Here is a 288,358-nt window from a genome sequence, read left to right as displayed (position 1 = left end):
TCAAATATCTGTTTGCTGCTATGTAATGGGATTTTAGCAGCTGCTCTCTGGATCCGATGCATGGATCTGGCAGAAATCTTCCTCAATGTGCCTTTATCTGCACCAACCCGTCTGTGCTCTGAATCAGCCACAAATCTCTTCATAGTGCGATGATCACGCTTACGTTTTCGTGAAATATCGAATGTTTTCATCCCTCGTCCAAGGCATCAAACTATTTCACTCTTTTCGGCAGTAGAGAGATCCTTTTTCTTCCCCATATTGCTTGAAAATGGTGCTCTGCTTAATAATGTGGAACGCCGTCCTTTAGTAGTCTTTCCTTAAATTGGGCTCACCGGCCAATCTAATTATCACAGGTGTCCGAGATTGTTTTCAGTGATCAAAAGAGCCCTGACACACAATGCCATCCATGAGTTACACTGAAAAACAAAATATTTCATCTTTGTGACACTTAAATAGAATTTGCATAATAATTTGGAACGCGGTGTATACCGCCATTTGTAAATGCTATAACTTTCACGTAAACCAATTTACACGTATTGGGATTTTCTGTTTAACAAAGACATGGAGCAGAATATATTTCAGCCTAAATTTAGGATGAAATTAGATTTTTTACATTTTTTACTGGATATATTTTGTAGCAAAAAGTCAAAATTGTCAGTCTATTTTTGTTTATAGCTCAAAAAATAAAAACCGCAGAGGCAATCAAATACCACCAAAAAAATCTCTATTTGTGGGAAAAAAAGGACATAAATTTAATTTATGTGCAGCATTGCATGACCGCGCAATTGTCAGTTAAAGTAACGCAGCGCCAGATCGCAAAAAATGGCCTGATCAGGAAGGGGGGGGATCCTCAGGAGAGCGAGGGGTTAAAGAAAAGTTTTTGTGCCTAAGCCTTCATTCACACTGATGCGGTGTGGAATTTGCAGCGTTTTCAATGCGAATTCTGCACCGCATCAGAGTCGCATCCTGTTCAAACGGACCGATGTGGGTGTGTAGGTTAAGTTAACGCCACACCTACATCGGTCCGCAAAACGCGGAAGCGATGTGCAAAATCGGATCAAAGAGGTGTGAATACCTATGCGATCCGATTCTAGTACGGACCCAAAAAAAGGGTCCTGCGCCTTTTTGGTGCGGGTGCGGTGCGGATAGAGCCATGTGTATGGCTCTAATTGAACCGTATACAAATTGCATGTAATTTGCGGTGGGATGCGGTGCGGTTCCTTTGCAAATCACATGGGATTTGTGTGCGATTTTTATGGCTCCAATTGCACCACATACAAATCGCATGTGATTTGAGGTGGAATGCGGTGCGGTTCCTGTGCGAATCACGTGCGATTTGTATGGCTCCAATCGCACCGCACACAAATCATATGTGATTTGCGCAGGAATGCGGTGCGGTACCTTTGCAAATCACATGGGATTTGCGCAGGAATGCGGGGCGGTACCTTTGCAAATCACATGGGATTTGTGTGCGATTTGTATGTCTCCAATCGCACCATCGCATGTGATTTGCGCAGGAATGCGGTGCAGTTCCTGTGCGACTCACATGCGATTTGTGTGCAATTTGTATGGCTCCAATTTCACCGCTCACAAATTGCATGTGATTTGCGCATAAATGCTGTGCGGTTCCTTTGTGATTGCACACAAATCGCATGTGATTTGCAGTGGAATGCGGCGCAGTTCCTGTGTGAATCACGTGCGATTTGTATAGCTCCAATCGCACCGCATACAAATCGCATGTGATTTGCGCATAAATGCAGTGCGGTTCCTTTGGGATTTGTGTGCGATTTGTATGTCTCCAATCACACCAATCGCATGTGATTTGCGCAGGAATGCGGTGCAGTTCCTGTGCGAATCACATGCGATTTGTGTGTGATTTGTATGGCTCCAATCGCATGTGATTTGCAGTGAAATGCGGTGTGGTTTCTGTGCGAATCACATGCGATTTGTGTGCGATTTTTATGGCTCCGATCGCACCACACACAAATCGCATGTGATTTGTGGTGGAATGCGGTGTAGTCCCTGTGTGAATCACGTGCAATTTGTATGGCTTCAATCGTACCGTATACAAATCAAAAGTGATTTGCGCAGGAATGTGGTGCGATCCCTGTGCGAATCAAATACAATTTGTATGACTCCAATCGCATGTGATTTGCGGTGGAATGTGGTGCGGTCCCTGTGCGAATCACGTGCGATTTGTATGGCTCCAATCGCACCGCACACAAATCGCATGTGATTTGCGCAGGAATGCGGTGCGGTCCCAGGCTTAAGGAAAATGGTGGCGGATATTCTTTAGCGCAGTTGCAGAGTCGCCCGGATCACATCAGAAACTTGCGGATTCTCTTGCTCTCTGAATCGCTCTTCCCAGGTGTATCCGCAGCCGCCGCGGAGATCTGCGAAATGATGACATAATGATCCCATATATTATACAACCACCTCTGGCGTCCGCCATGATGATAGACATCTCCTGTCCGATGGCGGGATCAACGTCCTCCTGCACAACCCACCACCGATGTTCTCCGGCTGAACGATTAGCATTCCCCGGCTGAGTTTTTCCCAGCGGTGCCGCAACGCCGACGAAATTATCTTTTCGGCACCCGAAGCCATTAAGGTCTCTGAAAAACGGACGTTTCCTCGCATAAATTTATTGATACGTTCTTTATGAATAAAATATTATTTGAGATCCTTTCCGCGCCGGTCTAATTGCATCATTTGAAATCCCAAAACGAGGACGGCAGAGCCGGCGTCTTCTACCGCCGAGCACTTACCAGAGATTGAACTCTGCGGAGGGAAATGCCCCTGAGGCCCCCCCGGGAAGTTATGGTTGCAAGCCGCCCTCTGATTGGACCATTAGTCTGAGAGCGAAGAAAAGGGATGAAAATTGGAAGAAATGCAGTGGAAATTCTGCCGTCTGGGGAAATTTAAAACCGCCAACAAGCCTGGAAAGTAGCAGAGGTCGGTCTGAGGACAGAAATGGAATTACACCTTTCAAGTTTTTTTTTTTTTTTTCTTGTTTATCTCCGTATTGAAATATCCGAACGCATTTTATATCGGCTGCGCTTCTTGTCGCCTGTCTACATTTATAAAAAAGACATGTTTCAGTGGTGAAAAAATAAAAAAAAAATACACTACAAGCAGAATCTGTTTTCTTTTCTCTTCCAAGAAAAAAAATAAAATGATGAAACGTACGATGTACTGCAATGCGCAGCCGGCGGAGGATTGCCTTCACCAGACTATCCGTCATGTAGTTGTAGGAAGATATCTGCAACCTTAGAAAAGAAGAAAAAAATCAATAGAGGGTCATCTTAGTCAAAATTTTTGCTTCCGTATTTTTTCTAGAGCAGAACTTCCTTACATAGCAGGAGATATTTTTTTCAATTTTTTATATACAGTGGGGATCGAAAGTTTGGGCACCCCAGCTAAAAATGTGTATTAATGTGCATAAAGAAACCAAGGAAAGATGGAAAAATCCCCAAAAGGCATCAAATTACAGATTAGACATTCTTATAATATGTCAACAAAAGTTAGATTTTATTTCCATCATTTACACTTTCAAAATAACAGAAAACAAAAAAATGGCGTCTCCAAAAGTTTGGGCACCCTGCAGAGTTAATATCTTGTACTGCCCCCTTTGGCAAGTATCACAGCTTGTAAACGCTTTTTGTAGCCAGCCAAGAGTCTTTCAATTCTTGTTTGAGGTATCTTTGCCCATTCTTCCTTACAAAAGTCTTCCAGTTCTTTGAGATTTCTGGGCTGTCTGTCACGCACTGCTCTTTTAAGGTCTATCCATAGATTTTCAATTATGTTGAGGTCAGGAGATTGTGAAGTCCATGGCAAAACCTTCAGTTTACGCCTCTTGATGTAATCCCCCGTGGATTTCGAGGTGTGTTTAGGATCATTATCCATTTGTAGAAGCCATCCTCTCTTTAACTTCAGCTTTGTCACAGATGGCATCAAGTTACCATCCAAAATTTGCTGAAATTTTATTGAATCCATTTTTCCTTCTACTCGTGAGATGTTCCCTGTGCCACTGGCTGCAACACAACCCCAAAGCATGATTGATCCAACCCCATGCTTAACAGTTGGACAGAGGTTCTTTTCATTCAATTCTGTGCCCCTTCTTCTCCAAACGTACCTTTGCTCATTCCGGCCAAAAAGTTCAATTTTAACCTCATCGGTCCACAGAACTTGTTTCCAAAATGCATCAGGCTTGTCTATATGTTCATTTGCAAAGTTCAAACGATGATTTTTGTGGTGAGGACGTAGAAGAGGTTTTCTTCTGATGACTCTTCCATGAAGACCATATTTGTACAAGTATCTCTTTATAGTGGAATAGTGTACCACAACTCCAGTGTCTGCCAGATCTTTCTGGAGGGATCGTGCAGTCAAACGTGGGTTTTGAATTGTTTTTCTCACAATCCTGCGAGCTGTTCTGTCTGATATTTTTCTTGGTCTTCCAGATGTTGCTTTAACTTCCACTGTTCCTGATGACTGCCATTTCTTAATTACATTCCGAACAGAGGATATTGACATCTGAAAGCGCTTTGCTATCTTCTTATAGCCTTCTCCAGCTTTGTGAGCTTCAACTATTTTCAGTTTCAGTTTTCTAGACAACTGCTTAGAAGAACCCATGGTGCTGATTGTTGGGGCAAGGTCAGATGAGTCTGGGCATTTAAAACCTTTGAGATTGACATCACCTGGTCTTCGCAGACGATGATTGAGAACAATCCATGACACTGGCAGGTCTCAGCTTTGCAAAGGGGGCAGTGCATGCTATAAATTCTGCAGGGTGCCCAAACTTTTGCAGACGCCATTTTTTTGTTTTCTGTTATTTTGAAAGTGTAAATGATGGAAATAAAATCTAACTTTTGTTGACATATTATAAGAATGTCTAATCTGTAATTTGATGCCTTTTGGAGATTTTTCCATCTTTCCTTGGCTTCTTTATGCACATTAATACAAATGTTTAGCTGGGGTGCCCAAACTTTCGATCCCCACTGTATTTATTAGTTTTTTTTTTCTTTCAGCTAACATTGAAACATATGTGGTCCATGACGTCTGCCCCTTTTTTACATTCTTTATATTTGTAAATGTATTTATTTAATTGTGCATTTACTTTTAACTTTTTTGTCTGACTTTTAACCATTACCCGCCCGGCCTATAGCCATTTGGCGGCCGCAAAAATGCTTCAGCTTTCCGGGTGCACGCCATTTGGCATGCTCCCGCACATGCGCAGTTCGCGCGGTTGCAGAGCCGCGCAGCGGCGCGATCTGTCACCGGCCGTGTACCTCTAACACGGTCGATGACAGATCTGAGTATCGGCCCCCGTTGCCGGTACCATGTGACCTGCTGTGACCAATCACAGCAGGTCACATGACAGTTGTATACAATGGATGGCTTCATTCATGCCATCCATTGTATACTAGTGTCTAGCTGTGAATGGTCCCAGCAGGTCACATGCACATGTCATGTGATTTAGCTGTGGCCAAATCACAGCTAAGCACAAAAAAAAAAAAAAAAACCTGAATGAATCGATGTCATTCAGGTAAATGCTTGCTTATAGCAAAGTAATTCTTTGCAATAAGCAAATTGTGTAAAAAAAAAAAAAAATACTGATCACTTCCCCAAAGTAGTACAATGTTACTATGGAAACATTGTACTACTTTGGTCATAGTGAAATATAAAAAAAAATCTTAAAAAAAATAAAAAAAAGTAATAAAAAATTAAAATTAATAAAAAAATATATATATATATATATTTTTTTTCATACTGTCACCAGTCAGTGTCCCTGATCACCGCCATGCCAGTTATATGATGACGCTGTACTGCACTGGTGACAGTATGTAAAAAAAAAAAATAGTGAAAATAATTTTTTTAATTTTTTAATTTTCCGAAAAATTATGACAAAAAAAATACAACTTCAAAAAACTCGCCATGCCTCTTATGAAGTACGTCGGACTGTCTACTCTGCAAAAAGGGGTCATTTGGGGGATATCTGTACTGTTCTGACATTTGGGGGATATCTGTACCGTCCTGACATTTGGGGGATATCTGTACCGTCCTGACATTTGGGGATATCTGTACTGTCCTGACATTTGGGGGATATCTGTACCGTTCTGACATTTGGGGGATATCTGTACCGTTCTGACATTTGGGGGATATCTGTCCTGTCCTGACATTTGGGGGATATCTGTACTGTCCTGACATTTGGGGGATATCTGTACCGTCCTGACATTTGGGGGATATCTGTACCGTCCTGACATTTGGGGGATATCTGTACTGTCCTGACATTTGGGGGATATCTGTACTATTCTGACATTTGGGAGATATCTGTACTGTCCTGACATTTGGGGGATATCTGTCCTGTCCTGACATTTGGGGGATATCTGTACTATTCTGACATTTGGGAGATATCTGTACTGTCCTGACATTTGGGGGATATCTGTACTGTTCTGACATTTGGGGGATATTTGTACTGTCCTGACATTTGGGGGATATCTGTACTGTCCTGACATTTGGGGGATATCTGTACTGTTCTGACATTCTTGGACCTCAAGAAATTAGATTGGCTGTCAGTACTTCAGGATTGATCAATATTCAGATCTATATCATAGTTTGTGAACTCTATAACTTTCCTACAAACTAAATAATACATCCTAATTTGGGTTATTTTCACCAAAGACATGTAGCAGAATACATCTCGGCCTAAATTTATGAAGAACAATTATTTATTTGTAAACTTTTATAACAGAAACAAAGAAAAACGTGTTTTTTTTTCAAAATTTTTTGTCTTTTTTTGTTAATTTAGCAAAAAATAAAAACCCCAGCGGTGATTAAATACCACCAAAAGAAAGCTCTAGTTGTGTGAAGAAAATGATAAAATTTTAGTTTGGGTACAATGTTGTATGACCGCGCAATTGTCATTCAAAGTGTGAGAGCGCTGAAACCTGAAAACTGGCCTGGGCAGGAAGGTGTAAAACTGCCCGGTATTGAAATGGTTAATCCACTTTTTTAAGATACTTGAGCTATTATATATATATATATATTATTATTATTATACAGGATTTATATAGCGCCAACAGTTTGCTCAGCGCTGTACATTATAGTGGGGGACAGAACATGAGACAATACAGTAATACAATACACGAGGGGTTCGAGGGCCCTGCTCCTTGGAGCTTACAATCTAGGAGGGAGGGGATGGTGGTACAGGAGGAAGTGGCTGTGGGGGATGGAGTGCTGGGAGGAGTGGAGGAGATCGGCTGTTAGGTGAGGGCGGGGTAGGCTTCCCTGAAGAGATGGGTTTTCAGGGTGCGCCTGAAGGTGAGGAGGGTAGGTGACAGTCTGATGGATTGGGGTAGTGAGTTCCAGAGGTAGGGGGAAGTCCTGGTGAAGTCCTGTAGTCGGGCGTGGGAGGAGGAGACCAGGGCGCTAGAAAGTAGGAGGTCTTGTGAGGAGCAAAGATTACGGGTAGGGTGGTATTTGGGTATCAGGTCAGTGAGGTAGTTTGGGGCAGCGTTGTGAATGGCTTTGTATGTCAATGTTGATAGTTTGAATTTATGTGTTGGGCAATCGGGAGCCAGTGGAGGGAATGACAGAGGGGGGTGGAGGACAGTGGAAGGAATGACAGAGGGGGGTGGAGGACAGTGGAAGGAATGACAGAGGGGGGTGGAGGCCAGTGGAAGGAATGACAGAGGGGGGTGGAGGACAGTGGAAGGAATGACAGAGGGGGGTGGAGGACAGTGGAAGGAATGACAGAGGGGGGTGGAGGACAGTGGAAGGAATGACAGAGGGGGGTGGAGGCCAGTGGAGGGAATGACAGAGGGGGGTGGAGGACAGTGGAAGGAATGACAGAGGGGGGTGGAGGACAGTGGAAGGAATGACAGAGGGGGGTGGAGGCCAGTGGAGGGAATGACAGAGGGGGGTGGCAGAAGCGGAGTGGTTGGTGAGGTGGATGAGTCTGGCCGCTGAGTTCAGGATAGATATATATATTTCTTTATATATTTCAGCTAACATTGAAACATAGAAGAGTGATAGCAAAAAAAGACCAAGTGAACCATCAAGTCTGCCCCTATATATATATATATATATATAATTTATTTATTTATATATAATAATTAATTTACGTTTAACTTTTTTTTTTTTTACTTTTAATCCACTTAGAGTTTTTTCTGTTTTTTAAGATGCATGAGATTTTTTTAATATATGTATTTTTTTTTTCTTCCAGCTCACATTGAAACATAGAAGAGTGATGGCAAAAAAAGACCAAATGGTTCATCTAGTCTGCCCCTTTTTAAATTTTTTATATTTTGAAATGTATTTATTTAATTGTTCATTTACTTTTAAATGTTTGGTCTGCTTTTTAATCCACTTAGAGTTTTACAGTTTTTAAAGATGCTTGAGCTATTTATATATATATATACATATAAATTTTCTTTCTTTCGGCTAACATTGAAACATAGAAGGGCGATGGTGATATATATATATATTTAATTATTTAATTTATTATTATTATTATTATTATTTTAATGTATTTATTTATTTGTTCATTTACTCTTAACTTTTTTTTGTCTGAATTTGAATCCACTTAGAGTTTTTGAAGATGTATGAGCTATTTTTTAATTATTATGTATTTTTTTTTTCAGCTTATTCATTTATTTAATTATTTATTTCTTGTAACTTTTTTGTTCGGCTAACATTGAAACATAGAAGGGTGATGGATATATATATATATATATATATATATATATATATATATATATATATATATATATATATTTAATTTTTTATTATTATTATTATTATTATTTTAATGTATTTATTTATTTGTTAATTTACTCTTAACTTTTTGTGTCTGAATTTGAATCCACTTAGAGTTTTTGAAGATGCATGAGCTATTTTTTATTTATTTTGTATATTTTTTTTTTCAGCTTATTTATTTATTTAATTATTTATTTCTTGTAACTATTTTGTTTGCCTACAGATCTATGTTTGTCCTGGGCATGTTTGGAGTCATTTACAGTATTTTAGATGGTAAAGAACCCCCCCCCCCTTTTTTTTTTTCTTTTAGCTAGCAATAGAAACAGGAAAGTGACTGCAGAAATAAAGGCCATTGGTCAATCAAGTCTGCCTATTTGAATTTTTTTATGTGTTTATGTATTTTTTTACTTTTTTTGTCTGAGTATATATAGCATGTTTGAATCCACTTACAGTTTTTTAGTTTTTTTTCTTTGTTCTCTTTTCTTCTTTTCATTTTTCTTTCTTTCTTTTTTTTTTTTTAGCTGACATTGAAACATTGTCCTCATTTTTTTCATTTAATTTTTTTATTTTATTTATTTGTTTTAATTATTATGGTTAAGTATAAATCTATGTTTGTCCTGGCATGTTTGAAACTACAGGTTTTTTTTAGATGTCCAAACACCTTTTTTCTCTTCCTTTTTTTTTTAGCTAACATAGAAGAGTGTTAAAGGCTAATACTGCCCCAATTTGTTTATTTTTTTAATTTTAGCTCTTTTGTTTAGGTATGGATCTATGTTTGCCGTGGCATGTTTGAAGCCATTTACAATTTTTTTTAGATGCTGGGATTGAAGAAAAACTCTATTTTTGCTTCTTTGAGTCCTTTTTTTCCCCTTTTTTATTTTCAGCTAACATAGAAACATAGAAGAGTGATAGAGGAACTATAGGCAAAATTTTTCTTGTGGTCATGGCTGAGAGGCTCTACAGGCCAGCCCCTCTGGAATTCCCCCCTGCTCTGGGGCTTTTGGAGGAAGGCCTTGGAGGCAGAGAGTGGATCTGAGCAGTGGCCAATCCCCAAAAAGAGGTTGGAAAGGGGCTGGACACTCCTAAAAAGTGTTGGAGCCTGCTCAACTGCAGCAGAATCGGGGGAGGAAGATGTGAGGCTGAGAGCAGGAGGCTGGCAGGAGGTCTAATTGGATGGGGCCAGCCTGTGAGCCTGGAGTTGGAAAGGCGGAAGGCTTGGAACTCACTGGCCCCCCAGGAGAGGACCACCTGTGTGGCAGGGAAGGAGCAGCCCAGCTGATAGGCCTGGTAGCAGCAGCCAATCCACAAGCGGTACAGGAGAGGATCTGAGTGAGTACACCTGCACCCCCCTGGGCGGATACGGGAAGGAGCACTCTGGTGGGAAACCAGATTAACCCCCTACATGTGACTGATCACCTATGTAACCCCTCGCCTACAGGGCACTGTCACCCCCTTCCTGCCCAGGCCAATTTTCAGCTGTCAGCGCTGTCACACTTTGAGTGACAATTGCGTGGTCATGCAACATTGTACCCATATGAAATTTTTATCATATTTTTCACACAAGTAGAGATTTCTTTTGGTGGTATGTATTCACCGCTGGGTGTTTTATTTTTTGCACTATAGACAAAAAAGTGCAACATTTTTAAAAAAAAAAAGTTTCCCTTTGTTTCTATTATAAAATTTTGCGAACAGGTAATTTTTCTCCTTTACTGATGTGCATTGATGAGGCTGCACTGATAGGCAGCACTGATGGGCACTGATAGGCTGCATTGATGAGGTGGCACTGATGAGGTGGGACTGATGAGCTGGCACTGATGAGCTGGCACTGATATGCAGCAAGGATGGGCACTGATAGGCGGCACTGAGGTGGCACTGATAGGCAGCACTGATGGGCACTGATAGGCTGCACTGATGAGGTGGCACTGATGAGCGGCCACTGATGAGCTGCCACTGATATGCAACAATGATGGGCACTGATAGGCAACAATGATGAGGTGGCACTGATGAGCTGCCACTGATATGCAACAATGATGGGCACTGATAGGCGGCACTGATGGGCAGTGATAGGCAGCACTGATAGGCGGCACTGATGAGCTGCCACTGATATGCAACAATGATGGACACTGATAGGTGGCACTGATGAGTGGCACTGACTGACAGCACTGACTGGCAGCACTGACTGGCGTCACTGATGGGCACTGACGGGTGGCACTGCTGGGCAGCACTGATGGGCGGCACTGATGGGTGGCACTGCTGGGCACAGGTAGGCAGCACTGGTGGGTGGCACTGCTGGGCACTGCTTATCAGTGCCCTGCTGATCGGTGCCGATCCCTCCTCTGACAATTGCCGGTTATAGGCAGTACTTTCCTCACGTTGTGACATCATGAGGAAAGTGCAACCGGTAACCGGCAACTGCATTTACTGGTGATCTCCTCTGTCATTGGATACAACTGATCACGTGGTAAAAGGCCTATTACCACATCACATGATCAGCTGTGTCCGTAGAACACAGCAATCATGGAGATCACCGGGTGTGCGACCCCAGGGGCACGTGGGAGAGTGCGGTCTGGGAGGACGTCATATGACGCCCTCCCAGAACTGGCCGGCCACATTGAAGCCGTCATTTGGCTATCTGCGGTCGGCAAGTGGTTAAAGGGACAGGAACCAGATCCCCTGCTCAGGGATACCTCCAGATTGCTGGGTGAAGAGGAGAAGTTCATCTGGGATCTAGGGTGGTACACTAAGGAGACACTGGCTAGCTCTCCAACAGAGACTGTGAGGCATGAAAATAGTTCCAGGAAGTTGTCCTCAGTTCATCGGTACCCTTGGCCATCCTGTACATCCCTCACCCTATCCCAGCTCAAAATCCCCTCAATAAAACCAAAAAAAAAAAAAAAGAAAGCTCAAGTACTGATTTCTGACTTGTGTGAAGGATGCAGATTGCCTGGCCGTGCAGGACTATAGGGTGACCCGGGGCGGACTGACCATTCGAGCACTCGGGCACTGCCCAAAGGCCCGGGGACAGTAGGGGGCCCCATGAAATGCCCCTGGTACCTTTTTATAGGCTTTTTGGGTGTGCTTTGAGTGTGGGCAAGGACACAGGGGCCACATGATCCCCTATTGCCCGGGGGCCCCATGAGTTGTCAGTCCGCCCCTGAGGGTGACCCAAATCAACAGCAACCCCCAAGGGGGTAGTGCTACCCTGAGATGACAAAGGTCAATTTCCTTTCTGTCTTCAGAAGACATTTTGCTCTGTGCGCAGAATTTCCTGGTCTAATTCCAAGGAAAACTTTCCTCTATTAAACCAAATCTGAGGATTCCGTGGAATGAAATGTAATACCCGCGCGCCCTTTAAGTCATTTTTTTAATGATGCCAACATTCATTTGCTGAGCAGAGTAGGGAGGCGTTTGCCGCGCTGCTGCTTTTCTCCCACGGGATAAGTGAGTATTGTCTATTTAATAACCACTTTGTGTTCGATTCGGCTTTGCAGATCCCAGGTGTGGGGAATGTTTATACCTCAATCTGCAAATTCTGAAATATATATCCCCAATGTCAGACACAACAAGGGGCCACATGCAAAACATAAAGAGTTTTTTTTCCTTTTTTCAGCATCAAAATGTTACATTTGAATCACCCTGAACTGAATGTAGCATGTAGCATGCTCTGCAGGCCTCCCGAAGATGGAGATAAAAGCCGGGTGGCCCAGGTGCATTGGAAGCAGAGGCAGTGCGGTCCATACAAACATCAATAGATAGGACTAGGATTGTCCGGGTGCTCAATGATAACCTATGGGCTTTTGATTTAGCAGTGATAATACTGATAGCCACTCCAACCTGCAACATCTTCTCATCCCAATGTAGCTCAAGTAGATGCAGCCTACATGTAGGCTGGACCAGGGCTACTATCACGTACCTGGTGATGGAGGCCAATGGAGAGAGGGCTTCCCTTGCGACTAAGTTCCGGAGTCCCCTGAGAGTGGGACAGCGGGAGTCGGGCCCAAAGTTGCACAGGTCGCCTGTAGGAGTGCTGGTTGGTGGTCCACTCAGAAGCACAGAGTTGGTGGAGATACGTCTGCAGACAGGAGGCGCCTGTACGTGGTATGCAAGCCCTTCCGGGATTTAGATGTTTACTGGGTAGCTGGTTCAAGCCAAGGTCAGGTAACAGGTGGGAATCAGAGCAGACGTAGTCAGATGGGATAGACGAGGTCATACACAGAGGAGCGAGAGAGAGAGAGTATCCGTAAGCCAGGCCGAGGTCAGATCAAGGATAAAGCAGAGTAGACAGGTCCAGGAGCAAGCCGAGTCGGTAACAGGAAATCATAGGTCAAAGTCACAGGAAACAGAAAGAGGGCACGGAGAGCTAGAGATCATCCAGCAACTTGAGGAAGTGATGAGCCTCCTTATAAAGGCAATCTGGCACCAAACCGAGGCTGATGTGTCCTTCTGCGGCTATACAGAGTACTGGCAGAAATGCCAGATCTTCCAGAACTTCTGCCATGGACAGGACCCTGATATCTACCTCATGTATGACCATAGCGAGCAGCCAGATCACCCTACAAGTTCTACCGACTTCCTGGGCAAAAATGCTTCTCAGCCCAAATTGTACCCCCCTGTGTGAGGATGGTGGCCAGAGACGGGAACCCTCCTGGCTGTGCCTGTTTAACCCCTTCTGTGACGGAAGTCACTTTGGGTGGGGGGCCCATGTAACCCAGCTCACTTTGGAGAGGTGGGGAGACCCCCGTCTCAACTCCTCATATCCCTATTATGTGTATGTCACCCTGTGCCTATTAGGGGTACAGGGTGATCTGTCCTAATATTGGGGTGGGGGGTTGTAGATGGTTTAATGCCATGTGGTTGCATCCCATTGTTCTATTGTGTGTCTTGCTTGGGAGCAAACTATTACGGGATGTATGTGTTTGTGTATTGACTTGGTGGGGGGTGTTTCCAGCAGCCTTCCCTCCTGATGGGACTGTCTGTTGGTGTGTCTCTTGTTACTAAATGTAGATTGCGCCGCCTTATGTCATTATGCAGGGGGGGGGGGTTGTTCCCTTGAATGTATATATCTTGTATCTGTGTTAAAATAAAGTAGTCTGTTTCCTATTTACTTCAAGACTGGTATCGTCTAGTCTTCGGACAGGGAAGCGGTATTCTAACGAAAGTACCCAAGTGCAGTCTGGGTCGGTTCCCTTACACCTTCATTTCCATGGGTATTCACACACTGGACCCTCATTCCTTCCCAGGATCGACAACCAGGTTTACACAGATAATGTCTACTATGATACTCCCCAGGTTTGAATGTAGATCAAATCCCTTGTTCAAACATTCACACGGAGGCCAACGTCTGTCAATAAACGCCTTTTACTGCATGAAGTTGAGTGGCAGCATAACAGATCCAACTTCATTAAATCCATAACTAACACGGTAGAGATAGTGTATGTAGCACCCTTCTAGTTAAGTTGTTGCTTGGTTTGGCAAATGTGGCTTCCCTGTAGCCAGAGGAGAAGGTTGATTGTTTTTTGCTTTTCATTTAGCTGTTCTGGGTTTCACAGGCTGCAAGTTTGATTGCTCCTCCCTGCCTTCTGGAAAACTCTGGTTTGTTCTGAAACATAGGAATCGGGTTATCATGTAAGCAACCTGAATATGCTTCAGCCAATCACTGGTTAGGAGAGTGACCAGCAGGGGGATGAGGTGGACATACATAGTCTAGGGCCTGGAACAGCAGGATCTTCTGCCTGGTGGCTGGAGACCTAGCCTGAAGGGACTGTCTGCCTTCCTGGACTATGCAATGGAGCTACAACTGGTTCAATGTGGTTTTAACTAAGAGAAACCTGGGAGGGGGCCAATTCCTAAAGCTAAAAGGAACGGTCCAAAATAAAGTCTGCTAAGGACCTGGCCTGGAAGCTCACGGTACAGAGTCTGACTCATACTGGAAGAAGACATCCATGTATATAGGGACACGGCGAATAGAGGCCTGAGAAGAATCCTGGAGACTCTGTTGCTGATTTTAAGGCTTTCTGCAAGAGACTGTTCCAGAGCTGCTCAGGGCTGTTTCCGATGTGGGATCCCCCTGAAGCTTTTTTGTCCACATACTCTTATATGAGAGGTCTACTTTGAAGAAGTTTGTTTTTCTAGAGAGTGTCCTCAGTTCAATTTGCACTAATTCTGGAGTATCCAAAGGCTCACCCTATTCCCCAACCCAGTTATTCAACCAACAGACCCAAAAAGGGAAATGTCTGCCTGGCTATTGATCAGTGATGGGCTTGATGTTCGACTCGAACACTGGCTGTTTATGTGTTCAGTGAACACACGAACAGTAAAGGCATGCAGTGGGATGTTCGCTCGCTGTGTCCCACAATGCACTGCGCTCTCATAGTGCATTGTGATTGGCCAAAGAAGTGCAGCTGACTGCCAGTCAGGTGCAATGCTTTGGCCAATCACAGCACAACCAGCATTCCCAGGTCAATGATGTCACAAGGGAGCGGGGTAACCCGATGACATCACTAGGTGGCCATGCCCCTTATATATTTAAGAACTGTCAGACAGCAGGAGCCAGCGTCGAGAGCGGTGCCTTTTTTTTTTTCTTTTTTCGGGTTGGTGGAGGCTGCGGGTATCGTAATTGGATCTACTTTGGGGGCCATTTTTCATCGTTGTTTTAATAAAGGACTTGTCAAAGACTGTCTACTGTGATTTTTTTGCACTACACTTATTTTTTTGTGAATGCGTAGCGTTACCATGTACCCCATACTCATTCACATGGGGGAAGCGGGATCTGGGGGACCCCTTGTTAAAGGGGGCTTCCAGATTCCAATAAGCCCCCCACCTGCAGACCCCCACAGCCACTGGACACAGTTGTGGGAAAGAGGCCCTTATCCCCATACACATGGGGACAAGGTGCTTTGGGGGGAGCCCCCCTGCCCCAAAGCACCCCCTCATGTTGAGGGCATATGACCTGGTATGGTTCAGGAGGGGGGGGGTGCTCTCTTGTCCCCCCATTTCCTGACCTGCTGGGCTGCATGCTCAGATAAGGGTCTGATATGGATTTGGGGGGGGGGACCCCACGCCATTTTTTTTAAATTTTGGTGTGGGGTTTCCCCTCAAAACACATACCAGACCCGAAGGGCTTGGTATGGGGGGATGATTTTTCTTTCAATTGCCAAATTATTATTTTTTTAATTCAGCTGTCAGCAGGGAACTCCGCTACTAGCTGATACATTACTGCATGGTTTTCACTACTAAAATACCACATGGCCTCATAAAATAACTCTTGACGTATTTTAGTAGCACTTTTAGTGAATGCCATTTTTTTTTAAATGTGTTATATATTACTTCTTACCCTGATGTGGTAAGATACTGCTTAGTGAATTGTGTCCTGGGTCCTAAGTTCACCGTCAAACTTTTGTTAGGTTTGAATGTTTGAACAGGGGGGTGTTCAGCCCATCATTATTATTGGGTTGAGAGACTGAGGGACTGCTGTGTGCCTGGCTGCTGTGCACCCTATAGGGGAGAGAACCTGACACAAACAGGACCAGCTTGGGGTCAGTGCTTTATATATAACTTCCAGACTAGGAGATACTCGCTGCTCAAATTTGGCTGAATTAATTGGCCTTCACATTTCCCATCCATTGCGATCAAGAATGATCTTCTCTAAACCAAGGTGGAACAAAGTCCTTGTCACCTCTTCCCTTTCTAAGATGTATTGGAGCGCTATCTTATCCCGCAGGACTCCAGAAAAGAGAACCTCCAGACAGCAGCTTTGTCTGCTTCTCTCTCCAAACCTCTCTTAACTTCTCTTCCCCCTCTAAACCAGCCTCTCTCAACCAGGGTGCCCAGGAACCCTGGGGTGCCTTGAGGTTTCTGCAGGGGTGTCTTGACAAAATGTCTAAAAATTGCCCAAGACTTGTACACAAGCCAGCGAATGGAACAAGCCTGCCTTTTAGTTACACAAAGCCACAGGTTTTCATTGTGCGCCTATATGAGCTTCTAGCCACCAGCGTCCTGACAACCAATGACATCATCAATTGATAAGGAGGATGTCAGATGCCTGCACAGCATCCTAGTTTGACCCTCCCCAGCCCCTCTCTGTCAATGCTGGGTCACATTAGCTCAGTGATGGAGAAAAACTAATGGAGAAGAGAAACATGGGAACACTAGTCAGTACCAATGTGCAAAAATGTATTTGCTTTGGAAGAATAAATCACCTTTAATGTTGGGTGTCCTACATGTGTGGATGTTGCTGCGTTATATAAAACGATTAGAATAGTTTTTCACATTTTAGAATGGGGTGCCTTAAGACTCGCCATAATTTTAAAGGGTGCCTCGGGACTGTCCAAAATTATAAAGTATGCCTTGACTGAAAAAAGGTTGAGAAACACTGATCTTGACTATATTGGGACTCCCAGAATCCTCAATGTAGGAGGAGTAACCTTTAAAGGGGCCTATCCTGTCCTCTACCTGCCTACATACATGAGAGTGGCAACCAGGGGCGGACTGACCATTTGGAAACTCGGGCACTGCCCTAGGGCCCGGGGTCAGGAGGGGGCCCCATGAGATCCCCCTGGTACCTTTTTCATAGGCTTTTTTGAGTTTGGGCAAGGACACAGGGGCCCCATGATACCCTATTGCCCGGCGGCCCCATGAGTTGTCAGTCCGCCCCTGGTGGCAACTCTGCTCTGAATTCTGAAGTAGTGCAGCATCGTTGTCACCCCATCACAGGAAGCTGCATTAGGCTAGATCTACAGGTATTTTGTGGGACTAAGTGAAAACCTTTGGTGCAGATGCACGTATAATAATATACGAAAGCAAATATTTTCTTTAATTCATAGTTTTATTTTAACCCCTTCCCACCAAGCCTCTGCATCCCTTTAAACAAGGTCTTTACGCCTGGGGCAGAAAGGATCGGCTGATCACATGACTACTGTAGTTATGTCTTGGGATTTTATAGATCAGTAAATCCAATCCTAATATTAACCAGGTAGTCTATAGCTGGAATGTACGCCCAGAGTAAACATGCTATGATTAAAGTGATATTAAAGGTAGATTTTTTTTGTAATAATAGTTTTCCACAGAGTGGCCCCGTCCTGCTCTTCTCCTGGCCTCTCCCTCCTGCTGAGTGCCCCTATAGCTAGCTGCTTGCTATGGGGTCCTGTGTCCCAATGGCGAGGAAGCGGTTCTCTGACAGAATCACCTAATCTGGGTAACAGGCATTCCATCTCATTAATGTGACAGACCCAACCGGGACAGGGGCTTTTGGAGGGGACTGCAGGCTGACCTCTTGCCTACTGACCATGGCCCTGGCATCTGAGGGGGCTCTATTCTTTGATGTGTGCCTGGGGGGACCTTTGGAGCAGTCAATACTGGTTTGGGCACAGAGACCCCAAATCTGTATTCTGGTCCTCCAGTTCTCACAGTCTGTGTGTTTTGACATAGACTTGAATCCAAAGTAAACTTCTCCAAAGGTCCCCCCAGGCAGACACCAAAGAACAGAGCCCCCTCAAATGCCAGGGCCATGGTAAGTAGATGAGAGGCAACCCTGCAGTTCCCTCCAAAAGCCCCTGTCCTGGTTAGGCCTGGCACGGGCCCCTGAGAAGGCTCACACCCGAGCCACTGCTCTGTGTGTCCATTCACACATGGAGCACGGCTTGGCCCAGCCCCCGCTCTCTCCTTAGTGGCTCACTGGCTGTGATTGACATTAGTGGGAGCCAATGGCTCCTGATGCTGTCTCAGCCAATGAGGAGGGAAAGACCCAGTAGAGCCTCTGCTGGATTGCGATGGTAAGTATTAGGCTAGGTTCACAAAGACCATGTGATTGACAGTAGTGGGAGCCAATGGCTCCCGCTGCTGTCTCAGCCAATGAGGAGGGAAAGACCCAGTAGAGCCTCTGCTGGATCGCGATGGTAAGTAGTAGGCTAGGTTCACAATGACCATGTGATTGACAGTAGTGGGAGCCAATGGCTCCTGCTGCTGTCTCAGCCAATGAGGAGGGAAAGACCCAGTAGAGCCTCTGCTGGATTGCGGTGGTAAGTATTAGGCTAGGTTCACAATGACCATGTGATTGACAGTAGTGGGAGCCAATGGCTCCTGCTGCTGTCTCAGCCAATGAGGAGGGAAAGACCCAGTAGAGCCTCTGCTGGATCGCGATGGTAAGTAGTAGGCTAGGTTCACACTTGTGCCGCCATGTGGGCCACGATTTGCGGGACAAGAAGGAAGCCCCTGCATTATTGTTTAAATCACAGACCGCATGGGAACCCACCCACGGGTCCCACATTTCTCTTTGGGGGTGGTTGCGGCTGCTATTTGTGCAGGTCCCATAGCGGCATCACCCACACAGATGTGAACCAAGGCTTAGGGGGGCTGCAGGGTCTGGGGGGGCTGCTGCACAGAAGTTGTTTTTACCTTCATACGTAGTATACATGAAGGTGAAAAACTGTGAGCTTTTACATCCATCCACTTTAAGGCCTGACTGCCAAAACGCGTTAGAGTATTCATGCTGTACTTACCTCACAGCCAATAAATAGTCCCCATGTACACGGGGCATTTTGATAACGCTGGTAACATTAGCTGTGAAAAGTCACGTTAAAAAATGTGAGTTTTTTTTAGTTCTTTTGCATTAGCGTTTAGTGTCGTTTTGACGCTTTTAGTGGCGTTTTTCCACGTTTGCGTTTTTTAGCATTTTTTTACCCCCAAAAAATTGTTTCTTGTTCAAAAAAAAGTCCAAAAACATCGTTTTGCATCATTTTACCGCATTTTGCTGCTTTTTTCAGCGTTAGAGCATTTTTTCTCCAGCCAAAAAACGCTGATTAGTCTATGTGTGTATGGACACGTAGGATAACATGCTGGGGATGGACACATAGGATAACATGCTGGGGATGGACACATGGGATAACATGCTGGGGATGGACACATAAGATAACATGCTGGTGATGGACACGTAGGATAACATGCTGGGGATGGACACATAGGAGAACATGCTGGGGATGGACACATAGGATAACACGCCGGGGATGGACACATAGGATAACATGCCGGGGATGGACACATAGGATAACATGCTGGGGATGGACACGTAGGATAACATGCCGGGGATGGACACATAGGATAACACGCCGGGGATAGACACATAGGATAACATGCCGGGGATGGACACGTAGGATAACATGCCGGGGATGGACACATAGGATAACACGCCGGGGATGGACACATAGGATAACATACCGGGGATGGACACGTAGGATAACATGCCGGGGATGGACACGTAGGATAACATGCCGGGGATGGACACATAGGATAACATGCCGGGGATGGACACATAGGATAACACGCTGGGGATGGACACATAGGATAGCACGCCGGGGATGGACACATAGGATAACACGCCAGGGATGGACACATAGGATAACATGCCGGGGATGGACACATAGGATAACATGCCGGGGATGGACACATAAGATAACACGCCGGGGATGGACACATAGGAGAACATGCTGGGGATGGACACATAGGATAACATGCTGGGGATGGACACATAGGATAACATGCCGGGGATGGACACGTAGGATTACATGCTGGGGATGGACACATAGGATAACATGCTGGTGATGGACACATAGGATAACACGCCAGGGATGGACACGTAGGATAACATGCTGGGGATGGACACATAGGATAACATGCTGGGGATGGACACATAGGATAACATGCCGGGGATGGACACATAGGATAACATGCTGGGGATGGACACGTAGGATAACATGCCGGGGATGGACACGTAGGATAACATGCAGGGGATGGACACACAGGATAACATGCCGGGGATGGACACGTAGGATAACATGCCGGGGATGGACACGTAGGATAACATGCCGGGGATGGACACATAGGATTACATGCTGGGGATGGACACATGGGATAACATGCTGGGGATGGACACATAAGATAACACGCCGGGGATGGACACATAAGATAACATGCTGGGGATGGACGCATAGGATAACATGCTGGGGATGGACACATAGGATAACATGCTGGGGATGGACACATAGGATAACACGCTGGGGATGGACACACAGGATAACATGCCGGGGATGGACACGTAGGATAACATGCCGGGGATGGACACGTAGGATAACATGCCGGGGATGGACACATAGGATAACATGCTGGGGATGGAGACATATGATAACACGCTGGGGATGGACACATAGGATAAGACGCCGGGGATGGACACATAAGATAACACGCCGGGGATGGACACATAGGATAACATGCTGGGGATGGACGCATAGGATAACATGCTGGGGATGGACACATAGGATAACATGCTGGGGATGGACACATAGGATAACACGCTGGGGATGGACACATAGGATAACACGCTGGGGGGGTTTACTGGCTGTAGAAAAAAACATCAAAAGCCAAAAACAGCCGCTGTAAAAATGTCAAGTGTGCATGAGAACCTAGATGATGCTGTTTTAGCCATGGCCCTAAAGTCACCCTACAACCAGTGGCGTCCCGAGGCAGGTGCGGGGAGTGACATCGACTGCACGGGGTGACACCGGACCCTCTCCCAAAAAGGTAAGTTGTAAAGAAAGTCGACAACCCCCGCAGGATGGATCGGATCTGCAGATTGAGCATAATGGATCGGCATGCAACCTATACGGGGTGACACCGGACCCGCTCCAAAAAAAGGTAAGTTGTAAAGAAAGCCGACGATCCCCGCAGGATGGATCGGATCTGCGGATTGAGCATAATGGATTGGAGTCAGATGCATTATGCTCAATCCGCAGATCCGATCCATTCTGCGGGGATCGTCGGAGAGGGTGTCACCAAGTGTTACCGCAACAGATGACACCAACCCTAGGGACGCCTCTGCCCCACACCCCTGATTTTGGCATGCAACCTATACGGGGGGACACCGGAACCGCTCCACGAAAAGGTAAGTTGTAAAGCAAGCCGACGATCCCCGCAGGATGGATCCGATCTGTGGATTGAGCATAATGGATCGGCATGCAACCTATACGGGGTGACACCGGACCCACTCCAAAAAAAGGTAAGTTGTTAGTCTGGCGCACTTTTCTTTTTTCTCTCTGTAAAGAAAGCCGACGATCTCCGCAGGATGGACTCCGATCCATTCTGCGGGGATCGTTAGAGGGGGTGTCACCAAGTGTTACCGCACCGGGTGACACCAACCCTAGGGACGCCTCTGCCCCACACCCCTGACCTTGGAAGTGAAATCCTGCTTTTGGGGTGTCAGGGGGGTGGGGTGCTACATCTGTTATACATAAATAAATTTTTTCCTATAGACTTTAGTACTCCAGACCAGGGGCGGACTGACAACTCATGGGGCCCCCCGGAAATAGGGGATCATGGGGCCCCTGTGTCCTTGCCCAAACCTAAAGCCCAAAAGCCTATGAAAAAGGTACCAGAGGCATCTCATGGGGCCCCCTACTAACCCGACTTTCCAAATGGTCAGTCCGCCCCTGCTCCAGACACTTACACAGCTGAAAATAAACCACTAGCCCTCTTTTTATATATAGACCAGGGGCGGACTGACCATTTGGAAACTCGGGCACTGCCCGAGGGCCCGGTATCAGTAGGGGGCCCCATGAGATGCCCCTGGTACCTTTTTCATAGGCTTTTTTTAGTTTGGGCAAGGACACAGGGGCCCCATGATCCGCTATTGCCCGGGGGCCCCATGAGTTGTCAGTCCGCCCCTGATATAGACTTTCCGTTTATGGAATACACTTAAATTTCTGCCCCCTTTACTGACAAGAGATATAAATCCCGACATGTGGAAGGTGACACTCAGACCCTCATGTGTTCATTAAATGTTACGTTCATTTCGCCTATCCTAGCTTAGACATGGAGTAATAATCACACAGATCGCCCAGAGGAAGTGTACATCGGTTCACATACAAATTGGCTCAATTTTTCTACAGAAATTGAAACAAAATTGAAACAAAAAGCTACTAAAAAAATATGAGATTTGCTAATAGATTTTCTCAATCGGCTCTTGGGCGCAGCATTAGATTTCAAGGAATGCATTAAAGTTTGAACATAATTGCAACATTTACATCCTCGGTTATAAAATCGAGATACGTTAATAGATTTTCCCGATCGGCTCTTGGGCATGCCAGTTTTCAAGGAACGCATTAAAGTTTGAACATAATTGCAACATTTTACGTCAATTTTTTCTGTTTAGCAGAACAACTGACGCTAAGCAAGGATTAATCTTCAAAACATGCTGCAGCGGCAATGGCGGCGGCATAAACTATTATGGTCCACTTGGTGCTAATTGTTGTTGAATCCTTCCTTGTCAAACCTTCGGAGGCCAGAAATAAATACGCCCACTTAGTCCCTTTAAAAATGGCTTTGTGTACCAGGGGGGGTCGGCAGGTACACAATGCAAAGTACAGCCAAGTCCCCCGCGGTCCCTTTATTTCCTTTCGCTCCGTCAGAAAAAATAAACTGCTTGTTTTTCAATCAAATAAAAGAAAGCATTAACCTTCATTTAAAAAATGTTGGCATGGGACACTTTTCCCCCCCCCTTTTGTGTTGCGTCCTTGGCAGAAACAAATTAAGTCTTTAAACCAGTGGCGATAATGCGCCGTGATGTGACGCGTTAAGTGGTCAGCCACTGTACTAACTAGTTAATTTGGTGTTTCTTTCTTTTTTTTTTTTTAAAAAAGGAAAATTCAAAAGGCGTTTAAGCGGTAGGCGTTCGCCAAAGAGAACAAAAATAAACAAGGTTTATTGTGGTTTTATGTCCATGAAAGAGCCGTCGTCGTCTCCCTCCAGCTACTTATGTAACAAGATAATTCTTTGGTCTTGCAATGGGCGGTCAGTTGGCGCAGTGGGAAGTTGTATTTAGTGAGGTTCCCCGCTAAGACAATGTTACATTTTAGCCGTTAGCGACACGAGGACTCCATTCTACTATGTGTTTGTGTTATCATTCACTAAAGGGAATAAAAGGGACTGAAGTCCGAGCGGATTTGGGTTCAAGCTTTGTCAGAAAATTGCCAATAAATTTATGAGGATTTTTTTCACAGTCAGTTTTCAAAGAGTATATAAAGAAAGGAAAAGCGCCAGCAAAAATCAACAAATTATATATCAGCAGCAACTCCCACCAAAAAAATTATATATGTGTAGCAATCAATTAATTAATTTGGCAAAGTGAACAAACATATCAAAGGAGTATGCGCTAAAAACAAAAAATTATATATATATATATCCACATGTGTATATCACCATATATTAAAGTGTCCAAAAATAAATAAATATTAAAGTGTCCAAATCAATTTATCTTCTGTGACTTCATAACACAAGCTGGTGTCTGTCTGGGCACCTTGTTTGTGAGTCTTTTGAGAAATATTAAATATATAAATAGTTTTAAAACGTACTGCACCATTATGTTCTCTTTTTTGTCCCTGAATGTGCTGTATGGATATACGGAGGTGTGATCTCAAGTGGAGAGATTTACCATGAGACCCTTGGCTGCAGAGTATTTGCCTTGGTAGAGATATACTATTCCTCATGCTGGTTACTAGTACTTACCTGGAAGTGATTCAATACTATTACATCTGTTATCTGGACACCATTTATTCATCGCTCCCAGAGCACAAGCGCTATTGCTGGTGGATTTTCACAGTGTTATGAAGTCACAGAAGATAAATTGATTTGGACACTTTAATATTTATTTATTTTTGTACACTTTAATATATGGTGATATACAGTTGCAAGAAAAAGTATGTGAACCCCTTGGGATTACGTGGAGTTTTGCATGAATTGGGCATAAAATGTGCTCTGAACGTCATCTAAGTCACAACAATAGAAGAACACAGTCTGCTGAACATAATACTACACAAACATTAGATGTTGCCATGGTTTAATTGCACATAACATGTAAACATTCACAGTGCAGGGAGGAAAAAGTATGTGAACCTTTGGACTTAATAACTGGTTGACCCTCCTTTGGCAGCAATAACCTCAACCAAGTGTTTCCTGTAGTCGCAGATCAGACCTGCACAACGATCTGGAGTCATTTTGGACCACTCCTCTTCACAAAACTGTTTCAGTGTAGCAATATTCTTGGGATGTCTGGTGTGAATCTCTCTCTTAAGGTCATGCCACAGCATTTCAATCGGGTTGAGGTCAGGACTCTGACTGGGCCACTCCAGAAGGCGTATTCTGTGCTGTTGCAGCCATTGTTTTGTTGAATTACTTGTATGCTTTGGGTCATTGTCCTGTTGCATCACCCATCCTCTGCGGGGCTTCAGTTGGCGGACAGATGGTCGTACGTTTTCCTGCAAAATGTCTTGATAAACTCTGGAATTCATTTTCCCATCAATGACAACAATCAGTCCAGGCCCTGAGGCAGCAAAGCAGCCCCAAACCATGATGCTCCCTCCGCCATGTTTCACAGTGGGGATGAGGATTTGATGTTGGTGTGCTGTGCCTTTGTTTCTCCACACATAGTGTTGTGTGTTCTTCCCAAACAACTCAATCTTGGTTTCATCTGTCCACAGTATATTTTGCCAGTAGTGCTGTGGAACATCCAGGTGCTCTTTTGCAAACTTCAAACGTGCTGCAATATTCTTTTTGGACAGCAATGGCTTCCTCCGTGGTGTCCTCCCATGTACTCCATTCTTGTTTAATGTTTTCCTTATTGTAGATGTGTCAACAAAAATGTTAGCATGTGCCAGAGATTTCTGTAGGTCTTTAGCTGACACTCTGGGATTCTTCTTTACCTCATGCAGCATTCTGCGCTGTGCTCTTGCAGTCATTTTTACAGGACGACCACGTCTAGGGAGAGTAGCAACAGTGCTAAACTTTCTCCATTTGTAGACAGTCTGTCTTACCGTGGACACATGAACATCAAGGCTTTTGGAGATACTTTTGTAACCCTTTCCAGCTTCATGCAAGTCAACAATTCTTGATCGTAGGTCTTCTGAGAGCTCTTTTCTGCGAGGCATGGTTCACATCAGACAGTGCTTCTTGAAACCAGTAAACCCAAAACAGGTGTGTGTTTTTTAAGGGCAGGACAGCTGTCAGCAACACATCCAATATCATCACACTGATTGGAGTCAAGGTTGGCTCACTCCTGGCTCCAATTAGCTCTGGGAGAAGTCATTAAGCTAGGGCCTCACATACTTTTTCCTCCCTGCACTGTGAATGTTTACATGTTATGTGCAATTAAACCATGGCAACATCTAATGTTTGTGTAGTATTATGTTCAGCAGACTGTGTTCTTCTATTGTTGTGACTTAGATGATGTTCAGCGCACATTTTATGCCCAATTCATGCAAAACTCCACGTAATCCCAAGGGGTTCACATACTTTTTCTTGCAACTGTACACATGTGGATATATATTTATAATGTTTTGTTTTTAGCGCATACTCCTTTGATATGTTTGTTGAGTTTTCAAAGAGAATGCTAAAAGCTTCACACGGGAATCTCTGTAAAACATAACATTTTTTTTGCATTAAAAATGTATTAGGTTATTTGCAAAAACCACATTAGAAAAAAAATGAAAAACACTACAGAGTCACTAACCACTTACAGCCGGGGGCAATTCTGACATTCCTCTCCTACATGTAAAAATTTTTAATTTTTTTTGCTAGAGAACCACTTAGAACCCCCAAACATTATATACACTATATTGCCAAAAGTATTGGCCCCGCCCTCCATATCATGTGATTCAGGTGTCCCAATCCCCTCCATGGACACAGGTGTATACAATCAAGCCCCTAGGCATGCAGACTGCTTCTACAAACATTGGTGAAAGAATGGGTCGCTCTCAGGAGCTCAGTGACTCCAAGCGTGGTCCCGTGATAGGTGGCCACCTGTGCAATAAGTCCATCCGTGACATTTCCTGGCTACTAAATATTCCACGCTCAACTGTTAGTGGGATTATAACAAAGTGGAAGCAACTGGGAACAACAGCAACTCAGCCACCAAGTGGTAGGCCACGTCACATGACAGGGCGGGGTCAGCGCATGCTGAAGCGCACAGTGCGCAGAAGTCACCAACTGTCTGCAGAGTCAATAGCTAAAGACCTCCAAACTTGGTGTGGCCTTCAGATGAGCCCAACAACAGTGCGTAGAGAGCTTCATGGAATAGGTTTCCATGGCCGAGCAGCTGCATCCAATCCTTCCATCACCAAGTGCAATGCAAAGCGTTGGATGCTGTGGTGTAAAGCACGCCGCCACTGGACTCTAGAGCAGTGGAGACGTGTTCTCTGGAGTGACCAATCATGCTTCTCTGTCTGGCAATCCGATGGACGTGTCTGAGTTTGGCGGTTGCCAGGAGAACGGTACTTGCCTGACTGCATTGTGCCAAGTGTGAAGTTTGGTGGAGGGGGGATTATGGTGTGGGGTTGTTCCTCAGGGGGTAAGCTTGGCCCCCTAGTTACAGTGAGGGGAACTCTTAAGACGACATTTTGGACAATTTAATGCTCCCAACTTTGTGGGAAGAGTTTGGGGATGGCCCCTTCCTGTTCCAACATGACTGCGCACCAGTGCACAAAGCAAGGTCCATAAAGACACGGAGGAGCCAGTTTGGGGTGGAGGAACGTGACTGTCCTGCACAGAGTCCTGACCTCAACCCCATAGAACACCCTTGGGATGAATTAGAGCGGAGAATGTGAGCCGGGCCTCCTCCCCTGACATCAGTGCCTGACCTCACAAATGTGCTTCTGGAAGATGCAGTAGTGTAAAGCATGCTGCAACTGGACTCTAGAGCAGTGGAAATAAAAACCCTACAAAAAAAGAAAGAATGGACTATCTCAGTATCCATAAAAAGCACAGTAAATATAAAAAAAACTTGACTGGCCTGCACCAGTTGAGTTGAGTCCTGTCTTTGGAATGTAGGAGGAAACCCACACAGGGAGAACATGCAAACTCCAGGCAGGTAGCGTTCTTGTTGAGTTTCGAACTCAGAAGACTCCAGTGCTACGATGCATAGTCAGTGCTAACAATGAGCCGCCATGCATAGAAAATTCGACTCCTTCATCTTGACAGTACATACTCCATGTTTTTATTGTAGATAAAACAGTATGGGAGTCGCCGGAATCGTAAATGTAAATATTTTTTTTTTCTGGATGGATATTAACAACCCACACGATGTGAGAAAATGACAACTAATAATAGCAGCAGGGGATGGAACAGCAGCGTCTGTCAGAGAGCGCGGAGGGAAGGCTCCGGAGAACAATTACTGGGTAATAAAGGATTTTTTTTAACGCGAGCGTGAGCGTGTGCGGGATCGCAGGTTTTGTGAAACAAACTGAATGTGACACACAATATCATCGTGGCTAAATGTAAACCAAACACGGGGCTCATTTACACTGTTAGCCCTCTGAAGAGCGATCCAGAGTGACAGGCATTATGTCAGCTCCTCACCGCCTGTTAACTCCTAAAAGACTGGACTACTGTGACTCTACTGTGGGAATTCCATGTGGTTGCAGGGCGGTTGAGGCACAGCCCCATTCACTTGAGGTTTAATTTGTGTTTCGACCGTCATGGCCATGGCATATGTATACCCTTGTCCTCTGCTTAAGGGGGAGAGATCGGGAGGGGTGGAAAAACGCGGCTCACCCATGTGTTTTTACCTCCTGCTCTGGAGCACTTAGGGTTCTTTCACACGGGCGTTCCATTTGTTTTCTTCAGTTCAGTCACGATTTTTCAAAGAAAAAACGGATGAGTTTACATCTGTTTTTTCATCCGTTTACATCCGTTTTTGCATATGTTTTTTCATATGTTTACATCAGTTTTTCATCCGTTTACATTGGTTTACATCCGTTTACATACATTTTTCATCTGTCTGCATCTGTTTTTGGTCCATTTACATCAGTTTTTGTCTGTTTTTGTCGTTTTTTTTGCGGAAGAAAAATAGGGTTTTCTTTTGTTCAAAAGAACGGATGTTAACGGATGCGGACATTAACGGATGTAAAAAGATGTTCATCCGTTTACATCCGCAACTCCATAGAAATACACGGGGGTCCGTTTTTCATCCGTAAACGGACAGATGAAAAACAGACATATGGAATGCCCGTGTGAAATCGTTTTTTTCATCCATTTACAGTGGGGATGGAAAGTTTGGGCACCCCAGCTAAAAATTTGTATTAATGTGCATAAAGAAGCCAAGGAAAGATGGAAAAATCTCCAAAAGGCATCAAATTACAGATTAGACATTCTTATAATATGTCAACAAAAGTTAGATTTTATTTCCATCATTTACACTTTCAAAATAACAGAAAACAAAAAAATGGCGTCTGCAAAAGTTTGGGCCCCCTGCAGAGTTAATATCTTGTACTGCCCCCTTTGGCAAGTATCACAGCTTGTAAACGCTTTTTGTAGCCAGCCAAGAGGCTTTCAATTCTTGTTTGAGGTATCTTTGCCCATTCTTCCTTACAAAAGTCTTCCAGTTCTTTGAGATTTCTGGGCTGTCTGTCACACACGGCTCTTTTAAGGTCTATCCATAGATTTTCAATTATGTTGAGGTCAGGAGATTGTGAAGGCCATGGCAAAACCTTCAGTTTACGCCTCTTGATGTAATCTCCCGTGGTATTTGAGGTGTGTTTAGGATCATTATCCATTTGTAGAAGCCATCCTCTCTTTAACTTCAGCTTGAATGAAGACCATATTTGTACAAGTATCTCTTTATAGTGGAATAGTGTACCACAACTCCAGTGTCTGCCAGATCTTTCTGGAGGGATTGTGCAGTCAAACGTGGGTTTTGAATTGTTTTTCTCACAATCCTGCGAGCTGTTCTGTCTGATATTTTTCTTGGTCTTCCAGATCTTGCTTTAACTTCCACTGTTCCTGATGACTGCCATTTCTTAATTACATTCTGAACAGAGGATATTGACATCTGAAAACGCTTTGCTATCTTCTTATAGCCTTCTCCAGCTTTGTGAGCGTCAACTATTTTCAGTTTCAGTTTTCTAGACAACTGCTTAGAAGAACCCATGGTGCTGATTGTTGGGGCAAGGTCAGATGAGTCTGGGCATTTAAAACCTTTGAGATTGACATCACCTGGTCTTCCCAGACGATGATTGAGAACAATCCATGACACTGGCAGGTCTCAGCTTTGCAAAGGGGGCAGTGCATGCTATAAATTCTGCAGGGTGCCCAAACTTTTGCAGACGCCATTTTTTTGTTTTCTGTTATTTTGAAAGTGTAAATGATGGAAATAAAATCTAACTTTTGTTGACATATTATAAGAATGTCTAATCTGTAATTTGATGCCTTTTGGAGATTTTTCCATCTTTCCTTGGCTTCTTTATGCCCATTAATACAAATTGTTAGCTGGGGTGCCCAAACTTTTGATCCCCACTGTATATCCGTCTTTTCATCTGTTTTTTTCATAGGTTTACATCAGTTTTTCATCCGTTTACATTGGTTTACATCCATTTAGATCCATTTACATCCTTTTTTCATCCGTCTGCATCCGTTTACATCAGTTTTTGTCTGTTCTTGGTTTTTTTTGCGGAAGAAAAATACGGGGTTTTTTTGTTTAAAAAAATGGATGTTAACGGATGCGGGCATTAACCGATGTAAAAAGATGTTCATCCGTTTACATCTGCAAGTCCAAAGAAATACACGGGGGTCCGTTTTTCATCCATAAATGGACAGATGATAAACGGACATATGGAATGCCCGTGTGAAATCCGTTTTTTCATCCATTTATATCCATCTTTTCATGTGTTTTTTTCATAGGTTTACATCAGTTTTTCATCCGTTTACATTGGTTTACATCCATTTAGATCCATTTACATCCATTTTTCATCCGTCTGCATCCGTTTTTGGTTCGTTTACATCCGTTTTTGTCCGTTCCGGGAATTTTTTTGCAGAAGAAAAATAGAGTTTTCTTCCGTTCAAAAAAACGGATGTTAACAGATGCAGACATTAATGGATGTAAAAAGATGTTCATCCGTTTACATCTGCAAGTCCATAGAAATACACGGGGGTCTGTTTTTCATCCGTAAACAGACAGATGATAAAGGGACATATGGAATGCCCGTGTGAAATCCGTTTTTTCATCCATTTATATCCATTTTTTCATAGGTTTACATCAGTCTTTCATCTGTTTACATTGGTTTACATCCATTTAGATCCATTTACATCCATTTTTCATCCATCTGCATCCGTTTTTGGTTAGGTTACATCAGTTTTTGTCTGTTCTTGGGTTTTTTTGCGGAAGAAAAACAGGGTTTTCTTCCGTTCAAAAAAAACGTATGTTAACGGATGCGGACATTAACGGATGTAAAAAGATGTTCATCCGTTTACATCTGCAAGTCCATAGAAATACATGGAGAGTCCATTTTTCATCCATAAACGGACAGATGAAAAACGGACATACGGAATGCCCGTGTGAAATCTGTTTTTTTATCCATTTATATCCGTCTTTTCATCTGTTTTTTTCATAGGTTTACATCAGTTTTTGATCCGTTTACATTGGTTTACATCCGTTTAGATCCATTTACATCCATTTTTCATCCGTCTGCATCCGTTTTTGGTTCGTTTACATCAGTTTTTCTCTGTTCTTGTTTTTTTTGCGGAAGAAAAATAGGGGATTTTTTTGTTCAAAAAAACAGATGTTAACGGATGCGAACATGTAAAAAGATGTTCATCCGTTTACATCTGCAAGTCCATAGAAATACACAGGGGTCCGTTTTACATCCGTAAACGGACAGATGATAAAGAGACATACGGAATGCCCGTGTGAAATCCGTTTTTTCATCCATTTTTTCATAGGTTTACATCAGTTTTTCATCCGTTTACAATGGTTTACATCCATTTAGATCCATTTACATCCGTCTGCATCCGTTTTTGGTTCGTTTACATCCGTTTTTGTCTGTTCTTGGGTTTTTTTGCGGAAGAAAAACAGGATGCGGACATTAACGGATGTAAAAAGATGTTCACCCGTTTACATCTGTAAGTCCATAGAAATACATAAGGGTCCGTTTTTCATCTATAAACGGACAGATGAAAAACGGACATACGGAACGCCCGTGGGAAAGAGGCCATACAGTGGGGAAAATAATTATTTGATCCCCTGCAGATTTTCCCACTTAAAAAGAAATGAAGGGTCTATCATTTTTATCATAGGTGTATTTTAAATGATAGAGACAAAATATCAACCATAAATCCAGAATAAAAACACAATACAAATGTTATAAGTTGAGTTGCAGTTCTGTGAATATAATAAGTATTTGATCCCCAAGAAAAACATGACTTAGTACTTGATGGAGAAACCCTTTTTGGCAATCACAGAGGTGAGACGCTTCTTGTAGTTGGTTCCCAGGTTTGCACACATCTCAGGAGGGATTTTGGTCCACTCTTCTTTACAGATCTTCTCTAAATCCTTCAGGTTTCTTGGCTGCTGCTTGGCGACTCGAAGTTTCAGCTCCCTCCATAAATTTTCTATAGGATTAAGGTCTGGAGACTGGCTAGACTACTCCACGACCTTCATGTGCTTCTTCTTGAGCCACTCCTTTGTTGCCTTGGCGGTATGTTTTGGGTCATTGTCATGCTGGAACACCCATCCACCACCCATTTTCAATGTTCTGGCTGAGGGAAGAAGGTTCTCATCAAAACTTTTACAATACATGGCCCAATCCATTGGCCCCCTCAATGAGGCAAATCGGCCTGCACCTTTAGCAGAGAAATAGCCCCAAAGCATAATGTTTCCACCTCCGTGCTTGACTGTAGGGATGGTGTTCTTAGGCTCATAGTCGGCATTTTTCTTCCTCTAAACCCAGTGAGTTGAATTAACGCCAAAGAGCTCAATTTTGGTCTCATCTAACCACAGCACTTTCTTCCAATCCTTCTTTGAATTATTTAGATGTTCATTGGCAAACTTCAGACGGACCTGTACATGTGCCTTCTTGAGGAGGGGGACCTTGTGGGCTCTGGAGGATTTCAAGCCTTGTCGGTGTAGTGTGTTGCCAATGGTTTGTTTGGTGACTGTGGTCCCAACTGCCTTGAGATCATTCACAAGTTCCTCCTGTGTAGTTCTGGTGTCAGATCCTGGGATTGAACCTGGGCCCTCTGCGGTGAGAGGCAATGTTTCTTCTCGCTGAGCCACCTGGAATGCTGGACAGCTCCCTTGACAATTCTTTGGATGATCCTGCCTTGGCCCTGTTTGTCTTGAACCTTGAACTCCTTGCTTCTCCCATGAACTTCCTATAAAAGCCATGTCCATACACTTCCTCCTTGCCAGATTATTGTGCCTTACCAGCCAATATCCCGCTTATTGTTCCTGCTGCTGTCTACACCTTCGTTACCGACCTTTGGCTTGCTACTGACTACGATTCTGCCTCATCCTATCTATTACCATTGGTGACCGACCCTTGGCTTGTGACTGACTCCGCTTCTGTTTTATCCCTAATCTGTTTGATCCGCTTTTGGTTTCCAGCCTGCTCATTCCCTGGTGGGGGATCCTGAGATCTGTGACCTGGTATTAGCACGCAGCCAAATCCATCTCCACCATTAGGAGCTCTGGGGAAAACCGGTTATTACTTAGACCCCGCACCTCAGGGGAGCCTGCGTCATTCCCAGGGTGGCCCGCTGGTGTACCAACCCTGCTGATTTCAGGTAAGCCTTACAATGCTGTAGCCAGGGGCGAACTGACCATTTGGAAACTTGGGCACTGCCCGAGGGCCCGGGGTCAGTAGGGGGCCCCATGAGATGCCCCTGGTACCTTTTTCATAGGCTTTTTTGAGTTTGGGCAGGGTTACAGGGGCCCCATGATCCCCTATTGCCTGGGGGCACCATGAGTTGTCAGTCCACCCCTGGCTGTAGCAACTGGTCTCTGAACCTGACCTAGACCGTGACATCTGGGCTGATTCTTCACTTTTCTCACGATCATCCTTACCCCATGAGATGGAATCTTGCATGGAGCTCCAGGCCAAGGGTGATTTTAAGGGTTTTTTTGTATTTCTTCCATTTGTGAATAATTGCTCTAACAGTTGTCTCCTTCTCACCAAGCTCCTTGCTGATGGTCTTGTAGCCCATATCAGCCTTGTGCCGGTCTACAATTTTGTCCCTGACGTCCTTTGACAGCTCTTTGGTCTTGCCCATGATAGTGAGGTTTGAATCGAAGAGATTCTATAGACAGGTGTCTTTTATACACATAACGAGTAGTCATTAGGAGCACCTTCTTATATTGACAGGACTAATCTGTGTACCACACAGGGGGGGACTGATCATTTGGGAACATGGGCACTGCCCGAGGGCCTGGGGTCAGTAGGGGGCCCCATGAGATGCCCCTGGTACCTTTCATAGGCTTTTTTGGGTGTGGTTTGAGTGTGGGCAAAGACACAGGGGCCCCATGATCCCCTACTGCCCGGGGGCCCCATGAGTTGTCAGCCCGCCCCTGGTACCACATGAGCACATAGCTAGTCTGTGAGATCCAGAATCATTGTTGGTTGGTAGGGGATCAAATACTTATTTTACTCCCTGAACTGCAACTCAATTTATAAAATTTTTTGCATTTTTTTTTTCTCTGGATTTTATAGGCTTTTTTGGGTGTGGTTTGAGTGTGGGCAAAGACACAGAGGCCCCATGATCCCCTACTGCCTGGGGGCCCCATGAGTTGTCAGTCCGCCCCTGGTACCACATGAGCACATAGCTAGTCTGTGAGAGCCAGAAACATTGTTGGTTGGTAGGGGATCAAATACTTATTTTACTCCCTGAACTGCAACTCAATTTATAAAATTTTTTGCATTTTTTTTTTCTCTGGATTTTAGGTTGATTTTCTGTCTCTATCGTTTACAATACACCTAGGATAAAAATTATAGACCCTTCATTTATTTGTAAGAGGGCAAATTTACAAAATCTGCAGGGGATCAAACAATTATTTTTGCCACTGTATTGTATCCATTGCTGTGGATTTCATTGCGTATGTATAAATGTCTTGGTACTGAGATCTAGTTTCAATTCCGTGTACCTACAGCTTTTTGTCAATGGTAACGTTCTGATCCCATATATGTTGGGGCTGGTTGGATTAGTTCTTAGAGAGACTCCTCCCTTCTACTTCCTGTTCCCTCAGTTAACTACTAGCCTTCATAGTAGGTGTGAGACGCCACGCACACGGAACGTTTTTGACGCTGTTAGGGGTGTGTGGCCTTCTTTTTTTTTTAAGCACTGAAAGAGTTCATTCATTTTAATGGCTAGAATAAATGATTCTCCTGGCCAATGAAGTGAACACACAAACGCTTGCCACGCCTAAATGCGTTTACATACATCAAGTGTTTTTTTTCTTCCAAAAATACTGCTGCCAGGAGGAAAGGCATCTAGGAGTGATAGCAAAATGACCTGTGTGCATGGGGCTGAAGGCTTCGAAAATTATTTTCTCTTTACACTTCAAATGACTGGGGAACATCCCATGTTCTGGGGGGGAATTTACTAAAACTGGAGCGGACAGAATCTGAAGCAACTGTGCATGGGAACCAATCCGCTTTTGTCTTCAAAATACACAAGGGATGTGAGGGCTCTAAAATCCAGTAAAAGCCGCTATGCACAAAGGTAACCAAAAAACCTTTAATAAAAGCAATATAAGATAGGTGCAGCGCTAAAAATAAATGAATGATAATGAACCTAAAGTGACAAATCAATGGTAGTAAATCCAGTTCATAGACAGTTCAATAAGGTGTTTAAAGTGCTCTTTAAGGTGCTTGCTTCCTGGTGATCAGTGAATGTGCAAATGATATAGAGAATGCGCACTCACCGGACGCGCATATAAAATGCGCCTGTATTAACTCCAAGGGACATCAAAGCAAGCCAGGAGATAGGGATGTCTTCCCTCTAAGGGCTGGGTTGTCATCAAAGGGATCCCATGGTTGTTTAAAGGTGATCTGTATCTGATATCGTATGTACTCTCCAGCGCCTCAGGATATGCACAGCCAAAAGGGAAGCCAAGGGTACCAGGACAGCGACAACCAAAGGAAATGCTTCAGGGGTGCAGCCCTCCTCAGATGGGGAAATCAGCCACTGGATACAGAGAAAACAGGTGGCGCACTCACCTAGTGCATTATCCAAGGTTTATTGTAGGAGTGAAAGAATAATAAAAACATACTCGCAGACGAAGCATGTATCTAAAAAGCATAGAAAAATGACCACAACGGCAGGCAATGTGTTCTCACTGTCAGTGCGGTCAAATGGCTGACGCGTTTCGGGGAAGAACCCCTTTCCTCAGAGCTGCTGACCAGTTTCTGATGCAGATGTATGATGAATGGAAAGTAAGAGCCTTGCTGTTGATGCCTCAAGTTCCCTTCAGATGAAGTCCGGAAGGGACGAAACGCGTTAGGGACGTTTTGTTTGCTGAAAACGTGATTTCTATGCCCTTGCTTTGCAGGGCTTATTCTATGCTACTCAGGGAGCTGAAAATTGATAACCCAGATGTAAGTGTTTATTAAAATCTATCTCTATACTCGGATATCCGTTCTAAGAGTCTTCTTCATCTTTATGAGGTTTATGGAGGATGGACTCCTGAAGTCAAAGAATTTGAAAGCAATACTCTTACCAGAGATATTGGCTAAGCCTATGAATACTTCCAGAGGGTAATGGTATTTAGTATCACTACTTTGATTGTTCACGGAGTGTGCACTGTATGTACTGTTGTGGTCACTGAGTGTTCACTGTATTATTGAAGTGCTCACTAAAAGAAGTATTCACCTTTAAGATTTGAATTTGTTCACTTTTATTTAAAATTATATTCCATTATTTTTTTTTTTTCAATATCACCAGTATCACGATTTGAGTGGTTTGGAATTTGCACAGATTTGATTTTGCGCTTTATTAGAGTATTTGAATATTTGGAAGATAATGCACTATATAGTATTTCTTTTTTTCGAGGTATCACGAGGATTATTTTAAGATTGGAATATTTTCTACTGGATTATTTTTGGATATTCACTTAGGGAAGTTTGGACTTTATTAGGACACTTGATGGACTATTGATTTTGTATGGTTTAATTTATTTATTTAATTCGGTACATTCACGGGTGGGATAATAGAAAGGTTGTAATATTGTATTTCTACTTTCTAAGGAGAAAGTGTAACTTTCTAGTGGGGATTCACAAATAGAGGTGGATTTATTTATTGTAGCAGTGAGTGTAGCAGTGAGTGTAGCAGTGAGTATAGTAGGGGATGTGGTAGTGATGTAGTAGTGGTATAGTAGTAAGTATAGCAATGCATGTAGTAGAGGTATAGTAACTGTGCCTACTATAGTGATTTCCATCTTCAAGAGCAGGGGCCTCCAAACTGCAACCCGTGGGCCGGATGTGGCCCTTTGCTTGCTTTTATTTGGCTCTTGGGGCACTTTTCCTTCCATTGATACGAAGCACTATTCCTACAACAATGATGGGGCGCTATTCTTCCCACTGACACCAATGATGGGACACTGTTCCTCCCACTAACATCAACGATGGGGTGCTATTCCTCCCACTGACACAAATGGTTGGGCTCTATTCCTCCCACTGACTCCAATGACGGGGCACTGTTCCTTACACTGACCCCAGTGACAGGGCACTGTTCCTTACACTGACCCAACGACGGGGCACTGTTCCTTACACTGACCCCAATGACGGGGCACTGTTCCTTACACTGACCCCAGTGACGGGGCACTGTTCCTCCCACTGACCCAATGACGGGGCACTGTTCCTCCCTCTGACCCCGACGACGGGGCACTGTTCCTCCCACTGTCCCCGACGAGGGGGCACTGTTCCTCCCACTGTCCCCGACGAGGGGGCACTGTTCCTCCCACTGTCCCCGACGAGGGGGCACTGTTCCTCCCACTGTCCCCGACGAGGGGGCACTGTTCCTCCCACTGTCCCCGACGAGGGGGCACTGTTCCTCCCACTGACCCCGACGACGGGGCCCTGTTCCTCCCACTGACCCCGACGAGGAGGCCCTGTTCCTCCCACTGACCCCGACGAGGAGGCCCTGTTCCTCCCACTGACCCCGACGAGGAGGCCCTGTTCCTCCCACTGACCCCGACGAGGAGGCCCTGTTCCTCCCACTGACCCCGACGAGGAGGCCCTGTTCCTCCCACTGACCCCGACGAGGAGGCCCTGTTCCTCCCACTGACTCCGACGAGGAGGCCCTGTTCCTCCCACTGACCCCGACGACGGGGCCCTGTTCCTCCCACTGACCCCGACGACGGGGCCCTGTTCCTCCCACTGACCCCGACGAGGAGGCCCTGTTCCTCCCACTGACCCCAACGAGGAGGCCCTGTTCCTCCCACTGACCCCAACGAGGAGGCCCTGTTCCTCCCACTGATCCCAACAATGGGGCACTGTTCCTCCCACTGATCCCAACAATGGGGCACTGTTCCTCCCACTGACCACCAAGCCTAGGGTATTGTTTACTCCCACTGATGCCAGGGCATTTTCTACTCCCACTGGGCACAAAAGTTTTAAGGGCAGTAAACTGGCACTTTGAAAAGTTTGGAGACCCCTGTTCTAGAGCAATCCTATAGGAATGGTATGCTGGAACAATGTAACTGTCAGGGCTCCCGGGTATGACCAGAGGTGTGTGACTGACGCAGGGAAACGCAGACTTCAGATAAGTTATAAACAATTTATTAACACTAACAATACAAACATAAACGCAGTGCAATACTAAAACATAACACAGTGCAAACGAACCAAACCAACCACCCACAGATAACAGTACATACAGTGCAAGCGTCGTCAGGCAGGCCGGGTCAATATCGTGCGGGCAGCGTGGTACAGGGGGAGTAAGCGGAGAATAGTCAGGTCACGAGCAGGGTACAGCAACTAACAGGCAGGTAGGTACAGGGGGTCAGGCAGAGAATGGTCGGGGTCACAAGCCAGGGATCAGAACAGGAGAAGTCAGCAGAGGTCAGAATCAAGCCGGGTCAGCAACAAGACAGGGACAGGGACAGGGACAGGATGCAGGAACAAGATACAGGGCCCAGGAAAAACACAACACCAAGGCCGAGTCTGCAGGTCTGAATGTCCCTTTAAATACACCAGTATAATTAGTTCCAGGTGTTTGACTGGCTGCAAGGTTGAGTCTCTGATTGCTGGGAGCACCCGCTGGCCAGCCCTGGTACTGCAGCTCATAAGGCAGCTGAGTCCCACTATTGCTGGCCAGTCCATTCCTAACAGTACCCCCCCCTCAAGGAGCGGCCTCAGGACGCTCCAAACAGTCCTAGCTGGGCAAAATGTTCCACCGCCCGGGTCTGGTAACTGGCGGGATATCAAAGACTGGCACACCGGGCAGGACTCCGGGCAGCGGCACATCGGGCAGAGGCACACCGGGCTGGACTCCGGGCAGAGGCACACCGGGCAGGACTCCGGGCAGAGGCACATCGGGCAGGACTCCGGGCAGAGGCACATCGGGCTGGACTCCGGGCAGAGGCACATCGGGCAGAGGCACACCGGGCAGAGGCACATCGGGCTGGACTCCGGGCAGAGGCACATCGGGCAGGACTCCGGGCAGAGGCACATCGGGCAGGACTCCGGGCAGAGGCACATCGGGCAGGACTCCGGGCAGAGGCACATCGGATTACCAGGCGAAGCAGCAGGCAGCGGGCCACCAGGCGGAGCAGCAGGCACCGGGCCCCCGGGCGGAGCCGCAGGCACCGGGCGGGGCCGCAGGCGTCGGGCCCCCGGGCGGGGCGCCGGGCGTCGGGCCCCCCGGCAGGGCGCCGGGCGTCGGGCCCCCGGGCGGGGCGACGGGCGTCGGGCCCCCGGGCGGGGCGACGGGCGCCGGGCCCCCGGGCGGGGCGACCGGCGTCGGGCCCCCGGGCGGGGCGACAGGCATCGGGCCCCCAGGCGGGGCGACAGGCATCGGGCCCCCAGGCGGAGCGGCGGGTGCCGGACCCCAGGCGGAGCGACAGGTCTCGGGCCCTCAGGCGGAGCGGCGGGCGCCGGACCCCCAGATGGAGCGACAGGTCTCGGGCCCTCAGGAGGAGCGGCGGGCGCCGGACCCCCAGGTGGAGCGACAGGTCTCGGGCCCTCAGGCGGAGCGGCGGGCGCCAGACCCCCAGGCGGAGCGACAGGTCTCGGGCCCTCAGGCGGAGCGGCGGGCGCCAGACCCCCAGGCGGAGCGACAGGTCTCGGGCCCTCAGGCGGAGCGGCGGGCGCCAGACCCCCAGGCGGAGCGACAGGTCTCGGGCCCTCAGGCGGAGCGGTGGGCGCCGGACCCCCAGGCAGAGCGACAGGTCTCGGGCCCTCAGGCGGAGCGACAGGTCTCAGGCCCCCAGGCGGGGCGGCGGGCGCCAGACCCCCAGGCGGAGCGGCGGGCGCCGGACCCCCAGGCGGAGCGACAGGTCTCGGGCCCCCAGGCGAAGCGGCGGGCACCGAGTCACCAGGCACGACAGTGGGCTCCGAGTCAACTGGCATGACCGCTGGCACTGGGTCAGACATTGGATCGTCTGGCTGGACAGCGGGCATCGGGTCACCAGGCATCAGGTCATTTGGCTCGACAGCGGGCACCGCGTCATCTGGCAAGGCAGTGGGCTCCGAGTCAACAGGTACGACAGTGGGCTCTGAGTCAATTGGCACGACAGCGGGCACCGGGTCATCAGGTATGACAGCGGGCACTGGATCACCAGGCATCAGGTCATTTGGCTTGCCAGCGGGCACCGCGTCATTTGGCAAGGCAGTGGGCACCGGGTCACCAGGCATTGGATCGTCTGGCTCGACAGCGGGCATCGGGTCACCAGGTATGACAGCGGGCACTGGGTCACCAGGCATCAGGTCATTTGGCTCGCCAGCGGGCACCGCGTCATCTGGCAAGGCAGTGGGCACCGAGTCACCAGGTACGACAGCGGGCTCTGAGTCAATTGGCACGACAGCGGGCACCGGGTCATCAGGTACCGGATTGTCTGGCTCGACCACGGGTATCGGGTCACCAGGTATGACAGCGGGCACCGGGTCATCGGGTACCGGATTGTCTGGCTCGACAGCGGGCATCAGGTCACCAGGCCTAATAGGATCGTCAGGCTGGATCTGTTCATCATGCTGGGTAGAGGCATCAGGCTGAGTAGAGGCATCAGGCTGAGTAGAGGCTTCAGGCTGAGTAGAGGCTTCAGGCTGAGAAGAGGCTTCAGGCTGAGAAGAGGCTTCAGGCTGAGAAGAGGCTTCAGGCTGAGAAGAGGCTTCAGGCTGAGAAGAGGCTTCAGGCTGAGTACAGGCATCAGGCTGCGTACAGGCATCAGGCTGAGTAGAGGATTCAGGCTGAACCACGGAAGGCAGGTTCACCGGTTTGGATACTGGCAGGATGGTATTGGTTGGAAAGAATTTTCGCTTTTTTCTGGTTTTAACTACTGGAGCACTGCAAGTAAACGCAGGTCTGCAAACGAATGGAGCAGCTGGAGACAGAGAAGAACTGGAGGATGGAACAGGGGAGGGAACAGTCGCTACAGAGGGCTTCTTTACAGGGTTAAAGGCAGGATAGGTGCAGCGAGTGGGAACAGGGTACTGACATGCGGTAGATAGCCAAGTATACTGGGCTGTAACTGGAGGAGCTGTTGGGAATACAGGAGTAGAGCTTTGAGGAGATAGATTAGAAGCAGGACTGGGTCTTTGTAAGCTGACTGAGGCTGGGTGTAACAAATCTGTCCATGTCTGCAGTAGGGGTTGAACAAAGCTGAGCTTACACAAAGCCTGTCTGACCAAAGACTGCACTGCGTTTATACAATCTCTTAGTGTCTGTGGTGAACATGTGGAATAACGCTCCAGAAAGTAACCCACATCATCCTCTAATAACCACACCAGGGACTCTACCTGGTCTGCACTAAATGGTGGCAAAAATTCATCCCTGCATTCGGGGGTACCAGATGAAACCAACTCTGCACAAACCTCAATCAAAGGCTGCACCTCAGAGAACTCTGTGCCCTGATCTACTAGAACACGAGCGAGCCGTATACATTCTAGCAGTTCATCCCGGGTATACTCCTTCAGAGTTTTATAAGCATACTCTCTGTCATCAAACACTAGCAGATATAAATACGCAACCTCATCCAGATCCATCCTTCCCATCAACAAGCCAAGATGGCTTCCCTGTGCAGCCACTTCTGGTCAGGATTGGCCTTGGTGTAATGTCAGGGCTCCCGGGTATGAGCAGAGGTGTGTGACTGATGCAGGGAAACGCAGACTTCAGATAAGTTATAAACAATTTATTAACACTAACAATACAAACATAAACGCAGTGCAATACTAAAACATAACACAGTGCAAACAAACCAAACCAACCACCCACAGATAACAGTACATACAGTGCAAGCGTCGTCAGGCAGGCCGGGTCAATATCGTGCGGGCAGCGTGGTACAGGGGGAGTAAGCGGAGAATAGTCAGGTCACGAGCAGGGTACAGCAACTAACAGGCAGGTAGGTACAGGGGGTCAGGCAGAGAATGGTCGGGGTCACAAGCCAGGGATCAGAACAGGAGAAGTCAGCAGAGGTCAGAATCAAGCTGGGTCAGCAACAAGACAGGAACAGGGACAGGGACAGGGACAGGATGCAGGAACAAGATACAGGGCCCAGGAAAAACACAACACCAAGGCCGAGTCTGCAGGTCTGAATGTCCCTTAAATACACCAGTATAATTGGTTCCAGGTGTTTGACTGGCTGCAAGGTTGAGTCTCTGATTGCTGGGAGCACTCGCTGGCCAGCCCTGGTACTGCAGCTCATAAGGCAGCTGAGTCCCACTATTGCTGGCCAGTCCATTCCTGACAGTAACTATGTAAATTATCTATACCTGGAATTCTTCTATAAGTGAAAGATATCACCTACACACTGCACAGTGAATGGAATGTATAAGCACATGAACAGCGTTTCCATTCATTCTCTGTTGGGGAAATGATGGATTTTTTCCTTCAGGAAGGATGATCGTGGCATGACGCATGCTTCGTGTTATAGTTGAGCTGGTCGGTTAATTATGAGCACTCTAAGATTGGTCTCCGCGATCCTCACTCGGCCGGTTTATATGTTTACTGGATCTTCCACATTTATTCTCATACATTATACATTATTGACGGCTAATTCAAAATTAATTACGCTGCATTAAGAAGGTTTTCTGCTCAGTGCAATCGTAAAGAGTACGCTGCAGAGTAAACCTTGATGAATATTACATGGGGCCCCCCCACAGGAAGAATTAAATTGTTACGAGCCGCGATAATTCTCTACCTTGGATGGGTTCTCCTGTAATGGAATGTAGGAAGCGCTGACTGCTAAAGAAGTTTAATCTGCTCATGTTTAGCTTTCTCTGCACACCCCCCCCTTTCCCCCATCAACATGCTCATGGCATTTGTATGTAACCAGCAGGGCTGCTGTTAGAAACCATGGGGCCCCATGCAGCCAACCTGACAGTCTCGCCCCTCCCAAAAAAAAAAAACGTTTACTATGCTTCAGTTATGAATGAACATAGTGAGTGATCGGTACCAGTTGCTCATTGTGTTAATTCAGAAATGAAAGGGGATCGTAAATGGGACATATTTATTGGACCCTTACCCCACTTTCCATCCTGAAGGATCCTTTCCTCCCTAGCCTGACTGTTCCTGGCCCAGCCCCTTTTATCCATTGGATTTCAGGATGCAGCTTCTGGTGGAAAGGAGAGGAGGAAAGCCGAAAGCACTGTGGGAGTGGGAGCACACAGGGGAGTCTGGGCAGCATGGGGAAATGTATGGTGTGCACAGGGAGGATGATGGGTGTGGTGGTGGTGGGGGGGTAATTACTGGAACTGATCCCCTGTATGGTGCTCTCTGCAGCAGCTGAAAGCTAGATGTCCCTGGATGCTTAGATGCCTCTTTCTAATATCAACCAGACATTGAACTCTCCAAACCAGATCACCAGTGAAGTCCCTTGATTGGTTCCAGCTGTTCTCAGAAAAGGTAGACCCCCAAGCTCTTGCTCCACTGAGACCTCGATGAGCTCTTGTAATTTCAGCTGCAATGGCCAGAAGGGCAGCAGCCATTAACGCTGGGAACTTCTACTCCTGGACAAGAACAGGGCTGCCTCACGCCCCAGAATCTTTGTGCACACCATAGCCACCTACTAACCATCTTCCCTCAGGGATTAGAAGAGACCACATAAATGTTCAGGCTGTGGATCTGCCACTCCCAGCCCACTACATTCCAGAATCCACCAGAAGGCAGGGGAAGAAATTGAGCCTGCAGCCAGTGAAGCCTAGAAAAGCCCAAAATATTCACATACCGCTCCACTAGCTATAGAGGAGAAAAAAAACTAAATTTAGTTGACCTTTCTAGCAACCTATCTAGGGGTGTGCTGCAAATGCATAGAATGCTAATTGATATGCTGTAACAGTTGAATATCTGTGCGGCTTTATTCCTTATTCATGTCAGAATTCCATCTTCAATCATTTGAGCACCTGTCAAATAAATGTCTTTTTTAACATAAGCATATCCATTTTCAGAGGTGTAGATAAGGGGGGGGGGGGATGGGGGTCTGAACACCCATGAGAGCGTTTATCCATGGTGCCATGCTAGCATTCACTTTAAGGGGTGAAAGTTACACAGCCTGGGCATCCTTGCAGCAGCTTTCACCTCCTCTCATGGCCATGGATAAACAGCTTTTTATTATTATTATTACATCGAGTTTATATATCGCGCCAAAGGGTTTGCTCAGCGCTGTACAATAGGGGGGACAATACATGGCACAGTACAACAAAAACAGACAGCGTACGAGGGGTAAGAGGGCCCTACTCTTTCAAGCTTACAATCTAGGAGGGAGGGGGCAGTGGAACAATAGGAAGTGGCTGAGGGGAATGAAGTGGCTGAGGGGGATGAAGTGCTGGGAGGAATGAGGGAGAATGGCCATTAGGTGAGGGTGGGGTAGGCTTCCCTGAAGAGATGGGTTTTGAGGGAGCGCCTGAATGTGGGGAGAGAAGGCGACAGTCGGATGGATTGGGGCAGTGAGTTCCAGAGGATAGGGGAGGACCTGGAGAAGTCCTGCAGTCGTGCATGGGAGGAGGAGACCAGAGAGCAGGATAGAAGGAGGTCCTGTGAGGAGCGAAGGGTACGGGTAGGGTGGTACTTGGGGATCAGGTTGGTGAGGTAGTCAGGGGCAGTGTTATGAATGGCTTTGTAGGTCAGAATTAGAAGTTTAAATTTGATGCGTTGGGCAATCGGGAGCCAGTGGAGGGAGAGGCAGAGGGGGGTGGCAGAGGTGGAGCGGGTGGTGAGGTGGATGAGTCTAGCCGCTGAGTTCCGGATGGTCTGGAGCGGGGAGAGCCTGCACTTGGGTAGGCCAGTGAGAAGAGAGTTGCAGTAGTCCAGGCGTGAGATGATGAGGGAGTGTACAAGAAGTTTGGTGGTGTCTGGGGTGAGGAAGGTACGTATCTTGGCAATATTGCGGAGATGGAGCCTGCATGTGTTTGCAAGTGATTTGACATGAGGGAGAGGTTCGAGTCAAGAATGACGCCAAGGACTTTGGCTTGCGGGGCGGGAATGATAGTGGTGTTGGTGATGGTGATGGATAGGCTGGGGGGGGGTGGACAGGGGGAAAGACGAGGAGTTCGGTTTTGGAGAGGTTAAGCTTAAGGAAATGGAGCGACATCCAGTCTGAGATGTCGTTTAGGAGGTGAGTGATGCGGGCGGAGATAGTGGGGGTGAGGAGAGGGGTGTAGAGATAGATTTGGGTGTCGTCAGCATAGAGGTGATAATTGAAGCCATGGGAGTGTATGAGTGTGCCCAGGGAGGAGGTGTAGATGGAGAAGAGAAGGGGTCCAAGGACAGAGCCTTGGGGGACCCCAACAGGGAGGGAGGGGGAGGTGGTACCATTGCAGGTGACGCTGAAGGAGCGTCGGGATAGGTAAGATGAGAACCAGGAGAGAGCGGTGTCTCTGATGCCAAGGGAGAGTAGTTTATTAAGGAGGAGGGGGTGGTCGACTGTGTCAAAGGCCGCAGAGAGGTCCAGGAGAAGGAGGACAGAGTAGTCGCCCTTGGCTTTGGCGTTTAGTAGGTCGTTAGTGATTTTGAGGAGGGCAGTTTCAGTGGAGCGTAGGGGACGGAAGCCGGACTGTAATGGGTCAAGGAGGTTATTGTCAATAAGGTGGGCGCTTAGGCGATCGTAGACTATGCGCTCAAGGAGCTTGGAGGTGAGTGGCAGCAGGGAGATGGGTCTGAGGTTGTTGGGGTCTGCGGGATCCAGGGAGGGCTTTTTGAGGATGGGGGTGATATGTGCGTGCTTTAGGGGGGAGGGGAATGCGCCAGTAGAGAGGGAGAGATTGAAGATGTGGGTGAGGGAGCGGATGAGGGAAGAGGGGGGTGACCGGAGGAGTTGAGAGGGGATAGGGTCCAGGGGGCAGGTAGTGAGGCGGGCTTCTGAGAGGACCTTGACGATTTCCTCAGTAGTGACAGGGCTGAGGGAGTGCAGTGCAGCTTGGCTAGGAGAAAGGAGGGGAGGACCTCTATGTCTGTCTACACCATATATTCACTAAAGAATGCTTTAAGTAAGTAGTTGGCATTTTGCAGAGTAGAGTAGGGACTGACCAGAAAGGGAATACTTTGGTGCAGTTGATGAACTTAAACATGTATTTCAATGTATGTGACCAAAAAATCACTTCTCCACCTTTTGGCTAAAATCAAGTGTAGTATCTGTTCTTATGAGTGTCCAGTAGGGGTGCTCTTCCATCATTCTGGCCTTTTGTTAGGAAAGGTTGGCTGTATAGTATCTCTGCTGGTATGATGGGGGCTCTAAAGGCTATTACCAGGTTTAACAGACACCAGGGCACCTAAGGGATGTGGGGCACGAGAATAAGACTGGAGGGCCCAGTGCCTTCTCGTTTGAATGGGTACAGAATCCACTGTGCCACCTTGGAGTAGGTCACCCCAGGGTTCACTACAGTATCAGCATGTGGGAGTGGGAACCCCACAATGTGTGAAGAGGAACATGGTCACGGCACTAAAGCTTTTTCTGCACCTTTTGGCTAGGTCCAGGGCAATTTTTCAGCTACCAGACCTCAGGGCCGAGTCAGTGCACCAGTTTACTATTTTTTTGTTTCACGTTTTGTCACTTTTTTTTGTGTTTTTTCACTGGATGGAGGATGTGGGTCCTCAGGCCTACCCAAAAGTCTAGGGGGAGGATGTATGGCCATCCTCATCCCTTGAACCAGGGGTCTCTCTTCAGGACAGTCTTTCACCCAGTACTCCTTGGTCAGCTTCAGCTTACCACAAGGAGAGGGGTACTTCCAGGCCTTTTGGCCAGGTGGACCATGATTGAACCTTTTTCCTGTTAATAGCCTCGGGGATTCAGGGTAAGGTCCTACTCCTTTGAGAGTTGACAAGAGACACACCCATTTTTGGCCCTGATGGCCAGTGGAAAGCTTTGCATGTCTATTATCACAATGAATACTGTGTTGGCTTTCTATATCTTGTAGCAACTCAACTATTGCGATTTTGTCTCTAGAATTTCCATTTCGGTTTAACTGCTGCAGCCAGTACATAACCAAAATATGGTTGGTGTTGTTCTTGTCTGATGGATTCTTCATAAATCTGAATGTAAAAGTGGTCCTTACGGCCCTTTGGGAGTGGAGTAGGGATAATCTGCCATGGAATCACTCTGATGGTTAAAAACTAGAAGCTTCAACTGACTTGCAGGCATACTTTCACTGTGCCTATTATAGGGATCACCAAACTATGGCCCATGGGCCACATCTGGCCTGCTACAAGATTTTATCCAGCCCACAGTTAGGATCAATGGCGTATCCTTAATGTGCACAGACTGAAAATTAGGGTCAGCAGAGGCTGCCCATTGTCTCTGGTTCAACTACCACCTGGACTCTGAATGGGCAAATTCTGATGGGACACTGTTAGGAACCCTTATAGAGGTGATGACTCTGGTGGGGAACCCTGGTATATAGGGTGACTCTGATGTGGAATCCTGATAGAGGTGGTGACTCTGAAGGGGGACCCTGATGTAAAGGGTGATTTTTATGGGGACCCTGATGTAAGAGATGACTCTGATAGGGGACCTTGGCGTAAAGGGGAACTGTAATGGGGATACTGAAGAAAGGGGGAATTTGATGGAGACCCTGATGTAAGAGGGGACTCTGATGGGTTTCTTTCAGCCTACCAACAGTTTATAAAATTTACATTGTGGCCCTCATACCAAAACGTTTGGAGGCCCCCTTACCTATTATATCATCATGTGACTAGTGAACAATTTATTGTATCACTATCTGAGTAAATTTTGTTGGTTGCTGGAAGTTTTAGAATCATGTTAATCATTATTCTGGTTTTGTTCTTGGCCTGTATTTGGATTTGCTTTCCTTTTTTTGCTGTTGCCTGTTCTTGGAAGACAACATGTTATGGATTCTTACTTCCTGGTTGTCAAAGAACTATTTGACCTATTGAATGCTATCTTGGAGTGTCAAGAAAAGAAATTATTTACAACAGGGTGTGTGTAACAAAAGGCTGCATACCAAAATCCTTGTCCTGGGAGTTCACACATACCCCCTAGTGGTGGGGCATGGAGATAAGATTGCCTCAGCCCAGATTCCCTGGTGGCACGAAGATTAAAAGGACAGATTACATGGCTTCTAGCCAGAAGGACTAAACCAGATGTAAATTGCAATATTGACCTGGGTCCGAGCATTGTTGGCAATATAGCAATGCCCCCTGGTAGAGACGACATTGTGACGGGAGTCACTTTGGGTGGGGGGCCCATGGAACACAGCTCACTTTGGAGGGGTCGGGAGACCCCTGTCTCAGCTCCCCATATCCCTCTTATGTGTAAGTCACCCTGTGCTTGTTAAGGGTACAGAGTGAAATGTTCTAATATTGGTGTGGGGGTTGTCCATTGTTTACTGCCATGTGGTCCCATTGTTCCATTGTGTCCTGCTTGGGAGCAAACTATTATGGGATGTATGTTTGTGTATTGGCTTGGTGGGGGGTGTTTCCAGCAGCCCTCCTGATGGGACTGTCTGTTGGTGTGTGTCTCTTGTTGCTAAGTATAGATTGCCCCGCCCTGTGTCATTATGCAGCGAAGGGGGATTTCTCCCCTGAGTGTATAAAAAGCCAGTTCGAGTTTCAAATAAAGAGTTCCATGTTTATACAGACTGGTGTTTTGTAGTCTATTTCCTGTGTGGCCAGCGGTGGTGTCCGTGGATCTGTGTTCGGACAGGGAAGCAGGAGTCTAATGGAAATAACCTAGTGCAGTTGGGGTCCGGTTCCATTACAGACATACTTCCGGGAGGATGGCTGGGGTAATACTACGCTTCCTAATGAATAGGGGGGACAGCCAGTTATGAGTTATGGATGTTTGCTCATTGGATGAAGGACTACACCAGGCAGGTCAAGGGTTGTGTGTGGGTGGTGCTTGAGAGGGTTTTTAAACACCGTTATGGCCATGCTTCTGCCTCTTTGTCCACCTTTCCTGCCTTGGGATCCAGCTAAAAGATACTCAGCTTTGAGGATGAACTTACGTAACGTATCATCTATACTTGTATTCCTTTATACTCTGTAATATTGGTTTAGATTTCTTTATTAGTGTTTTACTTCCTTTGTAAATAAATAAGACCTTGCTTCCTTGAGCATTGTGCTTGTTATTATAGCTAATATTGCAGTATATTAAGTCCATCAATATTGTCAAAGCTTATAGATTTACTAATTAATTATAGGAACAGACAAATAGTACATCATTTTTATGATAAATAGGGAAGATTCCAGAAAACCAACCCCCCTTATTTATTTTACCTGTCTACAATGGTTCTCAGCCACCAGGCCATGGCACAGCACCTGGCCTCCTTTTGAACCTTGTATTGGGGTGCGGTGGCAGACGAGTCCGATTGCAGAAAACAGAACTTGTATTGAAGGAACATCCCAAAATTGCTAAAAGCCCGGTAAGGAGAGGACCCAGCTGGGAACACTCACAATTCTGTGTACCCCTGCAGAGTAGAGCAGGCTCTGATGCAACAACAGCATCTGTCTCCGAAGGAGGAATGCGACATGGCCAGTCTGAGCCCAAAGGTGAGGATTCTGCTGCTGGATGGTGTGTCCCTAGCCTATCCATACTCATCCGGAACATTTCCCTACTCTATCCACTCACAAAAAAGTCCCAAAGCCTGGAAGCAGGAACCTAAGAAGGCTCTGCTGACCTAGGATGGCTGCCAGGGTCACCTGGATGCAGAGTAGCCAACTGGAACACTGTCTTATGGGACCAAGGATACCATAGAGCAGTGGTTCTCAACCTTCCTAATGCCGGGACCCTTTAATACAGTTCCTCATGTTGTGGTGACCCTCAACCCTATAATTATTTACCCAGTGATTATAATTCATGAAGTGTCGTTTTACCTCCAATACTGCTGCTTTCTACACAGTAGCTGCTTTCTGCACAGTAGCTGCTTTCTGCACAGTAGCTGCTTTCTGCACAGTAGCTGCTTTCTGCACAGTAGCTGCTTTCTGCACAGTAGCTGCTTTCTGCACAGTAGCTGCTTTCAACACAGCAGCTGCTTTCTACACAGTAGCTGCTCTTTACCCATCGGAAATATATGTTTTCCGATGGTCTTAGGCGACCCCTGTGAAAGGGTCATTCGACCCCCAAAGGGGTCGCGACCCACAGGTTGAGAACCACTGCCATAGAGAAACCAATTTTCTCTTGACTTCCCCTCCAGTTGCAATACCACCCCAGTCGAGCTCCACCCACAGTGGAGAAACCATACTTCACCTGCCTACAAACTGGTGTAGAACCTTTACTGGAGAGGCTCTAATTAACCCTAGGTTTATATCTGTGCGGGTGGTGCTGCTGCGGATCCGCACGAAAATCTGTGCTGCCGCACCACCCGCACAGAGAAATGCGGACCCGCGGGCAGGTGCCGTTCGTTCTAATGGAGCTCCGCCCCCACTGGAAAACGCAACCATACTGGGAACCGAGGCTGCGTTTTCCAAAGAAGTGCAGGGACTTCTTCCCTGTGTGTCACGGGCACGGGAGTCCATTCAAATGAATGGGCTCTTGTGCCCGTGCAAAAAGCGGCCCGCACGGCCGCATTTATGTGAACCGGGGGTGAGACCAGGGACAACAAGGGCTTTGTTAATTTCCAGCAAACCACCAATTGGGTACATGCAATATATCTGAAAACCAGAAGGCATATCTAAAAGTTCATCCCAAGCCTGACACAGTGTCACCTCACCAACATTCAGAACTATTGTTGAAGAAATGTCTAAAAAATATATAATAAGAGGATTGTTTCCCACCATTGGAGTCCGCCTTAAACTGAAATATTGATTGGGGGATTGACATTAATAAGCAATTTTAACTTTTTTATTCAGAGTCTGCTGCCTTGGGCATATTGTCATATGGCACAGAATAATGTCTTGACCCTCAAACATTTCGCTGTAGCTGTAACAAGCCATTATAGGCTTTGATTTGTCCTCCTTGTTGATATTCATGTATTCAGCCCCGGCTGATCTGTGGTTAATGGAGTACCGCAGCATGTCAGAATGAACAATTAAACCTGATTGTTACAGCAGACATGCTGCACCGATAGTTGACATTGCTGGTATTTTTCAAACTCATGTTGTGTGACACTGCATCAGATTCATCAGAATCCCAGAATCAAAGACCCACATTCTCTCCTTCATTGTCATATCTATTTAGTAGATGCTAATGTGAGCGATTGTTCTTTCTCTGCATTGATTTGTGTCAACAAAGGACTTCATATTCCCCTCTGCATTCCACTTTATCTGACTGTTCTCAAAGATGGCGGGATCCAATTATTGTTGCATCTATTCTACATGTAACTGCCACTGGTAAAGCAGAATAAAGTAGGGGAGATGGTGCTGGCCTGTCCTTTACAGGGATCTTAGTGGGGCTGTCTGGGTAAAGGTTGATTGTTCCACGTAGTGTTGATATTCCTGAAGGTGTCTTTAACATAGAAGTAGAGAAGAGTACAATTCTGGGCATCCAGCACTGGCCAGATCAATACTGGAAAAAGATTTGGGGGTACTTATTTCAGATGCTTGCAAACTGAGCAACCAGTATGGGGTGCATCACTAGAGGGACCACCAGTATAATGAAGGAGGTCCTGGTTCCTCTGTATAGATCTTTAAATCACTAGAGGGGTCACCAGCAGGAGGAAGGAGGTCCTGATTCCTGTATATAGATTTTTATTTATCAGAAGATGGATCACCAGCAGGAGGAAGGAGGTCCTGATTCCTCTATGTAGATCTTTATATCACTAGGGGGGTCACCAGCAGGAAAAAGGAGGTCCTGATTTCTCTATATGAATCTTTATATCACTAGAGGGATCACCAGCTGGAAGAAGGATGACCCGATTCCTCTATATAGATTTTTAGTTATCAGAAGATGGATCACTGGCAGGAGGAAAGAGGTCCTGATTCCTCTATATAGATCGTTATATCACTAGAGGGGTCACCAGCAGGAGGAAGGAGGTCCCGATTCTTCTATATAGATCTTTATATCACTAGAGGGGTCACCGACAGGAGGAAGGAGGTCCTGATTCCTTTATATAGATCTATATATCACTAGAGGGGTCACCGGCAGGAGGAAGGAGGTCCCGATTCCTCTATATAGGTCTTTATATCACTAGAGGGGTTACCGACAGGAGGAAGGAGGTCCTGATTCCTTTATATAGATCTATATATCACTAGAGGGGTCACCGGCAGGAGGAAGGAGGTCCCAATTCCTCTATATAGATTGTTATATCACTAGAGGGGTCACCGGCAGGAGGAAGGAGGTCCTGATTCCTCTATATAGATTTATATATCACTAGAAGGGTCACCGGCAGGAGGAAGGAGGTCCCAATTCCCCTACATAGATCATTATATCACTAGAGGGGTCACCGGCAGGAGGAAGGAGGTCCTGATTCCTCTATATAGATTGTTATATCACTTGATGGGTCTGCAACAGGAAGAAGGAGGACCTAATTCCTCTATACAAATTTTTAGTTATCAAAAGTTGGATCACCAGCAGGAGGTAGGAGGTCCTGATTTCTCTATATGAATCTTCATATCACTAGAGGGATCACCAGCAGGAGGAAGGAGGTCCTGATTCCTCTATATAGATTTTTAGTTATCAGAAGATGGATCACTGGCAGGAGGAAAGAGGTCCTGATTCCTCTATATAGATCTTTATATCACTAGAGAGGTCACCGGCAGGAGGAAGGAGGTCCTGATTCCTCTGTATAGATCTTTATATCACTAGAGGGGTCACCAGCAGGAGGAAGGAGGTCCTGATTCCTCTGTATAGATCTTTATATCACTAGAGGGGTCACCAGCAGGAGGAAGGAGGTCCTGATTCCTCTGTATAGATCTTTATATCACTAGAGGGGTCACCAGCAGGAGGAAGGAGGTTCTTGATTCCTCTATATAGATCTATAGCTAGACAACATTTAGAATGCTCTCCCCGATACCTTGCTAGCAAATAGATATTATTAATAGAGAATAAGTCGCAAGATGAACAAGGAAAAAGCCTATGAAAGGTATCAGGGACATCTCATGGGGCCCCCTACTGACCCTGGTCCCTCGGGCAGTGCCCGAGTTCCCAAATGGTCAGTCCGCCCCTGGGACTGACTAGTATTCCAATGTTTCTTTTCTCCCTCTGTTTCTCTCCCTTGATCAGCGAATGTGACCCAAGTGCTAATGAAGAGGGACAGGGGAGAGGCAAACAAGGATGCTGTGCCCTTTGTCCTCCTTATCAACCAATGACCTCATTGGTTTTTAGGACGCTGGCGGCTAGAAGGTTGTAATGGTGCACAATGAAAACTTGTGCCTTTGTGCAACTAAAGGGTAGGCTTGATCCACCTGCTGGCTAATATACAATTTTTGGGCAATTTTTAGGCATTTTGCCAAGGCCCTCCTGGAGAAACTTGAAGGCACCTGGGTTGAAAGTCTGCACTATACAATCTGATTGTACAATCTCCTTTAGATTTACCAAAATTCTAAAATAGGACAGGGGTGCTCAAACTACGGCCCACAGGCTACATGCGGCCCGCCGAGGCCATTTATCCGGCCCACCGGCAGGGGTGTATTTTCCGCGAGGAAGGGACACTAAGTACAGGGGTGGGCAAGGGGCTGCTGTACCTTACCTGGCTCCGGTCCCAGTCCCACGACGATCCAGTCCAGGAAGCGCTGCTCCTTCATTCACTCCGGCCACTCCCTCACTCCTGCCGCCCGGTTCCGCCTCCTCACCGGTGATTGGGCGCCAGAACTGTAGCTCAGGAAAGGCACAATCACCTGCGAGGAGGCGGAGCCGAGCAGCCCCGCGAACATCGAGTGAGGGAGAGGCCGGAGTGAAGGACAGCTGACAGGTAAGTGTGCCGTGCTGATGGTGCTGCAACCAGGTATGCATGCTGGAACGGGTCAGCAAGTTAAGTGTCATTAGTGTCAGTGGGAGGAATAGTGCCCCATCATTGGTGTCAGTGGGAGGAATAGTGCCCCATCATTGGTGTCACTGATACTAATGATGGGGCACTATTCCTCCCCCCCACTGACACCAAAGATGGGGCATCATTCCTCCCCCCCACTGACACCAAAGATGGGGCATCATTCCTCCCCCCCACTGACACCAAAGATGGGGCACTATTCCCCCCCCCACTGACATCAATGATGGGGCACTATTCCCCCCCCCCACTGACACCAATGATGGGGCACTATTCGTCCCCCCCCACTGACACCAATGATGGGGCACTATTCCTCCCCCCCCACTGACACCAATGATGGGGCACTATTCCTCCCCCCCCCCACTGACACCAATGATGGGGCACTATTCCTCCCCCCCCCCCACTGACACCAATGATGGGGCACTATTCCCCCCCCCCCACTGACACCAATGATGGGGCACTATTCCTCCCCCCCCACTGACACCAATGATGGGGCACTATTCCCCCCCCCCACTGACACCAACGATGGGGCACTACTCCTCCCCCCCCCACTGACACCAACAATGGGGCACTATTCCTTCCCCCACTGACACCAACGATGGGGCACTATTCCTTCCCCCACTGACACCAACGATGGGGCACTATTCCTTCCCCCACTGACACCAACGATGGGGCACTATTCCTTCCCCCACTGACACCAACGATGGGGCACTATTCCTTCCCCCACTGACACCAACGATGGGGCACTATTCCTTCCCCCACTGACACCAACGATGGGGCACTATTCCCCCCCACTGACACCAATGACGGGCACTATACCCCCCACTGACACCAATGACGGGCACTATACCCCCCACTGACACCAATGACGGGCACTATACCCCCCACTGACACCAATGACGGGCACTATACCCCCCACTGACACCAATGACGTGGCACTATTCCTCCCACTGACACCAATGACGTGGCACTATTCCTCCCACTGACACCAATGACGGGACACTATTCCTCCCACTGACACCAATGACGGGGCACTATTCCTCCCACTGATACCAATGATGGGACACTATTCCTCCCACTGATACCAATGATGGGACACTATTCCTTCCACTGACACCAATGATGGGACACTATTCCTCCCCCTGACACCAATGATGGGACACTATTCCTCCCACTGATACCAATGATGGGGCACGTTTCTTCCCACTGACACCAATGATGGGGCACTATTCCTCCCACTAATACCAATGATGGGGCACTATTCCTCCCACTGACACCAATGATGGGGCACTATTCCTCCCACTGACACCAATGATGGGGCACTATTCCTCCCACTGACACCAATGATGGGGCACTATTCCTCCCACTGACACCAATGATGGGGCACTATTCCTCCCACTGACACCAATGATGGGGCACTATTCCTCCTATTGACACCAATAATGGGGCACTATTCCTCCCACTGATACCAATGATGGCGCACTATCCCTCCCAGTGACACGAATGATGGGGCACTATTCTTCCCACTGACACCAATGATGGGGCACTATGTCCGCAGTCTCTGGTCATCTCCTGTACTGTGTCCGCATTTGTTCATAGTTTTTTTTTTTTTTTTTTTAAACTATATTCCGGCCCTCCAACGGTCTGAGCGACAGTGAACTGGCCCCCTGTTTAAAAAGTTTGCGGACCCCTGTAATAGGAGGACACCGCATCCATTCATTTATTCATAAACTGTCATTTATTTAAGGTTAGTGAAGCCATTAATCATCATATAGTTGTTTTGCTTCTTTTTAAATCGTAATGATAACAGAAATCATCGAAATGGCCCGGTTCAAAAGTTTCCCTCCCCTGGAATGTTTGGCCTTGGTACAGACACACAAGGTGACACACAGGATAACATGCCAAGTAAAGGTTAGTTTCCCACATCTGTGTGTTTTTTTTTTATTGCAATTAGTGTCTGTGTATAAATAGTCAATGCGTTTTTTAGCCCTCATGTAGACACACTGAGCAGGCTAGATACTGAGCCATGGGGAGCAGAAAAGAACTGTCAAAAGACCTGCATAACAAGGTAAATGAACTTTATAAAGATGTAACAAGATATAAAAAGATATCCAATGCTTTGAATATGCCAGTCAGTACTGTTCAATCACTTATTAAGAAGTAGAAACTTTGAGGATCTCCTAATACCAAGCCAAGGCCAGGTAGACCAAGAAAGATTGCACCCACAACTGTCAGAAGAATTGTTCGGGATAAAAAAAGAAAAACCCCACAGGAAACCTCAAAGAAACACAGGCTGCTCTGGAAAAATACAGTGAGGTTGTTTCAAGGAGCACAATACGAAGATACCTGAATAAAAATGAAATGCATGCTCGAGTTGCTAGAAAGAAGCTTGTACTGCATCAGTTGCAGGCAGGGGCGGACTGACCATTTGGATACTCGGGCACTGCCCGAGGGCCCAGGGTCAGTAGGAGGCCCCATGAGATGCCCCTGGTACCTTTTTCATAGGCTTTTTTGAGTTTGGGCAAGGACACAGGGGCCCCACGATCCCCTATTGCCCGGGGGCCCCATAATTTGTCAGTCCGCCCCTGGTTGCAGGTTAGAATATGTTCAACATCACCTTGACATGCCTCACAGCTTCTGGCACACTGAAATCTGGAGCAATGAGACCAAAATAGAGCTTTATGGTCACAACCATAAGCTCTGTGTTTGGAGAGGGGTCAAGAAGGCCTATAGTGACAAGGATACCATCCCTACTGTGAAGCATGCTAGTGGCTCACTGATGTTTTGGGGGGGGGGGGTGAGCTCTAAAGGCACAGGGAATCTTATGAAAATTGATGGTAAGATGAATGCAGCATGTTATCAAAAAATACTTGCAGACCACTTGCGTTCTTCTGCACTAAAGCTGCACATGGGATGCTCTTGACTTTCCAGCACGTCAAGACCTGGCTCTCAAAACTGGTCAAAATCGTGTCATGGTTCAGCCAGCTTAGAGTTTGCTGGTGGGAATTTCTACCCATTTCTGAGATCAGGTACTTATGTTGGGTGACAATACCTGGCTTTCAATCTGCATTTCTATTCATCCCAAAGGTGTTCAGTAGAGTTGAGGACAGGGCTTTGTGCAGGACACTTGAGTTCCATCAAACTCTTCATGGAGCCGGCTCTGTACACAGAGGCATGGTCAGGGGTGGACGGACCATTTTAAAACTCGGACACTGCCCGAGGGCCCGGGTTCAGTAGGGGGCCCCATGAGATGCCCCTGGTATCTTTTTTTCATAGGTTTTTTTGTTTGGGCAAGGACACAGGGGCCCCATTATCCCCTATTGCCCGGGGGCCCCATGAGTTGTCAGTCCGCCCCTGGGCATGGTCATACTGGAACAGAAAAGGGTCTTCCTCAAACTGTTACCAGAAGGCTGGAAGAGCAACGTTGTCCAAATGTCTTTGCATGTTGTAGTAATAACAGCGAAGAGAAGAAGCGCCTCTAAGTGCAGTATAGGTAACGGCACTTAGGAATCAGGAGGGAAGCAATGGCCTGCTAGCTATTCAGTGTTGGTGGGAAAACGGTCTGTAGGAGACAGAGGTGGGCCTGACATGCAAGACTCCATCTTTAGGAGACTCCACACGCCAGCCGGCCCTTTCCTACATCCTTCTGAGTGCAGACACAGCATGGACACAGCCGTTCTCCCATCCTTTTTAAGCTTGCTGTTAACATGCATTATGTAAGTTGTTCTAAATTTTGTTATCCATTAAAGTTACCTATACTGCACTTAGAGGCGCTTCTTCTCTTCTCTATTCTACACAGAGTTCTGCTACTACTATGAGGCTTGCCCTAGTGCTATATGGACTTTTGTAGCCCTACATTGGATGTTTTGGACTCTTTCACTATTTTCAATAGCTGGGTGGCAGCACTTTGCACTGATTGTTCTCTATTTGAGTTTCTTGCTTGTTTTGGTCATATATGTAGTAATAACAGCACCTTTCCTCCACATCAAACTGGTCAAACCCTGTCTTTAAGGAGATGTTCAGTAAGGTTGAGGAGTCTCTGTAGGACACTCAAGTTCCTTCAACTCAAACTTGTCAAACTATAAATAAAATGAGGAATATATTCGAGGTCAACATACTGTATAAACAGCAGCTGGCATGAAAGGTAAACCTCTAGACCTCCAAATAGTATGATATAATATAAATGCCAGGGACAGCTCCACATTATCATCAGATCAGAAGCATCAGAGGTTGGGGGAAATCTCCACCTTAGGGGCTCGCATATCACTAGCCAGAGACAAATAGGTACTGATAGTGTAGTAATCTTTATTAAAGCTCCAGCAGGATACGTAATTGAAAAGCACTCCCATGAATCTAAGAGCAGGTAAAATGGCCGCCGGTCTTCCTTGCGGCTGTTTGCAGTGTGACGTCACTCTGGTAGGCTCCTCTCTAACGCGTTTCGTGCACCAGATTCTGATCTGGTGGTCTGATGATAACGTGGAGCTGTCCCTGGGATATTTCTGGTCTGGTGGTCTGATGATAATGTGGAGCTGTCCCTGGGATATTTCTGGTCTGGTGGTCTGATGATAATGAGGAGCTGTCCCTGGGAGCAGAGTGTGTCCTGTGAGGGAGTGGTGTTACCCTGTGTGCCTAGAGTGTGCCTGATGGCCCTGCAGCCCCTGCCCAGACCTTGATGACCACTGTTGGATATATATACACATGCGCATATCTTGTGCGCTTCTGGTGAGTGCATTCATATTACTGGCCCTCACCATATAAGATCACCAGCACGAAGCACGGATCACCTATTTATCTGGACTTGATTTACATTTTCTTCATATGATGCACTACAGTCACTTTATATATTGATTTTATATATATTCTTTTAATACATCATTAAGAGACGATTCATCACGATACCACTTTATAAGCGCTGCATTAGCGCTAACCCTGTACCATTTATTACTATTGTTTCTTATCATTTTTAGTGCTGCATTTATATTATATTGTCAAACTATGTCTTTATCGGAATGTTCAGTAGGGGTGAGGACAGGACTCTGTGCAGGACACTTGAGTTCCTCCCAGGGGTGGACTGACAACTCATGGGGCCCCCGGGCAATAGGGGATCATGGGGCCCCTGTGTCCTTGCCCAAACTCAAAAAAGCCTATGAAAAGGTACAGGGGCATCTCACGGGGCCCCCTACTGGCCCCGGGCCCTCGGGCAGTGCCCGAGTTTCCAAATGGTCAGTCCGCCCCTGGTTCCTCCACATCAAACTAGTCAAACCATGTCTTCATGGAGCTAGAGTTCAGTGCGGGGGCACAGTCGTAGTTCAACAGAAAATGGTCTTCCCCAAACTGTTACCACACGGTTGGAAGAGCACCATTGTCCAAATGTTGTTGCATCCTGTAGTAATAACAGCACCTTTCTTTGAGGATACCTGAACCCAACCATTAGGAGAGGGGTCCACCTCCTTTTTGGCTTTTTAAGTAGATGGTCAGGTCTTCAGAAACATTTGGTCATTTAGTGTATGTGGGTTGGGCGTCTACCGGTAGATTTTGTGTTTTTTCTCCTTTAAGTTCTCCATTGCTCAGCGGTCTTTTAGATGTAAGTTCTTCTGTTCTCTCACTCTGAGGACGTTTTATCTTTCACATTAAGAGCTTTTTCTATTAAACCGGAAGAATGCTGATTGGCCGTTGCCGATTGCCTTGCTGAAATTAGATTTATGGCTATCTGTGTTGTTGGATCTAATGACTTTTTTGGAAGCCCTGAAGTCAGGGGAATGTTTTGATTAATTTCTCTAATGGCGCTAAAATAAAACGTGGCTCAAACATTTTTGTTTCTCAACAATCAAATTGCCTTTACCCGCTGCCGCTTTTCCTCTTTGTTCTGCAAATCAGAGTGAGAAGTAATTTAGAATAAAGGGGAGCCGAGCTTGTGTCTAATTAGTGAAATTCAGTTTCAGCGCTGATAGATATTCCTTCAGTAGATGAAAATGTTCAGCAAGCGAGAGAATTCCAGACAAATGTAAGATGCAAGTTAATTTGCAAACCATACATTCACTGGAATATGGACATCTCTGTTATTATTGGGTGCATGTATCTATGATTCTACAAGAAATATGGCCAACATTCATCCAATATTCACCCATCATTTGATCTAAATTGAATTTTCCATATTCTCTCTATTTATCACAGTGGCTTTTGATTGTTTTCAATTGTGTCAAATATGATTCCCCTGCAGGGTAGAGCGGCAATGTAATCCACCCACTGGCTTTCATCCCTAACATATGAGAGCTGCCAAACGCTGGGTTGTGACTCCACCTGCCTATTAGCCCACCTGGGAGGATAGGACTATAGATAGGGCACAGGCCATGTTGTGTGAGGTTGGTGGATGTAATGTTGACTTTTTTTCTTTGTGGATCTGCTGTGTTAGAGCAATGTAGTCAGCGAATGTTCCCCGCCCTGGAAGACAAAGCAAGCCACATTCATCCTTTAAAGCAGTGGTCTCCAAACTGCAGCCTGAGGGTTGCAAACTGCAGCCTTGGTTAGCTTTTATCCGGCCCTTGGGGCACTATTGCTGCCACTGATTTGAGGCACTATTCCTAACACTGAAACCAACAGTGGGGCATAATTCCTCCAACTGACACCAGTGATGGAGTACTACTACTACTAACATCAGTGATGGGGCACTATTCCTTCAATTGGTACCAATGATGAAGCACTATTCCTCCCATTGATACCAATGATGAGGCACCATTCCTCCCACTGATACCAATGATGAGGCACTATTCCTCCCACTGACACCAATGATGGTGCACTATTCCTCCCACTGATCCCAATGATGGGACACTATTCCTCCCACTGATACCAATGATGGGGCACTATTCCTCCCACTGATACCAATGATGGGGCACTATTCGTCCCACTGACTCCAATGATGGGGCACTATTCCTCCCACTGACCCCAATGATGGGGCACTATTCCTCCAACTGATATCAATGATAGGGCACTATTCCTTCCACTGATACCAATGATGGTGCACTATTCCTCCCACTGATCCCAATGATGGGGCACTATTCCTCCCACTGATACCAATGATGGGGCACTATTCCTCCCACTGATACCAATGATAGGGCACTATTCCTCCCACTGACACCAATGATGGGGCACTATTCCTCCCACTGACACCAATGATGGGGCACTATTCCTCCCACTGACACCAATGATGGGGCACTATTCCTCCTACTGATACTAATGATGGGGCACTATTTCTTCAATTGATACCAATGATGGGGCACTATTCCTCCCACTGATACCAATGATGGGGCGCTATTCCTCCCACTGATACCAATGATGGGGCGCTATTCCTCCCACTGATACCAATGATGGGGCGCTATTCCTCCCACTGATACCAATGATGGGGTATTATTCCTCCCACTGATATCAATGATGGGGTACTATTCCTTCCACTGACACCAATGATGGGGCACTATTCCTCCCACTGATAGTAATGATGGCGCATCATTCCATCCACTGACACCAATGACGGGGTACTATTCCATCCAGCAACACCAATGATGGGGCACTATTCCATCCAGCAACACCAATGTTGGGGCATTATTCCATCCACGACACCAAACATGGGCACTATTCCTCATCCTACTGACTACAGGCACTATGCAACTGAACACTATGCCTGAGGCATTGTTTGTTATGACTGAAACCGGGCCTGGGACATTTTCTACCCCTACTGGCTACAAAATAGTAAAGTTTTGAAAGCAATTATTTGTCTGGAAATTGCCTTATTATTCTGTCCATAGAGTACCTCTTTTGGATAGCAGACCCAGGGGAGTGTGGGGGCCTTAGCTCGTGGTGCAATAGGTTGGACATGACACAGCAGCTTTTTTTCAGGGGAATGCAGTTCCGGCACCTCCAACACTGGATTTATGTAACAGCAAGAGGTGCTAGAGTGTGCTGTAGGGTCTATTGATGTGGGTTGCTGGGGGCTCTATTGTTGCTGAGGTGGATTTATTGTTGCAAGGAATCCAATGTTGCTGTGGGGAATCATTGTTACTGTGGGGGTCTTATGTTACTCAGGGGTCAACTGTTGCTGGGAGGGATCTACTGATGAGAGAGCGTTCTATTGTTGCTGGCTGCTGAAGGACCTATTGATGCTGGCTACTGGAAGATCTGTTGTTGCTGGCAAGGGTATATTGTTGCTGGGGTGGACTATTGATCCTGGGGGCGATTTATTATTGCTGGGGGGGTCTATTGTTGCTGGCTGCAAGGGATCAATTTTACTGCTTTTCTTGTTACCAGTAACCAGTTCTCTACAAATTACTTGGTGGTACAAATGGATACCTGGTTCTGAATCCTCTAAAAGGGGTGTGGAACCAAGGGGCAGTGGCTCAGAAGGAAAGAAGTTCCTGCGTCTATTCTCTGAGAAGAAAAACCCTGGTTGTTGGGCCAGGTTGGGTCAAGGATTTCATGTCATCCACCAGAGAGCAGTATGCACGTAGACACACAGGTACATCCACCACAGATACTGGTGGTGCCGATTCTTTTACCTGATGTTTCCATAATTTTGTCCAACCCCTGGTATGTTCTCCTTGTTTTAGAGGACAGCTAGTGTAAACCATTCCAATAGCATTTGTTTGAGAAGTGTCCAAACAAACACTCAATGTAACCTGATGTCTGCTTCTGTCAGAGCTTTAGCTCTGAAAAAAGAATCTGTATATAATTTATGTAAACAGGCAGAGATTCCCTACTAATTTTCATAAGTCAACAGATAAACCGAAATCTTTATTTGCAATAATTTGAAGATGAAATAAAAAGCAATAACGTTTAAATATATATATATATATATATATATATATATATATATATATATATATATATATATATTATTATTTTTTTTTTTTTTTTTTTTTTTAATAACAAAAATCAGTGCAAAATGGTAATTAAAAAAATAATTAGTGATGATAAATAACAATCCAATCAAAATAGCAAAGTACAAATAGAGGATAAGTGAGTGCTAAAAGTTACATAAAGCCGCTAAATCACCAAAAGGTACCAAGAAAACCTTCAAAAGTGTAAATATAACAATAAGGTGTAGCGCTAGACAATTATAATCATATGTAAAACAAAATATTACGTTTCTAAGATAATTGGTGACATAGTGCTGACTATAATCAAGTGATTTAGTGGTACCGTAAAATCGTGTCACTCTCAAATAATATTATGCATATATATATACAGTTGTGTTCAAAATAATAGCAGTGTGTTGAAAAAAGTGAATAAAGTTGAAAATCCTTCTAATAGCTTTTATTTCCATCCACACAAATGCATTGGGAACACGACACATTCTATTCCAAATCAAAACATGAAGAAAAATACATCAAATTTGTGTTGTTCCTCTAAAAACATTGAAGAAAAGTGAATATTAGACGGTTCAAAAAAATCGCAGTGTTTGTATTCTTCTTTACAAACTCAAACATTCACTAAATAAACTGAGAAATGTTTGAAGATTTTGCTTTCCTTTGAATGACTTCATGAATATTTGGTTGTAGTCGCACTGTTTCTGAGAACTGCTGTACATCTGTGTTGCATGGAGTCACCCAACTTCTGGCCCCTGTGATCAGGTATTCCAGCCCAGGATGATTGGACGACATTCCACAGTTCTTCTCTATTTCTTGGTTTTGCCTCAGAAACGGCATTTTTGATGTCACCCCACAAGTTTTCTATTGGATGAAGATCCGGGGATTGGGCTGGCCACTCCATAACGTCCATCTTGTTGGTCTGGAACCAAGATGTTGTACGTTTACTGGTGTGTTTGGGGTCGTTGTCTTGTTGGAACACCCATTTCAAGGGCATTTCCTCTTCAGCATAAGGCAGCATGACCTCTTCAAGTATTCTGATGGATTCAAACTGATCCATGATCCCTGGTATGCGATAAATAGGCCCAACACCGTAGTATGAGAAACATCCCCATATCATGATGCTTGCACCACCATTCTTCACTGTCTTCACAGTGTACTGTGGCTTGAATTCAGTGTTTGGGGGTCGTGTGACAAACTGTCTCCGCCCACTAGACCCAAAAAGAACAATCTTACTTTCATCAGTCCACAAAATGTGGCGCCATTTCTCTTTAGGCCGGTCAATGTGCTCTTTGGCAGATTGTAACCTCTTCAGCACGTCTTTTTTCCAACAGTGGGACTTTGCGAGGACTTCTTGCAGATAGCTTGGCTTCACATAGGCGTCTTCTAATTGTAACAGTCCTCACAGGGAACGTCACACCTTCTTTCATCTTCCTGGAGTTGATTGTTGGCTGAGTCCACGCCATTTTGGCTATTCTTCTATCCATTCCAATGGTAGTTTTTCGCTTTCTTCCACGTCTTTCAGGTTTTGGTTGCCATTTTAAAGCATTTGCCATCATTTTAGCTGAGCAGCCGATCATTTTCTGCACTTCTTTATATGTTTTCCCCTCTCCAATCAACCTTTTAATCAAGGTACACTGTTCTTCTGAAAAATGTCTGGAACGACCCATTTTCCTCAGAATTTCAGAGAGAAATGCACTGTAACCAGCATGTACAACATTTGCTGCCTTCCTTCCTTAAATAAGGGCAATAATTGCCACCTGTTTTTCAAAGAATGAATGACCTCACTAATAGAACTCCACACTGCTATTATTTTGAACACGCCCCTTTCAATGAGTGATTCAATGACACAGAATCAGCAGCATGCATGTCATGACTGTTGGGTCTGTTGGATTTCTATGACTCTACTACACCTGCTAGGAAATTATTTGCCATGTAGAAATATCATTTCTACCAAAAACAGTGATTGATCCGGTTAGTGATGTCTGACTGCTATTATTTTGAACACAACTGTACATATGATGAAACAAGCATATACAAGTGGCACCAGTGATAACGTGCTAACAATGCAATAAAGTGACTTATTGGTGATATAATATGTCACTATATAGTGACCAATAGTGTATAAGGTGCCAGAAAATCATTTAATGATCCTCATATAGTCCAAAAATAAAGTGCACGGGAGATCGTGATGAGCTTCAGTAACTGGTGGTCTTATCCTGTGTGATGGTGATGTGGCCAAAAACGTAAAGACTGCACACTCACCAGATGCACAATCAGTGTGCTCATTTAGAGATAACACTCTCAGTAACCTGGAGGTCCCTTTAAGATGGAAGAGGTCTGGTCTGGTCTGATGTCCCTCACTGCTCAAAACTCCGCTGTCAGCACTGGCACAACCAGGGGCGGACTGACCATTTGGAAACTCGGGCACTGCCCGAGGGCCCGGGGTCAGTAGGGGGCCCCATGAGATGCCCCTGGTACCTTTTTTTTTCATAGGCTTTTTTGAGTTTGGGCAAGGACACAGGGGCCCCATGATCCCTTATTACCCCATAAGTTGTCAGTCAGCCCCTGGGCACAACTGCTCTGTGGGTGGTGAAAGCTGTGCAAAGTCTTCTCTCTGGATCTGGTAGGAATCCAAGAACATTTCTGGTGTAATTTATCTTCCATCCATTCAGCTCCTAAGATCAGACCTCCGGTCATACCAGGCCAGCCAATCAAAATAGCAGTTCAATTATCCAATCAGAAATAGTGGTTACAAATTCAAACCAGCAAATATTATCAAATATTAATGAAATAGGACCAACTGTCTGAAAAAAAAATGCAGCGTATGAAACTCTCAGTAACTCAGCAGAACATGACAAAAGATATGCAAATTGACCATGTGATCTCTCCATGCAACCAGATATTCGCAGTTGTCTATCTTGTTCTATATCGCCATCTAAACCATTGACTACAAGCTGAAATCCGCTTTGGGGTTATTCCAAAGAATCCCCCAGGAATTGAAATGAAGACACAAATTGCCTGCAGAAAAAAGAAAGTTATACGTTACCAATATAGATTCTATGATATCGGTGATGTCAGCTTTAGTTCAGCTCACTTTTGTGTGTGTGTCCATCTGTTCTTCCCTGTCTTTGTCTGTATCCGGAATGGACTCAGCACTGGTGGTGGGACTCACCTGCCGTGTGGGCTGCAGTACCAGGGCTGACCAGTGGGTGCTCTCAGCAGCCAGAAGCTCACTCCTGCAGTCAGCCAACACCTGGGGCTGATTGCAGGAGGTGTATTTAAGGAATGACCAGGCCTGTGATCAGGGCCTTGGTGTATGTTTCCTATGAGCCCCTGTACCTGGTATCCTGTGTTCCTGCCTAGTTGCTGACCCTGCTTTGATCCTGACCTCTGCTGACCGTCTCCTGTTGAACCCCTGGCTTGCCTGACCATCCTTCTGCCTGATCCTCTGTACCGCGCTGCCCGTGAGTTACTGAACCCGGCTTGTGACCCTGACTATTCTCTGCCTGCTCCTCCAGTACCTCACTGCCCACATGTTGCTGACCTGGCCTGCCTGACTACGCCTGACGCTACCCAGACAATCCATCCATCCCGCACGGATCCAGTCACTACTGTCCAAACCTGCCAGCCCCTTCACATCAGGCTTTCCCCTGGTACATACCCTCGGCGGACCCCTCTACCGCAGTTGGGTGCACTCAGGGGCCGCGACCTGGTCTCAGTCCTGCGCCAAGTCCATCCCCACCATCAGGGGCCCTGGTGAAAAGGCAGACTGGGGCTTAGACTCCGCGCCCTGGGGAATCCTGTTCTGTGGGTCACTAGAGATCCCGCCGGGCGGTGCCTGACAGTACCTTATGGCCTGCCTGACCATTCCACCTCTCCAGCCCTGACTACGCCTGTGTTCCTGAAGCCTGCTACTTCCCTGTGTCAGTCCACACATTTCTGGTCATACCCGGATCCCTAACAGTCTGTCTCCCCTCGTTAAAACTATCTCCCAACTTTCATCCCTCACAAAACTTAGGCGGGCAAAGCTTATCTTGCCTAATTATGATGTCCATTTTCTTTACTAAATTATCCCAATTACCTAAAGGGGGCAATGTAGGAATAGGAATAATTTAGGATTTTTCCTAAAAACTCTTGTGCTATGTCAAGAGTTGACCTCTAACATTCATCTTATTAGAAGGCCATACATTTTAGATATAGTTGCTCATTTGACAGAACTGGTTAGATAAACTGGGACTAGTGCCACTTAAAAAAATTGTATTTCCTAAGTGATTATCAAAAAATGTCTATCTATACAGCTCACAGACATCCACTGAGGTCATTTGTACTGAGATTTCTTAATGATCTAAATTCTTCCATTTCAAATTGTAATATAATAAACTCAAAATAATGTTTTATAATGTTTAAAACATAATACCCAAAATATATACCAATATGTATCCATAATATATATCAATATGAATTTAATTGCTAAAACCAATTAATATAGATAAAATATACACTATATTGACAAAGGTATTGGGTCGCCGGCCTTTCCACGCACATGAACTTTAATGGCCTCCCAGTCTTAGTCCGTAGGGTTCAATATTGAGTTGGCCCCGCCCTTTGCAGCTATAACAGCTTCAACTCCTCTGGGAAGGCTATCCACAAGGTTTAGGAGGGTGTCTATGGGAAGGTTGGACCATTCTTCCAGAAGCACATTTGTCAGGTCAGGCACTGATGTCGGGGGAGGAGGCCTGGCTCGCAGTCTCCGCTCTAATTCATCCCAAAGGTGTTCTATGGGGTTGAGGTCAGAACTCTGTGCAGGCCAGTCAGGTTCCTCCACCCCAAACTGGCTCCTCCATGTCTTTTATGGACCTTGCTTTGTGCACTGGTGGGCAGTCACGTTGGAACAGGAAGGGGCCATCCCCAAACTCTTCCCACAAAGTTGGGAGCATGAAATTTGTCCAAAACGCCTTGGTATGCTGACGCCTTAAGATTTCCCTTCACTGGAACGAAGGGGCCAAGCCCAACCCCTGAAAAACAACCCCATACCATGATCCCCCCTCCACCAAACTTTACACTTGGCACAATGCAGTCAGGCAAGTACCGTTCTCCTGGAAACCACCAAACCCAGACACATCCTTCGGATTGCCAGACAGAGAAACGTGATTGGTCACTCCAGAGAACCTGCCTCCACTGCTCTAGAGTCCAGTGGCGGCCTTCTTTGCACCACTGCACCCGATGCTTTGCATTGTACTTGGTGATGTAAGGTTGGATGCAGCTACTCGGCCATGGAAACCCATTCCATGAAGCTCTCTACACACTGTTGTTGGGCTCATCTGAAGGCCACACCAAGTTTGGAGGTCTTTAGCTATTGACTCTGCAGACAGTTTGTGACTTCTGTGCACTGTGCGCTTCAGCATGCGCTGACCTCGCTCTGTCATGTGACGTGGCCTACCACTTGGTGGCTGAGTTGCTGGTGTTCCCAGTTGCTTCCACTTTGTTATAATCCCACTAACAGTTGAGCGTGGAATATTTAGTAGCCAGGAAATGTCACGGATGGACTTATTGCACAGGTGGCCACCTATCACGGGACCACGCTTGGAGTCACTGAGCTCCTGAGAGCGACCCATTCTTTCACCAATGTTTGTAGAAGCCGTCTGCATGCCTAGGGGCTTGATTGTATACACCTGTGTCCATGGAGGGGATTGGAATACCTGAATCACATGATTTGGAGGGCGGGGCCAATACTTTTGGCAATAGTGTATATGGAGATTGAATATAATGTAATAATTTAAAAACCAAATTACTTAGTTAAGCAAGTATTCACCTCATGCAAAAATAATAATAATATAATTCAGATGTTGATGAAAAAAAAAATCATGAACAGTTCTCTGTCCCTTGTTAAAGTGTTACTAAACCTGGAACCCTGCATTCACTATATCTGGTCTCCCCGGACCCTGCATTCACTATATCCGCTCTCCCCGGACCCTGCATTCACTATATCCGCTCTCCCCGGACCCTGCATTCACTATATCTAGTCTCCCCAGACCCTGCATCCACTAAATCCGGTCTCCCCAGACCCCGCATTCACTATATCTGGTCTCCCCGGACCCAGCATTCACTATATCCGCTCTCCCCAGACCCAGCATTCACTATATCCGCTCTCCCCAGACCCAGCATTCACTATATCCGCTCTCCCCAGACCCAGCATTCACTATATCCGCTCTCCCCGGACCCTGCATTCACTATATCCGCTCTCCCCGGACCCTGCATTCACTATATCCGGTCTCCCTGGACCCAGCATTCACTATATCCGCTCTCCCCGGACCCTGCATTCACTATATCTGCTCTCCCCGGACCCTGCATTCACCATATCCGCTCTCCCCGGACCCCGCATTCACTATATCCGGTCTCCTTGGACCCCGCATTCACTATATCCGCTCTCCCCGGACCCTGCATTCACTATATCCGCTCTCCCCGGACCCTGCATTCACTATATCCGGTCTCCCTGGACCCAGCATTCACTATATCTGCTCTCCCCAGACCCTGCATTCACTATATCTGCTCTCCCCGGACCCTGCATTCACCATATCCGCTCTCCCCGGACCCTGCATTCACCATATCCGCTCTCCCCGGACCCCGCATTCACTATATCCGCTCTCCCCGGACCCCGCATTCACTATATCCGGTCTCCTCAGACCCTGCATTCACTATATCCACTCTCCCCGGACCCTGCATTCACTATATCCGCTCTCCCAGGACCCTGCATTCACTATATCTGCTCTTCCAGGACCCTACATTCACTATATCCGCTCTCCCCAGACCCCGCATTCACTATATCCGGTCTCCCACAGTACACAGAACATGGAAATGCAATTATTTTAGTAAATATAAACTGCTAATACCTTTTCTCATCAGCAGTATAGAGCAGTCTTGTAACTAGTCTTGTGACTACGACACTGCCGCCTGACTTTGTAACTCATTGCTAGCACAGTGCTGACTCCTGCCTGTCCCCAACCATGAAAATGATCATGATTCTGCACCTACTGTATCTGTCTGGCTGCTGCTGAACACACCTTGTGCCCTGACTCCATACTGCCATTGGGTGGATTCCAGCATTTCAAAGTTCACTACTCCAGCTTCCTGGTACCCTCACCCCTTCCATTGCACTAGCAGTCAATCTCTCCACTATCAGGATTGCTCGGATGGGAATTGTGCAAGAGGCCACCCTCGCCATGCTGAGCACAACTTGTGACCTGGCTCAATATGTCATTGGGTGGATCCCTGCATTTCCAAGCTGAAGTTCACTACTCCAGCTTCCTGGCACCCTCGCCCTTCCATTGCCCTAGCAGTCAGTCTCTCCACCAGGGTTGCTTGGATGGGAATTGTGCAAGAGGCCACCCTCACCAAGCTGAGCACAACTTGTGACCTGACTCATTATAACATTGGGTGGATCCCTGCATTTCCAAGCTCAAGTTCACAACTCCAGCTTCCTGGCACCCTTGCTCTTCCATTGCCCTAGCAGTCAGTCTCTCCACTACAAGGGTTGCTTCAATGGGAATTGTGCAAGAGGCCACCCTCGTCATGCTGAACACAACTTATGACCTGACTCAATTTGCCATTGGGTGGATCCCTGCATTTCCAAGCTCAAGCTCACTACTCCAGCTTCCTGGCACCCTTGCCCTTCCATTGCCCTAGAAGTCAGTCTCTCAAATCACAACTTGTGACCTGACTCAATATGCCATTGGGTGGATCCCTGCATTTCCAAGCTCAAGTTCACTACTCCAGCTTCCTGGCTCCATTGCCCTAGAAGTCAGTCTCTCCAATCACAACTTGTGACCTGACTTAATATGCCATTGGGTGGATCCCTGCATTTCCAAGCTCAAACTCACTACTCCAGCTTCCTGGCACCCTTGCCCTTCCATTGCCCTAGAAGTCAGTCTCTCCAATCACAACTTGTGACCTGACTCAATATGCCATTGGGTGGATCCCTGCATTTCCAAGCTCAAGTTCACTACTCCAGCTTCCTGGCACCCTCGCCCCTTCCATTGCCCTAGCAGTCAGTCTCTCCACTACCAGGGTAGCTTAAATGGGAATTGTGCAAGAGACCGCCCTCGTCAAGCTGAACCTGACTTAATATGCCATTGGGTGGATCCCTACATTTCCAAGCTCACGTTCACTATTTCAGCTTCCTGGCACCCTCGCCCCTTCCATTACCCTAGCAATCAGTCTCTCCACTACCAGGGTTGCATAGACAGGAATTGTGCAAGAGGCTGCCCTCGTAATCTCGGGCTCCACAGTCAATTATGTGACATGCACACCACCTGCTTTTATTTCCATTTTTAGTAAAGATTACCAAAACTGCTGAAATTTTAATATGTGAGCTCTGCGACAACATAAACAGAACGTTTCCAAGATTGCTAGGAACGAGAGATGTGAGTTTGTATCAATTTATTTTAATGACCGCGGCAGTCTGAGCATTAACAGAAATTGGTCTCATTACACTGTGGGGGGGAAAAAAAACAGTTATCAAGTGTTAATGATTGGCATGTTTTATTACCGCCTCCATAAAGTTGCATGGTGGTAGCGGAACCTTAATATTGTAAAATAATAAATATTCATTAATTCCCAGTGAAGACTCCGGAGAAATAACAATCTAACTGAAGGTGACCCGGTATGACACCATGTTTTTCTAACTCGGCAGGTGCAATTTAAAATAATTATTTCCTAAGTGTTTCTAGTTGGTACTCTTGTTTTCACCAACTTTTTAAGATGTGACTGAAACTTCTGGATTTTTTTTTAAAAAGATGCCAACAGAAGCTTTTACCTAGAGCTGATACAGAGGAAGGCAAAACAAACCCTTTGGCCAGGTCCCCACTTTGACCACTTCAGCTCCTTAAGGTTTTACCCCCTTCATGAACAGGCCATTTTCTGCTATTCAGCTACTTTACCTGGTAATTGTGCAGTCATACAACGCTGTACCCAATTAAAATGTGTATAATTGTTTTTAGAACTTTCTTTTGGTGGTATTTGATCACCACTGGGTTTTTTATTTTTTTAATAAATAAATGAAAAAAGACGGAAATTCTGAAAAAAAACAATATTTTTAACTTTCTGCTTTAAAACATTTCCAAGAAAAAATTTTAAAAATCGAATTTCTTGTGTAATTTGATGACTACCTGGCTTGTTGGCTGTAGCCATAGCTTGTTTTTGTTGCTAATCTGTATGTTTTCTGAAAAATTACTAATAAATAGAATTTTACAAAAAAAAATCTAATTTCTTCATAAATTCAGGCCAAAATGTATTCTGCTACATGTCTTTGGTAAAAGAAAAAACAAAAAACAAATAAGTGTATATTGATTGGTTTGTGCGGAAGTTATAGCGCCCACAAACTATGGTACAGTATATATATACTGAAATTTTTTATTATTATTTATTTATTTATTTGTTTGTTTGTTTGTTTTATACTAGTAATAGTTGTGATGAGTGCCTTATAGTGGGGCTGTGATTCAGCATGCAGAGTGTGTGCGGCGGGCAATCTGACACTAACTGACCCTTGGTGGTAACTGAACTAACTGCCACTGACATCACCAGTGACACTAATACAGTGATCAGTGATAATACTATACATTGTCACTGTACTAATGACACTGACTAGGAAGGGGTTAACATCAAGGGGCAAATAAGGGGTTAACTGTTTGCCTAACAATGTGTAATGTGTGGTACTTTTTACTAAATATCTGTTTGTTCCTTCTCCCTGCTTTGCAGGGATCATAAACAAACAGAACACTCCATCTGTATAGAACCCTGTGTTGTCTGTCAACACAGAGCCCTGGGCTATAAATGAATCCAAGCAGCAGGTCTCAGGCTGAAACCTGCTGACAAAATATCGCTGTGTCCAATCACAGCAGGAATCAGCTGGGGAAGCACCGGCTCCTCCTTTGCTCAGTTGGTGTCCCGGTTGTTGGGCAACAGGATGCAGCTTCCTAGCTCCACTCAGTTGTTATTGGCTGCAGCCTTGTACCTTCCCCACAAACTCTGGGATTGTTCTGCAGAGCTACCTTGTTTAACGTGCATTGGCTTATGTCTCTGTGCTTGTTATAGCATTTCCCGCTGACTAAGTATGTCTAATTAGTTTGTTCACTCCAGTTACCTACTTGTGCTATGTTCAGGGATTCCTTCGCTGCCTGCTGCCTGGCTTGACCTTTTCTACTTTACTGTATTCCTCTACTACCTCCCCTGACCTTTGCTATATTATCAAATACCTCTACTGCCTACACTGACCTTTATTTAACTACATTACCAAATGCCTCTAATGCCCACTGTCTGCCCTGACCTTCCTGTGTTACTAGATACCTCTGTTGTCTGCTGCCTGCCCTGACCTTTTCTACATTACTGGATACCTTTTTCTGCCTGCCCCGACTTTTGTTACATTACTGGATACCTCTACTGCCTTACATGACCTTTGCTACATTACTGGATACCTCTAAAGCTCGCCCTGGCCTTTGCTACATTACTGGATACCGCTAATGCCTGCCCTGACCTTTTGCTACATTACCGGATACGTTTACTGTCCACTGCTCTGACCCTTGCTATGTTACCATATAACTCTACTGTTTTCTGCCTGCCCTGGCCTTTGCTACATTACTAGATACCTCTACTGCCTGCCCTGACCTTTGTTATATTACCAGATACCTCTACTGCCTGCCATGACCTTTGCTACAGTACCAAATCACATACCTTTACTGCACGATGCTTACACTGTCCTTTGTTATATTACCAGATACTTCTGCTGTTTGCTGCCTTCCATGACCTTTGGTACATTACTGGATACCTCTACTGCCTGCCATAACCTTTGGTACATTACTGGGTACCTCTGCTGACTGCCATGACCTTTGGTACATTACAGGATACCTCTACTGCCTGCCATTACCTTTGGTACATTACTGGGTACCTCTACTGCCTGTCATGACCTTTGGTACATTACTGGGTACCTCAGCTGACTGCCATGACCTTTGGTACATTACAGGATACCTCTACTGCCTGCCATGACCTTTGGTACATTACAGGATACCTCTACTGCCTGCCATGACCTTTGGTACATTACAGGATACCTCTACTGCCTGCCATGACCTTTGGTACATTACAGGATACCTCTACTGCCTGCCATGACCTTTGGTACATTACAGGATACCTCTACTGCCTGCCATGACCTTTGGTACATTACAGGATACCTCTACTGCCCACTGTCTGTTCTGACTTTGCTGTGTTATCATATAACTCTACTGTCTTCTGCCTTCCCTGAATTTTGCTACATTACTGGATACCTCTACTGCCTGCCATGATCTTTGCTACATTACCAAAGCACATAGCTCTACTGCACGATGCTTGCACTGACCTTTGTTATTTTACCAGATACCTCTGCTGTCTGCTGCCTGCCTTGACCTTGTTGCATTCTTGGATTCCTCTACTACCTGCCCTGACCTTTGCTACATTTTTGGATTTCTCTCCTGCCTGCTGCCCACCCTGATGTATGCTACATTACCGAATACTTCTGTTGGCTGCCTGTTTTCACGTTGGCTATGTTTCCAGGTTACACCTGCTGCCAGATGCTAGTCTTGACTCCACCAGTGTGCCTTCCATCTTGCTTCTCCTACTGGTGTGCTTTACATCCACTTTCTTCTACGTTGGGTTCGCTGGTGGCATTCTACAGCCAGAGAATATAGTTTTGTGTATGTGTTTCTGTAAGTTGAAGTGAGAGCAAGTTGCCAACTCGGGCGTAGATGTAGGGGGGGGAAGGGGGTCCAACCCCCCCCCAGAGTGTTCAGGCAGGCAGCCAATTTAGGGCGTTGAAGCCACACAGCCTGGGTTTTCTCCTGTGCTCCTTGCCGCACTGCCCTGTCAGCAGCAGGTAGAATATATCTATCGTGGGTTTATATAAGTATCAGTATAAACCTGTACACAGCCACTCATGTCTAGGAGTAGCAACTGGGCTTCCTGGGCACAGAAATATGTCCAAAATTATGTTGTACGCAGGGCTGCTGTTAGAAACCACAGGGCCCCATATTGCCAACCTGACAGCCCCCCCACCCGAAAAACAACTTATTTTACTATGCTTCAGGTAGGAATGAACACACTGAGTGATCATTACTGATCACTCATTGTGTTCGTATAGGAAAGGAAGAGGCTGGTAAATGTGACATGTTCTTTCTCCACCCTGAAGGATCCTATTGTGTGCTTCCAGCTGCCGGTGGGAAGGAGAGGAGGGAAGCAGCAGTGCAGGGGTGGGTGGCACACAGGGGGGGACTAGGCAGCAGGGGGAAATGGATGGTGCACAGTAAGGGTGATAGATGCGGTAGGGGAGTTGGCGATTACTAGAACCGATCCTCTGTATGGCTCTCTCTGCAGTAGCTGAAGGGCCAGTGGGAGGGAGAACAGAAGAAACCAACTTTCAGCTGCTGCAAGGGATCGGTTCCAGTAATTGCCCCCCGCAATGCCAATCACCCTCCCTGCCCACATCTGATTCACCCAGCTGCCTGGCTGCCCCAATGCTGTCCTGGGCCCAGTACAGGATGACTGGTGGTACCCCCTTATCCATGGCCCTGGTTGTACATGGCCACATATGCCCGTGTGAAGAAGGCCTTTGGGTACCAAGAAGGTGCCATACAGTATGTTACGGTGTAGCCCCTTCCATTGTAAGCACAGTTTTGCCACACCTATAATTTGTCATACCACGCATAGTGTGCCGCTTTATTGTTCCCCTCTGGGTGCCCCTGGTTGACCCCCCCATGAAAAAAATTATCTATACTATTGTGCCAACTGTTAAATTGAACTGCATTGTGGGTAATGGCTACTTGGTTTCCACAACAGATAGAAGCAGCATTGTGTCACAGCTGGGCTAATAGCTTTTAGAAAGGACATCTGTAATGACAGGTTCACTTTAAAACCATTATTCAGGAAGTTCCATCTTCGACTCCAGAACATCATATTAGAAGGAGATCATCCCACAAAACTTCCTTTAAGTGTGATTACTAACCAGCGCAGAGTGTGCGGCGGATCCCCGGGGAGCCCTGAAACTTGGCGAGAAGGAGAGCGGCTCACGATATCGTATATTACTGCTCCATATGCTGACAAATATCCAGAGACGTTCCGCTCCTCAATTTATGTTGACAAGCAGCAACAAATGATGAGGGAGAAGTTTAATTTGAATAAATTACGATATTTACATGTGCTGAAACCCATAAAGCATGACAGTCTGAAGGAACGCTCCCACCGCGGTGGTGTGCCGTGTTCCGGAGGGTCCCTGAGGGGGGTTCGATAATTCCTCAACTGAAACCACTGCTGAAAAATTAAAGTTCTATATGTCTGAAAATGTCACCTCTAGTCATCGTTCTGCCGAGTAGAATGCCCAGATAGATTGCAAGCTCTTCTACCGTCTGTATCCTCCCTGATACCCTAATAGATTGCAAGCTCTTCTACCGGCTGTATCCTCCCTGATACCCTAATAGATTGCAAGCTCTTCTACCGGCTGTATCGTCCCCGATACCCTAATAGATTGCAAGCTCTTCTACTGTCTGTATCCTCCCCGATACCCTAATAGATTGCAAGCTCTTCTACTGTCTGTATCCTCCCCGATACCCTAATAGATTGCAAGCTCTTCTACCGGCTGTATCCTCCCCAATACCCTAATAGATTGCAAGCTCTTCTACCGGCTGTATCGTCCCCGATACCCTAATAGATTGCAAGCTCTTCTACCGTCTGTATCCTCCCTGATACCCTTATAGATTGCAAGCTCTTCTACAAGCTGTATCCTCCCCGATACCCTAATAGATTGCAAGCTCTTCTACTGTCTGTATCCTCCCCGATACCCTAATAGATTGCAAGCTCTTCTACCTTCTGTATCCTCCCCGATACCCTAATAGATTGCAAGCTCTTCTACCGTCTGTATCCTCCCCGATACCCTAATAGATTGCAAGCTCTTCTACCGTCTGTATCCTCCCCGATACCCTAATAGATTGCAAGCTCTTCTACAAGCTGTATCGTCCCCGATACCCTAATAGATTGCAAGCTCTTCTACCTTCTGTATCGTCCCCGATACCCTAATAGATTGCAAGCTCTTCTACTGTCTGTATCCTCCCCGATACCCTAATAGATTGCAAGCTCTTCTACCGGCTGTATCCTCCCCGATACCCTAATAGATTGCAAGCTCTTCTACCGGCTGTATCCTCCCCGATACCCTAATAGATTGCAAGCTCTTCTACTGTCTGTATCCTCCCCAATACCCTAATAGATTGCAAGCTCTTCTACCGGCTGTATCCTCCCCGATACCCTAATAGATTGCAAGCTCTTCTACTGTCTGTATCCTCCCCGATACCCTTATAGATTGCAAGCTCTTCTACCGTCTGTATCCTCCCCGATACCCTTATAGATTGCAAGCTCTTCTACCTTCTGTATCGTCCCCGATACCCTAATAGATTGCAAGCTCTTCTACCGGCTGTATCTTCCCCGATACCCTAATAGATTGCAAGCTCTTCTACCGTCTGTATCCTCCCCGATACCCTTATAGATTGCAAGCTCTTCTACCGGCTGTATCCTCCCCGATACCCTTATAGATTGCAAGCTCTTCTACTGTCTGTATCCTCCCCGATACCCTAATAGATTGCAAGCTCTTCTACCGGCTGTATCCTCCCCGATACCCTAATAGATTGCAAGCTCTTCTACTGTCTGTATCCTCCCCGATACCCTAATAGATTGCAAGCTCTTCTACCGTCTGTATCCTCCCCGATACCCTAATAGATTGCAAGCTCTTCTACCGTCTGTATCCTCCCCGATACCCTAATAGATTGCAAGCTCTTCTACCGTCTGTATCCTCCCCGATACCCTAATAGATTGCAAGCTCTTCTACCGTCTGTATCCTCCCCGATACCCTTATAGATTGCAAGCTCTTCTACCGTCTGTATCCTCCCCAATACCCTAATAGATTGCAAGCTCTTCTACCGTCTGTATCCTCCCCGATACCCTTATAGATTGCAAGCTCTTCTACCGTCTGTATCCTCCCCAATACCCTAATAGATTGCAAGCTCTTCTACCGTCTGTATCCTCCCCGATACCCTTATAGATTGCAAGCTCTTCTACCGTCTGTATCCTCCCCGATACCCAAAAAGATTCTAAGCTATTCTACCTTCTGTATCCCTCTCTTATACCTGAAATGATTGTAAGTTCTTCCTCTTTCTTTGTCTTCCCTAATACCCTTTAATCTCTTCAACCTTTTACACCACCCCCCCTGTATCATCATAGATTGTAAGCTCTTCTCCCTTCTGTATCCTCCTTGATAAAATAATAGATTGTAAGCTCTTCTTCCTTCTGTATTCTCCTTTATAAACTAATAGATTGTAAGCTTTTCCACTTTATGTATCCTCCCTTATAATAGATTGCAAGCTCTTCCATCCTCTGTATCTTTTTCTTGTACCCTATTAGATTGTAAGCTCTTCTTCCTTCTGTATCCCTCCCTTATACCTGAAATGATTGTAAGTTCTTCCTCTTTCTGTGTCTTCCCTAATACCCTTTAAGCTGTTCAACCTTTTACACCCCCCTGTATCATTATAGATTGTAAGCTCTTCTTTCTTCTGTATCCTTCCTTATACCCTAATAGATTGTAAGCTCTTCCACTTTATGTATCCTCCCTTAAAATAGATTGTAAGCTCTTCTACCTTCTGTATCCTCCTTTATAAACTAATAGATTGTAAGCTCTTCCACTTTCTATACCCTTCCTTATACCCTAATAGATTGCAAGCTCTTGCATCTTCTGTATCCTTTCCGTGTACCCTATTAGATTGTAAGCTCTTCTGCCTTCTGTATCCCTCCCTTATACCTAAAAGATTGTAAACTCTTCCACCTATTGTATCTTCTGTTATATCATAATAGACTGTAAGCTCTTCTACCTTCTGCATCCCTCTTTACCTGAAGACTGTAAGTTCTTCTGCTTTCTGTATCTTCCCTAATACCCCTTAAGCTCTTCGGCCTTTTGCTTCCCCCCTGTATCACCATAGATTGTAAGCTCTTCTACCTTCTGTATCCTCCCTTATACCCTAATAGATTGTAAGCTCTTCTGCTTTCTATATCCTCCCTTATACCCTAATACACTATATTGCCAAAAGTATTGGGCCGCCTGCCTTTCCCTGCACATGAACTTTAATGGCCTCCCAGTCTTAGTCCGGAGGGTTCAATATTGAGTTGGCCCCGCCCTTTGCAGCTATAACAGCTTCAACTCTTCTGGGAAGGCCGTCCACAAGGTTTAGGAGGGTGTCTATGGGAAGGTTGGACCATTCTTTCATGAAGCTCTCTACGCACTGTTGTACTAATTTGAAGGCCACACCAAGTTTGGAGGTCTTTAGCTATTGACTCTGCAGACAGTTGGCGACTTCTGCGCACTGTGCGCTTCAGCATGCGCTGACCCCGCGCTGTCATGTGACGTGGCCTACCACTTGGTGGCTGAGTTGCTGTTGTTCCCAGTTGCTTCCACTTTGTTATAATCCCACTAACAGTTGAGTGTGGAATATTTAGTAGCCAGGAAATGTCACGGATGGACTTATTGCACAGGTGACCACCTATCACGGGACCACGCTTGGAGTCACGGAGCTCCTGAGAGCGACCCATTCTTTCACCAATGTTTGTAGAAGCAGTCTGCATGCCTAGGGGCTTGATTGTATACACCTGTGTCCATGGAGGGGATTGGCACACCTGAATCACATGATTTGAAGGGCGGGCCCAATACTTTTGACAATATAGTGTAGATTGTAAGCTCTTCAACCTTTTGTATCCTCCCTTATAACCTAATAGATTGTAAGCTCTTCAACCTTTTGTATCCTCCCTTATAACCTAATAGATTGTAAGCTCTTCAACCTTCTGTATCCTCCCTTATACCCTAATATATTGTAAGCTCTTCTGTCTTTTGCATCCCCTCTTATATCATAATAGATTGTAAGCTCTTTTACCTTCTGAATCCCCCTTTATAAACTAACAGATTTTAAGCTCTTTGAACTTTTGCACTCCCCAGTATCACAATAGATTGTAAATTATTTTACCTTCTATATCCTCCCTTATATCCCAATAGATTGTAAGCTCTTCTGTCTTCTGTATCCCCTTTCATACACTAATAAATTCCAAGCTCTTCCACTTATTGCATTCCTCCCGTATCACAATAGATTGTAAGTTCTTCTACCTTCTATAGCCTCCCTTATACCCTAATAGATTGTAAGCTCTTCTCTCTTTTGCATCCCCTCTTATATCATAATAGATTGTAAGCTCTTCTACCTTTTCTATCACCCTTTATACCCTTGTAGATTGTGAGCTCTCCCACCTTCTGTACCCTCCCTTATACCCAAAAAAGATTCTAAGCTCTTCCACCTTTTGTATCCTCCCTCATAATAGATTGTAAGCTCTTCGGCCTTCTGAATCCTGCTTTGTAAACTAATAGAATTTAAGCGCCTCAACCTTTTGCTTCCCCCCTGTATCACCATAGATTGTGGGTTCTTTATCCTCCCTTATATCCTAATAGATTGTAAGCTCTTCAACCGCCTGTATCTTTCTCAGGCTACAATGTCATCTTTTATAGAAGGACAAAGTATTTTACCCGGGGCGCCATCTCTCTGCTGGAGGTCTCTGGGAGACCAGACATGATATGTGCCATTTCCAATCTATGAGCTCATCTCGGCGCACACTCTCTATCTTTCTGTCTAGTGCTCTGCAATAAGAACTGACATCAATCGCCATAAATTCAAGTCTGGAACTTCCAACATTACTCATTCTGAAGTCTCCAATGCGAAGGTCTGCAGTCCCAATATACTGAACTGAACCTGTAAATGGCCGTACAATAGTCAGCCCCCTAATCTTCTATAGCAACTCTTCAAAGCTTTCAGAACTCAGCGGAGGGGGGGGGAAGGAGAGCCTTGGAGCAGGGTACCCTACTTATGGAAATAGAATAATTCCTTCTTCCTTCCTGATATGATAATTTCCTGTCTTTACTGAGACATAAATGGACTTTTATAAAACTTCAGCTTCAAGGGTTGCTGTGTGCTGGAGAGGATAAGAAGACATCGGGGGAGAAACCGCCATTAACACTTCACAACAAGAAAAGAACCAATTAAATACTTTGTCGCCTTTTTTCTTTTTTTGCTTTCCACTTTCCTCTTTTTTTTTTTTTCTGAAAAAATATTAAAATTGTGCATATTTTGTATCATTTCTGCATAATTAGTTTCATAGTAATGATATCAGCTTTGCAAGAAAAGTCACAGCATTGTATATGGGCCTGGAATTATGGATTGCGTGTTCCGTATATAGAAGCCAAAAAAGATTGTGCTTATATATGGATGTCAATATTCCAGTTTACCATATCATAAATGTGCAGGATTGATTATGAAAGATTTATAATAACCCCAGGGGTGGAACTACCAGGGTCGCAAGGGACGCACTTGCTACTGCACCCTAGTGTTCTGCCACTGTGTGTGCCACTGCAGGCAGATGGGGCTTCCTATTGCTAGGTGGAAACTGGAAGAGAGTCAGATGACTCTGCTGACCCAGTGGAGTGAAGAGGGAGAAGCTAGAGGAGGTCTCTGCTGTGTGAGGAGACCCCCATCTTGGGATAGAGTGACACAAGAGACACCTAGCATGGAGGGGGAACCCAGTAGACACTGAGAGCAAGTGAGTGTCACTGATTCCATCCTACCCATATCAGGACTGCCACTGATCACACCTCTTCCGCAGCACTGCTACTCATCCCATTCCCCCAATCACCACTGCCACTGATTCCCCCCCCCCCAAGCACTACCACTGATCCCAACAACCCTCAGCACTGCCACTGATCCTATTCCCCCCCACCACCATTGCCACTGATCCCATCAACCCCCTAGCACTGCCACTGAGCACACCCTCCCCACCAACAGTGCTGCCACTGATCCCATTCCACCCCACCACTGCCACTGCTCTTACCCCTCCACCAGCAATGCCACAGATTACACCCCCCCACCACTGCCACTGATCCAATATCAACCCCTAGCACTGCCACTAATCACACCCCTCCACAGCACAGCCACTGATCTCATCCCTCCCACCACTGCCATACCTCTCAACTGTTCCATTTCTGCAGGACTGTCCCAGGATCCAGCGGATCTGGGCTGGAGTCCTGAAGCACAGTGCTGGAAGAAGTTCATTGGTGAGAGTACTGGGGGAGGCATTGATGAAAGGGCTAGGGGCATTAGTGAGAGATTGGGGGGAGGCATTGGTGAGAGAGAGCAGGTGTACATTGGAGAGAGAGCTGGGGGGATATTGGTGAGAGAGCTGGGGGGCATTGGTAAGTGAGCTGGATGGGGCATTGGTGAGAGAGTTGGGGGGGCATTGGTGAGAGAGCTGGGGGGGCATTGGCGAGAGAGCTGGATGGGGCATTGGTGAGTGAGCTGGGGGGCATAGGTGAGAGAGATGGATAAGGCATTGGAGAGATATCTGGGGGTATTGGTGAGAGAGCTGGGTGGGTTTTTTTCCAGCTGGCAATGCTGAAACATGCAAAAGCAATCCAAGTGGCTAAAAAGCCACTGGATTGCTTCTTACTTGCGGCGGAAGGGGTCCCCCCCCCTTTCTGTTGCCTTCCACCGCCTTCCCGGACTCTCCTGTCCTACCAGGGAAAGAGAAGCCGGCAGTTCTGCTGGCTAACCATAGAGGTAAACAAGGACCAGAGCATCCCTGATCATCTCTGTGGTCTAAGAAACTGGAAGTGATAAGTATTTTGTCCCTTCTGGTTTCGCCAGGGTGTAAACAAGCCATTGCTGCCTTGTAAAAGCATCACATCAAACCGACCTTGGTTTGATCCAATAATTTTAATGGCAGAGGAGGTCTAATAGACCCCAGATGTCTCAGTAAAGAGGACCTGTCAACAGTGCTGGGACAACCCAGATGGAAGAAAAATATATTTAAAACATATTTTTAAAATATTCTTCCAAAATATATTGACATATCTTTGAAATACTACAATTTTGACCGTATTCAATATATTTAAAAATATATTTCAATATATATATATATATATATATATATATATATATATATATATATATATACAAATATACTACATGTTGAAATGCGTTTATATTAGAAGATATATGAAAAATATTTTTCAAAATACACTTTCAAATATACTGTATGTCTTTAAAAATACATTAAATCTACATTTTTGGAATGCATTTACAAATATATGTAAAATATATGTTAAAATTACTTTTTTTATATGTTAAAAAAAATCTGAATATTTAAAAAAATATATATATATTTTAAAAAATATTTTTCATATGTTTTGTAATATATAAAAAAACGCATTTCAACATTCAGTGTGTGTGTGTAATTTTTTTTTAATACATATATAGATACATGTATAAATATATATTAATATTTATATATAAATATATTGAAATATATTTTTGAAATATATTGAATACGGCCAAAATTGTAGTATTTCAAAAATATGACAATATATTTGGGAAGAATATTTTTAAAATATATTTCAAATATATTTTTCTTCCAGACGGGTTGTCCCCGCCTCTTTCCCACCTCTGAGCACTGTCCCTTGGTTCCACCCCCTACCCACCTCCCAGTACTGACCCTCTTAGAGGATACAGAAGTATTCATTTCGGGGTGCTAAGTAATTTGTATTGTAATGTGTATCCCCTCAACAATAGACCCCCAGCAACAAAAGATCTCCCAGCAACAACAGGCCCTCCAACATCAATAGATCCCCAGCAACAATAGACCCCTCCGGCAACAACAGACCTCACTATATCTGCTCTCCCCGGACCCGGCATTCACTATATCCGCTCTCCCACAGTACACAGAACATGGAAATGCAAATATTTTAGTAAATATAAACTGCTAAATCCCTTTTCTCATCAGCAGTATATAGCAGTCTTGTGGCTTCTATCAGTGTCCAGCAGAGCACTGGTTAAGGCTTGTAGGAGGAGTTTTCTTTCTGCTCTAGGAGGATTCAGGACCCCTGACCTCTGTCTGGACAGTGCTGATTGGCCCTGTGCTGATCACATGTACTTTCCCAAGAAAAAAAAAACTCGCAATACACACCAAACTGGGCATGTGCAAAATACCTACTTTTCAGTCTGTCTTTTTAGGAAATAAGAGGTGGTCGCTTGGAAAAGGGGAGGAACAGAGAAGTCAGGATCAAACAGCCTTTTTACACAATGCAGAGGATTAACCCCTTAGGTCTCACAGTGAGTATAACAAGCATGCTGTACTGCATCTACAGACTGATTGTACTGTTGTGGGTTTAGTAACACTTTATTGTTGCCGTATTCACACAGAATGAATGTGCATGCTTTTATACTGCAATTTTTTATAAATAGACCCCTTGGTGTGCTTTGCGTACTTCTTCCAGATCTGTGCAGTAATCCAGTTTGAGGCTTTTCCTTCCTATAATAAAGACCTGTCACTGCTGCTCTCTCTTTTCGTGCAGGGTGACTGGTCTTGTCTCCGCCCCCTCCTGTAGTTTTCTGCAGGCACCCTGTAGTGGGTGGAGCCTTCTGGGGCCCCTCCCACAGCTTTTTTTCTTTGCAAAGACCCTGTACAGCACAGTGATGATGTCACTGCTACTTTTGCAAGTTAATATCTGCGCTAAACAAAATATAAGCAGATTAAATTTCAGCTTTGGGGAGGGCAGGGGGTGTCTGACAGCAGTGTGCAGAGTTTTTTGGAAGGGGTAATTAGTAGTAGTGGGATGAATGATCACTATTATCACTCTGATGATGTCACCTACAGAGCTACTGCAGACTTATGTTGTAATGGGCGGAGCTGGGAACATCTGGCTGCACTCCACACTGGGGGTTCCCGGATCCCCAACCTGCCAGCAACCAGAACATTGTAGTAGCTGCCCTTGACTACAAACCTTCCAAATTGCACTTTTAATTGCTAGCTATCACCTATGACTTCTCTGCATGTTTTCCTCTTATAAATAATCCTATGATAGAACTATGAAACCAAATAAAACTGTTTTGGTGTCCCATACACTGCCAGTGAATATGACTCACCTCGATCCCCGCAGCAAGGGGTTAACCATCAGCGCTGCACTCCCCAACTTTTTGGCGACGTACTCATGCCTCGTGGACAAGACAAGCGAGGTGAAAAAAAAAAATTATAATGGAAAAATAAATGAACAAGTAACAGTCAGCAAAGCTTGAACACCTTGCCTGGAGGAGCTAATGGACTCCAATGTATAGAGGACACCGGAGGTCGACACCGCGGACGCAGATTGATTGCAAAAACCAACAAGTAGAAAATGGACAAAAGTGATGAGATAAGATTTCAGGATGAAAGTGGAAAGGAACGTTCTCCAACGGAACCGCGTCCTTCTCTCTGCCCCTTGTAATGTTCTCCCGATACAAAGATGACTCAGTGTAATTGTCCGATGCTTAGAAAGTTACTTTTCTTTATAGGAAATTAAAAGTGATAAAAATAAAAATAAATAAATATATTATTTTATTTATTTTTTTACTTTAAATATATATATATATATATAATGCTTAGAAAGTTACTTTTCTATATAGGAAATTAAAAGTAAAAAAAATATATATATATATATATATATATATTTTTTTTTTTTTTTTTTTTTTCACTTTTAATTTCCTATAAAGAAAAGTAACTTTCTAAGATATATATATATATATATATATATATATATATATATATATATATATATATATATATATATATATATATATATATATTTAAACGCTATGGGGTTGATTTACTAAAGGCAAATAGACTGTGCACTCGGCAAGTGCAGTTGCTCCAGAGCTTAGAAAACGAGGTGAAGCTTTTCCTTGCCAAGAATACCCAATCACATGCAAGGAAAATTAAAAAAACAGAATTTATACTTGCACATGATTGGATGATGGAAGTCAGCAGAGCTTCTGCACATTTACTAAGCTCTGGAGCAACTGCATATATATATATATTTATTTAAACACTTTGGGGTTGATTTACTAAAGGCAAATAGACTGTGCACTTTGCAAGTGCAGTTGCTCCAGAGCTTAGTAAATGTGCAGAAGCTCTGCTGACTTCCATCATCCAGTCCCGTGCAAGCATAAATGCTGTTTTTTTTTTTTATGTTCCCTCCATGTGATTGGGTATTCTTGGCAAAGGGAAGCTTCACCTCATTTACTAAGCTCTGGAGCAACTGCTCTTGCCGAGTGCACCGTCTATTTGCCTTTAGTAAATCAACCCCATAGTGTTTAAATATATATATATTTATTTTTTATTTTTTTCACTTTTCATTTCCTATAAAGAAACTTTCTTTGCACAGTCTAATCGCCTTTAGTAAATCAGCCCCTATATTGCCAAAAGTATTGGGCCTGCCCTCCAAAACATTGGGTTTAGGGTTTTTTTTTTGTATTTATCTAATTATGGCCATTCAATCAATAAGCTCCTATACTTCCACCCTCAACACAAAATCACAACTTTCTCCCTAGAAAGTATACAATCTAATAAATCCTTTTTGTGATACACATATAAATCCCCCAAAAAACTCCAACTATTAATATAATCAATTTTAAACTAAAAATATCACTTCAACTCAAATTGTGTTTAAATAAATCCACACCCAATTCCGTCTTAAAAACACAAAAACCCCAACAAAAATTCAAAAATAAAATAAAATATAATAAATGTAAAAAATGTATATAATAAACCCAAAATGTCCAAGTTCCAAATTTTTTTCACTTCAATCCAGTAAAGCAGAAATTGATTCTAAGTACTCCATGATAACCTCAAAGAAAGGAAAAAAAAATTCATAGTGTATTACCCTTAAAAAAAAAATATATATATATATACTTCACTCTGTGCACAACACAAAAACTCACCAAAATTTGTGCAAAATAAATTAGATATATATCAATCCAAATAAATAAATAAATAAATAAATGAATAAATAAATAAAACCCAAATCGTGAAAAACGTGATCACTCCAACCACAAGTGAATAGTGATACTAGGTACTAGTACCCTCTAAACTCCAGCCAAAAGTGATACCAGGTACTTCTATTACCCTCTTCCAGTATTTTCAAGCATGAGCTGACAGGAAATCCGTATCTCTCAATCCTTCATTTCCAGGGGTATTCCTCCCAACTCCCCATAGAAGCATAAAAGGCTCCCAGGCAGGATCCACAAAAAGGAACAAATTTCAATAATAACTTACATATAAAACAGGGAAATCCAGCTTCCAGCATTGCTCTCTCAAATTTTAGGTTGAAAAACACATGTTTCCAACCAACAAAATGGCCGCGGCGACACTTCCGGTCAGCGTGCGCGCGCAATGACGTCACTCCCCCAACGCGCCTCGCCACCTCCGGACTGTTAGTGGGATTATAACAAAGTGGAAGCCACTGGGAACAACAGCCACTCAGCCACCAAGTGGTAGGCCACGTCACATGACAGAGCGAGGTCAGCGCATGCTGAAGCGCTCAGTGCGCAGAAGTCGCCAACTGTCTGCAGAGTCAATAGCTAAAGACCTCCAAACGTGGTGTGGCCTTCAGATGAGCACAACAACAGTGCGTAGAGAGCTTCATGGAATGGGTTTCCATGGCCGAGGAGCTTCATCCAAGCCTTCCATCACCAAGTGCAATGCAAAGCATCGGATGCCGTAGTGTGAAGCACGCCGCCACTGGACTCTAGAGCAGGGGAGGCGTGTTATCTGGAGTGACCAATCATGTTTCTCTGTCTGGCAATCCGATGGACGTGTCTGGGTTTGGCGGTTGCCAGGAGAAAGGTACTTGCCTGACTGCATTGTGTCAAGTGTAAAGTTTGGTGGAGGGGGGATTATGGTGGGGGGTTGTTTTTCAGGGGTTGGGTTTGGCCCCCTAGTTCCAGTGAAGGGAACTGTTAAGGTGACATTTTGGACAATTTTATGCTCCAGGCTTTGTGGGAAGAGTTTGGGGATGGCCCCTTCCTGTTCCAACATGACTGCGCACCAGTGCACAAAGCAAGGTCCATAAAGACATGGAGGAGCCAGTTTGGGGTGGAGGAACTTGACTGTCCTGCACAGAGTCCTGACCTCAACCCCATAGAACACCTTTGGGATGAATTAGAGCGGAGACTGCGAGCCAGGCCTCCTCCCCCGACATCAGTGCCTGACCTGACAATGTGCTTCTGGAAGAATGGTCAACATAGTGTATTGATAAAAGCAGAGTGGGGGCTTCGGGGTAAGGTCTCTGAGTGGAGAAAGGAGAAAACTGGGTATTTGGTTTTCTCCAGGATTTGTAATCCCAGATAGGAATCTGGAATTTGAAGGATTCAAAGAGTCTTTGGTGAGACAAAGCCTTCAATCCCATGCCCGGGTCTCTTGGAAACCCTCAGACTTCGTGTGTGCGCAAACTCATTTAAACAAGGCATGGGTAAAGCTCAGGGCTCCAGCCAGGAGGGAGGTGTGGAGACAATGGGGTTGATTTACTAAAGGCAAATAGACTATGCACTTTGCAAGTGCAGTTTCTTCAGAGCTTAGTAAATGAGCGGAAGCTCTGCTGACTTCAATCATCCAATCATGTGTAAGCAAAAATGCTGTTTTTTTTATCTCCTTGCACATGATTGGGTATTCTTTGCAAAGTGAAGCTTCCCTTCATTTACTAAGCTCTGGAGAAATTGCCCTTGCAAAGTCTATTTGTCCTTAGTAAATCCACCTCACTGTGTTCCTGTTAGAAGCAGGGGCAGATTGACCTTTTGGACACTCAGGAACTGCCCAAGGGCCTGGGGCCAGTAGGGGGCCCATGAGCAGGGACAGCAGAAGGAATTGGTGCTGCGGGGCGAGGCGGGGCTATTACAGATGGATGCCTTGTGCGGTTCTCTGCAGCAGCTGAAAGAAGGTTTCTCTGCCTCCCAATGGCTTTCAGTTTCAGGGAATCATTTGGTAATTGCCTCTCCTCGCACTGATCCCCCCTCTTGTCCTGGCCACATCTGCCCCCCCCCCATGTTCCCCCGTGTGTGCTTGGGCCCCCCTCCCCGAGCACTGACAGCTGCTGCGGGTACACAGGAGGATAGGAGGATGTGTCAGGATGGAGAGCGGTGGAGGGATCAGTAAATATGTAATTTACCAGCCCTTTCCTTTTCTGAATGGACACAGGGAGTGATATTTACCAATCACTCCTGTGTCCATTCATAACCGAAGCTGTTAATTCATCTTTAGTGCAGATGAGGCTGCAGAGAAAGGCACTGAAGAATCTGTGTCATTTCTTTTCTCTGTCTCAAAGGTGAGATGTCAGGGGTCTGTTTAGACCCCTGATATCTCACCAAAGCCCCACCCCCCCAACAGCGTTGTGTAAAAAAAAGTTACAAATTATTAACTTAAAATAAATTTAAAAAATTGTAAATAATCAGACCTAAATTTAGAATTGGGCTACAAAGCCACGCTCAGTATGGGGCATAATTTAGCCACACCCACCGTGTGCGTACTCAAGAGACAAGTCGCACAGAAGCAGATGCAAATTCCGGGTGATTAACACTCGCAGGTGCAGGAAAACCCCTTATTATTAAAAACTACTCTGTTTGATTTCCTATGCAGTTACAGACATCCAATTGTCCACAAAGTATAATAGCAAATTAAAAATAGAACCTGAAGACTATTTCCCCGACCATTTGTCTGGCATTATCTCTTCAATGGCGCCATTTGCATATTTTCTTAATTTTATTTTTTTTCATCATCCTAAACCGCGGTCTTCAGTTTGAACCTCATTCTGTTTTTTTTTGGGGGGGGGGGGGGTTTGGAGCTTTAACAGCTACTTATTTTTTATAGGTTTTTTTTTTTTTCAGATAAGCTTGTTTAATTTTTTATAAATTTCACCAAGAGAAAAAATAATAATCAAATCCGCTGGTGTGTACTTTGAAATATTCGGAGATATTAAACATTTGAATATTATCTTCTCCGCTTATTTAATATTTGACAAGTCCTCTGTTTGTTTGGCTCGGCTGTGCGGATGAAATAAGAAAACGCAGATTTAAATGGACTCTCCGATTATACATTTATTTCCAGATTTTAATTTGATGTTCACACCTGATTTCCCTGGAGTTCCCTGCTTGTAAGTGTAAACATTACCAGTGCCAGGCGGAGAGTTCCATGGAGAAATCTGTCCACATAGAACATAGAGGAATTCTCAGGCAAAATTCTCTGGTAAAAACCGAACCATCAGATTTTACTTCCAGCAATCCCCAATTTTTTATTATCTCTTCAGGAGAAATAAGTGAGTTAATATTCACACTTTTCTCTCTATAGATCTCTGTCCTGATAGATAGATAGATAGATAGATAGATAGATAGATAGATAGATAGATAGATAGATAGATAGATAGATAATAGATAGATAGATAGATAGATAGATAGATAGATAGATAGATAGATAGATAGATAAATAGATAGAGAGATACTAGATAGATGATAGATAGATAGATAGATAGATAGATAGATAGATAGATAGATAGATAGATAAATAGAGAGATACTAGATAGATAATAGATAGATAGATAGATAGATAGATAGATAGATAGATAGATAGAGAGATAGAGAGATAGATAGATAGATAATAGATAGATAGATAGATAGATAGATAGATAGATAGATAGATAAATAGAGAGATACTGTACATAAATAGAAGATGTATATAGATAGATAGATAGATAGATAGATAGATAGATAGATAGATAGATACTGTACATAAATAGAAGATATATAGATCTTTAGTTGACTGATTGATAGATGACAGATAGATACATGTATAATAAATTCATCTATCATTATCTAATTAATGATAGATTATTTGACTGGTTGATTGGCCGATAATAGATTGATGATAGAATAATTGATTGAATAATAACAGAGAAATAGATAGACAGATACAGCAGATAGATACTGCAAATACATAGTAAATATATAGATAGTTTAATAGATAGATAGATAGATAGATAACAGGATCAATAGATAGTAAATACATATTACAGTAAATACATATTACAATCATTATCTTAATAATAGAGAAATAGATACAGTAGATAGATATGATAATAGATAAATAAATAGATCTTAATTAAATCTATCTTTAATCTAGTTATTGATAGATAATTAGATAGAATAATAGGTAGATAAATAAATAGATAATACATACATATTACAATCATTATCTAATTAATGATAGTTTGATTGATTGATAATAGAGAGGTAGATAGATATTAAGATACAATCTAGAATAACTGATTGATCGATTGATTGATAATAGAGAAATAGATAATTTATTGATGATAGATAGATAGATAGATAGATAGATAGATAGATAATAGATAGATAATAGATAGATAGATAGATAGATAGATAGATAGATAGATAGATAGATAGATAATAGATAGATAGATAGATAGATAGATAGATAGATAGATGGATAGATAGATAGATAGATAGATAGATAGATAGATAGATAGATAATAGATAGATGATAGATAGATAGATAGATAGATAGATAGATAGATAGATAGATAGATAGATGATAGATAGATAGATAGATAATAGATAGATAGATAATAGATGGATAGATAGATAGATAGATAGATAGATAGATAGATAGATAGATAGATAATAGATAGATAGATAGATAATAGATAGATAATAGATAGATAGATAGATAGATAGATAATAGATAGATAATAGATAGATAGATAGATAGATAGATAGATAGATAGATAGATAGATAGATAAAAGATAGATCGATAGATAGATAGATAGTGATAATAGAAAGACAAATAAATAGATAATAGTTAAATCTATAATTAATCTAATGATAGATAGATATAAAGAATAATAGGTAGATAAATAGATAGATAATAAATACATATTACAATCATCTTATTAATAATAGATTATTTGATAGACTGATAAAAGATAGATAGATATTTAATAGGAAGGATGGGACTTTCAGGGCGCATGAACATGAATACCAATCATATTAAAAAGATATATAATTTTATTTCAGATTTTTTTAAAACAAAGAAAAGAATACAGAAACATAAAATCAATTTCAGTACTTAGAGTGGAACCAAAAATTCAGACTTGTTTATACAATTGTAGTTACTCCCTACATGTTTCTCCCTCACTGGCATCTTCAGGGGAGATTTTTTAAAGAGATTTCAACCGCCAAGGCAGTCTAAAGGCATATCAAAACAATTATACAGTTACCAAACAACGTTTACATATCCAGTACAAACAGTGTATCAATCAAATATGTATATGGGACTCAATGGCTCACCCTAGATGTGAAGGCTCGCAGAGCTAAAAGGAAATAGGAGATAGATGATAGATAGATAGATAGATAGATAGATAGATAGATAATAGATAGATAGATAGATAGATGATAGATAGATAGATAGATAGATAGATAGATAGATAATAGATAGATAGATAGATAGATAGATAGATAATAGATAGATAGATAGATAGATAGATAGATAGATAGATAGATAGATGATAGATAGATAGATAGATAGATAGATAGATAGATAGATAGATACATAGAGAGAAGATAAAATGATTGATAATAGAGACATAGATTTGAGATAACTTGATAGATTAATTGAATGATTGCTAATATAGAGATAGATAGATAGATGGACTGATAATAGGAGGATAGATAAACTAGATATAGATGGATGGATGGATGGATAGAAGATAACATGATTGATTATAGAGAAATAGATTTGAGATAACTTGAAAGATTAATTGAATGATTGATAATATATAGATAGATAGAAGATAAATTCATGGATAAATAGGTATTCCCCATGCACATATTAGGATTATTGATACATTCTGGGGATGCAGATCATTCTATATTTCTGTATTTTCTCGTCTTGTATTTCGGTTGATTTATTTGGGATTTTTGTATCCAAATAACGATTGTCTGTCTCCGATGCGGTCAGGTTTGTCTCTTTGGATTTTGGATTTCAGAGATGAAAATAGAGAATTAGATTTTAGCACACAGTTTCTGGATCGTTAGAGTGCACAGGATATACATTTCCTGCCCAGCGTCCCTGAAGCGAGCTGTGTTTGGTAAGTGACCATTTTACATTAAGTGGATACCATTGCCTGATCTGTGACTGGATATTTTCCATATAATACTGCTGGGGGTGTTTACAGCAGTCAGATTTTATTAATATAGTTTTAAAAAAAAAAACCTGTTCGTGAAACAGCTTAGGTGGGTTGGGATTGAATTCATTAGTCTTTCACTTGGGGGTCTATTTATAAAACTTCCATTGGAAGAATGTCATAAGCATTCGCCCAGGCTGCATGAACACTCCCCTTATTTTCTCTAATACTATGACTTCCTGTGATCGTCACCTCCATCTAGTGGCCAAAATGCAGTATATTTTTCTGATATACCTCAAATACAAAATCTACCTTATTTTGACCCCTAGATGGAGCCGATAGTCAAAGGAAGTCATAGCAGAAATTCATGCAGCTGGGTGAATACTTGTGACATTCATCCAGCAAATATTTTACAAGTAGACCCATTAAAATCCATTGAAACCGCATATCCAGTTCCCTGTAAAAAGACGACAATGCTCCTGCATGATTTTCCTGCAAAACAAACAGTGCTGTCACCCTCTTACAGGAAGTGGAAAAATAACAGATCTCCTGGCAGGAATAAACTCTTTAAAGGGGGGACTCAAGAAAACAAAACATAGTGTTAATGCTAATGACAGGCTGCATCATGTGCGTCATTAATCTCATGATTGGATGTAACAGTGACTACTAATTGTACAACCTGCCCCGTACACTTTCTCTTTTTAAATGGAGAAAAAGATACATTGTACAAAAAAAATTCTGGGTAATAACAAAAATAATAATAAAATAAAGATAAAAGAGCTAGATCGACGTTTGATTAGTGTCAGGGGAAAGGGTCAGTGTAAAGCTCAGGGCAAGGGTAAAGGTCATTTCAGGGTAAAGGTCAGAGTCAACATCAGGATAAGGGTAGTCGTCAGCGTCTGTGTCAGGGTAACGGTAAAAGCTAGGATCACTCCAATTGTCTGGGTCATTGTCACAGTAAAGGTCAGGGTCAGTGTACTGGTCAGGGTCAGAGTCACGGTAAGGGTAAAGGCCAGGGTCAGTGTCAGGGTAAGGGTAGTGGCCGGGATCAGGGTAAGGGTAGTGGTCAGGGTAGAAGTAAAGGCCAGGGTCACTATAAAGGTTTGGGTCAGAGTCAGGGTGCAGATCAGGATCAATGAAAAGGTCAGTGTCAAGGTAAAGGCCAGGCTCCGTAAAAAGGTCAGAGTCAATACAAAAAGTCAGGGTCAGCATCAAGGTAAGGGTAATGGTCAGGGTAAGTGTAAAGGTCAGGGTCAATGTAAAAGTAAGGCTCAGCATCAGGGTACAGGTCAGTGTCATGGTAAAGGCCAGGGTCAATGTCAGGCTAAGGGTAAAGGACAGTGTCAGTTTCAGGCTAACGGTAAAGGCCAGTCTCACTGTGTCAGTGTCATGGTAAAGGTCAAGGTAAAGGCCAGGGTCAGTGTCAGGCTAAGGGTAAAGGTCAGGGTCACTGTGAGGGTCAGGGTAAGGGTAGTGGTCTGGGTCAGTGTCAGGGTGCAGATCAGGATCAATGAAAGGGTCAGGGTCAGTGTCAAGGTAAAGGCCAGGCTCCGTAAAAAGGTCAGAGTCAATAAAAAGGTCAGGGTCAGCATCAAGGTAAGGGTAATGGTCAGGGTAGGTGTAAAGGTCAGGGTCAATGTAAAAGTAAGGCTCAGCATCAGGGTACAGGTCAGTGTCATGGTAAAGGTCATGGTAAAGGCCAGGATCAGTTTCAGGCTAAGGGTAAAGGCCAGGCTCACTGTAAGGGTCAGTGTCATGTTAAAGGTCAAGGTAAAGGCCAGGGTCAGTGTCAGGCTAAGGGTAAAGATCAGGGTCACTGTGAGGGTCTGGGTCAGGGTAAGGGTAGTGGTCTGGGTTAGTGTCAGTAAAAGAAAAAAGTCAGGGAAAGGGTAAAGGCCAGGGTCACTGTAAGGGTCTGGGTCAATGAAAAGGTCAGGGTCAGCATCAGGGTAAGGGTAATAGTCAGGGTCAGTGTCAGATAAGGGTAAGTGTCAAGGTAAAGGTCAGAGTCAATGAAGAGGTCGGAGTAAGGGTAATGTTTAGGGTCAATGTCAGTGTAAACAACAGAGTCAATGTAAAGGTCAAGATAAGGGTTAAGGTCAGGGTCAGAGCAAAGGTAGTGGTCAGGGTCAGTGTCAAGGTAAATGTTAGAGTCAGTGTAAGGGTTAAGGTCAGGGTCAGAGTAGATGTAGTGGCCAGGGTCAGTTTCAAGGTAAAGGTCAGGGCAAGGGTAAAGGTCAGTGTGTTTTAGATTTCAGGTAGCAATAAAAAGTGCACACTCTTGTTTCTGGGCTATACTATGCATACAAACAACGAATGCGAGAAGTAGGAGAATATATTCTGGGTTGTTGTTTGGTGGTAGGTTATGGCAATGGCAAGAAATATACACCTACATTTTATAAAGTTATATTTTTTTTATTATTTTGGGCCAATTTTTTTTTAACAAAAAAATCTGGAGATATCCATTTCTATTTATCACCAAATGAAGCCCAATTTTTCCTGGGAAAAAACAAAACGCAGTATAATCCACCCAAATACAGGAAAGGTTCTATTTATAAAACTCTCATTGGATGAATGTTACCAGCGTATGTCCAAGCTGCACTGCGGTGCTTTACTGGTCTTTATTTGTGTGTGCAGACTCATTGACAGCAATGGCCTGCATTCAGATCAGTAAAAAAAAAAAGCCTAAAAAGTTAGTTTTTCGGTGTCCATGTGCAAGATCCCTAATGAAGGTTTTTACTTTTTTTTTGTACTTATCTTAATACGGCCATTGTTTACTGATAATTCTTTTTCCATGTGTACAAGCCCAGTAAAAGCAATGGGCTGTATTTAGATCAATTTAAAAAAACACCTGAACATATAAAAAAAAGTATGCAAGAGCTTATTGCCAAAAAAATTGGGCCAGACCTCCCAATCATGTGATTCAGGTGTTCCAATCCCCTCCATGGACACAGGTGTATACAATCAAGCCCCTAGGCACGCAGACGGCTTCTTCAAACATTGGTGAAAGAATGGGTCGCTCTCAGGAGCTCAGTGACTCCAAGCGTGGTCCCGTGATAGGTGGTCACCTGTGCAATAAGTCCATCCGGGACATTTCCTGGCTACTAAATATTCCACGCTCAACTGTTAGTGGGATTATAAAAGTGGAAGCAACTGGGAACAACAGCCACTCAGCCACCAAGTGGTAGGCCACGTCACATGACAGGACGGGGTCAGCGCATGCTGAAGCGCACAGTGCGCAGAAGTCACCAACTGTCGGCAGAGTCAATAGCTAAAGACCTCCAAACTTGGTGTGGCCTTCAGATGAACCCAACAACAGTGTGTAGAGAGCTTCATGGAATGGGTTTTCATGGCCGAGCAGCTGCATCCAAGCCTTCCATCACCAAGTGCAATGAAAAGCATTGGATGCCGTGGTGTAAAGCACGCCACCACTGGACTCTAGAGCAGTGGAGACGTGTTCTCTGGAGTGACCAATCACGCTTCTCTGTCTGGCAATCCGATGGACATGTCTGGGTTTGGCGGTGGCCAGGAGAACGGTACTTGCCTGACTGCATTGTGCCAAGTGTAAAGTTTGGTGGAGGGGGGATTATGATGTGGAGTTGTTTTTCAGGGGTTGGGCTTGGCCCCCTAGTTCCAGTGAAGGGAACTCTTAAGGCGACATTTTGGACAATTTCATGCTCCCAATTTTGTGGGAAGAGTTTGGGGATGGCCCCTTCCTGTTCCAGCATGACTGCGCACCAGTGCACAAAGCAAAGGCCCATAAAAGACATGGAGGAGCCAGTTTGGGGTGGAGGAACTTGACTGTCCTGCACAGAGTCCTGACCTCAACCCCATAGAACACCTTTGGGATGAATTAGAGCGGAGACTGCGAGCCGGGCCTCCTCCCCCGATATCAGTGCCTGACCTGACAAATGTTCCCATAGACACCCTCCTAAACCTTGTGGACGGCCTTCCCAGAGGAGTTGAAGCTGTTATAGCTGCAAAGGGCGGGGCCAACTCAATATTGAACCCTACGGACTAAGACTGGGAGGCCATTAAAGGTCATGTGTGTGGAAAGGCCGGCAGACCAATACTTTTGGCAATATAGTGTGTTTATATATATACTGTGTGTTTGCTTTTGGGTTTAATATCACCTTAAACCCAAAAACGAAAATGTATTCTATTCCAATATACTAATCCTTAGATGCGATGGCTGCTTTCGTTTTCTTTATTTAATCTTTTTTTCCTTTATTTTTAAGTGATCCTGCCAGTAACACACTGCCTAAGAGTCGGTCCACAGCAGAATTGCACAGAAACGTGGTGTGCATTTCTGATTGATTCCTTGTGTGATTTGCAACCTGAATAAACTGAAACCGCACCGGATCGCACTTTGAGCAGCACCAAATTGCATGGTACTATTGGCTCTCGCCGCTGTCAATCACAGAGAGTGAGCTAATGAGGAGAGAGCAGGGGTGGAACCGAGCCTGTGGCTCTATGTGTTTTATGGATGTATTCAGGGGCAGACTGACAACTCATGGGGCCCCCGGGCAATAGGGAATCATGGGGCCCCTGTGTCCTTACCCAAACTCAAAAAGCCTATGAAAAAGGTACCAGAGGCATCTCATGGGGCCCCCTACTGACCCGGGCAGTGCCTGAGTTTCCAAATGGTTAGTTCGGCTCTGGACGTATTGAGCAGTGGCTCAGGGACGAGCACACAGCGGTGCCCCCAAGGCAAACGGCTTTCTCTAGGGGCACTGCTTGAAGAGGAGGAGCCAGGAGCATCGGCGGGGTACCCGAAAAGAAGAGGATTGGGGCTGCACAGAGTAGGTAAGTGTAGATATGTTTGTTATTTAAAAAAAAAAGACACAAAGTTTTAGTGTCACTTTAAAATTGCATGTGCACGTGAAAAGCGAAACACTATTTTTTCATAGGCAACTTTTTAAAAGCCCCTTATAGGTCATTAGTTTAGAGTTACCCAGGAGCTCTTGTACCTAGATGCCCCAACGAATGCATTTATATATATATATGTATATATATGGGGTGGGGGTGGGGGGTCTCTAAAACTTTTTTTTTTGCAAAACTTTGATTGCCATGGACTTCTCCAGAGCCTCTCCCATCCTCTGGAACTCTCTACCCCAATATATCAGACTATCACCTACTCTGCCCACTTTTAGGCAATCTCTGAAAACCTCTCTCTTCAGGGAAGCCTATACTGCCATCAGCTAATAATGGAATATTCTACTCCTACCAGTCCATCCCCCACAGTTACTACCTTTTGTACCACTAGCCCCTCCCTCCTAGATTGTAAGCTCCCAGGATCAGGGCCCTCCTATCCCTCTTGTATTAAACTGTATTGTTGCTGTATTGTCTCCCGTTACATTGTAAAGCGCTGAGCAAACTGTTGGCGCTATATAAATCCTGTATAATAATAATCACATAGGGAACCATGTAATAGCATATAGGTGACGGGTTCTCTTTATGAGACAGCAGGAGTTTATCCCAGGGTAGTCCATTGCAGCTCATAGACGCAGATCGTGTTCCTGGACACAGATCCAAGTGATTGCCGTTCCTCCGCAGGAGCAGCTCCACCTCTGCTCTTCAATGGTAAGAGAAGGGCTGGAACTCCACAGTGATCAGCAGCCATCAGCCGGCTTGCAGTAAGGGACTGAGTCTGTGAGGAACACTAGAAGGGACGGCAACTCGGCTGCTACCCAGACACCAAGCATCTATTCTGTCCTTTCTTCCTCCCCTCTGCCGCCCCTCCCCTCAGCAGGAGGATCATTCATGATGTGGCGGCGTCCCACGGAGAGAGAGTGCCGGCCTGTGCTGCGTCCAGGCGCCCCTAGGTGGCAGTACGCCTAGTGGCAGCACCGGTCCTGCTTAGTTGTCTCATTGGACAGCAGAATGGCAGTTGGCAGGGCTTAGCCATCAAGTCATAGGAAAGTCAGGCCCCCAGTAGAGAAGTGAGATGAAATCAGAGCGAGGCAACTCCGGGCTAATCATAGTAATGGCACAAATCTGGTGGAGTTTGTAGGATTTTTTTTTTTCGGTTGGCTTCTAACAAGACTTTCCTAACTAGCTCTCACTTTCCCCACAGTCAGCCAGATGAAAGTCCCTTTTTATTGCTTTGCCTTCTCCTGGAATGCCAAGTCTCCTTCAATGCATTTGCTGAAATCTCATTAAAGTGTATCTGAAGGCAAAACTTTTTTTTTTTTTTTTTTTTTACTAGTTTTGGATAAAGCAGGGGGTCTCCAAACTTTCTAAGCAAAGGTCCAGTTCGCTGTCCTCCAGGCTTTAGGGTGACCAGGCTGTGGCCAGTGGGAGTAGAAAATGCCTCAGGGCTAGTTCACACTAGATGCAGTTCCCAGCACAGCTAGAGAACTGACCGCGCTCTGCTTTCATGCCTAGTCTGATCAGTTTTTAATAGGAATGCAAAGGGACTGGCAGGGATTTCACACAAAGGAAGCAATACAAGGAGAACAGGAGACTATTTCATACACTATTCCTTCTCCTACTGACTTTGTAATTTTTTTTACACCAAGACCACCAAGTCTGAGGGCAGTTCACACTGGAATAATCCTCATGACAGCTGGGTGGATGAGGAGATTTACATCCGGGGGCTGAAGAAGGTTCATTGAAGGGGACTGAGAGCTCCTGGTAAGGAATGTGTGCTGATCTGTTAGGAGACAAGAGCCACTCCAGAGTATGTGTGTGCGTGTGTCTGAGTGTGCGTGTGTGCGAGTGTATGTGTGTGCGTGTGTCTGAGTGTGTCCGAGTGTGTGTGTCTGTGTCTGTATCCGGTCTCTCCGGGCCCTGCATTCACTATATCCGCTCTCCCCGGACCCCGCATTCACTATATCCGCTCTCCCCGGACCCTGCATTCACTATATCCGCTCTCCCCGGACCCTGCATTCACTATATCCGCTCTCCCCGGACCCCGCATTCACTATATCCGCTCTCCCCGGACCCTGCATTCACTATATCCGCTCTCCCCGGACCCCGCATTCACTATATCTGCTCTCCCCGGACCCTGCATTCACTATATCTGGTCTCCCCGGACCCTGCATTCACTATATCTGGTCTCCCCGGACCCTGCATTCACTATATCCGCTCTCCCCGGACCCTGCATTCACTATATCCGCTCTCCCAGGACCCCGCATTCACTATATCCGCTCTCCCCGGACCCTGCATTCACTATATCCGCTCTCCCCGGACCCCGCATTCACTATATCTGCTCTCCCCGGACCCTGCATTCACTATATCCGCTCTCCCCGGACCCTGCATTCACTATATCCGCTCTCCCAGGACCCCGCATTCACTATATCCGCTCTCCCCGGACCCCGCATTCACTATATCCAGTCTCCCCAGACCCTGCATTCACTATACCTGGTCTTCCCGGACCCCGCATTCACTATATCCGCTCTCCCAGGACCCCGCATTCACTATATCCGCTCTCCCCGGACCCCGCATTCACTATATCCGCTCTCCCCGGACCCTGCATTCACTACATCCAGTCTACCCGGACCCTGCATTCACTACATCCGGTCTCCCAGGACCCCGCATTCACTATATCTGCTCTCCCTGGACCCCACATTCACTATATCTGGTCTCCCCAGACCCTGCATTCACTATACCTGGTCTTTCTGGACCCTGCATTCACTATATCCGCTCTCCCCAGACCCTGCATTCACTATATCCGCTCTCCCCGGACCCCGCATTCACTATATCCGCTCTCCCCAGACCCCGCATTCACTATATCCGCTCTCCCCAGACCCCGCATTCACTATATCCGCTCTCCCCGGACCCCGCATTCACTATATTCGCTCTCCCCGGACCCCGCATTCACTATATCCCCTCTCCCCGGACCCCGCATTCACTATATCCGGTCTCCCCGGACCCCGCATTCACTATATCCGCTCTCCCCGGACCCCGCATTCACTTTATCCGCTCTCCCCGGACCCAGCATTCACTATATCTGGTCTCCCCGGACCCTGCATTCACTATATCTGGTCTCCCCGGACCCTGCATTCACTATATCTGGTCTCCCCGGACCCTGCATTCACTATATCCGCTCTCCCCGGACCCTGCATTCACTATATCTGGTCTCCCCGGACCCTGCATTCACTATATCCGCTCTCCCCGGACCCCGCATTCACTATATCCGCTCTCCCCGGACCCCGCATTCACTATATCCGCTCTCCCCGGACCCTGCATTCACTATATCCGGTCTCCCCGGACCCCGCATTCACTATATCCGCTCTCCCCGGACCCCGCATTCACTATATCCGCTCTCCCCGGACCCCGCATTCACTATATCTCCCACAGTACACAGAATAAGGAAATGCAATTATTTTAGTAAATATAAACTCCTAATACCTTTTGTTATCAGCAGCTAGGCTACAGATGGCCCTGTATGGGATGCCCATCTTATGCATCATGCAGGGTCGGGGGAACCATTACACTTAAATTTAATTTTCGGGAGCTGCAGCGCAGAGGATTAGTCTGCCCGCTCCTCAAAATGAGTACTTAGTCCCCTCTCTTTGTTCCCGATCCCTGCCGCTGAACTGATGGGGCCCGGGAAACTTTTATTTTAATTTCTGGAAGCCATGGCCTCTGGAATCACTGACTATCTGACTTGCTGCAGCTTCTAATGCACATTGTGAGAAGCTCACAGTGTGCAGTGAAATCAGAGTAAGCCATTCCAGTCCAGGAGAGGAGCCGGTACACCTGTGCAAGACTGAAGGGGAGGAGCCGGTACACCTGTGCAAGACTGGAGGGGAGGAGCCGGTACACCTGGTACACCTGTGCAAGACTGGAGGGGAGGAGCCAGTACACACATGCAAGACTGAAGGGGAGGAGCTGGTACACCTGTGCAAGACTGAAGGGGAGGAGCCGGTACACCTGTGCAAGACTGAAGGGGAGGAGCCGGTACACCTGTGCTAGACTGAAGGGGAGGAGCCGGTACACCTGTGCAAGACTGAAGGGGAGGAATCGATACAACTGTGCAAGTCTGGAGGGGAGGAGCCGGTACACCTGTGCAAGACTGGAGGGGAGGAGCCGGTACACCTGTGCAAGACTGGAGGGGAGGAGCCGGTACACCTGTGCAAGACTGAAGGGGAGGAGCCGCTACAACTGTGCAAGAATGGGGGGAGGAGCCAGTACAACTGTGCAAGACTGAAGGGGAGGAGCCAGTACACCTGTGCAAGACTGAAGGGGAGGAGCCCGTACACCTGTGCAAGGCTGAATGGGAGAAGCCGCTACAACTGTGCAAGACTGTAGGGGAGGAGCCGCTACAACTGTGCAAGACTGGAGGGGAGGAGCCGCTACAACTGTGCAAGACTGGAGGGGAGGAGCCGCTACACCTGTGCAAGACTGAAGGGGAGGAATCGGTACAACTGTGCAAGTCTGGAGGGGAGGAGCCGGTACACCTGTGCAAGACTGAAGGGGAGGAGCCGGTACACCTGTGCAAGACTGGAGGGGAGGAGCCGGTACACCTGTGCAAGACTGAAGGGGAGGAGCCGGTACACCTGTGCAAGACTGAAGGGGAGGAATTGGTACAACTGTGCAAGGCTGAAGGGGAGGAGCCGGTACACCTGTGCAAGGCTTAATGGGAGAAGCCGCTACAACTGTGCAAGACTGGAGGGGAGGAGCCGGTACACCTGTGCAAGACTGAAGGGGAGGAGCCGGTACACCTGTGCAAGACTGAAGGGGAGGAATTGGTACAACTGTGCAAGGCTGAAGGGGAGGAGCCGGTACACCTGTGCAAGGCTTAATGGGAGAAGCCGCTACAACTGTGCAAGACTGTAGAGGAGGAGCCGCTACAACTGTGCAAGACTGGAGGGGAGGAGCCGGTACACCTGTGCAAGACTGGAGGGGAGGAGCCGCTACAACTGTGCAAGACTTGAGGGGAGGAGCCGCTACAACTGTGCAAGACTGGAGGGGAGGAGCCGCTACAACTGTGCAAGACTGGAGGGGAGGAGCCGCCACACCTGTGCAGGACTGAAGGGGAGGAGCCACTACACCTGTGCAAGACTGAAGGTGAGGTGTCGGTACACCTGTGCAAGACTGAAGGGGAGGAGCCGGTACACCTGTGCAAGACTGAAGGGGAGGAGTCGGTACAACTGTGCAAGTCTGGAGGGGAGGAGTTGGTACAACTGTGCAAGTCTGGAGGGGAGGGGCCGGTACACCTGTGGAAGACTGAAGGGGAGGAGCCACTACAACTGTGCAAGACTGAAGGGGAGGAGCCACTACACCTGTGCAAGACTGAAGGGGAGGCCAAAGGTCGAATTTTGGGAGTCATCTTATACGTCATGCAGGGTCGGGGGAACCTTTACGCTTTGTATGGCACGTACTTCAGAAACATTTGGGCTCGGCGGAAGGCCAGCACCATTATTACTTCTGGAATTTGGTGACGGAGTTTCTAATGGCCTCTACCTGTTTAATGGCAGAATTGTTGGTGGTATGATCAGTGTGCGGGTGATTACTGCATTCTCTTTCAAGGGCCAGATAACCGGCAATCAGGACGGAAAATAAAACCCTGCCGTGATTCATCGCTCTCTGTACAAATCATATCACTGGCACTGTGGATATCATCAGATACAACGCATGACCTCTTCATACACAGAACTGTGCCAACCGTTATTAACCTCTTCACGCCGGCGCCTCCCGGTCCTTTAACCACTTCCCGACTGGCCTTTGCATATAAACGGCCGGACGGTGGCAGTGCAGAGTCAGGTGGCCGTTTATAAACGGCCTCCCGGCACCCTGCTTGTGCGTGCTCCGCGATCCAGTGCCCGCTGTGTCCTCCAGACACAGTGAAACACCAATCGTCGGACGGGACCTCTGTACGAGGTCCCGATCATGTGATCATTGATTGGCCAATCAGTGATCACATGCAAAGTAGTAAGCAAGATGTCACTTGTGACATCATTGCTTACTACGTGTGAAATCTGTGAATGATCACAGAGATCACATGGTACAGGGCTATTCACAACAGCCTTGTACCATGTGACAAGCTGTGACCAATCACAGCTCACTCAGTACTTGTCAATGACTGCAAGAATGCACACAGAGAGAAAGAGAAATGATTGCTTTTACATCCTATATGGGTGTAAAATCAATCAGTGTAAAAAAAAAAAAAAATCTTCATCACCCCCCACAAGTAGTACAGTGTCACCATGGTGACACTGTACTGCTAGGGTGACAGTATGTAAAAAAAATTAAAAAAAAAATAATATAAAAAAAAAATTAAAAATGTAAAAAAAAAGTTTAAAAATTATAATTTTTGGTTATAAACTAATTTGGATTATTTGTTTTACTAAAAAGATAACGGAATACATTTTGGCAAAGATTTATGATGAAATATTATTTATTTGCAAAATTTTATAAAAAAAACACTTTTTTAAAAAAATTTTTTGGACTTTTTCATTTACATAGCAAAAAAAATAAAAATCCCAGCAGTGAATAAATACCACCAAAATAAAGCTTTATCTGTCTCAAAAAAATGGTAAAAAATTCATATGGGTACAGTGTTGCATGACCGCGCAATTGTCATTCAAAGTGTGATAGCACTGAAAGCTGAAAATTGCCCTGGATAGGAAGGGGGGGAAAGTGTCCGGACTGGAAGGGGGGGAAAGTGTCCGGACAGGAAGGGGGTAAAAGTGTCCGGACAGGAAGGGGGGGAAAGTGTCCGGACAAGAAGGGGGTAAAAGTGTCCGGACAGGAAGGGGGGGAAAGTGTCCGGACAGGAAGGGGGTAAATGTGTCCGGACAGGAAGGGGGGGAAAGTGTCCGGACAGGAAGGGGGTAAAAGTGTCCGGACAGGAAGGGGGGGAAAGTGTCCGGACAGGAAGGGGGTAAAAGTGTCCGGACAGGAAGGGGGGGAAAGTGTCCGGACTGGAAGGGGGGGGAAAGTGTCCGGACTGGAAGGGGGGGGAAAGTGTCCGGACAGGAAGGGGGGGAAAGTGTCCGGACTGGAAGGGGGGGGAAAGTGTCCGGACTGGAAGGGGGGGAAAGTGTCCGGACTGGAAGGGGGGGAAAGTGTCCGGACTGGAAGGGGGGGAAAGTGTCCGGACTGGAAGTGGTTAAGAGGTTTCAGACGCTGGGAGGCGGGGTATTAGGGTCATGTGACCGCCATGATCTCCCCTTGTGATCGGGACCTTTCCGTGAGTCACCGACATATGTGCGGGGAGTGCGGGGCGCGCGCTCTCAGCACATATGTGTTTTGAAATGGTACGTAAATGTGCGGCCGCTCTGCGTCAAGGCCCAGCCACCGAGAGGATGCATATTTGCGTACTGTCAGTGCCAAGGGGTAAAGTTGATCTGGTATTGGAAATATCTTTTCATGTTCGATGAATTCATGCTGAGTAATGTCAGTGTAGCGCTACCCTCTTGAGAGCCCCTGGCTTTGGGTCCACCTTTACTTCCTGCACAGCCAGGCAACATGCATTTTCCAGACACAAGAAACAGTCTATGGGCTTGGGTTGTTTTTTATTTATTAGGGAATCTAACTTGGACAGGAAGAAAGGGGTCATGGGATGCCCAACGTGAGTGCAGAATAATAGTTGAGGACAGTTTCCTTCTCTAGGTTCAAATAATTCAAATCTGTGGTCACCGGGGCTTTTTTTCTCAGAGAATAGGTGCAGGTACTCACCCCTTGTCTCCGCCCCCTTGTCACCGCCCTCTACCCACCTCCGAGCATCGCCTCTTGGTTCCACTCCCTACCCACCTCCCACTACAGCCCCTTTTAGAGAATACAAAACCAAGCATCAGTTTGTGCTGCTAAATAATTTGTATGGAATTTGTTAATGATAACAAGAAAAGCAGAAAAATAGATCAGCTGCAGCAACCAATAATAGACCCCCTCAGGCAACAATAGACCCCCCCACAACAAAATCCCCCCCCAGAAATAATAGACCCTCGCAAGCTTTCAATAGACCCTCCAGCAGCCAGCAACAATAGCATCTTCCCTCAACAGTAGATCCCTCCCAGCAACAATTGACTGCTCAGCAACAATAGACCCCCCACAACAAAATACCCCCCCCCCAGAAATAATAGACCCTCGCCAGCTTTCAATAGACCCTCCAGCAGCCAGCAACAATAGGATCTTCCCTCAACAGTAGATCCCTCCCAGCAACAATTGACTCCTCAGCAACAATAGACCCCCCACAACAAAATACCCCCCCCCAGAAATAATAGACCCTAGCCAGCTTCAATAGACCCTCCAGCAGCCAGCAACAATAGCATCCTCCCTCAACAGTAGATCTCTGCAAGCAACAATTGAAACTCCAGCAACAATAAACCCCCCAAAACATAACCTCCCCCAGAAATAATAGACCCTCACCATGCTTTAATAGACCCTCCAGCAGCCAGCAACAATAACATATTCCCTCAACAGTAGATTCCTCCCAGCAAAGATTGACTCCCCAGCAACAATAGACCCTCCTGACAACAAAAACCCCCCCACCAGAAATAATAGACCCTTGCCAGCTTCAATAGACCCTCCAGCAGCCAGCAACAATACATCCTCCCTCAACAGTAGATCTCTGCAAGCAACAATTGATTCTCCAGCAACATAGACCCCCACAACAAAATCCCCCCCCCCAGAAATAATAGACCCTCGCCATGCTTTAATAGACCCTCCAGCAGCCAGCAACAATAGCATCTTCCCTCAACAGTAGATCCCTCCCAGCAACAATTGACTGCTCAGCAACAATAGACCCCCCACAACAAAATACCCCCCCCCCCCCAGAAATAATAGACCCTCGCCAGCTTTCAATAGACCCTCCAGCAGCCAGCAACAATAGGATCTTCCCTCAACAGTAGATCCCTCCCAGCAACAATTGACTCCTCAGCAACAATAGACCCCCCACAACAAAATACCCCCCCCCAGAAATAATAGACCCTAGCCAGCTTCAATAGACCCTCCAGCAGCCAGCAACAATAGCATCCTCCCTCAACAGTAGATCTCTGCAAGCAACAATTGAAACTCCAGCAACAATAAACCCCCCAAAACATAACCTCCCCCAGAAATAATAGACCCTCACCATGCTTTAATAGACCCTCCAGCAGCCAGCAACAATAACATATTCCCTCAACAGTAGATTCCTCCCAGCAAAGATTGACTCCCCAGCAACAATAGACCCTCCTGACAACAAAAACCCCCCCACCAGAAATAATAGACCCTTGCCAGCTTCAATAGACCCTCCAGCAGCCAGCAACAATACATCCTCCCTCAACAGTAGATCTCTGCAAGCAACAATTGATTCTCCAGCAACATAGACCCCCACAACAAAATCCCCCCCCCCAGAAATAATAGACCCTCGCCATGCTTTAATAGACCCTCCAGCAGCCAGCAACAATAGCATCTTCCCTCAACAGTAGATCCCTACCAGCAAAGATTGACTCCCCAGCAACAATAGACCCTCCTGACAACAAATTCCCCCCACCAGAAATAATAGACCCTCACCAGCTTCAATAGACCCTCCAGCAGCCAGCAAAAATAGCATCCTCCCTCAACAGTAGATCCCTTCCAGCAACAATTGACTCCCTAGCAACAATAGACCCACCACAACAAAACACCCCCACCAAAAATAATAGACCCTCACCAGCTTCAACAGTGGATCCCTCCCAGCAACAATTGACTCCTCAGAAAAAATAACCCCCCCACAACATAATACCACCCTCACAGAAATAATAGTCACTCACCAACTTTAATAGACCCTCCAGAAGCCAGTAACAACACCATCCTCCCTCAACAATAGATCCTTCTCAGCAACAATTGACTCCCTAGAAACAAATAAACCCCCCTACAACAAAATACCCCCCCCCCCAGAAATGATAGACCCTTGCCAGCTTCAGTAGACCCTCCAGCAGCCAGCAACAATATCATCCTCCTTCAACAGTAGATCCCTCCCAGCAACAATTGACTCCTCAGCAACATAAGACTCCTTCCCAGCAACAAGAGAACCCCCAAAAGCAACAATTGACCACCCAAGCAACAATAGCCCCCCTCACCAAAGCTGCCAGCATCAACTGACCCCCCCTGCACAACCCTTGCCATAACATACATTCAGTGCCGAAGTTGCTGGACGTACGTTCCCCCGCATTTCTGCTGTTCATTAAATACACACCATACTTTTCCTCGAGCAATGTTCGATCTCGTGCCAAATTCTGAATTTCCCAATCTCAGCAGCTTTGTTAACAAAAAACAGAATACTGTGCTTTGCCCTTCCTCTCGGGCTTCTTGTGGTTTGGCCCCCCAAGGAAATGAAAAACTCTCATCTCTGAGCAGAAGGAAAGTTTGACTTTGCACACGCCGATCCCCTGGAAGACGACAACGGTTCAATAATCCCGGCGAGTTTTCTCTGGTGTCATAAAGCCAGCCGGATACGGCTAAAATGACCGCTGACCCAAGATGTCTTCCTCTAGATCACATCTCCTGGCAGATTGTCGCGCAGAGACTTGTTACTGAGAAAGAGAGACAAAGAGCTGGTCCAGGTTTACGAATCGACCAATCGGAATAAATGCATGTAGCGATACCCCTGAGCCCCGGTTCACGCTGATGCGGTGCGGAATTTGCAGCGTTTTCTGTGTGCATTCTGCAAAATCGCACCCCATTCATGCGAACCGCTGTGGGTGTGTATGTTAAGGTGACAACACACCGGAATCGGTCCAGGATGTGCAGAATCGGATCGCATAGGTGTGAATACCCATGCGATCTGATTCTAGTGCAGACCCAAAAAAAGGGTCCTTCACCTTTTTGGTGCAGATGCGGTGCGAATAGAGCCATACAAAATGTACGGCTTCAATCACACTGCATACAAATCGCATGTGATTTGCAGAGGAATGCGGTGCGGTTCCTGAGTGAATCACATGTGATATACCGCACCGCATATATGTGAACCCAGCCTGAAGGAGCCATTTGTATGTTTTCCATGGGCTCCCCTTTACTCACCTCGCAGCCAGGCACAGTGTATTTCTTCAGCCACATACAGTCACACACACTTGAGAGAGGCTAGGGGCTGCTTGATGGTGGATGCAGAAGCCCGACTGTCATTCCCAGGAATGCCCAGAGCTGTGAAGGTGAGTGTCTTTCTCTGTCGCCGGCTGGGGGGGAAGTATTAGTGGAAGGCTCTCTTGGGTGGGGTTTTTTTTCGTCACTGTCAGGCTCTCTCCGTGGGGGGGTCTGGTGTTGGTCAGTGTCAGGCTCTCTCTCTGCCAGGGGATCGAGGTCCCTGCTCCTTGGAGCTTACAATCTAGGAGGGAGGGGATGGTGGTACAGGAGGAGATAGCTGTGGGGGATGGAGTGGTAGGAAAAGTGGAGGAGGTCGGCAAGTTAGCAGGGGGCGGGGTAGGCTTCCCTGAAGAGATTGGTTTTCAGGGTGCGCCTAAAGGAGAGGAGAGTAGGTAATAATCTGATGGGTTGGGGCAGGGAGTTCCAGAGGATGGGTGACACCCTGGAGAAGTCCTGGAGGCGGGCGTGGGAGGAGGAGACCAGGGAACTAGAGAGAAGGAGGTCTTGTGAGGAGCGGAGTGTGCGTGTTGGGCAGTACTTGGATATTAGGTCAGTGATGTAGTTCGGGGCAGTATGGTGGACGGCTTTGTACGTCAGTGTTAGGATTTTGAATTTGATCCGTTGTGCAATCGGAAGCCAGTGGAGGGATTGGCAGAGGGGGGTGGCGAAAACGGAGCGGTTGGAAAGGTGAATGAGTCTGGCAGCCGATATACCTCACCGCATATATGTGAACCCAGCCTGAAGGAGCCATTTGTATGTTTTCCATGGGCTCCCCTTTACTCACCTCGCAGCCAGGCACAGTGTATTTCTTCAGCCACATACAGTCACACACACTTCAGCTCGTTGTCTTCAATGACCAATCTAAGGGATGTTTTGTTTTTGGAGTTTTATTGTAGAACTGGGGATAGGAACAGGGGCGTATTTACCACAAGGCAAACAAGGCATTTGCCTAGGGCGGCATTTGTTAGGGGGGCAGCCAGGGGCGGATTGACAACTCATGGGGCCCCCGGGCAATAGGGGATCATGGGGCCCCTGTGTCCTTGCCCAAACTCAAAAAAGCCTATGAAAAAGGTACCAGGCGCATCTCATGGAGCCCCCTACTGACCCCGGGCCCTCGGGTAGTGCCCGAGTTTCCAAATGGTCAGTCCACCCCTGGGGGCAGCACTGCCTCCCAGAAGAATGGACATATGCAGCATGGGGACCAGGTGGGATCTGAGAGAGGCTAGGGGCAGCTTGATGGTGGATGCAGAAGCCCGACTGTCATTCCCAGGAATGCCCAGAGCTGTGAAGGTGAGTGTCTTTCTCTGTTGCCGGCTGGGGGGGGGGAAGTATTAGTGGAAGGCTCTCTTGGGTGGGGGTTTTTTTTGTCACTGTCAGGCTCTCTCCGTGGGGGGGTCTGGTGTTGGTCAGTGTCAGGCTCTCTCCGCCAGGGAGGGGGCATCCGATTTTTGTGTTGCCTAGGGCAGCACAAAACCTAAATACACCACTGGATAGCAATGGGGAATTGTAGTAGGATACTCCAAATCAGAACTATTCACACTGAGGACATCACACTGAGGACATCACACTGAGGACAACACACTGAGGACATCACACTGAGGACATCACACTGAGGACAACACACTGAGGACATCACACTGAGGACATCACACTGAGGACATCACACTGAGGACAACACACTGAGGACATCACACTGAGGACATCACACTGAGGACATCACACTGAGGACATCACACTGAGGACAACACACTGAGGACATCACACTGAGGACATCACACTGAGGACATCACACTGAGGACAACACACTGAGGACATCATACTGAGGACAACACACTGAGGACAACACACTGAGGACATCACACTGAGGACATCACACTGAGGACAACACACTGAGGACATCACACTGAGGACATCACACTGAGGACATCACACTGAGGACATCACACTGAGGACAACACACTGAGGACATCACACTGAGGACATCACACTGAGGACAACACACTGAGGACATCACACTGAGGACAACACACTGAGGACATCACACTGAGGACATCACACTGAGGACATCACACTGAGGACAACACACTGAGGACATCACACTGAGGACATCACACTGAGGACATCACACTGAGGACATCACACTGAGGACATCTAGCTGATCTCTTAGTTGAGCGGTTACGAAGTCTTGGTTGACAGTAGATAGCAGACTTCTATTGTAACATATAGCAACAGGTAGTTTTAGGAGTGAGCAAAGCCCCTTTTTGGTAGTAGTAGTAGTTTCAGGGCTGAGCTCCTCAGGTACAAGCCAGTTACGACAGACTGCGACAGCCCAAAGATAACGTAGCTGATTGAAGTCCTTTGCAGTAGCAACACTTGGACAGGCTCTTCAAAACACTAGCCAGTGTTCCCTTTTTCCAGGCCCACATTGGCCACCAAACACCAGGGGAGGTAGCAAACACATAGAGTCCCCAAATTCCTCAATGTCAGTACTCACAAGGCCCAACCCACATGGAAGAAAAATATATATTAAATATATTTTTAAAATATTCTTCCCAAATATATTGACATAGTACAATTTTGGCCGTATTCAATATATTTCAAAATATAGTTCATACATCTATTATACATATACTGTATGTTGAAATGCATTTTTTATATATTACAAAATATCTGAAAAATATTTAAAAAATATATTTTTTAAATATATTCTTCAGTTTTTTTTAACATATAAAAAAAGTAATTTTAACATATATTTGTAAAGGCTTTCCAAAAATGGAGTTTAAATGTTTTTTTTTTTAAGACAAACAGTATTTCAAATATATGTCAATATATTTGGGAAGAATATTTTAAAATATATTTAAAATATATTTTTCTTCCATGTGGGAAGGACAGAATGGTTGCCTCCTTCCAATCGTCCAGGCAAACCTTCCAGTGATACCAGAGCTCGGGTCAACCCACCTGCGACCACATGGTAGCAAGTGCCAGGTGAGGCAGCATGCCTCCAGCCTGGCTGGTGCACTCCTCTCCCGAGGAAGACCCTGAACCCATGTGCTCTCTGAATATTAATACCAATTCCAGCATTCAATGGGGCAACTCTCCCCTGCAATTGGCAAGGTCTGTATCCATATTCATGCTGTGCATTTGCCTAGCTCCTACCCATGTTCTGGAAGGCTCTCATAGCTTTCTGAAGGTGGGCAAAGAACATTGTAATGACATCTAAGAGAAACATAACAGCAACATGTGACTTTGTATGGGCATATTCGGTCTTAGGTGAAGGGGCTTTGTTTATGAACAATTCATAATAATGAGACATCATATGTTACTTTGTATTGGAATATTAATTAACCCAATGTAGCATCCTCCTAGAATAGGTTGCTAGAAAGGATCATGTAAATCTAGTTCTCACTGCCTTCAGGCTCAACTGTTCCCCCAACTGTTTTGCCTTCTGATGAATTCCAGAATGTAATGTAGTAGGTTGGAAGAGGCAGACCCTTGGCCTGAATATGTTGGTGGCCTTAGCCAAACCCTGGGAGGAAGGACGCCCACTAGGTGGCTGAGGGGTGCATAAATAAGCTGGGGCCTGGAGCAGCAGGGTGTTGTCTAGAAGGACAAATCTCCAGCCTGAAGGGCTGCCATCCTTCTGTGCAATTGTAGCTGAAGTCTGTAGGAGTTTACCGAGGTCCCAGCTCAGTGGGAGTTGGGCGAGGGGCGGGCTACTTACTGAAAGGAGCCAAAGCCATATCATGGGATTTCACTGAGTCCGGGAACTAATTGGAGAAGTAATTGGAGAAATGTCTGGCTGATATTGGCAGGAGGCATCCAATCTAGAGACATTGTGAGTACAGACCTAAGTGTAGGATCCTAGTGACTGTCCACTGCCACCACCCATCTGAACAGCATTTGCTCCAGTGCTGCTTTGCTTGGTACATTATCATGATGGTTTCAGAGTTGCTCACCCCACTATAGTCTTCTATAAGGAGACGATCCTAAGGAGTCCTCTGATTTTTTTTTTGCACTGTGTCTTGGAGTATCCCACAGCTCCCTGCACCCCAACCAAGTTCAATTTGTAATAAAACCTAAAAAAAAGACACCCCAAGTCTTAACCGTGAGATTGTCTGTGCTGTCACGTCTGGCTACTTCTATACCAACATGGGGAAAAGAACCTGGGACAAGCTAGCGGGTCCTTGGGGGGGGCTAAGGCTGCACCAAGAAGAAAAACGTAATACCGTATATTGCAGCTTTCCAGTCTTTAGATGTGGTGGCTGCATTAGGCCCCTTTCACATGGGATGGACTCTGCTCTGATCAGCAGGGAATCCGCTCACAGATCCCATACTGATCGGAGCAGAGCGGGCGGATGACATATCCATGTCTGTTCAGCTTCAGCAGTACGGATATGGACAGAACCTGCTCTGCTGTATGGGTGGAGTAAATGGACTCCACTGTCTTTTACACCTTATTATTCTTATGATCTGATCCTCCCAGACAGAAGAGGCTAATCAGAATCCCCTTCAATTTTTTCTAATGGACCAGATCGGACCTGGAGGTAAGCGGGTGTAAACAGACACGAGTCCATTTACACCCACCTGTCCATAGGAATGGATGGACCTTCCAATCAGCTCACGTGCCCATTGTAGGCTCTTTTGGCTGTGGACACGGGCACCTTAACAGGTCTGCAGCTACACAGCTCCATACACAACAAACTGCAATGTCCATTTTTTTTCTGCTTTCAAAACATCAACTTCAGGGACAACATGTTTACTTGCTGCCTAATATATCCCACTGACTTACAGATGCCATTGTAACAAGATAATCAATGTGATTCACTTTACCTGTCAGTGGTCATAATGTTATGGCTGATATACTGTAAGCATATGTAATCATTTGGGATTGTGAACAGAGACATACATTATATTGCCAAAAGTATTGGGCCATCTGCCTTTCCACGCACATTATTATTATACAGTATTTATAAAGCGCCAATAGTTCGCTCAGCGCTGTACATTACAGGGGGGGACAGAACATGTGACAGAACAATACCAATACAATGCAAAACATGAGGGGATTGAGGGCCCTGATCTTTGGAGCTTACAATCTAGGAGGGAGGGGATGGTGGCACAGGAGGAGATAGCTGTGGGGGATGGAGTGGTAGGAAGAGTGGAGGAGGTCGGCAAGTTAGCAGGGGGTGGGGTAGGCTTCCCTGAAGAGATGGGTTTTCAGGGTGCGCCTAAAGAAGAGGAGAGTAGGTGATAGTCTGATGGGTTGGGGCAGGGAGTTCCAGAGGATGGGTGACACCCTGGAGAAGTCCTGGAGGCGGGCATGGGAGGAGGAGACAAAGGAACTAGAGAGAAGGAGGTCTTGTGAGGAGCGGAGTGTGCGTGTTGGGCGGTACTTGGATATTAGGTCAGTGATGTAGTTCGGGGCAGTATGGTGGACGGCTTTGTACGTCAGTGTTAGGATTTTGAATTTGATCCGTTGTGCAATCGGAAGCCAGTGGAGGGATTGGCAGAGGGGGGGTGGCGGAAATGGAGCGGTTGGAAAGGTGAATGAGTCTGGCAGCCGTATTCAGGATGGACTGAAGCGGGGATAGCCAGCGGCGAGGCAGGCCAGTGAGGAGGGAGTTGCAGTAGTCGAGTCGTGATATGATGAGGGAGTGGATGAGCTGTTTAGTGGTTTCTGGGGTTAGGAACGTGCGGATTTTGGCGATGTTGCGGAGGTGGAGTCTGCATGTTGCGGAGGTGGAGTCTGCACGAGTTAGTTAAAGATTGGACTTGGGGCTGGAAGGATAGGTTGGAGTCCAGAATGACACCCAGTACTCTGGCCTGCAGGGTGGGTTTGATGGTGGCGTTGTTGGATGTGATGGAGAAGTCAATGGGGGGTGGTCTCCGGGCTGGGGGGAAGACAAGAAACTCGGTTTTGGAAAGGTTCAGTTTAAGGAAGTGGAGCGACATCCAGTCTGATAGTCGCTCAGTAAGTGTGTGGTTCGGGCAGAGACTGAGGAGGTGAGGTGGGGGGTTGAGAGATAGATTTGTGTGTCTTCGGCATAGAGGTGATAGCTGAAGCCGTGAGAGTGTATGAGTTGGCCAAGGGAGGAGGTGTAGATGGAGAAGAGAAGGGGCCCGAGGACAGAGCCTTGAGGGACCCCAACAGAGAGGGGGAGTGAGGGGGAGGTGGTAGCATTATAGGTAACGCTGAAGGAGCGTTGTGACAGGTAGGATGAGAGCCAGGAGAGAGCAGAATCTCTGAGGCCGAGGGAGTGTAGTTTTTTGAGGAGGAGGGGGTGGTCGACTGTGTCAAAGGCTGCAGAGAGGTCAAGGAGTGACCTTTAATGGCCCCCCAGTCTTAGTCTGTAGGGTTCAATATTGAGTTGTCCCCGCCCTTTGCAGCTATAACAGCTTCAACTCTTCTGGGAACACAAGGTTTAGGAGGGTGTCTATGGGAAGATTGGACCATTCTTTCAGAAGCACATTTGTGAGGTCAGGCACTGATGTCGGGGGAGGAGGCCTGGCTCGCAGTCTCCACTCTAATTCATCCCAAAGGTGTCCTATGGGGTTGAGGTCAGGACTCAGTGCAGGCCAGTCAGGTTCCTCCACCCCAAACTGGCTCCTCCATGTCTTTATGGACCTTGCTTTGTGCACTGGTGGGCAGTCATGTTGGAACAGGAAGGGGCCATCCCCAAACTCTTCCCACAAAGTTGGGAGCATGAAATTGTCCAAAATGTCTTGGTATGCTGACACCTTAAGAGTTCCATTCACTGGAAGTAGGGGGCCAAGCCCAACCCCTGAGAAACAACTCCACACCATAATCCCCCCTCCACCGAACGTTACACTTGGCACAATGCAGTCAGGCAAGTACCGTTCTCCTGGCAACCATCAAACCCAGACATATCCATCGGATTGCCAGACAGAGAAGCGTGATTGGTCACTCCAGAGAAAATGTCTAGAGTCCAGTGGCGGCGTGCTTTACACCACGGCATCTGACGCTTTGCATTGCACTTGGTGATGTAAGGATTGGATGCAGCTGCTCGGCCATGGAAACCCATTCCACGAAGCTCTCTACGCACTGTTGTTGGGCTCATCTGAAGGCCACACCAAGTTTGGAGGTCTTTAGCTATTGACTCTGCAGACAGTTGGTGACTTCTGCGCACTGTGCGCTTCAGCATGCGCTGACCCCGCCCTGTCATGTGACATGGCCTACCACTTGGTGGCTGAGTTGCTGTAGTTCCCAGTTGCTTCCACTTTGTTATAATCCCACTAACAGTTGAGCGTGGAATATTTAGTAGCCAGGAAATGTCACAGATGGACTTATTGCACAGGTGACCACCTATCACGGGACCACGCTTGGAGTCACTGAGCTCCTGAGAGCGACCCATTCTTTCACCAATGTTTGTAGAAGCAGTCTGCATGCCTAGGGGATGGATTGTATACACCTGTGTCCATGGAGGGGATTGGAACACCTGAATCACATGATTTGGAGGGCTGGCCCAATACTTTTGGCAGTATTTCTATTGTAACCAAGGGCGGACTGACAACTCATGGGGCCCCTGGGCAATAGGGGATCATGTGGCCCCTGTGTCCTTGCCCAAACTCAAAAAAGCCTATGAAAAAGGTACCAGGGGCATCTCATGGGGATCCCTACTGACCCCGGGCCCTCGGGCAGTGCCCGAGTTTCCAAATAGTCAGTCCGCCCCTGATTGTAACCATGGATGCTTCTACAGTCGAGGAGTAAGCGTAGCAACCCAGGGACAGAAAGTGTAATTCTTCACAAGACACATACACAGCCTGGAGACCTCATTTTGTCTCCATTTTTTTCCCACTACCAGCCTGTGAATGAACAGTGAAAGGAGAAGCAGCAGACTGATGAACTCATCTCTCATTCACTCTGCTCTTTCCTCCTAATAGCATGTTCTTTGCACTGCTGAAAATCTGGTTGGCTCCTTGTGTTGCTCCCCTTCCCTCACCACACCCGTCTGAGCTATGCTGTACAGAGGCTACAAAAGGCTGAAAAAAAGGTCAAATTCAGGTAATCACACAGTCTGCATTTAAAGAAACCATTTAATGATGTATTAATGATTACAGAGCTGCATGAAATTGTGTTTTAGTATCAGCTGACAGTTCAACTTTTGTATTGAAGTTTATGGTGATCGGTGAATGCCGTATGCAGAATAACATGAATAAGAAGGAACATGAAAGCATTAACATTTTGTCTGCAGGAAAATCAATACTTAAATAGAGGTAGAGCCGCATTAGCACTCTCCATTTTATTTCAGCCCGGAAAATCGAAGCAATAGGAAAACTGTATAATATGGTGGATTTTTAAAGGGATCTTTACCCAAGAAAAGAACATGTGAAGGTGCAACAGTCCATTCATTGGACAAGTTGACTTTTAGCAACACGACCATCCGCATCCAGATTAAAGTGGGACCAGCAGATGTAAAGTAAGAACGTGAAAGCCTCGGGCAAAGTAAATTGCTGGCCGAGTCTGTGTGCTGTGGGTGGGTGCCGTATGATGGGGGCTTCGAGGGGACAAGGTGACCCAACTTTTTTCTTGCCAAGCTTTTATCCAAATCAGGAAGCCGCAATTGCAAGAACACTGAGTCTTCATGTGCACCTCGAAAAAAACCACAATGTAGAACATGAATTCAAGGCTTACAGATAGAAGTTTTAGGCAAGGCATGGGTCCTCAAGCTTCGGACAGGCTGACTCTACTGACTTCATTAACCCCGGTAACAGCTGCACTGCTCTATCAATCATAGCACCTTCTAGGCAGATGTTTTTTTTTTTTAGTCAGAGGTTTGTTAGAAGCCAGAGATGAATCAGTCTGCGAGTGAGGCAATGAGGCTACCTCAGGACATGTTGAGAGGCTCTACATACAGACAAGGGCTTCTGAAGCCCTTCCACTTTTCTAGAAACTGGAGGAACTTTCTAGAAGAGGAGGGGAGGAGACTTAGATTTGCATGTTTAAGGGAAATTGGCCAATCCCCAGTCAGGAGGCCGGGCATGGTGGCTGAGAACAACTTTTAAATGGGAGAGAATAGTGAAAGCAGTAGTGAGAATGAGAGTAATGAGAGCAGTAGTGTTGGTGTTCGGGTGGAAGATGCACTAAGGAAGGTGCTGAAACGTGGAGCCTGGGAGAGGGCCTACCTATAGGCTGGAGTAGATGGAAGGATCTCCACTGCCTTACAGTCTCCATGTCAGCAGGGAAGGAGCCAGTCCAGAATAAGGCCTGAAAGCAGCTGAAACCCACTAAGCTACAGGACAGGACAATGCCCTGTCCACACCTCTTGGGCCAAAGAAGGGAGAGAGCAGTCAGGTGCAATACACAACTAGTTCTCATCTGGGACTGCTTCACAGTGGATTCTGAAATCCCTTGCCCAAGGATACTCTCAGGACAGCTGGCTGGATGAGGAGAGTTTCATCTGGGGTCTGAGAAGGTACACTAAAGGGGACTCAGTGCTCCTCAAAGAGACTTCTGCTGATTTTTATCCACATTTTGTACAGTGTTTGCTAAGAAGTTGTCCTTGAGTTTTAAAATTCCTTGGGCATCCTATACAGTATGTGCAGAGCTTGGGGGGACTCAAAAATCGAGCAGCCCTTAAGAAGGTAGTGCTACACAATGTGTGACCATAAATTTGCTCCTCTCTCTAGGAATCCACCAGCTTCACTCATATTGTCCCTGTGTCAGGGTCCTGTCCACGGCAGAAGTTCTGGAAGATCTGGCATTTCTGCCAGTACTCTACATGGCCGCAGAAGTACACATCAGCCTCAGTCTGGTGCCAAATGGCCTTTATAAAGAGGCTCATCACTTCCTCTAGTTGCTGGATGATCTCTCGCTCCCTGTGCCTATGACCTCGGCTATCCCATCTGACTACATCTGCTCTGATTCCCACCTGGTACTTGGCTTGAACCGACTACCCAATAAACATCTAAATCCCGGAAGGGCTTGCATACCACGCACAGGCGCCTCCTGTCTGCAGACCTATCTCCGTGCACCAGCTATGCTTCTGAGTGGACCACCAACCAGCACTCCTACAGGCGACCTGTGCAACTTTGGGCCTGATTCCCGCTGTCCCACTCTCAGGGGAGTCCGGAACTTAGCCGCAAGGGAGGCCCTCTCTCCATTGGCCTCCATCACCAGGTACATGATAGCCTGACTGTTCCTAACAAGCAGGTATCAGTCCTTGTCTACTCAATTCCCTGCAACCAAGGGCATCCAAGATGGCTGTAGAAATCTCAAGAGAATTCTGTGCCACATTAGATACAGGATCTCCCAAGATGGTGTGCAGAGCCTATAGCAGAGGACACACTGGTCCTAAGTTGGGCTCCCCCTACTAAAAGGTGACTAATTTGTTTTCATATGGAGAGACAAATGAGGAAGTGACTTTTATCCTTGTCAAGAACTAGCAATTACTAGAAGCTTTTCTTCATCTTCACATACACCTCCAAATAACTGGTCATGTTTAATAAAACAACAATGCAGAACATGAATTCAAGGCTGACTCCACTTCATTGACTTCAGTAACTAATAGCTGCACTGCACTACCAATGCATGACCATAGACTTGGTCCTTCCTGTAGGAATCCACTAGCTTCACTCTTCGGGACTCTCGACTCCTTGCTCCTCCCTTGAACTTCCTATTTAAGCCATGCCTTTGCACTTTCTGTTTGCCAGATTATTTTTCTCTTCTCCAGCTAATATCTTGCTCTTTTCTCTCCTGCTGCCATCCATATTTTCACTAGTACTTGTTACTGACATTGGCTTGATCCTCAAGTATGCTTCCACTCAATCCCATCCTGCAACCATTCCTTACTGACCTTTGGCTTGTTCCTTGACTACGCTTCGGCTTGAGCCCAATCTACAACCACCTGTTGCCGACTGTTGGCTTGTTTACTGACTACACTTGATCCCTACCTGCTATATCTGCTACTGGACCCTGGCTTGCTCACCTCCTGGTGGGGCAAGCCTGAGGACTGCAACCTGGTACTAACACAAAGCAAAACCCACCTCCACCATCAGGAGCTCTGGTGAATACTGATTAGTACTTAGACCCTGCACCTCGGGTGAGCCCGCATCATCCAACAGGGGGACCTGCTACTGTAGTTATAGAACTGGACATGGGAGCTTCTTTACTGCTGTAGCTACTGGTCTCCAAACTTGACCACTGACCGTGACAGGTGTTCTTCTGTCAACAGACAGGTACGTGCTCCCATTAGGAGACAGAGGTGCTCTACTCAGACACAGCACTCCATACTGGAGGAAAGATTCAATGTTCATAGGAATGGGAGAGTGGAGGCGGCCATGAGAATCTGGGATTACTGAGAGAGCTGGGATGACTAGGCAAGTCAAAGGGACTGAGGAAAGCTGGAGGTTCCAGAGGAATGAAAGAACCTGGGGTGTCAGGAGAACCACCATTTGATAATCCAAGGAGTTTTTTATAATTATGGCCGTTCAGCTTGATGCAGCTACTTGGGTGACCTAGCATATATCTTGAGGCTGTTGTTGGTAAATGCACTCACCCATTTTTGGTCAATGTTATTTCTATAAATGTTGAAGAATCCACCATTGCATTAAGCCTTTGAGGAAGACTCCTTGAGAGTTGAAACGCGTTGGAGTTCATTTGTACAAGAAAGGCACTACATGAGTGCTGAAGATGAATTTCCTGGTGGTTTTGACATATGTAAAAGTTGTCATGTATACGTCAGTTTGTATCATGATGATCACAACTTTTCTTCAAGATTTCTTTTACAATGTAATAATAAAATTTTGTTGATTTTATATTGAACTTTTATTGTGTCCTAAACTTTGGTGCTTAAAAAATCCTTTCATATGTATCCGTGTTTCTAATTTATCAGGTGTGTTCCTCTTAAGAGACAGAGGTCCTCTACTCAGGACACAGCACTCTATACTGGAGGAGAGATTCTATGTCCATAGGACTGGGAGAGTCAAGGCAGAGAAGTGAGTCTGGGAGACTGAAAGAGCTGGGATGACTTGGTGGGTCCAGGGAACTGAGGGAACCTGGAGGTCCCAGAGGAGTGAGAGAGTCTAGGGCAGTGATGGCGAACCTTTTTGAGCCCGAGTGCCCAAACTGCAACCCAAAACCAACTTATTTCTTTCAAAGTGCCAACACTGCAATGAAACCTGAATATCGAGCTTTTGGTTTAGAAAAAACAACTCGTACAGTAGTGCAAACTAATTAACAGTACAGGGATGACCAGAGACTGCGGACACAGTACAGGGATGACCAGAGACTGCGGACACAGTACAGGGATGACCAGAGACTGCGGACACAGTACAGGGATGACCAGAGACTGCGGACAGTACAGGGATGACCAGAGACTGCGGACACAGTACAGGAGATGACCAGAGACTGCGGACAGTACAGGGATGACCAGAGACTGCGGACACAGTACAGGGATGACCAGAACTGCAGACAGTACAGGGATGACCAGAACTGCAGACAGTACAGGGATGACCAGAGACTGCGGACACAGTACAGGGATGACCAGAGACTGCGGACACAGTACAGGGATGACCAGAGACTGCGGACACAGTACAGGGATGACCAGAGACTGCGGACACAGTACAGGGATGACCAGAGACTGCGGACACAGTACAGGAGATGACCAGAGACTGCGGACAGTACAGGGATGACCAGAGACTGCGGACAGTACAGGGATGACCAGAGACTGCGGACACAGTACAGGGATGACCAGAGACTGCAGACACAGTACAGGGATGACCAGAGACTGCAGACACAGTACAGGGATGACCAGAGACTGCAGACACAGTACAGGGATGACCAGAGACTGCAGACACAGTACAGGGATGACCAGAGACTGCGGACACAGTACAGGGATGACCAGAGACTGCGGACAGTACAGGGAAGACCAGAGACTGCGGACAGTACAGGGATGACCAGAGACTGCGGACAGTACAGGGATGACCAGAGACTGCGGACAGTACAGGGATGACCAGAGACTGCGGACAGTACAGGGATGACCAGAGACTGCGGACAGTACAGGGATGACCAGAGACTGCGGACAGTACAGGAGATGACCAGAGACTGCGGACAGTACAGGAGATGACCAGAGACTGCGGACAGTACAGGGATGACCAGAGACTGCGGACACAGTACAGGGATGACCAGAGACTGCAGACACAGTACAGGGATGACCAGAGACTGCGGACAGTACAGGGATGACCAGAGACTGCGGACAGTACAGGGATGACCAGAGACTGCGGACACAGTACAGGGATAACCAGAGACTGCGGACACAGTACAGGAGATGACCAGAGAATGCGGACAGTACAGGGATGACCAGAGACTGCGGACAGTACAGGGATGACCAGAGACTGCAGACACAGTACAGGGATGACCAGAGACTGCGGACAGTACAGGGATGACCAGAGACTGCGGACAGTACAGGAGATGACCAGAGACTGCGAACAGTACAGGAGATGACCAGAGACTGCGGACAGTACAGGAGATGACCAGAGACTGCGGACACAGTACAGGGATGACCAGAGACTGCGGACACAGTACAGGGATGACCAGAGACTGCGGACAGTACAGGGATGACCAGAGACTGCGGACACAGTACAGGAGATGACCAGAGACTGGGGACAGTACAGGGATGACCAGAGACTGCGGACAGCACAGGGATGACCAGAGACTGCGGACAGCACAGGGATGACCAGAGACTGCGGACAGCACAGGGATGACCAGAGACTGCGGACAGCACAGGGATGACCAGAGACTGCGGACAGCACAGGGATGACCAGAGACTGCGGACAGCACAGGGATGACCAGAGACTGCGGACAGCACAGGGATGACCAGAGACTGCGGACAGCACAGGAGATGACCAGAGACTGCGGACAGCACAGGAGATGACCAGAGACTGCGAACAGCACAGGAGATGACCAGAGACTGCGGACAGCACAGGAGATGACCAGAGACTGCGGACACAGTACAGGGATGACCAGAGACTGCGGACAGTACAGGGATGACCAGAGACTGCGGACAGTACAGGGATGACCAGAGACTGCGGACAGTACAGGGATGACCAGAGACTGGGGACACAGTACAGGGATGACCAGAGACTGCGGACAGCACAGGGATGACCAGAGACTGCGGACAGCACAGGGATGACCAGAGACTGCGGACAGCACAGGGATGACCAGAGACTGCGGACAGCACAGGGATGACCAGAGACTGCGGACAGCACAGGGATGACCAGAGACTGCGGACAGCACAGGGATGACCAGAGACTGCGGACAGCACAGGGATGACCAGAGACTGCGGACAGCACAGAGATGACCAGAGACTGCGGACAGCACAGAGATGACCAGAGACTGCGGACAGCACAGGAGATGACCAGAGACTGCGGACAGCACAGGGATGACCAGAGACTGCGGACAGCACAGGGATGACCAGAGACTGCGGACAGTACAGAGATGACCAGAGACTGCGGACCTTTGGGGAGGGAGGGGGAGCGGGTACCTGAATTTGACAGGTACCCGCTCTTACTTCCGCAGAGTTTTTTTTTTTTATCTTACCTGTTCCTCGATCCAGCCGCGCGCTGTCTTTCCGGCTTCTGTAGTGTGGGCGCTCGTCGGACAGCCGGATGCCCAGTGCGCATGCGCGAGAAGCGCTGCGCTTTGTGATTGGTCCGGCGGCTTCTGGGATCTGTCATGTGTCCCAGGTACCGCCTTACCATTCACAAACAGCACTGCTTCTTGTGCATGCGCACTTGGGACCCGGCTGTCACGCACACTACAGCCGGGAAGACAGCGCGCCGCTGGATTCTCCTGGCGTGCCCACAGATAAGGCTCGGCGTGCCGGCTGTGGCACGCGTGCCACGGGTTCGCCATCACTGGTCTAGGGTGTCAGGAGAACCCCTATCAAGAGGCTAGGCAGTGGGCCTGTACAGCAGGGTGCCTGAGAGAGCCAGGGGAGCTGGGTAAGACGGTCTGAGGGACCAGTGAAAAAGAAGAGTGCTGAAGAGGGAGCCAGGCAGCTCAGCATTTTCCATTATCTGTTTTGATGGTGAAATACCCCCAACTGTTCTGTTTCACACTTTTTTAAAAAGTTTGCTTAACCACTGTAAGACCGCCCTATAGAAGATGTACTGCTACAGGGCTGCCGCTCTGTGCAAAATTACGTACATATATGTGATTATGCATTTTCGGGTAGCGTGCTGCCCTATTGTCATTGGCTCCTGGAGATGCCAGTCACCGGGTTCAAGGCCAGGACTCGGTGATGGGCAGAGCAGCTAAAAGGGGAGAGATCTGAGTGTAAAGAACACAGATCTCTCTCTTGTCAGTGGGGACGTGCTGCTTTCTGTCTCTCTGCACAGCATGTCTTCCTAGTAAGACAGCACAGAGTAAGCACAAAACAGCACACAGTTAACCCTTTGATCACCCCAGATGTTAACCCCTTCCTGTCCAGTGTCATTAGTACAGTGTCAGTGCTTTTTTTTAACCCCCCTGGCGGTATTCCTGACGTAGCTTGGGGTAAAGTTTCAGCACCACAAGCGGTAACCCCGAGCTACTCTCAGGAATACACTGCAGCGTTGCTCTGGGATCTCTTCTGCACTTACCTTGTCTTTCGCTCCCGCAATGTCCCCGGCCATCTCCTCCGGCCGATGCCGGCATCCGTCTTCCGGGTTCCGTTCCCTGCGACATCGGGACATTCGGGGGACGGAACTGGCGGGAAACTTAAAAATGTGAACAAGTGACATTCACTCAATACACTAAAATCACATAGTATAACATTCCTGTATCAAACCATTTCACATACATTTTGTCCCGAGTGCTTTGTCCGGCGCCCTGCCTGCATTTTTACTGTTCTTTCTGCCTGGAAACTCAGAAACGTCCATGGCGTCCAAAAAGCGTCCCTTTAGGTCAAAAGCGGTTTTAGACCGGCTAGAGAACAGCGATAGTAAATCAGAACCACTTGCAGAATTGAGTGATAATGATTCTCTTCACTATAGCTCATAGAATCAGTGGTCACTTTCCCCCCAGCTAAAAGAAAGAAAGTTTCCTTTTAGTTTATTTCCCTGAATTAAAAGAAAGAAAGTTTAATTTTAGTTTATTTCCCTGAATTAAAAGAAAGAATGTTTCCTTTTAGTTTATTTCTCTGAATTAAAAGAAAGAAAGTTTAATTTTAGTTTATTTCCCTGAATTAAAAGAAAGAAAGTTTCATTTTAGTTTGTTTCCAGAGATAAAAGAAACAATGTTTCCTTTTAGTTTATTTCCCTGAATTAAAAGAAAGAAAGTTTCCTTTTAGTTTATTTCGCTGAATTAAAAGAAAGAAAGTTTCCTTTTAGTTTATTTCTCTGAATTAAAAGAAAGAAAGTTTCATTTTAGTTTGTTTCCAGAGATAAAAGAAAGAAAGTTTCCTTTTAGTTTATTTCTCTGAATTAAAAGAAAGAAAGTTTCATTTTAGTTTGTTTCCAGAGATAAAAGAAACAATGTTTCCTTTAGCTCTGGGGAAAGTGACAGCTAATTCGGTGAGCTACAGTGAAGAGAAAAAAAAAGCCGGCAGTTGCATTTAAAAATTGTCACCAGCATACACTTTGTATTGTGAAAAATATTGTAAAAAATTATTTTCAGTGGATTTTCATTTGTAAACTGAAAATTACATTAATCGAGGCGTTCGTAAACTGAGGTACACCTGTACTTTAGACCCGTATTTTATGCCCAATCTTCTGTTGTCGGCAAGAACCTGCATTCCATGTAAAAAATACAAATATGCCAGTGGGAATGAGCCCTAAAGCCAAACTCCAGGCAGATATAAACAACACAAATGAATTTATTCGATAATACATCGTTAAATGTATTTTTTACAAGCAGTGTAAGTACCTGAATGTGACTGAGTATCAACTTGTCGCCATCCCTGTACAGTGGAGCTCAGAGTGGAGGAGAGAGAAGCAGCACAAGGAGCCAATCAGTTTTACTGCATTACTCATGTGCTAACAAGGAGCATGCTCATAGGAGGAGAGGGCAGAGTGACAGGCATACAACCTCATCAATCTTCTGCTTTCAGTTTCCAGCCACAGATTGGGGAAGGGGCAAGACTTGTTATCATATCGCAGTGCCCTGCCTCAGTACTCCTGTCAAAAAATAGAGAGCAAATCCTCCAGTGCATGGGCGAGATGGACCGGGGTCAACTGGCAGATACCCCCAATAACCACATCCAGGGAAAAATAAGACCTTGCTGCCCTCTTACGACCGGGGGAGTCCAAAGAAACAAAAGAAAGAGGGCGCACCAGCCTAGTGCGTTATCCCCGGGGGGTTATTGATAATAGGTTGAGTAGAAAACATACAAACATGTGATATCCGGCATGTAAAGCCACCACCACGTGGCACAGTGAAAGTAATGACCCAACAGGAACCAACACCAGGATCCAGAAGCATCCTACGCGTTTCCAGGGAACGCGTAGGATGCTTGTGGCTCTGAAGACGTCCCCTCGAAACGCGTAAACTGCTTCTGGATCCTGGCGTTGGTTCCTCGAGTTTGTACCTTTCAAAAAAAGTTGGTGATTTTAGTGGACATCATTTTTGGTGCACCTAGTCTCCTTGTAGGTGTACCAACTATGAGCTCCTCAGGGGCGGGGAATAATGTGAAGGGTTCACATATACTCTATGATGCAAGGCAGACTTAGCGCTGTGTAAAAGAATACATTTTTTTTTTCAAATTCATCCCGTCTGTAAGGAGAGATCTGCTAGTTATATCATACTTCCCAACTTTTTGAGATGGAAAAATGAGGGACACCTCATAGCAAAAGTATGTAGGCATAGGACACACCTCCTGCCATGCCCCCTTAAGCATCCTTTCACACGGGCGTTCCGTTTTTTTTAATCAGTTCAGTTATGTTTTTTCAAAGCAAAAACGGATCAGTTTAAATCCGTTTTTCAACACTTTACTTATGTTTTTTCATCAGTTTACATCCTTTTTTTCATCAGTTTACATCCGTTTTTCATCAGTTTATATCCGTTTTTTTCATCAGTTTACAACCGATTTTCATCAGTTTATATCCATTTTTTATCATCAGTTTATAGCAATTTTTTTTTCATCAGCTTTCATCCATTTTTCACCAGTTTACATCCATTTTTTTTTTCATCAGTTTACATCCGTTTTTCATCATTTTACAGCCATTTTTTAATCAGTTTATATCCAGTTTTCATAAATCTACAGCCATTTTTTCATCAGTTTACATCTGTTTTTTCATCAGTTTACATCAGCTTTTCCATCCATTTTTCATCCATTCACATTTGTTTAGCATCCGTTTATATCTGTTCTTTATCCGTTTTTTAATCTGTTTTCATCCTTCTTCATCCATTTACAGTACATCAGTTTCTTCCATTTACATTCATTTACATTCGTACACAATCATTTTTTTGTCAATTTTGTTTCTTTTTTTACAGAAGAAAAATAGGGTTTTCTTCCGTTCAAATAAACCGGATGTTAACGGATACGGACATTACCGGGTGTAAACGGATGATTACCCATTTACATCCGCTAGTCCATAGAAATACATGGGGATCTGTTTTTCATCTGTAAACGGACATACGGAACGCCCGGGTAAAAGGGGCCTAAAGGAGAATTATACAAAAATGATTTGTTAAACCCACAAGTGCTTTTTGTTTACCATTACTATTCCTTTATACTGGTTATGAAATTTAAAAATGCAGAAATTTAGTGAAAGGTTGAGCACTGGGAAACACTTTTTGAAAGGTAAAAAGTACATTGTATATACTACTATATAGATCAGACTAAAATTCGATACAAATGAGGAGGAAAGAGGGACAGAGGTCCAAATCAGGGCCGGTCTTTCGAAGTCAGGTCCAGTTGGGAGCTGTGGTTATATTGCCATGAAATGAAAAGGTTGCAGACGCGTTTGCGAGCTCCGCCGTCCCCGCCGTCCCCGCCGTCCTCGCCGTCCTCGCCGTCCTCGCCGTCCTCGCCATCTGCAGGCAGGATGCATTGTGTAAAGCTCTCTCCGGATTATCTCTCTCATTACCTGCTGTCAGTTCTGCATAGAAATACATTTATTAATTCTGGGGATTTGTGACCCATAAATAGGTCACTCCTAATCTCGTTTGATTTGCTCTGCGCCAGATTAAAGGAACAATGGCGGATCCTGGCAGGTTTCATTTTATTGCAACTACACTAAAATGTTAGAGCCTAGCCTTGGCCTGCGCACTCCGCAACAAAGTGTCCTTTATTGTAGAAGAGGGGAAAAAAAAGATTGCTTTATGCTGTAACTGTTGGCACAACGTGTGTTCTCTGCTGATGGAAGCCTTGTGTCTGGAATGTATTAGCTCAATATAATACAGAATCATTTCATGTAGACGCATTCTCATGGAAACGTACGGACCAGCTGAGTCATTGCAGCAGATTTGCTTAAAAGCTCCTCTCCTGGACTGATATGACTTACTCTGAATTCACTGCATACTGTGAGCTTCTCACAATGTTCATTAGAAGCTGCAACACATGAGATAAAGCCTGCCTCATTTACTGGATGGACATACTGCTCACCAACCACCATACCACTACATACCGGCCACCTACCACCCTGCCACTACATACCGGCCGCCTACCACCCTACCACTACATACCGGCCACCTACCACCATGCCACTGCATACTGCCCACCTACCACCCTGCCACTACATACTGCTCACCAACCACCATACCACTACATACCGGCCACCTACCACCATGCCACTACATACCAGCCACCTACCACTACATACCGGCCACCTACCACCATACCACTACATACTGCCCACCTACCACCATACCACTACATACTGGTCATCTACCACTACATACTGCCCACCTGCCACTACATACTGCCCACCTACCACTACATACTGCCCACCTACCACTACATACTGGCCGCCTACCACCCTACCACTACATACTGCCCACCTACCACCCTGCCACTACATACTGCCCACCTACCACTACATACTGCCCACCTACCACCCTGCCACTACATACTGCCCACCTTCCACCCTGCCACTACATTCTGCCCACCTACCACTACATACTGCCCACCTACAACCCTACAACTACATACTGCCCACCTACCACCATACCACTACATACTGCCCACCTACCAACCTACCACTACATACTGCCAACCTACCACCCTGCCACTACATACTGCCCACCTACCACCCTGCAACTACATACTGCTCCACCTACCAACCTACCACTACATACTGCCCACCTACCACCCTGCCACTACATACTGCCCACCTACCACCCTGCCACTACATACTGCCCACCTACCACCCTGCCACTACATACTGCTCACTGACCGCCCTGCCGCTACATATATTTCATTGACCATAAAACACAAATGAGTGAAATAAAAAAGGCCACTTATTCCGGATGTACAATTCTCTATGTAGAATTCCATCATTCCTCCCGTATTCTTCCTCTGCCTTGTTCATGCATTAGTACATACGTGTGCATCCACATGTATTGTATTCTGTATTTCCATCAGGCCTGTTTCTCTTCAGCGAAGTCTTTTGTTAAAGCTGGAAAACCATTTTTATTTCAAAAGTTTTTTTTTTCTTTAAAAAAAGTGAACTCCGGGTGTATTTTGATTTTCTGTGGCATAAAGAAGGGTTAGACCCTCGTCCAGCTTTTATGTAATTATCACCAGGACAGGAAAGAAGGAGAAATCCTTTGAGTGCAAACAGATAAAACCTTTCCCCATGCTAAAAGAAATGACGTTTTAGTTGTGTCATAATGGGCACAACAGGTGTACAGACCTGAGAACTCAGCACAGGGATGGTGGGAACCCCTCATAATGGGCACAGCAGGAAGTTGTATAAAACTAGGACCCCTTATATACTCCAAGAGTGAGGTCTCCCAGCCATAAATCTTCACTCTGCTCCTGTCCACCTCTCAGTTTATGGGTGTTCCTACCCACAATTGTGTGTTCCAGCTCCTCTTCTTACATTCTCAATAACAAACAATGAAATAAAATGCAGCAGGGATGGTGGGAGCCCCTTCTAATTGCACAGCAGGTGTACAGACCAACAAACAGCACAGGGATGGACATAACATCTGTACAGACCCAGGAACTCAGCACAGGGATGGTGTGAACCCCTCATAATGGGCACAGCGGAGGTACAGACCCGGGAACTCAGCACAGGGATGGTGTGAACCCCTCATATTGGGCACAGCGGGTGCACAGATGCCGGAACTCAGCACAGGGATGGTGGGAACCCCTCATAATGGGCACAGCGGGTGTACAGACCAGGGAACTCAGCACAGGGAGGGTGGGAACCCCTCATAATGGACACAGCAAGTGTACAGATCTGGGAACTCAGCACAGGGATGGTGGGAACCCCTCATAAGAGGCACAATAGGTGTACAGACCCGGGAACTCAGCACAGGGATGGCAGGAACCCCTCATAATGGGCACAGCAGGTGTACAGATCTGGGAACTCAGCACAGGGATGGCAGGAACCCCTCATAATGGGCACAGCAGGTGTACAGATCTGGGAACTCGGCACAGGGATGGTGGGAACCCCTCATAATGGGCACAGCAAGTGTACAGATCTGGGAACTCAGCACAGGGATGGTGGGAACCTCTTATAATGGGCACAGCAAGTGTGCAGACGTAGGAACTCAGCACAGGGATGGTGGGAACCCCTCATAAGAGGCACAATAGGTGTACAGACCCGGGAACTCAGCACAGGGATGGTGGGAACCCCTCATAATGGGCACAGCAAGTGTGCAGATGTAGGAACTCAGCACAGGGATGGCAGGAACCCCTCATAATGGCCACAGGAGGTGTACAGAACCACAAACTCAGCTCAGAGATGGTGTGAACCCCTCATAATGAGCACAGCAGGTGTACAGACCTGAGGACTCAGCACAGGGATGGTGGGAACCCCTCATAATGGGCACAGCAGGTGTACAGACCTAAGAACTCAGCACAGAGATTGTGGGAACCCCTCATAATGGACACAGTGGGTGTACATACCCAAGAAGATCTTAGCAAAGATTTCTTACCAATAGAGCCCCCATTCAAGAAATGTCAGCTGGTTTAGCTCTCCAAAGTATTAAAAACTCAGTTTTGCATGGATTCACCCAGGGCCTTGGATAAGGGGGTACCACCAGTCCTCCTGCACGGGGCCCAGGCCAGCAGGGGGGCCCAGGCAGCTGGGTGAATTGGATGTGGGCAGGGAAGGTGATCAGCACAGTGGGGGGGGGGAGGCAAATACTGGAACCAATGCTCTGTATGGCTGTCTCTGCAGCAACTGAACCCTCCCTGTGCACATCTGATTCATCCAGCTGCCTGGGCCCCAACAGTGCCGGCTTCATTCCTCTTCTTCCCACTGGCAGCTGCAAGCACACAATAGGATCCTTCAGGATGGAGAGCGGGGTAAGGGTCCATTAAATATGTCACATTAACCAGCCCCTTCCTTTCCTGAATAAACACAATTAGTGATCGGTACTGATCACTCACCGTGTTCATTCATAACTGAAGCACAGAAAACAGTGTTTTTTTTGCTAGTTTCCCTCCTCTCCTTCCCACCGGCGGCTGCAGTCATGCAATAGGATCATTAACCACTTGAGCTCCAGAGGATTTACCCCCCTTAATGACCACGCCTCTTTTTGCTACTTGGCGCTGCACTAATTCAACTGATAATTGCGCGGTCATGCAATGCTGCACCCAAACGAAATTTACGTCCTTTTTTTCACACAAATAGAGCTTTCTTTTGGTGGTATTTGATCATCTGTGCGCTTTTTATTTTTCACGCTATAAACAAAAAAAAGGACAAAAATTTTGAAGAAAAACTATATTTTTTACTTTCAGCTATAAAAAATATATAGTAAACTCAAAGTTGGTTATAAATTTTGGCCAAAATGTATTCTGCTCCATGTTTTTGGTAAAAAAATCCCAATAAGTGTATATTGATTGCTTTGTGTGGAAGTTATAGCGTCTACAAACTATGGTATAGATACTGCAATTTACGACATTTTTCTGCTATACAGCGCTGCGCTAGTTTAACGGACAATTGCGCGGTCATGCAATACGGTACATAAATGAAATTTACATCCTTTTTCCCCACAAATTGAGCTTTCTTTCGGTGGTATTTGATCGCCTGTGCGGTTTTTATTTTTTGCGCTATAAAAAAAAAAGGCTAAAATTTTGAGGAGAAAAAAAAACAATATTTTGGACTTTTTGCTATAAAACATGTCCAGTAAAAAAAAAATGCAAAAATCAAATTTAGTCATAAATTTCTGCCAAAATGCATTCTGCGACATGTTTTTGGTAAAAAAAAAAAAACCCAATACGTGTAAATTAATTGGTTTACGTGAAAGTTATAGCGTTTACAGATGGCGGGAAAGATACTGGGATTTTTAGGGTTTTTTTTATACTGATAATGGCGGCGATCAGCGAATTATGGCGGCGATCAGGGACTTATGGCAGCGACTAGCGACTTATGGCGGGACTGCGGCGGACATTTTGACATTGGGGGGTACTGACTTGGGGTCACTGACATCCCCAAAAACACTAATACAGTGATCAGTGCAAAAAAAAAAAACTGTACTAATGGCAATGGGGAGGAAGGGGTTAACTTTATTTTGCAGGGAAGGGTTATAGGAGTGAGGGGAGTGTTTTACTAGGGGGCGGGGGTGTGTGCTGGGCGGGACAAGGCTGATCGAGAAAGAAAAACTGTTCTTTCTCGATCAGCTCATCCTCGAGCTGACAGGGAAGTGACAGACAGCACAGCTACTGCAGCTGTGCTCTCTGTCACTGTTTGCCGCCGATCGCCGGGACATAGCCGCTAAGGAGCGGCTGTGACCCGGCGACTCACATCTGTGGCAGAGAACCAAGGGACAAATAGGGTGGGCGCGCGCCCCCTATTTGTTTACAAAACACACGTCTTAAAACGTGGTTTTGCCAGTGAGTGCCGCCCTGCCGCCGTATATGTACAGTGGCTGGGCGGCATGCGGTTACGATGGAGACTGGGGGTTAGGTCCGGTAAATATGTCACATTTGCCAGCCCCTTCCTGAATGAACACGAGTGATTGGTACTAATCACTAACTGTGTTCATTCATAAAGGAATCATGTTTTTGTTTTTTTTTTGAAGGGGGTCCTATCAGGTTGGCTGTATGGGGCCCCGTGGTTTCTAACAGCAGCCCTTTAAATAGTATACCCAAACTATGGTGGGCAGTGCCTAGGAAGGGTTTTCTTTTCTTGTCCTATTGTCCTCTCTTCTAATGACGGTCATCAACCATGTTACTTCCAAAAGCTCAGCCTGAGCCACCGACCTTCAGAGTAATGAGCTGACCCTAAACCAAGATTTGTCACCGTCGTGGTGAACCTCGGCTCCAGGATTCATTGAAGATCCAGCTACAGATCCTCAGGAGAAACATCTGCTGTCTGCAGTGCAGGTACAAGCGTTCCATTAGCCGTGTCCTCCTGCTGATAAAGCGGAAGGTCTTCTGGATGGAGCCGTAATGTGGATATTTCTCTGCAGAGACGATGCTCCAGAGTCTTCGAATCATTTGTAGCTGAAGCCAGAGATATGATTTCATGAGCAGGCTACATAGTTAGCTTTCTTTTGTTTTGTTTTTTTATTTAACTTTATTGCTTTCACATAGGGGGCCATGCCGTCAGGGTGGAAGATAAGGGGGCACCACCAGTCCTCCTGTACGGGGCCCAGGACAGCAGGGGGGTCCAGGCAGCTGGGTGAATCGGATGTGGGCAGGGAGAGTGATCAGCACAGCGGAGGGGCAATTACTGGAACCGATCCCCTGAATGGCTCGCTCTGCAGCAGCTGAAAGCCGGCTTCTCCTCCTCTCCCTCCCGCTGCTGCAAAGAGCCATGCAGGAGATCGGTTCCAGATCCCCCCCCACACACTGCACCCATCACCCTCCATGTGCACCATACATTTCCCTCTGCTGCTTTCACATAGAGGGCCAATCCGTCAGGGCCGTGGATAAGGGGGTACCACCAGTCCTCCTGTATGTGGCCAGGACAGCAGGGGGGCCCAGGCAGCTGGGTGAATCGGATGTGGGCAGGGAGGGTGATCAGCACAGCGGAGGGGCAATTACTGGAACCGATCCCCTCCCCCTGAAAGCCGGCTTCTTCTCCTTTCCCTCCTGCTGGCTTTCAGCTGCTGCAGATAGAGAGCCATACAGGGGATCGGTTCCAGTAATTGCCCCTCCGCTGTGCTGATCACTCTCCTTGCCCAAATCCAATTCACCCAGCTGCCTGGGCCCCCCTGCTGTTCTGGGCCCCATACAGGAGGACTGGTGGTATCCCCTTATCCCCGGCCGTGACGGCATGCCCCCCCACTGCACCCATCACCCTCTATGTGCACCATACATTTCCCTCTGCTGCCCATGCAGTACTGCCGGCTTCCCTCCTCTCCTTCTCAATGGCAGCTGCAATAGGATCTTTCAGGATGGAGAGCAGGAAAGGGCCAGGTAAATATGTCACGTTTACCAGACCCTTCCTTTCCTGAATGAACACAATGAGTGATCGGTAGCAATCACTTACTGTGTTCGTTCATAACTAAGGCATAGTAAACTGTTTTTTTTTTTTAGAGGGCCCTGCCAAGTTGGCTGTATGGGGCCTCATTGCTTCTAACAGCAGCCCTGGTGATCGGTACCAATCACTCGTTGTGTTCATTTATAACTGAAGCATAGTAAACTGTGTTTTGTTTTTTTAGGAGGCCCTGTCAGGTTGGCAGTATGGGGCCTCATGGTTTCTAACAGCAGCCCTGGTGATCGGTACCAATCACTCATTGTGTTCATTTATAACTGAAGAATAAGTAAACTGTGGGGTTTTTCTTTTTTTTAGGGGGCCCTGTCAGGTTGGCTGTATGGGGCCCCATGGTTTTTAACAGCAGCCCTGATGATCGATACCAATCACTCATTGTGTTCATTTATAACTGAAGAATAAGTAAACTGTGGGGTTTTTCTTTTTTTTAGGGGGCCCTGTCAGGTTGGGTGTATGGGGCCCCATGGTTTCTAACAGCAGCCCTGGTGATCAGTACCAATCACTCATTGTGTTCATTCATAACTGAAGCACAGTAAACTGTGTTTTTTTTTAGGGTGCCCTGTCAGGTTGGCTGTATGGGACCCCATGGTTTCTAACAGCAGCCCTGGTGATCAGTACCAATCACTCATTGTGTACATTCATAACTGAAGCAGAGTAAACTGTTTTTTTTTTGAGGAAGCCCTGTCAGGTTGGCTGTATGGAGCTCCATGGTTTCTAACAGCAGCCCTGGTGATCGGTACCAATCAGTCATTGTGTACATTCATAACTGAAGCATAGTAAACTGTGTTTTGTTTTTTGTTTTTTTGAGAGGGCCCTGTCAGGTTGGCTGTATGGGACCCCATGGTTTCTAACAGCAGCCCTGGTGATCGGTACAAATCACTCATTGTGTTCATTCATAACTGAAGCACAGTAAACTGTGTGCTTTTTTTAGGGTGCCCTGTCAGGTTGGCTGTATGGGGCCCCATGGTTTCTAACAGCAGCCCTGGTGATCAGTACCAATCACTCATTGTGTACATTCATAACTGAAGCATAGTAAACTGTGTTTTGTTTTGTTTTTGTTTGAGAGGGCCCTGTCAGGTTGGCTGTATGGAACCCCATGGTTTCTAACAGCAGTCCTGCGTGCCGTATTTCCTCCAGTTGCAGAGGGAAGAAATTCCGCTTTTAATTAATTTGTTCTGAAAATTCTGGTCGATTCTTCGACCAAAATGAACTAAGGAAGTAAAAATAATAAAGCTCCATTTATCTTCTGATAAGGAAACAGCCGGCCTGCGCCTTGTATGCGATTACATTGATAAGCCGTGTACAAATGGATGTTTTTTAAGGGGGATCAATAAGAGGTCACTCTTCGAAAGGTCAGGAACCATTTTTTTTTTCCGTCTTGTTGGGTTTTTCAGATAAACGGCCAAGCAAGAAACACATTTTTTATTTTCTGTTTATTGACTGGGGCGTCTGTGTAAACCGCCGGCGTTATCACCACTAATACCAGGGGCTTTAAAAATATATATATAACCTTGAGGAGATCATTGCTTCACCCATGACAACCCACAAACGGCCAATCCACCCAGAACTGATGAGGCCAGTCTGCGGGAAGTGAGAATTAAATTGGAACTACGTACAAAAGTGACAAAGTTGCTGCGATTTGTCACCGGCGTTAACCCTTTCTTTGCCGGAGCCATTTTTGTGGGTTTTTTTACACTTCAGGTCCAGAGACATACCCGGTACCAGTTTTTTTTAGAACCCCTGTAGCATCACCGTAAACTTGCCGAATCATGTCGAACGTCTCTGTGCCGGATCTGCCCAGTTTCACGTTCGTGCTTTGTTCTAAGTAGCTGTCTGTGATGAAACGTGATAACGCACGTGGTCAGAACAGCACCAGTTACACAGCTCTCAATGTACACAGGACAATGTCTTTTGGCGCACTGACTCATGAAGGTCGGTGCTCCCTGTGGATGTCTCGAAACTTTTTGATACCGCCTCATAGCTTGGTGGAGTCGAGACTGATATAGTTACATATCATATTTTTCGCTCCATAAGATGCATTTTTTCCCCCAAAAAAATGGGAGAAAATGTCTGTGTGTCTTATGGAGCAAATATGGAGCAGCCAGCCCAGTATTCCCACCGCCACCATGTTAGAATACTGGGCCGGCCACTCAGCTTTTCTGTGCAGCAGAACCTGCTCCTCGGTCCTACCTGTTCCTCGCTCCAGCGGTATCCTCACCGTCTTCTATCCCCGGCGCCGACATCTTTAGTGTGGGCACCCGACTGTTACAGCTTGCGGTTTCACTGCTGGGTGCCAACTGAGCATGTGCAAGAAGCGCTGCACTTTGTGAATGGCCCCGCAGTCTCCTGGGACCTGTCACGTGTCCATGACGGGGAGGGAGGACAACTCCACGGCAGTGGGAACGGATGCCTGTCAAATTCAGGTACCTGCTTCCCCCCCCTTCTGCTCCCCAAAGGTCCGCAGTCCCTGGTCGTCTCCTGCAGTGTCCGCGGTCCCTGGTCGTCTCCCGCACCGTGTCCGCAGTCCCTGGTCATCCCCCGTACGGTGTCCGCAGTCTCTGGTCATCCCCCGTTCCGTGTCCGCAGTCTCTGGTCATCCCCCGTACCGTGTCCGCAGTCTCTGGTCATCCCCCGTTCCGTGTCCGCAGTCTCTGGTCATCCCCCGTACCGTGTCCGCAGTCTCTGGTCATCCCCCGTACCGTGTCCGCAGTCTCTGGTCATCCCCCGTACCGTGTCCGCAGTCTCTGGTCATCCCCCATACCGTGTCCGCAGTCTCTGGTCATCCCCCGTACCGTGTCCGCAGTCTCTGGTCATCTCCTGTACTGTGTCTGCAGTCCATTGGTTCAGAATTTTTTTTTTCTTGTTTTCCTCCTCTAAAATCTAGGTGTGTCTTATGGAGCGAATAATACGGTAGTTAGTCTGGCCGAAAAAAGACAAAAGTCCATCCAGTTCAACCATTTAAAAAAAAAAGTTATAATCCTACACCCACAATTGATCCAGGGGAAGGCAAAACCCAGCAAAGCACGATCCAATTTGCTCCTGCTGGGAAAAAATTCCTTCCTGATCCCCCGAGAGGCAATCGGATATTCCCTGGATCAACTTTACCTATAAATGTTATATCCAGTTATATTCTGTGTATCCAAGAAAGAATCCAGGACTTTTTCAAAGCAATCCACTTGGCAGGATAATATGGATTTCAATAATACAATTAAAATAAAAAGAAGACTGAAAATAACAATAATAATGAAATAATAATTTAAAAAAAACAAACAATAACTCCGCTTTTCGCTTAAAATCCCGGACAGCTGTCTGAATAAAACATCCCAGAAACGTCTAGTTGGATCTCGGCCTGAAATTTCGGTGGCAATCGCTCGACCCGTGCGCTCCGCAGCCTTGGCACAATGCTTCTGATCAGACAGGGAGCTTATGTTATATTCCCAGGACAGATCCGATTTGTCATTTTGTAAAGTGCGGTGCAAAGATTCCGCGTCTTCATTTTTTCCCTCTACAACTTCTTCCTGACAGCCGTAATTGGCCTCACAGAGAATTGTCACACAGTGTTTTTCTCCAGTACTAGAGGACAATCGCGGGTATACTCACCGGCTATTCACGGAATACACCTTCATCTACCAGAGCGCCCGTCTTTTATCTCAGGAGATATAAAACTGCCATTGTGTGACAAGAAATATAAAACTGCCATTGTGTGACAAGAAATATAAAACTGCCATTGTGTAACAAGAAATATAAAACTGCCATTGTGTAACGAGTTTGACAAATAAACGTTACTTAATTCAAACAAAACCTGTCGTTCTAGAAAAAGTATTGTCAGGACCAGGGCTTTATTTCCACAGGTACTCTCCCTTCTGGGACACTTCTTGTCTCCACCCCCCTACCCACCTCCCGGTAGCACCCGTTTTAGAAAATACAGGCGTATCTCGGTTAACGTAATTTTGGGTTTATGAATGTAAATCCATTGAAAATAATTCCTCACTTTACGAATTGTTTCGCAATATAAAACGGATTAATTGGTTTTCAATGCATTTACAATTTTTTTTTTTTTAAATCATGTCCCTGTACAGTATTTATGCCTTTAAAATGCACTTTGTAAAGCGTTTTGAACAGATAAAACTTTTTTTTTTACTTTTTTCTGACCTCCAGAACGGATTCATTGGTTTTCAAAGCATTTACGAATTTTTTTTAAATCATGTCCCTGTACAGTATTTATTCTTTTAAAAAGTGCACTTTATAAAGAGTTTTTAACAGATAAGAAAAAAGTAAAAAAAAACTGTTTTATCTGTTCAAAACTCTTTATAAAGTGCACTTTTTAAAAGAATAAATACTGTACAGGGACGTGAGTTAAAAAAAAAATCGTAAATGCATTGAAAACCAATTAATCCGTTCGTATTGCGAAAAAAATTCATAAATGCATTGAAAATCAATTAATCTGTTCCGGAGGTCAGAAAAAAGTAAAAAAAAAAAAAGTTTTATCTCTGGAACGGATTAATTGGTTTTCAATTCATTTACGATTTTTTTTTTAACTCCCGTCCTGTACAGTATTTATGCCTTTAAAGTGCACTTTATAAAGAGTTTTGAACAGATAAAACAGTTTTTTACTTTTTTCTGACCTCCGGAACTGATTCATTGGTTTTCAATGCATTTACGAATTTTTTTAGCAATCGGAACAGATTCATTGGTTTTCAAAGCATTTACAAATTTTTTTTTAATCATGTCCCGTACAGTATTTATGCCTTTAAAGTGCATTTTATAAAGAGTTTTGCACATATCAAACAGTTTTTTGACTTTTTTCAGAGCTTCAGAACAGATTCATTGGCTTTCAATGCATTTACGAATTGTTTTCGCAATACGTACGGATTAATTGGTTTTCAATGCATTTACAAATTTTTTTTTTAATTATGTTCCTGTACAGTATTTATGCCTTTAAAGTGCACTTTATAAAGAGTTTTGAAAAGATAAAACTGTTTTTTGACCTCCAGAACAGATTCATTGGTTATCAAAGCATTTACAAATTTATTTTGCAATACAAAAACGGATTAATTGGTTTTCAATGCATTTACAATTTTTTTTAATCATGTTCCTGTACAGTATTTATGCCTTTAAAGTGCACTTTATAAAGAGTTTTGCACATACAAAACAGTTTGACTTTTTTCAGAGCTTCAGAACAGATTCATTGGTTTTCAATGCATTTACAATTTTTTTTAATCATATCCCTGTACAGTATTTATGCCTTTAAAATGCACTTTGTAAAGAGTTTTGAACAGATAAAACTGTTTTTTGACTTTTTTCTGACCTTCGGAACGGATTAATTGGTTTTCAATGCATTTATGAATTTTTTCGCATTATGAACGGATTCATTGGTTTTCAATGCATTTACACATTTTTTTTAAATCATGTCCCTATACAGTATTTATTCCTTTTAAAGTGCACTTTATAAAGAGTTTTGCACATATAAAACAGTTTGACATTTTTCAGAGCTTCAGAACAAATTCATTGGTTTTCAATGCATTTACGAATTTTTTTCGCAATACGAACGGATTAATCGGTTTTCAATGTATTTACGATTTTTTTTTAAATCATGTCCCTGTACAGTATTTATGCCTTTAAAGTGCACTTTATAAAGAGTTTTGAACAGATAAAACTGTTTTTTTACTTTTTTCTGACCTCCGGAACGGATTCATTGGTTTTCAATGCATTTACGAATTTTTTTTAGCAATCGGAACAGATTCATTGGTTTTCAAAGCATTAACACATTTTTTTTAATCATGTCCCTGTACAGTATTTATGCTTTTAAAGTGCACTTTATAAAGAGTTTTGCACATATAAAAAACAGTTTTTTTTACTTTTTTCAGAGCTTCGGAACAGATTCATTGGTTTTCAATGCATTTACGAATTGTTTTCGCAATAGGTATGGATTAATTGGTTTTCAATGCATTTACAAATTTTTTTTTTTTTAAATCATGTCCATGTACAGTATTTATGCCTTTAAAGGCAAATTTGTCTTTATTATTTTTTCATCAAAATCAAACAGAACAAAACAGGAGAAATAATAAAAATATATAAGTAACAGAACAAATGAAAAAAATAGCACAGATGTAGCGATGAGCCACGGGGATAAGTGAAAATGTTTCCATACAACAGCAAAATGAGTGGATCGACAACACAAATTACAGAGTTATGAAAAAGCATAATTTCCAGGGGGCATCCCCGGGCGAGATGTATGAAACCAAATGAGAAAACTCTGTACAACCACATATATAAATCTGAGCTAAGAAAGAAGAGAGAGAAAAAAAGGGAAGAAAAAAGAAAAAACAGTCGTAGAGGTAGTGAAAGATAAGAAGAGAGAGGGTCGGGCAGGGGCGGACTGACCATTTGGAAACTTGGGCACTGCCCGAGGGCCAGGGATCAGTAGGGGGCCCCATGAGATGCCCCGGTACCTTTTTCATAGGCTTTTTTGAGTTTGGGCAAGGACATGGGCCCCATGATCCCCTATTGCCCGGGGGGCCCCATCAGTTGTCAGTCCGCCCCTGCGGTACCCCCTTATCCATGGCCCTGGAGCCAAGTATCATTTTGTGGTGCTAAGTACTTTGTATGGAATTTCTTGATAATAATAAGAAAAGCAGTAAAATAGATCCCGTGCAGCCAGCTGCAAAAGGCCCTCCCCAGCAACAATAGATCCCCCCAGCAACAATAGACCCCCCAGCAACAACAGATCCCCCCAGCAACAACAGACCCCCCCAGCAACAACAGACCCCCCCAGCAACAACAGACCCCTGGAAGCAACAACAGACCCCTGGAAGCAACAACAGATTTTCCAGCAGCCAGCATCAATAGACTCTCCAGCAGATAGCAACAATAGACGCCTCCCTCAACAGTAGATCCCTTTCAGCAACAATCGACCCCCCAAGAATATGAGCCCCCAAAAACAAAAAACCTCCCCAGCAACCATAGACTGACACAAAAAGCAGCCAGCAACAATAGACCCCTCTGCCGCACAAAAAGCAGCCAACAACCATAGACCCCTCTGCCACAAAAAGCAGCCAGCAACCATAGACCCCTCTGCCACACAAAGCAGCCAGCAACGATAGACCCCTCTGCCGCACAAAGCAGCCAGCAACCATAGCCCCCTCTGCCACACAAAGCAGCCAGCAACGATAGACCCCTCTGCCAGACAAAGTAGCCAGCAACGATAGACCTCTCTGCCATACAAAGTAGCCAGCAACGATAGACCCCTCTGCCATACAAAGTAGCCAGCAACGATAGACCTCTCTGCCATACAAAGTAGCCAGCAACGATAGACCCCTCTGCCATACAAAGTAGCCAGCAACCATAGACCTCTCTGCCATACAAAGCAGCCAGCAACCATAGACCTCTCTGCCACACAAAGCAGCCAGCAACCATAGACCTCTCTGCCACACAAAGCAGCCAGCAACCATAGACCCCTCTCTCAACCGTAGATCCCATTCATCAACAATGGACTCCCCAACAACAACAACATACCTCCCCAGCTACAAGGCAGTGACACAAACTGTCCGCTGGGGTGCAGGAGATTAATTCAAGCATCCCTAAATCTTATACATTCTAGCCAGGTGCAACCAGCAACCCCCACACCGCCATAGGCAGATTATACATCGATTACGCCAGAAGATGCAAATCGTTCCTCCTGCTGCTCTCGACTGCTGGGGCCCAAGGGCCACACTTTCAGAGCTGGTTCACACCATAGAAATGCAGTCCAGATGCGTTCCGGATGCGTTTCTGCATGTTTTTGATGCGTTCGGTGCATTTTTGATTCTTTCCGGTTCATTTTTCCCCTCTTTCTATCTTCAATTTAAATAGAGACGTGCATTCCAGTGTGTTTTTGTTGCGTTTTGGTTGCGTTCCGGTGTGTTCTGTGCAGGAAAAATGCAGCTTGTTCTACTTTTTTTGCCGTGTTTTTGATGAGTTTTGGGGGGGGGGTTTTTTGCATTTTTCTTTTACATTTTTCTTGTTGCTCGGCAGATTTAAAATGCACCAAAAACGCCGCAAAAATGCACTGCATGCTTTTCTGTAGCGTTTCCATTAAGTCTATAGAGCCAAAAATGCAATTTTTTGCATTCAAAAAAGTCCCTGAGGGCCGGTTCACACTATAGAAACGCAGTCCAGATGCATTCTGGATGCATTTTTGCATGCGCAGTTTGTCATGTTCTGGTGCATTTTTAAAGCGTTTTTTATTTGTTTCAGTGCATTATTGACGCGTTCCAGTTTTTATGCATTCCAGTTCATTTTATCCCCCTCTCTTTTTCTTCAATTTAACCCCTCGCCTACCAGGCACTTCTACCCCCTTCCTGCCCAGGCCAATTTCCAGCTTTCAGAACTGTTGCACTTTGAATGACAATTGCACGGCCATGCAACACTGTACCCCATATGAAATTTTTATCATTTTTTTGAGACAGATAGAGATTTCTTTTGATGGTATTTAATCACCTCGGGGTTTTTATTTTTTGCTAAACAAACCAAAAACAACTGAAAATGTAAAAAAAAAACTTTTAGTTCTTGTTATAAAATTTTGTAAATAAGTGATTTTTCTCCTTCACTGATGTGCGCTAATGAGGCTGCAGTGATGCGCACTGATAGGCTGCACTGATGAGGAGGCACTGATAGGTGGCACTGATGGGCACTGATGAGGAGGCACTGGTAGGTGGCACTGATGGGCATTGACATGCATCACTGATGGGCACTGAAAGGAAGCACTCATATATGGCACTGATAGGTAGCACTGATAGATGGCACTGTTATGCAGCACTGACTGGCACTGTTAGGCAGCACTGATAGGCAGCACTGACGGGCACTGATAGGCGGCACTGTTGCGCATTGATAGGCAGCACTGACGGGCACTGATAGGCGGCACTGATCTGATGCGCATTGATAGGCGGCACTGACTGACACTGATAGGTGGCACTGATTGGGACATTTTGCACGGGTAGGGGAGCCCATTCATTTGCCCCGTGACACGCAGGGAAGAAGTCCCTGCACTTCTTCCGAAAACTCAGCCCACGCGGGAACCTCGGTTCCCAGTACGGTTGCGTTTTCCAGCACGGGCGGTGTGCCATTAGAATTAATGGCACCCACCCGCAGGTCCTCATTCCTCTGTGCGGGTGGTGCGGCTGCACGGATTTTCATGCGGATCCGCAGCGGCACCACCCGCACACATGTGAACCAAGCCTACATCATGAAATACCTGCACCTTCTAATATTTTACAGGTTTTTCAGAATTACCTTTTGATTTGGACGACTTTACCGGTAACCCTGTGTGTCGCATCCCGAAATAAATCCTCTCGATATAATTGCTGTTATCCAAGCTCCCTGTTGATTCCTTTTCCACGCCGAGATCTACAAAACTATTTGCTACTTCAGATGAATCTCGCCGCACAAGTAAACTCCTAGGAGGCGGAAAATTCACAAAACAACCATTGAGGATAAAAAGCTCAAATATCTGCCGAGTCGCCCTCACCAGACAACGCTGCGCACTTTCTGTATTTATGTCATAAATCCTTCATTTGATAATAGAGAAAGTCTGCGTGTGAGAACGTGACACCAAACTTTCCGTGTGTGCAAAGTCCTCCTATACACACACATTGTTCCAAAAGTTTATTCTTTGGTCCTGAGGATTCCCCCCCTTACTGACCAGGCCATTTTTTGCGATACTGCGTTACTTTAACCACTTGCCGCCCTGCCATTGCATATATACGTGTGCAGGGCGGCACTGGGGCGCAAAAGCACGTTTTAAAATGGGCTCCGCGCTCCCAACGTTTTCGTGGGCAGGGGGCGCGCGCGCGCTCCCGCCGACCTGCGGGTGACACCATTTGATCCCAGAGGGATCAATCATTCGATTTCAGCCAGTGATGTCTGGCTGAAATCAGATGATCGGTCCCTGTCCTATCCTGTGCTGTGTTGACAGTTACACAGGACAGGATATGATGTCATTCTTCTCTGCCTGGACACATTCCATCCCAGAGAGAGAAGAAGACATACAAATTGTGAGTAAAACAGCACATACCCACAGTTAGAACACTCTAGGACACACCCCCTGATCGTCCCCCCCCCCCCCCCCCAGTTAACCCCTTCACTGCCCTGTCACCAGTGTCACTGATCAGTGAACCGAGTTTTACTGATCACTGTATCAGTGTCGCTGGCGACTTCCGATAGTGTTAGCGCCCCTCCCAGATAGCGCCAGATTGCCCGCCAGTACACCAGTAGTCCCATTTAACCCCTTAATCTCCCCCCCCCCCCAGTTAACCCCTTCACTGCCCTGTCACCAGTGTCACTGATCAGTGAACCGATTTTTACTGATCACTGTATCAGTGTCGCTGGCGACTTCCGATAGTGTTAGCGCCCCTCCCAGATAGCGCCAGTTTGCCCGCCAGTACACCAGTATTCCCATTTAACCCCTTGATCACCGCCCCCCCCCCCCCCCCCAGTTAACCCCTTCACTGCCCTGTCACCAGTGTCACTGATCAGTGAACAGATTTTTACTGATCACTGTATTAGTGTCACTGGTGACTTCCGATAGTGTTAGCGCCCCTCCCAGATAGCGCCAGTTTGCCCGCTAATGCACGGGATTTTTTTTACCAAAAACATGGAGCAGAATACATTTTGGCTTAAATTTATGACTAACTTTGAGTTTACGATATATTTTTTATAGCTGAAAGTAAAAAATATTTTTTTTCAAAATGTTCGTATTTTTTTGTTTATAGCGCAAAAAATAAAAAGCGCACAGGTGATAAAATACCATCAAAAGAAAGCTCTATTTGTGTGAAGAAAAGGACGTAAATTTTGTTTGGGTGCAGCATTGCATGACCGCGCAATCATCATTTGAATTAGTGCAGCGCTGTATAGCAAAAAAAGGCCTGGTCATTAAGGGGGGGGGGTTAATCCTCAGGAGCTCAAGTGGTTAACTGACAATTGTGCGGTCATACAACATTGCACCCATATAAAATTTACGTCCTTTTATCCCCACAAATTGAGCTTTCTTTTGGTGGTATTTGATCTCCTGTGCGGTTTTTATTTATTGGGCTATAAGCAAAAAAAGACCGACAATTGTGAGAAAAAAAAAAAACTACATTTTTTTACTTGTGCTGTTAGGCCTCATGTAGACGGGACACTTCTGAACAGAGGCGTCCCTAGGGTTGGTGTCACCCGGTGCGGTAACACTTGGTGACACCCCTCTGACGATAACCGCAGAACGGATCGGATCTGCGGATTGAGCATAATGGATCAGACTCCGCTCCATTATGCTCAATCCGCAGATCCCATCCATCCTGTGGGGATCATCGGCTTTCTTTACAATTTACCTTTTCTTGGAGCGGGTCCGGTGTCACCTCGTATATATATATAAACGGCTGGACGGTGGCAGTGTAGGGTCAAGTGGCCGTTTATAAACGGCCTCCCTGCTTGTGCGCGCTCCCTGGAAGCGTGCATCACCGTGATCCGGTGCCTGCTCGAACACCGATCGTTGTACGGGACCTCTCTACAAGGTCCCAATCATGGGATCACCGATTGGCCAATCAGTGATCACATGTAGAGTAGTAAGCATGATGTCACTTCTGACATCATTGCTTACTACGTGTGAAATCTGTGAATGATCACAGAGATCACATGGTACAGGGCTATTCACAACAGCCTTGTACCATGTGACAAGCCGTGACCAATCACAGCTCACACAGTATTTCTCAAGAATGCAGCCAGAGAGAAGGAGAAATGATTGATTTTACAGCCTTTATGGGTGTAATAGCAATCAGTGTAAAAAAAAAAAAGAAAATCTTCATCACCCCCCACCAGTAGTGCAGTGTCACCATGGTAACACTCTACTGCTAGGGTGACAGTATGTAAAAAAAAAAATAATAATAATAATATAAAAAATAAAATACAAATGTAAAAAGAAATTATAATTTTTGGTTATAAACTAATTTGGGTTATTTTTTTTTTTTTACTAGAAAGATAACGGAATACATTTTGGCCGGGATTTATAATGAAATATTATTTGCAAAATTTTATGAGGAACACTTTTTTTTCAAAATGTTTGGACTTTTTCATTTATATAGCAAAATGAAAATCCCAGTGGTGAATAAATACCACCAAAATAAAGCTTTATCTGTCTCAAAAAAATGCTAAAAAATTCATATGGGTACAGTGTTGCATGACCGCGCAATTGTCATTCAAAGTGTGATAGCGCTGAAAATTGGCCTGGGGACAGGAAGGGGGGGGGGGGGAAGCGTCCGGACTGGAAGGGGGGGGGGGGGGGAAGCGTCCGGACTGGAAGGGGGTGAAAGTGTCCGGACTGGAAGGGGGGGAAAGTGTCCAGACTGGAAGGGGGGAAAGTGTCCAGACTGGAAGGGGGGGAAAGTGTCCAGACTGGAAGGGGGGGAAAGTGTCCAGACTGGAAGGGGGGGAAAGTGTCCAGACTGGAAGGGGGGGAAAGTGTCCGGACTGGAAGGGGGTGAAAGTGCCCGGACTGGAAGGGGGGGAAAGTGTCCGGACTGGAAGGGGGGGAAAGTGTCCGGACTGGAAGGGGGGGAAAGTGTCCGGACTGGAAGTGGATTGGAAGACCCCCCGACAGTCCATTTACGGGGTCCACCAGGTCACAGCCGTCAGAGTGTAATTGGTTTTTTTTTCACCCGTGTACGATGGACCCTTTTAAAAATAAATAAAAAATATGTCACTTTATCCGAACGAATCCAGCTGATCCCCCCCGTCAGGACTCACAGTGGGGGCAGTCTTCCAGCTGACCAAAGTATACAGCATATCTTAGACTTTAAATATTTGATACGCAGTTTTAAAGCTTGGCTGCCACTTCCAGAATGTTTCGGTGATATTTGATTTGTCTGCGGTATAATTACTTCCTAAAAGCTTTTGCTTTTAGCGGAAACTACGGGGCAGAGAGGCGGAACGCAGGCGTCATGCTGCTGGTGACATCTTGCTGTTAGTTTGTCCGCCTCGCCGAGCGGATCATCACAATCTACCCTGCGCTGGGTGAGCCAGTAATAGGTTCCTTTTGGCACGGAGCTCCAATTCCCTGGACATCACTGAATGGGACTTCAGTTGGGGGGGGGGGCACAGATGATTATAGGCGGAGTTACACTTTTCCCTAAAGGGCTCTTTCACACAGACGTTCCGATTGGGTCCGCCTGCCCGTTTTTTCAGACGGACCCGATCGGAAGCTCCATTCTCTTCTATGGACGTGTGTCCGTTTACACCCGCCAACATCTGATCCGATCTGCCAAAAAAGGGACGGATGGGGATCCAATTCCATTCGTCGGATCGGATGAAACTGGACAGGCGGTCCATTTTTATCCAACCGTCCAATGAGGAGAGGGAGCAGCTCTGTGTCTGCTCTACAGCAACGGAGCAGACACAGAGCTGTCAGCAGAGAGATGGTCCGTTGCGCTCCCCCCTCCCCCCCCCTCCTTACATACATATATATTGTACATTCATATCAGTCCCTAACCCTCAAGGGGCGTACAATCTAAGGTCCCTAACTCACAATCATACATATATATTGTAACGGAACCGGACCCCGGCTGCACTAGGGTATTTCTGTTAGGTTCCTGCTTCCCTGTCCGAACACAGATCCACGGACACCACCGCTGGCCATACAAGACTAGACGAGACCAGTCTTGAAAGAAATCCCTAACAGGCACAGGGTGACTTACACATAAGAGGGATATGGGGAGCTGAGAGGGGTCTCCCCACCTCTCCAAAGTGAGCTGTGTTCCATGGGCCCCCCACCCAAAGTGATTCCCGTCACTCATATATTAGGGCCAATTTAGATAGGAGCCAATTCACCTACCAGCATGTCTTTGGAGAGTGGGAGGAAACCCACGCAGGCACAGGGAGAATGTGCAAACTCCAGGCAGGTGGTGCCATGGTTGGGATTTGAACCAGCGATCTGAGCCCTGCCAAGCGAAAATGCTAACCATTTAGCCACTGTTCTGCCCAATACTTAAGTGTGAACCAAGGGTGTTACAGTGTGTTCTGACCCCGGTCATGAAGGGGGTTAACATTTTGGATTGAATGGAATTTAAAAATGGCGGGAAAAAAAACGATTCATGGGCTGTCGAGGATCTTGCTTATTAAAACTTTATTAAAAATAAAAACCGGTATGTTTCTTGGAGTCATAAGTCCACCAAGTTAAATTATTTATTTCAGGTACTTATATAGCGCCATCAATTTACGCAGCACTTTACATATATATTGTACATTCACATCAGTCCCTAACCCTCAAGGGGCGTACAATCTAAGGTCCCTAACTCACATTCATACTAGACAGGAGCCAATTCACCTACCACCATGTCTTTAGAGTGTAGGAGGAAACTGGAGTATCTGGAGGAAACCCATGCAGGCACAGGGAGAACATGCAAACTCCAGGCAGGTGGTGCCAGGGTTGGGATTTGAACCAACAATCTGAGCCCTGCCAAGTGAAAATGCTAACTATTTAGCCACTGTTCTGCCCGATACTTAAGTGTGAACCAAGGGTGTTACAGTGTGTTCTGACCCCGGTCATGAAGGGGGTTAACATTTTGGATTGAATGGAATTTAAAAATGGGGGGAAAAAAAAAAAACACAGATTCATGGGCTGTCGAGGATCTTGCTTATTAAAACTTTATTAAAAATAAAAAACGGTATGTTTGTTGGAGTCATAAGTCCACCAAGTTAAATTATTTATTTCAGGTACTTATATCGCGCCGTCAATTTACACAGCGCTTTACATATATATTGTACATTCACATCAGTCCCTAACCCTCAAGGGGTGTACAATCTAAGGTCCCTAACCCTCAAGGGGCATACAATCTAAGGTCCCTAACCCTCAAGGGGCGTACAATCTAAGGTCCCTAACCCTCAAGGGGCGTACAATCTAAGGACCCCAACCCTCAAGGGGCGTACAATCTAAGGTCCCTAACCCTCAAGGGGCGTACAATCTAAGGACCCCAACCCTCAAGGGGCGTACAATCTAAGGACCCCAACCCTCAAGGGGCGTACAATCTAAGGTCCCTAACCCTCAAGGGGTGTACAATCTAAGGACCCCAACCCTCAAGGGGTGTACAATCTAAGGTCCCTAACCCTCAAGGGGCGTACAATCTAAGGTCCCTAACCCTCAAGGGGCATACAATCTAAGGTCCCTAACCCTCAAGGGGCGTACAATCTAAGGTCCCTAACTCACATTCATACATACACATACTAGGGCCAATTTAGACAGGAGCCAATTCACCTACCAGCATGTCTTTAGAGTGTAGGGGGAAACTGGAGTACCTGGAGGAAACCCACACAGGCACAGGGAGAACATGCAAACTCCAGGCAGGTGGTGCCAGAGTTGGGATTTGAACCAACGAGCCTAGTACTGCCAGGTGGAAGTGCTAACCATTTAGCCACTGTGCTGCCCAATATTTTGTTTTTAATAATGATTATATACAATACCTTAAAGTATCAAAATGTTCATTTATAATAAAGAAATGTTAGAATACAATCAAAACAACGTCGTCCAGAACCGCGCTCTATTCTCCTGCGTCGGGCTATGCGCAGTTAATTGAGCCGCACACCATTAAATGGCTGATTGAGGTTATCATGGTAATGTTGGCGGCACACACCCTCCTTGCAACGGGCCGGCGTTCTCTTTAGCTATAATAGCTCCGTCTTATTTGCAGACACGCAGAGCCATAGCGGCGCTCTGTACAATACTCGGGAATTTGGCAGAGAGGGAGTAGACACAATAATGATATTTTTAAATAGACTTCTAGAAATATAATAGCAATCCGCCGACTCAATCAAGCGAGCCTCAGAGAGAGAAAAAAAGGATCGTGAACTAAAATACGCCAATCGATGGCGGTCAGACGCATCTTAACCAGTCACCTGCCGGTCCGTACTTCTCCTTGCGTTTAACCACTTGCCTAGCAGAGCAATTTAAAAAAAAATTTTTTTTTTTGCACAAATTATTTATTTCAGGTACTTCTATAGCGCCGTCAATTTACATATATATTGTACATTCACATCAGTCCCTAACCCTCAAGGGGCGTACAATCTAAGGTCCCTAACCCTCAAGGGGCGTACAATCTAAGGTCCCTAACCCTCAAGGGGCGTACAATCTAAGGACCCCAACCCTCAAGGGGCGTACAATCCAAGGTCCCTAACCCTCAAGGGGCGTACAATCCAAGGTCCCTAACCCTCAAGGGGCGTACAATCCAAGGTCCCTAACCCTCAAGGGGCGTACAATCCAAGGTCCCTAACCCTCAAGGGGCGTACAATCTAAGGTCCCTAACCCTCAAGGGGCGTACAATCTAAGGTCCCTAACCCTCAAGGGGCGTACAATCTAAGGTCCCTAACCCTCAAGGGGCGTACAATCTAAGGTCCCTAACCCTCAAGGGGCGTACAATCTAAGGTCCCTAACTCACATTCATACATACACATACTAGGGACAATGTAGACAGGAGCCAATTCACCTACCAGCATGTCTTTGGAGTGTGGGAGGAAACCAGAGTACCTGGAGGAAGCCCACACAGGCACAGGGAGAACATGCAAACTCCAGGCAGGTGGTGCCATGGTTGGGATTTGAACCAATGAGCCTAGTACTCTCAGGTGGAAGTGCTAATCATTTAGCCACTGTGCTGCCCACCTGTTATTTTTTTTTCTCTTAGAAATGACTCTAAATCCCCATAAACGATATATTTTGTGAAAGCAGAGACCCTGGAGAATAAAATGGTGGTAGTTGCAATTTTTTTATGCGGTAGGATTTATCAAATGCAAATTTTCAGGAAACAAAACCCACTAAAATGTGTAACACTACACAGACTAGGGCCAATTTAGACAGGAGCCAATAAAGCGACTAGCATGTCTTTGGAGTGTGGGAGGAAATTGGAGTACCCGGAGGAAACCCACACAGGCACAGGGAGAACATGCAAACTCCAGGCAGGTGGTGCCGTGGTTGGGATTTGAACCAATGAGCCTAGTACTCCCTGGTGGAAGTGCTAACCATTTAGCCACTGTGCTGCCCACATGTTAAGTTATTTTTTTTTTCTGTTAGAAATAACTGTAAATCCCCATAAAGCAGGGGCGGACTGACAACTCATGGGGCCCCCGGGCAATAGGGGATCATGGGGCCCCTGTGTCCTTGCCCAAACTCAAAAAAGCCTATGATTTACTAAAGGAAAATAGACTGTGCACTTTGCAAGAGCAGTTGCTCCAGACCAGGGGCGGATTGACAACTCATGGGGCCCCCGGGCAATAGGAAATCATGGGGCCCCTGTGTCCTCGCCCACACTCAAGCCACACCCAAAAAAGCCTATGAAAGGTACCAGGGGCATCTCATGGGGCCCCCTAATGACCCCAGGCCCTCGGGCAGCGCCCGAGTTTCCAAATGGTCAGTCCGCCCCTGCCATAAAGTATATATTTTGTGAAAGCAGAAACCCTGGAGAATAAAATGGTGGTAGTTGCAATTTTTTTTAGGTGGTAGGATTTATCAAATGCAAAATTTTCAGGAAAAAAAAACCCACTAAAATGTGTAACACTACACAGACTAGGGCCAATTTAGACAGGAGCCAATAAAGCTACTAGCATGTCTTTGGAGTGTGGGAGGAAACTGGAGTACCCAGAGGAAACCCACACAGGCACAGGGAGAACATGCAAACTCCAGACAGGTGGTGCTATGGTTGGGATTTAAACCAACAACCCTAGCACTGCCAGACAGAAGTGCTAACCATTTAGCCACTGTGCTGCCCGGACAATATTGAATGAGTCCGGAGTGCCGTGTAGACTCGGCTCAATGACAGGATGAGACGCCCAGCAGACATTTAGAGTGAAAGTCTGCGCAGAACCTCCATCAGGATTCTGATTGGCCCAATAACACCCGGGTCACACCGATCCGACTTTGAAATCGCGCAAGTTCCAATAAAGTCGCTCAATTTCAAAGTTGGATGTCATTCTTACTTGTGGTGTGACTTGTAAGACATCTGCGGCTTGAAAGACAGATATCTATGCAAGTCGCCCCAAAAGTAGTGCAGCAGGTATACATTATACATGCACTACTTTTATGTATACATGGTTTGTCCAGGGGCGGACTGACCATTTGGAAACTTGGGCACTGCCCGAGGGCCCGGGGTCAGTAGGGGGCCCCATGAGATGCCCCTGGTACCTTTTTCATAGGCTTTTTTGAGTTTGGGCAAGAACACAGGGGCCCCATGATCCCCTATTGCCCGGGGGCCCCATGAGTTGTCAGTCCGCCCCTGGGTTTGTCTCAACCCTCTAATTGCTACATCTGCAGGACAGCTTGTTCTGTCGAACAACAACAGACTTCCTGGCTGGATCACCAAGTGAAAATAAAGGAAAGGAGCCTAAAAGAGAAAATGAATGCAGCCATGAATAAAGGCGGATCCTTGTAAGCAGCCCTTTGTAAATGGTTTGTGTCAACCCTCTAACTGCTACATCTGCAGGACAGCTTGCTCTGTCAAACAACCAGGGGCAGACTGACCATTTGGAAACTCGGGCACTGCCCGAGGGCCTGGGGTCAGTAGGGGGCCCCATGAGATGCCCCTGGTACCTTTTTCATAGGCTTTTTTGAGTGTGGGCAAGGACACAGGGGCCCCATGATCCCCTATTGCCCGGGGGCCCTATGAGTTGTCAGTCCGCCCCTGCTCAGGAGGTGGCGGCCGAAGGGGGGGGTGGATAAGGTGACAGAGGGTGGGGCTTGTTGCTGTGTTTTCTAGGGGTGGTGGGAGGTGATGACAGAGGGGAGTGGCGCCGGGGGGGGGGGCGTGCTTCTGTGTTGCCTAGGGCAGCACAAACAACTAAATAGGCCACTGCCTGTGCTGCATTTTTCTTTTATATAATTTTTTTATTTTTACATTTTGTGCTGCGTATTGCAGTATAAGGTGCATGAACCAGCAGAACAGGGCATCATGGCAGCTATTTACAGTGGGGGCCAGAATCTTTGGTGTTAGTTTGCCTTTTCATTTTTTCATGAAAAGGTGAACGTACTCCAGCCATTCTCCACCAGGGTTCTGAGGAACACGAGGGTTCCCTCTGAGGTGCTAGAGGTTCCATGAGCTGTGGTTGGTTACCCTCCCATTTGGTGGTGCCTGCATAATTCCAGGTTCCAGTGCCACTTGACAGAGCCAGCTTCCTGATATTATTTTATCTATTTTTACTGTCTGTAAGAGTGGCATTTTGACCACTACTGTAAGTGGAGCATTCTTACCACTGGCAACCTATGTGAGGCGCATTTTCTGATTGCCTGCCAATCAGTGTTGGGACAAGGGGTGGGCAGAAGGGGAAGCAGCTCTTTGAGCAGTGGAAGGGGGGTGCCACCAGACCACATGGTCCACCAGCATGCCATAGTTTCATGTCTGCTCTGACAGCTTCTGCTGTCCCATTGGGGTCCAACATGTCCACTCCTCTCCCCATCACTAAAAACCCACTGTACAAGTGCAACTACCCTCTAGCTGATAGAAAGCAATGACTGCCACACGTGTGCCGGGCACACTCTATGCCAACCATGTGCAGAGGGAGCAAGGGAGCAGGAAATGGGAGCATAATTGTACACCCTTTCTACAACATACATTACCCGTGGGTAGGGGCGGACTGACAACTCATGGGGCCCCCGGGCAATAGGGGATCATGGGGCCCCTGTGTCCTTGCCCAAACACAAAAAAGCCTATGAAAAAGGTACCAGGAGCATCTCATGGGACCCCCTACTGACCCCGGGCCCTCGGGCAGTTTCCAAATGGTCAGTCCGCCCCTGCCAGTGGGGGAGGGCGCACAGTTCTGCATCCTTGCCCTGGTTGCTGGATGAACCTGTTTCGGTACTGCCACCAATACTTTGGTTTTAGAAGAGGTTCTCTAAGACCTGAAAATTATTTCAAGTTCTACTCTGGGGCAAAAAGTTTGAGGATTCTAAGGAGTTACATAAAAAAAAAAAAGAAAAGAAGGTGCTACTACCCATCCAATGCTCATTCCAGGAACTAGGCAAGTGCATGATCCACAGTTGCTTATCCATTCCAGAATTAAATTAAATCAATCCGCACTACCACATCTTCGGAAGATTTTAGAGCAATGGCGGTAGTGTGGATCGATTTAATTTAATTCACTATGGAGCTACTTGCCTATCTTGCTGTCTCCTACAATATCACCTAGCGGGGATACAGGGGAATGACAGGGGCATGTCATTGCGTCTCCAATACAATGCCACATCTTTAGGGTTTTTCTCATAGTAGGCAAAAGTCAAGGATTTGGAAAGTTTCAGAAATTTGTGGAGGTCATTTTCTGGTAATGCTGTCCCATGTCTGTGACCTTTGCAGTAGGCCCACTTCTAGTAGACTAGCATTGGTACAGCATTCCTTACATTGGTAGACAAATTGTCTTGCCGTTGACTGTAGAACACCCAGACCTTTTGTAGTCTTTCAATTCTTTGCCTAAAACTTTGGCAGCCAGCTGTTGGAGACATTTTCTCTTCCTGTCCTGATTACCAGCAACTCTGGAACAGGACGTGAGGGACTTTCTGCCTAGTTGGGACACAGGTGGCCATAAAACTTCGAAACCAGTCAGTCTCAACTATAGTTCCATAGAACGCTAAATTTCCTCCAGAGGTTGCTAAGGGTTCCTTGAGTTGTGGCTGATTAACCTCCCATTTTATGGTACCTTCATAGTTCCAAGGTCAACAGCACCTGGACAACACCATCACCATGCATGAAACCAATTTTCTTTGTAGCTGTCTGTAAGGGTGGTATTTTTCGCACTGACCACCAATGAATTGGCTTTAGCAGAGGTTCCCCAAGATCTGGAAATTATTTTAAAAGTTGTAAAAAGGTTGAGAAAGGCTGTTCTAAACCTTCTCCGGTCTACAAAAAACAAAGGAAAATCTTTTTTTGGCCGCAGTTCTGCTTAAGTTGGTTCGATGGCTCCTCAAAACCTGTAATGCGGGCATCATAACCTCACTACCCTGTCCGGCCTTGTGTGTAATCTTCCAGCTGTGATAAATCATTACTTCTGCAGACAAAATGAACAACAGGAATAATTCACCATTATTATATATTTATGAACATCGGCTCAATAGAACATGTTCTCAATGACTCAGAACACATTTCATCTACGGGGTCAGGACATTGTCTTGCAATATCTTATCGGAGATCCCCTGGCGTCCGTCTGCCATTAATGAGATCCATATTTAAACGTGACGGGGAGGGTGGAGGGAGCACAATGCATTCTATAATCCTTTCATATATTTCATACAACAGAGTCGTTAATTAAGTCACAAAAAAATGCGTTATGGAGCGTGCCCTCTGAGAATCGCACTGAGATGAGAACTTTGAGCTAAACAGGATATTGACATAGTGAAGGATAATTTTGCTCATCTATTGATGGAATTGTTTGAACGGGAAGACCAAACATTTAAGGTGGACCTGTATATTGTGGGAATCAGCTTCCAACAGAGCATTAACCACTTGACTACCATGGTACATTTTGTGGGATCTAGCACCAAGGGTAGAGCTTTTTGAGCACACAGTAACTCACTTTCTTCTTTATTTATGGGCTGTTTTTGCCCAATTTTATTTAAAAGAAGGTTACATAGAATAGGTTTCCCACACAGGGGTATCCACCATCAATACAAACAAAAATATTCAGCCTCCTGGCTCTCTTTATCAGCCCTGATGGTTAGCAGTACCTCTATTTACATGGGTCTCCCAGACCACTGGCTGGTCCCAGCACACAGCGTTGGACTCCTTGAACGCACACAGCCTCCTTCCAAAAAAAATGGCTTTTAGTGCACAGCTAGCAGCCCCTTGCTGCTCTGGCTTCCACCTCTCCTAGATGGAGGACTCCTGGGCGATGACCTCCTGTCTGCCGGGGTGGAGCCCAGAACCCTGGTCCTGACTCTAGAAGAGAGCCATGCACACCTGACCAATCAGTCTCCTGGCCATTCCCAAAACCTGGTCCCAGGATTGGAGATTTCATCCCTCCCAAATCACTTTGAAATCTCCAGGCTCCAGGAACCAAAATGGACTTTACAAAGACATGAGGAAAGTGAAAAGCCACTTTCCTCTGCATCAAACAAGTACCCTGGAGCCCCTCAACCTGCCTTGTTGAGAATCCCAGGTGAAATATCCTTTTTATATCATGACAGATCGCCACACTGTCACAATTTATAAACAGCATTGTAGACAAGCGGTTAATTCATGTTCACTGCCACTGTGAGCTTGATACCAGTTTTGAGAGCCAGCAAAGGGCTTTCTGATAAAAGTGATCTGGGCGGCTCTAGAGCACTCTTATGGGCTCTCAAAGTGTGCCCCAACTGGCAGAACCCATTGTAGTTCCCAGGCTCTCCTGTTACCTTGAGACCATGGGAAACAGCTTGCCCAGTGAGAGCAGGAGGAACTCCATTCCCCCCAATCCCTCCTCCAGCGAATGACCCCAGAAGCAGTATGTATTACGTCACTTCCAGGGTCAGAGCCAGTGCCACTGATAACGGGGTAGCACCTACCCTCCTGTACGGGGACCAGGCCCCATAAGTTAAACAGAGGACCCAGAGCAGCAGGAGCACAAATACCGGAACCAATTTCTCTGTGGCTTTCCTGTGTCTACAATGCTTCAGTTTGTGAATGACCACGGAGCCTCTGTACAGAGTACTTCTTGTTCTTTCACTCTGCCGCTAAGGTTGCAGAGAACGGATTGAGGAATCTGGGTCCTCAATCTCTTTCTCTATTCCAAATGTGAGACATTGGGTGCTGCCGACCAGCCCCAGTATATATACAGGTGAAACTCGAAAAATTTGAATATCGTGCAAAAGTTCATTTATTTCAGTGCAGCAACTTAAAAGGTGAAACTAATATATGAGATAGACTCATTACATGCAAAGCAAGATAGTTCAAGCCGTGATTTGTCATCATTGTGATGATTATGGCTTACAGCTCATGAAAACCCCAAATCCACAATCTCAGAAAATGAGAATATTGTGAAAAGGTGGAATATTCTCGGCTCAAAGTGTCCCACTCTAATCAGCTAATTAAGCCATAACACCTGCAAAGGGTTCCTGAGCCTTTAAATGATCTCTCAGTCTGGTTCAGTAGGAATCACAATCATGGGAAAGACTGCTGACCTGACACCATCACTGACACCCTCCATAAGGAGGGAAAGCCTCAAAAGGTAATTGCAAAAGAAGTTGGATGTTCCCAAAGTGCTGTATCAAAGCACACTAATAGAAAGTTGGGACACATGGGGGTTGGGACACATGGGGGGGGCCTGGGCAGCAGGGGGAAATGTATGGTGTAAAGTGAGGGTGATGAGTGCAGTGGGGGGGTGGGGACACACGGGGGGCCTGGGCAGCAGGGGGAAATGCATGGTGTAAAGTGAGGGTGATGAGTGCAGTGCGGGGGGTGGGGACACATGGGGGGGGCCTGGGCAGCAGGGGGAAATGTATGGTGTAAAGTGAGGGTGCTGAGTGCAGTGAGGGGGGTGGGGACACACGGGGGGCCTGGGCAGCAGGGGGAAATGTATGATGTAAAGTGACGGGGATGAGTGCAGTGCAGGGGAAATGACTGGTGCCGATCCCCTGTATGGCTCTCTCTGCAGCAGCTGAAAACCTATAGGAGGGAGAGGAGAAGAAGCCAGTTTTCATCTGAGCCATATAGCCTCACTGTGCCAATCACCCTCCCTGCCAACATCCGATTCACCCAGCTGCCTGGGCCCCCCTACTGGCCTGGGCCCCGTACAAGAAGACTGGTGGTACCCCCTTATCCACAGCCCTGTGTGTGTGTATATACAGAGAAGGGAGAGTATTAGTATTTTATTATAATATATTTTTATACTATATAGTTCCACATTGTGTGCACCAAATGCCTTTGCAAACCAAGATATTATCTTGTAAAAGTAGTAGTGACAACATCGCTGTGCTGTACATAGCCTATTCAGAGTGCAGAGCTGTGGGAGGGACCCAACAGGCTCCACCTATTACAGGCTGTCTGCAGAAAACTACAGTAGGGGGCGGAGACAAGACCAGTCCCCCTGCACAAGGGGAGAGAGCAGCAGAGAGCGGTCTTTATTACAGGAAACCTCCAGCTGGATGACTGCAGATCTGGAAGAAACACACAAAGCTCAGCAAGATTCAGGAAGAATATACATGATGAATTGATTTAGACAACATTTACTTATCCTGGAGCTCAGCTTGAAAATCTTTGTTTTATGATTCCACGATGCTTCCTTCGCAGTGCATGCTGGGCTGTCTATCAAGAAAGCCAAGCACTAGCTCTGCACTTCTGCAGGTTAAACATTCAGAATGTTTCCAGTGAGGGCTTGCCATTGGCCTGTGTTTGTAATATGATATCCTGCTCAGGGGCGGACTGACAACTCATGGGGCCCCCGGGCAATAGGGGATCATGGGGCCCCTGTGTCCTTGCCCACACTCAAAAAAGCCTATGAAAAAGGTACCAGGGTCATCTCATGGGGCCCCCTACTGACCCCGGGCCCTCAGGCAGTGCCCGAGTTTCCAAATGGTCAGTCCGCCCCTGATCCTGCTATTAGGTCTCTTTGCAGTATGGTAGTAAGCCAGTCTGGTGATTTGGTGGCCGTGTTGCCTCATTACATCACCTGGGCGCAGTGGCGGACTGACAACTCATGGGGCCCCCGGGCAATAGGGGATCATGGGGCCCCTGTGTCCTTGCCCAAACTCAAAAAAGCCTATGAAAAAGGTACCAGGGGCATCTCATGGGGCCCCCTACTGACCCCGGGCCCTCGGGCAGTGCCCGGGTTTCCAAATGGTCAGTCCGCCCCTGCCTGGGAGGTAAGTGAAAAAGAGGAATATATAATATACGTCATAATGAGAAGACCAATGGAAGACTACCTTGTAACATTTATTTATTCAGTAAAAAAATATATAAAATCACAACATGTTCCTTTAAAAGCTCTGAGAAGAGGAAACGTGGAGACAAAAAAATAAAATAAAATATGCTTTTCCCTGAAGGTCAGCGGTGAGCGCATCCAGCCCACGTGTCCAATTTCATAGCCCACTGGCTTATCCATACCGAAAACTCCAGATAAAAATAGAAATATATTAATATAAGTGACGGCTGCCATTGTCACATCGTCCCTTCTCAGAGCTCAGCCAATCAGAAAATCATCAATTTTGTTTCTAAATATACTTAGATTTCATCAGAAGAGGTTTTTATGCTGCATCCATGTTGCCATTTATTTTAGAAGGTTTGGCCCTCGGATAGCAGCACTACGTGACCCTTCCCCCTGATCAGCACGCTAATGCATGTTTAAATAAACCCTTTCCATTTTCATTGCATGTCTTAATTTAGATGTCTGGGCCTCTGTGCTTCTCTATGCAATATAAGCAGATCATGGCTGGTGGGGGGGGCTTGCAGAGTGCTGTACATAGCTTCCTCTAAAGGGCCCTCAATCTAGATGGAAGCAGGAAGCTGGCTCTGGGGAGGAGTAATGCAAATAGGAAAAAGCCTTCATGGTTGGGTGTCAGTCTGGAGGAACGGGTGTTCCTAGTCTACATGATTTTAAAAACTGGACCCCAGAGAATTAAAGGGTGTTGATGTCAATGGTCCAAGCAGATTCAGAACTCTACAGCAGTTGTTGTCAACCACTGGGCCATAGCCCACTGCTGAGCCCTGGCTTCCCTCCTTCTGGGCCCCCAGACAGCTACAGATCCCCTAACCTTCCACAGTACCTCCTATAGTGCTTTCAACCTCCCATAATTGCCCACAGTGCCCCTCAACCCCCACTTTGCTCTCAGGCCCCCTGAGAGCCCTCAGCCCCCACAGTGCCCCTCAACCCCCACTTTGCTCTCAGGCCACCTGAGAGCCCTCAGCCCCCACAGTGCCCCTCAACCCCCACTTTGCTCTCAGGCCCCCTGAGAGCCCTCAGCCCCCACAGTGCCCCTCAACCCCCACTTTGCCCCAGGCCCCCTGAGAGCCCTCAGCCCCCACAGTGCCCCTCAACCCCCACTTTGCCCCAGGCCCCCTGAGAGCCCTCAGCCTCAATAGTGCCCCTCAACCCAGGGGCGGACTGACCATTTGGAAACTCGGGCACTGTCCGAGGGCCTGGAGTCAGTAAGGGGCCCCATGAGATGCCCCTGGTACCTTTTTCATAGGCTTTTTTGAGTTTGGGCAAGGACACAGGGGTCCCATGATCCCCTATTGTCCGGGGGCCCCATGAGTTGTCAGTCTGCCACTGCCTCAACCCCTACTTTTCCCCCAGGCCCCCTGTAAGCCCACAGGCCCCACAGTGCCCCTCAACCAGTGGTGTATTTAGGATTTGTGCTGCCATAGGCAACACAAAATTTCCCCCCCCCCCCCAGAGAGAGCCTCATTGACCAACAACACCCCTGCCCTCCCCCACCCAAGAGAGCCTACCACTGCCATTGCCCCCATACACCGGTCACTCCCCTCCCAGCAAGAGAGGGAAAGACACTCGCCTTCACAGCTCTGGACATCCCCAGGAATGAGAGTCAAGCTGCTCAGATCCCATCTGGTCCCCAACCCTTCTTCCAGGAGGGTGGTGCTGCCCCCCTGAAAAATGCCACCCTAGGCAAATGCCTTGTTTGCCTTGTGGTAAATACGCCCCTGCCCTCAACCCCTACTTTTCTCCCAGGCCCCCTGTAAGCCCGCAGCCCCCACAGTGCCCCTCAACCCCTACTTTTCCCCCAGGCCCCCGGTAAGCCCTCAACCCCCACAGTGCCCCTCAAACCCTACTTTTTCCTCAGGCCCCCTTAGAGCCCACAGCCCCCACAGTTTATAGTTGCCAACATTTAAAAATGGACACTTTTTTCCCTGTAAGACCAGAAAGACAGTGTAGGCGGAGCCGCATGTTAATTAGGGGTGGGACATTCATTCATGGGTGTTGCCTAATAAGAATATGGATGTGGTTTAAATTATGCTAAATGTTGGGCATGGCTTAAAGGGGGTGTGGTTAAACAGAGTCTGAGATTCTCTTGGGCTCCCCCTCATGCAATTTTTCTCTCCACCCCAAAATCCCAAAAAACAAATAAACACAATCATAGACGTATCTCAAAAAACTTAATGTCAACATAATTAACTGGTTCACACTCACTGATTGGTTGCTAAAGGTCACAACACATCATTACCACTCACTGATTGGTTTCTAGAGGTTACTGCAGTTAGTACAGGACTATGGTCTGAGACTGCAGACGTAGTACAGGAGTTGGTCAGAGACTGCAGGCATAGTAAAGGAGATGGTCAGAGACTGCGTACGTGGGGTGGTCAGAGACTGCAGGTGTAGTACAGGAGATGGTCATCACAGAGGACAAGAGGGCACTCTTTACGTCTGGAGGAAAATAAATTTAATCTCTAAACAGGTGAGAGCTGTGAGAATGTGGAATAGACTCCCTCAAGAGTTGGTTGTGGCCAGCTCAGTGGATTGCTGTAGGAAAGTCCTGGATTCTTTCTTGGATACACAGAATATAACTGGATATAACATTTATAGGTAAAGCTGATCCAGGGAATATCCGATTGCCTCTCGGGGGATCAGGAAGGATCTTTTTCCCTGCAGGAGCAAATTGGATCATGCTTTGATGGGTTTTTGCCTTCCTCTGGATCAACTGTGGGTGTAGGATTATAACTTTTTTTTTTTTTTTTATGGTTGAATTGGATGGAGTTTTGTCTTTTTTCAGCCAGACTAATAATCTAACTATGTAACTACGTACCTGGCACAAGAGATGATCAGAGACTGTGCACACGGCGCAAGGGATGGACAGAGACTGTGCACACGGCGCAAGGGATGGACAGAGACTGTGCACACGGCGCAAGGGATGGACAGAGACTGTGCACACGGCGCAAGGGATGGACAGAGACTGCGGACACGGCGCAAGGGATGGACAGAGACTGCGGACACGGCGCAAGGGATGGACAGAGACTGCGGACACTGTGCAAGGGATGGACAGAGACTGCGGACACGGCGCAAGGGATGGACAGAGACTGCGGACACGGCGCAAGGGATGGACAGAGACTGTGGACACGGCACAAAGGAATGGACAGAGACTGTGGACACGGAGCAAGGGATGGACAGAGACTTCGGACACGGCGCAAAGGAATGGACAGAGACTGCGGACACGGCGCAAAGGAATGGACAGAGACTGCGGACACGGCGCAAAGGGATGGACGGAGACTGCGGACACGGCGCAAGGGATGGACGGAGACTGCGGACACGGCGCAAGGGATGGACGGAGACTGCGGACACGGCGCAAGGGATGGACGGAGACTGCGGACACGGCGCAAGGGATGGACGGAGACTGCGGACACGGCGCAAGGGATGGACGGAGACTGCGGACACGGCGCAAGGGATGGACGGAGACTGCGGACACGGCGCAAGGGATGGACGGAGACTGCGGACACGGCGCAAGGGATGGACGGAGACTGCGGACACGGCGCAAGGGATGGACAGAGACTGCGGACACGGCGCAAGGGATGGACAGCGACTGCGGACACGGCGCAAGGGATGGACAGCGACTGCGGACACGGCGCAAGGGATGGACAGCGACTGTGGATATGGCACTAGGGTTGGACAGAGACTGCGGACACAGCACAAAGGATGGACAGAGACTGCAGTCGTGGCACCAGGGATGGACAGAGACTGCGGACATACATACACTACATACGTCCCACCACCACAGTACTCACCTTCATCGCTCACACTGCCCTAGATAAAAGGAAGGGCTGGGCGCGATTATCTGTGAGGCTGGCCACACCCCCTCCCACACACTGACTCTGCCAAGCCTCACTTCTCTCTGTTCAGAAGCACAAGAATTGTGGCGCCGGTCGCCCGGCAAAGGGGACACACTTTCCGGGAATATTTCCTATTTTCAGGACAGAGCCCAGGACAAAGACTGGCCATGACAGGGCTTTAAAATTCGGGACCATCCTGGGCAATTTGTGACAATATGTGTTGGCAACTATGACATTGCCCCTCAAAACTTATTTTGCCAGAGGCCCTCCGTAAGCCCTCAGCTACCACAGTGTCCTCAGATTTCCCACAGTGCAACCCGGCCTCAGACAGTGTCCCCCCAGCTTGCTGCAAAGCCTCAAACCCCCCATAATGTCCCCAACCTTCAACAGTGCCCACAGTACCCTCCAGCCTCCAACAGTGCCCACAGTACCCTCCAACAGTGCCCACAGTACCCTCCAACAGTGCCCACAGTACCCTCCAACAGTGCCCACAGTACCCTCCAGCCTCCAACAGTGCCCACAGTGCCTTCCAACCTCCAACAGTGCCCACAGTACCCTCCAACAGTGCCCACAGAACCTTCCGACCTCCAACAGTGCCCACAGTGCCTTCCAACCTCCACCAGCAGTGCCCAAAGTACCTTCCAACCTCCAACAGTGCCCACAGTGCCCTCCAACAGTGCCCACAGTGCCTTCCAACCTCCAACAGTGCCCACAGTGCCTTCCAACCTCCAACAGTGCCCACAGTGCCCTCCAACCTCCAACAGTGCCCACAGTGCCCTCCAACCTCCAACAGTGCCCACAGTGCCCTCCAACCTCCAACAGTGCCCACAGTGCCCTCCAACCTCCAACAGTGCCCACAGTGCCCTCCAACCTCCAACAGTGCCCACAGTGCCTTCCAACCTCCAACAATGCCTCCTAGCCCAAGCAGTGCCCTGCGACCTTCTATAGTGCCCCTGTAACCATCCAGAAACCATAGCCCTGACAGGGCCACTAAATCTGCTGCAGGGTCCCCTAGGGCCTCCCCAGAACTCCCCCTCCACAGTGGCACCCAGGTCCATCTAGGTCCCTCCAGCATTTCAATATACCTTTTGCATTCCTGTACTTTTTACTGTTGGGGCATGGAAGGTTTTGGAATAATTTACTGCCTCTGGTCTCAATAAGGTTGAGAACCCCGGATCTATAATATTCCCCTTTATTCCTTCCCCAGCAGCTACATAAAAGATTATGTGGGGGAGCGAAGAGAGGAGTGGAGGAGCTGGGCCAGCACAGGCAGCAACTGGAAGAGTAGGGGGCGTAGTGCCCATCAGAGCTACCTTTCAGTGCCACCTATCAGTGCAAGTCAGTGCCGCCTATCAGTGCCCATTGGTGCCGCCTAACATTTCCTGTCAGTGCCGCCTATCAGTGTCGCCTATCAGTGCCCATCAGTGCAGCCTATCAATGCCAATCAGTGCCACCTATCAGTGCCCATCAGTGCAGCCTATAAATGTCTGTCAGTGCCACCTTTCAGTGCCAGACAGTGCTGCCTATCAGTGCCCATCGGTGCAGTCTATCAGTGCCCATCAGTGCCAGTCAGTGCTGCCTATCAGTTCCCATTAGTGCAGCCTATCAATGCCCATTAGTGCCGCCTAACAGTTCCAGTCAGTGCTGCCTATCAGTGCCCATCAGTGCCACTTTTCAGTGCCCGTCAGTGCAGCCTATCAGTGCCCATCAGTGCTGCCTAACGGTTCCCATTAGTGCCACCTATCAGTGCCCATCAGTGCTGCTTATCAGTGCCATATATGAGTGATGCCTGTCAATGCTCATCAGTGCCACCTATCAGAGCCCATCACTGCAACCTCATTAGCGCACATCAGTGAAGGAGAAAAATCCCCTATTTACAAAATTTGTATAACCGAAACTAAGAAAATTTTTTTTTTTTTATAATTTTCAGGTTTTTTTAGTTTGTTTAGCAAAAAATAAAAACCCGCAGTGGTGATTAAATACCAAAAAAAGAAAACTCTATCTGTCTCAAGAAAATGATAAAAATGTACTTTGGGTACAGTGTTGCATGACCGCGCAATTGTCGTTCAAAGTGCGACAGCGCTGAAAGCTGAAAATTGTCCTGGGCAGGAAGGGGGGGGGGACAGTGCCCGGTAGGCGAGGGGTTACATTGAAATCATAATCCTTGGTACATAGGGCCCCCGTCTGACCTTCTTCTCCATCTCGGTAAGATACAAATCAGTCGGAATCCTCGCGCATTGTGCGTTCTGGAGGACGCAGGCTGTACATCCTACAAAAGATCTCACAAGACACCAGATTGGGCAGCGAGATGCCGGGGGGGGGGGGGGGGGGGATCCAGGACCCCTTACCAAACGAACATCAAAGTCAATAATATTCCAAATGCGGCGAGGAAAGCGACGAAACGCTCCGCCACCACGCTGCTTGTTGTAATAATTAATCCGCTCTTTAATCACGGCTGTCATGGAGCCAGATACCTGTGTGAATGCACACCGATTAAAGCACGCCGTGCGGCGGACAGTGATTGAACACGTTATTGTAATGAGGAGAAGACGACGGAATCATCCCCCCCCCCCACCCCCATCTCCACAGCAGAGGTCAGAGCAAACTCAGGAAACTTTTTGAAAAACTTTTGCTGTTTGAAAAACTTTTGTTGAAGTAGACGTAAACCCAATTCACGCCATGCTCGTATTGCACGTGCACAGGGCTGCTGTTAGAAACCATGGGGCCCCATACAGGGGCGGACTGACAACTCATGGGGCCCCCGGGCAATAGGGTATCATGGGGCCCCTGTGTCCTTGCCCACACTCAAACCACACCCAAAAAAGCCTATGAAAGGTACCAGGGGCATCTCATGGGGCCCCTACTGACCCAGGGCCCTCAGGCAGTGCCAGAATGGTCAGTCCGCCCATGGCCCCATACAGCCAACTTGACAGGGCCCCCCTCTCAAAAAAAAAAGTTTACAATTTACTATGCTTTAGAGTGTAAGCTCCAAGGAGCAGGGCCCTCGAACCCCTCGTGTATCGCATTGTATTGTTATTGTTCTGTCTCATGTTCTGTCCCCCTTTGTAATGTACAGCGCTGAGCAAACTATTGGCGCTTTATAAATACTGTATAATAATAATAATGCTTTAGTTATGAATGAACCCAGCGAGTGATCAGTACCGATCGCTCATTGTGTTCATTCAGGAAAGGAACGGGCTGGTATAAATGTGACATATTTACTGGACCCTTCCCCCACTCTCCATCCTGAAGGATCCTATTGTGTGTGGGCAGCTGCAGTTGGAAAGGAGAGGAGGGAAGCCGGCAGTACTGCGGGGGTGGGGGCACACGGGGGGGCTTGGGCAGCAGGGGGAAATGTATGGTGCACAGGGAGGGTGATGGGTGTGGTGTGGGGGTATTACTGGAACCGATCCCCTGTATGGCTCTCTCTGCAGCAGCTGAAAGCCAGCAGGAAGGAGAGGAGAAGAAGCCAACTTTCAGAGCCGTACAGGGGATCAGTTCCAGTAATTGCCCCCCTGCCACACCAATCACTCTCTCTGCCCACATCCAATTCACCCTCTGGGACCACTCTGCTGGTCTGGGCCCCGTACAAAAATAACCCAAATTAGTTTATAACCAAAAATTATAATTTTTCAAAAAATTATTTTACATTTTAATTTTATTTTTTTATATTATTATTATTATTATTTTTTTAACATACTTTCACCCTAGCAGTATAGTGTCACCATAGTGACACTGTACTATTTGTGGGAGGTGATGAAGATTTTTTTTTTATACTGATTGATTTTACAGCCTTTATGGGTGTAAAAGCAATCATATCTCCTTCTCTCTGGCTGCATTCTTGCAGCTAATGAGAAATACTGTGTGAGCTGTGATTGGTCACAGCTTGTCACATGGTACAAGGCTGTTGTGAATAGCCCTGTACCATGTGATCTCTGTGATCATTCACAGATTTTACTAGTAGTAAGCAATGATGTCACAAGTGACATCTTGCTTACTGCTATTCATGTGATCATTGATCGGCCAATCAGTGATCACATTATCAGGACCTCACAAAGAGGGTCCCATACAGCAATCAGAGTTCCGCTGTGTCGGCATCGGATGGCGGTGCCGCGTGCTCCCAGGTAGCGTGCACAGACTAAAATAGCTGGCGCCGTTTATGAACAACAACCCGGCCCTGCACTGCTCCTGTCCAGCCATTTATATACAGTGGGGCAAAAAAGTATTTAGTCCCCACCAATTGTGCAAGTTCTCCCACTTACAAAGATGAGAGAGGCCTGTAATTGGCATCATAGGTAGACCTCAACTATGAGAGACAAAATGAGAAAACAAATCCAGACAATCACATTGGCTGATTTGGAAAGAATTTGCAAATTATGGTGGAAAATAAGTATTTGGTCAATATGAAAAGTTCATGTCAATACTTTGTTATATATCCTTTGTTGGCAATGACAGAGGTCAGACGTTTCCTGGAAGTCTTCACAAGGTTGGCACACACTGTTGCTGGTATGTTGGCCCATCCTCCATGCAGATCTCCTCTAGAGCAGTGATGTTTTGGGGCTGTCGCTGGGCAACACGGACTTTCAACTCCCTCCAAAGGTTTTCTATGGGGTTGAGATCTGGAGACTGGCTAGGCCACTCCAGGACCTTGAAATGCTTCTTACGAAGCCACTCCTTCGTTGCCCGGGCGGTATGTTTGGGGTCATTGTCATGTTGGAAGACCCAGCCACGTTTCATCTTCAATGCCCTTGCTGATGGAAGGAGATTTGCACTCAAAATCTCATGATACATGTCCCTATTCATTCTGTCCTGTACATTGATCAGTCGTCCTGGTCCCTTTGCGGAGAAACAGCCCCAAAGCATGATGTTGCCACCCCCATGCTTCACAGTAGGTATGGTGTTCTTTGGATGCAACTCAGCATTCTCTCTCCTCCAAACACAACGAGTTGTGTTTCTACCAAACAGTTCTATTTTGGTTTCATCTGACCATATGACATTCTCCCAATCCTCTTCTGGATCGTCCAAATGCTCTCAAACTTCAGACGGGCCCGGACATGTACTGGCTTAAGCAGGGGGACACGTCTGGCATTGCAGGATCTGAGTCCCTGGCGGCGTAGTGTGTTACTGATGGTAGCCTTTGTTACGTTGGTCCCAGCTCTCTGCAGGTCATTCACTAGGTCCCCCCGTGTGGTCCTGGGAGTTTTGCTCACTATTCTTGTGATCATTTTGACCCCATGGGGTGAGATCTTGCGTGGAGCCCCAGATCGAGGGAGATTATCAGTGGTCTTGTATGTCTTCCATTTTCTAATTATTGCTCCCACAGTTGATTTGTTCACACCAAGCTGCTTGCCTATTGCAGATTCAGTCTTCCCAGCCTGGTGCAGGTCTACAATTTTGTTTCTGGTGTCCTTCGACAGCTCTTTGGTCTTCACCATAGTGGAGTTTGGAGTGTGACTGTTTGAGGTTGTGGACAGGTGTCTTTTATACTGATAACAAGTTCAAACAGGTGCCATTGATACAGGTAATGAGTGCAGGACAGAGGAGCCTCTTAAAGAAGAAGGTACAGGTCTGTGAGAGCCAGAAATCTTGCTTGTTTGTAGGTGACCAAATACTTATTTTCCACCATAATTTGCAAATAAATTCTTTCCAAATCAGCCAATGTGATTGTCTGGATTTGTTTTCTCATTTTGTCTCTCATAGTTGAGGTCTACCTATGATGCCAATTACAGGCCTCTCTCATCTTTGTAAGTGGGAGAACTTGCACAATTGGTGGCGGACTAAATACTTTTTTGCCCCACTGTATATGGGCCAGACAGGAAGTGGTTAAAGAAAAGAATGAGTAAGTCAAAGAGTCCAGCACAAGAAGAATCCACCATATGAGATTACTACTCACTGCCGCTGCATGAACACTACATTGGGGAAGCATTAGGTCCAAGAAAAAACAGCGCTGTGAGGGTATGGAAAATAATATTTACCTCCCAAGGAGGTACACCTTTAACCTCTTGGCACCGGCTGAATGCAAATGTGCAGCCTCCCGGCGTCTGGGCCTATACGCCAAGCGGCCGCACATTTGCGTTTTATTAAAAAAAAACATGCTGAGAGCACGTGCCCTGTGCACTCCCAGCACACACGTTCGGTACTCACAGAAAGGTCCCGATCTCCTCTTTCGATCGGGACCTTTCCCAATCATGTGACCGCCATGACAGCGAATCACGGTGGTCACAGGACCCTAAAACCCTGTCCCGCCTCCCGGCTTCTGGAACCCTTAAAGGGCCGGGAGGTGCCGGTGCCAAGGGGTTAATAGAAGCAATATGTCATGATAAGTACATCAAAGAGTGTGGTAGCCAGGGCAAGGTAGGAGAACCCACTGCTCCTCAGGGAGCACAAGCCTGGAGAAAACTCCATTGTAATGGGTGGCTGGAATCGCTGGGGATCGCGGCGTTCCAGAAGTGACGTCACCGCAATCTTGGAGAGGGCGGAGGGAGGATCCTGGCCTTGGAACACAAGCCGAGCAAGATTTTTGGCCATGACTACAAAACTGCAACACCCACCATTTTATTCTCCAGGGCCCGTGATTAAAAAATATATAATGTTTCGGTGTTCTAAGTCATTTTCTAGCAAATAATACAGATTTTGACATATAGGAGAGAAGTGTCAGAATGGGTTTGGGGCTGAAGTTGTTAAAAAAAAGGTAATTATGATACGCCGTGCATTTGGAACCTAAACGCCATCCACTTGGGGTTTCCATCTACTTGAAGTGGCAGAAGAAGCCTCCGGGTCCCGTTCTGCCTTACGGCCGTTGTATCGCAGAGGTTGCAGCGTCCACTTCATTGGGGGATATTGAGCGGCCCAGGTAAGCCCGCAGCCTGATTTCATATTTATGTTGGTGCCAAACTCATGAAAATGCAAACTTCAGGGTTTTACGAGTCTGGAGACGCAGCCAAAGAGAACCCACGATCTCCATATTTTACATTTCTCTGGCTCCTGACACTTGCCTAGTCTTTCCATAATGTATTTGTCTCCCAGGAAGAAGATGATCCATGAGGTGGAACACAATGGAGGAGCCGGCGAAATCAATGAATCACAGCCAGGGCCGAGAAGCTCAAAGGCGCTGCCTATGAAATAAAGTCAAATAAAATATATGTACTGATACCAGCTAGCGGATCCAACGCAGAGCGAGGAAAATGGAAGTTTTCACACCTAGTGGAGCCAACTCAGCTGTGCCGAGCGAGAAGAAAGAATTGCTGCCGGTGGCTGAAAGGTTCAAGGTGTTGGATGAGGGAGAGAACGCTCACAACTTCAAAAATAGATAATAACTTTTAAAAACTTTGGTGCAGAGACTGATGGGACTGGCTCGGTGTTCTCTGTACAGCACTGCGGTATATGTCAGAGCTATAGAAATGTATAATAATAGTGTGTGACTGTAGGGGGGACATTAGAGTGTAAGCTCCTCTGGTACAGAGACTGATGTGACTGGCTCAGTGTTCTCTGTACAGCACTGCGGTATATGTCAGAGCTATATCAATGTATAATAATAGTGTGTGACTGTAGGGGGGACATTAGAGTGTAAGCTCTTCTGGTGCAGAGACTGATGGGACTGGCTCGGTGTTCTCTGTACAGCACTGCGGTATATGTCAGAGCTATAGAAATGTATAATAATAGTGTGTGACTGTAGGGGGGACATTAGAGTGTCAGCTCCTCTGGTACAGAGACTGATGTGACTGGGGGAGGGGACATTAGAGTGTAAGCTCCTCTGGTACAGAGACTGATGTGACTGGCTCAGTGTTCTCTGTACAGCACTGCGGTATATGTCAGAGCTATAGAAATGTATTATAATAGTGTGTGACTGTGGGGGAGGGGACATTAGAGTGTAAGCTCATCTGGTGCAGAGACTGAGGTGACTGGGGGAGGGGACATTAGAGTGTAATAGTATAATAATAGTTTGTGACTGTGGGGGGACATTAGAGTGTCAGCTCCTCTGGTGCAGAGACTGATGGGACTGGCTCAGTGATCTCTGTACAGCACTGCGGTATATGTCAGAGCTATAGAAATGTAAAATAATAGTGTGTGACTGTGGGGGAGGGGTCAGAGTGTAAGCTCCTCTGGTACAGAGACTGATGTGACTGTGGGGGGGGGGGACATTAGAGTGTAAGCTCCTCTGGTGCAGAGACTGATGGGACTGGCTCAGTGTTCTCTGTACAGCGCTGCGGTATATGTTAGAGCTATATAAATGTATAATAGTGTGTGACTGTAGGGGGGACCAGGGGCACACTGACAACTCATGGGGCCCCCGGGCAATAGGGGATCATGGGGCCCCTGTGTCCTTGCCCAAACTCAAAAAAGCCTATGAAAAAGGTACCAGGGGCATCTCATGGGGTCCCCTACTGACCCCGGGCCCTCGGGCAGTGCCTGAGTTTCCAAATGGTCAGTCCGCCCCTGGGGGGGACATTAGAGTGTAAGCTCCTCTGGTGCAGAGACTGATGGGACTGGATCCATGTTCTCTGTACATCACTGCGGTATATGTCAGAGCTATAGAAATGTATAATAATAATAATAGTGTGTGGCTGTGGGGGAGGGGACATTAGAGTGTTAGTTCCTCTGGTACAGAGACTGAGGTGACTGGGGGAGGGGACATTAGAGTGTCAGCTCCTCTGGTGCGGAGACTGATGTGACTGGGGGAGGGGACATTAGAGTGTAAGCTCCTCTGGTGCAGAGACTGATGTGACTGGCTCAGTGGTCTCTATACAGCACAGTAGTATATGTGAGAGCTATATAAATGTATAATAATAATAGTGTGTGACTGTGGGGGGGGGGGGGACATTAGAGTGTAAGCTCCTCTGGTGCAGAGACTGATGTGACTGGTTCAGTGATCTCTGTACAGCACTGCGGTATATGTCAGAGCTATAGAAATGTATAATAATAGTGTGTGACTGTGAAGGGACATTAGAGTGTAAGCTCCTCTGGTACAGAGACTGATGTGACTGCGGGAGGGGACATTACAGTGTAAGCTCCTCTGGTACAGAGACTGATGTGACTGCGGGAGGGGACATTAGAGTGTAAGCTCCTCTGGTACAGAGACTGATGTGACTGCGGGAGGGGACATTAGAGTGTAAGCTCCTCTGGTACAGAGACTGATGTGACTGGCTCAGTGTTCTCTGTACAGCACTGCAGTATATGTCATAGCTATAGAAATGTATAATCATAATATTGTGTGACTGTGGGGGGGAGGGGGGACATTAGAGTGTAAGCTCCTCTGGTGCAGACTGATGTGACTGGCTCAGTGTTCAAATTCAAATGTAGTGTGTGCAAATTCTACAGGCCAGGTCTCAGCAGTGTTCTGAAATCTCTAAGGAAAAAGAACATTCTTTGGAGGGCACTGAGAAGTAGAGATGGGAAGGTCTAGGGAAAAAAAAACAAGATTTGGAAAAAACGGGTTTTTTTACAAAGCCATTTTTTGTTTTGTTTTTTTCCAGAAAAATGTAAAAGAAAAACAATAAGCAGAGTGGAATATGTTATTATTATTATTATTATACAGTATTTATATCGCACCAACAGTTTGCTCAGCACTTTACAATATAACGGGAGACAATACAGCAACAATACAGTTCAATACAAGAGGGATAGGAGGGCCCTGATCCTGGGAGCTTACAATCTAAGAGTTCTTTTACAATGATAAATAATAAATCTATGACATGATATTCAAACTGTATAACATAAAGATCTTAATGAAAGATTTCTGGGACTTTATGTAAAGTCTTAAATTATTGCAAGTTTTCTCGGCTGAAGACAAGTAAATCCTGGAACACAATCCAAGTAACACTGTACTTCTCAATGCAGCTCACAGACAAGAGAAATATGCATTTCTGCAACTAGGGGACACTGCAGGGGAAGGCCTCCAGTTTAGTTTGTTTGTGGGCTCCATCTTGTACCTCGTACAGTTGGATGATTGTTTGGATACAGTAGATGATTTTCTGTCCTTATAGGCCTTGATTGACAGGTAAGAGGATGAATTTGTTTGACAAATTAGTTTATCTTTATTGATTCTTATGAATGCTCCCCACCATCACAGCATAGCCTTTACCTATAGTCTGGTCAGTAATTGTTTTTTCTTTCTCCTCCTCTCAATAAAATAGCGAGACCAACATCTAGAGTTTGGAAAAATTTCCACGGTGCAATTTCTGCACCGCTACAATTTGCAAATATTGTGAGAAGAAATATTCTTTTCCAAATGCTACAAGGATGACAAAACATATCCTGGCATGTCAGAAGTGCCCTAAAGACATTACCATTTACTTTCTGGAATTCAATGGTGAGGACCAGAATGAAAGTGCAGGTAGCTTTTCCCACCAGAGTTTTCATTCCCGAAAAACTCTTTTCTGCTGTTTCTGGATCATCTCAAATTTTAAAAAGAAAGTTTAGTTTATTTACTGTACTTCTATTTCAAACATGATACACGGCTCAAAAAAATGAAAGGAACACTTTTTAATCAGAGTCTAGCATCAAGTCAACTAAACTCCTGGGATATTGATCTGGTCAGGTAAGTAGCAGAGGGGGTTGTTAATCAGTTTCAGCTGCTTTGGTGTTAATTAAATTAACAGGTGCACTAGATGGGCAACAATGAGACGACCCCCAAAAGAAGAATGGTTTGACAGGTGGAGGCCACTGACATTTTTTTCCTTACTCATCTGACTGTTTTTCACTAGTTTTGCATTTGGCTAGGGTCAGTGTCACTACTGGTAGCATGAGGCCATACCTGGACCCTACAGAGGTTGCACAGGCAGTCCAACTCCTCCAGGATGGCACATCAATACGTACCATTGCCAGAAGGTTTGCTGTGTCTCCCAGCACAGTCTCAAGAGCATGGAGGAGATTCCAGGAGACAGACAGTTATTCTAGGAGAGCTGGACAGGGCCGTAGAAGGTCCTTAACCCATCAGCAGGACTGGTATCTGACTCTTTTTTGCAAGGAGGAACAGTATGGACACTGCCAGAGCTCTACAAAATTACCTCCAGCAGGCCACTGGTTTGAATGTCTCTGACCAATCGGAAACAGACAGTCTCAAGAGCATGGAGGAGATTCCAGGAGACAGACAGTTACTCTAACAGAGCTGGACAGGGCCTTAGAAGGCTTTCACTTTGTAAAAGTTATCCACATTGAAATTTCCATTTTCCCGGAAAAAAATTCAGAAACTTTTTCATCTCTAGTGAGGAGCACATTTTGGACAGAGAAGGTAACTGATTCACAAGAAGAGTGAAGGAAGCCATTTTTGTCAAACTTTCCAGTTTCCAGTACATGGGTGGAGGCTTCCACACCATCTGTCCTCCACTAATAATGCTGTATTAACATGTCTACCCCATAATTTTACAACAATTCACACCTTCAGCCATCTAAATCAAGGGATTAACACCTATGAAGCCTTCCTGACACCATGGATGGGGTTATGTACCCAAAATGGGATGCTTCTACAACTTTCACACCTCCCATCCTGTTCTTGGACATCAACATCTGCCTTCCATGGTGGTTGGATGAATGTGTCGGTGCTACCTGAAGGGATAGAAATTCTGGGGTATGTTTCTGACACCTACTGGAACTCAATAAGTTGGTTGGAGAAGCTGTGAAACATCCAGTGTTGTATTTGGGTTTTGTGCTGCCCTAGCAACACAAAAATTGGACGCCCCCCCGGCAGAGAGCGAGAGTAGCACCAACCAACACCCCACCCTCTGCAGAGAGAACCCGACAATGATCAATACCCCTGCCCCATTACCCACCCACCCGAGAGAGCCTTCCACCAACACCCCCCACGGCGAAAGAGAGAAAGGAGAAAGACACTCACCTTCACAGCACTAGACATCCCCGGGAACAACAGTCGGGCTCTGCATACCCCATCAAACAGCCCGCAGCCTCTCTCAGATCCCACTTGGTCCCCATGCTGCATTTGTCTCTTCTTCCAGGGGGCAGTGCTGCCCCCCTAAAAAAAAATGGCGCCCTAGGCAAATGCCTTGTTGCCTTGATGGAAACATCTTCAATATTACAGAATGAGTCCCATTGAATGCGACCAGCTACTACCAGATAATGGACCTTCTGGCAGGATGATCAGATAATACATCTATGATATGGGGGAACTCAGAAAAATAAAATCTGTCATGTTAAAGTGGTTGTAAGCCCTTACACATACCCAGTGAAGTGACTGTCCTTTGGTGATACAGAGATTCAATTAATCCTCCTATATAAGTTGTACCCAGGGGAGGACTGACCATTTTGAAACTCGGGCACTGCCCGAGGGCCTGGGGTCAGTAGGGGCCCCATGAGATGCCCCTGGTACCTTTTTTATAGGTTTTTTTGAGTTTGGGCAAGGACACAGGGGCCCCATGATCCCCTATTTCCCAGGGGCCCCATGAGTTATCAGTCCGCCCCTGGTTGTACCTGTTTATCTGAGTGAAAAGAAGGGACAAGCGCCAGCTAATTGTAGTAATTAAAACAGCTTTAATGGTCAAAGATTAACATGCACTCACAAACAGAGGTGAAACCAAGCACGTGATGCTATAAAGGCTGCTATCATGGCCTGAGGAAGGAGTTCATGCCCTGCAACGCGTTGTCATGTCTGTCCATCACATCCGATTGTGACGTCACATCCACTTGGCTCTGGGAGCCTCCGGAACAGCCCGTCAGCGGGACCATAGCAACCATTCTATGTGGCGGACCAGGACCCTGACTTGTGATGGCAGCATTATATGCTTGGTATCACCTCTGTTTGTGAGTGCATTTTAATCTTTCACCATTAAAGCTGTTCTACTTACTTACTACACTTAGATGGCGCTTGTCCCTTCTTTTTTCAGAGCTCAGAAAAAGGGGATGAAGAGCTCTGAGAGCTGATTGGAGGTCCCCTGTCACCATTTCTATCTTGGTGTCAGGAACACTTTTCAGAAATGATTCATTCAAATGACACGTAGTGCTCTGGATTGGGACAAGTACAACACTATAGAGCAGTGGCGTCCCAAAGCAGGTGTGGGGGGTGCGCGCTCCCCGGGTGACACCTACCTCACAGGGTGACACCGGATCCGCTCCAGGAAAAGGTAAGTTGTAAAGCAAGCCAACGATCCCCGCAGGATGGATCCGATCTATCCTTGGGGGATCGTCGGCTTTCTTTACAACTTACCTTTCCGTGGAGCGGGTCCGGTGTAACCCCGTATAGGTTGCATGCCGACGATCCTTGCAGGATGGATCGGAGCTGCGGATTGGGGAGCATAATGGATCAGACTCCGATCCATTATGTTCAATCCGCAGATCCCATCCATCCTGTGGGAATCAAAGGTAAGTTGTGATCTGCGGATTGGGGAGCATAATGGACTCCGATCCATTATGCTCAATCCGCAGATCCCTTCCATCCTGCGGGAATCGAAGGTAAGTTGTGATCTGTGGATTGGGCAGCAAAATGGACTCCGATCCATTATGCTCAATCCGCAGATCTGATCCATCCTGTGGGAATCGAAGGTAAGTTGTGATCTGCGGATTGGGGAGCATAATGGACTCCGATCCATTATGCTCAATCCGCAGATCCCTTCCATCCTGCGGGAATCAAAGGTAAGTTGTGATCTGCGGATTGGGGAGCATAATGGACTCCGATCCATTATGCTCAATCCGCAGATCCCTTCCATCCTGCGGGAATCGAAGGTAAGTTGTGATCTGTGGATTGGGCAGCAAAATGGACTCCGATCCATTATGCTCAATCCGCAGATCTGATCCATCCTGTTGGAATCGAAAGGTAAGTTGTGATCTGCGGATTGGGGAGCATAATGGACTCCGATCCATTATGCTCAATCTGCAGATCTGATCCATCCTGCGGGAATTAAAGGTAAGTTGTGATCTGCGGATTGGGGAGCATAATGGACTCCAATTCATTATGTTCAATCCGCAGATCCCTTCCATCCTGCGAGAATCGAAGGTAAGTTGTGATCTGCGGATTGGGCAGCATAATGGACTCCGATCCATTATGCTCAATCCGCAGATCTGATCCATTCTGCGGGGATCGTCGGAGGGGTCGTCACCAAGTGTTATCGCACCGGGTGACACCAACCCTAGGGACGCCCCTGCTATAAAGGGATATGCTTTGATCATATTTCATATCTGAGGTTTACAACCACTTTAAGTGGCAGTTGAGGGAGGTCAGATGACAGTTTCCATTCTTCTCTATGATGGGGGGAAATGACAGATGTCTTGTTATCAGTCCTCCCATCTACCGGTTGTTGCTCCAACAGAAGAAGTATTATTTCCGGCCCGGTGACAAATCGTCGGTGTTCGCGCTCTCAGAAATGACTCCGCATTGAATTGATTACTATGTAAAAACAGCGTTTGTCTGCAGAATAAAATGTCTTTCTCCGGGGTAATCACTTCTCAATGAGCCGTGCACTTCCTTCTGCACAATAAATGATTCTGCCATCCCCTACAAACATATAGATTACATTTTCGGTGTTCATTTTTATCCTTCAATGTGAGAGATTTGTCCCGGCCCGGAATTCCCCGAGTACGTTCTATCGGCATTTCCCTGATGTTTATTAATGAACTGGTTTTATTTTGGAAATGGGCAATTATGATCTATGGATTTTGTAATGCAGCCGAGCCAAAACAACGACGCATGTGATTGAACGGATGACATAAAACATTGGACTGCCTGCTGATATTAATAGCTAACGATCGCGGTAATCCGTCATGTAGGAACATTTATGGGGAAATGCAAAATGGAGAAAGAGAGCTGAAAACTGATGTGCCGCTTTGAATTAGTCTAGTGCTCTTCTCTTTGAAAAAGAAAATTAATTATTTGCTTTACGAAGGAATAAATGGTAATATTTGGTGCTTATATGCTAATGCAAGGTTCTCTAGATCAGTGTTTTTCAACCTTTTTTTTCAGTCAAGGCACACTTCAGAACTGTGCACAATCCCGGGGCAACACCATTCTGAAGGCTCATTCACACCAAGAGGTAGACATGGGCGCTTTGTTCCGTTCTGAATCAAAAAGTGGAGACATTTCTATTATTCAGAGATTCAGATATATCCAAATTTTCAAATGACAATAGTACTGAATTGAAACAAATCCAAAATAACATTCATAAACAAAATTCAATAACGAAGTTGAATCCAAAAACAAATTTATAATATTATTACATTACATTGCATTACATTGAGTTTATATAGCGCCAAAGGGTTTGCTCAGCGCTGTACAATAGAGGGGGGGACAATACATGAAACATTACAGCAACTACAAACAGCACACGAGGGGTAAGAGGGCCCTACTCTTTCGAGCTTACAATCTAGGAGGGAGGGGGTAGTGGTACAGGAGGAAGTGGCTGTGGGGGATTGTCAAGGTCCTACCTTTTCCCAGAGGTTATGTTACTCCATGTGCTAGCATCCATCTTGGATTTCTGCTGAGCATGATGGGAATCTTTTATGCCTTCAGGTCTCTGAGGTCCATCCCCCAGAGGGGTGTGGCTGAGTACATATAAGCCTGGGATCTGCACATGCTCTTTGCACTTGTGTCTTGTGTCTTTGTCTTGCTACAGCTCTGTGTATACGCTCGTGACTCTTCTGGTATTCTGACTCGGCTTGTGACTAAGACCATTCTCTGCGTTTCCCTTTGATCTGACCTTCCGTTGCTGAACCCGGCCCGTGACCTGTGATTCTCTGTCTACTGTTCTGTACTGTTTTGTCCCGTTGTTATTGACCCGGCTTGTCTGACTACGCTATTGTCATTCTCACCAACTACACGCCATTGGCGGCGGCCATTACCGCAGCTGTGGTGTCTCGGGGGCCGCGACCTGGTCCCTGGTTGCGTCAAGTCCATCCCCACCATCAGGGGCCCTGGTGAAGGGCAGCCTGGGACTTAGACTCCGCGCCCTGAGGGACTTCAGTCTGTTGGTGGTGGTTGTCGTCAGCCAGTGCGTTACCCTGCCACTAGGCCTACCTGTCCGTTCCACAGCCCTGCCCTGACATTACACAAGTGCCATGAATCCTGACGGTGCAGGTACGCCTTCACTTCCTATGTTGGTTGCCAGACTGGATCAACAGGATCTCCTGTTGGATCAGTTCGCTCAGGCGTTGCAAACTCTGCTGGCACGCACCGCGCACCTTACTCCTGGTGTTATTAGGCCGGTTGTCACTCCGGTGGTCGCTCCCGCTGCTGTTCCGCTTGCTGTGCCTACCGCCGCGGCTGATGCGGCACCCGCGGTGTCCAGAGGTATGACCGGTTCAGCCCCTCTTCCACAGCGCTTTGGGGGTGAGCCGAGTCAGTGTCGTGGGTTCCTTAACCAGGTGGGGATTTACTTTGAATTAATCCCCTACGCTTTTCCGACTGAGAGGTCAAAGGTGGGTTTCCTCATCTCACTACTCTCAGACAAGGCCTTGGCCTGGGCGAATCCCTTATGGGAGAGGAATGACCCCGTGATTCACGAGTTTTCTGGTTTTGTCGATGCCTTCCGTAGGGTATTCGATGTACCGGCTCGCTCCGCCTCGGCTGCCAAGCTGCTCATGTCTATGCATCAGGGTTCACGGACCGTGGCCGAGTACGCCATAGAGTTTCGTACCCTGGCAGCAGAGGTGGGTTGGAACAATGAGGCTCTGGTGGCTGCGTTTTCTCAGGGTCTTTCTGATGCATTGAAGGATGAGATCGCAGCCAAGGAATTGCCTGTGGAGCTGGAAGCACTAATTTCCTTCCTGATCCTGATTGATACCAGGCTCAGGGAGAGGCCTTCACTCAAGGAACGCCTGCGGAGGCCTTCCAATCGACTGGCACCTGCGTTTTCTATCCCACCCATTCCTCCCTCTCCTCCCACGCCTCCTGGGGATAGATTGTCTGGTGGTGAGCCCATGCAGCTGGGGTTTGCTCGCCTTTCCGAGGGAGAGCGAGCCGCTCGGCGTCGGGAGGGTCGCTGCCTGTACTGTGGTCTTGGTGGGCACTTTCGGCAGTCCTGTCCGGTCCGTCCGGGAAACGCTCGCACCTGAGATCCTGTCGGGGACAGATCTTGGGTGGAGTCTCCTCGTCCCCGGCGTTCCGCAGAGATAAGCCACTGATCACCGTTGTCCTCTCTTGGGCAGAGGGCTCGGTGACGGCCCAGGCGTTGGTAGATTCTGGGGCTGGCGGGTTGTTTATGGACAGCTCGTTTGCTGCCCAGCACTCCATTCCCCTGCAGGCTCGAGTTACCCCATTGGTTCTCGAGGCGATAGATGGCAGGCCCCTGCAACCACCGCAGGTTACCCACGAGACTATGCCAGTTGAAGTAGCTATTGGGGCTGTTCACAGGGAGTTGGCCTGTTTCCAGGTGATTTCTTCTCCGCACTATTCGGTGGTTTTGGGGTATCCCTGGCTCCAGATGCACAATCCAACCTTCAATTGGCAAACTGCCGAGATTCTCTCGTGGTCTTCACAGTGTGGGGCCGGGTGCATCCGTGGGCCGGTTAAGGTGTTGTGTGCCTCCTCAGACTCTGCGTTGCCCACTGATTATGGGGAGTACCAGGACGTGTTTGATAAGGTACGCGCTGGTGCCTTACCTGCTCATCGTCCTTACGACTGCGCCATATCCTTGCAACCCGGTGCCACTCCTCCGCGTGGCAGGGTGTATCCTCTCTCGGTTGCGGAGAATAAGGCCATGGAGGAGTACGTTGCGGATGCGCTTTCCCGGGGGCACATTCGTAAGTCTACTTCCCCAGCAGGAGCGGGCTTTTTCTTTGTAAAGAAGAAGGGTGGTGAATTGAGGCCTTGCATCGATTATAGGGGTCTCAATCGAATCACCACTAAGAATGCCTACCCGATTCCCTTGATTACTGAGTTGTTCGACCGCCTTAAGGGGGCAACAGTCTTTACCAAACTTGACCTTAGGGCGGCATACAACCTCGTACGGATCAAACAGGGGGATGAGTGGAAGACCGCGTTTAACACCAGAACCGGTCACTACGAATACCTGGTGATGCCCTTCGGGTTGTGTAACGCGCCCGCAGTTTTTCAGGAATTCATAAATGATGTCCTTCGTGACTTGTTGCAGCAGTGCGTGGTAGTTTACTTGGATGACATCCTGGTTTACTCTGCCTCCATGGAGTCCCATATCCAGGATGTCAAGCAGGTGCTGCAACGATTACGTGAGAACGAACTTTTTTGTAAACTTGAGAAGTGCGAATTCCATCGATCCCAAGTTGCCTTTTTAGGCTACATCATTTCTGCGGAGGGATTCTCCATGGACCCTCAGAAGGTTTCGGCAGTTCTGCAGTGGCCTCGTCCCAATGGCCTTCGGCCCATTCAGCGCTTTTTGGGTTTTGCCAACTACTATCGGAAATTCATCAGAAATTTCTCCACGCTGGCAAAACCTCTCTCAGACCTAACCAAGAAGGGCAGCAATCCTCACGAGTGGCCATCCGAGGCCATCGTAGCTTTTGAGGCTCTGAAATCCGCCTTCGCTTCGGCTCCGATACTGTCTCATCCCAATCCTGGATTGCCCTTCGTTCTTGAGGTTGATGCATCCGAGACAGGAGTAGGCGCTCTCCTGTCTCAACGTCGGTCGCCCGATGGACCCCTACTTCCCTGTGGGTTCTACTCTAGGAAGCTTTCCTCTGCAGAGTGCAACTACCAGATTGGAGATAGGGAGTTGTTGGCAATCATTCTGGCTCTCAAGGAATGGAGGCACCTGCTCGAGGGCTCCGCAGTTCCGGTCCTCATTCTTACCGATCATAAGAACCTGACTTATCTTTCGGAGGCCAAAAGATTGACACCCCGTCAAGCCAGATGGGCCTTGTTCTTGTCACGGTTCAACTATGTGGTCTCCTATTTGCCTGGTTCCAAGAATGTCAGGGCTGATGCATTATCGCGGCAATACTCTGAGTTGTCCAGGGAGGACTCTGAGCCAACCTCGGTCATACCTCCGGATCATATCCTGGCTGCCATTCGTACCAGTCTGACTTCTCCCCTTGGGGAGCAGATTTTGGCGGCTCAAACTGACGCTCCTCCCGAGAGACCGGAGGGTAGATGTTTTGTACCCGAGGGGTTGCGCACCCGTCTGCTGCGTACCTACCATAACTCCAAAACTGCCGGGCATCCGGGGAGGAACCAGTTGTCTTGGGTCGTCTCTCGGTTGTTCTGGTGGCCAACTCTCCGTGCCGACATCGCCTCTTATGTAGCGGCATGTTCGATCTGTGCCCAGAATAAATCTCCACGGCATCTTCCAATGGGTCTTCTGCAACCCATTCCCAATGGGGAGCGTCCTTGGTCACACCTGGGCATGGACTTTATTGTAGACCTCCCTGTGTCTCGGGGCCATACGGTCATCCTCATGGTCGTCGATCGTTTTTCCAAAATGTGCCATTGTATTCCACTCAGGAAATTACCAACAGCGCAAGAACTGGCCACGGTCTTTTCCAGGGAGATTTTTCGCCTGCATGGGTTGCCCAAGGTGATTGTCTCGGACCGCGGGAGTCAGTTCGTGTCCAGATTCTGGCGCGCCTTCTGCTCCCAGTTGGGCATTAGTCTCTCCTTTTCTTCAGCCTACCACCCGCAGTCCAATGGGGCTGCGGAGCGTTCCAATCAGGCCTTAGAACAATTCCTTCGGTGTTATATCTCGGACCATCAGGACGATTGGGCCGATCTCCTGCCTTGGGCTGAGTTTGCCAGGAACTCAGCGGTCAACTCCTCCTCCGGGATGTCCCCCTTCATGGCCAACTATGGGTACCAACCCGCGGTATTACCTGAGAGGTTCTCACCACAGGACATTCCGGCTGTGGAGGACCATCTTGCTGCCCTGCGTTCTTCATGGGGGCAGATCCAGAGGGCTTTGAGGGACTCGGCTCAGCGTCAGAAGTTCCAGGCTGATCGCAGACGGTTGCCCGCTCCTTCATACCAGGTCGGCGATCGGGTGTGGTTGTCTACTCGTAACCTCAATCTTCGGGTGCCCACACCCAAACTAGCTCCCCGTTTTGTCGGTCCTTTTCGCATTCTCCGCAAGGTGAATCCGGTGGCCTATGCCCTTGCCCTTCCACCTGGGATGCGGATCTCCAATATCTTTCATGTATCACTGTTGAAACCTCTGATCTGCAATCGCTTCACTACCTCTCTGCCTCGGCCCCGTCCCATTCGGGTTGACGGTCATGAGGAGTATGAGGTGAGCCGGATCCTGGACTCTCGATTGGTGCGTGGCCGATTACAGTTCCTGGTTCATTGGCGCGGTTATGGTCCCGAGGAGCGTTCCTGGGTTCCTTCCGCGGATGTCCATGCTCCTGCCCTCCTCCGCGCGTTTCATACCCGCTTTCCTCGGAAACCTTTTGTTGAGCCGCGGAGGGGGAGGGGCCCTTGAGGAGGAGGTACTGTCAAGGTCCTACCTTTTCCCAGAGGTTATGTTACTCCATGTGCTAGCATCCATCTTGGATTTCTGCTGAGCATGATGGGAATCTTTTATGCCTTCAGGTCTCTGAGGTCCATCCCCCAGAGGGGTGTGGCTGAGTACATATAAGCCTGGGATCTGCACATGCTCTTTGCACTTGTGTCTTGTGTCTTTGTCTTGCTACAGCTCTGTGTATACGCTCGTGACTCTTCTGGTATTCTGACTCGGCTTGTGACTAAGACCATTCTCTGCGTTTCCCTTTGATCTGACCTTCCGTTGCTGAACCCGGCCCGTGACCTGTGATTCTCTGTCTACTGTTCTGTACTGTTTTGTCCCGTTGTTATTGACCCGGCTTGTCTGACTACGCTATTGTCATTCTCACCAACTACACGCCATTGGCGGCGGCCATTACCGCAGCTGGGGTGTCTCGGGGGCCGCGACCTGGTCCCTGGTTGCGTCAAGTCCATCCCCACCATCAGGGGCCCTGGTGAAGGGCAGCCTGGGACTTAGACTCCGCGCCCTGAGGGACTTCAGTCTGTTGGTGGTGGTTGTCGTCAGCCAGTGCGTTACCCTGCCACTAGGCCTACCTGTCCGTTCCACAGCCCTGCCCTGACAGGGATGGAGTGGTAGGAGGAATGAAGGAGAGCAGCAGTTAGGTGAGGGCGGGGTAGGCTTCCCTGAAGAGGTGGGTTTTCAGGGAGCGCCTGAAGGTGAGGAGGGAAGGTGACAGTCTGATGGATTGGGGTAGTGAGTTCCAGAGGATGGGGGAGGACCTGGAGAAGTCTGGCAGACGTGCGTGTGAGGAGGAGACCAGGGAGCAAGATAGAAAGAGGTCCTGTGAAGAACGAAGGGTACGGGTAGGGTGGTACTTGGGAATCAGGTCGGTGAGGTAGTTAGGGGCAGTGTTGTGAATGGCTTTGTAGGTCAGAGTGAGTAGTTTGAATTTGATGCGTTGGGCGATAGGGAGCCAGTGGAGGGATAGGCAGAGGGGGGTGGCAGAGGTGGAGCGGGTGGTGAGGTGGATGAGTCTAGCCGCTGAGTTGAGGATGGTCTGAAGCGGGGAGAGCCTGCACTGGGGTAGGCCGGTGAGGAGGGAGTTGCAGTAGTCAAGGCGTGAGATAATCAGGGAGTGTACAAGTAGTTTAGCGGTGTCTGGGGTAAGGAAGGTGCGTATTTTGGCGATATTGCGGAGGTGGAGTCTGCATGTATTTGTAAGTGATTTGAAATGAGGTTGGAAGGAGAGGTTAGCGTCCAGAATGACTCTAAGGACTTTGGCTTGCGGGGCGGGATTGATGGTGGTGGTGATGTTAGTAGTGATGGATAAGATGGGGGGGGGGGCGCGGGCAGGAGGGAAGATGAGAAGCTCGGTTTTGGAGAGGTTAAGCTTGAGGAAATGGAGCGACATCCAGTCTGAGATGTCGTTTAGGAGGTGAGTGATGCGGGCGGAGAAAGTGGAGGTGAGGTGGGGGGTGGAGAGGTAAATTTGAGTGTCATCAGCGTAGAGGTGGTAGTTGAAGCCGTGGGAGTGTATGAGTTTGCCAAGGGAGGAGGTGTAGATGGAGAAGAGAAGGGGTCCAAGGACAGAGCCCTGGGGGACCCCAACAGAGAGGGGGAGGGAAGGGGAGGTGGCACCATTGTAGGAAACGCTGAAGGAGCGTCGGGATAGGTAAGAGGAGAACCAGGAGAGAGCGGTGTCTCTGATGCCAAGGGAGAGTAGTTTATTAAGGAGGAGGGGGTGGTCAACTGTGTCGAAGGCCGCGGAGAGGTCCAGGAGGAGGAGGACAGAGTAGTCGCCTTTGGCTTTGGCGGTTAGTAGGTCGTTGGTGATTTTGAGGAGGGCGGTTTCGGTGGAGTGTAGGGGACGGAAGCCGGACTGTAGTGGATCAAGGAGGTTGTTGTCAGTTAGGTGGGCGCTTAGGCGGTTGTAGACTAAGCGCTCCAGGAGTTTGGAAGTGAGTGGCAGCAGGGAGATGGGTCTGAGGTTGTTTGGGTCAGAGGGCTCCAGGGAGGGCTTTTTGAGTATGGGGGTGATGTGCGCGTGCTTTAGGGGGGAGTATATTATAAGTATATTGCTCAATATTGCTTATTTCCTTCAAAGACTATAATATAACCATCTTCCAAAATTCATATTTCGAAAAGAATAGAATAGAAAAAGAAGAGAAGAGAATACAAAAAGAAGAGAAGAGAAGAGTTGAGAAGAGAATAGAAAAAGAAGAGAATAGAAAAAGAATAGAAATCATTGGTTCAGGCTGGTGGTGGTGGTGTCATTGTGTGGTGGATCCATCCTGCCTTGTGTCAACGGTTCAGGCTGGTGGTGGTGGTGTCATTTTGTGGTGGATCCATCCTGCCTTGTATCAATGGTTCAGGCTGGTGGTGTTATGGTGTGGGGGATCCATCTTGCCTTTTATCAACAGTTCAGGCTGGTGGTGGTGGTGTCATGGTGTGGGGGATCCATCCTGCCTTGTATCAATGGTTCAGGCTGGTGGTGTCATGGTGTGGTGGATCCTTCCTGCCTTGTATCAATGGTTCAGGCTGGTGGTGGTGGTGTCATGGTGTGTTGGATCCATCCTGCCTTGTATTAGCGGTTCAGGCTGGTGGTGGTGTCCTGGTGTGGTGGATCCATCCTGCCATGTATCAACGGTTCAGGCTGGTGGTGTCATGGTGAGGTGGATCCATCCTGCCTTGTATAAACGGTTCAGGCTGGTGGTGGTGGTGTCATGGTGTCATGGTGTTGTGGATCCATCCTGCCTTGTATCAACGGTTCAGGCTGGTGGTGTCATGGTGAGGTGGATCCATCCTGCCATGTATCAACAATTCAGGCTGGTGGTGGTGATGTCATGGTGTGGGGGATCCATCCTGCCTTGTATCAACGGTTCAGGCTGGTGGTGGTGGTGTCATGGTGTGTTGGATCCATCCTGCCTTGTATCAACGGTTCAGGCTAGTGGTGGTGGTGTCATGGTGTGTTGGATCCATCCTGCCTTGTATCAACGGTTCAGGCTAGTGGTGGTGGTGTCATGGTGTGGTGGATCCATCCTGCCTTGTATCAACGGTTCAGGCTAGTGGTGGTGGTGTCATGGTGTGTTGGATCCATCCTGCCTTGTATCAACGGTTCAGGCTAGTGGTGGTGGTGTCATGGTGTGTTGGATCCATCCTGCCTTGTATCAACGGTTCAGGCTAGTGGTGGTGGTGTCATGGTGTGTTGGATCCATCCTGCCTTGTATCAACGGTTCAGGCTAGTGGTGGTGGTGTCATGGTGTGTTGGATCCATCCTGCCTTGTATCAATGGTTCAGGCTAGTGGTGGTGGTGTCATGGTGTGGGGGATATATTCTTGGCACTGGCATGATGGACCTAATAAAGTGGCCGGTGATTGTATATAATCTAAGTGTATCTGGCTTCTCTGCCAAACGGTGCATGAGAAAACAAAGTGTTGTTAGTGAGCAGCTATCCTGACGTGTGGCGTCTTTCATTATTTCTATTCTACGTCTCTCTCTGCATTTTTTTGTTTCTGCTGTATGTGTGGATAACCTGTACGCAGGCCAACAGGTCCTCTTCATTGATATTGATCACTGAGCTGATTGGAAGTCCAGGCGTCGGATTTCGCATTAGTCTGTTCAGTTTTATTTAATAGCGCCGCTGATGAGAGAAGCCATAATGAAGACCAGCAGATGGTCTATTTAATCCCACTGCAGGTCTCGGGACGCTTGCCAAAAGAGATGCACAAAAGAACTCGAAAGCCGCAGAGCTGAAAGCCCTTAATTACAATTCTCCCCACCTACCTTCAAAGGTTTGGCACGTTTGATTTGGGGAGACATTCTGGTCACTAGCGAACTGGAAACTGAAATTTCTTCGATGCCTGCAGTTGTTGTGGAATTGTCATGTACAAATGTGAGATTGTAAGGCCTCGTGCACAATGGGGGTTTTTAACACTGCTGTTAGGGGCATTTTTTCTGACTCTAAATGCCCCTCAGTGTTAGCCTGTGTGTCCATGTACACCAGTGTTTCTCAACTCCAGTCCTCATGGACCCCCAACAGGTCATGTTTTCAGGATTTCCCTCAGATGAAACAGCTGTGGTAATTACTAAGGCAGTGAAACTGATCAAATCACCTGTGCAAAATAATGGAAATCCTGAAAACATGACCTGTTGGGGGTCCATGAGGACTGGAGTTGAGAAACACTGATGTACACATACAGTGAAGGAAATGCGTATTTGATCCCCTGCTGATGTTGAATGTTTGCCCACTCACAAAGAAATGATCGGTCTAAAAATCGAATGTTCGGTGTATTGTAACACTGAGAGACAGAAGAGCAACAAAAAATTCTGCAGAAATGCATGTCTAACAAATGATGACTGATCTGCATGTTCATGAGGGAAATAAGTAATTGATCCCCTATCATTCAGCAGGATTTCTAGCTACCAGGTGTCTTTCATTCAGGTAACAAGCTGAGATTAAAAGCAGCCTCTTAAAGGGAGTGCTGCTAATCTCATTGTGTTACCTGTATAAAAGACACCTGTCCACAGGAGCAATCAAACCATCAGATTCCAAACTCTCCACCATGGCAAAGACCAAAGATCTGTCCAAGGATGTCAGGGACAAGATTGTAGACCTACACAAGGCTGGACTGGGCTACCAAACTATCGCCAAGCAGCTTGGTGAGAAGGTGACAACAGTTGGTGCAATCATTCACAAATAGAAGAAACACAAAACAAGTGTCAGTCTCCCTAGGTCTGGTGCACCATGCAAGATCTCACCTTGTGGAGTGTCAATGATCATGAGAACACCATCCCAACTGTTAAACATGGTGGTGGAAACATTCTGCTTTGGGGGTGTTTTTCTGCTAATGGGACAGGAAAACTGCACCACATCAAAGGGACGATGGACGGGGCAATGTACCATCAAATCTTGGGTGAGAACCTTCTTCCCTCAGCCAGGGCATTGAAAATGGGTCGTGGATGGGTGTTCCAGCATAACAATGACCCAAAACACACGGCCAAGGCAACAAAGGAGCGGCTCAAGAAGAAGCACATTAAGGTCCTGGAGTGGCCTAGCCAGTCTCCAGACCTCTGATGTGATGGGGGACCTCTGATGTGATGGGGGATCTCTGAGGTAATGGGGGATCTCTGATGTGATGGGGGCCTCTGATGTGATGGGGGCATCTGACATTAATAGGGACCTCTGATGTGAAGGGGGGACCTCCAATGTGATGGGGGGACCTTTGACATCAATAGGGACCTCTGATGTGGTGGGGGGGCCTCTGATGTGATTGGGGATCTCTGATGTGATGGGACCCTCTGACATAAATAGGGACCTCTGATGTGAAGGGGGGATTCTGATGTGAAATGAGTTTGATTAAGGCAGTAGTGTGCATTGTCCCAGGCTCAGGTTTCCCATCAATAAGTAACCTTTAAATATTTAAAATTTAAATTGAGATGCCCTGAGATTCTGCATATTTACAGGGTGCTGTCACTGAAAAAAGGTTGAGAAATGCTGGGTTAGACAGCAGACTCAACAATAAATCATACAGAGACATCACTGCAGAACACTGTTTGAAAATCAGGCACTATAATGGTAACTACACTGCTCAAAAAAATTAAAGGAATACATTTTAATCAGAGTCTAGCATCACGTCAGTGAAACTCCTGGGATATGGATCTGGTCAGGTAAGTAGCAGAGGGGGTTGTTAATCAGTTTCAGCTGCTTTGGTGTTAATGAAATTAAAAACAGGTGCACTAGATGGGCAACAATGAGACAAACCCTAAAACAGGAATGTTTTTACAGGTGGAGGCCACTGACATTTTTTTCCCTACTCATCTTTTCTGACTGTTTTTCACTAGTTTTGCATTTGGCCAGGGTCAGTGTCACTACTGGTAGCATGAGGCCATACCTGGACCCTACAGAGGTTGCACAGGCAGTCCAACTCCTCCAGAGTGGCACATCAATACGTGTCATTGCCAGAAGGTTTGCTGTGTCTCCCAGCACAGTCTCAAGAGCATGGAGGAGATTCCAGGAGACAGGCAGTTACTCTAGGAGAGCTGGACAGGGCCATAGAAGGTCCTTAACCCATCAGCAGGACCGGTATGGAGGAACAGTATGGACACTGCCAGAGCTCAACAAAATGACCACAGGCCACTAGTGTGAATGTCTCTGATCAAACCATCAGAAACAGACTTCATGAGGGTGGCCTGAGGGCCCAACTTCCTCTAGTGGGCCCTGTGCTCACTGCCCAGCACCATAGAGCTGGATTGGCATTTGCCATTGAACACCAGAATTGGCAGGTCCACCACTGGCATCCTGTGCTTTTCACAGATGAGAGCAGGTTCACCCTGAGCACATGTGACAGACGTGAAAGGGTCTGGAGAAGCCATGGAGAACGTTCTGCTGCCTGTAACATGGTTCAGCATGACTGTTTTGGTGGTGGGTCAGTGATGGTCTGGGGAGGCATATCCATGGAGGGACACACGGATCTCTACAGGCTAGACAATGGCACCCTGACTGCCATTAGGTATCGGTATGAAATCCTTGGACCCATTGTCAGACCCTTCACTGGTGCAGGGAGTCCTGGGTTCCTCCTGGTGCAGTGGGTCCTGGGTTCCTCCTGGTGCACAACAATGCCCAGCCTCATGTGGCAAGAGTATGCAGGCAGTTTCCTGGAGGATGAAGGAATTGATACCATTGAATGGCCCCCACACTCGCCTGACCTAAATCCAATAGAACACCTCTGGGATGTCATGTTTCGGTCCATCTGAAATGTGCACAAACGTGCCGGGTTGCACCTCAGACTGTCCAGACTACTGAGGACCATTCTGAGTTGCTGTAATGAAATTTCAGCAAAATGGACTCGCCTGCTGCATCATTTTTTCACTTAGATTTTTGGAGTGTCTTTGAATTCAGTCCTCTGTAGGTCGATCATTTTCATTTCCATTAAATGATGGGGCGTCCCTATGTTCCTAACACATTACCCATCCATGTCAGTATAGAGATCCAGCAGGAGATTTTCCCCATTGAGATCTGATAGGTTTTCAAAGTGTTCCTTTCATTTGTTTGAGCCGTGTATTTATGAGCTGTGGCCCTGTCTAAGCCACTGGCCATTGGAATATGAACGTAGTCCTGCTGGTGTTGGGTGCTTGGGGCCCTTCAACTACTTGCAGTAGCGCTCTGTCACAGCTGTGAGTTTTTGAAATCCCAAGGTACATAGTCACAATCCACTCAGGGCAGAACTCCTTTGAAAGCAGTGACAATGGTAGAATGAACACTTTAATGCGCTTTCACCACCAATGAAGGTTCTGATGCATCAACTGGAATTCTCGTTCAGTAGAAACTGTGAAGCAATAGTTCCTCTGATGGTCTCAGTTTCAGTGTGGGATCAATCGAAAGGTAACTGGTCGAGATTAGGTCCTACGTGTCCATCCTGCACCTCCAGCACACAGGAGCTGCACATTGCTGCAAGTTTAAGGTCCTACAGCTTAGAGACTGTAGTATGGCACACAGTCTCTAATGGTCACAGTCAGTGGTGTATTTAGGTTTCGTGCTGCCCTAGGCAACACAAAAATTGGCTCCCCTCCCCATGGAGAGACCCTGACACCAACCAACACCCTCCTCCCCTACGAAGAGAGCCTGATGTTGACCAACAGCACCTGTCAGGGATCGCGGCTCCGGACTCCTGTGTCACGACGCCGTCCCCCGCGCATGCGCACTGGCGGCGGATCGCGCCGGGACACGGGCACTAGGTCCCGGCGAGCCGCGGCTGACAGGGAGCCGCGCATGCGCAGTAGAGAGCCGCGGGCGCGCCTCAGGCGTCCAATGACAGCCGGGGGCGCGTCCTAGCCAGCCAATGACAGTGCAGGGCGCACTATTTAAAGATGCCCTGCACTGTCACCAATTGCCGCAAGGTCTTCCTGTGATCCTGAGTTCCTGCACCCGTTTTGTGACCCTGTTTTTGACCCTGACTACGCTGCCTGCCCCTGTGATTGACCCGGCTTGTCCTGACTATTCTACCCGCTCCTGTGATTGACCCGGATTATCCTGACTATTCTACGGACTGATTTACCTGGCTGACCCTGCATGTGACCCGACTACTCCTTGCCCGCCGATTCGGTACCCCGCTTACCCCCACGGGACCACTATCCGTACCACCCTGCTGGGGCCGCCATCCTCTTCATATCTGGCTCTCCCGGTACCTACACACATCCCCGGAGGCCTCCTCAGCCGCTGGTGGGCCCGCTCAGAGGTCGTGACCTGGCCCGGGACTGTTTCAAGTCCATCCCCACCATCAGGGGCCCTGGTGAAGGCACAGCCCGGGCTTAGACCCCACGCTCTGGGTTGGTCTGTCAGTTGGCAGCTGGAAGGCTCCGCCTGGCGGATCATAACAGCACCCCAGGCCCACCCCCACCCAAGATACTTCCACTACCACCGCCCCCCATACACTGGCAACCCCCACCCCAGCAAAAGATAAGGCACTCACCTTCACAGCTCTGGACATCCCTGGGAACAAGAGTTAGGCTTTGCATACACCATCAAGCACCCCGCAGCCTCTCTTCCACCTGGTCTCCATGCTGTGTGTGTTCCTTCTTCCTTTACTTCTTTCAGGGGATGGCGCTGCCCCCCTGAAAAATGCCGTCCTAGGCAAATGCCTTGTTTTCCTTGTGGTAAATACACCCCTGGCCACAGTAAACAGCAACACACTGCAGCACAGAAGGAGCTATGCATGGCCTTGGGGTTCTTTAACAAAACTCACCCCCAGATGCAGCTCATAAGCAGTGGCTCTCGCCAGTAAAGTCCTTTCCCTGGACTGCAAGTGGATTCACAACAGCAACAGCACAAGTTTCATTCCCTGCTCTGATCAGCTCAGGTCTCAGTAGCAGCAAACTCAAGGCAGCAGCCTGCCTACGTACCTGGCAGCACATTCAGTAGCAGCCAGGGGCGGACTGACCATTTGGAAACTAGGGCCCGGGGTCAGTAGGGGGCCCCATGAGATGCCCCTGGTACCTTTTTCATAGGCTTTTTTGAGTTTGGGCAAGGACACAGGGGCCCCATGATCTCCTATTGCCCGGGGGCCCCATGAGTTGTCAGTCCGCCCCTGGTAGCAGCACCCCAAAGCCTTTTTATGCAGGCTCTCATCCAGTCTACTGTATAAGTACTCCTTAGTCCTCGTCTATCTATTGATTGATCCTGTCTATCTATCTATCTATCTATCTATCTATCTATCTATCTATTATCTATTATCTATCTATCTATTATCTATCTATCTATCTATCTATTATCTATCTATCTATTATCTATCTATCTATCTATCTATTATCTATCTATCTATCTATCTATCTATCTATTATCTATCTATCTATTATCTATCTATCTATCTATCTATCTATTATCTATCTATCTATTATCTATCTATTATCTATCTATCTATCTATTATCTATCTATCTATATATCTATCTATCTATTATCTATCTATCTATTATCTACATATCTATTATCTATCTATCTATCTATCTATCTATCTATCTATCTATCTATCATTTTTTTAGTTGCCTATAATATCACTTTAAGCTGGACAGACTGGGTCTAAGGAAGTATGTCAATGCATAAAGAGATATTTTAAACAGAGCAGGTGGAGTTTAATGCACTTTAATGCTACTTTCACATTGATCCACCGCAAAAACACAGCAAAAACACATAGGTGTTCTTACTGCGCTTTTGACGCACTTTCTAATTGTTTTTAAAGGACACGTTACCTAAAAACTGCACTAAAAACGCTTCTCAGAGGTGTTCTTGAGGCGCTCTTCAGGTGTTTCCCATTGATTTCAATAGGAAGAGGCATTTTTGGGGCTTTCTTTTAACTCACCAAAGATGCTGCAAGCTGTTTTTACACCGCACCGCAAGTGACACGCCTCAGTGTGAAAACATACATAGATATACAGTTGCAAGAAAAAGCATGTGAACCCCTTGGGATTACGTGGAGTTTTGCATGAATTGGGCATAAAATGTGCTCTGAACGTTATGTTATGTGCAATTAAACCATGGCAACATCTAATGTTTGTGTAGTATTATGTTCAGCAGACTGTGTTCTTCTATTGTTGTGACTTAGATGACGTTCAGAGCACATTTTATGCCCAATTCATGTAAAACTCCACGTAATCCCAAGGGGGTTCACATACTTTTTCTTGCAACTGTACATTCACATACACAGGGAAGCGTTTTTCTTGAGCTTTTCAGGTGCTTTTTTTAACGCAAAAATGCTTCAAAAACTCCTCCGTGTGAATGCAGCCTTAGATACAAAGTTCAGTCTATATAAACAGTACATTATAGCAGCCACACTTGCTGTTTCTACATCTCCAACGTCCTGGGCGCATCATTGAGACTGCAGAGACCCTGGATGATAATGAAGTCATAATAACATTTTTGAACTGTTTTCCCTTCAAACCATTTAGTAAAGCAATTCGCTCTCTCCAAGACAAAAAAAAAAAAGTCAATCACAAATTATGCAGCGTCGCAATCAATGGCGAGCTGCATTATTTACAACATTTAACAGCGGCGTATACGCCACATCATAAAACTAATGAGTAAATCTATAGCGTTTCATTACATCTCTCCTCTCCCGCGCACCGTGTGCCGGCTGCCCAAATAGCTTTGATCTCATTAAATCTGGATCTCCGACATTCGATAAGTGCTGAAACTTCGCCATCCTGCGAGCCGGTCGTATCGCTTCCGCAGAACACGTTGCTGCGGACTGAAATTAATGTTTCTTCAGAGATGAAATTTTAATGTGCAATTTTTTTTTCTTCTTTCTCTGTTTCTATGGACAATCTGTGCTTAGAAACCCCAAACCGTCTTGTTTTATCACCAATTATAGAGGTAATAAAGGGGATTGGGGCCTTCCGGAGACGGGTAGGGTCGTATTGTTGTAATAGCAGTATTATAAACAAAGGGGGAGGACTTGCCTTCTAAAACTACTTTAGGGTCCTTTCACTCGGGAGTTCCGTATGTCAGTTTTTCATCTGTCCGTTTACGGATGGTAAATGGACCCCCATATATTTCTATGGACTTGCAGATGTAAACGGGTGAACATCTTTTTACATCCGTTAATGTATGTATCTGTTTTTTTGAACGGAAGAAAACCCTATTTTATTTCTGTAAAAGAAACGGAACAGACGAAAAACAGATGTCAACGGACCAAAACAGACATCAATGGCTAAAGAACGGATGTAAACTGATCAAATGGGATAAAAATGGACATCAACGGATAAAGAACGGATGTAAACTGATCAAAAGGGATAAAAATGGACATCAGCGGATAAAGAACGGATGTAAACTGATCAAAAGGGATAAAAATGGACATCAGCGGATAAAGAACGGATGTAAACTGATCAAAAGGGATAAAAATGGACATCAGCGGATAAAGAACGGATGTAAACTGATCAAAAGGGATAAAAATGGACATCAGCGGATAAAGAACGGATGTAAACTGATCAAAAGGGCTAAAAATGGACATCAACGGATAAAGAACGGATGTAAACTGATCAAAAGGGATAAAAATGGACATCAACGGATAAAGAACGGATGTAAACTGATCAAAAGGGATAAAAATGGACATCAACGGATAAAGAACGGATGTAAACTGATCAAGCTGGTGGAAGGGTTATACAGATTCAGCACTCGCCTGGAGCGGATCATTTGCTCTACCAAGTCAGTTCCCCCTCCATGTCAGAATGCCCGCCGCAGTCCCGCTATAAGTCGCCGATCACCCCCATTACTAGTAAAAAAAATTTAAAAAATCCCAGTATCTATACCGCCATTTGTAAACGCTATAACTTTCACATGAAACAATTAATTTGCACATATTGGATTTTTTTTTTTAGGAAAGACATGGAGCAGAGTACATTTTGGTGTAAATTTATGACAAAATTTGATTTTTTTTCAATTTTTTACTGGACAGATTTAATAGCAGAAGTCCAAAATATTGGGTTTTTTTTTCAAAATAGTTTTTTTTTTTATAGCACAAAAAATAAAAAATGCAGAGGTGATCAAATACCACCAAAGAAAGCTTTATTTGTGGGGAAAAAAAGTACGTAAATTTGATGTGGGTGCAGCGTTGCATGACCGCGCAATTGTCAGTTGAAGTAACGCAGCGTCGTATCGCAAAAAATGGCCTGGTCAGGAAGGGGGGGTAAATCCTCTGGAGGGCGAGGGGTTAATTTTTAGACACATGGGTTTGTTTTCTTTACAAAGCAGCCACAGCCTAAATCGGAAAGTCTGTCTCCTGCCAGCAAGTTACAGAAAAGTATGTAGTGCGTTTTTGCTGCATTTGTTGTGGCATTTTACATTTTTCTGGATTTTAATTTGCCTAGCAACAAGAAAACATTTTTTTTAAAGCAGCAAAAATGCAAAACGCACTGCAGAAACAGATCAAATGTAAACTGCATAGGTGTGAACCTAGCCTAAAGCCATGGTTTTGCATATAATGTGTCACATTTGGCTTTTAGTTTCTCCACTTTTTTGTGTCACACCAATACAAACAAAAGAAAGAAACATGAGAATGCCGAAATTTTTTGCAACAATTTAATACATCCGCTTTATAGGTTTATAAAAAATAGTTCTTTTCTCCACTGATTTTTTTCACTTTAAATCCTTCTCTTGCTCTTTCTTCCACTCATTCCACATGCAGAAAAAAGAGAATATATATATATATATATATATATATATATATATATACACACCCTTGATTTTAATCAGATATTATATATGCGTACACCGCTACTCCATTATTGTTATTGCATAATATGATTTTGTGATTTTACCTTCTCCATTGGGGTGTCCCCTCACCTTAGTACCGGTACTGTGAATATCTGCAACCAGATAGCCTCTCCTCCAGGTGCCTTCCTTTCCTCCCTCCCGCTCAGCCACATGCCAAAAATCAGAAAAGTCCAACTGTGCTTTAATCTTTAAAACTCTAATACACTGTTTTTTTGAACCTGTATAACACAACTTTCATATAACTCCATCAGACTGTCCTCCAGTGTTATCTGTCAGTTCCCGCCCCTACGCGTTTTGTCAATGAGCACGTGACTTCTTCAGGGATTGCTGCATTCACCTGGTGAGTATAGGAGTTTTCTTTTTTCCATAAACCCCATACTTTCTTTTAAGGACCTCATCACATAAATAATCCCAGCTTCCTAGAAAAAGAGAATATATATATATATATATATATATATATATATATATATATATATACACACACACACCCTTGATTTTAATCAGTTATATGTATATATATACGTACAATACTACTCACAAACATGAAGAAGTATATGCGATGTTATTGCATAATATGATTTTGTGATTATACCTTCTCCATCGGGGTGTCCCCTCACCTTAGTACCGGTACTGTGAATATCTGCAACCAGATAGCCTCTCCTCCAGGTTCTTTCCAGTCCTCTTTCCCACTCAGCCACATGCCAAAAATCAGAAAAGCCCAACTGTGCTTTAACCTTTAAAATTCTTTATTCTTCTATTGCCAATTTAAAACGCACAGTTACATCTTTATACAAATGCCTAAATGTGCCAAAACCGACTTTATACACTGTTTTGTTTTGAACCTGTAAAACACAACTTTCATATAACTCCATCAGACCGTCCCCCAGCATCATTGTCAGTTCCCGCCCCTACGCGTTTTGTCAATGAGCACGTGACTTCCTCAGGAGATGCTGCATCCACCTGGTGAGTATAAAAGTTTTTTTTTTCTCTTTTAAGGAACCCATCACATAAATAATCCCAGCTTCCTGGAAAAAGAGAATATATATATATATATATATATATATATATACCCTTGATTTTAATCATTTATTATATATGCATACAATACTACTCACAAACATGAAGAAGTATATGCATTGTTATTGCATAATATGATTTTGCGATTATACCTTCGCCATCGGGGTGTCCCCTTACCTTAGTACTGTGAAAATCTCCAACCAGATAGCCTCCCCTCCAGGTTCTTTCCAGTCCTCTTTCTCGCTCAGCCACATGCCAAAAATCAGAAAAGTCCAACTGTACTTTAACCCTAAAAATTCTTCATTCTTCTATTGACAATTTAAAACTCACACTGTACATCTTTATAGATATGCCTCTCGAAATGTGCCAAAACTGCTGCTATGCACTGCTTTTTTGAACCTGTATAAAACATCTTTCATATAACTCCATCACTGTCCTCCCAGAGTCATCTGTCAGTTCCCACCCCTACGCGTTTTGTCAATGAGCACGTGACTTCCTCAGGGAATGCTGCATCCACCTAGTGAGTATAAGAGTTTTTTTTTCCATAAACCCCATACTTCTCTTTTCAGGACCTCATTACATAAATAATTCCAGCTTCCTGGAAAAAGAGAATATATATATATACACCCTTGATTTTAATCAGTTTTTATATATCCCTACACCGCTACTCACAAACATGAAGAAGTATATGTGTTGTTATTGCATAATATGATTTTGCGATTATACCTTCTCCAGAAAATCTGCAACCAGATAACCTCCCCTCCAGGTTCTTTCCAGTCCTCTCTCCCGCTCAGCCACATGCAAAAATCAGAAAAGTCCAACTGTACTTTAACCCTAAAAATTCTTCATTCTTCTATTGACAATTTAAAACTCACACTGTACATCTTTATACATATGCCTCTCGAAATGTGCCAAAACTGCTGCTATGCACTGCTTTTTTGAACCTGTATAAAACAACTTTCATATAACTCCATCACTGTCCTCCCAGAGTCATCTGTCAGTTCCCGCCCCTATGCGTTTTGTCAATGAGCACGTGACTTCCTCAGGATATGCTGCATCCACCTAGTGAGTATAAGAGGTTTTTCTTTTCATAAACCCCATACTTCTCTTTTAAGGACCTCATCACAGGTTTGTGGTATCTAATGTTGCTTCCCCAGTACCTGGTGAATGTGCCAAAACTGCTGCTAGACACTGTTTTTTTGAACCTGTAAAACACAACTTTCATATAACTCCATCAGGCCGTCCTCCCAGTGTCATCTGTCAGTTCCTGCCCCTACGCGTTTTGTCAATGAGCGCCTGACTTCCTCAGGGATGCTGCATCCACCTGGTGAGTATAAAAGTATTTTTTTCCATAAACCCCATACTTCTCTTTTAAGGACCTCATCACAGCTTCCTGGTATCTAATGTTGCTTCCCCGGTAACTGGAGAATGAGCTTCCCCGGTACCTGGTGAATGTGCCAAAACAGCCGCTATACACTGTTTTTTTGAACCTGTATAACACAACTTTCATATAATGCCATCAGACCGTCTTCCCAGTGTCATCTGTCAGTTCCCGCCCCTACGCGTTCTGTCAATGAGCACGTGACTTCCTCAGGGGACGCTGCATCCACCTGGTGAGTATAAAAGTTTTTTTTCCATAAACCCCATACTTCTCTTTTAAGGCCCTCACCACAGCTTCCTGGTATCTAATGCTGCTTCCCCGATACCTGGTGACATACATGGTACCAGTTCACTGGCACCTAGTGGAGCATAGAAGTCTCTGTCCTCTTCGGATCTCAGTGATACCAGCTGGGGCAAATTGAAGTCACTATGATTAGAAACCATTCTATCCATCATCCTGCTCAGTTTCTGCTGCTGTCTCCATGGTTTAGGCAAGAATCGAGTTAAACTGACTGAAATAACCCCTTCCCTACATGACGGCACCGTTTACTGAAGTCCATTAAACGTTAATTAGTTTTGGATTTAGTAGGGCTGGGTGGTGATAAATTGATGAGTTAGGACAAGATACTTTTGTACATTAGCGGCTGAGCTCCCCCGTTGCTCCTACAGATGTTTTCCACGTTACGGCTCGCGTTGTGCTGCGGATTCTGCTTAACAACTGCACAGAAATATCCCATGAATAAGAATGATCACCCCTCCCCCCCATACTTAAAAATATACACCGGTCTGTGAGATTTAACAATATACTTAAGCAGAATCCAGCCAGGAGAACACAAGATGTCACCTTGCTGAAGAAATAAACGCTGTCACTGCAATGGGGTAATGGATTTGTGGGTAAAATGATAAAAAGATCACTTATCTAACCTCTCAGGAGAGAAGGTACAGCCGTGATCCCTATCCAGCTCTGGGGGTTGTCTGCATCTTGGAAGCACTTTGGAAGATGCATTTTAGCACTACATCCTTAGGAGTCGCTAAGTGTTTGGGTCCCTCTACAGTCCTGCACAGCCAGGCAACACGCATCATCTTCTTCCACACAGACAGTAGCCAGTCCTTAGGCTGGTTTTTGTAATATTGATAGGGTATTGAACTTGGATGGGGTTGAGGCAGGGCTGCTAATAGAAACCACGGGGCCCCATACAGCCAACCTGACAGCCACCCCCACGCACACACAACCCCCCCACCACCACCACCACCACAGTTTACTACACTTCAGTTATGAATGAACACAATCAGTGATTGGTACTGATCGCTCAATGTGTTAATTCAGGAAAGGAAGGGAAGGGGGGGAAAGGAAGGGGATGGTAAATGTGACATATTTCCTAGATCTTTCCCCCCCATTCCATCCTGACCGATCCTATCATATGATTTTACCTGCCGGTGGGAAGGGAGGGAGGGAAGCCAACAGCACTGGGGGCAGGGGTGGACTGACCATTTGGCAACTCGGGTTGGTGGCTGCCTTCAGGCCTTCTGCTGGGCTGGCACCTTCCCTGCTGCTCAGGCTGTCCCTCTCAGTAGACGGTGGCACAGTGGAGGTCCGCTCTTCAAGTACCTGCCTGTAGGTAGGTCCCTTCCCTGGGCCCCCTCCCCAGCTCAACACTCCAGCCTCCTACTCCATCTTCCACCTGACACACACTGACCCCTCACTTCCTGCTGATCAGGCTCTATCATATCTGAGGGCTGTCCTGACCTCATGCCAAGACTCCTGCTTGCGGATTGGTCAAGATCCCTCAGACATGCAGATCAGCCCCTCCTCACCCCCACCCACTGCCTTCTAGAAACTTCTCAAGTCTCTAGAGCAGTGGGCGGTATCAGGAAACTGATCTGCAGAGCCCTCAGCCATGACTGAAGGTGACCTGACTGACTCATACCCAGGCTGACTCATGCCCAGGCTGCTATTCAGTCTCTGCCTAAAAACCTAGTCTAGTTCCCCCGGGCTAACTAGAGGGGAGCTAGGGATCTGCTGATATACATAACATCAGTTCTCTGGGATCTGACCATAAGAAGATGAAAATTCTGGGAACTTCAGCCATAGAAAGATGAAAACTACTCTGAATGGGTCCTTTTACGAATGCAAATGTACTAAAACTAAGATGCTAAAGCAGAACTCCAGCATTTCATAACAGAACGCCATCTTCTGAGCTTGTCTCAGGCCAGTCTAGTGACATCATGTGTCCTTCCTCTTCTCCCTCAGTAGAGACGGTAGGTGGTCCTTAAACATTTTTCTACTGGATAAATATTTTAATTATTTTGTACCTACTGTGGGAAGCTGTAGTGTTGGTGGGGGAAGATCTTTACTGGGGGAGGTTCACTGGTGGGAAGAGATCTGTAATGGGGAGCTGCACTGGTGGTGGGAGGAGAACTGTGTAAACAAAAAACAACACCTCCTGCGCTCTATGACCCAGAACAAGGGTGTATAGATGGATCCGGAACTTGAAGAAGTTCACCACCAAAGCATCAAAGGTTGTGCGGCTCTAAACAAGGCTGGGGATGCCCCACCAATACTGTAAAGTGAAATAAAACGAAAAAAAAGAAAAAATCCTGTACCAGTAGAACTGTACAGGGGGGGAGCTTCACTGGTGGGAGGAGATCTGTACTGGGGGAGCTGTTGTGTTGGTCTGGGGAGAACAGATATAGTGAATGCAGGGTACGGGGAGAGCAGATATAGTGAATGCAGGGTCCGGGGAGAGCAGATATAGTGAATGCAGGGTCCGAGGAGAGTGGATATAGTGAATGTAGGGTCCGAGGAGAGCGGATATAGTGAATGCAGGGTCCGGGGAGAGTGGATATAGTGAATGCGGGGTCCGGGGAGAGCGGATATAGTGAATGCAGGGTCCGGGGAGAGCGGATATAGTGAATGCAGGGTCCGGGGAGAGTGGATATAGTGAATGTGAGGTCTGGGGAGACCGGATATAGTGAATGCAGGGTCCGGGGAGAGCGTATATAGTGAATGCAGGGTCCGGGGAGAGCGGATATAGTGAATGCAGGGATGGGGAGAGCAGATTTAGTGAATGCGGGGTCCGGGGAGACCAGATATAGTGAATGCAGGGTCCGGGGAGAGCAGATATAGTGAACGCAGGGTCCGGGGAGAGCGGATATAGTGAACGCAGGATCCGGGGAGAGCGGATATAGTGAACGCAGGGTCCTGGGAGATCAGACATGGGGAATGCAGGGTCCTGGGAGAGCAGATATAGTGAATGCAGGGTCCTGGGAGACCGGATATAGGGAATGCAGGGTCCGGTGAGAGCGGATATAGTGAACGCAGGGTCCGGGGAGACCGGATATAGTGAACGCAGGGTCCTGGGAGACCGGATATAGTGAATGCAGGGTCTGGTGAGACTGGATATAGTGAACGCAGGGTCCGGGGAGACCGGATATAGTGAATGCAGGGTCCTGGGAGACCGGATATAGTGAATGCAGGGTCTGGTGAGACTGGATATAGTGAATGCGGGGTCCGGGGAGAGCGGATATAGTGAATGCAGGGTCCGGGGAGACCGGATATAGTGAACGCAGGGTCCGGGGAGACCGGATATAGTGAACGCAGGGTCCGGGGAGACCGGATATAGTGAACGCAGGGTCCGGGGAGACCGGATATAGTGAACGCAGGGTCCGGGGAGACCGGATATAGTGAATGCAGGGTTCTGGGAGACCGGATATAGTGAATGCAGGGTCCGGTGAGACCGGATACAGGGAATGCAGGGTCCGGTGAGAGCGGATATAGTGAACGCAGGGTCTGGGGAGACCGGATATAGTGAATGCAGGGTCCTGGGAGACCGGATATAGTGAATGCAGGGTCCTGGGAGACCGGATATAGTGAATGCAGGGTCCGGTGAGACCGGATATAGTGAATGCAGGGTCCGGGGAGAGCGGATATAGTGAATGCAGGGTCCGGGGAGAGCGGATATAGTGAATGCAGGGTCCGGGGAGACCGGATATAGTGAATGCAGGGTCCGGTGAGACCGGATATAGTGAATGCGGGGTCCGGGGAGACCGTATATAGTGAATGCGGGGTCCGGAGAGAGCGGATATAGTGAATGCAGGGTCCGGGGAGACCTGATATAGTGAATGCAGGGTCCGGGGAGAGCGGATATAGTGAATGCAGGGTCCGGGGAGACCGGATATAGTGAACGCAGGGTCCGGGAAGACCGGATATAGTGAATGCAGGGTCCTGGGAGACCGGATATAGTGAATGCGGGGTCCGGTAAGACCGGATATAGTGAATGCAGGGTCCAGGGAGACCAGATATAGTGAATGCAGGGTCCTGGGTTTAATAACACTTTAATTATGGGCAGTAGTAAAATACCACATTATGGCCACTAAGTGGAGCTGAGGATATTCGAAAATACAATATAGTTTCATTTGTTTGCCAATTCCCTCTAGCTTTCTCCAAATCTGTTACATTGTTTCTCTTGTTAAAAAAAGTATGTATTTCTTATACTCCTCATCTCCATCTAGTAGTCATAATGCATCTGCTCAGTTTATTATTTATTTATTACAGATACTTATACAGGTATTAACCTCCCTAGCCATCGGATTATGTCCATATTTCTGTGCTCAAAGCGGTACATTTTTTTTGCATGGAAATATGTATTTTTTTTATTGTAGGCCTGTAATTTTTAGGAATAACTCACTGAAATCTGTCCGAACAAGAGTTTGGTAAACATCCCGGGGATTATAAAACTTGAAAAACGAAATCATAAATTATAATATAATAAATTATCATAAAAATGATAATACATTTAATTCAATAATATAATCAAACCAAAAACACTGAAATGTGAAATAGAGCGCCAAGTTCGCACATCGCTGAGCAAAGTCGCAGAATCGTTTTCAGTGTCTGATGAGGAATTTCCCCCACCAATCATTATCACTCAATTCTGCAAGTGGTTCTGATTTACTATCGCTGTTCTCTAGCCGGTCTAAAACCGCTTTTGACCTAAAGGGACGCTTTTTGGACGCCATGGACGTTTCTCAGTTTCCAGGCAGAAAGAACAGTAAAAATGCAGGCAGGGCGCCGGACAAAGCACTCGGGACAAAATGTATGTGAAATGGTTTGATACAGGAATGTTATACTATGTGATTTTAGTGTATTTAGTGAATGTCACTTTTTGTCATTTTCAAAATTCCTGCGAGTTCCGTCCCCCGTACGTCCCGACGTCGCAGGGAACGGAACCCAGAAGATAGATGCCGGCATCTGCCGGAGGACATTACAGGGGACACTGCAGGAGGGACATAGCGGGAGCGCAGGACAAGGTAAGTGAAGAAGAGATCCCGGAGCAACGCTGCAGTGTATTCCCGAGTGTAGCTCGGGGGGGTTACCGCTTGTGGTGCTGAAACTTTACCCCGAGCTACACTCGGGAATACCGCCAGGGAGGCTACAGAACGTTTGTTTTTGCCCAATTTGCACAGAACGAATACACATTCAAATTCGCTGGACAAAGGGTTGTGCAAATTTTTCATAAACAGACCCTATAGTACCTTGGTGCATATTTTTTGTTTTTTTTAACTCAGGTAACCAGCACCATAAAAAATTGTAATGCCCGCCATTATATTCTCTAGGGACTCTGCTTATAAAATATATAATGGTTGGGGATTCTAAATAATTTTCTAGCAAAAAAAAATGCTGAGTTTTACATGTTTTATTATTATTATACAGGATTTATATATTATTATTATTATTATTATTATACAGGATTTATATATTATTATTATTATTATTATTATACAGGATTTATATAGCACCAACTGTTTGCGCAACACTTTACAATATAAGGGAGACAATACAATTACAATACATTTCAGTACAGAAGGAATATGAGGGCAGAAGTCTCAGAATAGGCTCGGGGGTTGAAGTGGTGATTGCTAATTATTATATTATTATACAGGATTTATATACAACGTTATTATTATTATTCTTATTATACAGGATTTATATACAACATTATTATTATTATTGTTATACATGATTTATATACAACATTATTATTATTGTTATACAGGATTTATATACAACATTATTATTATTATTATTATTATACAGGATTTATATACAACATTATTATTATTATTATTGTTATACATGATTTATATACAACATTATTATTATTATTATTATTATTATTATACAGGATTTATATAGCGCCAACAGTTTGCTCAGCGCTTTACAATATAAGGGAGACAATACAATTACAATACATTTCAGTATAGAAGGAATATGAGGGCAGAAGTCTCAGAATAGGCTCGGGGGTTGAAGTGGTGTTTGCTAAGTATTATATTATTATACAGGATTTATATACAACATTATTATTATTATACAGGATTTATATACAATATTATTAATATTATTATTATTATTATTATACAGGATATATACATTATTATTCTTATTATACAGGATTTATATACAACATTATTATTATTCTTATTATACAGGATTTATATACAACATTATTATTATTATTATTATTATTAATTTTATTATTATACAGGATTTATATACAACATTATTATTATTATTATTATTATTATACAGGATTTATATACATTATTATTATTCTTATTATTAATTTTATTATTATACAGGATTTATATACAACATTATTATTATTATTATACAGGATTTATATACATTATTATTATTATTATTATTATTATTATTATTATACAGGATTTATATACATTATTATTATTATTATTATTATACAGGATTTATATATTATTATTATTATACAGGATTTATATGGCGCCAACAGTTTGCTCAGCGTTTTACAATATAGAGGGAGGCAATACAGCAACAATACAGTTCAATACAAGAGGGATAGGAGGGCCCTGATCCTTGGAGCTTACAATCTAGAAGATATAATAATCTCATATCGGCAATAAAAAATCTTTCGTAGACAGAGAACCACTGGAGCGAGCATCCCCAAATCTTTATATGAAATACGGGACAGAAAAAATGAAAATAATGTCTTTCAGGTGAACACCCCCCCCCCAATGATCCCGGCGCACTCTCACTAACAATACGCTGTAACAGAAGTATAACAAGCTCCAGGGCCAGCAATAAATAACTGTCTGGGTCCCTGGCTGTGGCCCCCCGCAATTCCTGGCGGACGTCTCGCCATCCGCTCCTCTAGGCCAGCCAACAAGCTAAATAAATAAATAGCTGAAATGGCGGCCAGTTGGATGACCACGGAGCGAAATAGAGGTTAATGCTGAAATGTTGGATGGGAAAAGCCTCTGGTAGGTCTGGATGGCAGGAGCCCAGAATGCTGAGAATTTGTTTCCAGGATCCTGACCTGAAAATCATTTTTAACCAGATAATGAAGATGAGTGGACTCTGTGGCTGCAAATGAAATTATATGGGCAGCCGGCTCCTTTTTATTTCTGGAGTTCAGCAACCACCGCCTTCTGTCCTCTGCGGCGAGGGCGCCATGATGCTTTTATCAGCAGGTCTAATAGACCAGGCGAGGAAACATGTGGTTTTGTTGGCTGAGCAACTACAAGCCCCAGCATGACCAGGTCAAGACTAAACAAGTACAAAAAGACGGTAAATGTAGAGCTCATTCCTGCAGGAGCCCGCCGTTTATGGTCCCTGGGGTCCTTTCCAGTAGTTGCACCTGCAGCTAGGCAGTGGTGTATTTTGTATTTTTGCTGCCCTAGGCAACACAAAAATTGGATGCCCCCCCCCAATAAAAAAAAAAGGGGGGGGGAGAAATCAGCTGGCTGTCACTGGAGCCACAGACAGAGAGATGCGTTCTTCCAGCACTCACCTCTCTGGAATGAAAGCAGCCAGCAATCCCCAATGTTAATCTTGTGTGTTATTTATTACAGGTATGTATACAGCGCCATCAATTTACGCAGCACTATATACAGTCAGGTCCATAAATATTGGGACATCGACACAATTCTAACATTTTTGGCTCTATACAACACCACAATGGATTTGAAATGAAACAAACAAGATGTGCTTTAACTGCAGACTGTCAGCTTTAATTTGAGGGTATTTACATCCAAATCAGGTGAACGGTGTAGGAATAACAACAGTTTGCATATGTGCCTCACACTTGTTAAGGGACCAAAAGTAATGGGACAGAATAAAAATCATAAATCAAACTTTCACTTTTTAATACTTGGTTACAAATCCTTTGCAGTCAATTACAGCCTGAAGTCTGGAACGCATAGACATCACCAGACGCTGGGTTTCATCCCTGGTGATGCTCTGCCAGGCCTCTACTGCAACTGTCTTCAGTTCCTGCTTGTTCTTGGGGCATTTTCCCTTCAGTTTTGTCTTCAGCAAGTGAAATGCTCAATCGGATTCAGGTCAGGTGATTGACTTGGCCATTGCATAACATTCCACTTCTTTCACTTAAAAAACTCTTTGGTTGCTTTTGCAGTCTGCTTTGGGTCATTGTCCATCTGCACTGTGAAGCGTCCAATGAGTTGTGAAGCATTTGGCTGAATATGAGCAGATAATATTCCCAAAACACTTCAGAATTCATCCGGCTGCTTCTGTCAGCAGTCACATCATCAATAAATACAAGAGAACCAATTCCATTGGCAGCCATACATGCCCACGCCATGACACTACCACCACCATGCTTCACTGATGAGGTGGTATGCTTAGGATCATGAGCAGTTCCTTTCCTTCTCCATACTCTTCTCTTCCCATCACTCTGGTACAAGTTGATGTCGGTCTCATCTGTCCATAGGATGTTGTTCCAGAACTGTGAAGGTTTTTTTTTATGTCATTTGGCAAACTAATCTGGCCTTCCTGTTTTTGAGGCTCACCAATGGTTTACATCTTGTGGTGAACCCTCTGTATTCACTCTGGTGAAGTCTTCTCTTGATTGTTGACTTTGACACACATACACCTACCTCCTGGAGAGTGTTCTTGATCTGGCCAACTGTTGTGAAGGGTGTTTTCCTCACCAGGGAAAGAATTCTTCGGTCATCCACCACAGTTGTTTTCCGTGGTCTTCCCGGTCTTTTGGTGTTGCTGAGCTCACTGGTGCGTTCCTTCTTTTTAAGAATGTAAAAAACAGTTGTTTTGGCCACGCCTAATGTTTTTGCTATCTCTCTGATGGGTTTGTTTTGTTTTTTCAGCCTAATGATGGCTTCACTGATAGTGACAGCTCTTTGGATCTCATCTTGAGAGTTGACAGCAACAGATTCCAAATGCAAATAGCACACTTGAAATGAACTCTGGACCTTTTATCTGCTCATTGTAATTGGGATAATGAGGGAATAACACACACCTGGCCATGGAACAGCTGAGAAGCCAATTGTCCCATTACTTTTGGTCCCTTAACAAGTGGGAGGCACATATGCAAACTGTTGTAATTCCTACACCGTTCACCTGATTTGGATGTAAATACCCTCAAATTAAAGCTGTCAGTCTGCAGTTAAAGCACATCTTGTTTGTTTCATTTCAAATCCATTGTGGTGGTGTATAGAGCCAAAAATGTTAGAATTGTGTTGATGTCCCAATATTTATGGACCTGACTGTATATATATATTGTACATTCACATCAGTCCCTAACCCTCAAGGGTTCCTAACTCACATTCATACATACACATACTAGGGACAATTTAGAACTCAATTCACCTACCAGCATGTCTTTGGAGTGTGGGAGGAAATTGGAGTACCTGGAGGAAACCCACAAAGGCACAGGGAGAACATGCAAACTCGAGGCAGGTGGTGCCGTTGTTGGGACTCAAACCAACAACAACCCTGGTACTGCCAGGCGGAAGTGCTTTAGCACCTGTGCTGTGTAGGAACAAGAGTTCACAGGCAAACATGCAAACTCCAGGCAGGTGGTGCCATGGTTGGGACTCAAACCAACGACCCCTAGTACTGCCAGGTAGAAGTGTTAACCATTTGGCCACTGTGCTGTGTAGGAACAAGGGTTCACAGAGAGAACATGCAAACTCCAGGCAGGTGGTGCTGTGGTTGGGACTTGAACCAATGACCCCTAGTACTGCCAGGCGGAAATGCTAACCATTTGGCCACTGTGCTGTGTAGGAACAAGAGCTCACAGGGAGAACATGCAAACTCCAGGCAGGCGGTGCCGTGGTTGGGACTCGAACTAATGACCCCTAGTACTGCCAGGCAGAAGTGTTAACCATTTGGCCACTGTGCTGTGTAGGAACAAGGGTTCACAGAGAGAACATGCAAACTCCAGGCAGGTGGTGCCATGGTTGGGACTCAAACCAACGACCCCTAGTACTGCCAGACGGAAGTGCTAACCATTTGGCCACTGTGCTGTGTAGGAACAAGAGCTCACAGGCAGAACATGCAAACTCCAGGCAGATGGTGCCATGGTTTGGACTCGAACCAACAACCCCTAGTACTGCCAGGCGGAAATGCTAACCATTTGGCCATTGTGCTGTGTAGGAACAAGAGTCTGCCGCTAGCAACACCCTCCAGAATCCCACATCCTCTCTTTGATCCCATGGCAGAGCTCAGTGAGTGCCTCATCTGGTCCCTGCCAGGTGAGTCCCTTCTTCTGGGGGGGAAGCACTCCCCTGAAAAATACCTCCCAAGGCAAACGCCTTGTTTACCTGCAGCTAGGCACACGGTCCCTATTTTGGCTCAGTAACCAGTCTAGGGATATGCTTTCCTGAGGCTTTATTGCAGAACTTGATTCTCCAGTAACTTTAGAGGACTCTAATTTTCCTCCTAAAGATCTGGGGAGAGTCCTTGCACAAATCTAGGACTGAGCTATACCAGGACACCAAGAACAATGTCCCCTTTGAGCAGGCATGACTCTAGCACAAGAGGGATGGCCACAGCACAGGCATATCTCACATCAGCCTGTACTCACTAATGTTCTTAGATAATTGGATGCCTCCTTCCAATATCTACTAGACAACTCTAGGGAGAGCAGGTCCCTGGACAAAAAGTCCCTCAGTCAGCTTTTCAGAAGACTAGGCCCCCAAGCAAGTCTAGCTGGGACCTCGTTGAACAGCAGCCACGTGGCAGGCCTGATCAGAAGGGCAGCAGCCCTCCAGGCCATGATCTCTTCCTTGTGGAAAAAAAGGGACACTTCTGTTCCAAGTCTGAGTATTTATACAGCCTCCCAGCCCACATCTGGGCACCTCTCCCCAGAGATTGTCCATAAATATGCAGCTCCAGATTTGACTCTCCCAGCCCTCTATCTTCTAGAATTTGTCCCGAGAGACAGGAGGGGAGCAGTCAACTCTGCAGCCAGTGAAACACAGAACAGACCATGATAATCATGCACAGCTCAACGGATTACAGGGAGCCAAGGACTACACTGACCGAACCTAACACCTGTCTAAGAGGCAGGGGCGGACTGACCATTTGGAAACTTGGGCACTGCCCGAGGGCCCGGGGTCAGTGGGGGGCCCCATGAGATGCCCCTGGTACCTTTTTCATAGGCTTTTTTGAGTTTGGGCAAGGATACAGGGGCCCGATGATCCCCTATTGCTCGGGGGCCCCATGAGTTGTCAGTCCGCCCCTGCTAGGAGGGTGCTACACAGGGAAGATAAAAGAGTCTATTCTTAAACATTTTTCCTAGCCATTCATCCAGCAGATTTGCATGCACGTTCGTTCTGTCTGCATTGTGCAAAAAAAAAAAAAAATGTTCTGTAGGCTTTCTTCTTTTCTGCACAAATGTTCCTTAACCGCTTCCCATCTACCCTATAGCAGAAGTACTGCTACAGGGCGGCACGGGTGCGCAAAATCACATATATATAAGTGGTTTTGCAGTTCCGGGTAGGGGGCGGGCGGGCACGCATGCCCTACCAGTGCCGCCATTCACGTCCTTGGCTGTCAGTCACTGGTTCCCAGCTGGTGGTTACTTGTTGGTGTCCGGTGATTGCCGAGCATTACCGACGGAGGGAGAAAACTGCATGTAAATCTCTCCCCTGTCAGCTCCTGCACACTGCTTTGGATGGCTCTGCATAGCAGAGCCATCCAAAGCAGTGCGCTTAATGTGAAGCACGCACACAGTAAAACAGCACACAGTTAACCCTTTGATCACTCCAGATGTTAACTCCTTCCTGCCCAGTGCCATTAGTACAGTGTCAGTGCTTTCTATTAGCACTGATCACTGGATTGGTGTCACTGGGGATGTCAGTGACACCAAGTCAGTCCCCCCCCCTCCCGTGTCAGAATGCCTGCTGCAGTCCCGCTATAAGTCGCTGATCGCCGCCATTACTAGTAAAAAAAAATTTAAAAATCCCAGTATCTATACCGCCATTTGTAAACGCTATAACTTTAAAGTAAACCAATTAATTTACACCTATTGGGATTTTTTCTTAGCAGAATACATTTTGGCCTAAATTCATGACGAAATTAGATTTTTTACATTTTTTTACTGGACATGTGTAACCCCCCTGGCGGTATTCCCGAGTGTAGCTCAGGGTAAAGTTTCAGCACCACAAGCGGTAATCCCGAGCTACACTCGGGAATACACTGCAGCGTTGCTCCGGGATCTCTCGATCACTTACCTTGTCCTGCGCTCCAGCGATGTCCCCCCAGCAGTGTCCCCGGCAATGTAATCCGGCCGATGCCGGGATCTGTCTTCCGGGTTCCGTTCTCTGCGACGTCGGGATGTACGGGGGACGGAACTGGCGGGAAATTTGAAAATTGTAAAAGTGACATTCACTAAATACACTAAAATCACATCGTATAACATTCCTGTATCAAACCATTTCACATACATTTTGTCCCGAGTGCTTTGTCCGGCGCCCTGCCTGCATTTTTACTGTTCTTTCTGCCTGGAAACTGAGAAACGTCCATGGCGTCCAAAAAGCGTCCCTTTAGGTCAAAAGTGGTTTTAGACCGGCTAGAGAACAGCGATAGTAAATCAGAACCACTTGCAGAATTGAGTGATAATGATTCGTGGGGGAAATTCCTCATCAGACACTGAAAACGATTCTGCGACTTTGCTCAGTGATGTGCGAACTTGGCGCTATATTTCACATTTCAGTGTTTTTGGTTTGATTATATTATTGAATTACATTTATTATTATTATTATTATATTATTATTTTTTATGATTATTTATTAAATTATAATTTATGATTTTGTGTTTCAAGTTTTATCATCCCCGGGATGTTTACTAGACTCTTGTTCGGACAGATTTCAGTGAGTTATTCCTAAAAATGACAGGCCTACATTATAAAACGCCAAATTTCCATGCAAAATAATGGTACCGCTTTCAGCACCAAAAATCTGAAATAATCATACCGCCAGGGAGGTTAATAGCAAAAAGTCAAAAATATAGTTTTTTTTCTTCTCAAAACTGTCAGACTTTTTTTTAAAGCACAGAAAATTAAAAACATACAGGCGATCAAATACCACCTAAAGAAAGCTCTATTTGTGGAGAAAAAAATGAAGTAAATTTCATTTGGGTGCTGCGTTGCATGACCGGCTAATTGTCAGTTAAATTAACGCAGCGCCGTATCACAAAAAATAAAAAATGGCCTTGTCATAAAGGGGGGGAAATCCTCCAGAGGGTGAGGGGTTAATCATGGGCAGCAGTAAAATACCACATTACGGCCACTAAGTGGAGCTGAAGATCGTCGAAAATACAATATAGTTTCATTTGTTTGCCAATTCCCTCTAGTGTTCTCCAAATCTGTTACATTGTTTCTCTTGTTAAATATGAAGTATGTATTTCTTATGCTCCTCAGCTCCATCTAGCAGTCATAATGCATCTTTTCAGATGAGAAAATAACCTAAATTTATTATTTATTTATTACAGATACTTATACAGATACTAAAGAACATTTGTTTTTGCCCAATTTGCACAGAACGAATATACATGCAAATTCAATGGACACATGGCTATGCAAATTTTTCATAAACAGACCCAATAGTACCTTGGTACATATTTTATTTATTCAGGTTTAGGACTTTTTTTTTTTTTTAATTACGTACATGTGTGAAGTATTGCTTAAGTTTATTGTAAATGGGTGAAGGGTGAAGTTGTGTATGCTGCTTTCACATGTGACTGCTGTGGACCGTCCACTAAATTTGATTGACAAATTACTGTCAGGTGACCCCGGATAGTATGTTTATGTGATGTGACTGTAATTGCCATCTTCAGAAGTGACACCAGTAAAATGCAGAGATCCCGCTTGCTAAGGAGAGCAACTAGCAGTAGGGAAATATTCCTGACAAGGAGGGAAAGGACAGGGACTTGCTAATCTGGAAGAAGGCTCCCCTCTTGGGACCGGACCAGCAAGGCCACACTGCTTCCTCTGAAACAGACACTGTTGGCACCTCTCCTTAGCCACATCTGACTGCATTGAAGTGTGAGTTATTTCCCTAGCAGAGCTCTCCCGCTAGGGTGTTTGTAACAGTGGCCATCCATTCAACACAAGTTCCATATTCTACTGCAACCATATTCTGTGTTTTTACTGCCCACACCTTGCCACACCGCCCCACACGCTCCTCATGCAAATCAGGGAAAGCATTAAAGCCAGTGCTTGGAGCCCCACTATACAATAGGACCACATCTTCCAACAGAGCATTTCACAAAAAGATATTGTTTCTCCTTAGCCACATCTGACTGCATTGAACTGTGAGTTATTTCCCTAGTGGAGCTCTCCTGCCAGGGTGTTTGTAACATTGGCCATCCATTCAACACAAGTTCCACATTTTACTGCAACCGTACTCTGTTTTTACTGCCTGCACACGCTCCACACGCTACTCGTACAAAGCAAGGAAAGCGTTAAAACCAGTGCTTGGAGCCCCACTACACAATAGGACCACATCTATCAACAGAGCATTTCACAAAAAGATATTGTTTTCTTGGTAGCCACCAAAGAGGAGATTGGTACGAGAGGAGGCAATCTAGGTCTTCCTCCACCCGTGTAATGCCCAATTCCGGAGAGCACCTATAAGACACCACGTATAAAGAAAGACAAACCAACCACAGAATAATGGCGTTTTCTTCTTTTTCTTCCATGTGGGTAAGGAGAGCAACTAGCGGTTGGGAAATATTCTTAAAAAGGAAAGGATAGGGACTTGCTAATCTGGAACAAGGCTCCCCTCTTGGGACTGGACCAGCAAGGCCTCACTTCTTCCTCTGAAACAGACACTGTTGGCGCTCTCCTTAGCCACATCTGACTGCATTGAACTGTGAGTTATTTCCCTAGCGGAGCTCTCCTGCCAGGGTGTTTGTAACATTGGCCATCCATTCAACACAAGTTCCACACTTTACTGCAACTGTACTCTGCCTGCACCTTGCCACAACGCCCCACATGCTACTCGTGCAAAGCAAGGAAAGCGTTAAAGCTTGCTCAAGGACTTGCTAATCTGGAAGAAGGCTCTCCTCTTGGGACCGGACCAGCAAGACCGCACTTCTTCCTCTGAAACAGACACTGTTGGCATCTCTCCTTAGCCACATCTGACTGTATTGAACTGTGAGTTATTTCCCTAGCGGAGCTCTCCCGCTAGGGTGTTTGTAACATTGGCCATCCATTCAACACAAGTTCCATATTCTACTGCAACCATATTCTGTGTTTTTACTGCCCACACCTTGCCGCACCGCCCCACATGCTCCTCATGCAAAGCAGGGAAAGCGTTAAAGCCAGTGCTTGGAGCCCCACTATACAATAGGACCACATCTATCAACAGAGCATTTCACAAAAAGATATTGTTTTCTTGGTAGCCACCAAAGAGGAGGTTGGTATGAGAGGAGGCAATCTAGGTCTTCCTCCACCCGTGTAATGCCTAATTCCAGAGAGCGCCTATAAGACACCACATACAAAGAAAGACAAACCAACCACAGAATAATGGCGTTTTCTTCTTTTTCTTCCATGTGGGTAAGGAGAGCAACTAGCGGTAGGGAAATATTCCTGAAAAGGAGGGAAAGGCTAGGGACTTGCTAATCTAGAAGAAGGCTCTCCTCTTGGGACCGGACCAGCAAGGCCGCACTTCTTCCTCTGAAACAGACACTGTTGGCACCTCCCCTTAGACACATCTGACTGCATTGAACTGTGAGTTTTTTCCCTAGCGGCACACTCCTGCCAGGGTGTTTGTAACATTGGCCATCCATTCAACACAAGTTCCATACTTTACTGCAACTGTACTCTGCCTGCACCTTGCCGCAACGCCCCACATGCTACTCGTGCAAAGCAAGGAAAGCGTTAAAGCTTGCTAAAGGACTTGCTAATCTAGAAGAAGGCTCTCCTCTTGGGACCGGACCAGCAAGACCGCACTTCTTCCTCTGAAACAGACACTGTTGGCATCTCTCCTTAGCCACATCTGACTGTATTGAACTGTGAGTTATTTCCCACCGCTAGGGTGTTTGTAACATTGGCCATCCATTCAACACAAGTTCCACATTTTACTGCAACCGTACTCTCTGTTTTTACTGCCCACACCTTGCCGCACAGCCCCACACGCTACTCGTGCAAAGCAAGGAAAGCGTTAAAGCCAGTGCTTGGAGCCCCACTACACAATAGGACCACATTTTCAAACAGAGCATTTAACAAAAAGATATTGTTTTCTTGGTAGCCACCAAAGAGCAGTTTGGTACGAGAGGAGGCAATCTAGATCTTCCTCCACCCGTGTACTGCCTAATTCCGGAGAGCGCCTATAAGACACCACATACAAAGGAAGACAAACCAACCACAAAATAATGGTGTTTTCTTCTTTTTCTTCCATGTGGGTAAGGAGAGCAACTAGCGGTAGGGAAATATTCCTGACAAGGAGGGAAAGGCTAGGGACTTGCTAATCTAGAAGAAGGCTCTCCTCTTGGGACCGGACCAGCAAGACCGCACTTCTTCCTCTGAAACAGACACTGTTGGCACCTCTCCTTAGCCAAATCTGACTGTATTGAACTGTGAGTTATTTCCCTAGTGGAGCTCTCCTGCCAGGGTGTTTGTAACATTGGCCGTCCATTCAACACAAGTTCCACATTTTACTGCAACCGTACTCTTGTACACATGCTACTTGTGCAAAGCAAGGAAAGCATTAAAGCCAGTGCGTGGAGCCCCACTACACAATAGGACCACATCTATCAACAGAGCATTTCACAAAAAGATATTGTTTTCTTGGTAGCCATCAAAGAGGAGATTGGTACGAGAGGAGGCAATCTAGGTCTTCCTCCACCCGTGTAATGCCTAATTCCGGAGAGCGCCTATAAGACACCTTGTATAAAGAAAGACAAACCAACCACAGAATAATGGCGTTTTCTTCTTTTTCTTCCATGTGGGTAAGGAGAGCAACTAGCGGTAGGGAAATATTCCTGAAAAAGGAGGGAAAGGCTAGGGACTTGCTAACCTGGAACAAGGCTCCCCTCTTGGGGCTGGACCAGCAAGGCGGCGCTTCTTTCTCTGAAACAGACACTGTTGGCGCTCTCCTTAGCCACATCTGACTGCATTGAACTGTGAGTTATTTCCCTAGCGGACCTCTCCTGTCAGGGTGTTTGTAACATTGGCCATCCATTCAACACAAGTTCCACATTTTACTGCAACCGTATTCTCTGTTTTTACTGCCCACACCGCCCCACACGCTACTCGTACAAAGTAAGAAAAGCGTTAAAGCCAGTGCCTGGAGCCCCACTACACAATAGGACCACATCTATCAACAGAGCATTTCACAAAAAGATATTGTTTTCTTGGTAGCCACCAAAGAGGAGATTGGTACGAGAGGAGGCAATCTAGGTCTTCCTCCACCCGTGTAATGCCCAATTCCGGAGAGCGCCTATAAGACACCACATATAAAGAAAGACAAACCAACCACAAAATAATGTTGTTTTCCTGAGAAAATTCATTGCAATCCAAATATTGTTCGCAGGATAACTCTAAACTAATGAAACCAATTGTGCAACGGGCAGAGAACTAATCTAACGGAAACAATTCAATCAAACCGAGCTTCTGCAGTTTCTCCTCAACTGTTTGAAACATAAAATCGGTTATGAGTCACAGACGCCTTTTTGGCTGAAAATGTGAGCACTATCCCCGCTATTAAACACCCATAAAGTCACAGCGACGGAAAGACGGGAGCCGTGCGGCGGAAAGGACAAGTTCCCGCGTGACGCATCTCCTTTTAAAGGCTTGTCAGGCACACATCAGGCCCAGATAAATTATCACTAATCAGCTCGCGGTATTCATTTCAATATGTTCTTTTTTTTTTTGCTTCATTTGAGTCTCCCGAGAACTGATTTCTTAAGTAATGCTCCTTCGCGTTGTCACTCGCCTCCTTTAGTAACAGCGCCAGATGCACTTTCCACTCCACCTGAATCCCGCTTCATTCCAATTTTCTGCTTCCGCGCTTTTAATTCCACTGTTACAAATGGCGCCTTCCTCTCCTCCGCTAATATCGTTCGGTCCTCTACCCTGGCGGGTTGACGTCGTGAAATGCCATATGTTTTATGACTCATGAGTTTATGCATGCACTTTTAGGAATACTTTGGGGGCAGAGGGCAACTTTATTTCTTGAATTAAACGTGGAACTCGCTCGCCTGCAATAATATTTTCGATGTGTTCGGGGAGAGAGTTTGGAAGAAGCTTAACATTTAGAACTGATACGCTGAGATGAAACAATATTTCATTTTCTGCTTGCCGTTTTTTTTTAAAATGAAATAGAGAATACGAGGATGTTGGTTATTTCAGGACATGAACATTTTAGTTACATAGTTAGTCTGGCTGAAAAAAAGGCAAAAGTCCATCCAGTTCAACCATTAACCACTTCAAGTCCGGACACTTTTACCCCCTTCCACACTTTGAATGACAATTGCTGTCAGGAATGGACTTGCCAATAGTGGTGGGACTCACCTGCCTTGTGGGCTGTAGTACCAGGGCTGGCCAGTGGGTGCTCTCAACAACCAGAGGCTCACTTCGGCAATTAGCCATCACCTGGGGCTGATTGCAAGTAGTGTATTTAAGGGATGGCCAGACCTGCAGTCTGTGCCTTATTGTACTGTTTGCTTGGCCCTGGTTTCCTGATCCTGTTTCTGCTGTCCTGACGCTGCCTGAACTCTGCCTGTACTGACCTCGGCTAGTCCTGACCACTCTCCTGCTCCTGGTACTCCGTTTGCCCGTTTGCTACCGACCCGGCCTGCCTGACTACTCTTGTATCGTATGTTTGTTATCTGTTGGAGGTTTGGTTCAGTTTGTTTGCACTGTGTTATGTTTAGTTTTGCACTGCGTTTGTATTGTTAGTCTTAATAAATTATATTATTTACTATATCTGAAGCCTGCGTTTCCCTGTGTCAGTCCACACACTTCTGGTCACACCCGCATCCCTGACATTTGCGCAGTCATGCAACACTGTACCCATATGAATTTTTTTGCGTTTTTTTGAGATAGATAAAACTTTATTTTGGTGGTATTTATTCACCACTAGGATTTTTATTTTTTTGCTATATAAATGAAAAAGTCCAAAAAATTTTAAAAAAGTGTTTTTCTTAAACAATTTTGCAAATAAATAATCTTTCTTCATAAATCTTGGCCAACATTTATTCAGTTATCTATTTAGTAAAAAAAAATAACCCAAATTAGTTTAAAACCAAAAATTATAATTTTGTAAAAAATAATTTACATTTTTTTTTTTTTTTGTTTAGATTATTATTTGTTTGTTTTTTTACATACTGTCACCCTAGCAGTACAGTGTCACCATAGTTACACTGTACTACTTGTGGGGGGTGATAAGGATTTTTTTTTTTTTTTACAGATTGCTTTTATACCCAAAAAGGCTGTAAAAGCAATAATTTCTCCTTCTCTCTGGCTGCATTCTTGCAGCCATTAAGAAATACTGTGAGAGCTGTGATTGGTCACAGCTTGTCATATGGTACAAGGCTGTTGTGAATAGCCCTGTACCATGTGATCTCTGTGATCATTCACAGATTTCACACGTAGTAAGCAATGATGTCAGAAGTGACATCTTGCTTACACCTATTCATGTGATCACTGATTGGCCAATCAGTGATCACATGATCGGGACTTCACACAGATGTCGCGTACAGCAATCGGTGCCGCTGGACACAGCGGGCACCAGATCGTGGTGCCGCACGCTCCCAGGGAGTGCACATAGTCCAAAATGGCGGGCGCCGTTTATGAACGGCAACCCGCCCCTGCACTGCCACCATACGACTGTTTATATACCATGGCCGGACGGGAAGTGGTTAAAAACAAAAGTTATAATCCTACACCCACAGTTGATATATATATATATATATATATATATATACAGTGGGGATCGAAAGTTTGGGCACCCCAGTTAAAAATTTGTATTAATGTGCATAAAGAAGCCAAGGAAAGATGGAAAAATCTCCAAAAGGCATCAAATTACAGATTAGACATTCTTATATGTCAACAAAAGTTAGATTTTATTTCCATCATTTACACTTTCAAAATAACAGAAAACAAAAAAAGGGCGTCTGCAAAAGTTTGGGCACCCTGCAGAATTTATAGCATGCACTGCCCCCTTTGCCAAGCTGAGACCTGCCAGTGTCATGGATTGTTCTCAATCATCGTCTGGGAAGACCAGGTGATGTCAATCTCAAAGGTTTTAAATGCCGAGACTCATCTGACCTTGCCCCAACAATCAGCACCATGGGTTCTTCTAAGCAGTTGTCTAGAAAACTGAAACTGAAAATAGTTGACGCTCACAAAGCTGGAGAAGGCTATAAGAAGATAGCAAAGCGTTTTCAGATGTCAATATCCTCTGTTCGGAATGTATTTAAGAAATGGCAGTCATCAGGAACAGTGGAAGTTAAAGCAAGATCTGGAAGACCAAGAAAAATATCAGACAGAACAGCTCGCAGGATTGTGAGAAAAACAATTCAAAACCCACGTTTGACTGCACGATCCCTCCAGAAAGATCTGGCAGACACTGGAGTTGTGGTCACTATTCCACTATAAAGAGATACTTGTACAAATATGGTCTTCAAGGAAGAGTCATCAGAAGAAAACCTCTTCTACGTCCTCACCACAAAAATTATCGTTTGAACTTTGCAAATGAACATATAGACAAGCCTGATGCATTTTGGAAACAAGTTCTGTGGACCCATGAGGTTAAAATTGAACTTTTTGGCCGGAATGAGCAAAGGTACGTTTGGAGAAGAAGGGGCACAGAATTTAATGAAAAGAACCTCTGTCCAACTGTTAAGCATGGGGTTGGATCAATCATGCTTTGGGGTTGTGTTGCAGCCAGTGGCACAGGGAACATCTCACGAGTAGAAGGAAAAATGGATTCAATAAAATTTCAGCAAATTTTGGATGGTAACTTGATGCCATCTGTGAAAAAGCTGAAGTTAAAGAGAGGATGGCTTCTACAAATGGATAATGATCCTAAACACACCTCGAAATCCACGGGGGATTACATCAAGAGGCGTAAATTGAAAGGTTTTGCCATGGCCTTCACAATCTCCTGACCTCAACATAATTGAACATCTATGGATAGACCTTAAAAGAGCAGTGCGTGACAGACAGCCCAGAAATCTCAAAGAACTGGAAGACTTTTGTAAGAAAGAATGGGCAAAGATACCTCAAACAAGAATTGAAAGACTCTCTGCTGGCTACAAAAAGCGTTTACAAGCTGTGATACTTGCCAAAGGGGGCAGTACAAGATATTAACTCTGCAGGGTGACCAAACTTTTGCAGACGCCAATTTTTTGTTTTCTGTTATTTTGAAAGTGTAAATGATGGAAATAAAATCTAACTTTTGTTGACATATTATAAGAATGTCTAATCTGTAATTTGATGCCTTTTGGAGATTTTTCCATCTTTCCTTGGCTTCTTTATGCACATTAATACACATTTTTAGCTGGGGTGCCCAAACTTTCGATCCCCACTGTATATGTGTGTGTGTGTGTATCTATATATACAGTATATATATATATATATATATAGAGAGAGAGAGAGAGAGTTTATTTAATATATTGAATTGTAGTGTTTCAAATAGATTTTTAAAATATTCTTCCCACATATATTGACATGTATTTCAGATATATTTTTCTTCCATATGTGGCTTACTAAAACTACGTAAATAGACGTGTAATACCATCCGTGTTATCTGTGTTTATGTGATTATTGCTCATTACATACAGTTCATTTGTTCTATTTTTCTTACTTTTTAGTGGCTTATCATGCAGTTCTTTAATTGTCTCCTGAGGAAGCCAAAAGATTGGCGAAACATGTAAAGACCAGTGACTACACCAATGCAATCTATGGCTATACCACCTTGTTATGCAGTGATGCGAAGGATCCAGTTGTACTTCATTTTACACAATACAAATCCTAGGAGTCTCTGAGTTTTCCTGACTTCAGACAAAGAGGTTCGGTGACATTTGAGTTTCGGAGTAATGGTGAGCGTGTCACTTTTGTCAGAGGAGGGAGGCCAGACAGGAGCCATTGTGGATGTCAGATGGTGGCGGGATAACTGGAAAGGAGCAACAAAAACACCGCAATTAGCTCCAATGTATCAGGTGTGTTTTCTTTCTATCCTTCATCCATGTGATGAGAGCTGAAAGGGATTTTTTTTTCTAAACCTATTTACCATGTATAGAGTGCAGGTGGGTGAAAAACATCAGAAGGGGAACACTCGGATTTTTACCAAGATAGATAGATAGATAGATAGATAGATAATAGATAGATAGATAATAGATAGATGGAAAGATAGATAATAGATAGATAGATAGATGGAAAGATAGATAGATAGATAGATAGATAGATAGATAGATAGATAGATAGATAAAAAGATACATAGGAGTCTGTTTATTTAACCGCATGCCGCCCAGCCACTGTACATATACGGCGGCAGGGCGGCACTCGCAGGCAAAACCACGTTTTAAAACGTGTGTTTTGTAAACAAATAGGGGGCGCGCCACCGCCCTATATGTCCCGCTGATCACCGCCGCAGATGTGAGTCGCCGGGTCATAGGCGCTCCTTAGCGGCTATGTCCCGGCGATCGGTGGCAAACAGTGTCAGAGAGCACAGCTGCAGTAGCTGTGCTGTCTGTCACTTCCCTGTCAGCTCCAGGATGAGCTGATCGAGAAAGAACAGTTTCTCTTTCTCGATCAGCCTTGCCCCGTCCAGTATACACCCCCGCCCGCTAGTAAAACACTCCCCCTCACTCCTATAACCCTTCCCTGCAAAATAAAGTTAACCCCTTCCTCCCCAGTGCCATTAGTACAGTGTCAGTGGTTTTTTTTTTGCACTGATCACTGTATTAGTGTTTTTGGGGATGTCAGTGACCCCAAGTCAGTACCCCCCCAATGTCAGAATGTCCGCCGCAGTCCCGCCATAAGTCGCTGGTCGCTGCCATAAGTCCCTGATCGCCGCCATAATTCGCTGATCGCCGCCATTATTAGTATAAAAAAAAAACTAAAAATCCCAGTATCTTTCCCGCCATTTGTAAACGCTATAACTTTCACGTAAACCAATTAATTTACACATATTGGGTTTTTTTTTTTTAGCAAAGACATGTCGTAGAATGCATTTTGGCAGAAATTTATGACTAAATTTGATTTTTGCATTTTTTTTTACTGGACATGTTTTATAGCAAAAAGTCCAAAATATTGTTTTTTTTTCCTCAAAATTGTTAGCCTTTTTTTTATAGCGCAAAAAATAAAAACCGCACAGGCGATCAAATACCACCGAAAGAAAGCTCAATTTGTGGGAAAAAAAATGTAAATTTCATTTATGTACCGTATTGCATGACCGCGCAATTGTCCATTAAACTAGCGCAGCTCTGTATAGCAGAAAAATGGCGTAAATTGCAGTATTTATACCATAGTTTGTAGACGCTATAACTTTCACACAAAGCAATCAATATACACTTATTGGGATTTTTTTTTTACCAAAAACATGGAGCAGAATACATTTTGGCCTAAATTTATAACCAACTTTGAGTTTACTATATATTTTTTATAGCTGAAACTAAAAAATATTGTTTTTCTTCAAAATTTTTGGACTTTTTTTGTTTATAGCGTGAAAAATAAAAAGCGCACAGGTGATCAAATTACACCAAAAGAAAGCTCTATTTGTGTGAAAAAAAGGAGGTAAATTTTGTTTGGGTGCAGCATTGCATGACCGCGCAATTATCAGTTGAATTAGTGCAGCGCTGAGTAGCAAAAAGAGGCCTGGTCATTAAGGGGGGTAAATCCTCTGGAGGTCAAGTGGTTAAAAAAAAAGTATCCATTAATTCAGCAAATTTGCATCTGTTCTGTTGGAATTAGGCAAAAACGAACGTTCTTTATGCTCATTTTTCTTCGAATGTTCTTTTGTTCTGGCCAGTAGAAAATGCGCATTATGGTCACTAGATGGAGCTGAGGAGCACAATAACTAAATACATCTTTATAAAATACAATGTAACAATTTTAGAGCAAATCATTTCCTCTGGCTCCGTTCAGACTGCCGCGACTTGGGATCCGACTTGTGAGACCTCAAAGCCAGCCATACACGTGTCGAAATTCTGAAATAATTTTCTTTCAAAAATCTTTTTTTTTTAAGAATTTTCGTTCGAATTTCGTACTATTATTGGGTCACAGAAACGGTCGATTTTCGTGTGACCATCGAATTTGAGTGGTCGGGCATGTTGGAAGTTTTTGGAAAAACAAACAAATTTCAAATTAATTTATGATGGGCGAATCGTGGGAAAAATATAAACGAAAAAGAAATGCGCATGAACTGTGACCTAGAAAGAAAAGAAAATTCTTGGCCACGAAAATTCTTTTCTGTAGCAATGTAAAATTGAAGGATTGGTTGGTGGAATTTCGAAATCAATGGTGGCGCCAGCGGATTACAAAATGCACAAAATTTCTGATTTTCTCAAGAAAATTTGTTCGGAATTCGACCCGTGTATGGCCTGCACAAGTCTCATGACATGTGAAATCCCATGATATGCAGGCCATACACAGGTCGAATTCCAAACAGGGGCGGACTAACCATTGTAGGACTCGGGCACTGCCCGAGGGCCTGGGGTCAGTAGGGGGCCCCGTGAGATGTCCCTGGTACCTTTCATAGGCTTTTTTGGGTGTGGTTTGAGTGTGGGCCAGGACACAGGGGCCCCATGATCCCCTATTGCCCGTGGGCCCCATGAGTTGTCAGTCCGCCCCTGATTCCGAACGAATTTTCTTTAGAAAATCGGAAATTTTGTGCGTTTTGTAATCTGATGGCGGCACCATTGATTTTGAAATTCAACCAACCAAGCCTTCAATTTCCCCTGGCCAAGAATTTTCTTTTCTTTCCAGGTGACAGCTCATGATCAGTTCTTTCTCAGTTACATTTCTCGCACAATTCTCCCATCATTGATTTGAAATTCATTCGTTTTTCAAAAAATTTCCAACATGCCCGATCCCTCAAATTCAGTGGTCACATGAAAATCGGCCATTTCTGTGACCAATTAATGGTGCGAAATTTCAACAAAAATTCTTAGAAAAGATTTTCAAGAGAAAATTCTTTCAGAATTCAACCCGTGTATGGCGGCTTAATGCAGGCCATACATGGGTCGAATTCAAAACTAATGCAGGCCATACATGGGTCAAATTCAAAACTAATGCAGGCCAAAGACGGGTCGAAAACCGGCCATTTAAAAAAAAAAAAATCAGTCGTTCACTAGGCCGACGTTACCACTATCGGTAAAACAAAAAATCGGCTGATTTTCGTCCCGTCTACGGCCGGCATTTAATTACTTCTGTGCCCTGCAGAGAGCTCCACTATTATATTTGACATGAAAAAGTCTTGCGATTGCAAAAATGTATCCATTTGTATCCATTTCGGATACAGATGTTTTTATTTGGATACAAATAGATACATTGTTGCAACCGCAAGACTTTTTCATATCAAATATAATAGCGGACTGGAATTCTTCTTTTTCTTCTTCTTCTTGCAGGTCACGGCTCATGCGCAAATTTTTATCGGTAAAAAGATCGGCCGATATGCCGGTCATTGCCACGAAAATCGTCTGATCGGCAAAATCGGCTGATTTTTTTCCAACTTTACCGATAAAAACAAGTGCCAAAATCACGAAAAATGGCCAACCAATTAACCCACTAATGGTGCGAAAATCGGCCAATTTTTTTTCCCGGCCGAAAAATAGGCCGATTTTCGACCCGTCTATGGGCTGCATAACTTTCTCTAGAAAATCAGAAATTTTGTGCATTTTGTAATCCGCTGGTGCCACAATTGATCATGAAATTCGACCATCCAAACCTTTCATATCACCTCGTGTTGCTACAGAAATGAATTTTCATGGCCAAGAATTTTCTTTTCTTTCCAGGTCACAGCTCACGCTCAGTTCTTTTTCAGTTACTTTTCTCGCACAATTCTCCCATAATTGATTCAAAATTCCTTTGTTTTTAAAAAATTTCCAACATGCCTGATCACTCAAATTCGATGGTCACATGAAAATTGCCCATTTCTGTGACCAATTATTGGTGCGAAATTCAAGCAAAAATTCTTAGAAAAGATTTTTGAACTAAAACTTCTTCAGAATGCGAACCGTGTATAGCTGGCTTTAGTCAATGAATGTTAAGACAAGTTGCTCCGACTTTAGAAAAGGTTCCTGCACTACTTCAAGGTGATTTCTATCTGACTTGTGTCCATAGACTTTAGTGGAAGTCGCCCCCAAGTCGGATCTTTGTCTATATTGATGTGATTTGGATCGGACAAATATATATACACTGCATGTTGAAATGCATTTTTATTACAAAATATATGAAAAATACTTTTAAAAATAAATTTCAAATATACAGTTGCAAGAAAAAGTATGTGAACCCCTTGGGATTCCGTGGAGTTTTGCATGAATTGGGCATAAAATGTGCTCTGAACGTCATCTAAGTCACAACAATAGAAGAACACAGTCTGCTGAACATAATACTACACAAACATTAGATGTTGCCATGGTTTAATTGCACATAACATGTAAACATTCACAGTGCAGGGAGGAAAAAGTATTTGAACCTTTGGACTTAATAACTGGTTGACCCTCCTTTGGCAGCAATAACCCCAACCAAACGTTTCCTGTAGTTGCAGATCAGACCTGCACAACGATCTGGAGTCATTTTGGACCACTCCTCTTCACAAAACTGTTTCAGTGTAGCAATATTCTTGGGATATCTGATGTGAATCGCTCTCTTAAGGTCATGCCACAGCATTTCAATGGGGTTGAGGTCAGGACTCTGACTGGGCCACTCCAGAAGGCATATTCTGTGCTGTTGCAGCCATTGTTTGGTTGAATGACTTGTATGCTTTGGGTCATTGTCCTGTTGCATCACCCATCCTCTGCGGAGCTTCAGTTGGCGGACAGATGGTCGTACGTTTTCCTGCAAAATGTCTTGATAAACTCTGGAATTCATTTTCCCATCAATGACAACAATCCGTCCAGCCCTGAGGCAGCAAAGCAGCCCCAAACCATGATGCTCCCTCCGCCATGTTTCACAGTGGGGATGAGGTTTTGATGTTGGTGTGCTGTGCCTGTTTTTCTCCACACATAGTGTTGTGTGTTCTTCCCAAACAACTCAATCTTGGTTTCATCTGTCCTCAGTATATTTTGCCAGTAGTGCTGTGGAACATCCAGGTGCTCTTTTGCAAACTTCAAACGTGCTGCAATATTCTTTGTGGACAGCAATGGCTTCCTCCGTGGTGTCCTCCCATGTACTCCATTCTTGTTTAATGTTTTCCTGATTGTAGATGTGTCAACAAAAATGTTAGCATGTGCCAGAGATTTCTGTAGGTCTTTAGCTGACACTCTGGGATTCTTCTTTACCTCATGCAGCATTCTGCGCTGTGCTCTTGCAGTCATTTTTACAGGACGACCACGCCTAGGGAGAGTAGCAACAGTGCTAAACTTTCTCCATTTGTAGACAGTCTGTCTTACCGTGGACATATGAACATCAAGGCTCAAGGAGATACTTTTGTAACCCTTTCCAGCTTCATGCAAGTCAACAATTCTTGATTGTAGGTCTTCTGAGAGCTCTTTTCTGAGAGGCATGGTTCACATCAGACAGTGCTTCTTGAAACCAGTAAACCCAAAACAGGTGTCAGCAACACGTCCAATATCATCACACTGATTGGAGTCAAGGTTGGCTCACTCCTGGCTCCAATTAGCTCTGGGAGAAGTCATTAAGCTAGGGCCTCACATACTTTTTCCTCCCTGCACTGTGAATGTTTACATGTTATGTGCAATTAAACCATGGCAACATCTAATGTTTGTGTAGTATTATGTTCAGCAGACTGTGTTCTTCTATTGTTGTGACTTAGATGACGTTCAGAGCACATTTTATGCCCAATTCATGCAAAACTCCACTTAATCCCAAGGGGTTCACATACTTTTTCTTGCAACTGTACTGTATGTCTTTAAAAATACAAATCTGAAGTGCAATCTATTTTCTCCACTGTAGGTGGCGCTCATCCAGAGCCGTACTGCAGCTGGAGGGGAAGTCAGTGGAAACTTGTTTTCTTTTTGGTTCCCTGGTGCAGCGTTCTGATTGGATACGCTGCATCCAGGTGACCCTGGTAGCCATCTTGGGTTATGCAGTGTCTTTTTTTAAATCCCTGTCCCCAGGTTTTGGCACTCATTTGCGCAGTAGCTAGTGTAGGGAGAGCATAACCACCTGTCACGGACAGCACTAGCGGTAGGGAGAGGTTCCGGAGAAGTAGGGAAAGCTCAGGGCCTACGTCTGCCCTTCTGCAAGCTCCCTCTTGGGTTGGACCAGCCAGGTCTCATTCTGCCTCCCTTGGCAAGCGCTCTCTTTAGTTCAGGCCTACTAACGCTGACTCTCTGCTCCACTAACTGGTCAGTTGAGCTCCTCGCCGGTCTGTTATACTGTTTGCAAGTTCTTTATTACATTGGTTACGTTCGCTGCACCACGCTGCATCTACCCAACAAACTAGCCATAGCCAAAAGGCCATCAGGAGAAAGCTGTGAGCTCCAAACAAGAGAAAAGTGTTTTCCCATTAGGAGAGGTAATCCACTTGAGAGATATAGTGGCAAAATGCAGAGCTAGTTAGAACATAAAGTCCCATACACAACAATGTAGATGACAACAAAGTCCATGCAAAGGAAAGGGGTTCCAATCCAAGAAGGGGACCACCACCATACACCCAAATAGATTGGACTGCTACCAAAAGTGTTGATCACCACACAGGTCGGTCAACATAAGCAGTATCATGAATCCAGCAGGTGCTGCAACTGGTTCTTGTATAGGAAACACTCACAGGGTCATCCAGGATATTCCTCCAAAAAGAGCTTGGATCCAGGATATTCCTCCAAAATGGCAAACTCCCCATCAGGCCACCAAAGCACCACATGAAAAGAAGAATTACCCACTAATAGTGTAGTAAATTCTAAGTTAAAAAAACAATTTATTGAATTGCACTTACATAGCAGATGTCGTCAGGGGCGCCTGTTAATGACGAAATGCGTAGGGTGGAGCTGTGCTGTGTGCCGTCATCGCACTCTGGCGGGACAGTGGCCATCTTGTCGGTTAGAAACGTAACAGTGCCATTTGAAATGCTGATTTCTTTTGCTTGCTACAGTATATAAGTGCAATTCAATAAATCAGTTTTTAGCTTTGAATTGCCTGATGGGGAGTTTGCCATTTGAAGCTCCTTTTTAGCGGAATATCCTGGATGACCCTGTGAGCGTTTCCTATGCAAGAACTGGTTGCAGCACCTGCTGGATTTATGATACTGTTTATGTTGACCGACCTGTGTGGCCTTTCTTCTTCCCTTTCCCTTTCCTATCTTCTTCTTTTTCCTTTTCCTTTCCTCTTCCCTTTGTTATCTTTTTCCCTTTCCCTTTCCCTTTCCCTTTCCCTTTCCTTTCCTCTTCCCTTTCCCTTCCTTTCCTCTTCCCTTTCCATTCCTTTCCTTTCCCTCCTCCCTTTCCTTTCTTCTTCCCTTTCCTTTCTTCTTCCCTTTCCCTTTCCTTTCCTCTTCCCTTTCTCTTTCCTTTCTTCTTCTCGTTCCTTCCTTCTTCCCTTTCCTTTCTTCTTCCCTTTACCTTTCCTTTCTTCTTCCCTTTCCATTTCCTTTCTTCTTCCATTTCCTTTCTTTCCTTTCCTTTCTTCTTCCCTTTCTCTTTCCTTTCCTCTTCCCTTTTTTTTCCTTTCCCTCTTCCATTTCCTTTCCTTTTCTTTCTTCTTTCCTTTCCTTCTTCTTCCCTTTCCCTTTCCTTTCTTCTTTCCTTTCCCTTTCCTTTCCTTTCCCTTTCCTCTTCCCTTTTCCTTTCCTTCCTTCATCTCTTTCCCTTTCCTTTCTTCTTCCCTTTCCTTTACTTTCTTTTTCCCTTTCCCTTTCCTTTCTTCCTTCCTTTCCCTTTCCTTTTTTCTTCCCTTTCCTTTCTTCTTTTCTTTACTTTTCCTTTCTTCTTCCCTTTCCCCTTCCCTTTCTCTTTCCTTTCATCTTCCCTTTCTCCATCCTTTCCTTTTCCTCTTTCCTTTCCTTTCCTCTTCCCTTTCCCTTTCCTTTCTTCCTCCCTTTCCCTTTCCTTTCTTCCTCCCTATCCTTTCCTTTCTTCCTCCCTTTCCTTTTCTTTCCCTTCCCTTTCCCTCTTTCCTTTTCTTTCCTTTCCCTCTTTTCTTTCCTTTCCCTCTTTCCTTTCCTTTCCCTCTTTCCTTTCCTTTCCCTCTTTCCTTTCCTTTCCCTCTTTCCTTTCCTTTTCCTCTTTCCTTTCCTTTTCCTCTTCCCTTTCCCTTCCCTCTTCCCTTTCCCTTCCCTTTCCTTTCCCTCTTTCCCTTCCGCGTGGTCTCGACTAATGAAAGCTATCCTTTCTAGAAGTATCCAGGAGTTCATGGAATGGAGAACGCCCAAAAGATTGCAGCTTCTAAGCAAGGTTTAGGGCAGGGGTCTCCAAACTTTCCAAGCAAGGGGCCAGTTTACTGACCTTCAGGCTTTAGGAGGGTCAGACCCATCACTGGTTTTCCTGGGAAGAATAGTGTCCCATTGTTAATATCAATGACATGAATAGTGCCCAATTGATGGTGTCAGCAGGAGGAATGCTGCCCCATCATTGGTGTCAGTTGGTGGAATAGCACTCTAAGGGCTAGATAAAGGCAAGCAAAGGGTCACATCCGGCCCCCAGGTCACAGTTTGGAGACCACTGGTTTAGAGCATAGATTTTGACAGGCTGCTGATGGTCGAGCTGGATGCTGCACCTGAACCCCTTCCACCCAACACACTGGGATATGAAGCACATGGGCCAATCCTCCTGTGTCCATGTAGTAGTAACCTAATTCTTGTTTTTTTTCCTAATAATATTCTTGCTTTCTCAATTTTTTTTACCTTATGCTGATCTTCTGCAGCCTCTTTGCAGCCACTTCCTGTCCACATACACTCCAGCGATGGCTGCATGGATTTTCCCAAGGCGGCTTTCCTGAGGAATTCAAGACAAAAGATTGATCTTTCAGGATATTGTTTAGGAAGAATTTCCATCTGTTCCGTAGAACACAGCAAATCTTCCCTTTCAAGTTCACATCTAACAAGAACGCCGCCATCTACTGAAGAGCAAAAAACAAATCTGATTCTATTTTTTTTTTTTTTTTTAAGTTGGTGATTTTTGTGTGTTGTACTGTAATGAATTATCATTAAAATAAGATGGTTGTAAAGTCGCCATCATCATGAACCTGACCTGCGTCTGATCCGTATTGATTGCGGTAAAACGTTGCGTTTCCTTCCCTCCGCAGACTACAGAGGAGGTCCCTGCAATCATTCCGCCTTGTATCCCCTAATTGAGAATGATTACACTCATCGCTGAGATAAAAGAAAAAAGAAGAAAACCTCCCATGATGGCCGACATTGGACAAAATATCATCGCAATACGGAATCTGAAGACGGAGGTTTTCTGAGCGGCACATTAGTGATTGTAATAATCGTGATAAAGTGCCGGTCGCTGCCTGAGGCCAACGGAGACGTTTGTATGGACCAAGGATGGGGCTGATTTTATTTATTTCCAATATTTATAAAGGGCCGGAATGTTACCCGGCTGCCCCAGAGAGGATACATTTCTTGTTGGCACTGAGGCCCCTGTCACGTCTGAGCATAGCGGGAACTCGTGTTCCCATATGTGTTTGTGGGGCACTATTCCTTCCAGTGACACCAATGATGGGGCACTATTCCTCCCAGTGACACCAATGATGGGGCACTCTTCCTCCCACTGATACCAATGATGGGGCACTATTCCTCCCACTGATATCAATGATGGGGCACTATTCCTCCCACTGACACCAATGATGGGGCACTATTCCTCCCTCTGACACCAATGATGGGGCACTATTCCTCCCACTAATACCAATGATGGGCACTATTCCTCCCACTGATACCAATGATGGGGCACTATTCCTCCCACTCACACCAATGATGGGGCACTATTCCTCCCTCTGACACCAATGATGGGCACTATTCCTCCCACTAATACCAATGATGGGCACTATTCCTCCCACTGACACCAATGATGGGGCACTATTCCTCCCACTGACACCAATGATGGGACACTATTCCTCCCACTCACACCAATGATGGGGCACTATTCCTCCCACTGATACCAATGATGGGGCACTATTCCTCCCATTGACACCAATGATGGGGAACTACTCATCCCACTGACATCAATGATGGGGCACTATTACTCCCACTGACACCAATAATGGGGCACTATTCCTCCCACTGATACCAATGATGGGGCACTATTCCTCCCTCTGACATCAACGATGGGGCACTATTCCTCCCACTGACACCATTGATGGGCACTATTCCTCCCACTGACACCAACGATGGGGCACTATTCCTCCCACTGACACCAATGATGGGGCACTATTCCTCCCACTGACACCAATGATGGAGCACTATTCCTCCCCCTGACACCAATGATGGGGCACTATTCCTCCCTCTGACACCAATGATGGAGCACTATTCCTCCCACTGATACCAATTATAGAGCACTATTCCTTCCTCTCACATCGATGGAGCCCTATTCCTCCCACTGACACCAACAATGGGGCACCATTCTTCCCACTCACACCAATGATGGGGCACTATTCCTCCCATTGACACCAACAATTGGGAAACCTTTCACCCACTGACACCAACGATGGGGCAATATTCATCCCAGTGACACCAAGGATGGGGCACTATTCCTCCCTCTGACATCAACGATGGGGCACTATTCCTTCCATTGACACTAACAATGGAGCACTATTCCTCCCTCTGACATCAATAATGGGGCACTATTCCTCCCACTGACACCAATTATAGAGCACTATTCCTTCCTCTCACATTGATGGGGCACTATTCTTCCCACTAACACCAATGATGGGGCAATATTCCTTCCAGTGACACCAAGGATGGGGCACTATTCCCACTCTGACATCAATAATGGAGCACTATTCCTTCCATTGACACCAACAATGAGGCACTATTCCTTCCTCTGACACCAATGATGAGGCACTATTTCTCCCCTTGTGACCAATGATGGGGCACCATTCCTCTCCTTGTGACCAATGATGGGGCACCATTCCTCCCATTGACACCAACAATGGGGCACTATGCATCACAATGACTCCAACAATTGGGCACTATCCCTCCCACTGAAATCAATGATGGAGCACTTTTGCTCCCACTGACACCAATGAGGCATGACAAGAATAGAATCTCCTGTGGAAAACATGGAAGGAATAGTGCCCCATCATTTGTGGCAGTGGGAGGAATGGTGCCCATCATTGGTATCAGTGGGAATTATAGTACCCCATCATTGGTGACAATGGGAGGAATAGTACCCCATTAATGGTGTCAGTGGGAGGAATAGTGCCCCATCATTGGTATTAGTTGGGTGAATAGTGCCCCATCATTGGTGTCAGTGGGAGGAATAGTGCCCCATCATTGGTATTAGTTGGGTGAATAGTGCCCCATCATTGGTGTCAGTGGGAGGAATAATGCCCCATCATTGGTGTCAGTGGGAGGAATAGTCCCCCATCATTGGCATCAGTGGGAGGAATAGTGCCCCATCATTGGTGTCAGTGGGAGGAATAGTGCCCCATCATTGGTATCAGTGGGAGGAGAAGTGTCCCATCATTGGTGTCAGTGGGAGGAAAAGTGTCCCATCATTGGTATCAGTGGGAGGAATAGTCCCCCATCATTGGTATCAGTGGGAGGAAAAGTGTCCCATCATTGGTATCAGTGGGAGGAATAGTGCCCCATCATTGGTGTCAGTGGGAGGAATAGTGCCCCATCATTGGTATCAGTGGGAGGAATAGTGCCCCATCATTGGTATCAGTGGGAGGAATAGTGCCCCATCATTGGTATTATTTGGGTGAATAGTGCCCCATCATTGGTGTCAGTGGGAGGAATAGTGCCCCATCATTGGTGTCAGTGGGAGGAATAGTGCCCCATCATTGGTATCAGTGGGAGGAATAGTGCCCCATCATTGGTATCAGTGGGAGGAATAGTGCCCCATCATTGGTGTCAGTGGGAGGAATAGTGCCCCATCATTGGTGTCAGTGGGAGGAATAGTGCCCCATCATTGGTGTCAGTGGGAGGAATAGTGCCCCATCTATGGTGTCAGTGGGAGGAATAGTGCCCCATCATTGGTATTAGTTGGGTGAATAGTGCCCCATCATTGGTATCAGTGGGAGGAATAGTGCCCCATCATTGGTGTCAGTGGGAGGAATAGTGCCCCATCATTGGTATCAGTGGGAGGAATAGTGCCTCATCATTGGTATCAGTGGGAGGAATAGTGCCCCATCTATGGTGTCAGTGGGAGGAATAGTGCCCCATCATTGTTATCAGTGAGAGGAATAGTGCCCCATCATTGGTGTCAGTGGGAGGAATAGTGCCCCATCATTGGTATCAGTGGGAGGAATAGTGCCCCATCTATGGTGTCAGTGGGAGGAATAGTGCCCCATCATTGTTATCAGTGAGAGGAATAGTGCCCCATCATTGGTGTCAGTGGGAGGAATAGTGCCCCATCATTGGTGGGGTGGGAGGAATAGTGCCCCATCATTGGTATTAGTTGGGTGAATAGTGCCCCATCATTGGTATCAGTGGGAGGAATAGTGCCCCATCATTGGTGTCAGTGGAGGAATAGTGCCCCATCATTGGTATCAGTGGGAGGAATAGTGCCCCATCATTGGTATCAGTGGGAGGAATTATGCCCCATCATTGGTATCAGTGGGAGGAATAGTGCCCCATCATTGGTGTCAGTGGGAGGAATAGTGCCCCATCATTGGTATCAGTGGGAGGAATAGTGCCTCATCATTGGTATCAGTGGGAGGAATAGTGCCCCATCTATGGTGTCAGTGGGAGGAATAGTGCCCCATCATTGTTATCAGTGGGAGGAATAGTGCTCCATCATTGGTGTCAGTGGGAGGAATAGTGCCCCATCATTGGTGGGGTGGGAGGAATAGTGCCCCATCATTGGTATTAGTTGGGTGAATAGTGCCCCATCATTTGTATCAGTGGGAGGAATAGTGCCCCATCATTGGTGTCAGTGGAGGAATAGTGCCCCATCATTGGTATCAGTGGGAGGAATAGTGCCCCATCATTGGTATCAGTGGGAGGAATTATGCCCCATCATTGGTGTCAGTGGGAGGAATAGTGCCCCATCATTGGTATCAGTGGGAGGAATTATGCCCCATCATTGGTATCAGTGGGAGGAATAGTGCCCCATCATTGGTATCAGTGGGAGGAATAGTGCCCCATCATTGGTGTCAGTGGGAGGAATAGTGCCCCATCATTGGTGTCAGTGGGAGGAATAGTGCCCCATCATTGGTGTCAGTGGGAGGAATAGTGCCCCATTATTGGTGTCAGTGGGAGGAATAGTGCCCCATCATTGGTATCAGTGGGAGGAATTATGCCCCATCATTGGTGTCAGTGGGAGGAATAGTGCCCCATCATTGGTATCAGTGGGAGGAATTATGCCCCATCATTGGTATCAGTGGGAGGAATAGTGCCCCATCATTGGTATCAGTGGGAGGAATAGTGCCCCATCATTGGTGTCAGTGGGAGGAATAGTGCCCCATCATTGGTGTCAGTGGGAGGAATAGTGCCCCATCATTGGTGTCAGTGGGAGGAATAGTGCCCCATTATTGGTGTCAGTGGGAGGAATAGTGCCCTATCATTGGTATCAGTGGGAGGAATAGTGCCCCATCATTGGTATCAGTGGGAGGAATAGTGCCCCATCATTGGTGTCAGTGGGAGGAATATTGCTTCAAGGGCTAAATAAAGGCAGGCAAAGGGCCCCATCCAGCCCCTGGGCTACAGTTCGGAGAACTCTGACCTGAAATATTCCCCATCTCAGACCTGTTTCCTAAGCGTCCCATTTGCCGTATTCTCTTGGCCTGGTCCCTTCAGACAGTTTCTATTACAGTCCTCCTCCCCATGGAAATGCCTGCAGCGTGGGCAGAGCAGGACGCGGCGTCCCAGCCATCTATTCGCCGTATTTCATACCGGGAGGCGCCGCTTCATACGGAACGTCCGCTGATTTAATACGGCTCGTCCAGCAGAAATCACCAGATTTACAGTGCGATGGATAATTATATTACAATCATTTTACTTGGCGGCCGCGATGAATTTCCTTTGTCGGGAGATCATTTATAGCGCAGCTTACCGAATCCCGAGCAACGTGTGCGGAAGGAGCACAGAACTTCAGACGGAGAGCCTGGGAGGGATGATACTTGGGGGGGTGGGGCAGGATGGGGGGGTCAGCACCGCACCAAAACAAACCTGGGGGGCACCTGTCAGTAAATTTATGAACAAAATTCCTGACATGTCACATGAGAGAAAAGCCCTGCTTATAGGGCCTGTTCACCTTAGCAGGTGGGGGGGGGGTAGTAAAACCCTGGGTGGAGCCATGCTTTTACCCTCCCCCAGCTGCTACCCCCTTTAGCCACATGGTGCACACATGCTGGGGCAGGGATTGTACCCCCTGTCACTTTCTGAGGGTGAACGCAACACACTGAAGTGATTGGGGCCCCTTGGCACGCTACTTCAGGCATCAAGAGTTTGAGGCAGAGGATGAGGAGCGGATACCATACCTCCTCATTTTCTGTCAAATGCTCTCTGAAGAGCGATGTGAATGTGGATGGCTCTTCAGAGAGCGCCGTAAGTGTGAACGAAGCCAGGGTGGGTCTGGCGTGAACTGAACTAACTAGCACTAAACAGGAGGTGGAGGACAGCGTGAGAAACCAAATCACATAAGTAAACAAGTAACCACCGCTGTCTGGCAGAGTACATCAGAAGTAAGGATGAGACAAGCGTACCCGGGTTGGGTTCAGCAAACATTTGGACGAATGTTACCGAAGCTCAGATTCGGATTATAAACAAATGGGAGCCGAGTACGCATTTCCAGTAATGGCCTTTATCTTTTTTTTTTCTGCCGGCTGACGGGTTTCTGATGAAAGCAGCTCATTAGCCACTGGAACGCTGTCAGTAGCCACAGATGGGGACATCTCCCCCTTCCCGCAGCTCGCTGGTGATTTTCAGGCTTACCATTAAACCCAGTACACCCGAGAAACGATCCAATGGTGCGGCTGGCTTGTCCTACAGGTGATGAGAGACTCTGTGACATTGGAGGATCAGAGCGACGTCACGACGCACATCCGATCCAGATGTAAACATTTTTTTCAAAGCAAAAGATCAAAAACATTATTTTTTTTTAATATTTAAAACCAGTGCACCCGAGAAACGATCCAATGGTGCTGCTGGCTTGTCCTACAGGTGATGAGAGAATCTGTGGCATTGGAGGATCAGAGCGACGTCATGACGTCACATCTGATCTGAATGTAAACAATTTTTATCTTTTTTTAAAGCAAAAGATCAAAAATAATGTATTTTTTTTTTTATATTTAAAACCAGCGCACCCGAGAAACAATCCAATGGTGTATCTGGCTTGTCCTACACTTGATGAGAGACTCTGTGGCGTTGGAGGATCAGAGCGACGTCACATCCGTTCCGGATGTAAACAATTTTTTCTCTTTTTTTCTATTACACTTCAATGCGAAAACACCTCCCATAGACTTCAATGCAAAAATGCTTCCTTTAGACATCAATGCAAAAATGCCTCCCATGGACTTCAATGCGAAAACGCCTCCCACAGACTTCAATACGAAAACGCCTCCTATAGACTTTAATGAGAAAACGCCTCCCATAGACTTTAATGCGAAAACGCATCCCACAGACTTCAATACGAAAACGCCTCCCATAGACTTTAATGAGAAAACGCCTCCCATAGACTTTAATGGGAAAACGCCTCCCATAGACTTCAAAGCGAAAACATCTCCCATAGACTTCAATGCAAAAACGCTTCCCATAGACTTCAATGGGAAAATGCCTTCCTTAGACTTCAATGTGAAAATGCCTTCCTTAGACTTCAATGCGAAAACGCCTCCCATAGACTTCAGTGCAAAATCGCCTCCCATAGACTTCAATGGGAAAACGCCTTCCATAGGCTTCAATGGGAACACACCTCTCATAAACTTCACCGAGAAAACTCCTGTCAATAGCAATCCTATGTGAACACTTATCTCCGCATGCCACTCTACTGTATCACTTGTGAGTCTGGAATGCAACGCTACAAACCCGCACAGGACCCTTTTCATAATGGCCCTCAAAACACATTCCGTGTGGATCTCATGTGTGTGAACCACCTCAGTAGGAACACGTAATATCTGCCCTGTCATGCGAATCGGTAATTTTCTAAATAAATCCAGAAATGCATATGTGTGAACCGGGGCGGCTCCATCCACACCTCGGCGTTTTGGGATTGCGGCAGAATAGCTGTGATTCAGCTGCCGTTATTTTCAACGGCGCCTAAAGCGAGGTGCGCTTTTTTGCTGTGATTGTCCCGTGGCAAATCGCATTGCGTGAAATCCTGATCGCTGACAACCCACGCTACGCTTAACCACTTCCCATCCAGCCGCTGTTTATAAACGGCAGGACGGTGGCACTTCAGGGGCGGGTTGCCATTCCTAAACGGCACCCACATTTTCAAGCTGTGCGCGCTCCCTGGGAGCGCACAGCACCGCGATTTGGTGCCCGCTGTGTCCTCCAGACACAGTGGAACACCGATCGTCATACGGGACCTCTGTGTGAGGTCCCGATCATGTGATCACTGATTGGCCAATCAGTGATCACATGAACAGTAGTAAGCAAGATGTCACTTCTGACATCATTGTTTACTACGTGTGAAATCTGTGAATGATCACAGAGATCATATGGTACAGAGCTATTCACAACAGCGTTGTACCATGTGACAAGCTGTGACCAATCACAGCTCACACAGTAGTTCTCAATGGCTGCAAGAATGCAGCCAGAGAGGAGAAATTATTGCTTTTACACCCATAAAGGATGTACAGTTGTGGCCAAAATTATTCAACCCCCAATGCTGTAAAGGGGTTTAGGGACTATAGTGTACATTTGGAATTGTATTCAGAATCAAATCCTACAAGGACGTTGTAACTACCCAAATGCAACTAAAATGACATCAATTGTTTATGTAATACAGTAGTAAATGGTTCTTATGTGGTTTCTTCATTGCCACAATTATTCAACCCCTTAAAGACTACCACTCTGAAGAACAGAGGTTCATACAGGTGCTTTCCATCAGGTATTGAAAACACCTGTGGATGTCACCGAGCAGCAATCAAGCATAATAAGCACCAATTAGGCAGCTTTAAAATGACTGTGATACTCAGCTCCTTCTAGACATTTACTGGTGTGGTTACAAACATGGTGAAGGCAAGAGAATGGTCCAGGAAGACAAGAGAAGAGGTGATTTCTCTTCACAGGAAGGGCAATGGCTATAAGAAGATTGCAAAGATGTTAAACATACCAAGAGACACCTTAGGAAGCATCATTCGCAAATTCAAGGCAAAGGGCACTGTTGAAACGCTACCTGGTCGTGGCAGAAAGAAGATGCTGACTTCGACTGCTGTGTGCTACCTGAAGCGTAGAGTGGAGAGAAGTCCCCGTGTGACTGCTGAGGAACTGAGAAAAGATTTGTCAGATGTGGGTACAGAAGTTTCAGCCCAGACAATAAGACGCACACTGCGTAATGAAGGCCTCCGTGCCAGAACTCCCAGGCGTACCCCCTTGCTGTCTCCAAAGAATAAGAAGAGTCGACTGCAGTATGCCAAAAGCCATGTGGACAAACCACAAAAGTTGTGGGATAGTGTTCTGTGGACTGATGAAACAAAATTAGAACTGTTTGGGCCCATGGATCAACGCTATGTTTGGAGGAGGAAGAACAAGGCCTATGATGAAAAGAACACCTTGCCTACTGTGAAGCATGGTGGAGGGTCAATCATGCTTTGGGGCTGTTTTGCTTCTGCAGGTACAGGGAAGCTTCAGCGTGTGCAAGGTACCATGAATTCTCTTCAGTACCAGGAGATATTGGATGGAAACGTGATGCAGTCCGTCACACACCTGAGGCTTGGGAGACGTTGGACCTTTCAACAGGACAATGATCCCAAGCATACCTCCAAGTCCACTAGAGCATGGTTGCAGAGGAAAGGCTGGAACATTTTGGAGTGGCCATCGCAGTCACCAGACTTAAATCCGATTGAGAACCTCTGGTGGGACTTAAAGAAAGCAGTTGCAGTGCGCAAGCCTAAGAATGTGACTGAACTGGAGGCCTTTGCCCATGAAGAATGGGCGAAGATACCCGTAGATCGCTGCAAGACACTTGTGTCAAGCTATGCTTCACGTTTAAAAGCTGTTATAACTGTAAAAGGATGCTGTACTAAGTACTAAGATTGAATGTCACTTGGGGGTTGAATAAAACTGATAATGCTGTGAGCACAGAAAAGACATTTGTGGTTATTTCATTATAACTGTTATGTTATATTTGTCTGACCTACAAGTGCCTCTTTAATGTAAATGTAAGCAAGATGACTGAATGATCAAAAGCAATGTCAAACTGGCCAAAACACTCAATTTCAGTGGGGGTTGAATAATTTTGGCCACAACTGTAAAAGCAATCAGTGTAAAAAAAAAAAAAAATCTTCATCACCCCCCACAAGTAGTACAGTGTCACCATAGTGACACTGTACTGCTAGGGTGACAGTATGTAAAAAAAAAAAACCATAAATAATAATATAAAAAATAAAATAAAAATGTAAAAATAAATTTAAAAAAATATATAATTCTTGGTTATAAACTAATTTGGGGTTTTTTTTAACTAAAAAGATAACAGAATAAATTTTGCCCAAGATTTATGATGAAATATTATTTATGTGCAAAATTTTATAAGAAAAACACTTTTTTTCAAAATTTTTGGACTTTTTCATTTATATAGCAAAAAAAATAAAAATCCCAGCGGTGAATAAATACCACCAAAATAAAGTTTTATCTGTCTCAAAAAAATTCAAAAAAATTCATATGGGTACAGTGTTGCATGACCGCGCAATTGTCATTCAAAGTGTGATAGCGCTTAAAGCTGAAAATTGGCCTGGACAGGAAGGGGGGGAAAGTATTCGGACTGGAAGGGGGTGAAAGTGTCCGGACAGGAAGGGGGGGAAAGTATCCGGACTGGAAGGGGGGGAAAGTGTCCGGACTGGAAGGGGGTGAAAGTGTCCGGACTGGAAGGGGGGGAAAGTGTCCGGACTGGAAGAGGGGGAAAGTGTCCGGACTGGAAGGGGGTGAAAGTGTCCGGACTGGAAGGGGGGGAAAGTATCCAGACTGGAAGGGGGGAAAGTATTCGGACTGGAAGGGGGTGAAAGTGTCCGGACTGGAAGGGGGGGAAAGTATTCGGACTGGAAGGGGGTGAAAGTGTCCGGACTGGAAGGGGGGGAAAGTATTCAGACTGGAAGGGGGGGAAAGTGTCCGGACTGGAAGGGGGGGAAAGTGTCCGGACTGGAAGGGGGGGAAAGTATCCGGACTGGAAGGGGGGGAAAGTATTCGGACTTGAAAGGGGGGGAAAGTATTCGGACTGGAAGTGGTTAAAAAAAAATCCTGGCTCTTAACTTTTTTAGCTGGCTCCTAGATCCAGAGCACATTTATCTAGCCCTGACATAGAGATTGAACACAAGAGAGTCTTGTGACTCTCCAGTGATGAGTTTTCTAAAGAAATGTTGTGCCTCTGCCCCTCCCACAAGGTTAGAACAAACTTTTTTTACAGTCGCTAGTTATTTTTTTCTTTGGAATAATTGTGGAGAATTCACCGTGGAAGGTGACACCAATTTTTGGTTTTGTGATGGTTGCAGTGTCATGGAGGCTGAGACATCTCAGCAATGGAGCTCCAGGGACATGCAAAAAATCAGCATGTGACCAGGGGCGGACTGACCATTTGGAAACTCGGGCACTGCCCGAGGGCCCAGGGTCAGTAGGGGGCCCCATGAGATGCCCCTGGTACCTTTTTTCATATGCTTTTTTGGGTGTGGGTGAGGATACAGGTGCCCCATGATCCCCTATTTCCCGGGGGCCCCATGAGTTGTCAGTCCACCCCTGCATGTGACACCGCAAGCCAGCCGGAACACAGAATGGAGATCTTATCCTTGGGTGGATATGACTTCCAAGGCCCAGCAGGTGCATCATGGAACAGAGATACATTTATGAATTTGTGTTGTTTTTTTTTTTAAATAAACAGTTAAAATAATCTCCGGTTTCCCTGAGAAATTCAAAGTCAGCAGGAAGCCAGGGAAACCTCAGAGGGCGGCTTAATGAGCCATGTGCAACAGTAAGTGCAGAGCTTTGCCTTTATGATCTGATATGTATGAAAAAGAAAGTTCAAGGCAACCTCCAGAGTATCACTGAAATCTAGGCAGGATACATCCAGATGTGGAAGGGTCTGTCTGTTGCGTCGTTTGACTGTCCCTGGCCTATTTTGATGGCATGTTTAAAGGCAAGATTTATTAGATGTTTATTGTTAAAGGATCTTCTTGTTTAAACATAAAATCCATAAAAAAGTTGTAAAAAAATTATTTGTGTTACTTCTCAACTGCACCACAAAATCCAGCCATCCAAATCCTGTGGTGTTTGGCTCTCTTGTACATCTCCTGGACTTCCACATTCCAGGCAAAGTGAATTGGCTGGACAAAGCCTAATGTGACACCTTTTCAGCCCCTATGGTAGAAGAACCTGGGCTTGGAAGACCTCAGCTACTATAGTAAGTTTCACTATGGAAACAATTTCTACTAAGGAGCCTGTCTAGGAGGTACTTACTAGCTGGAGTCATAAAAGAAATTAGATTTTACTACACCACACAATCCAGTCATCAAAATCCTGTGGTGTTTGGCTCTCTTGTACATCTCCTGGACTTCCACATTCCAGACAAAGCAAATTGGCTGGACAAGACCTAATGTGACACCTTTTCAGCCCCTATGGTAGAAGAACTTGGGCTTGGAAGACCTCAGCCACTTAGGAGCCTGTCTAGGAGGTACTTACTAGCTGGAGCCATAAAAAAAGTTAGATCTTACTGCACCATAAAATCCAGCCATCAAAATCCTGCGGTGTTTGGCTCTCTTGTACATCTCCTGGACTTCCACATTCCAGAAAAAGCAAATTGGCTGGACAAAGCCTAATGTGACACCTTTTCAGCCCTTATAGTAGAAGAACTTGGGCTTGGAAGACCTTAGCTACTATAGTAAGTTTCACTGTGGAAACAATTTCTGCTTAGGAGCCTGTCTAGGAGGTACTTACTAGCTTGAGTCATAAAAAAAGTTAGATCTTACTGCAGCACATAATCCAGCCATCCAAATCCTGTGGTGTTTGGCTCCCTTGTACATCTCCTGGACTTCCACATTCCAGACAAAGCAAATTGCTGGACAAGGTCTAATGTGACACCTTTTCAGCCCTTATGGTAGAAGAACTTAGGCTTGGAAGACCTCAGCCACTTAGGAGCCTGTCTAGGAGGTACTTACTAGCTGGAGCCATAAAAAAAGTTAGATCTTACTGCACCATAAAATCCAGCCATCAAAATCCTGTGGTGTTTGGCTCTCTTGTACATCTCCTGGACTTCCACATTCCAGACAAAGCAAATTGGCTGGACAAAGCCTAATGTGACACCTTTTCAGCCCTTATAGTAGAAGAACTTGGGCTTGGAAGACCTTTGCTACTATAGTAAGTTTCACTGTGGAAACAATTTCTGCTTAGGAGCCTGTCTAGGAGGTACTTACTAGCTTGAGTCATAAAAAAAGTTAGATCTTACTTCAGCACATAATCCAGCCATCCAAATCCTGTGGTGTTTGGCTCCCTTGTACATCTCCTGGACTTCCACATTCCAGACAAAGCAAATTGGCTGGACAAGACCTAATGTGACACCTTTTCAGCCCCTATGGTAGAAGAACTTGGGCTTGGAAGACCTCAGCCACTTAGGAGCCTGTCTAGGAGGTACTTACTAGCTGGAGCCATAAAAAAAGTTAGATCTTACTGCACCATAAAATCCAGCCATCAAAATCCTGCGGTGTTTGGCTCTCTTGTACATCTCCTGGACTTCCACATTCCAGAAAAAGCAAATTGGCTGGACAAAGCCTAATGTGACACCTTTTCAGCCCTTATAGTAGAAGAACTTGGGCTTGGAAGACCTTAGCTACTATAGTAAGTTTCACTGTGGAAACAATTTCTGCTTAGGAGCCTGTCTAGGAGGTACTTACTAGCTTGAGTCATAAAAAAAGTTAGATCTTACTGCAGCACATAATCCAGCCATCCAAATCCTGTGGTGTTTGGCTCCCTTGTACATCTCCTGGACTTCCACATTCCAGACAAAGCAAATTGCTGGACAAGGTCTAATGTGACACCTTTTCAGCCCTTATGGTAGAAGAACTTAGGCTTGGAAGACCTCAGCCACTTAGGAGCCTGTCTAGGAGGTACTTACTAGCTGGAGCCATAAAAAAAGTTAGATCTTACTGCACCATAAAATCCAGCCATCAAAATCCTGTGGTGTTTGGCTCTCTTGTACATCTCCTGGACTTCCACATTCCAGACAAAGCAAATTGGCTGGACAAAGCCTAATGTGACACCTTTTCAGCCCTTATAGTAGAAGAACTTGGGCTTGGAAGACCTTTGCTACTATAGTAAGTTTTACTGTGGAAACAATTTCTGCTTAGGAGCCTGTCTAGGAGGTACTTACTAGCTTGAGTCATAAAAAAAGTTAGATCTTACTTCAGCACATAATCCAGCCATCCAAATCCTGTGGTGTTTGGCTCCCTTGTACATCTCCTGGACTTCCACATTCCAGACAAAGCAAATTGCTGGACAAGGTCTAATGTGACACCTTTTCAGCCCTTATGGTAGAAGAACTTAGGCTTGGAAGACCTCAGCCACTTAGGAGTCTGTCTAGAATGTACTTACTAGCTGAAGTCATTAAAAAAATAGATCTTACTGCACCACAAAATGCAGCCATCCAAATCCCGCGGTGTTTGGCTCTCTTGTACATCTCCTGGACCTCCACATTCCAGGCAAAGCGAACTGGCTGGACAAAGCCTAATGTGACACCTTTTCAGCCCCTATGGTAGAAGAACCTGGGCTTGGTAGACCTCAGCCACTAAAGTAAGTTTCACTATGGAAACAATTTCTGCTTGGAAACCTGTCTAGAAGGTACTTACTAGCCTGAGTCATAAAAAAAGTTAGATCTTACTGCAGCACATAATCCAGCCATCAAAATCCTGTGGTGTTTGGCTCCCTTGTACATCTCCTGGACCTCCCCATTCCAGGCAAAGTGAATTGGCTGGACAAAGCCTAATGTGACACCTTTTTAGCCCTTATGTAGAAAAACCTGGGCTTGGAAGACCTCAGCCACTTACGAGCCTGTCTAGAATGTACTTACTAGCTGGAGTTATTAAAAAAATAGATCTTACTGCACCACAAAATCCAGCCATCCAAATCCTGTGGTGTTTGGCTCTCTTGTACATCTCCTAGATCTCCACATTCCAGGTGAAGCGAACTGGCTGGACAAAGCCTAATGTGACACCTTTTCAGCCCCTATGGTAGAAGAACTTGGGCTTGGAAGACCTCAGCTACTATAGTAAGTTTCACTATGGAAACAATTTCTACTTAGGAGCCTGTCTAGGAGGTACTTACTAGCTGGAGTCATAAAAGAAAAATAGATCTTACTGCACCACAAAATCCAGCCATCAAAATCCTGTGGTGTTCGGCACTCTTGTACATCTCCTGGACCTCCACATTCCAGACAAAGCGAATTGTCTGAACAAAGCCTAATGTGACACCTTTTCAGCCTGTGGTGTTTGTCTGGAATGTGGAGGTCCAGGAGATGTACAAGAGAGCCAAACACCACAGGATTTTGATGACTGGATTTTGTGGTGCAGTAAGATCTAATTTCTTTTATGACTCCAGCTACTTGGGCTTGGAAGACCTCAGCCACTTAGGAGCCTGTCTAGGAGATACTTACTAGCTGGAGTCATAAAAGAAATGAGATCTTACTGCATCACAAAATCCAGCCATCCAAATCCTGCGGCGTTTGGCTCTCTTGTACATCTCCTGGACCTCCACATTCCAGGCAAAGCGAACTGGCTGGACAAAGCCTAATGTGACACCTTTTCAGCCCCTATGGTAGAAGAACTTGGGCTTGGAAGACCTCAGCCACTTAGGAGTCTGTCTAGAATGTACTTACTAGCTGGAGTCATTAAAAAAATAGATCTTACTGCACCACAAAATCCAGCCATCCAAATCCCGCGGTGTTTGGCTCTCTTGTACATCTCCTGGACCTCCACATTCCAGGCAAAGCGAACTGGCTGGACAAAGCCTAATGTGACACCTTTTCAGCCCTTTTCAGCGCTTTCAAAATGTCACTTCTCACCACCCATCCCATTTTCATCTCTGGCTCCTAGCTTCTGCTTTTCATTTGGCCTCCTTAAATGTATTGCTGACCATCCCAGACATTCCTTTACTCTACTGGACTCCCACATTCCACTCACAGGCATTTGGCTGGAGGTATCACCTTTTCAGCCATTCTGGCTGAAGAAATTTGGCTTGGAAGACCTCAACTACTTCCATAAGTTTCACTAAGGAAGCATTTGCTGCCTTGGAGCCTTCCTGGGAGCTACTTGTTAGCTGGGGTTGTTCTGTAAACTAAAAGAGGAACCGTGGTTCATTCTCTTCTGTGTAGTAACGTAGATGAGTCTCCACTTTCCAGGTTTCCCGCTCTGTTTGATAGGCTTTGAGTGTCCCCTGCCTAATTTCATGGGGAAGATTCATGAGATGCTTATTATTAAAGTGATTTAAAAAAACAAACATTAAATCCAATAAAACTGTTAAAATATTTTGATCTTGTTATATCTCTACTGCACTGCACAATCCAGCTTTCAGTATTATCTAGTGTGTGGAGATCTCAGAACACCACCAAGAATTCTCATCTATAGAAAGAGTTGATATCAGAACTTGCAGCAAGTCTACAGCAATCTGCTCAGCGAAGTGGTAAAGTGGTCCTTTTGCACGCTCTGTAATTTTTATGAACAGGCAGGAGGCCATTATTTACTAATACTATTGGACAAATCACCCAATGGATCTAATAATAGGGTTCACTCTACCGAACCACTGGTGGAATGAGTTTCATAATTTGCTAATCTTTGATCTGGAGGTAAAGCCAACACTCTGAAAGTGTCACCACTCACATCCCATCCTCTTACTTTCACTCCTGGCTCCCAGCCTCTGCATTTCAGTTGGCCACCTTTAGGTAATTCTTACTGTCCCAGGCTCTCCTGTACAACTCCTGGAGCCCTGTATTCCACTTACAGGCATTTGGCTAGACAAAGCCTAATGTGAGACCTTTTCAGCCTTTCTGGAAGAAGAACTTGGGCTTGGAAGACTTCAAAAAACTTCAGTAAGTTTCACTAAAGTAGACAATTCTTACCCTGGAGCCTCCCTGGGAGTTACTTATCAGATGGAAGTGCATTGTAAGGTAAAAGGGGACCCATGGTTCATTCACTTCGGAGTAGTAACATGGATGAGTATGTGGGTGGGTGCAGAGTGTTGCGGCGGCAATAAATACACTGAGTTTGGTTGAAAATAGCAAAACTTGTATTGAAGTAATCGCCCAAAGTTACAAACAACCCAGTATAAAGGCGCTTGACTAGGAATGCTCACAGTTCTGTGCAATGATGGTGAGAGGAGCAGGTTCTGATGTGCCCACAGCATCTGTCCCAGAGGGAATGCTGCCTGGCTGGTCTGTGCCTGGCCAATCCCTGGGGAGGCATGCCCAGGTGGTGGTTAGGAAAGGGGTGGATGGGCTGGGACCGTGGGTGGAATGTCTTTTCCCTGTAAGGAATGGATTTGTGGGCTTCAGGGGGCTGTTTGCCCCTGGAGCACCTCTGGACTGAATGCTGGGCTTCTCTATTAGGAGATTGAGCCAGAGTAGGTGGCTGCATTAGGATCTGTGAGCAGAGAGCCTGATTGACTCCCCTGCAGTAGCGTAACCAGGAAGACATACCTCATGGTCCCCAGCTATGAGACAATAACCATTCTGGAGCTATGTCATGGTCCTCAGCTAGGAGAGTAACTATTCTGAAGCTATCTCATGGTCTCCAACTATGAGACGTTAAGAATTCTGAAGCTATCTCATGGTGTCCAACTATGAGACGTTAACAGGGGCGGACTGACAACTCATGGGGCCCCCGGGCGATAGGGGATCATGGGGTCCCTGTGTCCTTGCCCAAACTCAAAAAAGCCTATAAAAAAGGTACCAGGGGCATCTCATGGGGCCCCCTACTGACCTTGGACCCTCGGGCGGTGCCCGAGTTTCTAAATGGTCAGTCCACCCCTGGACGTTAACCATTCTGAAGCTGGTCCCCAGCTATGAGACATTAACCATTCTAGAGCTATCTCATGGTCCTCAACTATGATACATTAGCTATTCTGAAGCTATCTCATGGTCCCAAGCTGTGAAACTTTAACTATTCTGGAGCTATCTCATGGTCCTCAGCTATGGTACCTTAACTGTTCTGAAGCTATCTCATGGTCCCAAGCTGTGAGACTTTAACTATTTTGGAGCTATCTCATGGTCCTCAGCTATGGTACCTTAACTATTCTGAAGCTATCTCATGGTCCCCAGCTAAGTACCTCACGGTTCCCATTTGTGAGACTGTGCTGCCTTTGCAGGGGGAAGGGTGTCCTGTGTCAACTGACCTTAAGTGTTTTGAAGTATCCCATACCCCCATATTCCTTTTCTGTTAAAGTCCTGCAAGCAGTGAAACATAAAAAGACTTCCCCGTAAACTGTTCAATGGAGCAAGGGTGAAAGGATTGTTCTTTGACCTGAAGCCACTGTACTGCATGGGGTGAGCCCGTCCAGTTTTTGGCGGCTCCTCGAGGATAGCGCCACACTATGATCTTCCTTTTTAACAGGAATCATATCATCAAATTCCAAGGATTTTGGTTATGTGGGAAGCCCTGGTGGTACCATGAAGCTGCATTTTCTCCAAGAACAATAAGAGTTACCAATAGTTTTTCATCCCATCGAGTTGTTAGTTAGCATCTCAGTAGAGATCCACTGTAAATCATGCCTCCTAAGGTGCAGGTTGCATTGTTGTAGTCCACTAGAGACTTATCCTACCAACTACCCAAAGCTGACAGACTAATTTTGGTTGAACTGGTCCTTTAATGAAGGTCAGGAGGTAGTTACAAAAATTGCCTTGTTGGAGAACAGAGGCCGGACAACGCATCTGAGGTCGCCAAACCACTTTCTTAACCAATCATTTTGTCTTAAACAAAAAAGTTTTGCTATCTTTACCTTTTTATTACTCTCATAGGCTGTAAATAATTATGAGGTTTGCGAAGCCCCATCCATCATAATCCTGTCCATAAAGGCGTCTTGTAAAAGGAGGAAATTACGTTTCGGAGAGCCATACAACAAAGTTTGTCCATTAGTCTGCGGGGCTTTGGTGCAATGAGATATAAATTTAATGAGTGACGAACATTAGAGTTGCCGAAGAGAACATCATGGAAGCCATAAAGGAAATAAGATGTCATTAATTTACAAATTATTGCAAGTCAAATGTCATAACTCAAGATGAGGAAGAAAGAATGGAAATTGAACGCACTTAATGAATAACATAATTAATTTCATCCTCAGTATCATTGCCGTCTTCAGATAGGAATTTATTGCACGTGCAATCCATTTATGTTCGCTTATTTTGTAGTCGTCATGGCGTGAAAAACTCATTACCGGCCTTCGGACTTGCAGTGTTGAGACCTGCTTAATTTGTGAAATTTCTCCAAAACAGAAAAAAGATGGCAATTACTTCCATTTAAAGTGAACCTGTCGCTGGAAAATTCATTAAAAGATGTTCCAATTAGCTCAGACAAGACCCCTTGATCACTAAATTTATTACGATGCCACGATGGTGGGACCCTGGTGCTCATTGAATATGGCTTGAGTTGCACATTTACAGGTTTGTACCCCAGCATCTGCTTTGGTAGATTATCACACATTTCCTAACAAGTTCCCTTTATAGGAGCCTTTTCCCTTGTTTTTTTGACCAGGACATTTATTGCTATTCTACTTTACCTGGCAATCGTGTGGTCATGCAGCACTGTAAATTTATATCATTTTTTTCACACAAATACAATTTTTCTCTGGTGGTATTTGATCACCACTGGGTTTTTTTAATATATAAAAAAAAATGACTGAAAATTTTTAAAAAAATATATATTTTCAACTCTCTGTTATAAAACATATCCAATAAAAAAAAAATAAAAAATCTAATTTCCTCATAAATTTATGCCAAAATGTATTCTGCTATATGTCTTTGGTTAAAAAAAAAAATTCCCAATAAATGAATTGGTTTGCGTGAAAGTTATGTCTACAAACTATGGGATATATACTGGAATTTACGCAGCTATGATGTCATACTGGTAATGGCGGCGATCAGCAACTTATAATGGGACTGTGATAGTGTGGCGGGCAATCTGGTGCTAACAGACACTGGCTCGGAGGGACACTAACTTGCTAACTGACACTGATGTCGCTAGTGACACTAATACATTGATGACTGATAATACTGTACACTGAACCAATGACACTGGCTGGAAAGGGGTTAACATCAAGGAGAAATCAAGGGGTTAACTGTGTGCACATTTACAGGTTTGTACCCCAGGATCTGCTTTGGTAGATTATCACACATTTCCTAACAAGTTCCCTTTATAGGAGCCTTTTCCCTTGTTTTTTTGACCAGGACATTTATTGCTATTCTACTTTACCTGGCAATCGTGTGGTCATGCAGCACTGTAAATTTATATCATTTTTTTCACACAAATACAATTTTTCTCTGGTGGTATTTGATCACCACTGGGTTTTTTTAATATATAAAAAAAAATGACTGAAAATTTTTAAAAAAATATATATTTTCAACTCTCTGTTATAAAACATATCCAATAAAAAAAAAATAAAAAATCTAATTTCCTCATAAATTTATGCCAAAATGTATTCTGCTATATGTCTTTGGTTAAAAAAAAAAATTCCCAATAAATGAATTGGTTTGCGTGAAAGTTATGTCTACAAACTATGGGATATATACTGGAATTTACGGAGCTATGATGTCATACTGGTAATGGCGGCGATCAGCAACTTATAATGGGACTGTGATAGTGTGGCGGGCAATCTGGTGCTAACAGACACTGGCTCGGAGGGACACTAACTTGCTAACTGACACTGATGTCGCTAGTGACACTAATACATTGATGACTGATAATACTGTACACTGAACCAATGACACTGGCTGGAAAGGGGTTAACATCAAGGAGAAATCAAGGGGTTAACTGTGTGCACATTTACAGGTTTGTACCCCAGGATCTGCTTTGGTAGATTATCACACATTTCCTAACAAGTTCCCTTTATAGGAGCCTTTTCCCTTGTTTTTTTGACCAGGACATTTATTGCTATTCTACTTTACCTGGCAATCGTGTGGTCATGCAGCACTGTAAATTTATATCATTTTTTTCACACAAATACAATTTTTCTCTGGTGGTATTTGATCACCACTGGGTTTTTTTAATATATAAAAAAAAATGACTGAAAATTTTGAAAAAAAAATATATTTTCAACTCTCTGTTATAAAACATATCCAATAAAAAAAAAAAAAAAAATCTAATTTCTTCATAAATTTATGCCAAAATGTATTCTGCTATATGTCTTTGGTTAAAAAAAAAATTCCCAATAAATGAATTGGTTTGCGTGAAAGTTATGTCTACAAACTATGGGATATATACTGGAATTTACGGAGCTATGATGTCATACTGGTAATGGCGGCGATCAGCAACTTATAATGGGACTGTGATAGTGTGGCGGGCAATCTGGTGCTAACAGACACTGGCTCGGAGGGACACTAACTTGCTAACTGACACTGATGTTGCTAGTGACACTAATACATTGATGACTGATAATACTGTACACTGAACCAATGACACTGGCTGGAAAGGGGTTAACATCAAGGAGAAATCAAGGGGTTAACTGTGTGCACATTTACAGGTTTGTACCCCAGGATCTGCTTTGGTAGATTATCACACATTTCCTAACAAGTTCCCTTTATAGGAGCCTTTTCCCTTGTTTTTTTGACCAGGACATTTATTGCTATTCTACTTTACCTGGCAATCGTGTGGTCATGCAGCACTGTAAATTTATATCATTTTTTTCACACAAATACAATTTTTCTCTGGTGGTATTTGATCACCACTGGGTTTTTTTAATATATAAAAAAAAATGACTGAAAATTTTGAAAAAAAAATATATTTTCAACTCTCTGTTATAAAACATATCCAATAAAAAAAATTAAAAAATCTAATTTCCTCATAAATTTATGCCAAAATGTATTCTGCTATATGTCTTTGGTTAAAAAAAAAAATTCCCAATAAATGAATTGGTTTGCGTGAAAGTTATGTCTACAAACTATGGGATATATACTGGAATTTACGGAGCTATGATGCCATACTGGTAATGGTGGCGATCAGCAACTTATAATGGGACTGTGATAGTGTGGTGGGCAATCTGGCGCTAACAGACACTGGCTGGGAGGGACACTAACTTGCTAACTGACACTGATGTCGCTAGTGACACTAATACATTGATGACTGATAATATTGTACACTGAACCAATGACACTGGCTGGAATGGGGTTAACATCAAGGAGAAATCAAGGGGTTAACTGTGTGCCTAGCAAGTATAATGTGTGTAATAGGTGCTGCTTTTAGGCACAGATTTGGCTGTTTTTTCTCACTGCTTTTCAGGGAGAAGAATCAGCCAGATTGCTGTTCTGTATATACAGAGTACTGTGTGTTTGTAGACACAAAAATCTGAGCTGTGATTTGACACAGCCAATCAGCAGGTACCAGCCAAAATCATTTGGAAGCTCATGCTGTGGCCAATCACAGCAGGAGTTAGCAGGGGACCAAAAATCTGAAAGCATGCGGTGGTGTACATGTATATTGCCAAGCCAGCAGCTGCCACCTGCTCACAGTAGATGTAACATGAGTGGGCAACAAGTGGTTAAACTGGGCGTCACAATCTTACCTTTCCCATAGTAAAGCTATGCAAAGCCAGCTTGTCAATCAAAACCCAAACATCAAAGACTCCTTGGCCCTTCCTGAATCAGTTATGGTGCAGAAGATGTACACTATATTGCCAAAAGTATTGTCCTCGCCCTCCAAATCATGTGATTCAGGTGTTCCAATCCCCTCCAAATCATGTGATTCAGGTGTTCCAATCCCCTCCAAATCATGTGATTCAGGTGTTCCAATCCCCTCCATGGACACAGGTGTATACAATCCAGCCCCTAGGCATGCAGACGGCTTCTACAAACATTGGTGAAAGAATGGGTCGCTCTCAGGAGCTCAGTGACTCCAAGCGTGGTCCCGTGATAGGTGGCCACCTGGGCAATAAGTCCATCCGTGACATTTCCTGGCTACTAAATATTCCACGCTCAACTGTTAGTGGGATTATAACAAAGTGGAAGCAACTGGGAACAACAGCAACTCAGCCACCAAGTGGTAGGCCACGTCACATGACAGAGCGGGGTCAGCACATGCTGAAGTGCACAGTGCATAGAAATTGCCAACCATCTGCAGAGTCAATAGCTAAAGACCTCCAAACTTGGTGTGGCCTTCAGATGAGCCCAACAACAGTGTGTAGAGAGCTTCATGGAATGGGTTTCCATGGCTGAGCAGCTGCATCCAAGCCTTACATTACCAAGTGCAATGCAAAGCGTCGGATGCTGTGGTGTAAAGCACGCCGCCACTGGACTCTAGAGCAGTGGAGACGTGCTCTCTAGAGCAGTGTTTTTCAACCTTTTTTGTGCAAAGGCACACTTTTTTCATGAAAAAAATCACGAGGCACACCACCATTAGAAAATGTTAAAAAAAATTTACCTCTGTGACTATATATAAAGTAATTCTCTTGAATAGGAATCAAACACAAAGAAATTATTTTATAATTACTTTATTATGAAATAATAAAGTATTTTATAATTGGACCCGGGGGCCGGACCAAGAGTAGATGAATGATGTGTATGTGTCATCCATAGTAAGTATAGTAATATTCCCCCATAGTAAGCATAGTAATTAATCCCCCATAGTAATTCATCCCCCATATAGTAATTCATCCCCCATAGTAATTCATCCCCCATAGTAATTAATCCCCCATATAGTAATTCATCCCCCATAGTAATTCATCCCCCTTAGTAATTAATCCCCCATATAGTAATTCATCCCCCATAGTAATTCATCCCCAATATAGTAATTCATCCCCCATAGTAATTCATCCCCCATAGTAATTAATCCCCCATATAGTAATTCATCCCCCATAGTAATTCATCCCCCATAGTAATTCATCCCCCATATAGTAATTCATCCCCCATATAGTAATTCATCCCCCATAGTAATTCATCCCCCATAGTAATTCATCCCCCATATAGTAATTCATCCCCCATATAGTAATTCATCCCCCATAGTAATTCACCCCCCATATAGTAATTCATCCCCCCTATAGTAATTCATCCCCCATAGTAATTCATCCCCCATATAGTAATTCATCCCCCATAGTAATTCATCCCCCATAGTAATTCATCCCCCATATAGTAATTCATCCCCCATAGTAATTCATCCCCCATAGTAATTCATCCCCCATAGTAATTTATCCCCCATATTATCTGTCCCCCTCGACGTATCTGCGCATGTGCCAATTTCAGGCATTAGCAGCCGATCGGCGATCTCCGGCACATGCGCAGATACGTCGAGGGGGACAGATCATCCTGACAGTATCACGCTCCGCGGGCCGGATTAAAAGGTCCGCCGGGCCGTATACAGCCCGCGGGCCGTAGTTTGCCCATTGCTGTTCTAATGATTGGTCTATTTGTGAGCCGAGGCCACATGTTACGGATGAAATTGCAATTTTTCCCACGGCACACCAGACAATATCTCACGGCACACTAGTGTGCCGCGGCACAGTGGTTGAAAAACGCTGCTCTAGAGTGACCAATCACGCTTCTCTGCCTGGCAATCCGATGGACATGTCTGGGTTTTGCGATTGCCATGAGAACGTTATTTGCATGACTGCATTTTGCCAAGTGTAAAGTTTGGTGGAGGGGGGATTATGGTGTGAGGTTTTTTTTTTCAGGGGTTGGGCTTGGCCCCCTAGTTCCAGTGAAGGGAACTCTTAGGGCGTCAGCATACCAAGACATTTTGGACAATTTCATGCTCCCAACTTTGTGGGAACAGTTTGGGGATGGCTCCTTTATGGTCCATAAAGACATGGATGAGTGAGTTTGGGGTGGAGTAACTTCACTGGCATGAATTCATCCCAATAGAACACCTTTGGGATGAATTAGAGCGGAGACTGCGAGCCAGGCCTCCTCCCCCGACATCAGTGCCTGACCTCACAAATGCACTTCTGGAAGAATGGTCCAACCTTCCTATAGACACCCTCCTAAACCTTGTGGATGGCCTTCCCAGAAGAGTTGAAGCTGTTATAGCTGCAAAGGGCGGGGCCAACTCAATATTGAACCCTACGGACTAAGACTGGGAGGCCATTACAGGTCATGTGGGTGGAAAGACAGGCGGCCCAATACTTTTGGCAATATAGTGTACATCAGCATGCCAAGGGAGATGGTTTCAGATAGAAGGCTGTTGACTTCTGACAAAAAGTCATGAAAAATTGTTACACATTTGTAACAAATGATCTTATAGGGACCCTGCCTTAAGCTGGAGTGTGCCTAACCAACTATAGAGGACATTGTTTCTTCTGCCTGCTACTGAGGAGCGTTCTCCAGCAGACAAAGTGAGAGGATATGTTAACAAGGAGTTAAAGTGGAACTTCACTTTCTCAATCAACATGGACTTTGTGTAATCCTTATGCTGCTAACATTACTAAATATATAGGAAAGTATATCATATTTACTTGTTTTAAACTTTTTTTTTTTTTTTTACATTTCTTTAGTTGGTTTCCATGCCTGGGCAAAGTATGTCATACATCCCAGGAGCAGGGGTGGACTGACCATTTGGAAACTCAGGCACTGCCCGAGGGCCCCGGGGTCAGTAGGGGGCCCCATGAGATGCCCCTGGTACCTTTTTCATAGGCTTTTTTGAGTTTGGGCAAGGACACAGGGGCTCCATGATCCCCTATTGCCCGGGGGCCTCATGAGTTGTCAGTCCGCCCCTGCCCAGGAGTCTTCAGGAGAGGAGGATTCTCAGCTCAGTCAAAGCCTGAGCGAAGGGCAGATGGATTCCAGGAAGTAAACGCTACATGAACCATCTGCCCTTACTCAAGATGGCCACAGCCAGAAATACCCAGCGGTTGTTTTTCAAAATGAATGAAAGCATGGAGACATGGACAGATGGGGGAGTTTGCTTTGAATATTACAAATGAAATAGTGTTTTTTGGTTTGTGGTGCTCTGATGCAGTGAAGTTCCACTTTAATGCCAGTGATGTAAGCTGGGGAGAAGAATAAATATTTGGGGAGATCTAGAAAAACCCTTCCCTCCCTCCCTGTGTGAAGGGTGAAGTTTTCTAGACCTGCTGCCTAAGGATTTTGTAGCAGAAGAGAGGTCAAGCATTTGCTTTCTGGGCCTAGGAGAGGAAGCTAAAGCCGAAGAAGAGCTCTGTTCACATAGTTGCTCTTCTGGGCTTAAAGGTCCACAACTGGCCGGTGGGAGAGGTCTGAAGAGTTATAACCTGGTCAAAGATACTTAAAGTTAATTGCCTTCCTGGGCCTAAAGGCTTCCCATTCGCTTGTTGTAGAGGTATTGTCAGGCATGGACTTGCCAATGGTGGTGGGACTCACCTGCCTTGTGGGATGCAGTACCAGGGCTGGCCAGCGGGTGCTCTCAGCAACCAGAAGCTCACTCCTGCAGTCAGCCATCACCTGAGGCTGATTGCAGGAGGTGTATTTAAGGAATGGCCAGACCTGCAGTCAGTGCCTTGGTGTATGTTTCCCATGAGCCCCTGTACCTGCATCCTGTCTGCTTCCTGCCTGATTCCTGATTCTGCTTGATCCTGACCCTGAATGAACTCCGCCTGTCCTTACCTCGGCTATTCCTGACCATTCTCCAGCCTGCTCCTTTGGTACCTTGTCTGCCTGATTGTTCATGACCCGGCCCGTCTGACTACGCTCTGCCTACTCCTTTGTGTCTTGTCTGCCCGATGATTCCTGACCCGGCCCGCCTGACCACTCCACCTCACCAGCCCTGACTGCTCTTGTCTGTGTACATTCCGTTATCAGTTGGAGGTTTGGTTTTGTTATATCGTGCGTTATATTTGTGTATAACCTTTAATAAATTATATTGTTACACCATACTTGAGCCTGCGTTTCCCTGTGTCAGTTCACACATCTATGGTCTTACCGGGAGCCCTGACAGGTATAAAGATACCAGAAGATATGATTGAGCGGAGGGAATGTTTGCTCCTGCTTATGGGTATCCTGTACCCCTAAATCTCCCTCCCTAAAAATCTGAGCAAATATATTTTTCAAAAGGAGATTGGGGACCTTAAAGTCTATCTAATTGTTGCTAATGGTGGACCTATGAATATCTGAGTTCAGCTACAGCAGGAGGGCCCACAAAAAATCTAGCCCCTCCTAAGGGAGGGTCATTGCTACATTCTTACCGTCCTGAATGCCGTACCCAAAAAAGGCTTACAGAGGGCATAGGACTAGTCAACAGTATTGCCTGTGGTCTCCCTGCCATTTACACCTTTCAGCTTGGATGAAGCAGAAGCAGCGAGATCCTTGCACTGTAGGTCTTATGGTTCAGCTAGTCCTCCAGCAAGGAGAACCCTAAAGTTGTTGTAAAGACTCAAGGTTTTTTACCTTCATGCATTCTATGCATGAAGGTAAAAAACCTTCTATGTGCAGTGCCCCTCCCAATCGTTACCTGAGCCCCCTCCAATTCAGCGATGTTCACAATAGCCTCAGCTGTATGGGGACTCTCCTTCCTCATTGGCCAAGACAGCAGCGAGAGCCCATCGGCTGTCAATCACAGCCAGAGAGACAAAGAGAAGAGAGCGGGGGCTGGGCGAGCCATATCTCTATGTGTCTCATAGCCACATAGAGCAGTGGCTCAGGAGCGAGCATGCAGCAGTGCCCCCAGGGAACACAGCTTTCTCTTGGGGCACTGCTTCAAGGGGAGGAGCCAGAGTGCCGATGGGGGACCCGAAAAGAAAAGGATCGGGGCAGCTGTGTGCAAAACTACAGCACAGAGGAGGTTAATATGACGTGTTTGTTATTTTAGTTTTTTTTAAATGAAGCTTTAGTATCATTTTAGGCAGCACAGTAGTGACATCAGAAAATCTCACACCCTCCTCCATTCATAGACGTTGTACTATAGCTTCCATCAATGAAAAGAGCTCTATGAATGGAGGATGGCAGATGAAAGAGGTCCACCGTTTTCATTCTTGAAACACTTTTCATTCACTCTAGTACAGCTTCTATAAATGGGGGTGGGGGCAGAAAGGGTAGGCAAAGTTGGCACTCTTTTCAAGTGCAGATCCAGTGACTGTAATAAACCCCGCAGCATCGGAAGTTTACCACTGCAGGGGTATGGGGGCAGAAGAATGAAGATTGCAACTAGGACAGCAGTCACCAGCATAAGGGACACATCTCATTCAATGAATTGTCCCTTGTGCTATTTTTAACAAAAACATTTTACTAAACTTTAACGTCATCCAATATTTAGGGTCAACTGTTCAGAAAAGCATTGCCAACAGGACAATTGGGAACTTGTTCAGGAGAAGGAGACAGTTGGGGTCCTGCCATCATGCACTGCTCCATGCATGGACATAGGATCCCTCTACTGACTGCAATCCAGCAAAGCAACGCACAAACCCCTCATGGAAATATATTGCTACTCCAGGTATGGCTGGTTTTTCATTTTCAATATTTAATCGCGCATAACTTTCCTCTTTTATTCTTCTACTCAGGGTAAATGAGTCAGTTTCTCCCATCTTTATTCTGATGGAATTTATTAGTCATGGTAAATATATTTCCATATGCTGCCGGTACATCTTCCCATATCCTGTCTAATTTCAGTAAATTTGATTTCACAGCTGAGCAGGCAAAAGGTTCTTAAACCCAGCATACGTCTTCATCATTAATGCCATCACCGCCATCTACCTTTTTGTAATTGGGACGTTTGGAAAACAATTGCTGCCGTATGTCTCGTGGTTTTCAGTGCCACGCGCCTCCGGCGGGGCTTTCCTAGTGGCACACACTACTGTTTTCACAACAGTTTCTGCTTCATCAAACTTTACTGTTGTGGTTGAACATCTGCTGATCACTGGCTACTCTCCACTAAGGGGGCTCCACTGCTCTCCACTAAGGGGGCTCCAATACTCTCCACTAAGGGGGCTCCACTACTCTCCACTAAGGGAGCTCCAATACTCTCCACTAAGGGAGCTCCAATACTCTCCACTAAGGGAGCTCCAATACTCTCCACTAAGGGAACTCCAATACTCTCCACTAAGGGAGCTCCAATACTCTCCACTAAGGGAACTCCAATACTCTTCACTAAGGGGGCTCCACTACTCTCCACTAAGGGGGCTCCACTACTCTCCACTAAGGGAACTCCAATACTCTCCACTAAGTGGGCTCCACTACTCTCCACTAAGGGAACTCCAATACTCTGCACTAAGGGGGCTCCACTACTCTCCACTAAGGGCGCTCCAATGCTCTCCACTAAGGGAGCTCCACTACATTCCACTAAGGGGGCTCCACTCTTCTCCACTAAGGGATCTCCAATACTCTCCACTAAGGGAAATCCACTACTCTCCACTAAGGGGGCTCCAGTACTCTTTACTAAGGGAGCTCCACTAATCTCCACAAAGGGGGCTCCTCTGCTCTCCACTAAGGGAGCTCCAATGCTCTCCATTAAGTGAGCTCCACTGCTCTCCACTATGGGAGCTCCACTGCTCTCCACTATGGGAGCTCCACTACTCTCCTCTAATGGGGCTCCACTACTTTCCACTAAGGGGGCTCCACTGCTCTCCACTATGGGAGCTCCACTACTCTCCACTAAAGGGACTCCACTACTCTCCACCAAGGGAGCGCCAATACTCTCCACTAAGGGAGCTCCACTACTTTCCACTAAGGGAGCTCGACTACTCTCCACTAAGGGGGCTCCACTACTCTCCACTAAGGGAGCTCCAATGCTACTTTCTTCTAAGGGGGTTCCACTACTTTCCACTAAGGAGGCTCCACTACTCTCCACTAAAGGAGCTCCACTACTTTCCACTAAAGGAGCTCCACTACTCTCCACTAAGGGAGCTCCACTACTCTCCACTAATGGGGCTCCACTATTTTCTACTAAAGGGGGCTCCACTGCTCTCCACTATGGGAGCTCCACTACTTTCCACTAAAGGGACTCCACTACTCTCCACTAAGGGAGCTCCAATACTCTCCACTAAGGAAGCTCCAATACTCTCCACTAAGGGAGCTCCAATACTCTCCACTAAGGGGGCTCCACTAAGGGAGCTCCAATGCTCTTCACTCATGGGGCTCCCACTACTCTCCACTAAGGGGGCTCCACTACTCTCTACTAATGGGGCTACACTGCTTTCCTCTAAGGGGGCTCCACTACTTTTGACTACTCTCCACTAAAGGAGCTCCACTACTCTCCACTAAAGGAACTCCACTACTCTCCACTAAAGGAGCTCCACTACTCTCCACAAAAGGAACTCCACTATTCTCCACTAAGGGGGCTCCACTGCTGTCCACTAAGGGAGCTCCACTGCTCTCCAGAGCTCCACTGCTCTCCTTTAAGTGAGCTCCACTGCTCACCAGATACCCAAAAGAAGCCCCTCGGTCATCTCCAGTAGAGCTCTGTAGAGTACCCCCCCAACCAACACAGCTGGGACCTTGAAGAGCAAAATGAAGAAGCATGGCTTGGACTGCCCAGAAGGGCATCAGTCCTTCAGGCTGGGACCTCCTCCTCCTGGACAAGAAGAACCCCTCTTCTCTGGTCCTCAAACTATTTATGCTCCATCCCAGCCATCATTTGGGCACCCTCCCCCAGGGATTGGCTGGAACCAAATAAATGTTCAGGCTGATTTCACTCTCCAAGCCCACTACTTTCCAGAACCCTCCAGAACGCAGGGGGAAGCAGTCAAACCTGCAGCCATTGAGACAAAGAACAGCCTAAAGCAGCTCAACTGATTACAGTAGTGTCAAAGAACATAGCAACCTAACTAGGAGGGTGCTACATAGGAAAAAAGCATTTAAGGTTTACAACCGCTTTAAGAGGGGGGCATGTTGACATCTTCACCTTGGGTGGCTGAGAGTCTTGTCCCCCCCACTGTTGGGAAGGAAAGTGTTATCCAAAGTTGCATGATTAACAGTAGAGATGCCCGATACTGGTATTGGTGGTGATACCGAGTATTTTCATGAATGCTCATGAAAATACCCCCGATACCTTAACCGATACATTAATAGACGCAAATTGCACCGCAAAGATTAGCATGCGATTTGAACACATATTTGAAACACTACAATTTTGGCCGTATTCAATATATATATATATATACACACACATATATATATTTTATGTATATATATATACACACACACATATATAATATATAATCTCCTAGATTGTAAGCTCGAAAGAGCAGGGCCCTCGAACCCCTCGTGTATCACATTGTATTGTTTTGTACTGTCGCATCTTCTGTCCCCCATTGTAATGTACAGCGCTGAGCGAACTGTTGCCGCTTTATAAATACTGTATAATAATATATATATTACACATATATATATTTCATATATATATATATATATATACATACATACATACACACACACACACATATATATATATATATATATATACATGCACATTCCAAAAATGTAGATTAAATGTATTTTTAAAGACATACAGTATATTTGAAAAACAATTTTCAAAATATTTTTCATACATTTTGTAATAAAAACGCATTTCAGCATACAGTGTATATATATATATATATATATTGAATACGGCCAAAATTAGTATTTCAAATATATGTCAATATATTTGGGAAGAATATTTTTTAAATATATAGTATATTGTTCTTCCATGTGGGCTGTCCAAATCGCATGCTGTTCAGCACCGTCCATGCTCCTGCGTGAACTTGGGCTATGACAAGTCACATAGGAGTAGTGGGGAAACCGCATTCAATTTGGACAGGAATCGCATTCCAGTTCAAATGACATGCTATTCTTTTTTGGTGCAATTTGCATACATTTGTGCAAGTCGCACCACAAACTATCGGTAATTGGTATCAGCGAATACTTCACTGAAAGTATTAATACTTGTACTCGCCCCTAAAAAAACGGTATTGGTGCATCCCTAATTAACAGCCATAAAAATGACAGATCCCACCGTGCTCATTGGTCATCATGGAGGAATTTGCCCGTCTATGGCTCGCTCTGTCTGCAGCTGTTTTGGTCTGGGTTCACACCCATGCGTTTTGCAGAAACGCACAGCAGTCCATTTAACGTGATTTCCAACGGGACAGGTTCAGATCTCTGTGACTTCACCCAGTGCGTTTTTTTGGAAAAGGGTCAGGGACTTGTTTTTTAAATGCAAAACATTGCGTTTTTGGTTCTATAGACTTCAATGGAGATGCTGCAGAAAAGTATGTAGTGCGTTTTTGATGCGTTTTATTTCAACAAGTTGAAAAAAATGCAAACCGTGTAAAAAACGCAAAAATGCAAAAAACACACCGCAAAAAGCACTGCAGAAACGGAACGGACGCAAACTGCATAAGTGTGAACCTAGTCTTACAAACTCTGACTTCATCCTCTGGATGGATCGGCGACTCGTCTTGTCTCCTCGCTGCCTTCCAGTTACTGATCTTTTATTATGCCACCAAGCCGCAGGACACACAAAGGCTCCGACATTATTTCAGAAGTAGAAGCCCCTATCAGCGGGCCTGGCAGACATATGCACTTTATAATTAGTGCGATTTATTGTGCGCTGGCTGTAATTGTGCGCCCTGGGGGGGTGTGATACGGGGAACCTCATAAGACGCCTTGATGGCTGCCGTACCGGCGCTGCCCTGCGTTCTGCTCTCTGGAGATACATGCGGACTGCGATCTCATTCTTCTTTATATCTATTTATAGGCCACATTCTTCCTAGAAATGAAAGTCTAGTAATAGAAGTCCTATAAAGCTCCTCCACGCTGTGCGCTTTAATCAGCAAAGCCAATGTGGCGCATTCACTAAAACTGATGATTTTTATTTGATAAATCTACTTATCTTCCCGGGTGTTGGATTGTGTGAGTGTTAGAGGCTAAGTATAGAAGTGCGGTTGGGGGGCACTGAGTCACTTTTTTAGTGCCGCCTAGCAGACGGGGGTGTCTGCATGCAGGGGCGGACTGACCATTTGGAAACTCGGGCGCTGCCCGTGGGCCCGGGGTCAGTAAGGGGCCCCATGAGATGCCCCTGGTACCTTTTTCATAGGTTTTTTGAGTTTGGGCAAGGACACAGGGGTCCGCACTAGAATTGGATCGCATGGGTAGTCACACCTACACAATCCGATTCTGCACATCACACTGTGTTTTGCAGACCAATTTCAGGGTGTTGTTAACTTAACATACACACCAGCAGCGGTTCGCATGAATGGGGTGCGATTCTGAAGCGGTGCAGAATTCGCACTGAAAACGCTGCAAAATTCCGGACTGCATCAGCCTGTACCCAGGCTCAATGTCTAACTTTTTGAAAGGATGCAACTTCAGGGGGTCCTAGGTCTGTTCACCCCGGTGCCCGATCAAGAAGTCCGATGCTAAATCTTAGGGCAGCAATTTAGGTTTTATATTTAAAAGATTTTTTTTTTTGTAACAAAGTACAAACCTAAAGATCACAATTGGATAGAAAAGCACCAATAAAGAGTCAGCCGACTTCTGGATGTTGCATGAAGGTGTACAGAGAAGAAATACTGAAATTACCGAGACGGGATCCTGACTTCTCCGGACTAATGGCTTTAAAGATTTTAGTTTAAATTTCGGAATAATTGCCGCAGTCAGTAGCGGGCCGCGTCTGGTAAGGTTACCTGGATGAGGAATCGTTCGGATGGTGCAGAATTTTGTGGTCGGATAATTGAGTCATGGAAGACTTCTCCGAAACTGGCTCCTGTTGTAATGCGACCTCCTGTTCACCCGCTATGAGCCACAGCGCTGTGAAATGTTGGGGGTCAATCACTAAAATGGAAGAATATATACCCTCAACGGCCACTTTATTAAGTACACCTGACTAGTCCTGGGTTGGACCCCCTTTTGCCTTCATTCTTCGTGGCATAGATCCAACGAGGTGTTGGAAACATTCCTTCGATTTTGATCCATATTGACATGAGTTACTGTTGCCTTTCTATCATCTCCAACCAGTCTGCCCATTCTCCTCTGACCTCAACAAGGCATTTTCACCCACACAACTGCCGCTCGCTGGATATTTTCTCTTTTTTGGACCATTCTCTGGAAACCCTAGAGATGGTTGTCCTTGAAAATCCCAGCAGATCAGCAGTTTTTTAAATACTCAGACCAACCCGTCTGGCACCAAAAACCATGCCACTGCAATCCCCTTTCTTCCCCATTCTGATGCTCGGTTTGAACTTCAGCAAGTCGTCTTCACCACGTCTAGATGCTTAAATGCATTGAGTTGCTGCCATGTGATTGGCTGATTAGCAATTTGTGTTACCGAGCAATTATTATTATTAATATACAGGATTTATAAAGCGCCAACAGTTCTCTCAGCGCTGTACATTACAATGGGAGACGATACATGAGACAGTACAATTGAAAAGGTGGACCCAATATAGTGGCTGGTGTGTATATATATATATATATATATATATATATATATATATATATATATACAGTTGCAAGAAAAAGTATGTGAACCCCTTGGGATTACGTGGAGTTTTGCATGAATTGGGCATAAAATGTGCTCTGAACGTCATCTAGGGCCTCACATACTTTTTCCTCCCTGCACTGTGAATGTTTACATGTTATGTGCAATTAACCATTAGCCGCCCGGCCTATAGCCGTTTGGCGGCCTCAAAAACGCTTTAGCTTTCCGGGTGCACGCCATTTGTGCATGCGCAATTCGCGCGGTTGCAGAGCCTCGCAGCGGCGCGATCTGTCACCGGCTGTGTACCTCGGACACGGCCGATGACAGATCTGAGTACCAGCCCCCGTTGCCGGTACCATGTGACCTGCTGTGACCAATCACAGCAGGTCACATGACACTTGTATACAATGGATGGCTTCATTCATGCCATCCATTGTATACTAGTGCCTAGCTGTGAATGGTCACAGCAGGTCACATGCACATGTCATGTGATTAGCTGTGGCCAAATCACAGCTAAGCACAAAAAAAAAAAAACCTGAATCAATCGATTTCATTCAGGTAAATGCTTAGAGCAAAGTAATTCTTTGCTATAAGCAAATTGTGTAAAAAAAAAAAAAAAATACTGATCACTTCCCCAAAGTAGTACAATGTTACTATGGTAACATTGTACTACTTTGGTCATAGTAAAATATGAAAAAAAAATCTTAAAAAATGTTTTAAAAAATGTAATAAAAAATTAAAAATAATAAAAAAATTAAAAAAATATATATATATTTTTTTTTCATTCTGTCACCAGTCAGTGTCCCTGATCACCACCATGCCAGTTATATGATGACGCTGTACTGCACTGGTGACAGTATGTAAAAAAAAAATAGTGAAAATAATTTTTTTAATTTTCCGAAAAATTATGACAAAAAAAATACAACTTCAAAAAATCGCCATTCCTCTTATGAAGTACGTCCGACTGTCTACTCTGCAAAAAGGGGTCATTTGGGGGATATCTGTACTATTCTGACATTCTTGGACCTCAAGAAATTTGATTGGCCGTCAATACTTCAGGATTGATCAATTTTCAGATCTATACCATAGTTTGTGAACTCTATAACTTTCCTACAAACTAAATAATACATCCTAATTTGGGTTATTTTCACCAAAGACATGTAGCAGAATACATCTCGGCCTAAATTTATGAAGAACAATTATTTATTTGTAAACTTTTATAACAGAAACAAAGAAAAACGTGTTTTTTTTTCAAAATTTTTGGTCTTTTTTTGTTAATTTAGCAAAAAATAAAAACCCCGGCGGTGAAAAAATACCACCAAAAGAAAGCTCTATTGTGTGAAGAAAATGATAAAATTTTAGTTTGAGTACAATGTTGTATGACCGCGCAATTGTCATTCAAAGTGTGAGAGCGCTGAAACCTGAAAAATGGCCTGGGCAGGAAGGTGTAAAATTGCCCGGTATTGAAATGGTTAAACCATGGCAACATCTAATGTTTGTGTAGTATTATGTTCAGCAGACTGTGTTCTTCTATTGTTGTGACTTAGATGACATTCAGAGCACATTTTATGCCCAATTCATGCAAAACTCCACGTAATCCCAAGGGGTTCACATACTTTTTCTTGAAACTGTATATATATATATATATATATATATATATATCATGCATACATATGCACACACAGTATATATTATGTCTATATTTTGTATTATTATATATTTACTTCAGGTACTTATATAGCGCCGTCAATCTACACAGCGCTTTACATATATATTGTACATTCACATCAGTCCCTAACCCTCAAGGGGCGTGAAACCCAAGGTCCCTAAGGCCAGGTTCACACCTATGCAGTTTGCGATTGATCCATTTCTGTAGTGCGTTTTTGGATTTTTGCACATGCGGTTTTTTATGTGTTTTGCGTTTGTTTGTTTTTTCTTGCTGCTAGGCAGATTAAAATGCAAAACGCATCAAAAACAAACTGCATGCTTTTCTGCAGCATTTCCATTGAAGTCTATAGAATCGAAAAGGCAACTTTTTGCGTTTAAAAAAAGTCCCCGACCCTTTCCAAAAAAATGCACCGGGGTGAAAACTTGGAGATGTAAACCTGTCCCATAGGGAAGGATGTTAAATGGACTGTATTGCGTTTCTGCAAAATGCTGGGGAAACCGCTTAGGTATGAACCTGGGGTAACTCACATTCATACATACACATACTAGGGCCAATTTAGACAGGATCCAATTCACCTACCAGCATGTCTTTGGAGTGTGGGAGGAAACTGGAGTACCCAGAGGAAAGCCACACAGGCACAGGGAGAACATGCAAACTCCAGGCAGGTGGTGCTGTGTTTGGGATTTGAACCTACAACCCTTGTACTGCCAGGTGGAAGGGCTAACCACATAGCCACTGTAATATATTACAAAGTCCTTCTCAGCGTCTGTGAAATCCTTAGGTTCGTGCTTCTTATTGGTCCTCCTTCATAAAATCACTCCTTCATTAACCACGTGTAACTCGAAAGAAAAACTATACATCGTGCATTATCCCTATTACACTCGCACCAAAGTTGTACCCCCAAATTCAGTGTAAAATGTGTAAAAAAATTCCACCAAGTGTCCACTTCTATATAGTTGAATGTCATATTCTTACCCTATATATACAGTATACTTGTGCAGGGGCGGACTGACCATTTGGAAACTTGGGCACTGCCCGAGGGCCCGGGGTCAGTAGGGGGCCCCGTGAGATGCCCCTGGTACTTTATTCATAGGTTTTTTTTAGTTTGGGCAAGGACACAGGGGCCCCATGATCCCCTATTGCCCGGGGGCCCCATGAGTTGTCAGTCCGCCCCTGTACTTGTGCATAGCCTTCTAACACATTCCATCAGCAGACGTGAAAAACTCCAATCCTCCAATTCCGTCCTTCCTTTTATGAGAAATATACCTCCGAAGAGAACGTATTGCAGTGTAATATCATTTATAGCATACTAATATAATCGTGCTCCCCTTGTGACGGGAGTCACTTTTGGTGGGGGGGGGCCCATGGAACCCAGCTTACTTTGCAGAGGTTGGGAGACCCCTGTCTCAGCTCCCCATATCCCTCTTATGTCTCCTCTTAGGGGCACAGGGTGACTAATGGAAGATGAGAATGCGGTTGGAATGACTTCAGATGGGACACAGGGGAGGACTGACCATTTGGAAACTCTGGCACTGCCAAGGGACCGGGGTCAGTAGGGGGCCCCATGAGATGCCCCTGGTTCCTTTTTCATAGGCTTTTTTGAATTTGGGCAAGGACACAGGGGCCCCATGATTCCCTATTGTTCGGGGGCCCCATGAGTTGTCAGTCCGCCCCTGATGGGACAGTAATATTTATCAGCCATATAAAGACTATTCCTGGTTGTTGATTCTGAACTAGACATGTGAATTGAAAGAGCTGATCACGCCGGCCTCTCCTCTACTCCAGTGTAGGAGCCGGACCGTCTGCTCCAGCCTTTCTCAACCAGGGTGCCTAAGCACTCTGGGCTGCCTTGAGGTTTCTTCAGGGGTTCCTTTGCAAAATGTCTACAAATTGCCCAAATCTTGTATACAAGCCAGCGGGTTGGAACAAGCCAGCCTTTTAGTTACACAAAACCACAGGTTTCCATTGTACACCATTACAACCTTCTAGCCGCCGGCGTCCTGACAACCAATGACATCATAAGTTGATAAGGAGGATGTCAGCTTCCTTCACAGCATCCTAGTTTGACCCTCCCCCGCCCCTCTCCGCCAGTGCTGGCATCACATTAACTCAATGATGGAGAAAAACTGAGGGAGAGGAAAAACATGGGTATACTAGTCAGTACCAGTGTGCAAAAGTGTATTTGCTTTGGAAGAATAAATCTCCTCTAACGTTGGGTGTCCTACATGCGTGGATGTTACTGTTAGAATAGTTTTTAGAATGGGGGTGCCCTTTTAAAATGATGGACAGTCCTGAGGCACCCCATTTTAGAATGGGGTGCCTCAAGACTGTTCATAATTTTAAAGGGTGCCTCTAGACTGTCCATGATTTTTAAAGGGTGCCTTGACTAAAAAAGGCTGAGACACACTGGTCTGCTCTGCTCTGTAGTGAGATCCTAATTCATTTGCTTTGGAAGAATAAATCACCTCTGATGTTGGGTGTCCTACATGTGTGGATGTTGCTGTTAGAATAGTTTTTTACATTTTAGAATGGGGCGCCTCAAGACTGTCCATAATTTTAAAGGGTGCCTTGACTGAAAAAAGGTTGAGAAACTCTGGTCTGATCTGCTCTGTAGTGAGATCCTAATTCATTTGCTTTGGAAGAATAAATCCCCTCTAATGTTGGGTGTCCTACATGTGTGGATGTTGCTGTTAGAATAGTTTTTTACCTTTTAGAATGGGGTCTATTTCTGTATATAGCTGCTTTTGCATGTGATCATGTGATCAGTCTCAGTGTGTATTGTATAAAAAGCCCGTTTGAGTTTAAAATAAAGAGTTCCATGTTCAGACAGACTGGTGTCGTGTAGTCTTGTATGGTCGGCTGTGGTGTCAGTTGTTGATGTTCGGACGGGGAAGCGGTACTCTAACGGAAGTACTCAAGCGCAGTCTGGGTCAGTTCTGTTACACCCCTCACTTCTCAAAAAAGAACACCAGTGCCACGTGAGTATACTTGCCACCACCTTCCAAACCTTTCACCTTACTGGACTGCACAATCCACTAGCATAAATAATAATGGCTCCTCCTCATCAAACAGTCCTCCAGCTTCCAATGGCATCATAACATGGGTCAGAACAAAGGCCATATAGTGCAGTATGTCTTATCAAATGATCTGTTTTGTTTATTTAGTATAATGTTCTATGTCCAACGCCACGCCCTTGACGCGTTTCGTCACTTCCAACTTCTTCAAAGGCTTTTCTGCTCCAGACTGATGCCCACCCATCAAGGCATATTGATGTTTGCATAACTCCTCCCAAGAGGCTGCCCACTGCTTGTATCAGTGCTGAGGGCTGTGGAGAGGAGTGCACAGTACAGCCATCCTGATCGGTGTGCTTACAGTGATGCACACCCCCCTCCCCCCCGCCCCCTAGTAAAACAATCCACTAGCATAAATATTAATGGCTCCTCCTCATCAAGCAGTCCTCCAGCTTCCAATGGCATCATAACATGGGTCAGAACAAAGGCCATATAGTGCAGTATGTCTTATCAAATGATCTGTTTTGTTTATGTAGTATAATGTTCTACGTCCACCGCCACGCCCTTGACGCGTTTCGTCACTTCCAACTTCTTCAAAGGCTTTTCTGCTCCAGACTGACGCCCACCCATCAAGGCATATTAATATTTGCATAACTCCTCCCAAGAGCCCGCCCGCTGCTTGTATCAGTGCTGAGGGCTGTGGAGAGGAGTGCACAGTACAGCCATCCTGATCAGTGTGCTTTCAGTGAAGCACACACCCCTTAGTATAACAATCCACTTGCATAAATGATAAATGGCTCCTCCTCATCAAGCAGTCTTCCAACTTCCAATGGCATCATAACATGGGTCAGAACAAAGGCCATATAGTGCAGTACGTCTTATCAAATGATCTGTTTATTTAGTATAATGTGCTTACAAACAAAGGTAATAAAACCGCATATCTCCTCAGCAAGGCAATGTGACAGCATAACCCTCCAGCATCAGCGTTTGGCATACAAAACCTCATCTAAGATGGCCACTTCGTAGCTTCCTGTTTGCGTCTACGTCCAACGTCACGTCCTTGACGCGTTTCGTCACTTCCGACTTCCTCAAAGGCTTTTCTGCTCCAGACTGACACCCACCCATCAAGGCATATTGATATTTGCATGACTCCTCCCAAGAGTCCTCCCACTGCTTGTATCAGTGCTGAGGGCTGTGGAGAGGAGTGCACAGTACAACCATCCTGATCGGCATGCTTACAGTGAAGCACACGCCACCTAGTATAACAATCCACTAGCATAAATGATAAATGGCTCCTCCTCATCAAGCAGCCCTCGAGTATCCAATGGCATTATAACATGGGTCAGAACAAAGGCCATATAGTGCAGTATGTCTTATCAAATGATCTATTTATTTATTAAAATGTGCTTACAGTGATGTACACATCCCCCGCCCCCCAAATAAAACACTCCCATCACACAGTTAACCCTTTGATCGTCCCTCACATTAACCCCTTCCTTCCCAGAGCCATTAGTACAGTGTCAGTGCCTTTTTTTAGCACTGATCACTGTATTGGTGTCACTGGGTGTCAGTGACCCCAAGTCAGTTACCCTCAGTGTCAGAATGCCCGCCGCAGTCCCACTAAAAGTCGCTGATTGCCGCCATTACTAGTACAAAAAAAAATCCCATTATCTATACCGCCATTTGTAAACGCTATAACTTTCACGTAAACCAATTAATTGGGATTTTTTTTTTTAGCAAAGACATGGAGCAGAATACAGTTTGGCCTAAATTTATGATGAAATTTGCTTTTTTACATTTTTTTTGTACAAAAAGTCCAAAATACTGTTTTTTTCGCAAAATTGTCGGGTTTGTTTGCTTATAGTGCAAAAAATTAAAAACGCACAGATGATCGAATACCACCGAAAGAAAGCTCAATTTGTGGGAAAAAAGGACGTAAATTTCATTTAAGTGCAGCATTGCATGACCGTGCAATTGTCAGTCAAAGTAACGCAGCGCCGTATCGCAAAAAATGGCCTGGTCAGAATCCTCTGGAGGGCGAGGGGTTAAACAATCTAGCAGCTTAACCTTCATCAGGACACGATCGCTATCATTTCGCACGTTCGACTTCAACACATTTTCCTGCAAAGGCCATCGATTGGTTTGCAGCCGTCACTCCGGTTGCATTAGTGTAGCGTTGAATCAAAAAGAAGAAAAAAAAAAAAAGTGCGTCCTGTCCAGAAAAATAATACCGCCGAATGAAGTCGACTCAGGACGTTCGGAAACAGGACGCGCGGCTTCAGCCGAGACACAAAGTCTGCGAGCGCAGCTGCCGCGTGTAACGGAGACGGCAACTCTCAACAGTCATTGTTAAGCCGACAACCGTCAACAATGCTCCCAACAGGGAAGGAACAACACGATTAATGGATTGGAAGGCGGAGGGCGGATGGATGGGCTTTCAAAGCGCCCCAGACTTGTAGGCAGCTGGGAGATACCAGTAAGTGACCGCGATCGGGTTCTCAGCCGCGTTGGATCAGCAGATAGAGGTCACTGCGGTCTATGGTGCTCACAAGACCAAGATCGCCGAGCGTACGGGTTGTCATTAGAACACCGAGACCCACAGGTACCCGCTCCCCCCCAAAAGATGGCATCAGAGGGGGGAGGCAGAGAGGCGGAGCTTCCACTTTTTTTCTTTTTGAGCGCAGCGGGCACCTGGTTTTGACAGGTACCTGTTTCCCCTTTCCCCCCCCCCCCCCAATAAAAAAATGCCAAATGCGGCATCAGGGGGAGTCAGAAAGGCGGAGCTTCCACTTTTTTTTCTTTTTGGGGGGAGCGGGCACATGGTTTGGACAGGTACCTGCTCCCCCCCACCAAAAGATGCCAAATGTGGCATCAGAGGGGGGAGGCAGAAAGGCGGAGCTTCTACTTTTTTTTTCTTTTTGGGGGGAGCAGGGGCGGACTGACAACTCATGGGGCCCCCGGGCAATAGGGGATCATGGGGCCCCTGTGTCCTTGCCCAAACTCAAAAAAGCCTATGAAAAAGGTACCAGGGGCATCTCATGGGGCCCCCTACTGACCCCAGGCCCTCGGGCAGTGCCCGAGTTTCCAAATGGTCAGTCCGCCCCTGGGGGGAGCAGGCACCTGCTTTTGACAGGTACCTGCTCCCCCCCAAAAGATGCCAAATGTGGCATCAGAGGGGGTAGCAGAAAGCGGAGCTTCCACTTTACTTTTTTTTGAGCGGAGCTGGCACTTGGTTTTGACAGGTACCTGCTCCCCCCCCCCCCAAAAGATGCCGAATGTGGCATCAGAGGGGGGAGGCAGAACGGCGGAGCTTCCACTTTTTTTTTCTTTTTGGGGGGAGCGGGCACCTGCTTCTGACAGGTACCTGCTCCCCCCCCCCCCAAAAGATGGCAAATGTGGCATCAGAGGGGGGGAGGCAGAAAGGCGGAGCTTCCACTTTTTTTTCTTTTTGAGGGGAGCGGGTTCCTGGTTATGACAGATACCTCTTACCCCCAAAAGATGTCAAATGTGGTATCGGGGGGGGGGGGGCAGAAAGGCGGAGCTTCCACTTTTTTTCTTTTTGAGGGGAGCGGGTTCCTGGTTATGACAGATACCTCTTACCCCCAAAAGATGTCAAATGTGGTATTGGGGGGGGGGGGCAGAAAGGCGGAACTTCTATTTTTTTTTCTTTTGGTGGGGGAGTGGGTACCTGGTTTTGACAGGTAAATGCTCCCCCCCAAAAAATGATGCCAAATGTGGCATCAGAGGGGGAGGCAGAAAGGCGAAGCTTCCACTTTCTTTTTCTTTTTGGGGGAGCCGACACCTGGTTTCGACAAGTACCTGCTCCCCCCCCCCCCCCAAAGATGCCAAATGTGGCATCATGGGGGGAGGCAGAAAGGCGGAGCTTCCATTTATTTCTTTTTGGGGGGAGCGGGCACCTGGTTATGACAGGTACCAGTTCCCCTCCAAAAGATGTCAAATGTGGTATCAGGGGGTGGAGGCAGAAAGGCGGAGCTTCCACTTTTTTTTTCTTTTGGGGGGAGCGGGTACCTGGTCTGGACAGGTACCCGCCCCCCCCCCCAAAAGATGCCAAATGTGGCATCAGAGGGGGTAGCAGAAAGCGGAGCTTCCACTTTACTTTTTTTTGAGCGGAGCTGGCACTTGGTTTTGACAGGTACCTGCTCCCCCCCCCCCCAAAAGATGCCGAATGTGGCATCAGAGGGGGGAGGCAGAACGGCGGAGCTTCCACTTTTTTTTTCTTTTTGGGGGGAGCGGGCACCTGCTTCTGACAGGTACCTGCTCCCCCCCCCCCCAAAAGATGGCAAATGTGGCATCAGAGGGGGGGAGGCAGAAAGGCGGAGCTTCCACTTTTTTTTCTTTTTGAGGGGAGCGGGTTCCTGGTTATGACAGATACCTCTTACCCCCAAAAGATGTCAAATGTGGTATCGGGGGGGGGGGGGCAGAAAGGCGGAGCTTCCACTTTTTTTCTTTTTGAGGGGAGCGGGTTCCTGGTTATGACAGATACCTCTTACCCCCAAAAGATGTCAAATGTGGTATTGGGGGGGGGGGGCAGAAAGGCGGAACTTCTATTTTTTTTTCTTTTGGTGGGGGAGTGGGTACCTGGTTTTGACAGGTAAATGCTCCCCCCCAAAAAATGATGCCAAATGTGGCATCAGAGGGGGAGGCAGAAAGGCGAAGCTTCCACTTTCTTTTTCTTTTTGGGGGAGCCGACACCTGGTTTCGACAAGTACCTGCTCCCCCCCCCCCCCCAAAGATGCCAAATGTGGCATCATGGGGGGAGGCAGAAAGGCGGAGCTTCCATTTATTTCTTTTTGGGGGGAGCGGGCACCTGGTTATGACAGGTACCAGTTCCCCTCCAAAAGATGTCAAATGTGGTATCAGGGGGTGGAGGCAGAAAGGCGGAGCTTCCACTTTTTTTTTCTTTTGGGGGGAGCGGGTACCTGGTCTGGACAGGTACCCGCCCCCCCCCCCAAAGATGCTAAATGTGACATCAAAGGGGGGGAGGCAGAAAGGCGGAGCTTTCACTTTTTTCATTTTGGGCGGGAGCATGCACCTGGTCTGGACAGGTACCCGCCCCCCCCCCCAAAAGATGCAAAATGTGGCATCAGAGGGGGGAAAACAGAAAGGCAGAGCTTCCATTTTTGGGTGGAACTCCACTTTAACAGACTAGTCTTCCCTTGTAACCATCAGCATAGTGCCACCTACAGGAAAGAAAAATGCCTGCATCTGCTCTCCAGCATATCAGGCTGCAATGCTGGGCAGGAGTGCACTCCTAAGGATGGCCATACATCATACAATTTTCTTGAGATTTTTGGTTTAGATTTACCAAAAACCATATAATAGGAGGTCAAACCTAAACAACACTTTCAATTGTATCCAATCAGGCAGACTCTTGCACTACATAGTTGAAAGTAAATCTAAAGGAAATTGGGCAGAAATTGGACAGAAAATTGTATAATGTATGGCCAGCCTAAGGGGAGGGTCCTGGGTGCCCTGCAATACAACATAGCCACTCTAAAAAAGGAAACAGAGAATAGAAACATTTCTAATGCCCCGTACACACGATAAAAAAATCGTACAAAAAATTTTGCGGAACCACTGATCGAACGATTTTCTCTTCGTTGATGAGCGGGATGTTTTAACTGATAACAATATTGTGAACAAAAAAATCCGGTCGAACAACAGTGAAAAATTTTGTCGTTTCGCATACGAACGACCAATTTTCTATGCAGCGGTATGACTGTCGTACGAAAAACATCTATCAAGCGCTATCACGCATGAGCGGAAACAGAAGACGACCTGGATGTTTATGTCCAAGGAATCTTCGGAAACACGAACGAAAAATCCAAATGTCAAAAGTCGACTGGCCAAACAAGATCATGAAACCAGAATTCTGCAGATTATATTTTATGACCAAAATAATATTTTGAAATCCCAAAAGATATGCAGCGCTCTGTAAATCATGAAAAATAAATTATATAATAAAACAGTATATAATACAAATGAAATAAAATATTTAATTTGTATTATATAATGTTTTATTATATAATTTATTTTAATTTGTATGATATAATGTTTTATTATATAATTTATTTTCATTTTTATTACATAATGTTTTATTATATAATTTATTTTAATTTGTATGATATAATGTTTTATTATATAATTTATTTTCATTTTTATTACATAATGTTTTATTATATAATTTATTTTAATTTGTATGATATAATGTTTTATTATATAATTTATTTTCATTTTTATTACATAATGTTTTATTATATAATTTATTTTAATTTGTATGATATAATGTTTTATTATATAATTTATTTTCATTTTTATTACATAATGTTTTATTATATAATTTATTTTAATTTGTATGATATAATGTTTTATTATATAATTTATTTTAATTTGTATGATATAATGTTTTATTATATAATTTATTTTAATTTGTATTATATAATGTTTTATTATATAATTTATTTTAATTTGTATGATATAATGTTTTATTATATAATTTATTTTAATTTGTATTATATAATGTTTTATTATATAATTTATTTTAATTTGTATTATATAATGTTTTATTATATAATTTATTTTAATTTGTATGATATAATGTTTTATTATATAATTTATTTTCATTTGTATGATATAATGTTTTATTATATAATTTATTTTAATTTGTATTATATAATGTTTTATTATATAATTTATTTTAATTTGGATGATAAAATGTTTTATTATATAATTTATTTAAATTTTTATTATATAATGTTTTATTATATCATTTATTTTAATTTGTATTATATAATGTTTTATTATATAATTTATTTTCATTTGGATGATATAATGTTTTATTATATAATTTATTTTAATTTGTATGATATAATGTTTTATTATATAATTTATTTTCATTTTTATTACATAATGTTTTATTATATAATTTATTTTAATTTGTATGATATAATGTTTTATTATATAATTTATTTTCATTTTTATTACATAATGTTTTATTATATAATTTATTTTAATTTGTATGATATAATGTTTTATTATATAATTTATTTTCATTTTTATTACATAATGTTTTATTATATAATTTATTTTAATTTGTATGATATAATGTTTTATTATATAATTTATTTTAATTTGTATGATATAATGTTTTATTATATAATTTATTTTAATTTGTATGATATAATGTTTTATTATATAATTTATTTTAATTTGTATGATATAATGTTTTATTATATAATTTATTTTAATTTGTATTATATAATGTTTTATTATATAATTTATTTTAATTTGTATTATATAATGTTTTATTATATAATTTATTTTAATTTGTATGATATAATGTTTTATTATATAATTTATTTTCATTTGTATGATATAATGTTTTATTATATAATTTATTTTAATTTGTATTATATAATGTTTTATTATATAATTTATTTTAATTTGGATGATAAAATGTTTTATTATATAATTTATTTAAATTTTTATTATATAATGTTTTATTATATCATTTATTTTAATTTGTATTATATAATGTTTTATTATATAATTTATTTTCATTTGGATTATATAATGTTTTATTATATAATTTATTTTAATTTGTATGATATAATGTTTTATTATATAATTTATTTTCATTTGGATGATATAATGTTTTATTATATAATTTATTTTAATTTGTATTATATAATGTTTTATTATATAATTTATTTTCATTTTTATTACATAATGTTTTATTATATAATTTATTTTAATTTGGATGATATAATGTTTTATTATATAATTTATTTTAATTTGTATGATATAATGTTTTATTATATAATTTATTTTAATTTGGATGATATAATGTTTTATTATATCATTTATTTTAATTTTTATTATATAATGTTTTAGTATATCATTTATTTTAATTTGTATTATATAATGTTTTATTATATCATTTATTTTAATTTTTATTATATAATGTTTTATTATATCATTTATTTTAATTTGTATTATATAATGTTTTATTATATCATTTATTTAAATTTTTATGATATAATGTTTTATTATATAATTTATTTTTCATGATTTACAGAGCGCTGCATATATTTTGGGATTTTCAAAATAATATTTTGGTCACATTTTTCATTGATAGAAGAAAGTAGCAGCTTTATATGGTTTATTTGTTCACATATTTATTTATTTGTATTTCATTTTATTTTATACCAGGGGCGGACTGACAACTCATGGGGCCCCCGGGCAATAGGGGATCATGGGACCCTTGTGTCCTCGCCCAAACTCAAATCACACCCAAAACATGAAAGGTTACAAATGGAGAAACAGAAAAAGGGCGCACCGACCTAGTGCATTATCGTTTAAAATAATTTATTGAAGAAACAAAACAGGTATCATACTCACAATGGACATAATAACACAGGCATGTCAAACTGAACAAGATGTATGATCCAAAAAACATCTGAGTCCATACGATGGAACCCTGGATGACCAACTGGCTAACGCGTTTCGAGGCCACAACCTCAGGTTGGCTCTGAGGAAGAGGTTGTGTCCTCGAAACGCGTTAGCCAGTTGGTCATCCAGGGTTCCATCGTATGGACTCAGATGTTGTTTGGATCATACATCTTGTTCAGTTTGACATGCCTGTGTTATTATGTCCATTGTGAGTATGATACCTATTTTGTTTCTTCAATAAATTATTTTAAACGATAATGCACTAGGTCGGCGCGCCCTTTTTCTGTTTCTCTATTTGTATCCAGTGTATTTGGACCACCCCGGTCTGTTGAGGGCAGCAAGCAGTGCATATTCCAGAACATTCCTATTGGGTTTACTGAGTCCTTTCCTAGCGCAGGAGTAAAGTGTTTGTTGTGTTGGACAAAACATGAAAGGTACCAGGGGCATCTCATGGGGCCCCCTACTGACCCCGAGCCCTTGGGCAGTGCCCGAGTTCCCCAGTGGTCAGTCCGCCCCTGTTATATACCATTGTGAGCGCGGTTTATGTTCAGAGAGTGGATTGTACACACCTGGTATTTGCATTGCATGTATATATTTTCCACTCGGGGATATACAGTTTGAGATATTATATTGTATGTATCACTATTTATATATATAGATCATGTCATAAATAATAATATACTCATTGCTGGTAATAGTGGTGTATATCGATCGTTCTGGCCGGAAGGGCGTGGCTACAAGGTCACATGCACACCGCATCACTTCCACTTGTACGGAAGACCTCAACACTACGTATTGCCCGATGAACGATTTTTTTAGATCGGTCAACCACTTGCCTACTTATACCCCTTTCTGCCCAGGCCAATTTTCTGTCGCACTGTGGATGACAATTGCGCGGTCATGCAACACTGTACCCAAATTAAATTGTTATAATTTTTTTCACACAGAGAGCTTTCTTTTGGTGGTATTAAATCACCGCTGGGTGTTTTATTTTAAGTTTTGCATTGTTTCTATTATAACATTTTGGCAAACAGGTAATTTCTCTCCTTCACTGATGTGCCTTGATGAGGCAGCACTGATAGGCAGCACTGATGGGCACTGATAAGATGGCACGGATAGGCAGCAGTGATGGGCGCGGATAGGCTGCACGGATAGGCGGCACAGATAGGTGGCACTGATGAGCTGGCACTGATGATGCTGCGCTGATAGGCAGCACTGATGGGCACTGAAAGGTGGCACTGATGGCCACTGATAGGCAGCACTGATGGGTGGCACTGACTGACGGCACTGCCGGGCACTGACTGGCAGCACTGATGGGTGGCATTGATGGGCGGCACTGCTGGGCACAGGTGAGTGGCACTGCTGGGCACTGATGGGCACAGGTGGGTACAGGAGCGGACTGACAACTCATGGGGCCCCCGGGCAATAGGAAATCGTGGGGCCCCTGTGTCCTCGCCCACACTCAAAAAAGACTATGAAAGGTACCAGGGGAATCTCATAGGGCCCCCTACTGACCCCGGACCCTCGGGCAGTGCCCGAATACCTAAATGGTCAGTCCGCCCCTGGGTGGCACAGTGGCACAGAACTGCTCACCTGTGCCACAGTGCCACACTGATGGGCACAGGTGGGTGGCACTGCTGGGCACTGATGGGCACAGGTGGGTACATGAGCGGACTGACAACTCATGGGGCCCCCCGGGCAATAGGAAATCGTGGGGCCCCTGTGTCCTCGCCCACACTCAAAAAAGACTATGAAAGGTACCAGGGGAATCTCATGGGGCCCCCTACTGACTCCGGGCCCTCAGGCAGTGCCCGAATACCTAAATGGTCAGTCCGCCCCTGGGTGGGTGGCACTGATGGGCACAGGTGAGCAGTTCTGATGGGCATAGGTGGACGGCACTGCTGGGTGGCACTGTTGGCCACTGATCATCAGGACACTGATGATCAGTGGCTGGACAACCGCGCTGTAGCCATCATTCGGCTACAGCGCGGTTGCCAAGTGGTTAATGTGGGCCATGATTTAGACCAATGAACGAACGCCTCTCTGTCTTCATTTGACCGATCGGTCAAGTTTCTAATCGTGTATTCCCTCGCAGAGAGTCGATGTTCTGCGATCAGTAGGTAAGCATCAGAGTACAGGAGAAGGCTCAGGCATTTCATTTTATATAACACTTTAACCATCTCCTACTTAATCTCAAACCAACAAAATAAAAAAAAAATCTTTAAAAAGCGATGAGAGGACCGATTCACAAGCCACCGAACTGCAGAATTTATGAGGATCTCCTGCAACCTCTTTGCAGCCAACTTCCCGTCTACATGCACTCCAGCAATGACAAGACCAAAGTTCTTTAAAAGCAGCTAATGTGTTTTCAGAGTACTTATCCTTTAAGCCCTAATGCCTTCCAAAGTATAATCTGTTTCCTCCGAACTTCGCGTTTCCATCATCCCCATAATATCCTTTCCATCTCACAGATTCATCTGTCGAGTCATTTGTCATTGATATGAGGTTTAGGGTTCATTTGAGTCGGATGGGCAGAATGCCAACACCTGCTGTGAGCTAATGAGACGTCACTAAGCTGTTTTTATGGCTTTTCTTCTCCTCCTCGAATCTTTAGACAACCGTTGATTCGCGCACTTATATAAAAAGAGATCGAACTGAAAGCAGAAGTGTTCGTCCTCGCCGGATTACAAACAAGTGTAATGCAATCATGGGACCTTCGTGTGATTGCCATGATTTTGTGTGATTGCCATGGACTTCTCCAGAGCTTCTCCCATCCTCTGGAACTCTCTACCCCAATTTATCAGACTATCTACTACTCTGCTCACTTTTAGGCGATCTCTGAAAACCTCTCTCTTCGGGAAAGCCTATCCTGCCCTCAGCTAATAATGGAATCTTCTACTCCTCCTACCAGTCCATCCCCCACAGTTGCTACCTTTGTACCACTAGCCCCTCCCTCTTAGATAGTAAGCTCCCAGGATCAGGGCCTTCCTAACCCTCTTGTATTGAACTGTATTGTTGCTGTATTGTCTCCCTTTATATTGTAAAGCGCTGAGCAAACTGTTGGCGCCATAAATCCTGTATAATAATAATAATAATAATAATATATAAATCCTGTTTAATAATAATAATAATAATAATATATAAATCCTGTATAATAATAATAATAAAATATAAATCCTGTATAATAATAATAATATATAAATCCTGTATAATAATAATAATAATAATAATAATAATAAAATATAAATCCAGTATAATAATAATAATAATAATATATAAATCCTGTATAATAATAATAAAATATAAATCCTGTATAACAATAATAATATATAAATCCTGTATAATAATAATAATATATAAATCCTGTATAATAATAATAATAATAATACATCATTAATTGCAGAAATATATATGAAGTGTGACAATTTAATTCCCAGAATGGACTGTAAAGAAAAAAAAAAAAAAGTTTGCTTATCCATACATTATCGGCTCTTCTCACCTTCAGAGTAGTCCCATTTTGAAGCGACTCACTTCTCTAGACAACTGTGCTACTGCTGGAAAAACATTCCTGGAATTTGTTTTCCGGAACACTGTGCGGAATGCTTGTCGCAGTGCTCTGGATGTCCGCAAGGTCATCAAATCTGTGTCCTTTCAAGGTGTTGTTTACATTTTGGAAAGTGGCAGGGTGCCAAATCAGGGGAATGAGGTCAATGGAATGGATTTCTAGGCTAGGAAATCACAAACACTTAACGCATCATGTGCAGGAGCATTGTCGTGGTGGAGAACACACTCATCAGGTCAGAGTTCCGGTCTTTTCCTCTAAACAGATTCCTGTATCCTTTTCATTTTCCGTCCTTTGCGTTTTTGGCTGGTGTTCATTAGGACTGAGGTCAGAGCTCTATGCATAAGGTCAGGGGTGTGGTGGTAGAGCGGGGACCGAAAGAGAGAGAGAGAAAGAGAGAGAGAAAGTGAGAGAGAGAGAGAGAGAGGGGGGGGGAGAGAAAGAGAGAGAGGAGAGAGAGATAAGGAGAGAGAGAAGGAGAGAGAGAAGGAGAGAGAGAGAGAGGGGGGGGAGAGAAAGAGAGAGAGAGACTTCCAAGTGTGTGGGTGGAGAAAACCTGTCTCCACGCAGGGTCAGTGAGGTCCCATCTTGGGTGCTCTTTGGGGGTTCCCAGGTGAGTGAACAAAGTGGTAGAAAGAGTCAGTGCAAAAATGGCCCTTAGGTAGTCCAACTAGCAGAGGCTGATAACGCACCACTTCACCCAGAAAATTGTTGCCATTACAAATGTTTCGGCATTCTCATGTTTATTTCTTTGGTTTGTATCAGTATGACACAAAAAAATGGAGAAAATAAAAACCAAATCTGACACATTTCACACAAAACCCCAAAAATGGACTGGACAAAATTATTTGCACCTTCTCAAAATTGTAGGAAATAATTGCATTCCAAGTTTGTGATGCTCCTGTAATTTGGAATTTAACTCCCCCGTATCCATAACCGGGTGCTGAAAATATAGAAATCACACAGTAACCAGTTAAAATGGTCAAAAATGTACTCAACTTTTCTGTTGTGTGCCACATGGAGCATGGAGAAGAGAAAGAGCAGCAAAGAATTGTCTGAGGACTTGAGAACAAAAATTGTAGAAAAGCATGGACAATCTCAAGGTTACAAGTCCATCTCCAGAGATATTAATGTTCCTGTGTCCACTGTGCGCAACATTGAAGTTTACAAGCCCATGGCACTGTAGCTAATCTCCCTGGATGTGGACGAAAGAGAAAAGTTGATAAAGATTGCAACAAAGGATTGTTGGAATGGTGGCTAAAGAACCTCCATCAATTTCCAGAGAAATTCAAGCTGACCTTCAGGCAAAGGGTACAACGATGTCCGCTCGCACTATACGTCTGAATGAAAAGGGACGCTATGGTAGACCCAGGAGGACCCCACCGCAGACACAGAAATATGGTAGGAGGTCCAGGAGGACCCCACCACTGACACAGAAATATGGTAGGAGACCCAGGAGGACCCCACCGCTGACACAGAAATATGGTAGGAGATCCAGGAGGACCCCACTGCTGACAAAGAAATATGGTAGGAGACCCAGGAGGACCCCACCGCAGACACAGAAATATGGTAGGAGACCCAGGAGGACCCCACCACTGACACAGAAATATGGTAGGAGACCCAGGAGGACCCCACCGCTGACACAGAAATATGGTAGGAGATCCAGGAGGACCCCACTGCTGACAAAGAAATATGGTAGGAGACCCAGGAGGACCCCACTGCTGACACAGAAATATGGTAGGAGACCCAGGAGGACCCCACTGCTGACACAGAAATATGGTAGGAGACCCAGGAGGACTCCACTGCTGACACAGAAATATGGTAGGAGACCCAGGAGGACCCCACCACAGACACAGAAATATGGTAGGAGACCCAGGAGTACCCCACTTCTGACACAGAAATATGGGGGAGACCCAGGAGGACCCCACTGCTGACACAGAAATATGGTAGGAGATCCAGGGGGACCCCACTTTTGACACAGAAATATGGGGGAGACTCAGGAGGACCCCACTGCTGACACAGAAATATGGTAGGAGACCCAGGAGGACCCCACTGCTGACACAGAAATATGGTAGGAGACCCAGGATAACCCCACTGCTGACACAGAAATATGGTAGGAGACCCAGGAGGACTCCACCGCTGACACAGAAATATGGTAGGAGACCCAGGAGGACCCTACCGCTAACACAGAAATATGGGAGGAGATCCAGGAGGACCCCACTGCTGACACAGAAATATGATAGGAGATCCAGGAGGACCCCACTGCTGACACAGAAATATGGTAGGAGATCCAGGAGGACCCCACTGCTGACACAGAAATATGGTAGGAGACCCAGGAGGACCACACTGCTGACACAGAAATATGGTAGGAGATCCAGGAGGACCCCACTGCTGACACAGAAATATGGTAGGAGACCCAGGAGGACTCCACCGCTGACACAGAAATATGGTAGGAGACCCAGGAGGACTCCACCGCTGACACAGAAATATGGTAGGAGACCCAGGAGGACCCTACCGCTAACACAGAAATATGGGAGGAGATCCAGGAGGACCCCACTGCTGACACAGAAATATGATAGGAGATCCAGGAGGACCCCACTGCTGACACAGAAATATGGTAGGAGATCCAGGAGGACCCCACTGTTGACACAGAAATATGGTAGGAGACCCAGGAGGACCACACTGCTGACACAGAAATATGGGGGAGCCCCAGGAGGACCCCACTGCTGACACAGGAATATGGTAGGAGATCCAGTAGGACCCCACCGCAGACACAGAAATATGGTAGGAGACCCAGGAGGACCCCACTTCTGACACAGAAATATGAGGGAGACCCAGGAGGACCCCACTTCTGACACAAAAATATGGTTGGAGACCCAGGAGGACCCCACTGCTGACACAGAAATATGGTTGGAGACCCAGGAGGACCCCACTGCTGACACAGAAATATGGTTGGAGACCCAGGAGGACCCGACTGCTGACACAGAAACATACAAAAGCCAGATTGGAGTTTTCCAAAACTTACCTGAGGAAGCCAAAATCCTTTTGAGAGAATGTGCTGTGGACAGACGAAACAAAATGGCAGCTTTTTGGTAAAGCCCATCATTCTACTGTTTTCAGAAAAAGAAATGAGGCCTTTAAACAAAAGAATCCAGTCCCCCCAGTCACACATGGTGGGGGGTTACTGATGGTTTGGGGTTGCTTTGCTGCTTCAGGCACTGAATATCTTGACCGTGTACATGGCATTATGAAAACTGTAGACTACCAAAGAATTCTGGGGTGCAATGTAGGGCCCGGTGTCAGAAAGTTGGGTCTCCGTCAGAGGTCATGGGTCTTCCAGCAGGACAATGACCCAAAGCACACGTCATAAAGCCCCCAGAAATGGTTTCAGACAAAGCGCTGGAGAGGACTGAACTGGCCAGCAATGAGTCCAGATCTCAATCCCATAGAGCTCCTGTGGAGAGATCTCAGAACAGCAGTTGGGAAAAGGAACCTTCCAATCTGAGAGACCTGGAGCAGTTGGTGGAAGAAGAGCGCTCCAAAATTCCAGCAGAGAGGTGGAAGAAACTCATTGATGGTTCCAGGAAGCCATTGATTTCAGTTAGGTTTCCAAAGGGTGCGCTACCAAATATTACATTGAGGGTGCCAATAATTTTGTCCAGTCCATTTTTGGAGTTTTGCATGGAATGTGTCAGATTTGGCTTTTTTTTTCTCCACTTTTTTGTGTCCTACCGATACAAACCAAAGAAATAAACATGAGAATGCCGAAACATTTGTAGTTGTAACAATCTTCTGGGTGAAGTGGTGCGTTGTCTGACAGAAATGCAGGGGGGGGGGGGTAAGATTTTTGGCCATGACTGTATATCTAAACCCCAAGGCATTCTATGGGAATCGTTTTGTTATGACCCCTTGTGGTGCTCATGCTGCCGTAGTATTCGGAAACTTCATTAGCGTTTCTATAATTTGCTATTGCTTGAAGAATATAATTAATAACCCCTCGAGATACAAATGGGCATATGGAGCCTTCTCGTCAGCGGTAATTAAATCGCCTCAAAGTGCGCACTCCGCATTTCTGACCGCCTCCTCTTTTGCCCGGAGGGCAGCCATTTTGGATGCGGCGACAAACGGCTGTGGTTTAGCGCGCTGCGGGGCGAGGAGGAACTGCGCTGATTTTTATTGCTTTGCAAAAACAGAAGACCATCAAACAGCAATCCGTCCAAGAAGTCATAAAGAGACGGGGATCAAAAAAAGACAACTTACATTCCTGGACTTGAGCCGGACGACTCACACGACTTGTCACAGAGGCGAGACTACAAAACAATTCTTTATTAGGGTCCATTCACTAAAAACATAAAAAGATGTAAAATTGTAAGATGATAAAAATACATAATAAAATGTACAGAAATCTGAAGCAGAAAGTAAACCCAGAAGCAGTTTAATGGTCCAAGATCACATGAGCAAGTAACTTTTACCTTGAAAGAGCCGTTCTTGACTTCCAGTACGTGACTTTACTTAGGCTGAGATGATGCCATCAGTCTGCTGCAGCTAGGACAGAGCATTTCCTCAGTCTCCCCTCCCCCAGTGACTTTGCCTAGGCTGAAATGATGTCATCAGTCTGCTGCATGTGGGAGGAAGCATTTCCTCAGCCCCCCCAGTGACTTTGCCTAGGTGGAGATGATGTCATCAGTCTACTTCAGACAGGAGGAAGCATTTGCTTAGTCTCCTCTCCCCCAGTGACTTTGCCTAGGCTGAGATGATGTCTTCAGTCTGCTGCAGCTAGGACAGAGCATTTCCTCAGTCTCCCCTCCCCCAGTGACTTTGCCTAGGCTGAGATGATGTCATCAGTCTACTGTAGGCAGGAGGAAGCATTTCCTCAGTCTCCTCTCCCCCAGTGACTGTCTAGGCTGGGATTATGTCATCAGGGGTGGACTGACCATTCGAGCACTCGGGCACTGCCCGAGGGCCCAGAGTCAGTAGGGGGCCCCATGAGATGCCCCTGGTACCTTTTTCATAGGCTTTTTTGAGTGTGGGCAAGGACACAGGGGCCCCATGATCCCCTATTGCCTGGGGGCCCCATGAGTTGTCAGTCCGCCCCTGTATGTCATCAGTCTGCTGCAGGCGGGAGGGAACATTTCCTCAGACCCCCCCCCGTGACTTTGTCTAGGCTGAGATGATGTCATCAGTCTGCTGCAGGCAGGAGGAAGCATTTCCTCAGCCCCCCCAGTGACTTTGCCTAGGCTGAAATGATGTCATCAGTCTACTGCAGGCAGGAGGAAGCATTTGCTCAGTCTCCTCTCCCCCAGTGACTGTCTAGGCTGAGATGATGTCATCAGTCTACTGCAGGCAGGAGGAAGCATTTGCTCAGTCTTCTCTCCCCCAGTGACTGTCTAGGCTGAGATGATGTCATCAGTCTGCTGCAGACAGGAGAAAGCATTTCCTCAGTCTCCCCTCCCCCAGTGGCTTTGCCTAAGCAGAGAAGATGCCATCAGTTTTCCGCAGGCAGGAGGAAACATTTGCTCAGTCTCCTCTCCCCAAGTCTTTATGTAAAGGGAAATTTGCACTGGCCACCAATGTAATGGGGAATTCACACTGACAACCAATACATTTCTACACTGGCCACCCATGTAAGGGGGAATTTACACTGACTACCAGTAGAGGTGTTGGTAGCTGGAGGGGCATGAATGCTGCCACTATTTACATGTGAATGCTGACAGGGTCTGCACACTTGAATCATTTGTACACTGCAATAGGGCAGAGCTGGGCAGCATAAGTGACAGCACTTCACACTGAGATATCGGGACACAGCCCGGGACAAAGACTTCAAGGGACAAGGGAATGTAAACCAGTACAATTGGCAAGTATGGGGCAGCTGCTTTGGGCCCCACAACAATGACTGGGCCCCTTTTGCCCCTCCTTACAGACCCTGCCTTCACCGCACTCTGTGCTCCCTTCGTGCCGGCTCCTATATGTCTCCAGTATCCTCTGACAACACAGGTACTGATAGGTGGCATTTTTGGGGGATTAGAATATCACCTTCAAAGTAAGAGTGACTGGAGAATACACAGAATACACAGAGAGGTTCAACCTTTATACTGAATTTGTAAATTCCCTTTTCTTTTTTTGAAGTAAAACTGAATTTTTATTTTGCTTACATTTGGCCATGATCCCCTATTGCCCAGAGGCCCCATGAGTTGTTAGTCCGCCCCTGCATGCCTCGATGGGTGGGCGTCAGTCTAGAGGTGTGGGCGGTCCTAGGCACGTTATATTTGCACCGGTGTTGCTCGCATTTGATGCTGAACCTACATGATTGAAAGATCTGCAATCCAAAGAATGAATGGGCTGGAGCCAGGGACAGCCAGGCTGGGAAGGAGAGCTAGATGATGTTGGGTGTCCTCCAGCCAGGGGATGACCCAGAAGCTGATCATGGCAGGTGAGTAAACTGGCTGAAAACATCACGGCAGTCCTCCTCCCATGAGTCCTCGGTCCTGATGCAAGCAGTGGGCTTGTTCTTGGGAGGAGCTATGCAAATATCAAAATACCTGGATGGGTGGAGTCAGTCTGGAGAAGTGGGTGTTCTTAGGAAGGCTGTTTTTGCATGTAGACCACCTTAGGTAACGCCCACATGTGATGCTGAGCCTCCATGATTGAACTGAAAGCCAGTGAATGAAAGGGGCGGGGTCAAGGACAGTCAGGCTGTGGGAGGAAAGTGCTAGATAATGCTGGATGTCATCCAGCCAGGAAATGGGGTGGAGCACTCTGTGACTGGCTGCAGCTTCTAATGCACATTGTGAGAAGCTCAGAGTGTGCAGTGAAATCAGAGGAAGCCATTTCAGTCCAGGAGGGGATCTGGTACACCTGTACAAGACTAAAGGGGAGGAGCTGGTACACCTGTGCAAGACTGAAGGGGAGGAGCCGGTACACCTGTGCAAGACTGAAGGGGAGGAGCCGGTACACCTGTGCAAGACTGAAGGGGAGGAGCCGGTACACCTGTGCAAGACTGAAGGGGAGGCCAGAGGTTAGATAACTTTTTTTTCTGCCCAGAGTTCCACTTTAACACTTCCCCTCCCCCCACTTAGAAGACAGAATGTTTTTCTCTGGATAAATAAAGTGTAGTCTTCTAATGAGTCCTAATCAGTAACCTGGAATATTCCGGAGCCGAATGCTCAGAGAATGATAAAAGCAATCATTTCCTCAAGGCTTTTCTCTCTATGAATCAAACCGACATATTTATCGGTGGAACGTATTAGCGCCGGCGGGGCTCTGACTGAGAACAAAGACACCAAAGGATCCGCCGCAAAACTCCGCACAGAAATAAATCCGTGTTTCAGTTAAAAATGGTTTTGCCGGTCGTCGCTCCATCACCGAGCCGCACCCGCCTCCACTGCAGCGCCCATCCGTCACGTCAAAGTGCCGCAGAACAGCAACAGTTGTAAACCTGAACCCGCTCTGATAGGACCCTGTTGTGAAACAATTGGGAGCTACTACCAGAGGCGTCCCTAGGGTTGGTGTCACCCGGTGCGGTAACACTTGGTGACACCCCCTCTGACGATTCCCGCAGAATGGATCGGATCTG

Source organism: Staurois parvus, unplaced genomic scaffold (genome assembly GCF_062004578.1).
Source record: "Staurois parvus isolate SC_StPar_1 unplaced genomic scaffold, SC_StPar_1.0 ptg000179l, whole genome shotgun sequence".
Taxonomy (NCBI): domain Eukaryota; kingdom Metazoa; phylum Chordata; class Amphibia; order Anura; family Ranidae; genus Staurois; species Staurois parvus.
The sequence above is the reverse complement of the archived record's forward strand: the minus strand, read 5'-3'. Positions refer to the sequence as shown.